The sequence below is a fragment of the Xenopus tropicalis genome, chromosome 8, assembly GCF_000004195.4.
Source record: "Xenopus tropicalis strain Nigerian chromosome 8, UCB_Xtro_10.0, whole genome shotgun sequence".
Classification (NCBI taxonomy): Eukaryota; Metazoa; Chordata; class Amphibia; order Anura; family Pipidae; genus Xenopus; species Xenopus tropicalis.
Window position 1 is genome coordinate 119,897,823 of NC_030684.2, and position 265,042 is coordinate 120,162,864.

At 40.7% G+C, this 265,042-nt stretch overlaps 6 protein-coding genes across 8 annotated transcripts; 4 read left to right on the plus strand and 2 right to left on the minus strand.

Moving 5' to 3' along the window:
- The first annotated feature begins 38,190 nt into the window (after positions 1-38,190).
- max (MYC associated factor X) lies at positions 38,191-74,799 on the plus strand. Of its 2 annotated transcripts, XM_012970352.3 has the most exons (5): positions 38,191-39,030; positions 49,647-49,673; positions 68,625-68,732; positions 70,656-70,779; positions 71,758-74,799. In XM_012970352.3, the coding sequence occupies exons 1-5, from the start codon at positions 38,995-38,997 to the stop codon at positions 71,871-71,873; spliced, it is 411 nt and encodes a 136-aa protein (XP_012825806.1). In that variant the 5' UTR covers positions 38,191-38,994; the 3' UTR covers positions 71,874-74,799. The 2 variants fall into 2 exon arrangements, with proteins under 2 accessions (XP_012825806.1, NP_001008208.1); NM_001008207.1 differs by lacking the exon at positions 49,647-49,673 and having other exon boundaries at positions 38,853-39,030; positions 71,758-73,968.
- A 2,860-nt stretch (positions 74,800-77,659) lies between these two features.
- LOC100492008 (galectin-related protein-like) lies at positions 77,660-84,369 on the minus strand. The gene is made up of 4 exons (XM_002937206.5): positions 84,248-84,369; positions 81,983-82,071; positions 81,455-81,629; positions 77,660-78,002 (listed from the first exon to the last, which is right to left on the minus strand). Exons 1-4 carry the CDS (start codon positions 84,272-84,274, stop codon positions 77,859-77,861), a joined length of 435 nt encoding a protein of 144 aa, XP_002937252.3. The 5' UTR covers positions 84,275-84,369; the 3' UTR covers positions 77,660-77,858.
- A 7,623-nt stretch (positions 84,370-91,992) lies between these two features.
- On the plus strand, positions 91,993-151,115 carry zfyve26 (zinc finger FYVE-type containing 26). 2 transcript variants are annotated; one of them, XM_002937207.4, is made up of 41 exons: positions 91,994-92,575; positions 95,724-95,802; positions 111,790-111,879; positions 112,320-112,848; positions 114,586-114,719; positions 115,370-115,534; positions 115,621-115,709; positions 116,576-116,730; positions 116,838-117,053; positions 117,145-117,801; positions 118,027-118,110; positions 118,859-118,906; positions 119,657-119,808; positions 121,673-121,865; positions 123,465-123,728; positions 124,129-124,248; positions 125,513-125,668; positions 127,674-127,901; positions 130,686-130,791; positions 130,938-131,686; positions 131,773-131,969; positions 133,241-133,345; positions 133,835-133,957; positions 135,173-135,349; positions 136,290-136,536; positions 137,179-137,277; positions 138,153-138,325; positions 139,062-139,198; positions 139,434-139,471; positions 140,782-140,912; positions 141,411-141,631; positions 142,885-143,032; positions 143,924-144,133; positions 145,149-145,367; positions 145,988-146,185; positions 146,383-146,585; positions 147,568-147,709; positions 149,600-149,659; positions 150,024-150,206; positions 150,363-150,407; positions 150,792-151,115. In XM_002937207.4, the coding sequence occupies exons 1-41, from the start codon at positions 92,388-92,390 to the stop codon at positions 150,999-151,001; spliced, it is 7,668 nt and encodes a 2,555-aa protein (XP_002937253.3). In that variant the 5' UTR covers positions 91,994-92,387; the 3' UTR covers positions 151,002-151,115. The 2 variants fall into 2 exon arrangements, with proteins under 2 accessions (XP_031746877.1, XP_002937253.3); XM_031891017.1 differs by lacking the exon at positions 137,179-137,277 and having other exon boundaries at positions 91,993-92,575.
- An 8,275-nt stretch (positions 151,116-159,390) lies between these two features.
- On the plus strand, positions 159,391-160,263 carry LOC116406793 (olfactory receptor 11L1-like). Its single transcript, XM_031891701.1, has one exon. The coding sequence runs from the start codon at positions 159,391-159,393 to the stop codon at positions 160,261-160,263; it is 873 nt and encodes a 290-aa protein (XP_031747561.1).
- A 5,821-nt stretch (positions 160,264-166,084) lies between these two features.
- On the plus strand, positions 166,085-168,701 carry LOC116406794 (olfactory receptor 11A1-like). Its single transcript, XM_031891702.1, has 2 exons — positions 166,085-166,127; positions 167,890-168,701. The coding sequence occupies exons 1-2, from the start codon at positions 166,085-166,087 to the stop codon at positions 168,699-168,701; spliced, it is 855 nt and encodes a 284-aa protein (XP_031747562.1).
- An 85,296-nt stretch (positions 168,702-253,997) lies between these two features.
- On the minus strand, positions 253,998-255,426 carry LOC105948101 (vomeronasal type-2 receptor 26-like). Its single transcript, XM_031891703.1, has 2 exons — positions 255,390-255,426; positions 253,998-254,773 (listed from the first exon to the last, which is right to left on the minus strand). The coding sequence occupies exons 1-2, from the start codon at positions 255,424-255,426 to the stop codon at positions 253,998-254,000; spliced, it is 813 nt and encodes a 270-aa protein (XP_031747563.1).
- Positions 255,427-265,042: the final 9,616 nt, after the last annotated feature.

Here is a 265,042-nt window from a genome sequence, read left to right on the forward strand (position 1 = left end):
TTACATTAAGTGTTGACTCTGCCACAAGAATGTGATGGGAGCCACAAGGCTAATATTACAAGCTGTGTTTGTATTTGTTCATGTCAACGTCAACGTCCTCTGCAGCAAAATACAATGGCTTACTATGTAAGAGACCTATTGTATTGCTCCAGCTAAGATGCAGGGTATCACAATACAAGTCTTGCAAGAATCAATGTGGCTAGAGCCTCACAGTCAGCAATGACACCCCTTGAGCCTTGGAGAGGTCCAGCTGAAGGGCAGATCTTTGGTGCTGGGGTGAAATATTCATATCTTAAATAGGAATTGTGTTACTGTCTTGAAATACAGACCAGTGATCCCCAACCAGTGGCTCAGGGGCAACATGTTGCTCCCCAACCCCTTGGATGTTGCTCTCAGTGCCCCCAAACCAGGGAGTTATGTTTGAATTCCTGACTTGGGGGCAAGTTTTGGTTGAATAAAAACAAGATTTACTACCAAATAAAGCCCCCTGTAAGCTGATAGGGTGCATAGAGGCCCCTAACAGCCAATCTTAGCCCTTATTTGGCTCCTCCATGAACGTTTATGGTGCTTGTGTTGCTCTCCAAGTCTTTTTACATTTGACTGTGGCTCATGAGTAAGAAAGGTTGGGAACCCCTGCTATAGACCATTGTAACTAGATTAAAGCAAGGCTCTTATACACTGGGGATACTGTTAAAGGACATGTAAAACCTACAGTTTCCTACAACGTATATAAGTTGGGCACATCTCCCCCACCTAAATGGTACTGCATATGCCGCAGCCTTACTAATAACTTTTAAACAACCATAGTGGCAACTATTTAAAGAGGCTGTTCACTGAATAAATCAGTGGAGGGTTTACATGTCCATTAAGATGGGTATTCCACCCTATTTGAGCATTATATTGCCCCCAGGTACAATGTGAAGGGTGAATACATCTACCACCCTTTGCATATTTTAGAGACATTCCGATTGGGCAGTTTTATAGCCCTTACATGTTGTTCTAAGAGAATAATTCTACATCCCATTGATTAAGCTGTCTTCAACAGCCAATGGCTGAATATAAAGGAAGAAATAAGGACGTGCCCTTTGGTACAGCCCAGGTGACTATGCGCGAACGCTCATTCAAGTGAAAAAAATGCCAATATTCACGTTAGAGCATTAAATTCCATTACCCACACACAGATTTCTAGCTTTTATTCTTTAAATACCTGCCTTGAATTCGACATAAAATGTGGCAGAGTATCATATAATTACTTGAAAGAAATAAAAAAAAAAGAGCAAAGAAAAAAACCCCAAAAGCAGCAGAAAACATGCCATTTAGCTAAATATGTAGCTGCCACTCTAATGCTTCAAGCTAAAATGTGAATAAAACAGCAATGCTATTTATAGTAAGGCCACACATATGTATAAATGCAAATACGCAGTCTGGGAATTCACTGAGCACACAAGAAGATGTGCCTTCTATGCACAATTCTGTATTAATGGAAACAATGAACAGCAGGCAAATGCTAATGGTATGTATAACATCTATTCTTCCCTTTACATTGGTACCGTCAAAGGCACACTTGGCATAGTGCTCTGTTCCACGCCTGCCACCTCTTCATGTGCTTTCCCCCTATAGCTGCCATTGTTCCTAATTGCACGAGAATGTACGCTTTGTGGCCTCAATTGTCATAATCAACACCTGGGGCCCATTTTTAAAATCTCTACTGAAATTAGGGCTTATGCAGGTATGGGCCTACTAAACCTCTTATTCTCATAGGGTCCTACTGTATATAAAGAAACCGTATTTATTGGATGATTTCCTTTTGGTCTGCATGTATGTATGTATAACTTTATTTATAAAGCGCCACAAGGGTACGCAGCGCTGTACAGTCTTACAATATACAGAATTACACACAGGGAGGACAAGTGTTATACTAAATAAATACAATAAATATATATAAATACACAGGGAGTAAGTGTGGTATGAGACACAGTAGGAAGGAGGTCCCAGCCCCGCAGAGCTTACAGACTAAGTAGTAATAAGACAGTCAGTGTCCAATGTAATTAATAGTAACTAATGTATAAATCTATGTTCATGGCAAAACAGTCCTATTTTTTAAGTAGAACTAATGGTAATAGGATTTGCCAATATGTTGGGCACCCCTTAGTATATATTAGCACCCCATACAGTGAGGCAAAACCTTGTGGCCTGGTGCATGTTTTCCACAGTACAGGTATGGGATCCCTTATCCTGTAACCCATTATCCAGAAAGTTCTGAATCACGGAAAGACCATCTCCCATAGACTCCATTATAAGCAAATAATTATCATTTTTAAAAATGATTCCCTTTTCTCTGTAATAATAAAACAGTACCTTGTACTTGATCCCAACTAAAATATAATTACCCCTTATTGGGGGCAGAACAGCCCTATTGGGTTTATTTAATGGTTAAATGATTCCCTTTTCTCTGTAATAATAAAACAGTACCTGTACTTGATCCCAACTAAAATATAATTACCCCTTATTGGGGGCAGAACAGCCCTATTGGGTTTATTTAATGGTTAAATGATTCCCTTTTTTCTGTAATAATAAAACAGTACCTGTACTTGATCCCAACTAAGATATAATTACCCCTTATTGGGGGCAGAACAGCCCTATTGGGTTTATTTAATGGTTAAATGATTCCCTTTTCTCTGTAATAATAAAACAGTACCTTGTACTTGATCCCAACTAAGATATAATTACCCCTTATTGGGGGCAGAACAGCCCTATTGGGTTTATTTAATGGTTAAATGATTCCCTTTTCTCTGTAATAATAAAACAGTACCTTGTACTTGATCCCAACTAAGATATAATTACCCCTTATTGGGGGCAGAACAGCCCTATTGGGTTTATTTAATGGTTAAATGATTCCCTTTTCTCTGTAATAATAAAACAGTACCTGTACTTGATCCCAACTAAGATATAATTACCCCTTATTGGGGGCAGAACAGCCCTATTGGGTTTATTTAATGGTTAAATGATTCCCTTTTCTCTGTAATAATAAAACAGTACCTGTACTTGATCCCAACTAAGATATAATTACCCCTTATTGGGGGCAGAACAGCCCTATTGGGTTTATTTCATGGTTAAATGATAAACGGGTTTCCGGATAAGGGATCCCATACCTGTACTACAGATTTATACAGTAATAAAATATATATATATATAAATAAACTTCTTTGTAGCAGTGGGTGCTTCCATATAACAGGCAAGTTACACTTACCTGTTCCCATTTGTATCTAGTAGAGAAAGGAAATTCTTATACTGTACAACACTCATTGTAACAAGCCCCTCCACCTCGGCAATAATAAGACATATTTAGAGTAATAAGAGTGAGTGTTTTTGTTGTGCAGATTTAGAAAAAGTATCAATAAAGGGTAAATAAACAGCAGCCTGTAAATTAGGAACATGCGATTATGCGCTCACTTCCCCTGGTGATTTAATAGCGCTACAAATTCCACTTTTTATGTCCGCGCGAAGGGAAACTAACATAACCTTTTAAAAATGCCTCTCCATATAATTCTCTCCCCTCTTTATCTAAAGCATTCTGTGCTAAGGAAGCAAGTAAAGATTTTATTAGTGTTTTAGTGGCGTATCACTCAATCCAGCCTTGTCACCTTGCCGTACAGCGAGATTAGACGAGACATATTTTTCTATGATGGATCTAATGTCAGTTCTGCTGTGCGGGCATAAAGCGCACTTGGCGTGCAGGCTGGGCATGGAATGCCTGAACTTGCTTAGTTATACAATATATTACATTTGCAGAGATCCTGTTGAGGAAGGTAATACTTTACACTGGAAATTACTCCGGCTGAAGATAAACGAGAGGATTAGACGAATCTCATTTTTCAATTGATCGGGTAAATATTTTCCTTTTTATGTTTATATAGGCGCCATAAATTGCAATAGTGCTGTATCTGATGATGCCTGCAAAAAGACCCCGGTGCCTTGCATATTAGGCACATTTAGTTATTCTTTAATGGGCCAGTAACCCCAGAAAGTATACATTTAAATATTATAGGAAAATTTTATTATGTTATAGGGTTCGTTTATGAATAGTAGAAGCACAACTGAGACCAATAAACATGCTTGCACCTATATGCACAAATACAGGGCACCCCTGTTGTGGCTATAGGACATCTTATATAGAACAAGCAAACAGAACTGACACATTTCCACAGTGCTTTACAGAGATTATAGATCATTCATGTCAGTCCCTGCCCCAGAGGAGCTCTCCTTCTACTATTAGCAGGGTTGCTGTAAGGTACCAGTGGACCCAGGGCAAATATCTCGTTGGTGGCCCCCCTAGGGTTGACACCTCTGCCGCCTTTTATCGCCGAGCAGGGGGCAGGTGGTGACACCACAGAGGTGGGTAAGAGGTGGGGTTGTGATGTCACAGGGATGGGGAAGAGGCGGGGCAGTAACATCACTGGGTGGGGCTATGATGCATCGATCAGCGTTTGGCCGATCGCAACGTCAATCTCAGTGAGTCCTGCCCAGTTTTCCTAATTTGGAAAAATGGTCAGGAGGTTTTGATTTGGACAGCCCTTCCAAAAACTGGACTCTGCGTCAAAACTGGACAGGTGGCAATTCTAGGCCCCCCAGAGCTCTCCCAAGATATTGTAAAAGGATTACCCTCAAGCTTGAATGTAATAACACAGAAAATAAAGAAATAGGCTAAAGTTAGTGAAGTAAACATGAGATTCAGGCGTGCTGCCCTGGACCAACAGCAGATAACCCATAATCACAAATATCAACAGTGAGAACATTCAATCTAATAGATCAGGGATCCCCAACCTTTTATACCCATGAGCCACAGTCAAACGGAAAAAGTGTTGGGGAGCAACACAAGCATGAAAACAGTTCCTGGGGCGGCAAATAAGAGCTATAATTGGCTATTTGGTAGCCTCTGTGTGGACTGGCAGCCTACAGGAGGCTCTGTTTGGCTTTACAATTGGTTTTATGCCATCAACACTTGCCTCCAAGCCAGAAATGTAAAATTAAGCACCTGCTTTGGGGACACTAGGAGCAACATCCAAAGGGTTGGGGAGCAACATGTTGCTCACGAACCACTGGTTGGGGATCACTGTAATAGATGATTAGTTATAATTTGCTGTTCCAGATGATTAAAATGAGGGGTCTGCCATTTCTAGGGGATGCTTAAGTCAAAAGCTAAAGCAGTTCCATATTACAGTTTACATCTGGGTAGGTACTTTAGCCATTGCCATGGAAAGTTTGCTGGCCGGGCATACGAGCACCTGGAAGGTGTTGGCAGAGAAGACTGTATGTATTTCAGCACACTGGTTAGACAGACATGAATCACTAATAACAAGGCGATAAAATAATCTTCCTTCTACATAATTCAGGGTAAAATGTATTGTCTTCTGTGTCGATTTACCTTTCCTCTTATTTGCACAGTGTATGCAATGCTCTTCAAGAGAAAATCAACTAAACCAAACCCTCCATGCAGAAAATAGTATATACTTACCAAGGCAATACAGATGTGCTTCGACTTCCAAAGTACCAACAGTGAATAAAGCACTTGAATAAAGTCTAGAAAGGAAAGGGAAGGTTCTAGGACAGGGGGACTATCTACACATCTGATACTCAGATCACAGATGCACTCCAAGATGTCCTACATGGTTCGCTTTCGGTCATTCAATCTTTTTTCTTCCTCAGATTCCAGCTCTGTCCCACCAAATCTTTTTATTTTTGGTTGAAAAACAAATTTCCAGTGAATTTGACTCTTCATACTTTGTGCTGAATGTGTTACCTTGACATGAGTTCATTAGAGATTAGTTGTGCCAAGCAATCAGGTGGACCCTTTATCAGAGATTAATTTGACTGCCCTTTGGTAACGTTAGCCCTCAGCAAAGGTAACTTCTTTCCCAGAGAGGTCCTGCATACAAGAACAGGAACATCTATTACAGGGTTCCCCAACCTTTCTTACTCGTGAGCCACAGTCAAATGTAAAAAGACTTGGAGAGCAACACAAGCATCATAAACGTTCATGGAGGAGCCAAATAAGGGCTAAGATTGGCTATTAGGTAGCCTCTATGCACACTATCAGCTTACAGGAGGCTTTATTTGGTAGTAAATCTTGTTTTTATTCAACCAAAACTTGCCCCCAAGTCAGGAATTCAAAAATAACTCCCTGGTTTGGGGGCACTGAGAGCAACATCCAAGGGGTTGGTGAGCAACGTGTTGCCCCTGAGCCACTGGTTGGGGATCACTGATCTATCGTCACCATTAGCTGCTTGAGTTACAGGCGTAGTAATATACTTTATTTTGGAAAAAGTCTTCCTGATTAGGCTACAGACTTTAGCAAGTATTTTTATCTTGTCTCAAATAAATGAACAATGTGATCTCCAAATACAAAGTGCTTAATAAATGACCCTAAAACCCCAACACATTACTTTCTTGGATCCCATCAGTTAAAGCCCTCAAACACCCAGTTATCATCTCTTGAATGGGGGGGGGGGTCAAATCAAAGTTGTGAAAGGAGCCTTTGATTACTGATCCACACCCTGTGTGCCAGTATGGAGTAGTGTTGCCTAAAAACAAATAGAGAGTGGTAATCAATGCTCCAAAAAAATGACATGATAATTGTATATAAAATGTAGTTATACAAGGGGAGAATACCCACAAGGCACCCCAGTCTATGGCTGTATAATATCTCACTCAAAAATTAAAGAGACAAAGATGTGGGTTTCCCAAGAAAGAGACTATGAATTAGTGCCCCAACAGGCACAAAACACGTTAGGCTTTTCCTTGTCCTAAATAAATGAATTTTTAAATTTACTTTATTATTCTTTATTCTTTTTTATTCTTATTCTTTTTGCCTTAATTACACCTCAGACCTGCATTCCCCAAGTTAAGACTGAGGATATGAAAAATTAGCACAGGAGGATCAGAAACTGATCCTGAAACGGAACTAATATGTAATTATAAAGCCTATCCCCGCCTGTGCTGCAACTAAGGTGGTTCCTATGTCCCTTTATTAAAGATCGGTAATTTAATACAGCATTGAAACCTGTATTTCCCTGTGTTAAATCTTAGCTTTCTATACTGGTGAATCCCTAGCTACATAGTGCTTCAAGTAAGATCAACTATTCCCTTATCTCTAAATAATTCACAAATCCAAGGCAATTTGCACTACCCATAGCCTACAACTTGGGTCTATGTTGGCAGTTCACACCTCGGTTACTAATACTTCAAGTCTTTTCAATGAAAACCCTGATTGCTCTACTAGCTACCCCATGCCTAATGTCACTCCTACAGTGAGCTCTAGCAGGAACACTAACACTAGTTAGTTTTTATGTATGGGGTCCTTTCATCCCAGTGATTCCCAATCGTGAGCAACATGTTGCTTACTGCCCCCTATGATGTTGCTCCCAGTGTCCTCAAAGTTGGCGCCTATTTTTACATTTCTAGCTTTGAGGCAAGTTTTGGAGCACAGAGACACAGTTTTACTCCAAGCAGAGGCTACCAAGTAGCCATTCACAGCTCTTATTTTGTATCCTTCAAGAACTGTTTTCATGAGATGACCCCACAGGGTCGTCTCTTCTTATACTCAGGCCTCCGTTGCCTCAGGCTCCTTGCACCTCACACCCTCCTCCACTAAGTGGACTTCAATGAGGCTGTTTCAACGTGGCTGTTTCTATAACTTTCAAAAGCTATTGGAACACACCCAACACTCCTAGATCAGCAGGGAATTCCCATCTATACCTTGATGTGAAACACCACCTTCTGACTATACCTCCATAGACATAGCCCACAAGTTATTGAAGTTACAATAAAATCCTTATTCCCCTATATAAAAATTGCCTGAATCTCAGCCATAAAGCACGGTAGAACTAGTGACAGATAAAGAAGGCTAAACCATTATACTCCCTCCTGCAAGAACAAAAGTTATAGCACATAATTTCCCCTCTTCTCTACTAAACATTCCTTACTATTTATTTATTACAGGGTTCTTTAATTCTCCTGCCCCACCATCATTTTTCCAGCACTTTATAAAAACAATTCATTTTTAATATCCGACGTGCCAGGTCAATAAAGGGAAATGAATGAATATTACCCAGCAATTGTTCCATAATGGCACTTTGTATTTGCCTTGCCTCAGCTTGTGGTGGTTAGCAATTAAGTCTCTTTGTCAACATAAGCAGGTGCTCCGCTGTGCGCATTGTCGTCTGGCTTTGTGTTTAAACGTCGGGAGAGTAGAAATACACCATAAAGACGCCCTGTTTGAAAACTTTGCTGTTGGTAATTAGGAGCAAATGGAATTCTCAGACTATTAGTGAGAACACAGCAAGTCTGCAAATATCCACTAATGTTTGGAATCATTGCATGAAAGATCGAGAAATATGTCAAAATACTGTCAACATGCCAGTCTCCCTGGTTTCAGCTCATAATATGTATAACTAAGCGCTGACAATTCCTTCTCTATTCTTCCCACTAAGGCAGCTGATTGGTCCTTCAAAACAGATGTTTTTCCATTCATGGTTAATGCTAAAGTTGGCCATACACAGGCTGATAAAGGCTGCTGACTTGGTCCCTCCAGATTGAGTTCTTATTGGTCCATGTTTGGGGCCTTCAACAATGTTTTTCTCTCCCAACAAAATTTGCGAACCTGCCCTCAACGTATATCAGTCTGAATATCAGCCAGATATCTATAGGGCAGGTTCACAAATTTTGTTGGGAGAGAAAAACATTGGGGCTTCAATGCAGGCCTCACTCAACAGGTCTTAATGGGACTTGAAGTAATTTGATCAGTAGTAGTTGCTGGTTGGTAGGGGTCTGTGTATTGCTGAGGCTTAGCGCTTGACCCCCATCACAAACACACTGCTTCCATTTTCAGAATTAAGAGTCCTTGAGCTGTATGGCATATGGGATGTTTGGTTGCTGTGGTCAACAGGAGTTGGCAAGGTGATTACACAACTCCCAGCTGTCCATAAGTAAAAGTCGGGATGTTATAGGCCACAACCTGATTTACCTTGGCTAAGTCCACTGACACATCACCCAGGTTTAAATAGGTACAGTGGGGAGGTACTCCTTAGTTTTAGTATTTTGTCAAATAAATCAGCATTTGCCCAGCATTGCAAGAACATTGCATTCTTTCAGATACCAGCATTTTGCCTGTTCACTGTCTCTGGCCCTTTAAGTTCGGCAATAGACTGAACAATAGGAGAAAATATCACCCAGTTGTGCGGCGGAAGCAATTAGGCCAAGTCTGACACTGAGGGGAATGAAGGAGCAGTGATAGGCAGGGAGGTGGGCAGGCACTGATGAGCCATAAAGTTCTCCACAGGTACAAAGTGTTTCTCTGGCCACTATACCCAATAGCCCAATCAGTGCTCATTCTCCTGCGCAACTGGGCCGATTGCATTCATCTGCGGTCAGGCTTTCCCTTGGCATTCTTCTCTCCTCTCCAGCTGACTCAAACAAGGTGCCAATTTTCATCTCGTTACTGCGGTGCCAATCAGAAATGGCTCTCAGTGTTTGTAAAGGAGGTGGGGTGGTTCTGCTATTTTAAAGCTCACAGGACCAAACGTCAGAGGAAACATTCACAATAGGATTAAAAGAAAGAAAATGAATATTGGAGATATATAGAAAGTTAAAATATTGGAGCTAGATAGATACATTGTAGACATATAGATAAGTAGATGCATTGTAAATTATAGATAGATGATAGAACATGATAGATAGACAGATAGATAGCTACAAATTGTAGAGAAGTAGATAATAGACAGGTGATGATAGATAGAAAAATAGATAGAGCGAGATAATAAACAGATGATAAGATGATAAATAAACTATATATATATATATATCTAAGTTAAGCTGTGTGTCCGCACTCTAAACCAGTTTAACAGATGGGTGCTGAAATCTAGGTATATATATATTAATATATATAAAAAACCTGTAGAAGTAGGCACTCACGTCTCAGAACAATACAATATGCCTGGGTGCAGTATGCAAAAAAGTCATACGTATATGAAAAAATATGCCGCACTCACAGGACTTATGATGCAAAATAGATCTTTTATTGTACAAGTGACTAACGTTTCGGCTGTCTAAAGCTGGCCATACAGGGGCAGATCCGCTCGCTTGGCAATGTCGCCAAGCGAGCGGATCTTCACCCAATATCCCCACCTACGGGTGGGCGATATCGGGTAGCAAGTGCCTTAAAAAAAAAATAATCCGATCGTTTGGCCCTGGGGCCAAAGGATCGGATTACATTTGCGGCCATGGGGCAGTCGGTTCGTGGACCGCATCAACGAGCCGATGCGGTCCCCGATCTGACTGGATTTTCTAACCTGGCCAATCGACATCTGCCCAATTTCAGGCCAGATATCGGTCGGCCAGCCCGCTCGTTTCTGCCCCTACACGGGCAGATAAGCTGCCGAGTTGGTCCAAGGGACCCATATCGGCAGCTTCTATCGGCTGGGGCCTTAAGCAGCCTTTTTCAAAGTGAATACGTGGCAAACAAAATTCCCCCTAATAAACCCAACAGTGGCGCCAAATCCAGTGTGACGTCATACACTGGGAGTGTATTATGATAAATAAACCAACAAAAACAAACAAACAGAAATAAAGTAGAAATTAATTAAGCATAAGAGAGAGGTGATAGTGAAGGAGAGTACTCAATGAAAAGCACCCAGTGTATGGGGGGGATTTGTTTGCCACGTACTCACTTTGAAAAAACTGCTTAGACAGCCGAAACGTTAGTCACTTGTACAATAAAAGATCTATTTTGCATCATGTTGCATATTTTTTCATATAAGTATTAATATATATATATATTAATATGAGATTTACAGTTTACAGTAGATGATAGGCTGATAGAATGAAATGGAATGGAATAGAATGAGTAGAGCAGAATCAGTTGAAAGAACTGAGCTTACAGTGTAAGGTCCCTATGCCATACACACACTAGGGTGAGTTTTATGAGGAGTAAATACAACTTACTCTATGATTTGGGGGTTTGGGGGGACACGGAGTACATGAAGGAACCCCACTCAAGCACATGGATAACATCTGATATAGAGTTGCTGAAAATGCAGCTACTGTAAAGCCCACACCTCCTCATATCTGTTCCTTTAACATAAACTCACGTTCTTGTAATACGGCAAGATGGAATAATAGGGCCCTGTACAAATGGGCCGGGATACAGTGCCAGTAACATTCACATCTAGGAGTCATTCGTAGGAATTCCCAGTACTAATTAAGGAGAAAGCTCAGTTCTGCTCTGATGATTGATTTTCCCTTTTATGCCAATGATGGATTGAGCTGTGATTCCTCCCGTGAGTGCAAGGTAGTGAGATCCTTCCATCGCCCGTGTCAGGATAGAGAAAATATATCTTTTACTGCCATTGAAGTAGAGATAGAGAATATGAGACAGGGAAGTGGAGAAGGGAATGAGAGAAGTGGGTGGGGGGGGGAGAGAAAGTGAGAGAATGAGGCTGCCATCTTGATGGCCAGAAGCATAGATGGTACATGACTCCCACCTCCCAACGTCCATCTAACGTCTATGAATACAGCTCCTGATTTCAGGCATCCCAGTGGCTATATAACATTGAATTTGGTGGTGTCTGCACTGACCCATGTGGATATATTAAGAATGTTAAAGGGGAAGTATACCTCCTTGTTCAACTTGCATTCAATGAATAGGGCTTGGGCTGAAAATATGCTTTGCCTGATATAATAATTATCAAAATGGAATGATCTAAATGATGTAATGAACTGAAAATGATGATGAGCTCCTCACTCAAAAGAGTGAAAAAAAGAATGCAGGTTCACTGCACATTGGGGCATTCTTTTGTCTTGCAGGACATGGTGTTGCCTGTAAACACATGGCATAGTAAATATGAGGATAAATTGTACTGTGTCGGCAGTCAGATCCCTAACTGCCAGAGCCATAAAACGTACTATCCTGGGTAAATCAAACCCAAACCGTGCTCTATAACCATCAGTGCAGGGACAGGAAGATTCCATTCCTAGTTGTAAATCAGAGCCATCTCCTTCGGTGGTTCCCAGACTGTGGACCTGGCCATTCTTGGAGGACCCAGAGCCTTAATGGAACCTTAATATCAACTAGATTTCAAACTAAATATTTTTGGATCTATGGTTGAATGACTGATGCTCATGTCAGGAACCCTGTTATTAGGTGGGCTGACATATGTTGGACCTCCAAGGGGAGCGCTCTACCTGTTCTGAGCATTAAGCCAGAGACAGACCAAGGTACCCAGGGCCCACCCCTGAGCCACTGCACCGCTGTGTAAGCTCCATGTCCCCAGCAGACATTGTTAATGTGTAAATGGAAGCAGGTTCCGCTTCTTTCAGTCTAGTAATATTATCCTCACTGAGAGTCTCAGCTCCAGGAACCCCACAAAGGAGTGATGCAGTTATTAAACAGTAGCCACTCAGCATCTTATTTACCTTTGTTTGGTAACTGAATCAGTTTAGTAATCCCTATTATCTACATACATACAGGGTATCCTTCCATCCAGTAACACCCTGGCCTATTCTTCTCATTGCACTCATCGGAGCCTTAATAATATCACCAATGGAAACTCATCACAAGAGAAAAAACACTTGGATACAATGGGCTTTTTCACTACATTAAATTAACTTTATACCCTGTTTATAAATGAGGCTTATCTGCCATTTATAATCCATCTTATTAAATGGTGAAAAATAAAGCTATAGCTTATTGTGGGCACAGTTTGTTGTAGAAATGTATAGAAAAAATAGATATAGAGAATAATGATGAATAACATTGATAGATCACTCTGGGTTAACCATTTAGAGTCAAAGATTTTTCAGTGCAGGCACACTTACATAGTAGGCTCTAATACACAGGGCCCTCTTTACCTCATATATTTGTATGTTTGATGTATACATCATTCCATTGTGCAAAGTTTAAGAAGATGTTTGGGGATTTATAGATATTTATTATTATTATTATTATTATTATTATTATTATTATTATTATTATTAATAATAATAATAATAATAATAATAATAATAATAATAATAATAATAATAATAATAATAATAATAATAATAATAATTTTTCCAGAGCTCATAAACTAAGTCTAGATAGGCAGAAACATGCATTTTCATCATATAGACCAGTAATCCCCAACCAGTGGCTCAGGGCCAACCCCTTTGATGTTGCTCCCAGTGGCCTCAAAGTAGGTGCCAATATTTAATGGCTGGCAGACACATTTTGGAAGCACAAAGACAAAGTTTTACTCCAAGCAGAGCCTACTGCAGGCTAGCAGTCCAAATGGTACTACCAAATAGCCAATCACAGGCCTTATTTGTATCCCCAACGTATTTTTTTCATGCTTGTGTGGCTCACCAATACTTTTTACATCTGAGTGTGGCTCACAAGTAAAAAAAAGCTTGGGGATCTCTGATGTTGGGTTTTATTAACCCCTATGGAGGGGCAATGGAATGGCTCAGCCTGAAGGCCAGTAAGGGAAAAAAATGAAGAATGGCCATTTGCTCTGTTTTTACACCTAAACCCCTAGCTTTATGGTTAGTTAGAGTGGGTTATGGGTTAAATATAGTTTTGCTGTCCTACATATATTTGGAACTATGGCTGAATAACTAATATTTTCCTTGAGCTAAGAAGGGCCCTGACCAAAGGGTGGAGCTTTAAGGAGGACCCTGCCACTCTAGACAAAGGGACAGAATGACCTAGGGTTTTTCCTGTGCTGTCAAAATAAACATATACTTTTATCCCCTTGTTCTAGCAATAATGGGTTGTTCCTCACGGTTTCTGCATATCTTTGAACATTGCTGGTTCTCCAGAGCTACCTTGCACCCTGGAGATTTGGAACTAGGTGAGTGCTCCTATTGTATGTCTTGACACTGGGTTTGTCCTAGAACCAAGATGTCACTTTATCAGGATAAGTATGAGGGGTTATATCTGTGTGTTCTCACTTACAACCTAAATCTTTTGCCCCTGATTGGACCTGAACAATTGGTGGTACATATAGGACTCTACATAGAGCCTCATGTCCTTTCTCAATAGTAATTTTTGCACAGATACAATTTGGACTAAACCTATTGATCCTTACCTGGTGGCCAGTATGTTTCCCAATGTGTTGCTACACTTCATTCCAAGCAAATGCATTTCTGATATTCTGATGGAGCGCTGTTTTGGCAAGCATAAAAGTGACCAGTAAATAGGGCAAAGCAAGGAAACAGTAGACAATAAATGGTGCAGTCACCTAGAAATGAGCAATTTTATTTAAGCGCTCTCCAAGTTTATTTCACAATGTCTTCCAATATCTGTCTCTTTGACCAGCCAAGCATAACTCCTAATGTGCCTGGAACCAGCATCTCAAGCATTGGCCGCTCAGCTGCCATTGAACAACAAGGTCTCGTTTCTCACAAGGTCTTACATTTTGGCATTACCGCCTTATAGTAACTGAAGTCTGGGACAATGCAGGCGATGATGTTCAAACCATATTCATACATATTTGTTTAAAGGGGAACTCCACCCAGACTTAAGCTTTTTGAATAAAAAATATATATAATTTCAAGTAACTTTGCAATATATATCAATTAAATCTTGTGCAACCTTTTCATGATTTTAAATGTAATAATATGATTTGGAAGAGTTACCTAAGCCAAGCCCCTGTTCTCCAATTGAACTAAAAGAGTAACAGTAGTTGCCTGTCCTCAGCCTGCCTTCAGTCTGCATTCTCCCAATCCCACAATTCCCTGCACACATGATGTCAATAATGAAAACAATATCACCGTGCAATGCATTATGGGTTATGTAGTTCCTGCATGCTGTCTGTAAGCTGTGGAGAAGTTATAACAATTTGTAACATCAATGTTTTAGTCCCTCCTCCCCGCCAGAATTTCAAATGATGCAGAAAGAGAAGAACTGTTTTGCAGTTAGATTTTAGCATATAAATACTGTATTTATTCATACTTCTTAAAGGGACAGATTGTACTGGTATATTAGGGTTAGGGCTTCTTAAGGGACTCCTGTACTTAACACTTGCATTGGCCAGGCAGTAAGGACAGGGCTATGTTTTTAGGTTGCATCTATAGGCACTTGCTGCAGTTTAAGTGGAACTGAAGGATGGGTAGGTGCCTGTAAATGAGCCATTAAATCTTTGCACCTTATATATCTGGAATAAAACTTTGCGTCTGGTTGGGACAGGTGCCATTTTTGCTGAAATTCTGGGAAACAAAGTGCAATCTTTGCCCTGTAGTAAACAAGCCCATTATATTGCTATTCTATTCTCCTGGTATCAGGTTCCCTTCCCAGCATTCCCTCTCACTGTGCCAGTCTTCTACATCCCCGCTGGCAGCTTCTAATTATGTGCACCTTCTGTTTAACCTTTGTAATTTGATCATTATTAAGCCCTTATATATAAATAAACTCATGGCAGTTTCTGACATTTCAGAGCTCTCTCTCTCTGCAAAGAAATTAATGCATTAATATAATGCATGAAATAACCAGACTAGGCAGGCTTTCAGTTATTATTTGTTCTTTGTTAGGAAGCCGGCAACCATCAGTCCAAGCGCTGAAGTGGGCAAATACACACACATACATACACAAATGCACCTCCGGCATTATTAGCCCTGGGCAGAAAGCCTCCAAACATATTACTATATTCATATTTAGGGTAAGAACCCACAGAGCGAGTTCTCTGCTATCACGGGCGAGTAACCGCTCCGAAAGCCTGGAAACTTAGGAGGAAAAAAACAATTTTTTGACCACGCCCACTTTTGTGACCACGCCCCATTTTTTTCTAAAAATACTCCTTTTATATAGTTGAAATGGTGGGATCAGATGCAAATGTGCTATATCCTCATATTGTACTACCTAAGGAAAACAAAATAGCAACTCCTACATATAAAATACAAATATAGAGAGAAGGCAGTCAGTTATGTATGTATGTATGTATGTATAACTTTATTTATAAAGCGCCACAAGGGTACGCAGTGCTGTACAATCTTACAATATACAGAATTACACACAGGGAGGACAAGTGTTATAATAAATATAAGTGAGTTATAACTATCTTCCAGTTTTGCCCCCCCACACAGGGGAGACAGTACTCCCCATACACAGTGCCCCCCAGGCCCCCATAGACAGTACCCCCCATACACAGTGCCCCCATACACAGTGCCCCCCATACACAGTGCCCCCATACACAGTGCCCCCCATACACAGAGCCCACCTAACACAGTGCCCCCCAAACACAGTGCCCCCAAACACAGAGCCCCCCAAACACAGTGCCCCCCATACACAGTGCCCCCCCATACACAGAGCCCCCCCATACACAGATCCCCCCATACACAGAGCCCCCCATACACAGTGCCCCCCAAACACAGAGCCCCCCATACACAGAACCCCCCATACACAGTGCCCCCCAAACACAGTGCCCCCCCATACACAGTGCCCCCCATACACAGAGCCCCCCATACACAGAGCCCCCCATGCACAGTGCCCCCATACACAGTGCCCCCCAAACACAGTGACCCCCATACACAGAGCCCCCCATACGCGCTCCGACTCCTTGCGCTGCTTCTCTCCTGTGGCTCCTTCTCCGGCGGTCCCTGGCCCTTTTATAAGGTTGCGCCCCATGTGTACGTGTGACGTCATTACGCACGGGCGCAACCTTATAAAAGGGCCAGGGACCGCCGGAGAAGGAGCCACAGGAGAGAAGCAGCGCAAGGAGTCGGAGCGCTCATCTTAAACCTTCTCATCCAGCTGTCGTGGATCCTTCTATGAATGTCCCGCATTTCCGTAATCTATTACGAAAATGCGGGACATTCAGGGGACTATCCTGGACAGCGGGATGCGCTATAGAAAGCGTGACTGTCCCGCTTAAAGTGGGACAGTTGGGGGGTATGAGGACGGCTCCTCCGGTCCTCCGGTCTCCCTCTCCCGTTGTGCGCACATAAGCTTAATTTCCACGTCCTCAGGGGTCGGACGGGTGGGGGACCCTGAGGGGAGGTGTGTAAAGGCCGCGGCATGGGCCATTGGGAGGTGCAGGGGCCCCTGAGGCAGAAGCCCCGGGGGCCCTGCACCCCCCAGTCTGACCCTGTAATACCGGATCTAAAGCTGGCCATTCACGCACCAATGATATCGCATGTAGCCTCGTTTCGTACAATATTCGGTGCGTGTATGCCGGCTCGACGAAGCAACCGAAATCTCAAAAGGCTGAGGATATCGACTCACCGATCAGCCAGGTTAAAAGATTTTGATTGAAGGCGCCTGAATCGGCAGAAGGAGATAGAATTCCTATTGTTTCTACCTCCATATCTGACGATTCAGCCCTGAACATCTGTGGGGGGTGGGAACTATCTTTTGTGCAACCAATGCGACCAATGGAAACCTACATGTGTGGCCACCTTAAGTCTGAAGCTATAAGCTCTCCAATGGAAGGAATATACATTTCACACTCCATCCCTGTGGACGCATGTAAAGCAAAGGACAGCACCCATCACTGCTCCCCCACCAGCACCCTCAGCACCTATTAGCCCTTCCTATGAAGTTATAATTAGCTGTAATTAGCAGATTTGGCTCCAGTCAACCACATACCTGCTACTTCCTAGGATTGCTAGGGGGACTAATAAACTAAATTAGTGCCTAACATCCAGGAGTTATGGGAGACTAGTACACTACAACTAGCCAGCTGCTGAGGCTCAGAGGGCTCATCTCTACAACAGAAAAACTATGTTGTATCTGCTTATAGGATTTTCCACTCAGACCTCCCCCTTGTATGATTCAGGAAACCTTTACTTTGCCCAAAGGGATTTTCAAGGCAAAAAGGTGGAAGTTTTTAGTGGAAAGGGCCATCCTGCATCTCCCTAATTGCACGTTGGACTACATTAGATATTATCCCATAAAAAAACAAGCCAAGTATTAGTAGTAGATGGTAATAGTTATAATTTGACAGCACCTGGAAAACTATAATTTAAACAAACGGACTGTTCCTTACCCTGCTGCCATGTTAAGCAAGAAGCCCAACACTCTTCCTCAGACTTTGCTAATAAAGGTGCTGGTTGTACCCTGGGGGCCATGTCTGTTTATTATAAGGTAGAGGTAATACTTTGATGGTTAATTGATCTTTGAAGGCAGCAGCACATTCTATGGCTGAAAAGCCGTATTCATAGCCCGTTGTGACTTGTTTACTAAAGAATTGGGTTTAATTTTATCATATGAAGGCACCGCAGTGCCAGGGACACGGGCTCAGCCACAGTGTTGTTAATGAAAGCAGTTCCACTTGTCTCAGAGTGACAGAGCCTCTAGGGTTTATCCTATGCAACATACAGAACAAAATATAGGGACCACAAGATTTCAGCTCAGTCTGATGCAGTGACATGGTACAGAGATGGGCACCTGAATCAGAACTGTAACTGCCAAACGGCACTGCTTTATCCTACACACCTTGTGCACCGCAGCCTTTTATCTGTTTATCTGTGTATCTTTATATATACAGGTATGGGATCCCTTATCCGGAAACCCGTTATCCAGAAAGTTCCAAATTACGGAAAGGCCATCTCCCATAGACTCCATTATAAGTAAATAATTCTAATTTTTAAAAATGATTTCCTTTTTCTCTGTAAAAAATCCCAACTAAGATATAATTACCCCTTATTGGGGGCAGAACAGCCCTATTGGGTTTATTTCATGGTTAAATGATTCCCTTTTCTCTGTAATAATAAAACAGTACCTGTACTTGATCCCAACTAAGATATAATTACCCCTTATTGGGGGCAGAACAGCCCTATTGGGTTTATTTAATGGTTAAATGATTCCCTTTTCTCTGTAATAATAAAACAGTACCTGTACTTGATCCCAACTAAGATATAATTACCCCTTATTGGGGGCAGAACAATCCTATTGGGTTTATTTCATGGTTAAATGATTCCCTTTTCTCTGTAATAATAAAACAGTACTTGTACTTGATCCCAACTAAGATATAATTACCCCTTATTGGGGGCAGAACAGTCCTATTGGGTTTATTTAATGGTTAAATGATTCCCTTTTCTCTGTAATAATAAAACAGTACCTGTACTTGATCCCAACTAAGATATAATTACCCCTTATTGGGGGCAGAACAATCCTATTGGGTTTATTTCATGGTTAAATGATTCCCTTTTCTCTGTAATAATAAAACAGTACTTGTACTTGATCCCAACTAAGATATATTTAATCCTTATTGGAGGCAAAACAAGCCTATTAGGTTTATTCAATATTTGAATGATTTTTAGCAGACTTAAGTTATGGAGATCCAAATTATGGTAAGACCCCTTATCCGGAAAACCCCAGGTCCCAAGCATTCTGGATAACAGGTCCCGTACCTGTGTAAGCAGTGACTGGGAAAATCAGGTTTTTTCATTTCTTTTGGAGAAGATTCTCACTATAAATGTGCAGAAAGAGGAGATATTGGTTATGCCATATATTAGTTTGATTTTACGTGATTTCCAAAATTCTCATATTTTTATAACAGTTGTACACATAAGGCTTAATTAAGCTATGTATGAGCACCTTGTGCCCCATGGGTGGTGCCTTAGAATGGTGTTAAAGGATCTGAGTCCTGTATTTTTAAAGGTTTTAATCCAGTGCAGGGTGCAGAGCACAGTTTGCACCACCTATTCCATAGTGACATTGCCCCATGGTTGGGCCCTAAGGGTCTCAGTCTCAGTTACTCCAGCTCTGGCCCATTTAGGATATGAAAATTAGCCCCATAGAGTTTAGTAGTTGTGTTTACAACAGATAATTCACAGCACACTAAAAAAAAAACCTCCCATTTCAAGTTGTTGTCAGCTTGGGGCCCTAAAACATCACCAATTCATTGATGGATCTAGGGCCCCATTCACATGACTGTAGCTGGGCATTGGCCATTTCCTGGGGGAAACATTTAGCATTAGCCTCAACAGGAGGCTTTCATGAAAAGGCAGGAAAGTGACCCATCCTATAACTGTAAAGACAATATAAACTAACAATGTTAGCATTTTGTTTTATTTGTGAACGGAGACATTTGGGGAGCTGCGCATGAAGAAGGATTCTACAGGTATCATTACACTGCCACCTTGTGGACTGATATATTAATAAAGGCAGCCGTGCACACTTAGTAAGTAATATGACCTGATGTGTATCAAAGACTCAATTGCTTTAATATAAAAGAAGCTTTATCAGGACTGTGTGGGAGGAAATAGGAGTGCCCAGAGCATGGAGAGAACACACAGACTCCTTGAAGATTACAGTGCCCTGGCTGGAACCAGACCTAGAACGTATTGATGTTTGGTGGGTCAACCCGCACTATGGCTACCTGTCCAGTTTTGACCCGGACAGCCTGTTTTTTAAGGTAGGGAAAACCGGGCAGGATTTTTGATTGACGCAGCAATTGCCCAATGACGACCCACCTGCATGATGTTACGCCCCACCTTCCTACCCAGCATTCCCAGGCAGGAGAGGTGACAACCCTAACCTGCACCCAACCTTAACCTGTAAAACCTTAACCCGCACTTAACCACACTAACCCCCAAAATGTTGCCATTGTAAGGCCCACATCCAATCCAAGATTCTATGCACAGTACATTAAAGGAATACTGCCATGGGAAAACATGTTTTTTTAAAAAACACATCAGTTAATAGTGCTGCTCATGCAGAATGCTGCACTGAATCCAGTTTTCCAAAGGGCAAAGATATTTTTTTTATATTTAATTTAGAAATTTGACATGGGGCTGGACTTGTGCTCTGATAAACTTCAGTCACTCTTTACTGCTGAGCTGCAAGTTGGAGTGATATCCCCCCCTCCCAGCAGCCGATCAGCAGAACAATGGGAAGGTAGCAAGATAGCAGCTCCCTGACAACTGTGTTGCTAAAAATTGCCCCATGCCCCACCTAGTGGTGGCTATGAGAATATCACACAATAGTAAAAATCCAAGTCCAACTCTGAGTAAGAGAAACAATAGGTTACCTGAAAGCAGTTCTAATGTGTAGCGCTGGCTCCTTCTGAAAGCTCAGACTCAGGCACAATGCACTGAGATGGCGCCTACACACCAATATTACAGCTAAAAAAAATAAGTGAATTATTTGCAATGTAAATGTAAAAAGTACGCCATAAAAATCATGACAATCTGTTTAATGTGAGCAGCTGAGCAAGATACAACCACTACAGGATTGACTGCTCTCCCTTCATGGAAGGTACCATAGATAAAGCTAGGTGGGTCATCAGGGAACATATCTCCTACTGGCTAGGGGCGCTTGTCCCTAAACCCAGGCAAGGCCTTCTCTCCTGGCACCACCATGCACAGTGCTCTTGCTCTCTATTTGTATAATATTTGGTGCCTATTTATGGTAATTTACTATCATTACAGGTTTGTGCCAATTTTTATAATTGATTTAATTTCTGCATAGCGATGTGTTGTCAAGGATGGAGCTGAGGGATACCACAAAAGTGATGCACAGGCTCTGAAAAAGTGAGTGGAGTTTAATTTGGCCATGGAATTGTATTAGATAATATTTACAATGCAACATATTTCCATTTAACCGAGCTGAATAACTTAACTGCCCAGGTGTTTAGCAACCACAGCAGGCAAATCAGCATAGAAACTGTTTGATTAACCCCAATCCCTGGTAGTGTGACATTTTCAATGTAGGGAACAACAGTGGCACCTAGTGGCAGGTTCAGATAACTTCATGTTAGGCTGATGCTAAATATACTGTAATGTATGTATGTTTGTATATCTTTATTTATAAAGCGCTACTTATGTATGCAGCACTGTACAGTAGTGAGAATAAATGACCCCCTAGGGGGTATTACCTGGTTCTATCCTCAAATGCAGATAAACAATGTACAGCTACTTGCAATAGGGGCCTGGTTGTGCTTTTTTTTTGTTTAGGACCAACAATATGCTACAGGCATGGGATCTGTTATCTGGAAACAAGTTATCCAGAAAGCTCCGAATTACAGGAGGACCATTTCCCACAGACTCCATTTTAATCAAATCATTCTTATTTTTTCAATTGATTTCCTTTTTCTCAACCCCAACTAAGATATAATTACCCCTTATTGGGGCAGAACAGCCTTATTGGGTTTATTTAATGGTTAAATGATTCCCTTTTCTCTGTAATAATAAAACAGTACCTGTACTTGATCCCAACTAAGATATAATTACCCCTTATTGGGGGCAGAACAGCCCTATTGGGTTTATTTAATGGTTAAATGATTCCCTTTTCTCTGTAATAATAAAACAGTACCTGTACTTGATCCCAACTAAGATATAATTACCCCTTATTGGGGGCAGAACAGCCCTATTGGGTTTATTCAATGGTTAAATGATTCCCTTTTCTCTGTAATAATAAAACAGTACCTGTACTTGATCCCAACTAAGATATAATTACCCCTTATTGGGGCAGAACAGCCTTATTGGGTTTATTTAATGGTTAAATGATTCCCTTTTCTCTGTAATAATAAAACAGTACTTGTACTTGATCCCAACTAAGATATAATTACCCCTTATTGGGGGCAGAACAGCCCTATTGGGTTTATTTAATGGTTAAATGATTCCCTTTTCTCTGTAATAATAAAACAGTACCTGTACTTGATCCCAACTAAGATATAATTACCCCTTATTGGGGGCAGAACAGTCCTATTGGGTTTATTTAATGGTTAAATGATTCCCTTTTCTCTGTAATAATAAAACAGTACCTGTACTTGATCCCAACTAAGATATAATTACCCCTTATTGGGGGCAGAACAGCCCTATTGGGTTTATTTCATGGTTAAATGATTCCCTTTTCTCTGTAATAATAAAACAGTACCTGTACTTGATCCCAACTAAGATATAATTACCCCTTATTGGGGCAGAACAGCCTTATTGGGTTTATTTAATGGTTAAATGATTCCCTTTTCTCTGTAATAATAAAACAGTACTTGTACTTGATCCCAACTAAGATATAATTACCCCTTATTGGGGGCAGAACAGCCCTATTGGGTTTATTTAATGGTTAAATGATTCCCTTTTCTCTGTAATAATAAAACAGTACCTGTACTTGATCCCAACTAAGATATAATTACCCCTTATTGGGGGCAGAACAGTCCTATTGGGTTTATTTAATGGTTAAATGATTCCCTTTTCTCTGTAATAATAAAACAGTACCTGTACTTGATCCCAACTAAGATATAATTACCCCTTATTGGGGGCAGAACAGCCCTATTGGGTTTATTTCATGGTTAAATGATTCCCTTTTCTCTGTAATAATAAAACAGTACCTGTACTTGATCCCAACTAAGATTCAATTAATCCGTATTGGAGGCAACAGAATTCTTTTGGGTTTAATTTATGTTTTATTTTTTAGTAGATGCAGTATGGAAATCCAAATTATTAAAAGACCCCCAATCCCAGGTCCTGAGCATTCTGGATAATGGGTCCTATTCCTGTAAAAAGGTTAAGAGGGAATGCCACCAAATTTGTTTTTTTTTTCTAACTTGTTTAAAGGATAAGTAATACTCTAAGTATTACAATGTCCCCTTTTTCACAGGGGTAGTACATTTTTTCCCTAAAAGAAGCAACAGCCTGGGGCAAAAACTTAGTTGAATGGTTGAAGCATCCTAATACCATCCCCAATAAATCAGGATTCCTTATACATTTACACCTAAAAAGGCCACAAGTGACCTTAAAAAAAACTTCTAATTTATAAAGCTTTGAATCACTTACCTGATACTCTGGGTTGGTGCTCTTGTTAGCAGAAAACTGTAGTGGCCTGGAGGTTCATGTAGAGTAAAAGACTAATTTAGATGCAAAAAGATGGGTTTTTCACTCTACTGCACATGCGCTTGCCCACACCCAGGGAAATGGAGCCAGCAGGGAAAGATCACAGTGGATCAGCGTCTACAGTTTTCTGCTAACAGGAGCACCATCTGGGGTATCAGGTATCCTTCCACTAGACTAGAATGGAAGGATACTAAATGATAAAGTTCTGCAACAATTCGGCAGGGCCACCATCAGAAATCACGGGCCCCTCATAACAAAATTTTCTGGACCCCCCTCCCTATGGCCCCTCCCATCAGTATAGAGGCTACACAGACATAAAAAGTATCAGGGCTGCCTAACACCCATGCACCCCATACACAGTGCCCCCCTAACGCTATGCTGGTCAGGGCCCCCCTAATGCTAATAACAGCAAAGATTCAGTGAAAATAAAACCACATTTTAATGGCTCAGAGATTTTTACAAAACATAATATAAAATAAATTCAAATGTATACTATACCACACAGTGACAGGGTACATCCTAGTGCCTCTCCTAACGCGTTTCACACAAAGTGCTTCAGCCCTGGCTATGCTGGCCAGGGCCTCTCATACACAGTGCCCCCAATTGCCCTCATACACAGTGCCTCCCATTTACCCCATACACAGTACCCCCTGAAGACAGTGCCCCCAATTGCCCCCATACACAGTGCTCCCATACATAGTGCCCCCAATTTCCCCCATACACAGTGCTCCTGGAAGACAGTGCCCCCAATTACCCCCATACACCGTGCCCCCATACATAGTGACCCAGAAGACAGTGCCCCTAATTGCCCCCATACACAGTGCCCCCCGAAGACGGTCTTCTTTGGCGGCGGCTCTGGCAGCGGCGATGACTTCGGGCTCCTCCGTGAGACAGCCCCTTTTATAAGGCTGCATCTCGTACCTACTGGCTTCACACATACGCACGGGGCGTGGCCAATCAGATGACAGGGCCCGGCCGTAATAGATTAAAGGGGGCCCGAGCCAGTCTGAAAACTGTAGTAGGCCGGGTCCCCTTTAAAAGTGAAGATTGTCCGGGCCCAGGACGACTGTCCCCCCACCATCAGTATAAATCCTATTTGCTACAACTCCTCCATTGCCACCTTGTTATCCTTACATTCCATCCCGGTAACGTTCAGACTCTTCCCCCTTCTTCTCTTGCTTTTATACCTCTGCCCTTGATCACAGTCACACAGACACTTGGAGGGTCCCTCACACCCCTAAAGCCTGAGAAAGAAGGTCTGTCAGGACGCCCATGAAACCACAGTAGGGTTTCCCCAATCCAGTACTTTGCTGCCAACATTATTAGGTAGAAAGCTACAGAATGTATTTTGGAGCTTTGTGAAGAACAGGTTTCTGGAATTTATAACAGATCCCATACTTGAACAAATAACCCAGAGACGGACCCAGTTGCCCTTTTTGTAGCCAGGGATTCATTTTTTGTCCCTGTTTATAGCAAATTAGCAACTAAAGGGCTTCTAAAATGACTATCGTGGCTAGTGTCTGTTAATAAGGCAGGAATGTACAAACAGGGCAAACCAATCAGAAGTCTGCTAGCAGCAGGAATTACGCAGTTGGAATAATGGCAGCTGGTCTCTGTGTAACTGGGAAGTCATTTCTTAGCAGTGGTAATAAGTATACAAATGGAGTAATAATGCGCTCTCATTGGTGGATGAGTGGGCTTATGTCACAGGTTAGAAAAATTTAGAAATGCAGTGGCATGTGGCATTTGTCATATCCTCTCCCACCCCAAAATATAATAATACTTAGATTCTGGCAAATGCCAGAGGGGCTGCTGTAAGATGCCATAGACGGTCATTACTTATTGGGCTGGTGGGGGGCTGTTTGGGCCTCTGGGTACTTGTAATGCCAGGGCCTATTCTGTATCCCAGTCCAGACCTGCTTATAAGTGGCTATGTAAAATGTGTAGGAGTGATGGGTTTTGGCTCAAACAAGATCTAAAAACCCAAAATTTGTGTAAACTTATTCAGAGATCTACTTAGCACTTTTGCAATTTACATTTATTTTCTGTTTTTAGTGGTTTCTGAGACATTTGCATTTTTAGACTGCTGATACCGGGTTAAAGGAGAAGGAAAGGCTAGTAAAAAGTTAATCCCAAGCTGCAGGCATACCTTCAGTTGTCTCAATAGTGCCCTTAAGTCTCCCCATATCCCTCCCGTTCAGATGATCAGAAGCCAAACAGGAAAAAAAAACGCTGAGCTGGGTAGAGAAGATTCCCACAATGCATTGCTCCTTATCAGACTTGGTGACTTGGACTTTGTAGGTGGTGCATGCGCACAAGCAGGCACGCTCCCCCTAGCATCAGGTTGCTATGGCGACCACAGCCCCTATTAGAAGCGGATGCAGCAGCAGCAGCTGGGGCCATTACAAGAGGACGCAGCCAGCAGGTGTTGGGGGTGGAGAGGCAAGCGAGGAGAGCAGCGGGGACAAGAGGACGCAGGTGCTGGGAGGGGGAGAGGCGCAGTGAGGAACTGTGTGGAGTGGGGGGGTAGTGACAAGAGGATGCAGGTTCTGGGAGGGGGAGAGGCGGGCGGGGAGGGGAGCAGAGTGGAGCAGCGCGGGTGGTAACAAGAGGACGCAGGCTGACAGGTGCTGGGGGGGAGAGGCAAGCGGGGAGGCGAGCGGATCGGGAGGAATAAATTAATTGCATGCGCTTTTAGTTTGCAGGCACCATCTTGCAGACGTCAGTGTTAAAAACATGGCGGCGCAGACACAGGAGAAATACTGTTTACTTCGGGAGGACCGTACTGGTCAAAGGAACATTTTTATAAGAAATTATTTCAGTGTTCAGGTACATGCAGGGGCCCTCTATTACATACTAAAAGATGAGTAAAACCCTTTCCTTCTCCTTTAACTGAGCCAATTCATATTTTGGTTTTGGGTATTGATCCCCTTAAAGTGGCAGATCAAACTGGTGGAGTTGCAAAAAAGCTGAGTTTAAATTGCCAGCAACACTAAAAAAAGAAAAGGGTTTTGTGTGCATTTAAAGGGGAACTCCACCAACATAATTACAAGCAACGTTGCAATATACATCAATTAAAAAATTTACAGCCTTTTGATTATTTCTAATATAATAATATGGTTTGGAACCATTCCCTTAACCTGGCCCCCTCTTCTCCTGCTGATCTGACTACTTTGAGACTCAAATACAATGTAACAGTAGTCACCTGTCCTCAGCCTGCCTTCAGCCTGCATCCTCCCAATCCCACAATTCCCTGCCCACCCGATGTCAATAAGGACAGGAGCATCACAGCGCAATGCATTGTGGGTTATGTAGTTCCTGCATGCTGTCTGTAAGTTGGGAAGAAATTGTTACAATTTGTATCATTAATGTTTTGGTCCCTCCTCCCCTGCCAGGATTTCAAATGATGCAAAATGAGAAGAACTGCATTGCAGCTGGATTTCAGCATATAAAAATGGTATTTATTTATACTTTTTAGAAGGAACAGATGACAGTGATAGGTATATTAGGAGTTTCTGTGGTGTGTGGGGCTTTAACAAATTTTAATTTGGAAGCCAGAGTTCCCCTTTAATTAGAATATACTCTTGTCCTGCACTGGTAAAAACAGTGAGTTTTTCAGAACTCTACTACAGTTTATATAGACAATCTGCCGCCATAGGCATGTGTGTATAAGATTTCCTTCTCTTCAGTGGCCCCTCAGTTCTCTGGATGCCTGGCTAGCTGTCACCATGTGCCATGAATATAAAGGGGGGTGAGTTTGTTCCCCTAAAAAGTTACATTTATTGCACAAATAAAACTGACCAAGTGCAAGTGAGTGCTGTTTCCAATTTACCCAGCGTCGCAACTTTAAACATGTTGTACAATGGGTTTGTTTCTTACACATAAAGATAAAGCATGGTCAAATGCCAGTAATTCCTACTGGACATAAGGTTTTGATTGCATTTGCTATTACCTGATTTCCCTTGGTGTGTATCTATATATCAGCAAATGTGTAGCAGCAAGGGCCAAAAAATTGTTAAAGCCTTCTGTATTTAACCTCATACCTAGAACTGAAAGGAATCTAGATACCTATAGGGATAACAATCCCTATAGCTTTAAACCCTACCTTTCTTATTTCCACTGTTACTGGGCAACAGGTGGAACCAGGTGGATGTACCACTGAGCTGGGATCTGAGATATACAAGGCCCCAGTAAAGCCATCTGCCCCAGAGGGACCATTCCCTTTGAAGAAGTCAGGGAGTAAGGATTAGTAAGTGCAGGATATCTTTTGTTACAGTACTTTCTAGTTAGTTATAGCTAGCAAGAGCAGCTTCTTTGCTCCAACCAGGAGAGATAGCTGGGAGTATTCTCCTTTATAGGCTCTGCTGCCTTAGTGAAGGGACCGCAGTACTGAGAAGAGGGTCAGAAATAGTCTTCTCCCTGATCCATGTCTGCTGTAGAGGACCCAAACCATTAAGGTGGAAACCCCAAGGATAAAGAATTGCTTACCAACTACTCTCTATAGTGGTGTACTTTGCTTGCTCTGAATTGAACCTGCCATTTCATTAGCTCCACCTCAGTATTGTGAGTATTGCATAACCCTGTGTTTCAGTTTGCTGCAAGAACCTTCTAGCTGGTCTTTGTTGTCTGTCAAAAAAGGGGTTACAGGAAAAAAAGGAAATACAGGTATGGGATCCCTTATCCGGAAACCCGTTATCCAGAAAGCTCCGAATTATGGAATGCCCGTCTCCCATAGACTCCATTTTAATCAAATAATTCAGAATTTTAAAACTGATTTCCCTTTTCTCTGTAGTAATAAAACAGTACCTTGTAATTGATCCCAACTAAGATACAAATAATCCTTATTGGATGCAAAACAATCCTATTGGATTTAATTGCAGTTTTATTGATTCTTTGGTAGACTTAAGGTATGGAGATCCAAATTACGGAAAGACCCCTTATCCGGAATACCCTTGGTCCCGAGCATTCTAGATAATGGGTCCTATACCTGTACCATGCAAGCTGCTACAAATATTTCACTTTGATGATATATTCATGCTGCACCATTTACAAACAGTAGGGGGCTCAGCAGCACAACGTTTGAACTTATTGGGTATAACTGTTATTAAGATCGTGTAGCTCTGCTTCCCCTTTTCTCTGTCCTGCTCTCACCATTTCCCAATCAGCAATCCTTCCCCTTTCCTTTCTGTGGCTCCATTCCATCAACATTCTGATTTAGTCGGTTTGGAGTATTTTTGAAACCATACAAAAACTAATTTCCATTAAAACCATGAATTTATTAAAAGATTCGAATTGAAAAAGCACAAACAAATTAAATTGCCGAACAAAAATGAAACACCTTCAATTTTTCCTTTTTGAAAGCATTTTCATGCACTTACAAATGTAAACCCCCATCTGAAATTCTAAAACCACAAATTAAATAACGATTGTTACAATTTGTATGTATGTATGTATAACTTTATTTATAAAGCGCCACAAGGATACGCAGCGCTTTACAATCTTACAGAATACAAAATTACACACAGGGAGGACAAGTGATATAATAAATAAATAAATACAATAAATATATATATATATATACAGGGTTGGAAATGACAGCACACGCGGGTTTTTCATAAATGAGTCTTGTAGTTTTAAAGATGTAAGGCTTTATTCAGTCCGACGTTTCAGCTCCTAGCTGGAGCTTTCATCAGGGACAGGGAAAGCTCCAGCTAGGAGCTGAAACGTCGGACTGAATAAAGCCTTACATCTTTAAAACTACAAGACTCATTTATGAAAAACCCGCGTGTGCTGTCATTTCCAACCCTGTATATCTACATTTACTGCACTGGCACCCGGGTATCATCTCTTCTCATGGTGTGCAGCTTGCTGACAACCTGTATCTATATATATATATATACAGTGGCTTGCAAAAGTATTCGGCCCCCTTGAACTTTTCCACATTTTGTCACATTACAGCCACAAACATGAATCAATTTTATTGGAATTCCACTTGATAGACCAATACAAAGTGGTGTACACGTGAGAATTGTAACGAAAATCATACATGATTCCAAACATTTTTTACAAATAAATAACTGCAAAGTGGGGTGTGCGTAATTATTCAGCCCCCTGAGTCAATAATTTGTAGAAGCACCTTTTGCTGCAATTCCAGCTGCCAGGCTTTTAGGGTATGTCTCTACCAGCTTTGCACATCTACAGACTGAAATCCTTGCCCATTCTTCTTTGCAAAACAGCTCCAGCTCAGTCAGATTAGATGGACAGCGTCTGTGAACAGCAGTTTTCAGATCTTGCCACAGATTCTCCATTGGATTTAGATCTGGACTGTGACTGGGCCATTCTAACACATGGATATGTTTTGTTTTAAACCATTCCATTGTTGCCCTGGCTTTATGTTTAGGGTCGTTGTCCTGCTGGAAGGTGAACCTCCGCCCCAGTCTCAAGCCTTTTGCAGACTCCAAGAGGTTTTCTTCCAAGATTGCCCTGTATTTGGCTCCATCCATCTTCCCATCAACTCTGAGCAGCTTCCCTGTCCCTGCTGAAGAGAAGCCCCCCCAGAGCATGATGCTGCCACCACCATATGTGACAGTGGGGATGGTGTGTTCAGAGTGATGTGCAGTGTTAGTTTTCCGCCACACATAGCGTTTTGCATTTTGGCCAAAAAGTTCCATTTTGGTCTCATCTGACCAGAGCACCTTCTTCCACATGTTTGCTGTGTCCCCCACATGGCTTGTGGCAAACTGCAAACGGGACTTCTTATGGTTTTCTGTTAACAATGGCTTTCTTCTTGCCACTCTTCCATAGAGGCCAACTTTATGCAGTGCACGACTAATAGTTGTCCTATGGACAGATTCCCCCACCTGAGCTGTAGATCTCTGCAGCTCGTCCAGAGTCACCATGGGCTTCTTGGCTGCATTTCTGATCAGCGCTCTCCTTGTTCGGCCTGTGAGTTTAGGTGGACGGCCTTGTCTTGGTAGGTTTACAGTTGTGCCATACTCCTTCCATTTCTGAATGATCGCTTGAACAGTGCTCCGTGGGATGTTCAAGGCTTTGGAAATCTTTTTGTAGCCTAAGCCTGCTTTAAATTTCTCAATAACTTTATCCCTGACCTGTCTGGTGTGTTCTTTGGACTTCATGGTGTTGTTGCTCCCAATATTCTCTTAGACAACCTCTGAGGCCGTCACAGAGCAGCTGTATTTGTACTGACATTAGATTACACACAGGTGCACTCTATTTAGTCATTAGCACTCATCAGGCAATGTCTATGGGCAACTGACTGCACTCAGACCAAAGGGGGCTGAATAATTACGCACACCCCACTTTGCAGTTATTTATTTGTAAAAAATGTTTGGAATCATGTATGATTTTCGTTCCACTTCTCACGTGTACACCACTTTCTATTGGTCTTTCACGTGGAATTCCAATAAAATTGATTCATGTTTGTGGCTGTAATGTGACAAAATGTGGAAAAGTTCAAGGGGGCCGAATACTTTTGCAAGCCACTGTATATATACAGTATATAAGTGCCATGTGGTATAAGACACAGTAGGAAGGAGGTCCCTGCCCCATAGAGCTTACAATCTAAGTGCCTAGGACAGCACATATTGACTTTCATATGACTTTTTAGACGGTGTAGTTTTGTCTATTTTTGTAATAAATCACACATTTTAATTTTTTTTCATGTAAATAGTATATAATCCATGATTTTTAGAATTAAAAAAATTACTTTGTGATTCTGCCCTGCCAGTCCTGGTATATTTGGTACACTTGGCAACAGGCCCAGACTGGCATTCTATGAATTCAGGCAAATGCCACAGGGGCTGCTGTAAGGTGCCATAGACAGTCACTATTAATTGGGCTATATGGGCCTTTGTGTACTTGAAATGCCAGGGCCTATTTTGTATGCCAGTTCACGCCTGCTTGCCAACTACTCCCAACCTAATTTAGTGGCCCATACACTTTGGCATGTATGTATATCTTTATTTATAAAGCGCTACTTATGTACGCAGCGCTGTACAGTAGAATACATTAATACAAACAGGGGGTTATTAAAATAATAATAGATAAATACAAAGTATAACAATAAATACAAATAAATACAAGATACAGTTGCAATAAGTTAAGAGTCAAAGACACAAGAGGATGGAGGTCCCTGCCCTGTAGCGCTTACAATCTATATCTAGGTATGAATTCGCCATCGGCGAACAAAAATGCACGAAGACAAAATGTCCATTGACTAATGTATTTGGAATGAGAAAGTTGTGAGCATAAAAAAAGTCACACAGTAGTCACCAGCAATTGTACCATTATAACTGGGTAGATGGGTGATCTTTTTTGTGGCTCTGTTAGCTGATCTGTACAGTGAGGCCCAGAGGCCAAGGGTCTGTGGGTTCTATTTCTAACGCTTTTTTCACCTTGCAGGTATGTGCATGGTATGAATGGCACTCTCTGGGTACCACCATAAGTGCACTCTCAAGAATGGGATACACTTTCACTCTGCTCTCTGGGCATGTAGTGCTGCCCACTCACTGTAGCTCTATATAATCCTTTACTGATATATATCATGCTTCACTTATGCTGCCGGAACAAGTCGGCAGCTTTTTGAACAGCTATAGAGGAGGCAGGTTTAAAAAATCTTGTTGAGGCGAGGGCTACTCCAACTCACTGATAAGGTCCTCGCCCAATGGCCTGCATTGTAATCCGATCAGCCTATCACCCACCTCAAGGTGGACATTTGGGGGGGAAAAACCTGCTTGTTTGGTGACCTCCCCAGTTGAGTGATCTTTAAGTGTATGGGCAGATTTAGTCATATTTGGAATATCTGAGCAAAAATCAATGAAGCCCGAAGAATGTATATGATCTGCTACATAGGTTGCCCTGCCCTCATCCTATCTCGCCTACACTACCGTAACCTTCTACTAACTCCCATCTCTCCCCACTACAGTCTGTATTAAATTCTGCTGCCAGAATCTTCCACTACTCATGTAAGAGAGAACAGGCTCCTCTGCTGATGAAATATATATTATGTCTGTTCATACAATACTGCCTCACAGTAAGTAGCCCATGGTTAGAGGACACATAGAAGCCATATAATATTTGATCACTGATATAGCGTGTCCAGTTACAAATTGGAGAAGGGGCAACCCCGCCCCCCCACAAACTTATTTTGATCATGCGCCAACTGGGTTAATTACGGGTAAGTTAGGAACAGTTCCAGTTAATGAATCAGATCTTCCCATTTAAAGAGGCCCAGATATGTGGAAAGGCCACGGGCCTAGGTTGGCAAGTCACAGATTACTGCACCTGCCAACTTTTGGCGTGGAACCAGGGTCTTATTTATATTCATTTTTTATTGAAAAATAAAATAAATAAAATATGCCCACAGCCCCCACCACAGATTTCCATAGGAAACCTGGCAACAGGGCTGGGGAGAAGGGGGGGGGGGGGGGAGTGTGAGGGGCACTTGGCAGAAGTGACCGGATCTAAATACACTCTTCGGTAGAATGTGACGTTTTGTGATTTTTCATTTATTTGGCTTTTTTTCAGAAGCTTAGCAATTTTAGCTGTTATCTGGTTGCTAGAGTCACATTTACCCTAGTAGTTCTTAGCATTCTGGAGGAAAGGGGAGAGAGGAGGGAACTGCGCAGACTCTGGCCCCGGGAATGAAGGCTGAGAGAGGAAGTCAGACACTGGAACATCATGTTTACAAAAAAAGAGACAAGGAATCCTGTGTTTCTTTTGATAACTCAGTGCAGCATTACTGTAAGTGCTTATGGCTGTATTTCCATAGACCTTTCTGATAAATTTTACTTAGTTTTTACTTTTCCTTCTCCTTTAAGAGGTTAAGGTGCAAGTCATGGGTGACCCAGAGATATTTGGAGCATTCTTAATTCTTCTGAGGGGGAAGCAAAGGTGTTGTGCTTGTTGGGCAAGAATGGCAAAACCAGTCCTGCATGTGGACAGCTTTAATTCTGGGGTCCCCAATCGTTTTGCTGTGAGCAACATTTAAATAAAAATCTAGGGAGCAACGCAAGCATGAAAGATAGCTCCTAGGGGTTGGCCAATAAGGACTGTGATTGGTTATAGAGATATATCATACATGTAATTTATAATGCTATTAGAAGCTACAGTGATCAGTGACCATATAAAGGCACAAGACCGCAGGCTGAGTGATTTTATATAAGGCTCACAGAACACCTCTGTAACGTCTATTTGCCTGTTATATTACAGTAGGGGGCACATTATGCTTTACAAACCATAGTGCTCACATTGAAGGCAATAACATAGAAGCACTGATAGTGCAAAACCACGTGTGCGATACCAACAGAGGTCACTAATCCTTTTTACCCACAAGGCACTATAAAACTTAGGGGCCTATTTATTAAAGTATGATCGGCTCCGAATAAAAAACCCCATATTTTTTTCTAAGTTTTCGTACCTTGTGTATTTTCGCAGATTTTTTCGTTATTTTGAGCAACTTTTTTGTACTGTGCGTCAAAAATTACGCAACAAAATCGTATTGTCGCAACGACAAGCTTCGGTATCGTGACTTTCCTCTGGCCAGGTTGGAGCTGCAGAGTGCCATTGAGCCCTATGGGAGACTTTCCTTTGGCCGGGTTGGAGCTGCAGAGTGCCATTGAGCCCTATGGGAGACTTTCCTTTGGCCGGGTTGGAGCTGCAGAGTGCCATTGAGCCCTATGGGAGACTTTCCTTGGGCCGGGTTGGAGCTGCAGAGTGCCATTGAGCCCTATGGGAGACTTTCCTTGGGCCAGGTTGGAGCTGCAGAGTGCCATTGAGCCCTATGGGAGACTTTCCTTGGGCCAGGTTGGAGCTGCAGAGTGCCATTGAGCCCTATGGGAGACTTTCCTTGGGCCGGGTTGGAGCTGCAGAGTGCCATTGAGCCCTATGGGAGACTTTCCTTGGGCCGGGTTGGAGCTGCAGAGTGCCATTGAGCCCTATGGGAGACTTTCCTTTGGCCAGGTTGGAGCTGCAGAGTGCCATTGAGCCCTATGGGAGACTTTCCTTTGGCCAGGTTGGAGCTGCAGAGTGCCATTGAGCCCTATGGGAGACTTTCCTTGGGCCAGGTTGGAGCTGCAGAGTGCCATTGAGCCCTATGGGAGACTTTCCTTGGGCCGGGATGGAGCTGCAGAGTGCCATTGATTCCTATGGGAGACTTTCCTTGGGCCGGGTTGGAGCTGCAGAGTGCCATTGAGCCTATGGGAGACTTTCCTTGGGCCGGGTTGGAGATGCAGAGTGCCATTGAGCCCTATGGGAGACTTTCCTTGGGCCGGGTTGGAGCTGCAGAGTGCCATTCAGCCCTATGGGAGACTTTCCTTGGGCCGGGTTGGAGCTGCAGAGTGCCATTGAGCCCTATAGGAGACTTTCCTTGGCCGGGTTGGAGCTGCAGAGTGCCATTGAGCCCTATGGGAGACTTTCCTTGGGCCGGGTTGGAGCTGCAGAGTGCCATTGAGCCCTATGGGAGGCTTTCCTTGGGCCGGGTTGGAGCTGCAGAGTGCCACTGAGCCCTATGGGAGACTTTCCTTGGGCCGGGTTGGAGCTGCAGAGTGCCATTGAGCCCTATGGGAGACTTTCCTTGGGCCGGGTTGGAGCTGCAGAGTGCCATTGAGCCCTATGGGAGACTTTCCTTGGGCCAGGTTGGAGCTGCAGAGTGCCATTGAGCCCTATGGGAGACTTTCCTTGGGCCAGGTTGGAGCTGCAGAGTGCCATTGAGCCCTATGGGAGACTTTCCTTGGGCCGGGTTGGAGCTGCAGAGTGCCATTGAGCCCTATGGGAGACTTTCCTTGGGCCGGGTTGGAGCTGCAGAGTGCCATTGAGCCCTATGGGAGACTTTCCTTTGGCCAGGTTGGAGCTGCAGAGTGCCATTGAGCCCTATGGGAGACTTTCCTTTGGCCAGGTTGGAGCTGCAGAGTGCCATTGAGCCCTATGGGAGACTTTCCTTGGGCCAGGTTGGAGCTGCAGAGTGCCATTGAGCCCTATGGGAGACTTTCCTTGGGCCGGGATGGAGCTGCAGAGTGCCATTGATTCCTATGGGAGACTTTCCTTGGGCCGGGTTGGAGCTGCAGAGTGCCATTGAGCCCTATGGGAGACTTTCCTTGGGCCGGGTTGGAGATGCAGAGTGCCATTGAGCCCTATGGGAGACTTTCCTTGGGCCGGGTTGGAGCTGCAGAGTGCCATTCAGCCCTATGGGAGACTTTCCTTGGGCCGGGTTGGAGCTGCAGAGTGCCATTGAGCCCTATAGGAGACTTTCCTTGGGCCGGGTTGGAGCTGCAGAGTGCCATTGAGCCCTATGGGAGACTTTCCTTGGGCCGGGTTGGAGCTGCAGAGTGCCATTGAGCCCTATGGGAGGCTTTCCTTGGGCCGGGTTGGAGCTGCAGAGTGCCACTGAGCCCTATGGGAGACTTTCCTTGGGCCGGGTTGGAGCTGCAGAGTGCCATTGAGCCCTATGGGAGACTTTCCTTGGGCCGGGTTGGAGCTGCAGAGTGCCATTGAGCCCTATAGGAGACTTTCCTTGGGCCGGGTTGGAGCTGCAGAGTGCCATTGAGCCCTATGGGAGACTTTCCTTGGGCCAGGTTGGAGCTGCAGAGTGCCATTGAGCCCTATGGGAGACTTTCCTTGGGCCGGGTTGGAGCTGCAGAGTGCCATTGAGCCCTATGGGAGGCTTTCCTTGGGCCAGGTTGGAGCTGCAGAGTGCCACTGAGCCCTATGGGAGACTTTCCTTGGGCCGGGTTGGAGCTGCAGAGTGCCACTGAGCCCTATGGAAGACTTTCCTTGGGCCGGGTTGGAGCTGCAGAGTGCCATTGAGCCTTATGGGAGACTTTCCTTGGGCCGGGTTGGAGCTGCAGAGTGCCATTGAGCCCTATGGGAGACTTTCCTTGGGCCGGGTTGGAGCTGCAGAGTGCCATTGAGCCCTATGGGAGACTTTCCTTGGGCCGGGTTGGAGCTGCAGAGTGCCATTGAGCCCTATGGGAGACTTTCCTTGGGCCGGGTTGGAGCTGCAGAGTGCCATTGAGCCCTATGGGAGACTTTCCTTGGGCCGGGTTGGAGCTGCAGAGTGCCATTGAGCCCTATGGGAGACTTTCCTTGGGCCGGGTTGGAGCTGCAGAGTGCCATTGAGCCCTATGGGAGACTTTCCTTGGGCCAGGTTGGAGCTGCAGAGTGCCATTGAGCCCTATGGGAGACTTTCCTTGGGCCAGGTTGGAGCTGCAGAGTGCCATTGAGCCCTATGGGAGACTTTCCTTGGGCCAGGTTGGAGCTGCAGAGTGCAATTGATTCCTATGGGAGGCTTCCAAAATCATGCACAGAAGGATCAAAGTCAGAAAGGTTTTCCCGCCGTTTACGATCGTTCGGATACGAAAATTTCATGGCTTTCGGATCGCCAATACAATATTATCATGACTAATACGTTTTTTTCATAAGCATTTTCGTGATATTTGCGATCATCAGAAATTATCGTGTTTAATCCGAATTTTTCCCATTTCGGGATTCAAACTCGTACTTTGATGAATAGGCCCCATAGAGTGAGTGTAGGTGAGACGCACAAGTTATTGTGGGTTCCCCAATAAGAGCGGTTATTGGATATTTTTTGGACAGTTGTGGAGTACCAGCCTGTGTTTACACTGTAACCCCTCAATCTGCCAGATATCAGCTGAATAATACACAAGGGGCCTGTACGTTTGTATAACTTTATAAAGCGCTACAGGAATGTGGAGAGATGTACATGTATGGGATCTGTTATCCAGAATGCTCGGGACCTTGGGTCTTCCGGATAAGGGATCTTTCCGTAGTTTGGATCTCCATGCTTTACGTTTACTAAAATGTCATTTAAACATGAAATAAATCCATTAGGATTGTTTTCCATCCAAAAGGATTAATTATATCTTAGTTGGGATCAAGTACAGGTACTGTTTTATTATTACAGAGAAAAGGGAATCATTTAACCATTAAATAAACCCAATAGGGCTGTTCTGCCCCCAATAAGGGGTAATTATATCTTAGTTGGGATCAAGTACAGGTACTGTTTTATTATTACAGAGAAAAGGGAATCATTTCTAAAAATTAGAATCATTTGTTTAAAATGGAATCTATGGGAGATGGCCTTTCCGTAATTCGGAACTTTCTGGATAACAGGTTTCCAGAAAATGGATCCAATACCTGTACAATCATATAACAGTACACACGGGGAAGGCACATATTATAAAAAACATAACAAATAAGTATATATACACAGAGATTAAGCACCATTTGGTATGAGGCACAGTAGGAAAGCCTGTAGAGCTTACAATCTAAGCTTGTAAAGGGTAGTATTTTTTTTTTTTTGCTTTATTCAGCTATTTCACACAATACAGTAGGCACCACGCAGGGCTTTTCTATACTCTATATCTGCCGAGCTGACAACAGGTGCACGAAAAGGTTGCTATGGCATCTGCTTCGTTAGCAACACGCTTGGTGTCGGTATCTTTTTGTTAGAAATGGCATAAAACGTCATTTCCCATCATATAATTTCTGCCCCCGGAACAACCAAACTGTAGATGTGATATACATAAATACGCTTACGACTTGAGATACACCCCTAAACGATATAATATCAGTTTGTATTAGTCCAAAGCGGATGAAGATGAAAAGCCCCACTACTTCCCTAAGCCTCTCTCCCATCTCCCCCGCAGGCCCTTCCCTTGTCACTACACAACAAGCCCGTAGCCGCCACAGCAGCCCAGTCACACAAACACAAACTCGCCCAGCTTCCCGTCTATACACGTGTCTCCAGCCCACTTCCGGGAAGCCGCTACCTGTGTAGACTACAAATCCCATCAGCGGCCTGGAACGTCGCGCCTGCGCAGTAAAGCTTGTTTGCTCCCAAGGCTATAAGGGAGTTGTAGTCAATTTCCGTGTTTAGGCGCATAAGCTGGCAGAGCGCTTCCGGCCCTAGTGAACTCCATTTCCCAGCATGCAGCGGGCCGGCTCTCTGAGAGGCTAGAGCTCTGGCTAATGATCCCTAGCAGTGTGGAGTCACGTGTGGCTTCCGTTGGTGTGTTTTCCTGGGCACAGAGAGGGTCTCTTCCCCCCCTCTCTCCCTCCCTTAATTCGGATTTTATTTTTTTTTTCTTTTTGCCCATAGTGTTTGTTTTCAGGCCCGAGCAGCCTCTCCCCTCCTTCCCATCACTATAGGAAAGCATGAGCGATAACGATGACATCGAGGTGGAAAGCGACGTGAGTGCGGGTTCCGCTTCCCTTTAACTTGGCTTTATATGGGGTGGGGGCGGGGGTGGCTGTGTTGTCCCTTGGAGAGGGGGCAACTGTCTGTTTAGCAGGGATCACCGCTTTTGGTTCTAGCTGTAACAGGAACAGTGTTTCCTATTCTGTGTGTGCCTAGGTCCTGCTGCACTACAAATCCCAGCATCCTCAGCAATACGGAGAAGGTTTTCGGGTAGGGCAGAGAGAGGGCATTTGTCCTGGGCTTCCAGTATCTCAGGGCATCTTGTTTTATTTGTTAGGACTCTGTATCCCTCCTGCACTGTATGTAGTATAACTTGTAGCATCCACCGGCCCTCCAGCTGCTCTGCAATCCTTAGCATCTCCCCTGGCAGGGATGGGAGGGCTGCAGCCCAACAGCTGGAGGGTCCTTAAATCAATATCCCCATTATGATATTATTATATACTAGGACCCCAGCATTCCTTCAGTGCCCAGGGTACCTTCATCAGTCTGGGGTTTATTGTTATTTATATAGCACTGAAGTATCCCATCATTCATATCAGCCTGGCACCAGTGGAGCTTACTATCTAAGGTCCCTATCACATTCACCAACACATAGGGGCCGATACATTAAATTACAAATTAAGAGTATAATTGGCGACAATTCGCATTAAATACAAAAATTTCTAATGTGCGTTAATTTTGCGAAGAGTCGCGTTGTACTTGTGCGAAAATATCGTGGTACGATGCAAAAGTTACGAAATTTTCGTATCCGTACGATCGTAAACGGCTCAAAAACCTTTCTGACTTTGACCCTTCAGTGGAGGATTTTGGAAGTCTCCCATAGGACTCAATGGCACTCTGCAGCTCCAACCTGGCCCAAGGAAAGTCTCCCATAGGGCTCAATGGCACTCTGCAGCTCCAACCCGGCCCAAGGAAAGTCTCCCATAGGGCTCAATGGCACTCTGCAGCTCCAACCTGGCCCAAGGAAAGTCTCCCATAGGGCTCAATGGCACTCTGCAGCTCCAACCCGGCCCAAGGCAAGTCTCCCATAGGGCTCAATGGCACCCTGCAGCTCCAACCTGGCCCAAGGAAAGTCTCCCATAGGCCTCAGTGGCACTCTGCAGCTCCAACCCGGCCCAAGGAAAGTCTCCCATAGGGCTCAATGGCACTCTGCAGCTCCAACCTGGCCCAAGGAAAGTCTCCCATAGGGCTCAATGGCACTCTGCAGCTCCAACCCGGCCCAAGGAAAGTCTCCCATAGGGCTCAATGGCACTCTGCAGCTCCAACCTGGCCCAAGGAAAGTCTCCCATAGGGCTCAATGGCACTCTGCAGCTCCAACCCGACCCAAGGAAAGTCTCCCATAGGGCTCAATGGCACTCTGCAGCTCCAACCTGGCCCAAGGAAAGTCACGATATTGAAGCTTGAATGAATAATGAAACTTTTGTACTCGTTGCGACAAATACGATTTTGTCGTGCAAATTGTTGGAAAGTACGAAAAAGTTGCGAAAAAAACGCACAGTTCTAAAACAATTTTTTTTGTATTCACACTCAATTGTACTTTGATGAATGTGCCCCTTAGTGTAAACATCGCATACACACCAGGCAGCCCCAGTAGATGTGTAATGATACCTGCTCTGTATGGTGGGCATGGGACTCTGGGACTAGTGCCTTTATTACTGACCTGTTTTCTATGTTGTTGGTACCTATCCAACAATAACTGCAGGGTGGTAAGATAGACACCTCGGTGAAGGGCAACAAACGTGTATGCATACCCTATTATTTTGGAAGGGTAACAGCCAGAGGTTATACTATGAACAGGTGTCTGTATATATTTCTGTTGGCCAGACTCATGGGGGGGGCGGGCGGAGCTTCATCATTTCTCCACTGGTTGTTTGGTGTCCCAGTGAGACAGGCTTGCTTGTTTGTTGTCCATTTTTTTCTATATTACCCTTGATATTAAATATTTTGGAGAGGATCAGATTGTAGGAAATGGTGATGTTAGGCATAGTTGTTCATATTACATAGTTACATAGGGTTGAAAAAAGACCATTGTCCATCAAGTTCAACCCTTCCAAGTAAACCCAGCACACACAACCTATACTTACCAATCTATACACTCACATACATAAACTATAGATACAATCATTAATACTAACTGTAGATATTAGTGTCACAATAGTGTTTGATACTATGCTTGTTCAAGAACTCATCCAGGCCCCTCTTATAGGCATTAACAGAATCTGCCATTACAACATCACTAGGAAGGGCATTCCCCAACCTCACTGCCCTCACTGTGAAAAACCCCCTACGCTGCTTCAAATGGAAGCTCCGTTCCTCTAATCTAAAGCGGGGGCCTCTGGTGCGTTGATTGTTTTTATGGGAAAAAAAGAACATCCCCTATCTGCCTATAATCCCCTCTAATGTACTTGTACAGAGTAATCATGTCCCCTTTAAGAAGGACCACATCCAGGCAGTAGGCTGTCCTGGAATACTAGTAGTGTTCATGGCTTTGTACTATTAGGGCTCTGGCACACGGGGAGATTAGTCGCCCGTGACAAATCTCCCTGTTCATGGGCGACTAATCTCCCTGAAATGCCATCCCACTGGCAAAAATGTAAATCGCCGGTGGGATGGCATACGCGGCGCCGCGTTTTCCCTGAAATCGCGGAAGTTGCCTTGAGAGGAACTGCCGGTTTGATGGCATTTCGGGGAGATTTGTCACCGGCAACTAATCTACCCGTGTGCCAGGGCCCTTAGAGTTGCTGGTAATGTATCCAGAATTTGGTTCTTAGTTTCATTGTTGAGGACTGGGCTAATGTATAAGCGTGTTGGTAACATAGATATGGATGATAAATCCGGAAGCTAGTTATTAACTAAAAACTGACATTGCCTAATCCATTATTCTCCTTGGGTAATTTCTGACCCATTCTGTTTTTATTAATAATATTTACACAATGCCTTGTATTTAATGCTTTCCGACCCAGTACAGATCCATAATAAAGGCAAATCATGCAGTAGAATTTGTGGGAAATACCAATAAGAAAGACCCCCTGCCCTTATTAGTAGAGTAATAGAGCCCATACCTTTAATACCAAGCAGGGTATTGTTATGAATATAAAATAGCAATTTAAAAAAAAAAATAGTAATACACATAAATAGACAAAGATGGGAGACACTGATGGGGGATACTGGGAAGCTCTTATTTGATCAGTTGAATGTGGAGAATGTTAGTAGATTAATAAAGAATTCTCACAATAAAGGTGGCCATACACACACCAATATTATCGTACAAAGCCTAGTTTCTACGATATTAGGTGTGTGTATGGCAGGTCGATGAGACGACCGATATCCGAGCGTCGGATATCAGTCGTCTTGTCGATCAGGCGGGACGAAAGATTTTGCTCAGGCGTTATTGAAGGCGTCCAACCAAAATCTGTGTTTAGGGCTAGTGTTCTACCTCTATATCTGATGATTTGGCGCTGGAAGTCAGTGGGAGGGAACGAATTATCTTTCCTGCGACCAGTGGTTGCAGGAAATATTGTAATTGTAAGGTGTATGGCACTTTAATCTTCTTTCATGTTGTGATAATGATTTGCAAATATTAATAGAGCCTTTAATAACCTGTAAGCTATAGACTTCTAAGTGATGCTTAGTGGTGTCTCTTGTCACGTTACTCCTCAAAACTTGTGTTTTTTTAAAAAGTAAATATATTACAGTTATAATACTATGATATATAGATAGTAGAAGTCACCTGGCCTGTATAAACGCATATAACCTCCTGCCTTATATACAGACATAGAACTCCTTGTTAACTTCAAATAGCTTTATATTTTATTTAGGCATGCACTGAATCCACTATTTTGGGATTTGGCCGAACCCTGAATTCTTTGCAAAAGATTCAGCCAAATACTGAACTGAATCCTAATTTTCATATGCAAACTAAGGCACAAGAGGCACAGAACGAACCACGAGTGCAGCGAAAAATTTTTAACTTGTGTCTTTATGTGACGAAAAGTCGCATGGTTTTAAGGATTCGGATTCGGTTTGGCCAGTACCATGGTTTCACCTGAATCTTGGCCAAATACCAAACCAAATCCTGGATTCGGTGCATACATAATTTTATTAGATTATTCCATAGATGGAGTGTTTTTCTTTAGGATAGACCCATAGTAAGTATAGGTATAAGCTGAAAGTGTACGTTTAACTGCATTGGTGATGGTGGCTGATCCTAAAGAGCTTCCCTGAATGGCTTTATAGTGCACCTTCACCCACACTTGGAGCTCCCGCTTCCATCTTTATTCCTTCTCAGAGTCTCGGGCATGGTTAGAGTGCCACAGTCAGACCACTCCATCTGGGAATTAGGTCACTGGGCTAATCTGGGTATGGATGAGGATGCGTTGGTGGAAATACTCCATAACAATAGACATCCAATAGAGCTTCACTACAGTGTGTTCATAGATACAGAGATGGCCATAGGGGGCTGCTGAAATGAGAGCAAGTAAAGCTAATAGTAACCAAAATTCTGTCCAAGTTGGAAGAATGACATGACAATGTAGTGCTGTTCATGCTTGCTTGGAGAGAATTGTGATGTTTGTTACTTTATATTTTCATGCCAATCACATAACTAATGAAATGGAGGCCTTACATGGCTGTTTATCCTGCCACACGTCTTATCCTGAATAACAGCATTAATCTCTGTATTGGCTGTGTGATCATTCCAAGTAATCCACCATTGATGCACAAGGAAGTTGCGGTTATGTTGCTGTTTTTCTCAAGTCATTAATCACATTTGTCTATTATGAGTCGTGACTGGTATTTTAGAGGGTTGGACAGTTAGTGGCAGATCATATGTTTCCCTTTGATGCAATATTAGTATTGTGCTTCCTGGTTGTAGTAAACAAACTTAGCTGCACCTACACCTCCTCGCCCTGACTAATATGCTCACCCGTAGAGGCTTTACTGTTGCAGAAATGCTCATGAGCACAAACACTTTAGCCTTAGATTCATTTATTTGCTAGTATATACTCACTTTAAATAATAATTACTATTTAACGATACATGCTTAATTACTGGGAGTAAAAGCCATATAATAAGGCACATAGTTACAGGCAGTGACTAAATGGGCCATTTACCTTAGTTGACTTCTAGTATGAGGTCAATAACATCATTGTAAGACAAGCAATTAGTCTTCTGGCTGGCAGTTTTAAATGCTATCTGACAGCTAAGCTTAAATCATGCTGATAATTCAAATACCATAGAAAATAAATAAAGAAGACCTGAAGTGTTGCTTAGAATAGGTCTGCCTCTAATTACATTGCTCCCTTTCTGTACTGCCCCTATTATATTATGAATCTGTTTTGCTTGCTTTGGGTATCTTGGCATTAGATTACATACATGGCAGCCTGTCCATTCTGGCACAGAATAGTAAGATTTATTTTTTATTTACTGTACACCTTGTTTTGTTCTACACAAATGCCTCCTCCCAGCTGGTAGCAGAGCAATTGTCTTCTTTGGAGATAGATTCTTGACTTGGGTGTAAGGTTTCTTCAAAATGAAAATGAAAGAACTATCAGATAAAGCTGCCTTGTTGACTGTAAATAAGGCAGAATTTCTTGAAATGCAGACTTGAAGTCGTATAATTGACAGTTACCTGGTCCAGTAACTTAAAGGAATACTGCCATGGGAAAACATGTTTTTTTTTTCAAAACACATCAGTTAATAGAGCTTCTCCAGCAGAATCCTTCATTGAAATCCATTTTTCAAATTTCACATGGGGCTAACCATATTCTACATTTCCCAGGGTGTCACAGCCATGGGACCTGTGCTCTGATAAACTTCAGTCACAATTTACTGCTGAGCTGCAAGTTGGAGTGATATCATCCTCCTCCCTCTCCCCCCCCCCCCCCCCAACAGCCAATCAGAACAAGGGAAAGACAGCAAGATAGCAGCTCCCAGTAGATATCAGAATAGCACTTAATAGTAAGTCTGGCTTGGGACTCCTCCAGTTACATGGAAGTAGGAGAAACAATAGGTTACCTGAAAGCAGTTCTAATGTGTAGCGCTGGCTCCTTCTGAAAGCTCAGACTCAGGCACAATGCACTGAGATGGCGCCTACACTCCAATATTACAGCTAAAAAAAAATACATTTGTTGGTTCAAGAATTCAATTTTAAATGGTAGAGTGAATTATTTGCTATGTAAACAGTGTAATTTAGAAATAAAAAGTATACAGTAAAAATCATGACAGTATCCTTTTAAAGCAAATGAACATTGGGCCCCCTCATGTATAATGTAGCCTTTCTGTAAGGGTATAGTGGTGTTTTCAAGAACCTCCATGACATTATAAAAAGCTTGAGTTCACTGGCCAGGTGCTTTTTAGAAATAGTAAGAGAACGTCTGTTAATCCTTGGCGTAATATTTTTTAATTATATCACCAAACCATTGTTTTCTGCAACACTGAAACATATGCGTAGCCTGGCACTTTCTGTACTTGACTGAAAGGGCCTATGGAGGTCAGACGGTGCACAGTTGGCCTTGGCTAATGGACATTAGTGGTTTTGAAAGGACAGTGTGAGGGTTGGAAAAGTTTTTAATTGTCTGATATACATTTTTGCTGATGTGGATTCAAAGCTCTGTAGATAGGGTCCCTTATCATGGAATCTTCCTCTTCGCAAATTGAGCATCATCATCATCATATATTTATATAGCGCCAGCAAATTACATAGTGGTTTATATTTGTTTTATATAAACAGGGGTCTTATAATTTACGAAACAAGGGTTGCAGAGTAGAAAGAAGAGCAGAGGGTCTCTTAGTTTCATGCTACACTTAGCATTCACACAAAATGTAGCAATCTTTACAAGGTGATCCCTTGGGTGTTAAAGGTAAAGACCTAGTAACAGCACATAATGAAAATTTGTTGTAAGTGTTCATACGGTTGGTGTGTAGAAAGCCGTGAACGGCATTTGCCCCCTGAGCTGTATTATCCAAAAAAACGTATTATTATAGGAAAACTTCCTTCAAATTAATATTTAACAGATTATATTGTATTAAGTGGCCTAGTAAACAACCTTACCAAACTGGTGTATATATATATATATCAGTAAATATTGCCCTTTTACATCTCTTCCCTTGAGCCGCCATTTAGTGATGGTTTGTGTGCTCCCTCAGAGATCAGCTGACAGGAAATAATGCAGCTCTAACAGGACGTAGTGTGGGCATAAAAGACAGAACTTGGTTTATATGCACTGTGAATCGTATGATCCCAAGAGGTGGCCCTTAGTACTTAAAATGGCAATTTTATATTTAGGATTACCCAATCGCACATACTTCTAGAAAAACATTTTTATGGATATGGTTTATTTAGATAAGGCATGGTTTTACACATGAGCTGTTTTATGTGATATGTGATTGTTTGGGGTATAGTTTTCCTTTACCAGCTCATCTGATATTTGCTATACAGGTTGGACTAAATGCCTGTCAAGACTTGGCATGGCCTCCACTTCCTTTGCCACTAAAATAATATACATATTATTACAGCTTTTGCAGCAAAAACAATGTAAATATACATATTTAAATGTATTTGGATCCCCCACACATACTACCACCATCGTTTTTGTTGTGTTTCTGGCCCTTTAAGACCTCCCGCTCATCATCATGCACCCATCATTTATTGATGTAGCCTATGAGTAGTTGCAGTTATAGTCCCTACACAAAGCTGCAGTTGCAAATCTACCTCCTGTGTCTTTATATCCTCTTTAACTTCCCATAAACACTTGTATCTTTGGTTAATTTACATGTACCAATATTGTAATTTTGCAGACGTCCCCTCTCAGAGCTACAGTACATTTTGGGGGTGGGAACAGTACGGTGGCCATTTAGATGAGATCTGTTGTGTTGTGCTGCAGTCATTGTGAGAAGTGCTTGTTAGCATACATGGTCATTTATATGCTAATGGAATGTGTATAGGGCTCCAGCCTACAGGCACACAATAGCAGGTATTGCACATGAGTAGAAACAAATACATGGGTGGTGGCTAGGGAAACTAAGTAAATTGTTTCTTTTGCTTATAATTATTATTACTGATTATTTTATTGGGGACCTTCTACAGAAACCCACAGTACAATTGCCTTGCGTTGCTTTCAGAAAAAAGCTGTGTTGGTCATTATTCATTATTAAATGTCAATGGAATCAAATCTAGAAGCTTCTTATTCCCTGGGTGGGCATATAATTAACACTGTAGCAGGAAGCACTGGTGCAGAAATCTATAATCTATAAAATGCAGCATATATTTTTGGGCCTTTTAATGACACCAGTGAGGATAGTGGTCAGATGGCCTTCTAATAATTTAAAGCTTTCTGGTTAATGGATCCTATACTTGTTTAGGTATTGGTAAATATAGTTTATAGATATTTTGGTATGAATGTGTGTGTATATGTGCTCTGGGGTTTGTTTGAAGGGCTTGAACTTAATAGACCTTGGTATTTTTTTTTTAACCCAACTGAACTATGTAACTGTGTGAGACAATTACATTACAGTACATTATCAGAGTGCTGCATGCCAGTTTTCTCTAAAGAGATAACATAAAACACGATAGTTGCAGGGAGTGCAAAACTGGGACACTGGGTGTAGCAGAGAATAGTTGCAGATGAAATGGCCTTATAGCTATGGCCTTCTTCACATGTCATTCACTATGGTTCCCCCCATCAACTGTTTCTAAAGGTGTTGGGTAGACATGAGAAAGGGTATGGAGTTTTATTTTTAGTGGTTTCATAGATATTAGCAGTTTTAGACAGTATTATACTGCTAGGCAGGCTTTCAGCCCAACAGCTAGGGCCAAATGATCGAATTAGCCCGATGGTGGGCGAAATCGGGAGAAGATCCGCTCACTTGGCGACCTCGCCAAACAAGCGAATCTTCCCCTGTATGGCCACCTTTAGAAAACAAAAGCAAAGATCAGTTTGGTTGCTATGAGCAACATCACCAGTGATGTTGACTCACTATAATAAGTATGCGCCTAACTGTCTATGCACTGCCCGTATTCAGATAACCCTTGGGTTGCTGACGCTCAGTTGAGCCAGTTAGCAGCAAATAACTCAGAAACTGATAAAAATAGAAAATAAGTATGTATGTATGTATGTGTGTGTGTATATATATATATATATATATATATATATATTTTGCATATGTGCTCTGAGTACCTAATCACATCATTTGACTTTTTATTGAAATCATGTAAATGCTTCTGTGGCCTGAACACTTGGCAGTCCATGAGTGCAGACAACAATTGCCAGTAAATGCTTGCAGAAGCGGTTGCTGATAATACCTGTTGAAAAAAAACCCCACAAAATTCTTAAAATTCAAAATTGTTCTGTACTTAATTACCCTAAAGGGATATAGTCACCTTGACTGAAAACCAGCCGATCGAGTGATCCTTCTGCCCCCTAGCAGCAATATATGCGGTCACAGTGGTTCCTTATGGTGTACCCACATCCTGCTGTAATAGCTCTCACCACCACTGGGGGCACTGCTGAACACTGGGAATCATTGATGTGCTAGATGGACAGCGGTTCTCAACCTGTGGTTCGTGAACCCGTTGGGGGTCGAACGACCCTTTCACAGGGGTCGCCTAAGACCATCGGAAAACACATATTTCCGATGGTCTTAGGAATAATTTTATGGTTGGGAGTCACCACAACATGAGGAACTGTATTAAAGGGCCGCGGCATTAGAAAGGTTGATAACCACTGTGCTAGAACATGGCGGCGCTCACACTAATGTCTTGAAAGCCAGTGTCACTAAATGTGTACAGTGAACGTGTAAGAAGTACAATAATATGAGCCATTTTATGCAATACAGTGCAGGTGTTTGGGGCAGAACACGGGCAGCAAATCCATTTATTGGACAAACTGGCAGTGTTTGAAGCAACTGCAATTTGTTTTCATTTGGCAGGGATTGTACTATAATTTGTGGGGACAGTATGGTTTAGGGACAGTATGGTTTTGTTCAGTTTGAAAGGGGTTGTTCACCTTTGTACCAAATCTAACAGTTCACATTAATAGGGCACTCTTTGCCATATATATATATATATTTACATCTGCAGCTGAAGAGATATTAACCTCCAAATCATCCCTCTGCTGATCCTTCACCTTTGCTGGGTGACCCCTATAAACACTACAGTTGCTTTTATACTTTCTTATATGATGTCCCGCATAGTACTGGCAGCAGACTTTATTCCTATTGGCTGTATCTCCTGTCCGTCTAACACTGCTGCCTGTGACAGAGTGCTGCAACAGTATGTTGGTTTTGTGATAGGCCACTCCCTTCCCATCCCTTATTTTTTATAATGGATTTTCTGATACGATGAGAGCATTCTTGGTGGTTTAATAAGATTTGAACATTGAAGATGAACAACCCCTTTAACTCTCCATTTTGAATGTTGCCTTTGTAAAACAGGGATCATCACAGCCCAATAGAAATGGCTAAAATGTTATCTTTTCCTTTCAATTTTTTTTCCTCCCTCTCTCCACATTGATCATCAGTTACTTTTAAATTGATTCTGAATGTCGAGAGTTTGAAAAAGTAACCCTGCAGCAAACATATATATTTTTGTTTCTTTTCCTTTTTGTTATAGGAAGACTCGTCAAGATTTCCCCATTCGGTATGTGAATTTACCTCTTAATCCCGTTCTTAATTTTTTTTTTTATTTAAATGCGTTTGTCCACAATTATTTATGTTTGATTCCTTTGTTTGGTTCAGTAGGTACTTCTGAAGAGTGTACTCTGCTTGTCTGTGAAAGAACCTGCTGTGTTGTTGTTATAAGATCTATGCCTTATTCCCTGAGCGGGCTGTTAGGGCGCTGGCACACGGGGAGATTAGTCGCCATCAGTTGCCATCCCACCGGCGAAAATGTAAGTCGCCGGTGGGATGGCACACGCGGCGGCGCGATTTTGGCAAATCGCCGAATATGCCTCGCGAGGCAACTTCAGCGATTTGCCGAAATCGCCTGCACAGCGTGTGCCATCCCACCGGCGACTTACATTTTCGCGGGTGGGATGGCAATTCGGGGAGATTAGTCGCTCGCGAACAGGGAGATTTGTCGCGGGCGACTAATCTCCCCATGTGCCAGATCCCTTATGGTAGTTTAATAGCAACTAAATACTCCTGTCATAAGGCTGCTGTTTGTAACTGGAAGTAGAAGGTAATTGCCCTTCATCATGAACCCCCCATCGCTCATGTGATCACTTCTCTTGACAGTGACAGCACCTTAAGGGTGAAGACACACCGAGCAACTAGTAGCAGCTACTTGTTGTGGCTACTAAAATAGACAGTGCTGATAATTTACTGATAATTGTCTCTACGTGTGTTTTAGCAGAGGCAGTTCTCAGTATTGTCTACGGCAGGGGATTTTCTGGAATTTAGTAGCCATGACAAGTAGCTGCTACTAAGTAGCTCCATGTGTCTTCACCCTAAACGTGGGTGCAATTGTCAGTGTTTAAGTGTATGCTGGCTGGTCAATCCCAAGAGATCTCTACTTATCATGAATACGATTGGGTTCCTCGATCAGGCAGGCTTCAAAACATCATCTGCCGGTGCACCTTCACCCAGTGCATGGTACATCAGCAGATGAGGAAATGAAGAGGAACCGCACACCACTTCAGCTGCAGGCCAAGTTGTATGATACAGTTAGGGTTGCCACTTTTCTCCGCTCTGACAGCTGGGCAGTGACATTGCAGGGCTATGGTGTTGCAAAATGGGATTGGTCGATCCTTGTGTCGATCTAGGGGAGTCCTGTGGCAGTTTTAACCTGGACAACCCTTCCAAACCTGTGTTGTCTGGGTCAAAATCGGGCAGGTGGCAACACTAAATATCTTGACCTAACATGACACGCTATGCACTAGTCTACCTGGCCCATCAACCTGCATTAAAGGAGCAGTAACACCAAAAAAGGAATATAGTTTATAAAACCTAAGCTATTCAAGCTGGAGAAAAGGCACAGGTCACGTAGTACATAACAAATAAACTCGGTAGAATATAATGGTGTTTTTCAGAGCTTATCTGCTATGTAACCTGCGCCTTTTTCTTCATTTTTCAGTTTGAATAGCTACACAGCAGCTTTGTTTATATAAACTATAGTAGTGTTTCTGAAGCAAATGCACAACTTTTACCAGTGCAGGGCAATAGAACATAATATATGAATTACTTTGATATTTTGGTGTTATTGTTCCATTAAAGGAGAACTATACCCCTGGGCGCTAAAAGCCCCCTTAACTATCACAGCCTAGACCCCCCCTCACTTCTCCCATATTGCATCGTTCCTAAGTTTAAACTCTGTCCCTATCGCTAACCCCTAGCTAAAAATGCAGAGTGGCGCAGCAGCGTACCTGGCCAACATCTTCTTACCAACTGTACACTGGCCCATACACCTACGCTGGGCACGCGCACCCCACTAAGCCTGTACACTGGCCCATACACCTACGCTGGGCACGCACACCCCACTGAGCCTGTACACTGGCCCATACACCTACGCTGGGCACGCGCACCCCACTAAGCCTGTACACTGGCCCATACACCTACGCTGGGCACGCGCACCCCACTAAGCCTTTACACTGGCCCATACACCTACGCTGGGCACGCGCACCCCACTAAGCCTGTACACTGGCCCATACACCTACGCTGGGCACGCGCACCCCACTAAGCCTGTACACTGGCCCATACACCTACGCTGGGCACGCGCACCCCACTAAGCCTTTACACTGGCCCATACACCTACGCTGGGCACGCGCACCCCACTAAGCCTGTACACTGGCCCATACACCTACGCTGGGCACGCGCACCCCACTAAGCCTGTACACTGGCCCGTGCACCCCACTAAGCCTGTACACTGGCCCATGCACCCCACTAAGCCTGTACACTGGCCCGTGCACCCCACTAAGCCTGTACACTGGCCCCTTGCACAGCAACTAGCATCTGCATAGACCCAGGGTTCTACACCACCATTGGCCCAGTTCACCTTACAGAAAAGTCAGACTGGCCCAGTGCTCCATGGCAAGTACGTAAACCATCCCAGTACAGACAGCAGCCCTGTAGCACCGTAGGATTCTGTTTATGATCCTACTCATCACAAAGCCTTATCTAGGTTAAACATTACATTTATTTAGTCCTTTTCACATTGACATTTGTCCTGCACTTGCTGCATAGCTTTCATTGAGTAGCTCAGAGCACAGTCACACCCACAACAGGTAGCAGGAATGACAAGGTCAGAAAGATGGAAATTTGTGTATTACTAGTTCAAAGGCGTGGATCCATACTGCTCAGCCAGCAGCCTTATGATATGCATTGGCACTTTCGATTCTGCTCACTTCAGGCTTTAGCCCATTTAAAGGTACTATACACACCTAAAAACACCTAAAATGAGCACATTAAATAGGACTTGTGTTGAAATTTAATTCTGCTTATTGCTTTAATTAAAAAAAAAAATTCACTTTTATTTTGCTTTTATAAAGCACTTATTTAGGCTATATTTACTAAACTCACCACCCCCTTCCTTTATAAACAGGGAAATTTTGCTCAGAACCCCCTATCTACTTTTAAACGCGCAAATCACCGAAAAAGACTTGCGAGTCTTTTTCGGCGATTTGCGCGAAATCGCACCGCCGCATGACGGTGAGATGGCAGAGGTAGGCAACTCGGGGAGATTAGTCGCCCGCGAACAGGGAGTTTTGCAGAAGAAGAAATCAAATAATTCATAAACTATAAAAAATGAAGGCCAGTTGAAAAGTTGCTAAGAGTTTGCCATTCTATAACATATTAAAAGTTCACTGTTGAACTACCTCTTTAATAGCATGCCTTGCATAGAAAATGAATTAAATAATAATAAAGCGCATTCAGAACGCAAATTAAGCCCATGGAAAAACTTGCATGTAGACTTATAACCAGCTTTAAATGTGAATTGAGCCTGTTTATTGAGTAATTACAGAAGAATGACAAGCCCTTGTGCTTGTGTGCTATGTTTTTTTCGTTATAATTGGTTAATTGTGCGTCTTTTTAAGTGCTTAGTATCTGTATTATATATCTGTCTTGAATTTTAACGATTACTAATGAAACCCATTGTTCTAGAAACACTTTGGGTTTATGCGTTTAGATTCTAAAACCTTAGGTAAAAAGGTAGAAGTAGTAGAAGTTATATATAAAAAAAAAATTAAGAAGGTGGTTTTAGATGTAAAATATATAGTTTTGCGTCCTGTGTGCCTGCAAGTAATGACATACAGGAAGAATATTGCAATTTTAGAGAAGGGTTCAATAGGAAGTGGACATAGACCCCCAAAACAATTTATGAGCTACTGAGTGAAAATCCCTCAGGAATATTCCTTTCGATATTTGTCTTAATAACAGAAATGTTACCTCTTAAATAAATGAAAGAATATGCTTATTCTCAGATTACCACAAGGCTAATTAAATGCCATATTAAACATGGCCATATTGTAATCAAAAAGGGATATATAGATATGGGATCCGTTATCCAGAAACCCTTTATCCAGAAAGCTCCAAATTACGGAAAGCCTGTCTCCCATAGTCTCCATTTTAATCATATAACTAAAAAATTCAGATTTCAATAAAACAGTAGCAAATCAATCCTGTTGGGTTTAATGTTTTATTGATTTTTTTTTAGTAGATTTAAGGTAAAGAGATCCAAATTACTGAAAGACCCCTCATCTGTAATACCCTTGGTCCCGAGCATTCTGGATAACGGGTCCTGTACCTGTATTAGAAAACATCTTTATTTGTATTTGTTTTAAAATTCCAAATTGAAACCAAAGGCACATTCTGCTTCCTGATCCCAAAGAGCAAAGTTAAACCGGCAGTCTACCGAGAATAATATATATATATATATATATATATATATATATATATATATATATATGTGTAATATATATGTAAAAACCTAACCCCTCCCTTTCCCCAGCTACAGCCTTTTATCCTTTATAAGGAGGAGCTCATTAGACAGAGGCTTCTCAGTGGACTGCTGGTTTGTTTGCCTTTGCTCATTGGGATCAGGAAGTAGAATATAGCTTTAGTTTCATTTTGCAATGTTTACCTTGTTTAGAGCAATAAATAACAAAAATAACAGATATTTCCTAATGAACAAAAAGAAAAAAAAAAGTATGATCAGCACAAGCCTTATTCATTGAACCAATGTTAAAAATTGGTATATAGTCCCTTTAAGTGAAAACAGCTACTAGTATTTTGCATGAAGGGTAAATTGTTATTAATGTGGAGGTCAAATGAAAATCAGGAATTTTTCAATAACAAAGTTAGAGACATGGGATCACGTTTCCTATTTAACCAGGAAATTCTAAAATTTTTTAACTACTTTGCCTTTTTATTCCTAGTAAGGGTATATTGAGCTTGATGTTGCCTGAGCTGGTGGCACAGTATATAGTATATATCCAGTAAAGACCACGTCCCAAGCTTTTTGGATAATTGTTCCCATACCTATTTAACTAACACATTTAGTATGAGGTTTTTTTTTAAGTGTGTGGGTGGGGTTTTTTTGTCCTTTTTTTCAGAATAATCACAAATACACAGCTGATTGGCTAACTGCTGCTTTCAAAATGTTAATATTGGAAAGTTCATTTTAGGTTAAGCTTATGCATTCAAACTGCCTTTTAGTTTTCTCTAACCTCCTTCGAATTTCCTTGGGCTTAGTTTTGATTGCCGCAGTTCTCTGCAAGCAAAACTACATTTGCGCTGACAGCCACTTTTTCTTCATATAAATAGGGGGTACTATCTGTGGCACATATTTCATTAGCAGAATCCACCTATTACTTCAAGGACAGAGGTCAGGCCTGGACTGGCAATCATTGATCGTTGTATAAGGTTACAGAGAGAGAGTGTGAGTATATTAAAGGGTAACTAACCACTCTTATAGTAACTGCTTGCATCTATACCAGCAGGGTTAGAAGCCACATCCCATCCCAGGCTCCATGGTGAGATCGGCAAGTAGGAGCATTCAGAGGACCACTGTCCACCGACCATACAAGCCAGTGTATGCTTCTGTTGCCGATCACAGCCTCCGATCCTGAGACTGGACATGGGCTAACATGGCAGTCACCAACCCTGCTGTGTGTTGCAGGTACAGGAGCTTTAGGGTGAAGACACACAGAGATACTTGTAGCAGCTACTTTTTCATGGCTACTAGACTCCAGAAAATGGACAATACTGAGAATTGCCTCTGCTAAAACACACATAGAGACAGTTATCAGTAAATGATGGTCTATTTTAGTAGCTGTGACAAGTAGCTGCTACTAGTAGCTCCGTGTATCTTCACCCTTAAACTGGCATACACGCACCAATAATATCGTACGAAACCTCGTTTCGTACGATATTCGGTGCTTGAATGGCAAGTCGGCGAGGCAACCAATATCGCAGGAGGCTGCTGATATCGGTCGACTCGCCGATCGGGCAGGTTAAAAGATTTTGATCGGGCGCCATAGAAGGCGCCTGAGCAAAATCTGCTTTCAGAGCTGAATCAGCAGAAGGAGGTAGAAATCCTATTGTTTCTACCTCCATATCTGCCGTTTCAGCCCTGAACGTTAGTGGCCAATTGGAACGATCTCTCGAAAGATTGAAAATTGCCACGTGTGTGGCCACCTTTAGTCAGTAGAGGTGAAATAGGGACAAGGGTGTCACGTTATATTTCCATTCACTAGGCATATTCCTAAAGGGACCCTCCCACTGAATTCACTCTCACTTGGAGTGTTTATATTTCCTTGGGACAGCAACAAGAATGAATTGTTTGGGAATAAGGGAAAACTCCACAGGGTCAGTTGTACAACTTGGCAGGATTCCACAGGAGGCAAAATCATCCACAGGATACAACTGTAAATCCACTAGTAATGGAAAAATCCACTGAAGGGAGGAAATAATCCACAGCATAGGAAAGTGAAGGTACAGGAATCCAGAGGAAAGAACGGACCCAACAGGCAGAGTGGAGATCATGTGACAACCCCCATGGTTATAAGTGGTACATTCCTGCTGAATGATAGTGACCTTGATTAGGTCCTTACAAAACCCTCCTTAGTACTTACTGTACTATATAAATCAAGGGATCGGGGTACAGACATCACACAGGGGTTCTGTTCAGGGTGAGGAGACCTTAAAAATGGTTCAGGTTCCCCTTTAGGCTCTCCTACCCTAACCTGCATGTTATTCAGACGTGCAGTACAGGACAGTCAGCGAGCAGGACACAACGGGGCCGTGGCTTTACTGCCTGCCCTATGGCAAGTAGAGAGCACAGGACTGGCCTGCGGCCACCAATGTTGCTCTCTGCACCTCGAGACTGGATTTTTATTTGGTGTTAGGTCCAGAGCGGTGCCAAACCCAGGAAAAGAAGTGCTGCCTGAATGAGAAACTGTACATAATTTAGCATTTGCAGTGTAAGCAGGGAACATAATTGTAACTGGGTCTTTATATAATGAGCCAACATCTATGATTCTGGTACAGTTAAACATAACATAGCCTGCAAATAGTGATGCCTAAAGCTGGCCACACGCATACCATTAAAGGGGAACTCTGCCCAAACCCACATTTTGAAAAGTAAGTATAATTTAAAGCAACTTTAAAGTATACATCATTCAAAAAATATGCAGCCTTTTCATATTTATAAATTAATAATATGTTTTGGAAGAGTTATCTATACACTCACATACAGACCCATACTGACTTATCTATACACTCACATACAGACCCATACTGACCTATCTATCCACTCACATACAGACCCACACTGACCTATCTATCCACTCACATACAGACCCACACTGACCTGTCTATCCACTCACATACAGACCCACACTGACCTGTCTATCCACTCACATACAGACCCATACTGACCTATCTATCCACTCACATACAGACCCATACTGACCTATCTATCCACTCACATACAGACCCATACTGACCTATCTATCCACTCACATACAGACCCACACTGACCTATCTATACACTCACATACAGACCCATACTGACCTATCTATCCACTCACATACAGACCCATACTGACTTATCTATACACTCACATACAGACCCACACTGACCTATCTATCCACTCACATACAGACCCATACTGACCTATCTATCCACTCACATACAGACCCATACTGACCTATCTATCCACTCACATACAGACCCATACTAACCTATCTATCCACTCACATACAGACCCATACTGACTTATCTATACACTCACATACAGACCCACACTGACCTATCTATCCACTCACATACAGACCCACACTGACCTATCTATCCACTCACATACAGACCCACACTGACCTATCTATCCACTCACATACAGACCCATACTGACCTATCTATCCACTCACATACAGACCCATACTGACCTATCTATCCACTCACATACAGACCCATACTGACCTATCTATACACTCACATACAGACCCACACTGACCTATCTATCCACTCACATACAGACCCATACTGACCTATCTATACACTCACATACAGACCCACACTGACCTATCTATACACTCACATACAGACCCATACTGACCTATCTATACACTCATACAGACCCACACTGACCTTTATATCCACTCACATACAGACCCATACTGACCTATCTATCCACTCACATACAGACCCACACTGACCGATCTATACACTCACATACAGACCCATACTTACCAATCTATACCAACACATACATAAACCATATATACAAACATTAATACTAACTGTATACCATATATACTCGAGTGTAAGCCGATCCAAATATAAGCCGAGGTACCTAATTTTACCTAAGAAAACTGGAAAAACTTATTGACTCGAGTATAAGCCTAGGCATCCATTTCTTTTAACACAGCTGCACACTAGCTTGTGTCTGAGTAGTAAGGGCAGAGTAGTAAGGGCAGCGCCAGATTACTTGTCCAACCGGCCATCCATAGTAATCCAACTGGCCCATCCGCTGCATGTAGTAATGGCAGCGCCGGATTACCTATCCAACCTAGGCTAGGGGCATCTAAAAGAGTTTAAAAGCTTGGCAGATGGCATGCTTGGAATTAACATCTTTGTTGGCAGAAGATTGCTTTTGCTGGAACTGGATAGGCCGAGTGAAGGGGGAGAGCACAGGTGGTTGGTTGAGACTATGAGACTAGGGGATAATTGGTCAGCATTTAAGGCTGGCTGTACCTTTTGGACAATCACTGGCCAGCCAGTGTTGCGCACCGGGCAACATTAGCACATTTTGAGTGCTGGAAAACTCTGCTTATACTCGAGTATATATGGTATATTAGTATCACAATAGCCATTAGGAAGGACATTCCACAACCTCACTGCCCTCACTGTGAAAAACCCTCTACGCTGCTTCAAATGGAAGCTCCGTTCCTCTAATCTAAATTCCTTGCACACATGATGTCGGTAAGGAAAGGAACATCACAGCGTAATGCATTGTGGGTTATGTAGTTCCTGCATGCTGTTTGTAAACTGTGCAAAAATTGTTACAATTTGTAACCTCATTGTTATAGTCCCTTCACCCCTGCCAGGATTTCAAAAGAGAAAGAGAACTGTTTTGCAGCTGGATTTCAGCATATGAAAATTTTATTATAGATTATAGTATTAGGGGATCCTGTGTTGTGTGGGGCTCTTTAACAAATTTTGGTTTGGAATCCGGAGTTCCCTTTTAAAATCATAGGTAACAAATTACAAATTTTCAGTATGGATATGCTGGCCAGATGTTCCCAACTGTTATCTTTGCGCCATGGATATCAGTCAGCTTGTTGGTGCTGATGCTGTTTCAATCACATGGCATGATTGGTTGGATGCTGTTCAGGATTGACCACAGATAGGCTTCCTGTGCTTTCTGAGCCCTCCGCTGTGAAATGAATGGACAGTTTAATATTCCCTGGGTCCAACACTGATTCCTATGTCACTCTGCTTACAGCTAGCCAACTTTGTATATCTTCCATGTGAAGCAACTCACACTCAGATTGGTTACTCAGTACAAACACTGCCCTGTAGTGCTAGTGCTTCAATTCAGCGCCTCAGTCTGTTATGTACAGCAGTATCAAAAGATTTTGCAGAGGCTAAGTATAGCCACGCTAGAATTTCCTAGAATTGTATGCGTAGCAAAATATCCCTCTGAAGATGTGTCTCAATGTTCTGAAACCAATCCCTAGTATCTAGTACACAGAGTCTAACACAACTCTCAGCCCATGACATGGCCTTTTGGCGTATCATGTTTGGTTGGCGAAATGTCCTAGGGCCCATTTTAAAGTTTCTTTCATGTGAGACCCAGCGAGCGTAGTGTTCCCAGAACTTCTTTTTTTCAGTTGTTGACAACTATGTTAGATAGCAGAGGGGATTCTTTACAGAACTAGGCTGCTTTGGTGTAATAAGTGCACTGTCTATTGTAGTAACACGTAGCAGCTCTTTATAATCAAAATATTCCAGTCTACTACCGTGAGAATTTCTAGTCTGCAATTTCTTGGTTGTGATATTGATCCTTGTTTTAATATGTATACATTGACAAACAGAGATCCTCTCATTTGGAGAGGGGGCGCCAAAAGAGTTAAGCCGGCCATACATGCACCAATATTATCATACGAAACCTTGTTTTGCACAATATTCGGTGCATGTATGGCAGCTTGAAGAAGCGGACAATATTGGTCATCTCGTCGATTGGCCAGGTTAAAAGATTTTGATTGCCCACCATTGAAGGCTCCCAAGCAAAATCTCCATTCAGGGCTGAATCGGCAGGTGGAGGTAGAATTTCTGTTGTTTCTACCTCCATATCTGACGATTCAGCCCTGAATGTCAGTGGAGGGTGGGAACGATTGCTACGTGTATGGCCACTTTTAATCTCGGCCATATTTGGGCCAACAATTGGATCACACATCGCTGCCGATACTGTCCTTGTCTGGCTGTATTTTTACACATCATGCCTGATAAATATCTGACATATATTTACCCAGATATTGGCCCCATAAGCTGGCAACTTGGTCTGGAGGGACTGAGGCAGCAGCTTTTATTGGACTGTGTATGGGGCAGGTTTAGGGTGAAGACGAACGGAGCTACTTAGTAGCAGCTACTTGTCATGGCTACTAAACACCATAAAATACCCTGTCATGGACAGTACTGAGAGTTGCCTCTGCTAAAACACACAGACAATTATAAGTAAAGATTGTCATTGTCTATTTTTATAGCCGTGACAAGTAGCTGCTACTAGTAGCTCCGTGTGTCTTCACCCTTAGGCTAATGTCCCACGGAGAGATTAGTCGCTGCAATTTTTAAAAAGCGAGTTCCAGCGACAAGTTGCTTGTTTTGTCTCTAAATAAAGAACAATATGAATCGCCAATACCTAAACCGATGACACTACTTTGAATCGCATATTGCTCCAAATCGATATGAGACCCTTTTTCGAGCAATCCTTCAAAAAAAGCATTGCCATTCAAAACTATTGAAATCGTTCAAAGGAAAAACCAATTGGGTGGGAAGTTGCTGCAATTGTTAGCAAATTTCCCTATTGGAAATGCTGGGAATTATGAAATGCTGACTTGTGGGAAATAGAATAACTCCCTTGTGGAAAGCTCTAGTAATTGCTTGTTAGGAAAAGACAAATTACTTGTTGCTGGAACTCGCTTTTTAAAAATCGCTGCAACTAATCTCTCTGTGGGACATTAGCCTAGTCTGCCGAAGGTTTAGGCTGTTTTACTTATACAGGTATGGGATCCGTTATCCGAAAACCCATTATCCAGAAAGTTCCGAATGTGCTTGTAATACATTGTTTGATAATGATGGGCTAACCAGTAGCAGCTGACTGTGTATTGATTACATTGGGCTACTAGACAAGCCAATACATAATCCCATGACTATTTTTCCTTGTAGACATTGCATTTCTTGCAAAGTGCTAATGGCGCAAAGTCAGGCTGCTGCACCCTGCCTATTACGTTAGTGTTGAGGCACTTTATTGTTTGGTTTGCTCATCAGCCAGTTACAGTGGATCTCCCATGATGTTTACATGCTTACATCTCTGTTTCCAAGTGTACAAACAAACAGTATGTTTCAAGCAAGATATTGGCATTTTATATATAATCTTTAATAATATTAATAACATTTTCCCCAGCACACAGGACATTTTGTTGCCTGGGCTTAAGGTGGCCATACATGGGTAGATTTTAGCTGCCGATTCAGGTGCTTTAAACCAATTTGGCAGTTTATCTGCCCATGCATGGGCACCCCCGACAGGCCTATCCTGACTGAGATCTGGCCTAAAATTAGCCAGAACTCGATCAGACAGGTTTGATTTTCCGTTGATGCGGTCCTCTGGCCCAGCGGTGCCTATTCCTGCCGGTTTAATTTGATCGGTGGCCCTAGCAGAGCTCTATCGTAGGCAACTAAACCACTCCATGGGTCTTTAGCCTTATCTGTGCCTGGAAACAATGTGTAATGTGTAAATAGAGGAGTTTTTGGGGGGAAAGATTTGTTTTAAATTCAAGTTTTTTTTTAATCAATTTTTAACAATAGTTTTTGAAGAATAATAAGCTTTAAAGGCATTTTCAGCCGTCTCCTGCAGTGATTGCATCCTAGGGGTGATTCCCAGTGCAGATGGCCTCTCTAGTCAGAAGCCTCCTGCATTGGCAGCCCTCTCTCCCAGCGCTGGCACTCTACAATACCCTACTTCAGGATCCAGACAGTCTAATAGATTGCAATGCTCTCCTGACAACCCACAGTGGGTTAATAATTCATCATTTTAACTGCTGTAATGTTGCAAAAGCTTTTGCAGCAGATGTGGAAGCAGAAAATGCCAGAGGCTTGGAGATAAGCATGTACTGGAATATAGGACATAAAGCTCTTGTGCACACAGTTCAAACCAGGATTAGCATTCAGCATTAATACAGTCCCTGCTAATAGGTACATATGTATGTATACACTGTCACTATAACATCTTTGCGTGAGCGTGTACCAAGTACTGGAAAACTATACCCCCCAAACAATGAAGGTCTCTATAAAATATATCACATAAAACAGCCCATATGTAAAACCCTGCTTCAGCTAAATAAACCATTTTCATAAAAATATACTTTTTTAGCAGTATGTGCTATTGGGTAATCCTAATTAGAAAATTGCCATTTTAAGAATTAAGGGCCGCCTCCTGGGATCATAGGATTCACAGTGCACACAAACAAGCCAAGGCACACATACATGCTAGGCCCCATCAGCCAATTAATGGACAGAATTCTGCCTTTTGCTCCCACACTACTTCCTGTTACAGTTAGAGCTGCATTATTTCCTGTCAGCTGATCTCTGAGGGGGCACACAGCCCATCACTAAATGGCGGATCAAGGGAAAGGATGTAAAAGGGCAATATTTACTGATATATTCCAATTTGGTGATAGGTCACTTAACAGAAACTATCTGTTGGTTAAGTATTCATTATGGGGGTATCGTTTTCCTTTAAAAAAAAAAAAAAAAAGTAAACCTTAAAAAAACCTTAATGTTAAAATGTTCACTGTGCTTTCCTAAGCACTTTTTCAATTTACATTATATTTTTTCAGTTTCAGAGCTATTTAAGTTTTTATTAACTGCCAATATAAAGAATTTTGTAACAGCGCCACCTACTGGGAAGTTCATGTAACTGTACAGTCAGAGCTATACCTTCAGAAAGAAAACAGGTTTCTAATGTTGCACTGATAAGGATATAGATTGGATAAGGCATCTGAGGCTTCTGATCTCTTCTGATGCAGCGCAACATCAGAACACTTCTCTGTTTTCCTTCTGAAGGTATTTCTCTCTGACTGTACAGTCACAGGAACTTCTCTTACTTCTCTCCCATATTTATAAAGAACATCAACCAAAACATTGTTGACGTTTTGTTCACAGTGCTGCTAAGATCTGGCAAAATTACAAAATGATATTGGCAGTTAAGAAAACCTAAATAGGTCTGAAACAGGAAAAAAATCATGTAAACTGCAAAAGTGCTTAGAAAAGCACTCTGAGGAATTCCTTTTTTCTTAGTTTTTACCTTTCCTTTAAAAAAAAAAAAAAAGTAAGCTTTATCAGAAAGGTCTATGTAAATACAGCCATAAGCACTCACAGAAAAGAGTCCTCTATCAAAAGAAACACAGGATTTCTTGTCTCCTTTTTTGGGAATATGTTCTTTGGTATCAGACTTCCTCTCTCTTAGGGCTCATTCAGGTTTGGGGCTTGAGTCTGCTCAGTTCTCTGCTCTGTCCCTCTCCCCTTCTCCTGCTCCCCCCTCCCATAAGAATGCAAAAGAACTCCCCCCACCCTTAGGAATGTGTGATCTGAGCTTCCAACTGCAGGAAGCTACCAAGACCAAGCTAAAATGGCAGCTGCTATCAGGGGAAGCTTCTAGGGCTCTTCACTCTGCTGATTAAATATAGTGTTCTAGGTGGCACTAATGTGCCAGATCTATTGGCAGTAAAATGCCAAAATGACTTTCCTTCTCCTTTTAAGGTTTACTTATCCTTTAAGCACCAAGGCAGATCCTGAGCAAAACTGACTGTGAGCCAGCCCTGTTATTATAAATAGGACAAACATGTACTACTTCCACTTTTACTATACAGTAACTCCCAGTCATTGCTATTGAGGTCAGTACCAATTGTAAAACCTGCTTGCTGAGTGCCCAGGAATGTACCATTGTGCATTTTTGGATAATAGTCACAGGACGGTTTATTTATGGCATTTTCCACTACTCAGTCATTCCGCTCAAAAGCCAAAAGTATTGAAATATTGGGAATGTAAAAGTAAGGGGAGCATTTATTCACCTTACTCTGTTTTGCTTGAGATATTGTTTAGTCTTGCTCTGTGGTTGTGTGTGGGTTGGTGCCCTGGCAAACTGCCTTTGTTCCCTTATGTGTACTAACTTTGCTCACCTGTAACTAAGTTGAAATGTTATTGTTTGTGGTCACTGGGACAAGCCCATCTGTTCACCATTGTGCTTGGTTTGGCAAACCCAAATTTAAAATCCTGTTTGTCTCAATAACAAGTAGTTTATCATGTTTATGTATTGCTTGTGTGCATGGCAGCACGTAGAGTATGCACCCTTCCAACTAGGCAAGCACACCAGAATATGCACTCAATATGAAACTTTACTGGATACCATTATGCATAAGTAGACTGAGCTCTTGTCTCTACCCAGTGCTGCCTGTGCTCTCAGACATAAGGCTGTTGAGTGATAACCAACACATTATACAGTGTAGGAAAATGTTTTGTGTATTACTGACCCTTGAATTATTGTACGATAACATCCCAAATAGGGCAGTTATGGTTTTTACGTTCCCTTCATTCTGGACAGATTGAAATAATAAGAAGTTAATTTGCTAGTGTTTTGTTCCCTGGTTTCTGTGAAAGTGGTTGTGTTAGGGCTCTGGCACACGGGGAGATTAGTTGCCCGCGACAAATCTCCCCTGTCACGGGCAACTAATCTCCCGGATTGCCATCCCACCGGCGAAAATGTAAGTCGCCGGTGGGATGTCACACGCTGCACAGGCGATTTCGGCAAATCGAAAAAGCCTCCTGAGGCAACTTCGGCAATTTGCCAAAATCGCCTGCGCAGCATGTGCCATCCCACCGGCAACTTACATTTTCGCCGGTGGGATGGCAATCTGGGGAGATTAGTTGCCCGAGACACGGGAGATTTGTCGCGGGCGACTAATCTCCCCGTGTGCCAGAGCCCTTAGAGTTCCCATGCAAGAAGCCTGCCATGGTTGTCACTCTGGGGTGTGTTTACTAAGATTGGAGATAAATATCAACGATGATGTTGTCCATAGCAATCAAAAGCAAAGATCTGATTGGTTGCTAACTTGTAGGTGACTTATTCTTACTAATTGCTGATTGGTTGCTGTGGACAACATCACCGGTGATATTTATCTCCAATCTTAGTAAACATGCCCCTTAGTATCCCAGAAAGGGCTATAATTTCCTACCCTTGCTCATTCTGTACATAGGTACCTTAGAACCAGGTATTCCCCTATATGCAGTTCTTCAGGAAAACTTTGTTATACTGGCTATACTAGGGGTAGTTCACCTTTAACTGACTTTTATATAGGTATAACTTTATTTGTATAACTACTAGAATATGCAGCACTGTATAATTTTACAATATAATCCATGTACAATATACAGTACATAAAGCAAGTTTTCATTTGGCTTTTATTCAGCGTCTTTCTGACTTTCAGTTGAGGTTTGGGGGTGGGGTCACTGACCCTGGCAGCCAAAAACCTATTGCTCTGTAAAGCTACAATATTATTTGTATTGCTTTTTTTCATTTTATCATTCAAACCATTGCCTGGTTGCTAGGTAAATTGGAACCTGCTAATAATTGAAAATAAAACAACAACAAAATAAAGACCAGTTGCAAATTGTCTAAATACAAATGTGTACATAATACATTTTATTTAAGTAGCAAATTTGAGTACAGGTATAGGACCCGTTATCCAGAATGCTCGGGACCAAGGGTATTCCCGATAAGGGGTCTCTCCGTAATTTGGATCTCCTACCTTCTTAAGTCTACTAAAAAATCAGTAAAACATTAATTAAACCCAGTAGGATTGTTTTGCAATCAATAAGGATTATTTATATCTTAGTTGGGATCAAATACAAGGTACTGTTTTATTATTACTGAGAAAAAAGGAAATCAGTTTTAAAATTCTGAATTATTTCATTAAAATGGAGTCTATGGGAGACGTGCTCTCCGTAATTCGGAGCTTTCTGGATAATGGGTTTCCGGATAAGGGATTCCATACCGGTACTGGCATAGTATTTAAATTTATTACCTCAAAATGGTCATTCTAAACCCCATGCACCTGTAGCTACAGACCGTGCATCGGCAGCTGAAGCCTCCTGAAAAACACATTCACACGGGCTGAATAAAAAGCCAATGTTCAGCTCCCTGGCATTGTTGCGAATGAGGCAGTGAGTCACACAGGCAGACATCTCTTGAGCCATAAGTCATTTAAGGCCATGTTTCGTAACTCCGAGCCTCAGCAACAGGGCAGGGCAGGTGGATTAGCGAGCCTCTATACAACATGAAAGTGTAGGCAGCCAGGCAGACCCCCCCCATCCTTCTTCTCTTCCTTCCCACAACTGGTGGGTGGGTCTTTTTCAAACCCCAGAAGACCCTTTGCCCCAATAGACAGCTCAGATTTTCCACACTCACGTTTCAGTGTAAATAGAAATGATTTAGCCCTTTGCCAGTTACTTGGCAATACCCAAACTGAACGTGATAGTGGGTAATGAATTGTAAAATGTCATCTCTGTTCTGTTGGGGAGCAGCAGCGCTGTCAGTATATCTATATTCCTTGGGCCACCATGTTGTGATGCTCTGTGTTCTCCCTCACTGAGGGAAGTTGTTCCTCTGTAGCAGGAAGCTGTATGGAAGTAAAGACATGTGTCCGTTCATCGGCTGATGTAACCTGACGTGTGTGTACGCCTTTCGTTTGTTTGAAAGCACAAAGCTCCTACAACCAAGAGATATTTCAGTACTGGCAGAGTTATTTAAAGGAAAACGATACCCCCCAGAATGATTATTTGTCTAGCGTATAGTTTATATAATATTAAGTGACCTAATAAATAATCTTACCAAACTGAAGTATGTGTGTATATAAATATAATTGGTGAATATTGCCCTTTTACAGAACTTTTTCTATTAATTGACTCCTGTGACCTAGCATGTATGTGTGCCCTTGGTTTGTTTGTGTGCACCATGAATGGTATGATCCCAGGGGGCGGCCCTATTTAGGACACATACTACAAAAAAGTATATTTTTATGAAAATTGTTAAAGGGGACCCCTTACCCCCACATAAAAAGCTGTTTAATAAAAGTCCTTTATAAATTAAACCCAAATTCTTTTTTTAATTAAATCAACCATACCTGTTATATATGTATTAAAAAATCTGAGCTGTCAATCATATATTGCCTGCAGTTCAGAATTCAGCACGTCCTAGTTACCACCTAAATGGCGAATGCATAAGATTTTGGGGTGATACAAAGCTTGCCTTAGTAACACTGTTTAACAAATGGCACCACCAGTAAAGTTTATTTTGCTAAACTAACATCATAGAAAAGGATTTGGAATAATTTTTTAGGGTGACAGGTCCCCTTTAACTTAGATGAAGCAGGGTTTTGCATATGGGCTCTTTTATGCAATATATATATATATATATATATATATATATATATATATATATATATATATATATATATATATATATATATATATATATATATATATATAAAGTCCCTCTGTTTTCCATGGTGGGCACTGCACAGATTCTTTGGAAAACAGAGGATCCATAACATGGAAGAAGGTGAGGCAGGGTTTGAATTAGTCCTCTGTTCTGTGGTGTAACTACCATACAGCAGATCTTGCAGTCGTGTGGTAAAGGCAACAGGCCCGGACTGGCAATCTGTGGATTCTGGCAAATGCCAGAGGGGCTGCTGTAAGGTGCCATAGACACTCACTATTTAGTGGGCTGGTGGGGGGCTGTTTGGGCCTCTGCGTACTTTGTTTACACAATAAGCCCTGGTATTTCAAGTATGGACCTGGGGGGTACTGTGGGGCCTGGGCCATTAGGGCTGCTGTATGGTAGTCCTTCTCACTACCCCTTTTGCTGTTTAATTTCCACCGCCAGCAACAAACAAAGAAGTAAGCAGGCAAGCGACTGATGGTGGGGTGGAGGGGCGAAGGAAAAACTCAGTGCGCCTTGCCCTCTACAGTTTATTTTCATGGAGGGACTGGGCCCATTGTAGTTATACCACTTACTCTGCTACTCTGCTCATATTTGCTTCTACTTAAGCACCAACATAGTAAAGTAAATAGGTGTATACACTAAATCTACAGATTACATACAGAAACAATCAGTTACTGACAAAAGGTAATAAGAGCCCTGCCAAAATAAGCTTACATGTTTAAGTGTGTAAACAAAAGTTATTTATGTTTCCTAAATAGAAATTTTATATACACTCTTGGATTTGGTGAATAAAAAAATAAAGCAAAAATATATAGGAATTTTTGCTTTCCTTGGGGAAAACCACAATGTAGTGTTCAAAACATTGGAAATTCTTTCTGTGCAATAAGTTATTGCCCCTGATCCTGTTGAGAGCAGTACTGATTGATTCAGCAGTATATATATATAATTTTTACTTTTAATGTATATATATACATTGTGTGTGTGTGTGTTGCATGTGTGTGTGTATGCATGTAATAGATCAAAAATGTCAGCACTCTAGGGATTTGCTTTGAAAATAAAGGGAATATTTATGATTAGAGCAGGAAAAGCGCACTTCTCCTGTTCTTGATAAAGATCCATGTGGGGACTGGAATGTCAGGTTAATAACAGTTTTCCTTTATTTTTCAGCGCAAATCCCGAGAGTGCTGACATTTTTGTTCTATTGCATTATTTTTAGTTTGCTCAGGCACTCGGGTTTCTATTGTGCAAATGGCATGCATCATATGAACTATTATTTAGATAATTATGATTTTGATATTATGTTAAAAAGTGATGGATTTTTATCCTTGAAACAAACAGCGCTTCTCTGCTGACATTTCAAATTGTGTTTCTAGGCAGACAAACGAGCCCATCACAATGCACTGGAGCGGAAACGCAGGGACCATATCAAGGACAGCTTCCACAGTTTAAGGGACTCTGTACCATCACTCCAAGGCGAAAAGGTCAGTCCAATATATATTGTGTATCCCTGAATTTCATAAGTGGAGCATTTTTACATAGTAATATATTGAAATAATGGCATTTTTTAAGTCTGGGATAAATTACTCTTTTACCCTTTTTGCTTTTAATGCTTTGTACTAATAAAGTTTTTTGGAATTTGTATAAGTTTCAAATGAGAGCACCAATATGGTGAATTGGGTGTGCTTGTTTTTATGCTCTGTAAAGTTTTCTAGGCTTTGAACAGGCTTCAATCATGAGAGTATTAATAAGGTGGACTGGGTGTACCTTCATATGCATTTCAAATTGAAGCCTTTTTATGATTGGTGGGACCACCTTTAAATATCTTGTGATTGCTGTTGCATCTTTGCCTATGATTAAAGGAACAGTAACACCAAAAAAGTGTATAAAATAATTAATATACTATGTACTATTGCCCTGCACTGGTAAAAGTTGTGTGTTTGCTTCATAAACACTACTGCAGTTTATATAAATACCCTGTTGTGTAGCCATGGGGGCAGCCATTTAAATTGAAAAAAGGAGAAAAGGCACAGGTTACTAAGAAGATAACAGATAACTGTGTAGAATACAATGGGAATCTGCTACTTATCTGTTATCTGCTTATGTAACCTGTGCCTTTTCTCCTTTTTTCAATTTAAATGGCTGCCCCCATGGCTACACAACAGCTATTTCTATTAACTATAGTAGTCTTTCTGAAGCAAACACACAACTTTTACCAGTGCAGGGCAACAGTACATTATATTTTAATTATTTTAAAACATTTTTATTTTTTAGTGTTACTGTTCCTTTAAAGAGACACTGACACCAGAAAGTAAACCATTTTTTACATCTATCATAACATTATCTTTGCATGGTATTGATAACTTTGCCTTAAAAGTATTTGCCCCATGCTTTTACATTAGCTATCTGATCCCCCATTCTCCTCATATTTGTGCATCAGGAATCCATTAGCATTCGAATTTATAACTGACAGTTTGAGAAAGGACAGTCATGTTAGTAAAACAGGTATGGGAAGTTCAAATAACAATTATTACAAAAGCAGCCCTATCCATTAAAAATGATCAATTTGACCTATAGGGAACTTTAAAATGATACTGACACTAAAAAACTACTTTTCAAAATATATTCATATTTACATGTACATTATAAGTGTCTGTGACTCCAATAAAGTTCATTTTTAATCAAGAATTCTGTCTGAAGATTTGCTCAGTGAGTGCCTGCTCTTCAAAAAATAGTTGGTTCAATGTCACCAACAAAATTAAAGGGATTTTTTGGGGGTGCAGCTGCCCAAATTCCCAGTATGTATTCTAAGTTTTAGAAAGTGTGAGTTTTTTGTGCTCCCAGGAGGTCTGGTCATGTTATATGCCCTTTCTGCTCTGCATAGTAGGCACAGTCTAATAACCCATTAGCCATAGGATCAAAATAAAGATTTGCAGATCACTGGAAAATGTTTGTGAAATATTGCACTTATTTTATACTTCCTTTCACAATACAGGTATAGGATCCTTTATCCAGAAACCCATAATCTATAATAATTGTATATAACATGCCTAACAAATAGGTATAAAGTAGGTGCTAATAATTGCCTCCTTTTTATTGTTTGGCAGTATCAGTTCTAACTAACACCCAGCATCCTCCAACCACAAAACTGATCCCTGGTGTTGTAGTTCTGCAACAACTGAAGCAGTAAAGGAATGTCATAAAAAAAGTGTCTGTGTATTGTAAGTTGCAGTGAAATGATCTGTACAGTATTAGCAAAAAATGAGCTGCTGTACTGCTTAGTAAATAAACCAGCATATAACCTACACTAACATTTTTTTTTTTTTTTTTTTTATGGTGGTGGAATACAAGGCCTTTGGCTTACTTGCATTAACTAGTTGTTCAATAACCTTTCATTTCTGGTACAGGCATCGAGGGCCCAAATACTGGACAAAGCTACAGAGTACATTCAGTACATGAGGAGGAAAAATCACACACACCAGCAAGATATCGATGACTTAAAGCGACAGAACGCTTTATTAGAACAACAAGGTAAATGAGATTTATTTTAGGGTTACATAGAACATACAAAGCAGCCATTGTTTATTTGTTCAACCATGTACAAAGTCCCAAGCCATATACTGGACCAGTTTGTCATTTGAATATATATATGAGCAAAAGTAAACAAACAGCAGAGCCCGGAAGCAAAAAAACTGTGCGTATGTCGCATTCCCTAGCCTCTGTGTTTACTTCAGACCTCCTTGGCTACCATTAGGTAACGGCTCAGCCTTAAGCTGGCCATATTCTCACCGATAATATCGCATGAAACCTTGTTTTCATACGACATTCGGGGCGTGTATGGCTGCTCAAAGAGGTTACCGATATTGCAGAAGGCTGCGGATATCGGTCGACTTGTTGATCGGGCAGGTTAAAAGATTTGGATTGGGCGCCATTGAAGGCGCCCGAGAAGAACTACGTTCAGGGCTAATCGCCAGGTAGAGGTAGAATTTCTATTGTTTCTACCTCCATACCTGAACGTCAGTGGAGGGTGGGAACGATCTTTCATGGGACAAATGGTCGCGCAAAAGATCAGAATCGCTACGTGTATGGCCACCTTTTATTGAGGGCACCTAATTTGGGTTCCATTCATATGCTAAGAGAAGTGTAGTTTATACATCACAACTCATTTTGCAACCCTAGGGAGCAGTGGAGACTTGGGCAGGCAGTGACTTTGGTGATGGGCTAAAGGGAGGCAAAAAGGCATTTGCTGTAAAGTAAATAAAGTAAAAGGGAACTAAATCCCCCTTCACAGCCCTGCTCACTCCCCAAACTTATTGGTCCAACTGCAAAAATGTCATGTATTCCCCCCTATACCTGGTGGTAAAGGTGTATTACATCTTAGCAACTGATGTTCCCTTGACATGACCTGCTAATTGGTTTTTGACTGGTTTAAAGGCAATGAATGGATAACTAATGTAAGAAACGTATAGCAGAGTGACCCTAATGATTTGTCTGTTCCCCCCACTGTAGTTCGTGCACTGGAAAAAGCAAAATCCAGCTCTCAGCTGCAGTCCAATTACTCAAGCTCTGAGTCGGAAACTGAAGAACCCCAAAGCAGAAAGAAACTACGGATGGACGCGAGCTAGACTGGCCACAGCAATAAAACCAGCAGCCTGTACCAAGCTTCACTTCGGCCCCATATTAGCCCCTCATTAGCCCCGTCCAGCTCTTTTACAGACTTTTTTTTTTTCTTTTGGCCTCATCCTAATATTGTTATGCTCTTGGACTGCATTTTTTTTAATGAATTTGGTCCCTTCACTGTCTTCTGATTCATTAGTTTATTTTCTCCCCATTACTGTTATTTAAATATAAAGTACCATCCATGTTTAAAATGGATCGGATTTGAAAAAAGTTGGAAAAAAAAACGCCCGTCTATGTTGTATGTGTTCAGTTGCATGGTATAACCCAGATTGCTTGCCTGCAGCCTGGCAGCTGTATGGTGTAGGGCAGGTTTGTGCAGCCTGTGAAAGGTAAAAAAAAAAATGTGCAAATGCATTTATTTGTGCGTTATTTGTGTCACACTAATTATTTAATGTCCCATCTGGTTGCTTTTTTAGCCTTGACAAATAGAATTGACCTCTGCTCCACCCTAAGTTTCCGATAGGTACATGGTGCTGCCCACGTGGGTTCAGATAGGTGTTCGTTGGTAGCTATTGAAGCTTTCTTATCAGTGCCCTTTGAGGATGCATTTTAGTCACAGAAACCCTAGGAAATGTATATTGGGAGCAAATTAATTGTGATATTTTTAAGTTCATTTGGTGCCTCACACCTTTACTAAACTCTTTAAAGTACTGGGTATCAGATGTTTTTTTTTTTTTAGGTTCAAGCTCTTCTTGGAGGACCAACCATTGATTAGGGCCCCCCTTTGGTTTATAACAAGTTCACAGATATAGGAAAGCATTGCTGTGCCAGTCATTCATTAGTAGTTCCAAGAATATAAATGTTCAGCTTCTCTTAATTGACCGTCTAGCTGGGCTTTCAGGGGTATCTATAAGAGCACATGGGCATTTCCCCCAAACTTTACTCTAACTGGACTGTGAACCCCCCTGCCCCCTGCCTCCAGGCTTGCCACTTGTACTGGAAAAAGCAGTCCAGCTGCTGAGGGGACCTGTGGCTGTACCACCAAATGGACAAACGTCACATGAGCTACTTGTTTTAGGTCACCAAATGAGTAGATCCTTCCCCAAGTAGTTGGCTCCATCATCTGGGTATCTCTGCTGAACAGCAAATCACCTGTTCCATTGGTGCAGACTGCATCTGATGGGATTGATCTCCAAATGAGCCATTTTGGCTCCATACACAGCCAACAGGCATCATTCTCACCCATTTTTCCAGCCAGGGTCTACCTGTGCACAGTATGCTTTCTGAGCTCTAGAAAGACCCACTCCTCCCTTTGAAACCAATACTTTAAATTCAAGGTTGGAGAAATCAAAACCAACATCAATTAAGGCCAGGGTGCTGAGAGATGAAGTACAGCAATATCCTAAGAGGTTGCTTGTTTCCTTCATCTTGATATATAAGGTTACCATAGGTTCATTTTGAGGGGCCCTTTTAGGGCTCTAACTTAATGCCAAGTATTTTGTTTACCCAGAGCCAATCAGAACAGCCTTGCCTATGATAGAGCCCTGATCTACACACAGTTTACACCAGGGCCAATCAGAATGGCCTTGCCTAGAGCTAGAACCCTGATATACACACAGCTTACACCAGGGCCAATCAGAATGGCCTTGCCTAGAGCTAGAGCCCTGGGTTACACACAGCTTACACCAGGGTGATATTCTATTTCATTAAGCTTTTCCCCCCCACTGATATACATAACCCATTTCCCCCAACGCTCAGCAGCTGAACTTTGCCATTTGCACTGGGTTACCTTGAAGCACACGGACCTCAACAAAAATGAATTAATTCCTGCTTCTTACTAGTGATTTGACCGGCGTGCAAGTGGGTTTTTTTTTTTTTTTTTAGGTATTTGTTTTTCTGCTCTATATGTATCTGCCAAAAGGAAGGGGTTCATTACCGACCAGCAGTCTTACCCAACAACATGCAAAGCTACTCATCTATGTATGTCCATTCTATAAATATATATATTTGGTATTGTTTATTTTCGCACTGTTTTATCCCCTTTTTTTTTGTTATTTCACCTGTTTCTGGCAGGAAGAAAAATACAGCTCATTTAATGAAGAGGAAATTGTCTTTTTTTTTTTTTTTTTTTGCATGTTTTTTTATGTTATATAGATTTGTACCCATTTAATGTATTGATGGTCTGATGGTTTAAAGGTGCATTTCTCCCCACAATAAGGGTCTGTGTCACAAAGCTCATGACTTTTTTTAGTCCGTTATATAGAGACAAATGCAATAGCACCGAGTGGCTCTGCGCCCATATGTATTGCAAATGCAGAGAAGGGGGATCACTCCGTTCCCATTGATATTTTTAAAATAACGTGATTCTATTTCCTTGGAATACATCCACAGCAAGCACTTTTCATAAGACTAATGTCCGTGGCATAGCTATGAATTATTTGCCATAATATTGCTCAGTACTGCTCAGTCATACAAATATCCCCCTTACTTTATTTTTACTTTTTACCAGAGGGGAAATGCACCTTGTGGCACCGGAAGGGTAAGAGATGATTGACCGATTATGTGGACGTCCCATGCAATGCTATGTAATGTTTTATATTGCTCCAAGTGATCATTTCTGATTAGCAGCTTACCGTACCCGGCCCGACCACAGTGGCAGCTATTATACAATACATGGTGCCCATTAGGTGTGCATGTGAGCACTAGCCCCCATGAAGGGTTTGGTAAACCAGTGGCACAAAGACAAATTCCAATTTTTTTTTGTGTTATTCATTAATGTTTGTCCCATCATAAACCCTTCATTTTTTTCATGGCCTTTTCTCCCCACAGAAACCATAAGGATGTTGTACATACAGCCCAGTGACCATCTCAAAGTTAAAGCTGTCCTTTACTATAAGACTATAAAAAAAAATAAATCTTATTTTATCCTTATTGCTTGATTCCTCCTTTATTCCGTTCTATTTAATCTCTTTTGTTGTGCAGATTTAAGGGGTGTATTTATTAACACTGGAGACAAACATCGCCGTGATGTTGTCCATAGCACCCAATCGGCAATTAGATTTGAACAGTCACCTACAAGTTAAGGTCCCCATACACGGGCCGATTCTAGCTGCCAATATCGGTCCCTTAGACCGATTCGGCAGCTAATCAGCCCGTGTATGGGGACTACCGACGGGCCTGCCAGACCAATATCTCGCCTGAAATCGGCCAGATAACAATCGGGCAGGTTAAAAAAATCTAGTCGGATCAACGAGCTAATGCGGTCCCCAGACTGACTTAGCCTATACCCGTCGTTATAATTCGATCATTTGGCCCCAGGGCCAAACGATCGAATTAGCCTGGATTCTCCAGATATCGCCCACATGTAGGTGGGAGATATCGGTTGCCAAGCGAGCGGATCTGAAGGTCTATGGGCACCTTTAGAAAACAAATGCAAAGATCTGATTGGTTGCTATGGGCAATATCACTGGTCCAATTGCCTTAAGCTGGCCATACACGCAAAGAGCTTTCTGGATAATGGGTTTCTGGATAATAGATCCCATACCTGTACAAATAAACCACTAATACCGCACAATAGGCTTTTTTAATAGTTGCTAGAAGAGTTTTCCCTTGTTTTACACAAGTTTCTATATTGAAAATGTTAAAGACCTTTGCTTGAAGCTTCCACAGAATGATCTGTGCTAGAAGGGGGGTTTCTTCCAGTCTCGTAGGACAATTCAAGCTTTTAAGAAACTACACTCCCAACATAGGTTTTGTTCTGCATGTTTGAGGGTTTAGTTGTGGCTAAGGAAATGCAATGTACATATACAGTATGTAGGGTTGCCACCCAGTAAAATACCGGCCAGGGCTGAGTCCAGTATTATAAATTCACTGGCAATGTACTTACTATTAAATATGTAATGCCTAATATTTTGCCTCTAGCCCATCCCAATTCTGCTCCCACTCCACCTTCATCCCACCCATTACCTCTTCCACTCTGCAGCTCCCTATGGTTTCCCAGACAGTTTAGCAGCTTTGCCCCTTTCCTCCTTGTCACAGTCCCATCCATTTTTCAGTCCTGCCACCCATGCCAAGGCTGAGTCCGGTATTATAAATTCACTGGCAATGTACTTACTGTTAAATATGTAATGCCTAATATTCTGCCTCTAGCCCACCGCAATTCTGCTCCTGCTCCGCCTCCATTCCACGCATTGCCTCTTCCACTCTGCAGCTCCCTATGGTTTTCCCGACAGTTTAGCAGCTCTGCCCCTCAGTGGGGTAACTTGAGTTTGTGGGGCCCCCCTACAAGGAACGTTTGATGCCCCAGCCATTTATATTAGCATGGCACGTGGCATCACACGGCTGTGACCCAGAAGCAGCGGCAGCAGGTGCTTGTAGGTCCCCTCAGATCCCAGCGGCAGGGGGGCCCCCTGTATTGCGGGGTCTGTGGGAGCCTTATTTACGCCACTGCTGCCCCTCTCCTCCTTGTCAAAGCCCTATCCATTTTTCAGTCCTGCCACCCCTGCCTGTCACCAGTAAGGGGCCACAAAAAAGGTGACAAACTTTACTCTTAATAGGACTAAATTATGTAAATCCATGATAGAGAAGCAGATTTGGGCAAACTATTTTTTATATAAAGAGGGAAACAGACTGGTGACAGAATGGAGCACGCCTATATAAAGCACTGGTAAAGCCCCATCTAGAGTAAAAAATGTTATTTTTTGAGCAAACACAAAAACCATAATGAAATTTTTCAGAGAAGGGGAAACTTAACTTAATAAAAAAGTTGTCTTTTTAGTAAACAAGGCCTTCAAAATGGGCACCCAATATTCAAGGTGAGGTTTTGCCGATGACCTATGATGTGCCGGTATCGCCTCCCTCTTCCTCACTGACCCATATTATACAGTTTTATATTTGATTTGCTTTCACTTTAGTACTGGGTTATTCAGGTATTGGGCTTCTGACCATAGTGACACACAATTGTGCCAAGGAAATCCCCCCGGCAACTGTATTCTAACCCAATTTAAAACAACAACAACATTCCTTTCTGTTTAGATGACAGTGTCTTTTTATTTGCTCAACACCTTATTAAATATACAGCCCCTGATTTTTCAAAAAATATCTGTATCACACAAGCAAAAATTCAAGGCAGGGCAGTAAAATGCACTTGGCTTCACTGGTACATCGGCTTCATTTTTGCAGCAGGCTTTCCAATCTGTAGCTACAGCCTCTGCGCAGTAGAAGTCACCTCAGAGTTCCATGACCTGTATAAAAGCATTCGGTCTACACTGGTTTTATATGGTCATGAACTTCTCTGTGATTTATAATATCCTTATATTTTACAATATGGTTACATTATTTACTATAGACATTCTGTGCAACAAGCAACTAAGTTATATATATATATATATATATATATATTGTGGTATATTCTAGCTGGCCAAGTGAGGCATGGTCATGAAATGGTGAGTGCAGAGTAGAGATCTACACGGGTCTGTTTTTTTACACCCATGCCTTACCTGTCCCGGCTTTTATCCCTATGCAGTTCCACCTGACCCACCCCCATAGTATGTGACACGTGTGAAATCACATGCTAAGCCGTTCCCATGAAAAAAAAAATATATTTTTAATCATTTTCCCCCTTAAATAGCTGCCTTTAGCCCACCCCACTGCAGCTAAAGGGTACCCGTAGACCACCCACATGGTTAAGACATCATGGGGCGTATTTATTATGCGGTGTAAAACTAATTCGCCAAAAAAACCGATATTGCGCCGTTATTTTCCATAAATTACGCCAATTTTACGCCGTTTTTACATAGCGAAGCCTGGCGATGTGTGGCAAATTTTCTCGCCATTTTTTACACTGCATAATAAATATGCCCCCAAGTATAGTCCTGACTGATTTGTGGGTATTCTGTGGGTACCCGACCCTGTGCAGGGATCTAGTGCAGAGGGCCTCTTGTCTTTGTCAGCAACAAATATGTCCCACGTGGCAGGTACTGCCCATCTTCTCATGCCACCTTAGTGAGCTTGATGTCTCCACTGACGTTTAAACCAGTGACTGCTCTGAGCTGTGGGACTCGATGTGTGAAGTCACATAGCTGCCGTCCATCCAGAGTCACCCGCATCTGTTGGTGTTCGCATAAGATTTCCATCTGTAAAAAAAATACAACCAGGTCCATCAAGTTGGCAATTTCTTCTGAGGTCAATGAAATGTAAATTGCCCAAATGTTTAAGAGTCAAGAAATTCTGTGTCAAATTAAATGACTTTACATGGTCACAGGACTCAAAACACATCTGAGAATCCTTATACATGACAGTTAGGGGCAGATTTATCAAAGTATGAGTTTGAATCCCGAAATTCGGATTAAATACAATAATTTCTGATGATCAGAAATGTCACAAAAATGCTTACGAAAAAATCGTAATAGTCACAATAATATCGTAATGGCGAAAGTCATGTCAAAGTCATACTATGATCCTTCTGTGCATGTTTTGAAGCCTCCTTTAGGACTCAATGGCACTCTGCAGCTCCAAACCGGCCCAAGGAAAATCTCCCATAGGGCTCAATGGCACTCTGCAGCTCCAAACCGGCCCAAGGAAAGCCTCCCATAGGGCTCAATGGCACTCTGCAGCTCCAACCCGGCCCAAGGAAAGTCTCCCATAGGGCTCAATGGCACTCTGCAGCTCCAACCCGGCCCAAGGAAAGTCTCCCATAGGGCTCAATGGCACTCTGCAGCTCCAACCCGGCCCAAGGAAAGTCTCCCATAGGGCTCAATGGCACTCTGCAGCTCCAACCCGGCCCAAGGAAAGCCTCCCATAGGGCTCAATGGCACTCTGCAGCTCCAACCCGGCCCAAGGAAAGTCTCCCATAGGGCTCAATGGCACTCTGCAGCTCCAACCCGGCCCAAGGAAAGTCTCCCATAGGGCTCAATGGCACTCTGCAGCTCCAACCCGGCCCAAGGAAAGTCTCCCATAGGGCTCAATGGCACTCTGCAGCTCCAACCCGGCCCAAGGAAAGTCTCCCATAGGGCTCAATGGCACTCTGCAGCTCCAACCCGGCCCAAGGAAAGTCTCCCATAGGGCTCAATGGCACTCTGCAGCTCCAACCCGGCCCAAGGAAAGTCTCCCATAGGGCTCAATGGCACTCTGCAGCCCCAACCCGGCCCAAGGAAAGTCTCCCATAGGGCTCAATGGCACTCTGCAGCTCCAACCCGGCCCAAGGAAAGTCTCCCATAGGGCTCAATGGCACTCTGCAGCTCCAACCCGGCCCAAGGAAAGTCTCCCATAGGGCTCAATGGCACTCTGCAGCTCCAACCCGGCCCAAGGAAAGTCTCCCATAGGGCTCAATGGCACTCTGCAGCTCCAACCCGGCCCAAGGAAAGTCTCCCATAGGGCTCAATGGCACTCTGCAGCTCCAACCCGGCCCAAGGAAAGTCTCCCATAGGGCTCAATGGCACTCTGCGGCTCCAACCCGGCCCAAGGAAAGTCTCCCATAGGGCTCAATGGCACTCTGCGGCTCCAACCCGGCCCAAGGAAAGCCTCCCATAGGGCTCAATGGCACTCTGCAGCTCCAACCCGGCCCAAGGAAAGTCTCCCATAGGGCTCAATGGCACTCTGCAGCTCCAACCCGGCCCAAGGAAAGTCTCCCATAGGGCTCAATGGCACTCTGCAGCTCCAACCCGGCCCAAGGAAAGTCTCCCATAGGGCTCAATGGCACTCTGCGGCTCCAACCCGGCCCAAGGAAAGTCTCCCATAGGGCTCAATGGCACTCTGCAGCTCCAACCTGGCCCAAGGAAAGTCACGATACCGAAGCTTTAATGAATCCGAAACTTTCGTACATGTTGCAACAAATATGATTTTGACGCGCAAATTGTCACAGAGTGCAAAAAAGTTGCACAAATCAATGAAAAGCTCCAAAAACTACGCACAGTACGAAAACTTTGTATTTGGAAACAATTGTACTTTGGTGAATGTGCCCCTAAGTGTTGGTATTGGCACAGCTTCAACACAAGAAATTTATATTTTCTCCAATCCAATTTCTCAAACCCACTGGCTTAGAGAGCTGGGCCCATAATAATTATGTACCTATAGCCAAATTCCTTTATCAAGGTTAAAACTTGTTATACTAGTTCTAAACTGGCTGTTTATAGGAAAAGACCTTGGTCTGTTTTTCACCAACAGAAGTTTATTGAGAATATGTCTTGCTGATAAGATGGCTCCAAGCCCTAAAAAGGATCTACAATATTTGATATGCCATTTAATGATCAGCAGGAGTCTATTATAAGTCTATTACTTATGTAGAGGTTTATGTACTTCTTATATTTAAGCTTGCTTTGCATTTGAGCATTCTATGACCATGTGACACATTGAAGCAGAATGAGGTTATGAATGTGGGTGGAACAGGTTCCTCGACTATATAAATAGGATAAACAGTCATAACAGGAGGTTCATGCCATTAGCAAAGCATACCTGAAAATATTAGGTTCAAGTATTTATGGAAGGTGATCCTACTCTTCATGAATAACGTTGCTATTCAACTCAGTTTCTTTAATCATAGTTGGAACAACATTGACAGAAGAAAGTTGGGCAGGTGGGTAGATCTATTTGTTTAGCAACAATATTTGTCCCATATGGCCACCCTATTACTCATCACTCATCACTATCCCTATTGTGTGGAGCTACTTTGTTGATCAGGTTCCAGACAGACAGCCTGCAATCATTGCTAATTTTAGAGGGCATGGCCTAAAGGGCAAGTTAACCAAATGCTTATTTTGGACTAAATAATTCTAAGCACTAAAGGGTGTAACAAAAAAAAGATCGACCTTGTAAAATGTTGGGGGCAGGAATGTAGAGCACCCAGGAGGCTGTGATTAATGTGCTATTTCCAACCTAAGTCCATTAGGAATTGTAAATGAAAGTTTCAATAGAACTTTAATGGGATTTGGGATCTCAGCAGCACTGTGAACAAAATTTCAACAATATTTTGGTTGATGTTCTTTATAAACATGGGAGAGAAGTAAGAGAAGAGGATGAGAGTGGCAGTTGCACTTAAGGCACATCAACCACTTTTACTACTTATTAAATGGAAAACATATTAAATGGAAAACATAATAATTGGACACAGAAACAAGGTTAAACTAAAGGACAAGTAAACCTTAAAGAAAACTGAATGTAAAAATGCTTGGCGTGCTTGCACATTTACATTGATTATTTTTTTTATCAATTTTTATCAGTTTTATCAGTTTTAGAGCTATTTAAGTTTTTATTCTCTGGCGATATAATTAATTTTGTAACAGCGCCACCTGCTGGTCAGTTCCTGTAACTTTACAGTGGCACTGTTGTTACAAAATTCATTATATTGGAGGTCAATAAAGACTTTTATAACTATGAAACTGAATAAAATAAACACTGTAAATTGCAAAAGTGCTTACAAAAGCGCCCTGGGAAATTTTACGTTCTTTTTTTTAAGGTTTACTTATGCAAGTACCAAGACACGTGTTGGTGAATGAAAAATAGGGGTTTCACTTTTGGAGTATTGTGGGAAATAGCTGCATCCCAGCAGAGTGAATCAAATATACTCACAGTTTTGTAATAACCTGCTCACCTTAAAGTTATCCCCTGCTGTGAAAGGAAAATATGGGATCTTTCCTTCTTCTTTGCCCCAAATTCCTGCGAACTTTGAATTTCGAACGACTGACTTGTCTTGAAAGTTGACCCTCAGTAGAAGTGCAACATCCTGATCCAGGCCGCTTGGGTTACACAGCAAGGTGATGGCAAAACTGTACGTGGGACAATAATATTCATACGAGAGTTCATGGAAATCACACGTTTTGCTGACCGTACGCCTTCTAATATTGACTAAAATGCCAACCTCAGTGATATAAGTCATTTATTTTAATTACCCAGTTATTTTCCTTACCCAGCTTCCATTTCTTTCTCCCAGCCTGACATTTAAAAGTGCTATGGGTGTCCGAGGGTCACTGAACAAGCAGAGATTGGCTTGACTCAAAGGTTCATTCTTTATATATATTTTTTTATTTGTTAATCAACGCTATTTAAAATGAGTTAGAGATAGATGTAATGTTATAGCTAGGGGGCTTTGATTCTGATAACCTTGAAATGAAAGTTCTACCTCTTTGGTTTGTCATCGACAATGCCCATAATGGTGATCTTCATGGCTGGTTTCATTCCTCCTTTGATGTTTCCAAAATACTGTACCACCTACAGAACATTTGAACATTATATGATTAGGATGTACGACCGCTGGAGAGATCTATGAACTGTGATTCATATTTCATTTACCTTAAGCTTACTATAATTCCATTACAATACAACTAATGGAGGAGAATTCCTATTAAATAAATGTTATACGTTCCATATAGGCACAAGGGAGTGAGAGAGAAAACAACACACCCTATGAGTATAGAGCAGGGGTCCCCAACCTTTTTTTTACCCATGAGCAACATTTCAATATTAAAAAGTTAGGAAGCAATGCACACATGAAAAGGTTCCTAGGGTATGGCCAATTAGGGCTGTGATTGGTTATTTGGTAGCCCAATGTGGACCAGCCAACTATAGAAGGCTCTGTTTGACAATATGCATTGTCTTTATGCCTCCAAAACTTGCCTCAAAATTGGAACTAAGCCCCTGCTCTGAAGACCCTGGGAGCAATATCAAAGGGGTTGGTGTAGACAAGTAGTCTGTCCATTCTGAAAATTTAATCTGCCTATGCCCCCTTTGTTGCCGGTGTCTACAGCATCGCACTGGGAAGCCTGGGGCCCACAAGAAAACCTTAGCTCATAGGCCCCCTTTCCAAGTTATTTTTCTCCTCTCCTCACTCAACCTCCGTATTCTCCTAGGCTGTTTTTTACATACTATAATCTATTCTTCCATCTGTTTAGCCTCTTTGTTTTCATACAGAAACAGAAAATAACCATGAAATAGGCCAAGTGGTTAAAAGTAGGGGGGCCCACTGACACCTGGGCCCACTGGGAGTTTTCCTGGTATCCCAGTGGACCAGTCCGACACTGGGTGTCTAGGACTCAGAAGTGAGAGAAGCCACACTCTCTATACCTGCTTATTTGGCTTCTTGACTTGAATGAATCAGTGCTATTTGGTCATCTGTGCTTAACAAACCAGCACATAATTAGGCCAATTGGTCAGAAAGTTGATATGTCAGCTAGTGTATGACCCATTTTATACACTTAAGCTACAAATTTGAATATTCAAATGGGACTAATTAGTGAATCCGAACAGTGATCTGGAGCATTTCAGAGGTGAAGCGGCTCTGGGTTGCAAATAGCCATCAACAATAGATGATTCCTATGTACCCTTAGCTCTGAATACATATTGTAATCACTTTCTGGAGCCATGTACTGTATATCCTTCACTAAGATAATTGGGGTTAGAACCAGTATTTAGCACAGGACAATCTTCCATCCAATCAGAGCATTGCAGTTATAAACATTTCTCCATTTTCATCAGAGAGTCGATTTAGTCCTACCCCCTTCCTATTTAAATCATATCCCAAATCAAGTCCTATGTCAACTTGAGGAAATGCTTAGCATAAGTAGATAATAACATAAAATTACTTTTCTCAAAATGAGTACAAATTACTCTAGTTTTTGTTATAATAAACCAGTTGGATGTGTATTTTATATAGAGGTGAGTTAGATGCATATGTTGTTTTGGATAACATTCATATCTATTAGGCTAAAGGTTCCTTCTGCCAGTCTAATTCAAAGTTGTTTACACAGAGGTCAGCCATGAAGAACTGATGGAACAGGTGCTTAAATAGTTGTAAAATGTGTCCAAAATACAAGTCTATATTTCTTCTTTAGTTCTATGGTGATTAGATGAAGTAAAAATATTAATTTCCATTGTGGAATTATCCATTATTATCCATAATTGGAATTAATAATTATCTATAATTATCCATTGTGGAATTATCTCAAAACAAAGTATATTGTGGGCAGCAAATAAGATTTCACACTTAATAACCATTAGGGTTAGCGTTCAGGTGTAGATCCCCGCCCCTGTGCCACTGCTCCCAATCCCCCCAGTTCCATGGCTTGAGAACCACAAATGTAGTGTTAGCACATCCATCAGGTTCAACCCTTCACTGATATATTTCTATTTAGCTTCTTTTTCTCATTCTGCAACAGCGAGTTTGCAGATATGTGTTGCCCAATTAAAGCAACAGGTTATCCCTAGGCTTGTGCCCAACTTTCTATCTCACACCATTGTGTTATTTCCAAATGTTTTGGTTGGTATATCCATTAAACATGAATACAAAAACAGACAAAGTCTACTTCCCTGCAGGATTAAGGTGTTTCAAAAGTGCCTATTTGCCTAATGGTTGGCATCAAGTAGAACAGAATTGGTATTTGTTACTTACACTCGGGCATCTGTCATTGTCTGTCATTCTGCTTTGGTTCCTTTGGCAGCCGTGGACTAGAAGCTTAATCACTTTCACTGTCTCTGTTCAAAAAGAAACAAACTGCATAAAGAGCGCCAGGGGACTTATCTACATCCAACAGAATGAATAGTTCTACTGCCTGAAGGGCTGAGTCACCGCCCCAAGCAGAAAAGCCTCCAATGGGTAATCATAGTCACTCCAAACATTCCTTCTGACTGGGCAGAAGCCTTAGCTTTTCTTTTTAAAGAAAATAGCTTCAAACCAGAGAGATATGATTGCTGGGAATTACAACGTCTTTGGTCAATATACCCTTGATATTGGGCATAACGACCATAACCATTTCACCATTTGTTATAAAATGAAGTTTGGATATTGATCTACTAGACAGAGGAATTATGATTTTATTTTTATAAAAAATTGTATTCATAGTCATTTACTATTGCTTTAAGGCCCCAACAAATGTGTATCATCATTTGTTTGTAATAATGTTATATGGAGTGGCAAGTTGCTTAGAATTAAATGTTCTTTTTTTCTGCAAAAAGAGGAGAAGATACTCTTTAAAGGCACAGTTTATACTGTTCAGAAAATATTATTCACTGTCTCCTAGTATTTTTTAATCAGGGGATGTTGGGAATTGTAGGCTAACAACATCTTGAGGGCCTTTGCTAGTTAGACCACATCCAATTCAATCAATGTTGCAAATAAGCTACAGTTTTTTTTCAACATGATGAATAAAGGGCTCCTATCATAGTAATATAATATTATGAATATAATATTATGGTGACTGACAGTGAGCCTACAATTTTATTGTTATTGTTACTTTTTAAAGCTTCTATTTTTATTCTAACCTCTCCTATTCATAATCCAAACTCTCACTGCTTGGTTGGTAAGGTAACCTGAACCCTAGCAACAGATAGCTGCTGAAATTCCAAACTAGAGAGCTGCTCTTGGGAATCATATTCAATGGGGCAGTCTACCCACGAGACGACCTTAAGACTGGCTCAATAAATAGAGCTTGCACAGAACATACATTTTGTCTATTATTTTAATTAAGAGATATGATTGTTTTTTGTTATTTGTTGCAGCAAAGATAATAAACAAAAATAACTACTTTTGGGTTTGATTTAAATATGCTGCTCCCAGTCTGCCTTACCCCACCCTAAACTGGCCAGCTGCTATTTACACACACTTTATGGGGTTAATAAACTCTGACACAACATCATTGTCATGTCATTGTCATGATCAACATACAGGTATGGGATCCTTTATTCGTTAACCCGTTATCCAGAAAGATCTGAATTACAGCAAGACCATCTTCCATAGACTCCATTATAAGCAAATAATTCTAATTTTTAAAATTGATTTCCTTTTTCTTTCTAATACTAAAACAGAAACTTGTACTTGATCCCAACTAAGATATAATTACCCCTTATTGGGGGCAGAACAACCCTATTGGGTTTATTTAATGGTTAAATGATTCCCTTTTCTCTGTAATAATAAAACAGTACCTGTACTTGATCCCAACTAAGATATAATTACCCCTTATTGGGGGCAGAACAGCCCTATTGGGTTTATTTAATGGTTAAATGATTCCCTTTTCTCTGTAATAATAAAACAGTACCTGTACTTGATCCCAACTAAGATATAATTAATCCTTATTGTAGGCAAAACAATCCTATTGGGTTTAATTAATGTTTTAATTATTTTTTTAGTAGACCTAGGTACGGAGAGCTAAATTAAGGAAAGATCCCTATCTGGAAATCACAGGTCCCGAGCATTCTGGATAACAGGTCCCATACCTGTATAACAAGCAGATAGCAACAGCTTATTATTCACAGAAAGGACAGGCAAAAAAAACAAAATTATTTTTCCACTTCTGCTGCTTAACAGCTATTCTGCTTATCTAAATCCTATATTACAGGATTCTCCTTGTGATAATGTTCACTTCCATTAGTATTTGTGTCATTAGTCATGTCCTTTATAATGGAGTAAAGTTCAGTTAATTACTGCTGAGCTAATTCACTCTGCACCGATGGAAGTGGAACAATGCAGCATCATTATAGATGGAGAAAAGACAATTTCTTTTTGCTTTGCCATGGCGCAGTCATGTTGTGTTGGGAATCCCTTTTACTAAAATGTATATAAAATTCTTAACTTTTCTCATCAGAAATAAAAAGAATAGTTTCCTGCTGATTCTAATTCTGCTATAATAAAGCACAAACAATATTTCACAAGAGTGAATAGACATGATAAGAACTGTGACCTGGCATGAAACATGGTTTTGACAAATTTTTAAATTAATATCCTAACTTAAAAGAATTTATGCTATAGTTATGTATGGGATTCATTTCCCGGAAAACCATTACCTAGAAAGCTCTGAATTACAGGGAGGCTATATCCCATAGTCTCTATTTTAATAAAATAATTCACATTTTTATAAATGATTTCCTTTTTCTAATAAAACAGTACCTCATACTTGATGCCATCGAATACAGGTATGGGATCTTTTCTCCGGAAACCCATTATCCATAAAGCTCCGAATTACTGAAAGCCTGTCAACCATAGACTCCTCATTTGAATCAAATAATTTACATTTTTAAAAATAATTTATTTTGTCTCTGTAAAAATAAAACAGTACCTTGTACTTGATCCCAACTAAGATATAATTACCCCTTATTGGGGGCAGAACAGCCCTATTGGGTTTATTTAATGGTTAAATGATTCCCTTTTCTCAGTAATAATAAAACAGTACCTGTACTTGATCCCAACTAAGATATAATTACCCCTTATTGGGGGCAGAACAGCCCTATTGGGTTTATTTAATGGTTAAATGATTCCCTTTTCTCTGTAATAATAAAACAGTACCTGTACTTGATCCCAACTAAGATATAATTACCCCTTATTGGGGGCAGAACAGCACTATTGGGTTTATTTAATGGTTAAATGATTCCCTTTTCTCTGTAATAATAAAACAGTACCTGTACTTGATCCCAACTAAGATATAATTACCCCTTATTGGGGGCAGAACAGCACTATTGGGTTTATTTAATGGTTAAATGATTCCCTTTTCTCTGTAATAATAAAACAGTACCTGTACTTGATCCCAACTAAGATATAATTACCCCTTATTGGGGCAGAACAGCACTATTGGGTTTATTTAATGGTTAAATGATTCCCTTTTCTCTGTAATAATAAAACAGTACCTGTACTTGATCCCAACTAAGATATAATTACCCCTTATTGGGGGCAGAACAGCCCTATTGGGTTTATTTCATGGTTAAATGATTCCCTTTTCTCTGTAATAATAAAACAGTACCTGTACTTGATCCCAACTAAGATATAATTACCCCTTATTGGGGGCAGAACAGCCCTATTGGGTTTATTTCATGGTTAAATGATTCCCTTTTCTCTGTAATAATAAAACAGTACCTGTACTTGATCCCAACTAAGATATTATTACCCCTTATTGGGGGCAGAACAGCCCTATTGGGTTTATTTAATGGTTAAATGATTCCCTTTTCTCTGTAATAATAAAACAGTACCTTGAACCTGTCTAGGTATGTGTCTCCTCATATCTAGCAAACCTAGGTGAAAACAATCCAGAGGGAACACCAAGAAATAAAAAAGTATTAACAAAAAATTCTCAAAAAAATATATATAACTACATGCTACTTAGATTTTTATAAAGATAAATACATTTGCACTTAAATAAAAAAATGCAATGTGCAAATATGGAAGCAAGTTGTGATATTTTTTAACCACCCCCAATGTTCTAGAATAATTGCTCCAACTAAGTAGCATTCCCTGCACCTTGGGAGAGATTTACCCATATAGATACTAAGTTTAATTGCCTTCTCCATATAGTTTTACACTCGCCCTAGTGCGGTTCCTTGGGTAGTCACTATAGAATTGGGGTCTGTTAACTCATGAGTTCCCATGTGCTGGGATGCATAAAGTTACTGTGATGAACACATGAAGGAACAACCTTGGTCTGTTTTAGGTTGAGTTATACCTGTGTGAGAGATGTACTTAGCAGTGGGAAGAAGGAACACTTCATGGCTATTATGATGCACTAGGGTAGGTGAGGATCTTTGTAGCTCAAGGCTGCCATCTGGTGAGAGCTGTGAAATGAAAAGCAGTACATTTAATTCCATATGTTTAGTAATAAACAAATAAAGCATCATCAACAGTGCTTTTCCTCCAACAGCTTCTGAATTGTCCACAGTTTCAGGAAAAAAAACATGATGTTGCCCACACATCTTGTCCACCTTAGACAAAAATGAGTAACCCTTGAGAGCCCCTCCAATACTGACTTGTTTTCTGTACCTGTTCAGAAAAAGCAGAATACTACAGGGAAGGCAGGCCTTGTCTTTTACTAATTTTTCTACTCCTGTCAGCAAACAAGGGAAAGAGGCTATTCTTATGCTTGATAAAGGGGTTGTCTTGTCCCGAAATGTTGCACCTCAGCAATAAAATTTGCAAGGGCTTGCCCTGCTTGTATTTGCTCTGAGTGTCATTACTTTCTATTTTTTGGAATTGTTTGGGAGGGTGCCAATCCCTCCAGCATTCTGCACTGAGCCTCTCACTTTGGAGTGCTGGGGTGTGCGAGGAAGGTCTCCAAGTTGTCCAGGTTGACTATTCTTAAGCTGGCCATACACGCACTGATAGTATCGTAGGAAACCTGGTTTTGTATGTTATTCGGTGCGTGTATGGCTGATTGACAAGACGATCAATATCACAAAATATTTGGATATCGGTCGTCTCGTCGGGTCAAAAGATTTTGATTGGGTGCCGCAAAATCTGCATTTAGGGCTGAATGTTTAGGTGGAGGTAGAATCCCTATTGCTTCTACCTCCATATTTGACGATTCAGCCGTGAACGTCACTGGAAGGAATAAAAAATCTTTTTTTGTACATGTATGGCCACCTTTACTAAATTTTCAACTGCTCATTATTAACTTTTTTGTATATTTTTTCAATTATTTGTCTTCTTTTGCTTCTGCCTCTTTCCAGCCAAAAGCCTGTAAGGCTTTAATTATATTGTTATTGATGCTTTTTTTATTACTTATCTCCCTATCCAGGCCTCTCCTATTCATCTTCCAGTCTCTTTACCACAGCAACTGTCTGGTTGCTATGGTAAATTGAACCCTAGCAACCAGACACAAATAACCACAAACAATAAAAAATGAAGCCCTTTTTAGACTTGGACTTTTGAAGAGGCAAAGATGGAAAGCATTTTTTTTCGTGTATGGGCACTAACGACGGGCTTGCCTGACCAACATCTGGCCTCAAATCGGCCAGATCTCGATCGGGCAGGTTTGAAAATTAGTCGAATCAGGGACTATGTTGGCTAGTTGATGCGGTCCCCGAACATACAGACGCCTATACCCCTTGTTATAATTTGATTGTTTGGCCCCAGGGCCAAATGACCGAATTAGCTTGATATCACCCAACCGTAGGTGGGGATATCAGGAGAAGATCTGCTTGCTTGGCGACCTCGCCAAGTGAGCGGATCTTAACATCTATGGCCACCTTAAGGTGTTACTTTGATATGGTTATTAAGGAATGAATGAAAACCAACTATGAAACCTTAAGGTTGGTGGGAAGTTCCAGATTAAAGCTGGGAGTGGACAGGCTGTCTTAGAAACATATAGAAAGAGGCCAATTGGCACGTCATTGTTTCTAACTGTGGAATAAGGTAACCAAGTTAATAGGTCACTCAGCACAACGAAAGTTGGAGACAGAGATTGCTGCAGGAGTGAAGGGCCCCGCCACTGGGATTAGTCTTTGCAAGTGAAGCTTTACAATATTTGTTACAATATTTATAGATCTGAAATGGGCAATAACGGGAGAATCCAGGCTAATTCAATCGTTTGGCCTTGGGGCCAAACAATTGAATTATAACAACGGGTATAGGCAAAGTTGGTTCGGGGACCGCATCGGCCAACTAGATTTTTTAACCTGCCTGATCGATATCTGGCTGATTTCAGGCCAGATATCGGGTGGGCAGGCCCGTCGGTAGTGCCAAAAACACAGGCCAATTAGCTGCCGAATCAGTCTTAAGGACCGATATCGGCAGCTAGAATCGGCCCGTGTATGGGGACCTCTAGGGGCTGCTTTACTAAGACACGATTTCGAATCCGAATTGGAAAAATTCCGATTGGAAACGAACATTTTGCGACTTTTTCGGTAATTTTGCGATTTTTTTGTATTTTTTGCGATTTTTTTTGGCGTCTTTACGATTTTTGCGTAAAAACGCGAGTTTTTCGTAGCCATTACGAAAGTTGCGCAAAGTCGTGATTTTTTCGTAGCGTTAACACTTGCGCGCAAAGTCGCGCCTTTTTCGTAGCGTTAAAACTTAAAAGGCGCGATGTTTCGCGCAAGTATTAACGCTATGAAAAAATCGCGACTTTGCGCAACTTTCGTAATGGCTACGAAAAACTCGCGTTTTTACGCAAAAATCGTAAAGACGCCGAAAAAATCGCAAAAGATACGAAAAAATCGCAAACGATACGAAAAAATCGCAAAATTACCGATCATTACGAAAAAAACGCAATCGGACGCATTCGGCCCGTTCGTGGGTTAGTAAATGTGCCCCCTAGACTTGACCCACATACCAGCTACCCACAGCACCCCCTGCTGGTGTTACAGAGATTGAACAGCAAGACAATGGACTGGTGAGAGTGGGCTAGTCCATATGAGAAAATGGTGGAGACGAATGTTTCAAAAATGTTATATCATGACGTAGCCACTCACCCACGCGGTGCCACACAGCGCAAAGGGACAATGGTGGCGAGATGGAGTCTTTTTTTTTTTCTTCTAAATACACAGTAGTTAACTACCAGAATGGCAGCAAAACTAAATAGCGAAGGTCCACAGAAAAAAAGCCTGCAATAAGGTAACAAGGCCAATTTCTGTGAGGGAATCACAGGCAAGAGATTTTTATATAATAATTGAATATATTTTTAATAATTGTATATTAGAAATATGTTTCTTCTTTAATGGAGAACCTGGGACCAATAGGGCCCGTGGCTACCAATGTGTTTTGGTTTTTAGCCGCTAGTAGAGTTACCATCTTTTTATAATACCTGTACCAGCAGGGCAGGGCTGTGAGCGGAAGGGGCAGTAATGTCACAGGGCAGAATTGTGACATGAAATGGGCAGAGACAGGTCCGTAAGGACTCAAACAATACTCATTTATGTGAGTTTTAGAGCTGCTAATTTTGTTGTATGACAGGGTTGCCAGGTTGGTTGGGCTACTAATTTTTTTTAAAGATTTTATTTTGCATATTTTATATTTACAAACAATTGAACAAGAGAAAAAACAGAGTAGAGAAGAAAGGAGAGGAAAGCAGAAAAAAGAGGGGGGTGAGGCTAAGGTACCAGTTCTTGGGCTACTAATTTAAAGCCCAGGTGGGTTACCAAAGTACAAACCCACCAAGGTACAAATTTGGGCTCGTTTTTGAAGCCTAGGCGGGTTTAAAGTTTGGAAACTAGCCATAGTTTTTTTTCCTCTGACATGCCTATCCAAATGCATGCTGGGTAATGTAGTTTGTCTCTTACAATTAGCCTACAGCTAGGATTAATATAAAACTACAATACCCAGCATGCAATTATAGACAGAAGCTCCCTTTTCTATTTCTCTTTGCTGAATCTGAAGCAGCAAAACTACTATAACCTGCAGGGAGTGGCCACAGAGGGCAGGGGAACATCAGTCATCCCAGTGGCTTTTGGCTAAAATAAATCTGCCAACCCTGTTGTACGGGCGCCTTGATTTCTGTCAGCCCCACCACCCTGACCCACAACACGGACACCCTTTTAACCTTTCAAAATTCCCGTATTTTTATTGCAATCCTATATAAATTGTTACAATAGGGACCCCCCAAATCGGTCCTGACTACAATTTAGAACCGCGACTTCCGTGTTGGATCGTAGAACGGTGAAATGCATTGTGGGTTACAGGAGGGAAGAGAAGAAAGTTCAAAGCCAATATGAGATCCAAAAGTCACATGATTGATGTCACATGACTAGAGAAGAGGTCACATGTGCCGGAGCGCACAGCTGACAAATAAGCGAGTGCGCGGAGGGGGTTCGGGGTGCATGGCGGAGGGATACCCGGCATGGCGCATCCATTCGGGGAAGAGGAGGAGGCCTCCCTCAGGAGTCTGCACGGCTTCTTCTGCTGGTGCTTACAGAGGGGAAACTGGGAGCTGGCCCGGGCTTGTCTCCCCCAACTCTACCTGGGAGCCCAAGCTGGGGAAGTGCAGGAGATTCTGACGGCTCTGGTCGCGGCGCCGCACCTGCTCAGGTGATTGCACTGCCATTTGTCCCTTGTAATCTTATTCTATGTAATGCGTACAGTGGGGAGCATAGATACTGGCCCTATGAGCTTGCACTTAAATATGCTCAATAGGCTTTTAGCATCTCCATAGTAGCAGGCTGTCCCCAGATGTTGCAGGAACACAGCCTACTGGGAGTTGTAGTCCAACAACTGGGTACCCAGGTTTAAAAATCTGTCACTTAGGGGCCCATTCATGAAACCACAAACTTTTCATTATGTCCACAATCTCTCCGTTAAAATTCCACAACTTTTTTGTGGTTTTCGTTAACATCCTCAAAAAAAGTGGATATTTTTTGCAACGACTAACGACTACGACAATTTCGGATTCATTCAAGCTTCGGTATCGTGACTTTCCTTGGGCCGGGTTAGAGCTGCTGAGTGCCATTGAGCCCTATGGGAGACTTTCCTTGGGCCGGGTTGGAGCTGCAGAGTGCCATTGAGCCCTATGGGAGACTTTCCTTGGGCCAGGTTGGAGCTGCAGAGTGCCATTGAGCCCTATGGGAGACTTTCCTTGGGCCGGGTTGGAGCTGCAGAGTGCCATTGAGCCCTATGGGAGACTTTCCTTGGGCCGGGTTGGAGCTGCAGAGTGCCATTGAGCCCTATGGGAGGCTTTCCTTGGGCCAGGTTGGAGCTGCAGAGTGCCATTGAGCCCTATGGGAGACTTTCCTTGGGCCGGTTGGAGCTGCAGAGTGCCATTGAGCCCTATGGGAGACTTTCCTTGGGCCGGGTTGGAGCTGCAGAGTGCCAGTGAACCCTATGGGAGACTTTCCTTGGGCCGGGTTGGAGCTGCAGAGTGCCATTGAGCCCTATGGGAGACTTTCCTTGGGCCGGGTTGGAGCTGCAGAGTGCCATTGAGCCCTATGGGAGGCTTTCCTTGGGCCGGGTTGGAGCTGCAGAGTGCCATTGAGCCCTATGGGAGGCTTTCCTTGGGCCGGGTTGGAGCTGCAGAGTGCCATTGAGCCCTATAGGAGACTTTCCTTGGGCCGGGTTGGAGCTGCAGAGTGCCATTGAGCCCTATAGGAGACTTTCCTTGGGCCGGGTTGGAGCTGCAGAGTGCCATTGAGCCCTATGGGAGGCTTTCCTTGGGCCAGGTTGGAGCTGCAGAGTGCCATTGAGCCCTATGGGAGACTTTCCTTGGGCCGGGTTGGAGCTGCAGAGTGCCATTGAGCCCTAAAGGAGACTTTCCTTGGGCCGGGTTGGAGCTGCAGAGTGCCATTGAGCCCTATGGGAGACTTTCCTTGGGCCAGGTTGGAGCTGCAGAGTGCCATTGAGCCCTATGGGAGACTTTCCTTGGGCCAGGTTGGAGCTGCAGAGTGCCATTGAGCCCTATGGGAGACTTTCCTTGGGCCAGGTTGGAGCTGCAGAGTGCCATTGAGCCCTATGGGAGACTTTCCTTGGGGCAGGTTGGAGCTGCAGAGTGCCATTGAGCCCTATGGGAGACTTTCCTTGGGCCAGGTTGGAGCTGCAGAGTGCCATTGAGCCCTATGGGAGACTTTCCTTGGGCCGGGTTGGAGCTGCAGAGTGCCATTGAGCCCTATGGGAGGCTTTCCTTGGGGCAGGTTGGAGCTGCAGAGTGCCATTGAGCCCTATGGGAGACTTTCCTTGGGCCAGGTTGGAGCTGCAGAGTGCCATTGAGCCCTATGGGAGACTTTCCTTGGGCCAGGTATGGGCACTACCGACGGGCCTGCCCGACCAATATCTGGCCTGAAATCGGGCAGATATCGATCAGGTAGATAAAAAAAAATCTAGTCGGATCGGGGACCACATCGGCTTGTTGTTTCGGTCCTCGGACCGACTTTGCCTATACCCATCGAATTAGCCTGGATTTTCCCGATATTGCCCACCCATAGGTGGGGGATATCGGGAGATGATCTGCTCACTTGGATCTGAAGGTGTATGGGCACCTTTAGTGTTATAAGGTGAAATCTTGCAAAATAATGGGCTGCGCAATGACTGGTGTCAGATAAAAGCATAGCAGAGTCCCTAAAAGTGCTATGATCAGTTCTATTCCTCCTGCAAACAGGTAATGATCATACAGGGCAGACTAACTACATGTAACAAATGACTGGCCCATGTGTGACCAACATAGGTACAATGGGGCAATGGTGACCCTCTCATAGCTTTAATGCCTTCATGAAACTTGCCAGTGGTCCCTTATGGATTTGGCATAGCACTTGCCCCACTATTAGGGGTATCCCCAGAATGGCACTTACAGTGGAACTTGGAGATGATGCCTGTTTCTGTCTCATGTATTAATAGATTGTAAGCTCTTTGGGACAGTAACGATCCTGAAGTCTGAAACCCAATGCTGTATTTACAGTATCATAAATGAAACCGTTTTACTTGGCCTGATCTTGGCTTGAGGCCAAGTGGAAACTTCAGACAGCAATCAGATATTACATGTTTCTGTTTCTAATAATGCCCTTTCCTGAGCTTTGTAATTGTAACTTTTTTTTTTTTTTTTTTGGCCTTGTTTCACTTCTGTTTTGCTTTTGCTCTCCCACCAAAAACATACAGGCCAGCTAATCAGCTTCTGACAAAAGTGCCCATAGTGTGTGTTAAATTGTAAGCTGGGCAAGGGCTATAAGTGAAGGATCTATGATCTCTGTCATTGTCGCCAAAATTATCTGGCTCTATATATAAATGAAGGATAATACAAGTATGGGATCCCTACTAAATGTAAAATAATCCTATTTGGTTTAATTAATGTTTTATCGATTTTTTAGTAGACTTAAGGTATGAGGATCCAAATTACGGAAAGACCCCTTATTCGGAATACCCTTGGTCCCGAGCATTCTGGATAATGGGTCCTATACCTGTAATAATCTCTTTATAGATAAATGCCTGTGGCATGCTGGGAACTGTTGTTTATTTACAGCTGAAGGGTTGCTAGGCACATTCATTTTTTTTTCCACATTCATTTAAAAATTTTTTTTCTTTGGGTTCCATATGTACTTGCAAACTGTCAATCTTCCCTTTCTATTTCTGGTTGTCCTGTATGTTGTATAACTGCGAACCCCCTTTTTTTTCTACTGCAGCCGTTGCATTTTGTCCTTGGTATGAACCATATTATGACTTTAAAATCATCTGGAATATGTATCATTTTTTTCCCCAGTTGCGATGAAAATCACAGCCCTGAAAAGCTCTCCTGGTTTTGGCTCAGTGCCTTGGAGACATGGCAGGGGTGGGGTAAGGTAAGAGAATCTGTGCCTTTTCTGTGCTTTATTTAGTTGTGTCAGGTGTTCTCAGAACTCACTTATTCTCCTTTGCATTCCAGAACTATTGGGTAATATTATCCCCTGTTATTTAATGTATTTGCGTGTATTATATATTTACTTAAAATAGGGCAGTAACAATGAAACACTAGAACATGGATATGATGCCATATAGAATCAAAACCTTGTGTCAAGCCAAACAAACTCCCCAAGTGCCCCAAGAACTAAGAGTAATATTATCCCCTGTTCTTCAATGTATTTGCCTGTATTATATATTTTTACTATAAATAGGGCAGTAACAATGAAACACTAGAACATGGATATAATGCCATATAGAATCAAAACCCTGTGTCAAACCAAACAAACACATTTTTGTCCCCCAAGTGCCCCAAGAACATTGTTAATAACTTGATAGACTTAATAGAACGATATATATATGTTAACCCTTTCACTGCCAGCCGATTTGTCCCAAAAGTGAACATCTACTGCCAAGCTGTTTTTAGACATTTTGCACTCATTACATTTGCTTCGGTTTCTTGACAGGAAAACCTACATGAAATAAAGCATGTTATATATCGTTTTTTCCGGAACGAATTGGGCTTGAACATTGTAATAAAATTTTGTACTTTTTCTGGAGATTTAACACATTTTTTGAGTGAAATATGTTAAAAAAAAGTGAAATAAAGAAAAAAGTATTTTTATTTTGTGTTTTTTTTCCAAGAACGATTACATTAACTTACAAAAATTTTACTGTTTCTAAAAGCCCCGATTCTACTGAATCCAACAATACCAAATATGTATTGGTAACCCACTTTTCTTGCCCAGAAGACACCACAATAATAAAACAGCATTTTGCGCAATTTTACATCGAAATAAAAGTGAAAAGGCCATCTCTATTTTAACATGGCATATCTTATGACAGAAATGGAAGACCCCCATAAGTCACACATTTTTAGAAACCGCACACCTCTATATTTTTAGTTGTGGTGTAGTTTTTGCTCTAAATGTAGCTCCTGTCGTACAGATAGCGTAAAAACATATGCCATATTTTTAAATTTTTTTTTTTTTTCTGAAACACTATCATAGTAACGAAGTCCAAAGTAAATTTGAGAATAAAACACTAATGAAAATTTTCAAATGAAGACAGGTTGTAAAAGAAAAAGTTATCCCGAGTAAAACGATACCCCACATTCATGGGTGCACCTAAAGCCGCGGCCTCCAAACAGCCCAAAACAGGGGCAATACATAAGAGCAATTTCAGCTCGAAAGTTTGGAGCTGCGCTCTAAGTGCACACCATGCAGCTTTTCAGTCTAAACACCCCCTTACCTGTGAAATACCCCCACAAACTATATGTTTTCTGAAAGTGCACACCTGTGGCTATTCAGCAGCGCCATTCTTGCTTTCCTGCATGCAGAATTGTGGACGCAGTTCTCCGTAGAAGTTTGCGATTTGGCCTGAAATAAAGAAAAAAAATGATCCAAAGTTAGATTTCTCCCCGAAATTGCCATAACAACGAAATAAAACCACTAAAACATCAATCTGCAACTTGTCCTGAACAAAATGATACCCCACATGCATGGGTGCACCTAAAGCCACGGCCTCCAAACAGCCCAAAACAGGGGCAATACATAAGAGCAATTTCAGCTCGAAAGTTTGGAGCTGCGCTCTAAGTGCACACCATGCAGCTTTTCAGTCTAAACACCCCCTTACCTGTGAAATACCCCCACAAACTATATGTTTTCTGAAAGTGCACACCTGTGGCTATTCAGCAGCGCCATTCTTGCTTTCCTGCATGCAGAATTGTGGACGCAGTTCTCCGTAGAAGTTTGCGATTTGGCCTGAAATAAAGAAAAAAAATGATCCAAAGTTAGATTTCTCCCCGAAATTGCCATAACAACGAAATAAAACCACTAAAACATCAATCTGCAACTTGTCCTGAACAAAATGATACCCCACATGCATGGGTGCACCTAAAGCCACGGCCTCCAAACAGCCCAAAACAGGGGCAATACATAAGAGCAATTTCAGCTCGAAAGTTTGGAGCTGCGCTCTAAGTGCACACCATGCAGCTTTTCAGTCTAAACACCCCCTTACCTGTGAAATACCCCCACAAACTATATGTTTTCTGAAAGTGCACACCTGTGGCTATTCAGCAGCGCCATTCTTGCTTTCCTGCATGCAGAATTGTGGACGCAGTTCTCCGTAGAAGTTTGCGATTTGGCCTGAAATAAAGAAAAAAAATGATCCAAAGTTAGATTTCTCCCCGAAATTGCCATAACAACGAAATAAAACCACTAAAACATCAATCTGCAACTTGTCCTGAACAAAATGATACCCCACATGCATGGGTGCACCTAAAGCCACGGCCTCCAAACAGCCCAAAACAGGGGCAATACATAAGAGCAATTTCAGCTCGAAAGTTTGGAGCTGCGCTCTAAGTGCACACCATGCAGCTTTTCAGTCTAAACACCCCCTTACCTGTGAAATACCCCCACAAACTATATGTTTTCTGAAAGTGCACACCTGTGGCTATTCAGCAGCGCCATTCTTGCTTTCCTGCATGCAGAATTGTGGACGCAGTTCTCCGTAGAAGTTTGCGATTTGGCCTGAAATAAAGAAAAAAAATGATCCAAAGTTAGATTTCTCCCCGAAATTGCCATAACAACGAAATAAAACCACTAAAACATCAATCTGCAACTTGTCCTGAACAAAATGATACCCCACATGCATGGGTGCACCTAAAGCCACGGCCTCCAAACAGCCCAAAACAGGGGCAATACATAAGAGCAATTTCAGCTCGAAAGTTTGGAGCTGCGCTCTAAGTGCACACCATGCAGCTTTTCAGTCTAAACACCCCCTTACCTGTGAAATACCCCCACAAACTATATGTTTTCTGAAAGTGCACACCTGTGGCTATTCAGCAGCGCCATTCTTGCTTTCCTGCATGCAGAATTGTGGACGCAGTTCTCCGTAGAAGTTTGCGATTTGGCCTGAAATAAAGAAAAAAAATGATCCAAAGTTAGATTTCTCCCCGAAATTGCCATAACAACGAAATAAAACCACTAAAACATCAATCTGCAACTTGTCCTGAACAAAATGATACCCCACATGCATGGGTGCACCTAAAGCCACGGCCTCCAAACAGCCCAAAACAGGGGCAATACATAAGAGCAATTTCAGCTCGAAAGTTTGGAGCTGCGCTCTAAGTGCACACACCATGCAGCTTTTCAGTCTAAACACCCCCTTACCTGTGAAATACCCCCACAAACTATATGTTTTCTGAAAGTGCACACCTGTGGCTATTCAGCAGCGCCATTCTTGCTTTCCTGCATGCAGAATTGTGGACGCAGTTCTCCGTAGAAGTTTGCAATTTGGCCTGAAATAAAGAAAAAAAAGATCTAAAGTTAGATTTCTCCCCGAAATTGCAATAACAACTAAAAAAACCTGCCCAATTTAGCCCCAAAATATATTCTATTTACCTTTATCTGTTTAGTTGAACATCTTTTGACTGTATAGCTTCATCTGTATTCCTGCGAATCTTCGGGTGATGCGGGGAGGTGGTGAAAGGGAGTCATTGCCCCCACCGAGTAATGACAACCGGCGGGGGCAAGAGAAGGGAGCGCGGGCTAGGGTTAGGCAGGAGAGGTTTCTGCCTGGCTACCCCCAATTGTTGCACCCTAGGCAGGTGCCTCTTCTGCCTACCCCTAGTTCAGCCCTGGCATTAGCTAAAGCATACCTCTCAACATTTGAAAAATGAAAAGAGGGACAAAAAGATTTGGTATGCACAGCGCGGCAATTTTTTGTGTGTGCCCACTTTTGTGGCCCCAATTTCCACACCCCATTTTTGAAAAAAGAAAAAATACTCCTTATATATAGTTGAAATGGCGGGATCAGACGCAAATGTGCTATACCCTCATACTGTACTATCTAATAAAAATAAGATAAGGCAGTCAGTTATAAGTGAGTTATAACTATGTACCAGTTTTGCCCCCCCATACACAATGCACCCATAGACAGTACCCCCCCATACACATTGCCCCCATAGTCAATACCCCCATACACAGTGCCACCAATTTCCCCCATACACAGTACCCCCAATTTCCCCCATACACAGTACCCCCAATTTCCCCCATACACAGTGCCCCCAATTTCCCCCATACACAGTACCCCCAGTATCCCCCATACACAATGCCTTCAATTGCCCCCATACACAGTACCCCCAATTTGCCCCATACACAGTGCCTTCAATTGCCCCCATACACAGTGCCCCATTACACAGTGCCCCCCATTACACAGTGCCCCCCATTACACAGTGCCCCCCATTACACAGTGCCGTAATCTATTACATAAATTGCATAGCACCCCAATTCTGAAAAAAGCTGAATGCCTGCACCAAGAACAAAATATATATTGCCCAAAATAAAGGCCTAAATATTTGCATTGAAAGCTGAGCTAATGAGTTGTGAATTCGCCAGTTTCTCTCCAACCAAAAGAGCTATGCCATCAGAACAGTACTATTACTCATAATAGGGAGAAAGACTACAATTAGCATAAGTGTTGAAATGTTAACTCCCATCTACCAACAAACTAGAACTTTCTTTTCACTACTGCAAACAAAGACCCTAACTGTGCAAAAATAATAAAAAAAATATTCCATGGAGACCTAATACTGTACACTAGTAAAACCTAAAATGTCACCCAGAAATACATATAGCTTTAGCAACTGCCCTGAAACACTAGTACTGCCCTGTACACTAGTAAAACCTAAAATGTCACCCAGAAATACATATAGCCGTAGCAACTGCCCTGAAAGGGTAGCTTATGAGGTGTCAGTAAAAAAAAAACCTTGTGGCATCAGCAGGGGAGATGAAATCATCCGCAGGCAAGATGAAACATCATGATCATCACGCACCACAAATTTTTAGGGGCCCAGTCCGTCACGCAACACCTCAGTTGGCTATACATAACCTAACATAACATTTTAGGTAAGGAAACACCCAAACTAACCACGACATAAAACCTAAAAAAAAATCTGACCTGAATACATAAACCAAAAGGCTATTATATTAATTTTGCACAAAGCGGGATGCCAATTATAATAAATTCTATCAGTGCACAACAATTTATTACCCTTTCAATAGTGCAGCCGAGTATGGTATATCTCAAAACATTGTTTGAGACATAACCCAGGGTTGCGAGGGCACTTAGGGCAGTAGTACCGTGTATCTCGTCTTATACCCCTTTTACGGCACACTCTGCAAGCTTTTTGGGCAAACACTTTTCCAGGTGTGGGTGGAAGCGTATCAATAAAGTGCTTCCCAATCAATCGGGCCACATTGTCACTGGGGGGCATCTCAGGCTCTGTCTCCTCTACGCCACTAAACAACAGGGCAGGGATTATCTGCAGCTGGTATTTATAGTAGGATAATTTGCGGCCTGGTACTGCTGCCTTATATACAACGTATGAATTTCGAAGGGCCATTTGAATTAAGTATATACCAACTTTTTTGTACCAGGCCTTAGTTTTTCGAGTGGCGTTGTAGTAATGTTGGAGTTGATCAGTTCTGTCAACGCCACCCATGTACCTGCTGTATTCCCTGCAACAGAGAGGTTTTGTTTTAGGGGGCCTACCAACTCTCTGTACCACAGTTACTGACTCATCGTGGATTGTCGTCAGCATGAATACATTTTTTGTGTCATAATAATTTATGGCAAGGAGCTCATCATTTCTGAGGGCATAAACTTCTCCACGATTAAGTTTTTTGCTGACCAGATCCCTGGGCAGTCCCTTTCGGGTACGATTTATAGTGCCACAGGCTGGGGTATCTAAGCAATATAGGGCAGTGAACAGGGGGATACTAGTGTAAAAGTTATCCACATATAAGTGGTAACCTTGGCCCAAAAGTGGAGAGATGAGCTCCCATACAATTTTGCCACTGACAGTCAAATCAAGGGGACAACCAGGGGGGTCTAATTTGGAGTCCTTGCCTTCATAAATCATGAAATAGCTGGTGTACCCCGTAATGCTTTCGCACAGTTTGTAAAATTTGATCCCATAGCGGGCACGCTTGCTTGGGATGTACTGCCGAAATGCGATGCGCCCTTTGAAGAGGAGAAGTGACTCATCTATACAAATGTTTTGGGAAGGGGTATACACTTCTCCACACCGCTCAGACAGGCTATTTATAAGGGGCCTCAATTTATGCAGCCTGTCATGGCAGGGCACATCAGGGGGTACAGCCGTTGCATTGTTATTGAAATGCAGAAACCGGAGCAGTAGCTGATACCGGTTTCTCGGCATGGTGGCAGAAAAAACAGGGATAGACAACACAGTAGTGGTATCCCAGTAGGACTCCAAGGAATTTGCTTTTATGAGACCCATAGCTAAAGTGAGTCCCAAGAACTTTTTTATTTCGGCAATGTCAGTGGGATGCCATGCCTGCGCTCGAGCATACCTAGGTAGGGGATTATGGGCAAGGTATTGCTCGGCGTATAAATTTGTGTAGAGGACCATATCCTGTAGGATGGCCTCAGTAATATATAATTGAAAAAAATCAACTGGTTCAAAATTCCTGGTGTCCACCTTAACACCAGCGACTGCAGTAAATGGGGGAATCTCAGGGGGAAAATTACAAGGAGGCCTCCACGCAGGCTCTCCTCCAGCTGCAGCATCAGCCCTATCACCCTCTCCCTCATTTGGAACACTCTCCTCTACCTCCACCTCCATGGGCTCCTCAAGAGCACTAACCATGCTACTACTACACCATGACTCCTCAGTAGAGGAGTCACTCTCTGAATCAGGGGGCACATACTCGGAATCAGAGTCACTGAACTCCTCCGAGCTAGAGGCCATGCACAGTGCAGCAGCCTCTTCAACAGAGTACAACCTTCTAGCCATGTTGCCAACAAAATATTTTCAAAACTAATATAACACTGTAGTCTAAATGCCCCCAATCAGTCACACAAAAAATCGAGTAAATCACAATATGATCGGGGCGTGGCCTGACTGCTCATGGAGTAAGACGTGCCGAGGGAGAGCTCCGTATACCCTTCATTAATCCTGGCAGAATACTCCACTGGAGGACAAAAATAATAATCACAGAGGGGGCGACAAGACCCCCCAACAACTATGAAAGGTAAAAACCAGAACAATAAGCGGAAACCAGGGGCACCTACCCGTATGGAACAATTTGTACGGCAAACAGCGCAGGTCACGGAACCTTCCAATATGGCGTCGGACCCCACACCACCCGACCCGAACGTGCAGACCGAGCCATCCCAGCCACAACCAACGCTGCACGACCTGCTTCGGGCTGTACAGCAGTGCCAACAAACTTGCCAAGCCACCATCATGGCAAAAACTGATGAACTAAAAGCGGAGCTATCACTGATCAAGCACGACATGCAACGCATAAGGGAACGCACCACCGCGGCGGAGGCCCGAATCTCAACTCTGGAAGACACGAGTCGCCCTCTACTACAAACCACCAACGACCTCCAACAACAGATAGAAATGTGGCGCAAAAAAGTAGACGACCTAGAAAACAGAGCGAGAAGGAGTAACATCCGACTCATAGGCCTCCCCGAACGCGAAGAAGGCGATCACCCGGAGGCCTTTGTGGAAAGACTCCTTAAGACATGGGCCGGCCCCGACAACCTTACAACCGCGTTCTCGGTAGAACGGGCCCATAGAATACCAACAAGGCCCCCCATACCGGGCGCTCCACCGAGGCCGCTGATAGCGCGCATCCATAATTGCAAGGATAGAGATAAGCTTCTCACAATAGCGCGCAAAAACGGCCAAATAAAGAGCAACAACGCAACCATCTCTCTCTACCCTGATTACTCAGCAGAGCTCCAGAGACAACGAGCACGGTTTCTTGACATCAAAAAACGCCTACGCCAAAAAGAGATACCCTACTCCATGATATACCCGTCAAAACTCCGAGTGCAGACTACAGCCGGCGCCAAATTCTTCGAATCCCCAGCAGATGCCTGCAACTGGCTGGACTCACTGGGTCGGTAATGTATAAGTGCACCTACACGCCAACAGACACAGAAACCCACCGGGAAAGCAACCACTACACCTAACACCATAGCGAGTAAAACTGGACATAAATACCTACCATAGCCTGCTCGTCGCGCCCCATCTACAAATACCTACACCCTACCCTAGCACCGAGACAAGGAACATAAGTATACTGGACAGAATACCAACTTCAAGATGGGCGCCAACTACCTATACAAGACCATAGACTGTCTATAATACCTCCAACACTGGAACAGAAGGGCAACGTGATACAAGAGAAGCCTTCCATAACCCCCCCAAATAGCTTGGGCGGACACTCTGGTTAAGGGTTAGTTCTACCCTGGTACAAGTTATGGTTTCGGGGAAAGTAGCCTCTGACGTTTTGATATGGGGGCACGGGGTGGGAAGGGAAGTTGGGATCATTATAAGTTTTGTTATGTTATGTTTATATCTAAGTACAAAGTCACACGGTAACAACACACAAGAGAACGCAATAAGGGTAACGCATACGTTCAAACTAAGAGAGGATATGGGTAGGAATAGATACCCAGGGATATATGCTGGAGTCTCCCCTCTTAATAATGGCGGATAACCTAAAGCTCATATCCTGGAACGCCAGGGGACTTAACGACCCTATTAAGAGGCGCACAGCCCTCACATATGCCAAGAAACAAAACCCTGACATCCTATTTTTCCAAGAAACACACCTTACCGGGTCCGCAATACTGGCTCTAAAAAAGCCATGGGTGGGCTGGAGCTACCACTCCACATACTCTGTATATACGGGAGGGGTCTCTACGTTGATAAATAAGAGGGTAATATTTACGCTACTAAACCTAAAGACGGACCAAAGGGGCAGATATGTTTTTATTCACTGTAAAATTTTCTCTAGAGAATGTATACTGGCAAATATATACATCCCCCCACCATTCTCAGAAGAGGTGCTGCGAGAACTAACTAAATTCACCCTACAATACCCAAACGCGACTATCTTAACAGGGGGGGACTTTAACACCACTCCCAACCCCAGTAAAGATAGATGGAAACGGGATGGCACAAGCGGAACCGGGGAAAACCATAAGTTTAATGACTGGCTCAACTCCCTGGATCTTATAGATACATGGAGAGTATTTCACCCCTCCGCCCAGCAATACTCCTGCTACTCTAAATCCCACCTAAGCCTATCCCGTATAGACCTGATCCTTACCCCCAAAACACTGCTGCCAACAATACAGTGCATAGAATTCCTGCCCAGAGGCATATCTGATCATGCACCCCTTGAAATGGTGTGGGGATGGGGGTACGCAACAGGCACGAGAAGCTGGCGCCTTAACCCAACTTGGATAACTATAGTGGGGAAAAAGGAAGAGATTGAAGCTACACTACAGGAATACTCAGTAAACAATCCCCCATCTGAAGAAACACCTCTCAACTGGGACGCCTTCAAGGCATATCTGAGGGGGGTATATATATCTGAAATTAACATAATCAAATCCAAAACCAAAACCGCAGAAACACGCCTTAAGGCACAAATTACCCAAGCTGAACAGGCAGTGATAACAAACCCTACCCCCCACACACACTTAAACCTACAAACGACACAAGAAGAATACCAAAAATTCCTAGAAGCCAAAACCAAAAAACAACACTTGTTCCTTAAATACAACATATTTGAACAGGGCGCCAGGACAGGGAAAATGCTTGCACGCCTTGCCAGATCCGAAACCTCCCCACCAATAATCTCATCTATCAGGAACCCCTCGGGCCAAATCATAGAAGACCCCAAAGCTATTAGCAAAATATTTGGGACCTTCTATGAACAATTATACCGGACACAACTAAACATACCAACACACCAGCTGTCCCAATATATAGACCAAATTCAATTACCTACACTGAAAAGGGAACAGAAAGAAGCACTGGAGGCAGACATCACAATAACCGAAGTCCTAGAAGCCATCTCTACTCTTTCCAGCGGGAAATCGCCAGGAAAAGATGGCATACCCATAGAGATATATAAGACATATGCAGATACAATAGCCCCACAGCTACTACAAGCATATACAACAGCCTTAGCCAAAGGGGAACTAACCCCATCGATGAGAGAAGCCTCAATAATAGTTCTTCCCAAACTGGGCAAAGACCTGCAGGAATGCGGGTCCTACAGACCGATTTCACTTCTGAACTGTGACATAAAAATACTGGCCAAAATACAAGCCAGACGCCTCCAGCAGGTCATAGACAACCTAATAGCCTCAGACCAAACAGGCTTCATGCCCCACAAAAGTACAGCAATAAACCTCAGGAGACTGTACACCAACCTAGCCATTGAACATGACAACCGGGGTCAAAGAGCCTTGGCGATGCTGGACATCGCCAAGGCCTTTGACACAGTAGAATGGCCCTTCCTATGGCAAGTAATGACCAAAATGGGCTTTGGGCCCCAATACCTGGCCCGTACTAAACTACTATACTCTAACCCACTAGCCTCAGTAACAGTAAATGGAATACCCTCCCCACATTTCCAACTGACCCGGGGAACACGACAGGGATGCCCCCTATCCCCACTCCTATTTGCAATAGCTATTGAGCCACTAGCAGCTACAATTAGAAACGACCCCAGGATAATAGGCTGGAAAATTGGGCCCCAACAAGAGAAGATACAGCTCTACGCTGATGACTCTCTAATATACCTGGCTGACTGTACCACATCCTTGAATAAACTAGCCCACACGTTGCAGGAGTTCGGAGACCACTCTGGCCTCAGGGTAAACCTCACTAAATCTACCCTATTTCTGGTAGACAAACAAAAAAGTAACCCCGACCACAACCAGCACTCACTGATAGTAACCCCAGAATTTAAATACCTAGGCATTAGGGTATCCCTACCTATCTCCACCTACTGGGAGATGAATATATTACCTTTACTGGGCATGATGGAAACAAAATTTAAACAATGGGCAGGCCTCCCCCTCAGCCCCCAAGGCCGCATCAGTCTGATAAAAATGACAATACTCCCCAAAGTATTGTACATACTAACGCAGGCTCCCATAAGGATCCCTAAATCCTTCTTCAAAAAACTTGACAAGCTAATGGGCTCCTTTATATGGGGAACGGGGAGAAGGAGACTCAAACTGGACTCCCTCAAAAAAGCCGCAAATAGCGGAGGAGCATCCCTACCAGACTTTGAACTATACTATCTGGCTGCCCAACTAGCACATACTAAACCCTGGCCCACCCCAAAACCCACATGCCCATCCACTAAACTGCTAATGACCTTGAACAGCCCAGAAAGGCCCGTCCTACAAACAATGCTAAAAATCCCTCCCAACAAACAACACAATACAACCCACCCCATAATATCCCTAACTCGTACCCTATGGTCACGAGCTGAAGCAATATGTATGCACCGCACCAAACACCCAGACACACCCATATGGAACAATAAAGCACTCAAAGAGTTCACCCATATAGAAGCAAGCCGGATATGGAACAACAAAGGTGTGCAACTATTACAACACCTGATACATGATAACTCCCTCAAACCCTTTGACAGACTCCAAAGGGAATACGAAATCCCCGACACCCAATGGCTAACATATAGACAGATACAACATGCTTATCACTCTGACCCCCCCAAAATGGGGAAGTCACCCTTTTGCAAAATACTGGAGGTACAAACAAGCCAACATTTGGTATCCACCCTATATAGCACACTCAGATTCTGCAAATATGAAAAAACCAACGCTGGCCTCTTTAGGGCATGGCAAACCGATATTCCCTCGCTAACTGATGATGAATGGTTGGATGCTCTGGAGGCACCCGGGTTTGTATCCCCTAATGCCAACCACAAAATGATTCAGAAACTTATCCTTCACAGAGCCTATTTTACCCCACTAAGACTACACAGGATGAACCCCCAATTATCCCCCAACTGCACCAGATGTGACCTAGCTCCAGGTACCTTTATCCACATGATGTGGGAATGCAACAAACTACAAGTATACTGGAGAAAGGTATTCACCACAATTGCAGAAACAACAAGGGTGCAACTTCAACCCTCCCCAGAACTGGCCATACTAGGAGCATGCGATGACTCCATGGGCAATAAAGGCCAGCTAACAGTAGTACGACAGGGCCTCTTCCAAGCCCGCAAGTGCATAACACATCATTGGAAAGATGTACACCCTCCAACCCACCAGACCTGGCTAAACCAAATGCAGAAATACCTTGATTGCATGCAATATCTCTATACCAAAAAAGCAACCCCAGAGATATACGAGAAAACATGGGGGACCTGGCCCCCCCTTTAGACATTACCCCAAAAGAAGCCAAAAACCCACTAAGACATGGGCAACAACAAATAAACCTACCCACCAAGAGCCCAGGTCAAACCCCAGACCCCCAGAACTACCCACGGAACGAATAGGCAATAACCCTGGTTATCTACTATATCATATACCATGCTATGCAATCTCAATGTTTTAATATTACCCTTCGTTTATCCTCTCTTCTATATTTGCTCTCTTTTGTATGCTCCTCAAACCTTGTGTAAGATCTACATCATTGGTAAACAGTTACCCCCATACATGCACAATGCCGATACTACAGATCGTGTGAAATACAGAAACAAAAACTCAAATGTTTTTTAACTTGATATGTAATTAAAGATGTACATATGATATATGTTTAACGATCAATAAAGGTTATGATGTTAAAAAAAAAAAAAAAAAATCACAATATGATCAGAAGCCAGACAAACTACAGCAACACAGGCAAGGCAGAGTAGAAGAAAAAAAAAACAGATAAGATAAACAAATCTGGCAAAGAAACCCCACCCCTCCCTTGAACTCTAGACCTCCCTAAAAAAAACCACCAAGGACAATGTAGAGCAAGAACAATCCGGAACAAGCAAAGAAAAAAAAAAAAAAAAGCAAAAGCCAGTAGACCAACAGCAACACAAATAAAAATGATTATGACCTAATTACTATTGAAATAAAAGTAATACAAGCAAAGTTCTGTAAATACAACCAAGAACAATCAATAAGCAAGAACAGTAAATGAACAGCAACACAAATCTAAAAATGCAATGGAACCACTGACATGCAATAAAAGGCAAGAAAAGAAATGCAAAATCAAGGTAATACGCAGAACTGGAAACTCAGAAAATCACAAGAAACACAAGAAAAATGAGATTATGCTGTGTGGCTTGCGTTCAGGCAACCTGATCACTTGTCACACTGCAAAATCAAGCTAACACAAGCAATATAACTGTAATAAAAGTACAACGCAGAACTTAGAAATCAGAAAATCAATGAAAAATGAGATTATGCCGTGTGACTTGCGTTCAGGCTACCTGATCACTTGTCACACTGCAAAATCAAGCTAACACAAGCAATATAACTAATCAAAAGTACAACGCAGAACTGAAAACTCAGAAAATCACTAAGAAACCCAAGAAAAATGAGATTATGCTGTGTGACTTGCGTTCAGGCAACCTGATCACTTGTCACACTGCAAAATCAAGCTAACACAAGCAATATAACTGTAATAAAAGTACAACGCAGAACTTAGAAATCAGAAAATCAATGAAAAATGAGATTATGCCGTGTGACTTGCGTTCAGGCTACCTGATCACTTGTCACACTGCAAAATCAAGCTAACACAAGCAATATAACTAATCAAAAGTACAACGCAGAACTGGAAACTCAGAAAATCACTAAGAAACCCAAGAAAAATGAGATTATGCTGTGTGACTTGCGTTCAGGCAACCTGATCACTTGTCACACTGCAAAATCAAGCTAACACAAGCAATATAACTGTAATAAAAGTACAACGCAGAACTTAGAAATCAGAAAATCAATGAAAAATGAGATTATGCCGTGTGACTTGCGTTCAGGCTACCTGATCACTTGTCACACTGCAAAATCAAGATAACACAAGCAATATAACAGTAATAAAAGTACAACGCAGAACTTAGAAATCAGAAAATCAATGAAAAATGAGATTATGCCGTGTGACTTGCGTTCAGGCTACCTGATCACTTGTCACACTGCAAAATCAAGGTAACAAGCAATATAACAGTAATAAAAGTATAAAGCAGAACTTAGAAATCAGAGTTATACAGTAAAACAAGTAAAACAGAAAATAAAGTACAATGCAGAACTGAAAAAGCAATGAAACACAAAAGCAATGAACAAATGAAATCAATAATATAAAATAAAACTGATCAAACAGTGATAAGTGTGTAAAGGCTAAAAAATAAAGGCAAAGTAAAAAATATGTATGTGTGCACACTTGCAAAAGAAGTGAGTGTGTGTACAGGTGTGTATATGTGTGTGTAAGTGTAAAAAAAGTTAAAAAAAAAAAAAAGTGGAAACTGCAAAAAAAAAATCAGCAAAAAAAAAATTACAATAGTGTAAATGGTGTAAAGTGTATAAATGGTGCAAAAAAATGTACCTGGGGCAGATCTCAAAGGCAGGCTGGCAGATCTCTGTGCTGGAGGGTCGCAGGGGGCTGCAGGCACGTCCACGAGGCTCCAAGAGTGAGAGGGCGGCGCCAGGGGCAGGATTTAAATACCCCAAGCAGCAGGCACGTCTTGATGACGTCGCTGCGACTTGGGGTCAGTCTGGGGGCGATCGGAGGCGGCGGAGGACGTCCAGGGCCGGTGAGCTCGTTGCCTAGGGGGTTGTGGGGCTGGCAGCGCGTCTCTGCACTCGCATTGATCGGCGAGTGCAGAGAACGCGCTGACTTAGTGTAAAACGTAGCTCCTACGTGCTGGGCACTTAGCGACTTTTTTTGCCAGCACGTAGGAGCTACGGCCTTGGCAGCTAAAGGGTTAATAGAAAGAGGCCTGGGGTGCCTGTGAAACCTTTCTACATTCAGTTATCAATAGGGCAACCACACAGAGTGACTTTGACCTGAGCTAGTCTGAACTATTATGCCTTGCAAAAATTCCCATGTAGCTGCATGAGTTTTTGAAATGTTCAATAAGCAAACAAGATTTTGAATGGCAAGTTTGTTCATCTGCAGAGCAAATATGCCAGTAAACTTGCTTGCATATGATACTAACTTGCTTAACCTTTTCTGAGGTTTTATATATTATAAGAAGATATTCTTGCATACAGAAATCTTTTCTGTCTGCATAACTGCCATAAGCATCGTACTTACATGTTCTATTCCATATTAGCGGTAATTTAATTTTATGCTCTGTTGGCTCATCACTGGGGATGGGGGGGGATACACAAACCCATTAAAATGTACACAACTATGTTAGAATTATATCTTATAAAAACACGCGTAGATAGGCTTTTCTTTGGCTCAGTGGCCATGTGTTTCAATTAAACCTCTATATTTGATTGATATAGACTGGGGCATTTTCTGGATCATTACTACAGAATTTTGTTAGAGATTTTTCACTATCTGTTAAATATCAGTTAATCATGTGAAAATGTGACCTCACAAAGGACCAATTATAATGAAGGATCTCACTGAGCACTATTTTTCAGGATGTATTTTACAGCTTATTCATAACATTTGGTGTGTTAAATGTTGGCACCACCAAATTTCTTTCAAAGATTTTGTGTGTACAGTAATTTTATCAGTGTGCTGTCCGCCCAGTTATAAACACCCCCCTTTCTAATTCACAATGCCTACTGGAAGCTGTTAAACAAGTTTTTCTAATTGGTTGTTTCCGGCCCACCTCCATCAATTTACTTGTTTTTTGGCATATTTGTACAATATTGATATTTCAGATTTAGTAGAGGCCTTTCAGCAACATGTTTAAACCAGACCTTGGAAGCCTTCAGATAATTCTGTTTGTTTTAGCTGGAGTTCTAAAGGAAGCTCATCACTGGCGTAGACTGCATTTAAGGCTCTTGATAATAATTATATTTTTGGAAATATGGTTCCATTAAGCTGTTTTGTTGTGTTTCAGAAACACCCAACCCCATTTCTCAAAGGTAAAACAGAATTTCTGCTGCTTTTGGAGGAACTGCAGGATGATGCCTCAGAACCAGTACTCAAGGTAACAGACACAAGTTTAAATTGCACCAAAATCTATTGTTTCAGTATGTGCTGTAAAATTCTAATGCATTCTCCCCCCCTTTTTTTTCAATACACAAATATGTAATGACACTTTTCACAAACCTGCTCACCTATGCCATAAGAGCCAACACAGAGGAGAAGGAAAAGCAGAATGTATTAATGATAACTTTGTAGTGATTACTGTTCCTTCTGCGCTACTTGTGCTCTCAGGCTTGATCTGTTACGAAAAAATATTTTTTTATCTACTCTTTCTCCAGCTTTCAGGGAACAGTTAATAAAAGCATTCTGCTTCTCTTTCTTTTGCCTTTGCCAAGGCATTCGTTAGGTGTAGTTTTGATGTCAGTTTAACTTTTATTTAACGTTTATATATTTAAATAGAAACATTTTAATTATTTCTGATGCATGTCTTTATTTCTTCAGGAGCTCTATGAAGCATTTCTATACAGTCACCAAGAATCAGAAAACAGAAGGGAAATCTCTGGTCCAAGGCTCAGCCCGAAAACTATTTCCTCTTTACGTACTTTCCTCGGTCACAATCCGAGACTTGTACAAGCTTTGATAGGTTTTTTACTCATTGATAATTCTCATCCTTCTGCACTGGAATATAACCATCTCCTACTCAACATCTCTGTGGATTATCTTTTAGATTTAATAAAATCTTTGCAGGAAATGAAACATGGTTCACAAGAGCATTTAGAAAAAGTAGCTGAACAGATTTATGGTGTCTTGGGCACCATGCACTTCAATGGGGAGCTACAAGCCAGTGAACTTAGGCACTTGTGCCAAGAGCTCTTCAGAGCCTGTTGGAGCCATGGAAGCATTCTAAGAGAAGAGCAAATCCAGCAGTGCATGCTCAGGAAGCAGAACTATGCTCTGGTCAGTTTGTACGGAATTGTGGCAAGTGAGAATATGAAAGCACTTATAACTGCACAGAGGAGTCCGGGAAAAGGTAGCCATTATGTCACATAAGCTTTGTGTATATATCTTTCTTTTTTAAGAGGCAGGCTGGTTAATAAAATATAAGAAATGCTGCAACAAGCTAATCAGTTTAATTTTTGTGTGTATCATAATGGGCATAGTGCTCTCAGGTTTGACTGCACCATGCCCACTGTGTAAACTCAGGAACCAACATCATGTGCACAGCTGCCCTAATCTAGGCTTCTGAAGGAGTTCTACATATCTGTATGTGAATTGAACTATAGGTGAACTCCCTCTCTGGCCTGATTTGAGTGTAACACTCACCCTTTTATACCTAATGGAGTCCCACCTTGCCTCTGCTGTGGAACTCCCAAAGGATTGCTATGCTAAATTTTAAAGATTGAAGAAATGTGTATGTGTTTCTTTCTTTTGCTTGGTCCATTTGATCATTGAAAGGGCGTGGCCATTAACTAGGCACCCCTCAGTAATTCTAATCCCTAACCTATTTCCCCACCTCCCTTTAAAATGCTCCTGAAAAAAGTTTTAAAATCAAAATACAAACTGATTGTCATGTGCTACATATACCCAAGCATTGTACTACAGCTACAAACAGAGTCTTCCTATTTTACTGACTACCTTGAGGGCTTAAGGTGGTGAATACATTTATTTTATTAAAGCATTCTAAATGTGCATGAAATATTAGCACACTGCACTACACATGTTTAGTTATTACACCTGTCATTGTTCCATTTTTAGACATACATTGGTTTTGGTTCCTCTCCAGTTAGCAACTGTTAGACAGAGGAAGTATGAGAAAAAGCTCTAGAAACGGTAGTGAAAACCTGACTTGTTATGTGTGTCTTCATACACTGAACTACTAAAAAAAACCCTCTGCCGTAGACATGGAAAGGCCATCTCCCATAGACTCTATTATAAGCAAATAATTCTTTATTTTCTATTATTTTTAAAAATGTCTTTTTTCTCTGTAATAATAAAGCAGAACATTTTACTTGATCCCAACTAAGATATTATTAATCCTTATTGGAGGCAAAACAATCCTATTGGGTTTAAATTATGTTTAAATGATTTTTTAGTAGAACAAATTATGGTCTCCAAATTATGGAAACATCCCTTATCCGGAAAGCCCCAGGTCCCGAGCATTCTGGATAACAGGTCCTATACCTGTATCAGTTAAAATTATTCATTTTTAAAGTTCTTTTTTTTAAAATGTAATTGCAACACAGTACAGTGTTATCCGCATTACATATACAGGTATGGGGCCTGTTATCCAGAATGCTCGGGACCTGGGGTATTCCGGATAAGGGATCTTTTTCTAATTTGGATTCTTATACCTTAAGTCTACTAAAAATGATGTATATATAAAATAAACCAAATAGGATTGTTTTGCATCAGTAAACATAAATTATATCTTAGATGGCCTCAAGTAGAAGGTACTGTTTTATTATTACAGAGAAAAAGGAAATCATTTTAAAGAAAATGTAATCATTTGATTAAAATGTCTATGGGAGATGGCCTTCCCACAATTCAGAGCATTCTATATGATGATTGGTTTCTGAAAATTGATCCCATAGCTGTTTCTATGTCATTCTGTGTATTTCAGGTTCAGTCAGTGTGACCCTTGCGGGGTCATTTGATTACATGGGCTGGTAAAAGCATTTTCCAACATGTGTGCAACATTAATAGAATATATAAGTAACGTATCTATCAAGCTAACAGATCATGTATTTTGGCTATTTGTGTTGAACAGGAGCAGCCTGCGAGCTTTCTGATTCAGAGAGAGCCATCCTTGCGTTATTTTGTGACCCAGAGCAAGTGAACCCATGGAAGACTGCTTATTTTTACTGCCTTTCCACTGGAAAACACTTTCTGGAGCAAATCCTGGTCTGTTTCCCTCTGCTACTGTTTTTTGGGGGCACTTGTAAGGGAGGGATATTTGGGAGTCTGATAAATGGCAGATCTCTTTTTAAATGGCTTAATTTTGTCAGAAACACCTTTTACAGTATTGGGGGAAAACCCTTCTGCAGGAATTAAATTATATTCCACTATTAACATTACAGTTAAACCAATACAGAGATAGTAAGAAATAAGTTCTAGAGTCTTTAAAGGGGACATATTGTGTGACCAACAATATTGTGCCACTGAATCGTACTCATCTAAATACAGAAGGAATGTTCTTTAAAAAGTAGCATTTTGGGCTGATATATTGAAACTTTCTTCAGAAACCCATCTGTTCCACTTCCTGTTGCATCCTTTCCCAGGCTATGCAGGGGGCCGCTGTAGGTAGTGCTTGTGCTTGGGTAGGGAGCATTAGGACACGCCCACCCCTCATTTGAATCAAGAACAGGGACATGAGAGGATCTATAGGGAGCTCCAAAAAGGGGCCATTTTTATAGATATAAGTAATTTTTTGATCACAACAAAACCAGCACCATATATTATTCATGGTTGCCTACAACATTAGAGGTATTTTCATTTATCCTATATCCTATATGTTAGCTGTAGCATTGACTGCAAATGATTTTATTTTTCAGCTTACTGCCTTGGCTCTGCTAAAAAGAGAGGATTTCACAACATTAAGCATGCTGCTAAGAAATGAGTTTAAGCCACTCCGACGTCTCCTTGTGCTACTGGGCTGGACCCATTGTCAGAGTATAGAGTCTGCAAAAATGCTGTTATGCACACTGCACCATAATAAGGTAAGTCACACAGAATGACTGGGCGCAGTTATCACAGAGTGGTATGCTTAGGGGCATGTACTGAGAAATATCTATGTATTTTACAGGATCTGTGCAATGATCTAGTGTTAAAAGAATTCTGTGAAGGACTCATGTATCAAGTTGAAGCATTGGAATGGTGCATACAGCACAACAGGTATGTCCACCCTTTTGTTTTCTCAAACTTAGTTCTGCCTATGTGATCCTGCATTCTTTATTGCATGAACTTTACAGCGTACATGTGCTGTGTGCAGATGTAATTGTCACTGATAATGTGTGAGAGGGAAAATGGCTGCCGGTGAAGGCTGCTATTTGTTTTTGGAAAATGTGCTGATGAATGGAGGGGATGTATGCAGTACAAATGGTGTTGTTTTGGTGAGGGAGATGTGCCCAACTTATATACATGGTAGGAAAATGTAGGGTTTACATGTCCTTTAAAGCAGGGGTCCCCAACCGCTGGTCGGCGGACTGGTGCCAGGCCGTGGGCTGCTTTCTAGTGGGCCACCTCTGTGAACATGCTGTGTACGCGAAGCGTCACCCGAAGAAAGGCGCGTATATAGGCACAATGCTTTTATACACGCCTTTCTTCAGGCGGCGTTGGCGTACACAGCATATTCACCACAGGAGGGAATTAAATGAATGTGCCGGGTGTTTAGAGGCGCCAATCCACAAGACGCGCATATAGAGGCACGGATAATGCAGATGACAGCCCTGCACATATAAAGGCGCAGATGGACACACGTAAGAACGCACGCAACGTAGGGCAAAACTATAATGTAAATGAAACATTGCCTGGTTTGGGCTAGGTCTAGTTCTCCATAGCCATCAGTCAGCAGATTGCATATCCTGGTCATCCCTTATAAAAACCAGACACCTGGTTGTTATGAATTTCTTGACCTGTTTCAAACTTTGTGACTTTTTACATTGAACCCATAGTATGTTGCATGGAGTGGTTGACAAGAGTGAAATGCAAGAGTGAATTGTGTGCAACCCCAGTGATATTTACTTTTACTATACTTTCAGCCAGGTTATTCCTAAAAAGGAGATTCTTCAACACTTGTACAATCTGGACCGCCATTCTGCACTTTATATACTTCATCATCTAACCCGACTCCCAGAACTTAATGAGGAAGAGGTTCTAGAGCTCCTGCAGAGAGGGCCAGCCTCAGCAGGGGAAGGTAGGTGTAACTAACATACGCATATTTTCAATGTGCAGAAAATTGTATTGCCTGTAGACTACTGGCTTTTAATTCCATTTGATACAAATTTCTGCTTTTCCTTTAAGATTCCTCCAACCAGCTAGACAGCCATCATTTGATTTCACAGCGCAACACTGTTGTGTTCCAGGCCTTCTGTGCCATAAAGTATTCAATGTATGCTTTGTGTGTTAATGCTCATCGGCATACACAGTGCAGAGATTGCCTTCCTCACCTGCTCAGTGGATCCTCTGAGGATACAGAATTTCCAAGTGTGCCAGAAAAAGAGACCTTAACTTTTCAAGGTATCAATGAACACAAATTAAATTCTCAAATTTGTTATTGTTGTAGAACACGTGCTTCATTTTAATTGAGTGGTTATTTTCCTTGTTGCAGATCTTTCAGCTTTTTTTGTACAGTATTTTACCAAGTGCCAGTATTATTTACAATTACTGCCTGCCCCTTTTCGCCTTGAAGTTATGGAGAACATTTTCTCCTTATTGTTTGCATCAATAAGTGACTTAAATAAAGAACCTTCACAGTCTGAGGACTATCCCGCTGAAGATGAAGAAGAAGTCAAAGTAAATTTGAGAACTGAAGGACTTGAATTGGACAGTAGCCTTGATAAAGGAGAGTGTTTAGCAGTATCATCACCAATCCAAACCACCCTTAATAAGGATTGTTCCTTTCTCGGTGCTGATTTGTCAGGGATCTCTAACGGCTCACTCACTTCCACTGTAGAGAATGCTCAAAGAACACACTCCATTCTTCCAAGGCCTAACTACCTTGACCTGAAACACTTTACCAAAGGATTGTCGGGGTTCTTAGCTGATGAAGTGGTCCTTGATCAGTTTCTGAAAATGCTAAAGGATCACGTGGATGAACCTAAAGACTGTTCTCCATGGAGTGAGCATAACAAGGAGATTAAACTACTGGAGTGCATGAACCTTTCCGTGACCAAGGAAACATTCAGCAGTAGAGTGCTTCAGCTGTCTAAATATATATCAGATACCCAGTGGAGATACAGAGTAGTAATGAGCAATAGAAATGCAGGTGAGTGTATATTTGCTCTTACTGCAAAACTAGCTGCCTTTGAAAGAACTTTAAATCCCAAGTGTGCAACTGTACAATAAGTCTAATTTCTCTCCTGATTTAGCCACATCAGACTGACTGAAGAAAAACTATACCCCCAGAATAAATACTTAACCAACAGTTTAAACCATATTAGGTGGCCTATTAAAGAATTTTACATAACTGCAGCTGTTTTTTTTGTTATAGAGGAGGAGCTTATTACCTCAAGACGGCCTTATCGGACTTATAAAGCCTCTGGTTTTAGAAGACGAAGCAGGAAGAACAACAGAGGTTTGTAGATATGTAGCACTGCAGCGTGACAAATTTTGGCAGGGAGCTGGAGAGGGGCCGTGCTTAATGGATTTGTTCCTTCATTATACTGTTGTGATGATCATTGGATATGTAGATATATATATTTTTAAGAAAGATAATGTATTTGAATTTACAGTGTGTTTTGGGGCAATTTACCATGGTTTTAAGTATATAAACATTTATACAATACAGGTTATTGTATGTGGTGACTAGGGGATATTTGCTATTTCTTTTGTCAGCAGTGCAAGCCAGTTACAGGGTTAAGGGATACTGTCCATTTATTCCCTGTGTAGGATTCTTGAATATCGGTATGCGCCTAAATTGGGATATAGTAATTTTTTTTGGCCACTTACAGAACTCATATTTATTTTACTGTTAACTGTTGATAAATTATTATTATAGTATTGATAAATTATTATTATTATTATTATTATTATTATTATTATTATTATTATTATTTCTTCTTCTTATTATTTCTTATTATTATTATTATTATTAATAATAATAATAATAATAATAATAATAATAATAATAATAATATTATTATTTCTTATTAGGAGAGTACATCTTTTATTTTTATTGGTTTTTTTTTTTATGCCTGGAGTCACTATTTGAATCTGATACTTACTGCAGTGCTGGCTGCATGCAAATATATGCAAGTCCCTTGTTGGCATTGCACAAATTCCTAATACTTCCCTTTTGCTTTACTATTTTTTTTTTTTTACAGGGAGCAAAAAGCAGATGGAGAGCACAAGTAGCGAGTTGAGCACATCAGGTAAGTTAATGGTCGCAACAGGGAAATTGCATTTATAAAGATATGTGAATACCTTGCACCACAAAGGACAGCAAGGGCTCCCAGATACATTAGGGCAACAGTGTAGAGCCTTTGCCATGTAGTGGGCCAGTTTACTTACTGCAGAACCTTATAATAAAATGATGAAGTCTTGTACAGAAGTCAGTAGAGGAAACTAAAGATTTATTATACGGTCAAGCATTTTATATGAAACATAACAGAAGTGATGCAAAAAAACCCAAAAAACTGAATAAAATGCATTAATACACAACTATAAAATAAATACACTGATTGGGCAGCCTATTAGAAATTCATATATCTAGGATCTGGATTGGAGTCAAATTCATCAATTTTATAGATACATTAGCAATTAAAAATACTAGATATTGAGCATAAAGGTAAGGCTGTTCATCTCAAATTCTGTCTCCAATCAGATAAAAAGGTTTTTAATTCAGAATTGATAGTTCAGAAGGGGTATGTTTGACATATATGGATTAATAATGATAGGAAAAACCTAATCACTAGCACCTCTAAATTAATAAGAAGGTCATTACAATAAAGTTAACTTTGATGTAAGGAACTGGTAAAGTCTTCATGTTGCATAGCATATATGAGCAGCAGACAATAGCAGTACCTCAATGGCTGACAGAAACATTTGAATATTACTTTATGAAAATTAAAATCATTTAAAAAATAGAATTTTTTTGTATGTTTTTTTTCCTTTTGCTCTAGAAAGCTGCGCAAGCAACCTGTCTGCGATAGGCGAGGCTGATCCCAGAATTCAGTCACGACAGCGTAACCTTTTGATTCCCATGATGCTGTCCCCTCCTGAATCTCTCTTGATGTCTTGTATTCTAAGAGGAAACTACCCTGAAGCCCATCAGGTTAGTGTGTTTTAGCTTGGGTTACATCTAGCGCTCCTAAACTTCATATCCTGAACTTAAGATACACACCACAAATCAGATTGATTCTAACTGCATTTTTTGGGGCATTAACCATTTTATCAAGTGTGTTCCATTTGAATGTGTCAGCATTTTATTATTTTGTAGTTATTCTTAAAGGCAAACCTGCAAATGAGTAAAGTGTTGCTGTCGTAACATCATTAATGCCATTTTGTGTGATGCCATTTAATTTTATTATTTAGTGTTTAATAGTGTTATGTTATTTTCGGTCACATTAGCGGCTCAGATTTTGTACGTTATGTAGTTTATAAGTAAACTTATAACCTGTTTTCCTACAATTTGGATTAAAGATGAGAACACTACTAAGCATATTTGTACTACACAATATGTTTTGGACCTCTATGAGCCCTTTATCCTGTGTCAGCCTCTTTAACCCTTTCACTGTCATTAAATGAGCCACAGACATTCTGATCAGCAGTATAGCAACTGATAATGGCTTATGTCATCCCACGCCCATCACATGTGTACACTTGGGGCTAAATTTTGGGCCAAAAAACCCTTGTGTTTGCATTTTCTAGCTGAAATCCATCTATAGAGTGACAGGTGGATGGCTTTCATTCCTGTGACAGGAAGGATTGACCATTTGCCTGCTATTGCTTTTACCCCAGAGGAGAAAACCTATACAGGTATGGGACCTGTTTTCCAGAATGCTCAGGACCTGAGGTCTTCCAGATAAGGGGTCTTTCCGTAATTTGAATCTCCATAACTAAAGTCTGCTAAATATAATTTAAGTATTGAATAAACCCAATAGAATTGTTTTGCCTCCAATAAGGATTCATTATATCTTAGTTGGGATCAAGTACAAAGTACTGTTTTATTATTACAGAGAAAAAGGAAATCATTTTTAAAAATTTTAATTATTTGCCCATAATGGAGTCTATGGGAGATGGCTTTTCCGTAATTTGGAACTTTCTGGATAACTGGTTTCTGGATACCTGAACTATGATGTAAGCCAATGGTCCTTCTTTGCCTTTTAGGACAGTGGCTCTAATTACCTGATCATATCAAGAACCCATGCCATAGACATCCAAAATGGGAGTTTTGACTTGTCAGAAATGACATAGAAATAGCCACAAGAGTACCAGGATATGGATTGCTCTCTGCAAGCATAAAAAAAAGCCTCAGTAGCTTTTCCAGCAGACATTTTATCCTCAAAACTGCAGTATGTGCAGAAGAGAGAGACAAACCAAGCAATATCATGACTGTCTGCAAAAAAACACATACCACAGGGGGTACTTACTGACCCCTTGAAGCTTTTCAAACAAACAAATTGCAGTGGCATTCAAGAGCTTCCGACAGGACTTAACCCTTAAAAATCTTTATTGCGGGAAAAAATGCAATTTTGCATTTTTGCATTTTTTCCGCAATAAAGATTTTTAAGGGTTAAGTCCCGTCGGAAGCTCTTGAGTGCCACTGCCATTTGTTTGTTTGGAGTCTGTGGAGGGGGTGCCGATCCCCCTGAGCATTGTGCACCCAGCGGTGAGTGATTGTTGGAGAGCTAAGGGTGTGCGGGTGAAGGTTCAATTTGTACCCTTGAAGCTTTTCCTCACTTATTCACTGCACATAGAGTGCTTAAAATAAGTGCTTAAAATAGTAAACGTAGCCTGCAGCAATTAAATATTTTGCTGTCATTTCCGGATAGAGGATGGTATACCATAAGCTTCTTAACAACATCTAGATTCTTTCTTAAGAATTAAATTTACAGTATGTGACTGATCTTGTTTTAAAAGAAATGTCCTTGTCATACATAGCATGACTAGCAGTTAACTGGAATGTATGTCTGCAGGTTGCACTGATGTTTAACCTCCAATCAACCTCAAGCTATGGGGAACTGATATTCATGGAGCGTTACCAAGATGTTGTGAGGGAATTATCCAGCGTGGAGCAAAGGATTGAAAACCAGAGCTCGGAGAGTGGCACCAGGAAGCTGAGCAATAGTCGCTCTACCCTGCAGGCCATTGGGAGTGCTGCTGCAGCAGGTGATGTTGCTACTTTTGCGTTTTTAAACTATTACACTATATGGCACTGACCAAATTTACAGCGAAGACTAAAAAGTAAAAGCAATATTTTTGTTATAGAGAGGGATATAATGTATCAAATATGAAAACAAAGGATTGCTTTTAGGCAGTCAAGTACAATAGAATTTTAAAAATTGGAACTTAGATCTAAAAATCCACGTGGGTTTCTATACAGGGGTCCTCTAAAACCTGTATCCCATCACTTTTTTTTTTTTGTTTTGCAAGGTTCAGATTCAACCAACTTCCATGTATTTTACTAAACCTATTCTAAATCTCACGTGACTTTAAAAATATGGACAAATCAAGTTAAAAACAACAAAACTTTTGTTTATAAGCGATACATAGAAATATGCAATTCGGTTTTGGGTTTGGTAGTTGTTCAGATCTTGTATGGAGCACATGTATTGGATTTTCTGCATTTGGTGCCATAGGTTGCCCCCCCCGATTTGGATTTTTAGCACTAAAAGTTGCAGAAAAAAAATGCACAACTTTTTCAAGATTTACTATGCGACAAAACGGCTACAAATCCGAATCAGACATTCCCCAGCTAAAACTTGCTGAGATCATGTAGAAGTCAATGGCAGATGTCCCTTCCTTTCCCTGGAGGATCATTCTTTTGCTTCAAAACTTTAGAGGTTTTGGATTTTTGACGCTGTTTTTTTGTGCGACAGTTCAAAAAAGTTAAGGTTTCAGTGTGGCAATTAAAAAAAAAAAAAAAAAAAAAAAAAAAGTTGTGACTTTTCCCCTCATGGACTTTTTCAGACATTCGTGGAAATTAGTTTATACCAATTTTTAAAAAGAAAAAAAATGAGAAATGTTAAAGATTTAATATATGTGCCCCATATTGTTTTGTATATTTTGGATAAGCTATCGACACTACTAACCGATATATTTGTTACATGGCCACTTAGATGTAATCCATCCTTTTCATACTGGAGGCCGATCCATTAGATACCTATAAGCAGGGCTGCCATCAGAAACTTTGGGGCCCATACCAGTTATATAGAAAGAGTTTTATTAATTAATGCACTAATTAGTCAGTTCATTGGGGATCAGTGGAGTTTGTCCTAAGTTTATACCCTACACTCCTTCCTGCCCCTGCTCTGGCTGTTATTGCTTAATATGGAAGTTATGTAAGTTTTTTAATAAGTTAGATAAACTGCATAAGTCTAGGGGCCCAATAACTAGTCAGTAGTAGTTCATATAAATAGCGAAAATAATGTACTCATAAGTCTTTTAACTGGGGGTCAGTGGAGTTTAAACGTACGTTTCTTTAAAAGTAACATACAATTAGGTCCATAAATATTTGGACAGAGACAACTTTTTTTCTAATTTTGGTTCTGTACATTACAATGAATTTTAAATGAAACAACTCAGATGCAGTTGAAGTGCAGACTTTTTCAGCTTTAGTTCAGTGGGGTGAACAAAACAATTGCATAAAAATGTGAGGCAACTAAATAACTGAATTTATAGACTTTTTATTGAAGTCTTATCTTTGTTGGTTTGCTTTTTAAAATATATTGAACGTTTTCTATAATTAGACTGTATTTTTGCCCACAGGTATGGTGTTTTATTCCATTTCTGATGTGACAGACAAGCTGCTTGCTCCTGCTGAAGGGCCAATACCCACGCTGCATGATGACTTCTGGGTAAAAGGTGCTCGCTTGGAAAAGTGCGACCCCTGGAGGCATGTGTTAGACGAGCTAAATCCTTCAGCAATGGCAGCTTTTGACTTAGCCTGCACTCAAGCCCATCTCTGGAAGACATGCAGGCAGCTACTGGAAACCACAGAGAGGCGGCTGAACTGCACCCTGGAAACAAAAGGTACTTCAGGATTTGTGGATGCTCAGCTTATTTGTTATTAGTACATCAATTATATTTTTTATCTATATATAATTTGAAATTTGGCAGAAACATTAAAAATAAAGAGTAGAATGTTGTTGGTTTTTTTTATATACATTTGCGTTTTTATTATGTAGGAGCACATTCAAGATTTTTGAATTTTCGCATCTTTTTAAATAAAAGAAACTGAAAATTTGAATATATTAAATTTTGAAAAATCTATTAATATTATTACAGAGAAAAAGTAAATCCACGCATAATTGCTTGCGTGTATCTTTGCTTTATGGATAACTGGATACTAGACCCCATGCCAGTTCATAATTTTGCATGTTAGTGACAGAAATAGAAAAATAAAAATTAAAAACAAGTATGTTTTTTGCAGGTCGGAAACCAGACTGTATCCTGGATCATCCTGAGGGAATTCGAGGGCTTCCGGCTGTCCTTCAGCAGCTGAGTAAAATCATGAACTATGCTAGTTCTTCTCTTGGCCAGACTGAATTAGGTATTCTCATTTCTTCTTTTGTTTGGGAAGCAAATGACTGCCATAAAGCATTTCTGTTTATACTGTGTTTCCTAAAGACATAGAATGCACCAAAAGAATGTAAGGGTTTAATTAAAAGGGTTAAGCTTTGAGTTAACTTTCTGTATAATGTAAGAAGTGATTTTCTGAGATCAGTTGCAATTGGTCTTCATGTTTTATTATTTGTGGTTTCTTTAATTATTTCACTTTTGGTTCAGCAACTCTCCAGTTAGAAATTTCAGCAGTTATCTGGTTGCTAGGGTTCAATATACCTCAGCAACCAGGGAGTTGGCGGAATAAGAGACTGATATATTTAGAAGATAGGACCTGAATAGAAAATAAGTAATAAAAAGTAACAACAATAAAATTGTAACCTTGCAGAACAATCGTTTTTTCAGCTGCTGGGGTCAGTGATCCCTATTTAGAAGTTGGAGAGGATGAGAAGAAGGCAAATAATTCAGAAACTATAAAATAAAATATGTTATGAAGACCAATTAAAAAGTTGATTAGAACTGGCCATTCTATAACATACTTAAAGGGGAACCACCCCTTTTGAAATAATATTTAATAATGAATTTAGGTTTAGGTTTAGCCATTATTTTTATTTTGCAAAAATGCAAAATTTTACATTTGAACTTTTTTTCTGCTACTTTAGAAATTCCCTGCATTTGAATAATTAATATATAAAGATCCCTGCTCCACATAGTCATAATAAACTTAGTAATACATAAAATTACAGTATCCAGAACAATGTTGTACCCCCAGAACCAGAATTACTCAAGAGTTTAACTCTTTGAGCAATCAAGCGTGCAGGCAACAGAGAGTCAAAATTTTCACTCACACTGTGTTTGTGGTGAAATAATCATCTTGTGGCCTTGATTAAGAATAGAAACCGTACTCCAGCCTCAAGTAGCGTCCCATAGCTCCCAGCCCAATGTGAGTGCTAGATTTGACTCTCTCTGGTCTCTGCATTCTTATCATTAATAGCAGTTTGTTGGAATCACTGTAATAAATACAGTTTTGATACACACAGGATTTTCTTTCCTGATAGAATGACTTCCATGTTAGTAGCCAGCGGCAATGACAACCATAGCCATACAGAAAAATGTCATAATTAAGAGAAGCAAAATTGGAAAGCAATTGCATCATAAAACACCCACTTTAAAAATGTCATAATATTATACTGCCTCGATCATATGAGAGCTGATGGAACCTTCACATTATGTCTTCTCCGCTCACATTGCAGAAGAGAGAATAAACAGTCAGTTCAAGTGTAACATCACAGAGCTCTTTCATACGTGCTACCCAGTGCTGAATGATGAGTGCATCGTGCGTGACATTACCTTGGGCTATGAGCTTGAACAGATTCTTACTCTGCTAAAAGCTGCAATCAGTTCTCATGGTGAGTAAGCCTTTCTAATGCTAAGTAAGCCTTTGCATGATCTATGGCATCCTGAAAGCACTTGAAAATAAAATATTTTTTTCAAAATACATTTCTCTGCATCCACTTCATAACTTAGTAATAGCATAAGGCTCTAAAACTCCAATACAGTCTCTGTGCAGGTCCAAATAGATTTTTATTATTGTAGATATGGTTGTAATAGTAAGCTAAACTGCCCAAACAACCTGCCCAATGGCATGCATCCGCTGACATAAGTTGCAAGCTGTGCAGGTCAAGGTGTACAGGAAAATATCTTCCAAAAATATGTTTTTAGTCATGTCTGGTAACCCTCATCACTTTCAATCCAGTGGAAGCCAGGGTTCTGCAGCTGGAAGTGGGTGTTTCAATATATTCTCACTACACTGTCTGCAATTGCCTTTAAATGTTTATTCATACTTTTACCATTTATTGCTCATTTTTTGTAAAATATTTGAGACACTTTGCTAAATGCTGGCCTCTTCTAATTTCTCTGCAGCCTAATAGATTCTGAAAGTCAGTGAAACAAGTTAATCTTACAGTATGTTGTGTGAATTGTTGTTTACCACAATTGTGGTGTAAATATTTGTGGTCTTAATATGTCATATATGATTCTTTCTCAAACGAAGGGATCAGCGTTGAGCTCAAGTCATTAATTTGCATTCGGCCTTAAGCATTCAGTGAATACATTTGCATGCAGTGTTCATGAGTAATGTATTAAATTGATTACAATATTTAGTACTTGGCAATTGGCTTCTTACACAGGCTTCAAGTATTCAGCATGGAAATGGTAAAAATGCCAGTGTGCTCTTATGCTATTTGCAATATGAGCCTATGTATGGAAATAGCCTTATAGAAAATAAGAAAACCTATTCTTTTATTATGCCCCCATTAAAGTCAGTAAATGTAGCCATCTGCTAGTATCAGTTACTTTCCCCCTGTTTGAAGTGTACCAGTGGATTCTTTCGTCTAAAGAGCTTGCAAAATACTTGTCTTTGTAGGACCACAAACATAAGCATTTGGTATTAAGTTAACAATAATTGACCTTACAGTTGCCAGTTCATGCCCATATGTGGCATCTTAGTAGGCTAAGCCAAACTGCATTTCTAATGAGTACCATGTGTCAGTGTGTCTAAAAGTAAACTATACCCCCAGAACGAATACTTAACCAACAGATAATTTATATTATGTTAAGTGACCTATTAAAGAATCTTGGCAAACTATAATATCTATCGGTAAATATTGCCCTTTTACATCCTTTCCCTTGATCCACCATTTAGTGATGGGCTGTGTGCTCCCTCAGAGATCAGCTGACAGGAAATAATGCAGCTCTAACTGTAACAGGAAGTAGTGTGGGAGCAAAAGGCAGAACTCTGTCCATTCATTGGCTGATGGGGCCTAGCATGTATGTGTGCCCTTGGCTTGTTTGTGTGCACTGTGAATCATATGATCCCAGGAGGCGGCCCTTAATTCTTAAAAGGGCAATTTTCTATTTAGGATTACTCAATGGCACATACGACTAAAAAAAGTATATTTTTATGAAAATGGCTTATTTAGCTTTAGCAGGGTTTTACATATGATCTGGTTTATATGATATATTTGTTCTTCTTTAAGTGAAACATTTCACATGCTGATGCCCCTTCTTGGCATGTGTTTGGGACATTGTTTGGAAGTGATTTTTGTGCTGCAAGCTGATACTATTCAATGAATTATTAGTGTATGGACTTGTACAGAACATTCTTTTTCTGAATTTGTAGCTGTATAAGAATCATTACAGCAGATTTTATGCATCAGAAAACAAGTCAACAAGTCAACATGTACATGGGGATTTTTTGCTGTTCTTTAAAAGCTTGTTAATGGAAAAGTGGGACTGGTACTAGAGTATTGTCCTGGTGCCAGTTGAAAAAAATATGTATTTTTGTTGTTGTTTTAGTTCACTTCCAGAATTGCATGTATTGTTTCTACTTTTTGTTATTAATGTTGAAATCAGAACCAAAAGGAAATCCGGTTCAGTCATTAATGGATCAGTTGTCCATGAAACCCCAAGATGTGCAAGTTCATCCCGTACGCCAGCAGATGGACCTTCTCTTGACAAATCTGGATGAAATCGCAAAGTCTCTGAATGGTCACGGCCCAAAACCTGATAATGTTAAGAAGTTTTTCACCTACCTAGACACAATGGCCAAGGTTATAATCCAGAGTATAAATACAGAGCTGGGTAAGTACATTTTGGAACTCATCATTGTTAGCTTTTCTATGCAGGATTTCTTGTATGTTAGTGTGGTAGCTGTTACTTTCTATTATTTCTCTTTTAAAGCAAAGGAGGCAAAACAGGTTTTTAACTGCATATGACACTGGGGTTACAACTCTAAGCAGTGACTATACTATACATCATATTTCAAGATATTTTGTTTCTGCTGGAAATTGCATCTACTGTGGATCTGATTTTTTTTAAATTTAAATTTGGATTTTGCAAGAATCGGGAAACCAGTTATCCTGAAAGCTCCAAATTACGGGAAGGCCATCTACCATAGACTCATTTTAATCAAATAATTCACATTTTTAAAAAGTATTTCCTCTTTCCCTGTAATAATAAAATAGTACCTTGTACTTGATCCCAACTAAGATATAATTACCCCTTATTGGGGGCAGAACAGCCCTATTGGGTTTATTTCATGGTTAAATGATTCCCTTTTCTCTGTAATAATAAAACTACCTGTACTTGATCCCAACTAAGATATAATTACCCCTTATTGGGGGCAGAACAGCCCTATTGGGTTTATTTCATGGTTAAATGATTCCCTTTTCTCTGTAATAATAAAACAGTACCTGTACTTGATCCCAACTAAGATATAATTACCCCTTATTGGGGGCAGAACAGCCCTATTGGGTTTATTTCATGGTTAAATGATTCCCTTTTCTCTGTAATAATAAAACAGTACCTGTACTTGATCCCAACTAAGATATAATTACCCCTTATTGGGGGCAGAACAATCCTATTGGGTTTAATGAATGTTTAAATGTTTTTTTGGTAGACCTAAGGTATTGAGATCCAAACTACAGAAAGACCCTTTATCCAAAAAACCCCAGGTCAGCATTCTGAATAACGGATTCCACACCTGTATCTGAATGTGGTATCAAAAAGCAAGACATAAGTAGGGGCAGCTTAAAAAAGGCTTTACTGTATTGGGTGCATTATTGTGCTACAGACAATATTATGTAACCTTTAGGATATATATAAAAGATGTACTAAAGAACAAAATCCAACAGCCTTAGTGGTAATCTAGTTAAGACGGTCCTAGAGGCTGCTCGTTTTTCAAATCCGTAACTTCTGCCAGTTTTGGCATCAACTCCGTTAAGGAGCATGTTTCTTTAATGAGTTTTCTGCGTTTAACAGGGTTATTTCTAGGTCAACTTTACAGCAGAAAACCAGGTTTTACAAGAGGATAAGCGAAGGGTTTGGCTGATAAAGAGATACTGACACCTACAGGCTTTTTCAAATATATCATAACATTTCTTTTGCATGAGATTTATAATTATGCCGTAAAAGTACTTGCCTGATGCTTTTACATTCCCTATCTGATCCCCCATGTTCCAATATGAGGGAACTGCCATATTTGTGCAGCAGTAATTCAGTCTCATTAGAATCTATAACTAACAGGCCACTCAGGCTGGCAAAACAGGCAGATTTAGTTAATGTAACAATCAACGTGACCTATCGGTAACCTTTAATGTACATTTGTATTTTGAAAAGTATTATTATTTTTTTTTGTGGGTTTCAGGAATTGGTCAGCTCCTATATGGCATTTCAGCACAGTGAGGTCCACTCTGATATACATTTAAAGGAACAGTAAAAAATTAAACTGGGTAAATAGACAGACTGCGCAAAATAAAAAATGTTTTCAATAGTTGTGCAAAAATGTAATCTGTAAAGGCTGGAGTAAGCAAATGTCTAACATAATAGCCAGAACTCAACTTCCTCTTCTAACTTCAATAACCAGTGACATGAGGAGGACCATGTGGGACATAACTGTTCAGTTAGTTTGCTGTTGAATCTGACCTGCGGGCTCACAAACTAACTGAACAGTTGTGTCCAATGTGGCCCCCCCCCCTAAAGTCAACAACTAACTAAGAGGTTATAGAGCTGAAAGCAGGAAGTAGTGTTCTGGCTATTATGTTAGACATCTGCTCACTCCAGCCTTTATAACTTACATAGCTAACTTACTATATTAGAAACATTTTTTTATCTTGCATGGCCTATTTATTTAACCAATTTTATTTTGACACTGAACTGTTCCTCTAAAGGCTTTCACAGGCATTTTATGCTATGTGCATGCTTCAGCCTTTAGAGACAACTAACCCAATGTGTAGTGTGTATGTGGCATCTCCATAAGTAAATGCTTAAATAAATCTCCAAGGGTGTGCTTTTACCTACTGGTTGTTATAATGTGGCTCTTTGTGGAAGAAGTAATTAACCTGAAAGAACACAATTTAGTACATGCAAGGGAGCACTTGCACATAATTAACTAGAGGGGATTGCTGAAACAGAGCACTTACATGGGTTTAAGCAGAGGGGATTGCTGAATTGATACCAGGAGGATAAGGAAAGGTAGAATCCTGCTAGAGGTTATACATAAGCTACATTGCATAGTGCACTGTTAGTCAACTAACTCTCTAAAGGCTGAAAGGACACACAAATTGAGACTGGCTCCAAAGAATATTTCTGCATTTAACTTTAAACATGGCACTTTTTTGGGGACTGAAGTAATGAGACATTGACTTTCTAGTCTTTGGCTTAGAGCCTAAGCATTTATTAGTGCAGAAACTGTCACTATATGTGAGTGTGCTGCTAATCTATACAGTGCTTAGCCGCTTGTTATTTAGCAATACATCTAAAGGCTGGATATCTCTGATATATGCAGTAGTACATCATTGTTTTGGTTTTGTTGTGCCATTGAAATGAATGAGAAAGTCTAAAGGAATTTATCCTGTTTCTTGGCAGATCCTTCCCTTGAAGTGAAAGTTGGGAATCCTTTTGTTCTGTTACACCAAAAACCTTCTCAGATGATTTCCCATATGCTCTTTGAAAGACAGGTTCCACCAGAGAGGTAAGGTGATTCCAGCAAAGAATCACACTCTATAATCTTTCATTTATGGAGAAGCCTACGTTTAAAAGAATTACTTCTTAACTCTCGGTTACTAACAATGTTATGTTGTTTACTTTTCTATCTACGCACATTTTTATGTTTCACAGGTTGTCGTCACTTTTGGATAAAGAAAACCTTGGCGTGAGTGTTGAGCAGGTCATAGCTGATTACTGCTGTGAGCCAATGTCGTTTTGTAATGTGAGAAAGCACAAGCATGCTCAGTGTGTAATGCGCAGTATTGGCCAGATAACTTGGCACTGCGTTGAGCTCACCTTGCCCGACATGGAAATCAATATTCCCAGCTGTGGGCATGACGAAGAAGATAAAATCGGTGCCAGTAGTCCTGCATCTCCTGCCCCTGACCATAACCAGCGCTATCTCACAGCTTCAGCTCTGAATTTCTTGAAGTCTAAGTCAAGGATAGCAGCTGCTGTGGCCTGTTTAAGTGCTGCTAAGTCCCAAAAGCCTACCAAGTCTGGTCTTTCATGGATGGAATTAATAGGAAGTAAGAAAGAAAGTCCTTTAGATATGGAAAACATTGCCAAAGAATGTGATTCTCTGCTTTTGGAGTTCCCAGTTCTGCAAAGGTTTATCTCTGCTATGTCCGCCCCTTTTCAAGACTGTCCATCTGAGGGTAATGGCTTTGCTAGTACTCTGTGTGGGAAGCCATGTTCAGCTTTGGCTTTACTGGGACTTCATTCCCCCACTGCAAACGCTGTGGTAACAGAAGCCTTTCAAGAAGCAGTTTCTGCAAAAGAATGGTCACGTCCATTGCAGATTTTGGATTTGTACAGCTATGACCTGAAAGATCTTGTAGGGATCAGAGATGCCATCCTTTCCTGTGCAGCTGCTGAAGGTAAATTCAGTGTTCGTTTTTGGTTCACATAGCAAAGGCTATAAGTTGTGTATTCACTAAAGAAGTTTTTTGTGTGTTGTCTTTAGAAAAGGATGGCCATAGATATCTCTTTGCTGTAAAAGACCCTAGTCTGAGAAGCAAGCTGGCCCTCCGTTTCCTGCACAAGTGGCCTCTGGACGCCTGCATAGAGATACTATCTTACTGTATGTGCGAACCAGATATTGATGAAGATCTGAAACTGGAGCTGCAGAACAAAAGGAGTGAAATGGCCGTGTATCAAAAGGTACTCCGTACAAGCAATTATTTGTCAGCTGATTTGATCTTTCTATCTTTAAGCTGTAGGATTGTCTCCTATTGACAACAAGGGTCCCATTTACTAAGGTTTTCTGAGAATAGTTCGATTTTTTTTTTTTAAGATTTACGTGTGTGTATTTTTGTAGTATATGATTGTTTCGTTTGTTTTTCTCGAAAAATTTGAGACAAAGTACACCAGCTTTAAGCTGCTGAGAACCATTGAGTCCTATAAAGGCTTAGAATAGTAGAGGAAAAGAATAGCCAGTGACAGCCTGTCCTTGACACACTTTCAAGGCGAAGTTACTCACATCATTGTTTTTTTTTTATTTCACCCATTTTCAAGAGGAAGTCAATCCCATAGTTTTCTGTTTCAGTTTTAAGGGGAAGTTAATCCCATCGTCGTTTTCCATTTCCTCCAGTTTCAATTGAAACTAAAATGGCCGCTGCAGCACTTCCTGTTTGAAAATAATAAAGAGGATTCATGGAAATGAACAGCCATTTAAATTTCTCACCTTGAAAAAAAACTTGATTTTCAGAATGTAAACTCAGTATTTTTGTTTGACCTTAGCAACATTATTGTGACATTTAATAAATGCAAGAATGATCATGTTTCATTTGAAAAAATACCAAGTCAAGTTTATACGACTTTCGAAGCCAGAAAAAAATTCTAGTTTTAGTAAATCTGCCCCCAAGCGTAGGAATGACATTGCTTCTGTCATGGACAGAAAGCTTATGTATAATGGAGACTATTCTGGGGATCTGTCATAGTAGGAGATATATATTTTGAGCAGAACCAACATGCAGTCAGCAATCTGATTTCTCGAAACCTCAAGAACAAGGTCAGCAGCAGTAAACATGTTGAAAACCACTGACAGAAATATCCCTCTCTTGGTAATCCCTATTCAATACTAGATATTGCTGGATATTGCACAAAAAAGCAACCCAAGTGATATGTACTGATGTGCTAACACAGTTGACGGCCATAAATCAGTTGATCACCATAGCAGACTTTGAGATTATTTTAGTTCCTTCTTCAAGCTGATTATGATACAACTATTGCGGCTTCTGAAATCACTGTTTTCATTACAGAAGTGGTAACTGTAGCATTTTGACTGGATAACACCGTACCACACATTCAGCTTGTTAGGGAATAGTGATGCCCAGTTTGTATGAGCCTTTGTTAACTGCAAAAACAAGTCACTACAGTGGGGAAATTACAAGAAATAATATTTATTCTTTTCCAACATTTATTTTCTTCAGATTTTAAGTCTGAAAGAAGATTCATCTTGGGTAACATGGCAGGAACTTAAGAAGGACTGCAAGGAAGATCCACACACCGTTCTCAGTATTATGCTGGATGCCAAGGTGATCAGTTTAATAATGAAACAAATAGCATTGCTGTGGTGTTAGCCGATGATACTGCTACCCTCTTCTTCTCCTGTTTATCTGCTTAAAATTTTGTTTCTGCTTTTTTACGTCTAGGCAAAATGGTTAATTTTGACTTTTCATAGGCCTGGCTGTCATTTATTTACTGACTGTGTTCAGCTTTTCTGCAATGACCTCCTTACTTTAGGGGCAGACCAGGATATCTGTTTCACCCATGTCAGCCATATTCCCATCAGATCTAGTTTTTCCTGGGCATACTGCTAGATTCATTTTATAGAGTATTTTTTCCCAAAACAGTCTAGCTATTTTAAGTTTGAAATCATAGGAGCATTCCAAGACCCCCAGTCTTAGAGGCTAATTTACTTGGCTAATACTTTATATACTATAGGCGCTAAAGTATATAGAAAATCATTTGCAGTGTTAGCAATATCTGTCTGCTGCAATGCATTTACCCTCTCTCTTTTGTAGGATTACACACTGTGTGAAGAGTGGGGGCACTTTTATCCAGTTCCTGTGGAACTTCTCATTAGTCTTCACTGTGAGCATCTGCTACATCTGCTGGGGAACCAAGACACTGAAAAAGCAATACAGGTAACCAACAAAATATATCTCAGTAGGTGGGTCTGTATGGGATCAAAGAACAGATATTGGGGTACTTATCAAATTCACAGTGTCGAGGGCCAGGGAGGAGGCGGGCTGTGACATCACGGGGGCAGGGCTATGACGTGGTGTTCGCTGATTGCCCGATCGCCGTGTCAATGTTACAGAGTTTTTGGAAGGGCTGCCCAGGTCAAAACCTTCCCGGTTTCCCAGATTAGGAAAACTGGGCAGGAGGTTTTGACCTGGGCAGCCCTTCCAAAACCGGGCTGTCCGGGTCAAAACCGGACTGGGGGCAACCTTAGGATCTATAGGACTTGGCCTTCCCATAATTTGGATCTTTCTGGATAAGGAGCTTCTATATAAGGAGTACTTTTAGTATTTTCACAGCTTTAGAAATATGTATGCAATGGTTTCCCCAAAATTCCTGCGTCATTGTGGCAATACTCTTGACAAAATTGTGCCAAAATTTATACAACTGCCCTTGTGCTTTGTTGCATATGGGGCACAGTTTTGGTGAATATTTTCAACATCTTCCTGAAGTCGTTTCTGTTGTTCGGCGTGCAATAAACTTGTGCACCCTATATTTTTAGAGCAATTTAACTGCATCAGTTGTCACAGAGCATCAAGGGAACCCTGGAGCCTGGTCAGGAGGTATTGGTAGCTACAGGGTTCCCTTGTGTCAGTAGGTGCAGCAGAGCTCAGTTCAGAACAGAAGGCAGGAAGGATTGAGTGGCACAGAGTGGAACTATAGGGAACTGCAATGAGCACATTTTGATGGAAGTACCTTTTAATTGTATGTGCAACTGGCTGCAAGGAAATTTGCAAGGACTGCAATGATTTATAGGTGATTGATAGTGTCCCTTAAAGAAATGCTGCCCTGTTTCAGTGACTGATTAACTCGGGGGTGACCAATACATCTAATGTTTTACTACAATCTGATAAAAAAAATATGCACTATGAAGCAAATGTAATTCTAAGCAACTTTCTCTTCTACCATAGTTAAGCATTTTCAACAGTTTTAAAGATATTAGTAAAACTGTTACTGAAAGCAGTGGGTTTCAGCAATTTGGAGACAGCAGTGCCAAAGCTCGACAGATGCTGCTTTTAATTGCAAATACATTTACAAAAACATTTAATACATAACATTTGGCACCCCCCAGTGATTATACCTTTCCTTCTTTTTTAATACATTTTTTCCCTTCAAAGCTGTTACAAAGGATAGAAGACCAGTCTCTGAGATGTGCTATCAGTGAGCAAGCTCTGCTTCAACAGTCCAGCATATTTGCCTGCCATTTCTTCTCTGAGTACCTGCTTCATAACTTCCATAACAGCATGTCTGAGGCGAAGCGCTTGGAAATACGAGATGTATACATGGGCTCAAAGGTATGCAAAGGCATGCATTCATATAAAGTATTTTAATGTACTGGTTTTCTCCAACACTTTTTAGTAGATCATAGGGTTCATTTGCACAACGTAGGGTTCACAATGCAGAGTACCAATTTTTTTTTTTTTTGCACTCTGCATTGTGCTCTTGTATGCCCTAGCCCCTGGAACAGAGTGAAGCCTGCATTAGGCAATGCATGGGCAGGGGGAGGCAGGTAGGAATCTTTCAGATGCACCTTGTTATCACTGTTTTGCATCGTGGGGAATAAAAAAAAATCAACCCTCATGGCATTAAAGTGTTGCTTTTACACAGTTGTAGTGTCCACTCATTACATCTGCACAGTGAAACCTAAGCAGCTATTGTTGTTTGTGCCTCTGTAACCAGGTGAAAAGTGTTGGGAATACAGTAAATTTGTAGTAGATCATATAATTAGTAAGGTGGTGGCTTGAAGAATGTCATCCATTAGAATCATTGTTGAAACGATGACCCTGCAATAACATATGCCAGAAACAATGTTGATTAGTGTTTCTTAACCTTCATATAACTCTCTTTACATAGGCTGTAGAAGAAGCAGAATTAACTGCCATATATAAAGGGAAAAGCAGCCAAATGCCTAGAATCTCCATTAAAACCTCAACTGAGTTTCACAGTTTGGAAAACACTGCTCCTAATTTAAGTTCAGACATTTAGTCTGTTTTAAATGTTCTTCCGTATTTTTCTAATTTCAGTTTAAATATTGTTGGTGAAATATTTTAAAAAGGAGCTTGAATGTTTCATATAAAACTGTAGTCACTCTATGGGAAATATAGCAGATGTAAAATGTCAGCGTAAAGCTTGATTATCGCTCATGGGAGGTATATTTACGATAATTTATTTTTGTTTCACTTCTGAAGATCACCAGTGTTTTTTTTTTCTCATTTTCATTTACGTCATGCTCAGATTCTGCTGGCACTTCCAGAGGGCGCCCATTCCAGTTACAAACATCTCGTGTCCAGCCCCCTCCTCCTTCTAGAGCAACTTCTGATGAACATGAAAATAGACTGGGCTGCTGTTGCCGTGCAGACAATAAAGCAGTTCCTGGATGAGCTTGAATCCAGCTTTTCCACCGAGGATGTGGACAAATTACTTTGCACGTATGCAGGCAAAGCTCTGGATATCCCGTTTTCCTTCAGAGAGAGGAGATCAGGTCAGTCACACATGTAGTAAATAGCCAAATAAGAATTATCATCTATTTTACCCTCTGCTCAATATGTTGTGTGCAGCTCTGAAAGCAAGAAGGGGATTCATAAATATATTGCTGGTATTTGGTGGTACTTTGGCTTAAATTCCAGTTTTTCAATGGAGCCAAACCAAGGCTACTTCCGAGCTGCTGGACCCCAGATATCAGCATATGCTACAGATCACCAAATAAAAAGATCAAAGTCTCTTCACTTAATTATTTAAATTAAATTGTCCAGCTGGTGTGCTTCCTGTTTAACGCCCTCAGATTTCAGGATCAGTGACACTTTCACCTTTTAAATAGAACTATTTAGCTAAAAACCTGGAACTCGAAATCCGCTTATATGTCAGAAACATTTTAAAAGCAATGCGTATATATCCCAAAAGACTTCACTCCTTTAAAGCCATAAAAAGGTTTTTTTTAACGTTTTATATCAAAATGTAAAATGTGTGATTTACATGTAATTTTGTTGATAAAGCGTTTCGTAATTATGCCTCATTCCAAAATGGCTATTAACCTTTAACTGCTTTATTAACAGCTTAATGTAATCTCTTGCATGCTTTGATTAGCGTGCAGCATGATTTGTTCCTTTATCTCCTGTCTCTATAGATTCTGTGATCCGAAACTCAGAGAGTTGTGGTCAGTTAGCAGAACCAGAGAGTACATCAGTACCCTCAACACCGGAGCCATTGACTCCCTCTGTAGCTGGTAAGGAAAGGAAGATGGACAAACTAGGGGATATGTTCTAGTGCTCTGTGCTTCTTGATTCCTTGCACTAACAACATGTATGATTAGCTGAGTGGCTTACTACAAACTTGCATTATAAGTAATACTCATTCTATTAACATTCTTTGTAACATTGCTCAGCTGTTTAAGCAAGACATTGTGCACCATTGGCTGCTGTTGGTTTTTTTCAGGTAATTGCTGTCCCCCAGTCTGTACCTGCACAATAATAAAAAAAAAAAGTAAAAAGCTTTACTTCCCAAAATTCGCCTTAAATGTCCTTCAGGCTGGACTCCTTAGCCACTGCTCTGGGCCCCCATAGGTGTTTTATCTTTAGTCAAAATCATTTTTTTTAAGCAGGGGCATTGTCACAATGCCCCTGCTTATGTCAACCACCCAAATTATGCACCAAATCAGGCTATCCAAATGTTCAACCCATAAGCCATATTTTAGAGCAGATTGGTTGGCTGCAGCCTACGTTCTGATGTCTTACTGTATGCATAAATTACATTTAAAGCATTATACTTAAACCTTAAGGGTAAGAACCCACAGAGCGAGTTACTCACCCATGATATATCTCTGCCATGGTTTCCACCAGCAACTTCTATTGCAGGCAAGTACTGAACTCCATCCATGGGTTCTTACCCTAATGGGTCCAGTTCTGTAGCTTCTCTTTCTTCAAGTAAGTAGGCAAACTGCAATAAATCAAATTGTTGACCTAGAAACCACTCTTTGCTCCCCCATGCTACAGTAGTTTGTACAAAACAGGAAATGTATTTTACAATAGACATTTTTTTGTGATAGTTTCAAAACTCTTCATAGGGATCACTTTGTATTTTTTGATTCCTGTTTTGTTCTAGATCGGGTTGTAGACTGGTCTCGATTCCAGACACCACCGAGCTCTCAAGAGAAAAGGAGGATTAAATCTTCTCCAGAGTTTGTCCCACCAGAAAAACCTCCAGCCAAGACTCAGTGGATCCCTGATGAAAGAGAAGTCACGTGTATGGTGTGCAAAAATGAGAGATTCACCATGGTAAGTTTCTTTGACCATTAGTGTTGTTAAAGATGCACATTTTGTGTTTAACTCTTTATGTGCCATATATCATAAACTGAATGGCAGTGACACTCCAGTTACTCCATTGCCCTTCTTCTTTCCAGCACACATGTCGTTTTGCCACCAGTGTGTAAATGGTTAATAGTCACAATAGTCCTGTGAGTGTTTATGTGTACTTTAATATTGCTGGTTATTAATGATGGATGTTCTAATAAGTCCAGAATAAGGAAGATTGATCAATGCCTATTCCATCACAAAAAAAATCAGGCCATCATCTCACTGCTAGGTTGCATTTTCTTGAGAAAAGTCTTCTGCCCAAACCTTTGTCTTATAGGCTCATTATCCCATACTGTAGCTTTAATGGGGGAAAAGATCAATAAGACCAACACCCATTTTTGAAGACTTAGGAGCACCATTAAAGGGACAAGTGTAGGGGTGCTACAACCACCGGGATGTTTGCCTTCATTCCTGCAGAATAACTGCTAAAAACCATAACAAATCCCCTGTTTTGCAATTATATTCACTTGGGGGGGAATGAATATTGTTCAATCCTTCTTTCTGTATGGAGCAAATTTGGATAGGGCAATCACACTTCCATGATAGAGTAACTGCATTGTATTTGGTTTGGGCAGGGTGCATGGGGCTTGTGAATCTTTATTAACCCCCCCAAAAAAACAGAAGATGTTGCAAATGTATTTTTGTATGTTCTTTCTAGTTTAATCGCAGACATCACTGTAGACGTTGTGGAAGGCTGGTGTGTAGCTCGTGCTCCATGAAAAGGATGGTAGTAGAAGGTTGTCGAGAAAACCCTGCTAGAGTCTGTGACCAGTGCCACGCCTACTTCTCTGCAAAGTAATTGTTCATTTATGTTTCTCTTAAATGAACCCTTGTAATGTTCCAAGAAAAAGACAATTACAATAATAGAATACAAATTTTCCAGCAACTGTATTGTGGATTGTGGTGCCGAATAAATTGAAGGCAAATACAGAGGTTTCAGTGGCCCCTATAATGAGTTTAGTGGGATTACGTGTATAAATATTGTTAGCAAACTTGTTGGCTGTTAATTTAAAAATTCTTGTATTTTCAGCATCAATAAAATGGATGAAGACTCGGACTACACGGAAGGTAATTATGAGAGCGCTCCTTTTGTTATGTTATATACCATTGTGGCTTCTTTGTTGTGCTTGGTATAAACATCACAATGCGTGCTACTGAGTATCAGATGTTCTAGATGGTCTCTGTGGTCAGTCAAACTGTATGGGTTCTAAAGCCTTTAGGATCACCCTCTATGTTAAAAGCTTTAATACTTACATCATTGGGGGTTTTATTTGAAACTTGTGGGTGATAAACTGTTTGCAAAACTCTTGCCACTGGCTATTTGGAGACCTGTAGAACCCAATGAATGCTTTAGGCTGGTTGCCAGTCCATGCTATCTGGCTGAATTGATGTATATGTTATGTCTGGCCATGCACGTAGATTGCCACATTCTAATGTTCTGTTCATAAAGATATTGAGAAGGATATACGTGCTTGATGATGGGGAAATAATCCGTCAAACTGCCCAACCAAATCTGTCTAGCTTTAGTTTACTAATGCCTGATATAGAATGCTCCAATCTCCTTTGCAATAGCATTTTGGGCTCTTCTGCTGTAATTGATAATTAGGGATAGTAAAGTGCCAGTTACTTTAAAACAATAAGCAGCCCTTTTAAATGTTCCTTTTTTGTAGTATTAACATACTGTATGTACGCATTGCATTGCAGACATGGGATTATGTTATTTTAGTACCTTTATAGCTTTCTTCTTTGGTTTAATGTGTAATGTAGTATAAAATGGTAATCAATAACAGTATATTGAGTACTAATTTCTTTACCTACCCATTGCACACTTATTAAAGGAGAAGAAAAACCATTTTGGCATTTTACTGCCAATAGATTCGCCACATTAGTGCCACCTAGAACACTATATTTATTCAGCAGAAAGCTTTACCATACCTGAGTTAAGGGTCCTAGAAGCTTTCTCTGTTTGTTTAAGATTGCAGCTGCCATTTCAGCTTGGTCTTTATAGCTTCCTGCTTGCAGCTCTAGCCGTTATAGCTCAAATTACACATTTATAAGGGTGGGGGGAGGGAGTTTTATGAATTCTTATGGGGGGGGGGTCAGGAGAGAGGAGAGAACTGCGCAGACTCTGGCCCCGGAAATGAAGGATTTTTCTGAGAGAGGAAGTCAGATACCCTAAGAACTTTTTTACAAAAAAGGAAACAAAAATTCCTGTGTTGCTTTTGATAGAGGACTCAGTGCAGCGTTTCTGTGAGTGCTTATGGCTGTATTTACATAGACCTTTCTGATAAAGCTTACTTCTCCTTTAAATGATCACTTTTCTCATAGTAAAGCTATTTAACAGGGAGACCATTTGAGTGTTCCCTTATGTTTTTCAGCTGAAAGGCCAGGGGGAAGCCTAGACTTAGCCGAAATCCTAAAGTTATCCAAGGCAGCGGAACTACAGTGGTGCCTCACTGTTAACGAGCAAGAGAATGAAGTGGAAAGAAGTGAATTTTACTATGAACAGGTATGTGGGCATTACCACCTTTTAGATCTCTCTTGAAGAGCAAAAGCATCTTGGATCTTAGATTAAATGCAAGTTATCCCTTTGTTGTAGAGAATGTTTCCCGTTTAATACAACTTGAGGCGACTTTTCTTTGTGTTTCTCATTTTCTGGCAGCTCCCATCTTTTTTTTTTTTTTTTTTTTTTTTTTTCTTTATAGTAAAGTTAGCAGCATTTGTTTTGACCCAGTATACCACAGAATACTGCTCTTGTGCAATTAGAGCAGTGGAAACAATGATCTGATAGAGCTCTAGTTGTATAACCCTCAATAATTTTGAGAGTTTAAAAGCAATTTTGTATCCAACTGTGATGGCAGCTGTATTTTACTTACCGAAAGAGTATAACTTACTACGAATTAGGCATGATCTGGGGCCTTAAGGATCTGCCAGGAAGTTACATTATTTTTTTTATTTCTTGATACTGCTTTTTTACCATATATTACCTCCCTTGGACTATTTGCAGGCGCCAAGTGCATCTTTATGCTCTGCCATTCTAAATCTGCATTCTAAGAGCGAGGAATGTGGCTACCAGTTAATTGAGCGCTGCTGCATGTTGTCCAAGGACTTGACCAACCCAGAGATGGACAGCAGACTCCTCCTAGACATCATGAAGAACTTACTCTTTAGTGCAAAGATGATATTTGTGAAAGCAGCAAGGAGCCAGGACCTTGCACTCTGTGACAGGTATTAGTGTGCTTTGACTTTACACCACTATGAAAGTGTTCATAGATCTAAGTTTCTTAAAACTGTACATTTCTGTTAGGAATACGATCAAATTTTTCAAGCAGTGATTGAAAGACTGCAAAGAGTAGGCAAGTAGTGATGTTTGTTGTCAAATACTTTGCGGAATAACTTAGGGCATTCTTTATAGAAAAGGGAAAGCTGTATTTTAGAGAAAATATTACTGATACACCCCAGTATCAAGGGCTAAACTGTTTTTACAGTTAATTTCTATAGAGTACTATAGAGAGGAAGCATTTCTGTGGAGCATGTACAATTACAAACTACATTCAGTCTGTGCAATTCAAACAGTAAAAACTTCAATGTTCATGCAAATCTACTTAAACATTAAAGAGACCTGCCTAGTAATGTAGTAGCTCAGGTACTTGGGCCTGAGCCTGTCTCGTTGGGAAAAAAAGATGAATGCAAATCCCTTAAATATAACGTCTTCATTTCTGTGCCCTAGAATGGGGACACACGTACTATGGGTATAAATATCCTTCAAGTGAACAGACACTATTGAAAGTATCTCACACCTTTACAAAGATTGTGGAAGTGGGTGTTGTGTCTCAAAGTCAGGAGGATCACAATTATCCTGAACCTTGATGGCTTCCTAGTCAAGGCACTCTTAGTGCCTTTGTACAAATCAGTATAAAACATACATCTCGTTTGAGGCCCCGTAGAAAATCCTTTGGTCTCATTAGAAGGAGCACTTGGACCTAGTGATTAACTTAATTCAGTACCAATCCTTTCTCATGGATTTTGGTTCTGTCTAGATTCCTTTTAGCTTTCTAAGGCTTAACCCGGGGTGAAAGAGTCCTTACATTTGAGCTTAAGGCTCAGTCCATGCATAGGTATTAAGCTACAACAGATTATATCTCCAGGGTAGCTAACTATCAGCTTAAACCAGCCTATGGAAACATGCGTCATGAGGTATTTGTCGAAGAAGAAATTGTGCCTAACAACCATAGACCACTTTGGGATCTGCATTAGTACATCAGCACATTCTCTATGGCCTTCAGACTATTCTGTTAGAAAGAGATTACCCTGCCTTGAACTAAGAAATGTATCTTTCTGGAATGTACCACCTTGATAGACAATGCCAATAGCAATCCCTTAGCACGCTTGCTGCTGTTAGTGATAGCGAAACACAACCATTACCGTTAAAGGTAACCAAGTTTGGTATTTCCAAATAAATGTATTCATTTTTTTTGCAGCTATAGCAGCAAAGTGGACTTGCTGAAAATTTTGGTTGCAGCTTCTTACCAGGAAATTCCCTCGCTTGATGAAATTGTAAGGCCTGCTGCAGTTATAAGGTTGCGAAACCAGCTTCTGGAAGTGGAGTACTACAATCTTGCCATTGAGGTAGATTTACTGCAGGGTGCTTATTTCGCGTTTCCCAAACGTGCAGCTGTTATATTGACTATAGACTATAATACATTTATGTGACATGACTATAGCTATAGTTATACACACATCACTATAGCTGTGCTTCCGCTCTTCTGTGCATCTTGGTGCAATAATTATGGGGCACAGCTGAGAGTGAAAAATGCACATTCCACATTTTACATATGAATAGTGTTGTTGGTTATCATTATAATATATATGCAGTGTGCAGTATTGCAGTGGCCATAGCATGCTCATTGCTTATTTATTTAATTCCTTTATTTAAAGGAAAACTTTAGCCCCAGAATGAATAGTTAACCAATAGATTATATCAGATTAAGTGACCTATTAAAGAATCTCGCCAAACTAGAATTTATATATATATATATATATATATATATATATAAGTAAATATTGCCCTTTTACATCCTTTCCCTTTATCCACCATTTGGTGATAGGCTGTGTGCTCCCTCAGAGATCAGCTGACAGGAAATAATGCAGCTCTAACTGTAACAGGAAGTAGTGTGGGAGCAAAAGGCAGAACTCTGTCCATTCATTGGCTGATATGGCCTAGCATGTATGTGTGCCTTGGTTTGTTTGTGTGCACTGTGACTCCTATGATCCCAGGAGGCGGCCCTTAATTCTTAAAATGGCAATTTTCTATTTAGGAGTGTCCAATAGCATTTTAATTAAAATGGTTTATTTAGATGAAGCTCACCTTGCTTTACTGTGCCTGAAAAGTTGCTTTATTTTATGTCCTGTTGCTGCTCATTGTTAAATTCTTTAATTTTTTTGGCTTATTTAGGGGAATCCAATATGTTAGTGACCAAATCATTCTAAAGTGAATTTATAGTAATAAATACGTTGCAGGTCTCTACAAAGACAGGACTTGATCCTGCAGGTGTCTGGCAGGCATGGGGAATGGCTTGCCTTAAGTCTGACAATTTACCTGGAGCAAGGGAGAAATTCAGCAGATGCTTAAAAGCCCCTTTGGATCCCAACCAAAAGAACCCAAGACCTACTCTCCTAGATGATGTGGTGCAGTACCTGGAATCTGCTGCCCAACCCATTCTTCTTGTGGTAAGACAATTGTGCATAACTATGGTTACACATCGATGATGATGATTTATAAAATATACAGCCATATATGCCAAAAATAGTTCAGAAACTTAGAGTGGTCCCCCAGAGACCCAGTTGCTATCCTCAAATATTGGGCTGTCATATTCATATTCAATAATAATACTGGCTTAGCTTATATGCACTGCATGCTGGGTGGTAGCATAATGTAATGTGCATGTGATATTGGAGTAGCACCATGTTGAAGGTTGTCTTAGGTTGTTTAGTAATAACCTTTCTCTTGTTTAAGTAAATGCTTATTCATAGGCTACAAGTATGTTCCTCTCCTTATCTCTAGTATCAGGACTATCTAGCAGCTTATTAGGAGACCATTGTAGCAGGGATAATTCATTTGTAATGGGCCTTTTCAGTGGTTTTGTGTTATATTAAAGTACCATAACATAGATTAGAATAGGTGCCCAAGCTTTTCCATAAAATGTAACTACCAAGCAACCAAGAGCAAAAGTTTTTTTTTTTATTTATGCCTACATAATAATGTTATATTTGAAGTTTTAATTTTTTAAAATAGATAAATTAAAAAGATGAGCCACTTTGTTGTGGTAATGTATGCTTTCTCGAGAATTCGTCATTTTGACTAAAAAAAAAATATATGGGTTTCTGCAGATAATTGCCTAGGCAGTCATTTGCCCTCTCTGTAAATGCACCAGGTCTCTTCTTATCTGCAGCCTCCTGCCATATAGTCTTTCAGGTCAGTTTCCGACCTTAAGAAGTCTATGGAGGCAAATTGCTCCAAGTTATTGTAGTCTGTCTGGAGGAGAGTGGCAGGGTTATGAAGAGTGATTTTTTTTTTTTTCAATGATATCTAAGTTATGAATTAGGTTAATGAAGGGGCAATATTAGTTCAAGGCTACTGGGGAAGTAAGAAGAAATGAAAATACTTGGTGTTTATTAAATACTGAACAGTCAGTTTTATTATAAAATATGAATAGACCATAACAACATTCTCCTCTTCTTACAGAATGATGATGACTACTTTGCAACACTAAAAGAACTCAAAGCTACCTTGAAACCCCACTGCATCTGGTTTGAAATGATGTCTGAGGAAAAACACCAAAATAACAAGTATTATCAGGAGTGTTTGCATTACCTGCACACCTACGGCACACACCTCTCCATCATTCAGTTCTACATGCGCCGAGACCGTATGCGGGAAGCTTTGTTGCACCTCCTAAATAAGGTAATTCTTCTTAATTGCCCAAGGGCAGTTTAATTTAAAAGTGGCACTTTTATTACAAATTATAGCTTTATTTTGATAGACAGCAAGTTCTGTGGGATAAGCATTATAACTCCTTGCATCTGGTTAGTAAAAGGTAACTAGAAGGCGAGAAAGACATGAAAATGCTTTTCATACAATCCCTTGGACTATAAATTACCCTTGGTAGCCATGGTTAGGTTCTGACATTTGGCCTTACCTTCCACTCTAGGTTGCTTATAATTCTTTGGACTTCGCAGTTATCCAGGGCCAGCTCAGGTGCTTTAGGTACAAACAAAGCCTTCCAAAAAACCCTTGCTGTGTCCTTTAGCTAGTAGACTTCTTAGGATTTTGCTAACTGAGCTTACTTCTTCAACCAAAAACTGTAAATGCCCTGGGAAGAAGTCAGTGGTGAAACCAGATATCTCCCTATTGGGAGAAATAAGTGTCCAGTCCTGACAGAGCAGGTAGAGTTTGAACGTAAATAAGTAGCAGAAAAATAAATGGGGCCTTTTCAGATGTAATTTCGGTTTCCTGGATGAGGAAAGTGCAAGCCTTCCAACCTGCAGCTATGCAAGCTAAGGAGTCAAATTGTTTTTGTGCAGGAATGCCCCAGAGATATTTTCATAGAGGGGATTTTTGTGCCAAGCTATGAAAGTGGCAAGTTACAGATGTTGGAAAACCTTCTTGAATCTCTTGATACTACGCTGGAAAGCTGGAGCACCTATCTGATTGAAGCCTGCAAACACCTCCAGCAAAAGAACTTCTATAACATCCTGTATGAACTTCAGCAGTTTATGAAGGTATCACCACAGCTGAATTTATTAATATATTGAATACATTGCAGAGAACAGGGTGTTTCCTTGGAATACCCAGGCCCCAAGGTTGTTATTGCACATCTCCTTCATAAAGTACAAGGTTGCTACTGCCATGTCCTACCTTCATATATCATGCAACCAACCCTTATTTGGTTTTACTTATTCTTCTTTGCTTATTCCAGGATCACATCCGTGCTGCTATGACCTGCATACGGTTTTTCTCATACAAGGCAAAGAGCTACAGGGAACTTGGGGACAATATGAACTGGCTGATAAAATCCAAAGAGCATCTGAAGACTTGCTTGCAAGAAATTCCTCGGGGAACCAACAAGAGAAAATATCATGACACATTTCGGAAGAAAATGTCTAATTCTGATATTTCCAGGTAAGCTTCAAATTATAAATTAAATGTAGCACTCTTCAGTCATTTTATGTGTATATATCTATGCCATGGATAGGGCAGGAACCTCCTTGAGAGCGTTCAACCACATCTCGTCATTTAGCATGAGAATGTCTCTCTTCCATTTACACTTGTTTTTTTCAAGGGGAGGGGGACATCTTGAGGCTAGTATAACTAGAACCAGGAAAGGGGCTTAGTAAAGTCTTGTCTATGGAGTTAGCTCTCCTGGGTTGTTGTGGCTAGCCTTATGGGTCTTGTAGAGAATAGTATATTAAAGGCATGCTGGAGCTGCAGATATCTAAATAGTATGTCTGGAGGGGCATGGACTTCTCACCTTAATAAATCATAGCTTTTGCATTTGCCACCTGAGACAATATCCCCAAGAGTTTTTACACCCAGCTGTGTCCACCTTGCAATAACTGAAAAGCACAGAAATAAGGGAGCTGGTTGTTGCCCCATCGTGGGGTCCAAGCCTCAGAGGGACCCAGAACCAACCTCTGTAACTTCTGAAAGACAAGACCTGTACAACTGTGACCATAGCAGGTGTTCGTAGCATAGTAGAAAGAGGCAGGACATTTAGACAGGGCTTCAAAGTAGCCCACTGTAGCAACGTCTAGGATTATTGCCGAGTTGTCTAAATTAAGAACCAGCCACCAGTGAGCATATATTAACTGGGCAGCAAGAAAGTATAGTATAAGGTTGGGTAGGGCTAGACCTCAAGATAAAAAGGCTTGCAGTATCTTAATGTTCAGGCGTAGGTGCTTTCTCACCCACAAAAATCCCCTATTTTATCCACCCCAGCTGGCTCCATAGATTCTACATTTCCAGGGTCTCCTTTTAATCTGTGCTACAGCACTCATTTACTAGCAACATGTGGCACAAATAGATTAAAAAGAACCACACAAAAAATGTGTAAATGCATTGAATAGCATTGGAATAATTGTATTTTGGTTTTTTTTTAATGCAGGCACATAAACACAGTGGAGCTCCAGATGGCCATCACCAAGTTCTTGCAAAGATGTGAAAGCTCAGGGACCTCTCAAACCATTAAGAAGCCGCCTCCCACCCTGTTTGGAGACAGTGGCATGATCATAGATGTTGCCTGCAGAGTAAGCTGATTTATCAGTTTTACTGAATTTTCATTCTGTGTTGTATTGTTGCATGTTCTCATTCTATTACTGATGGTCCTGTAGTGTTAATGATGACTTTTACTTTGTAAGGCACTGAATAATTACATAGTTAAGTTGTGCTGAAAAAATGACCAAAGTACATAAACTTGAACCCTTCCAAGCAAACCCCAGCACATATAGACCCATACTGACCTAACTTGTACAGAGTAATCATGTCCCCTCGCAATCGCTTTTTTTTCCTGAGAGAATAACCCCAACCGTGACAGTCTAACCTCATAGTTTAAATCTTCTCAATTAAGGATATATGGTATATAACTCACATTTATATTATTTCTACCAAAGTGCACTACCAAAGTCAACATTAAACCTCATTTTGCTGCCCAGTTTTCCAAATTTGTCAAATCACTCTGCAAAGTGGCAGCATCCTGCATGGAACTTACAGTTTTGCACAATTTAGTATCATCTGCAAAAATAGAAACTGTACTTTCTATTCCCAGGTCTATTACCAGGTCCAAAAGAAAATCATTCTTAGTAGGTTTTTGAACTGCCTTAAATAAAAAGTTGCCATTTAGCATATTTACAAACCTGCTAGCCTTTTCTGATTTGGCCACCCCATTACTCCAGTCAAAGTCTGGATAATTGAAGTCCCCCATAATAACAACTGGACTCCTTATTTATACGGGGTGGTTTATAGCAAACACCAATGATAATTTTCTTTGTAACTTTAAGCCCTGCTGAAATCTCTAACCAAAGGGATTCCACACCCTCCCTGTTGCTGCCCCATGTAATTTCTTTAGCGCATGGTTTTAAATCTGGCTTTACATACAAACTCTTTTACCCTGTCTGATCCCTCTGTCCCTCGTTAAAAAGGTGTAACCATTTAAATTCACAGCCCAGTCACATGTTTCATCCCACCAGGTCTCAGTGATACCAATTATTTCATACTTTTCAGCACGTGCAATAAACTCCAGCTCTCCTAATTTAAATGACAAGCTCTGTGCATTAGCCAGCATGCAGTAGTCCCCCATGACCCTTGCTAATCCGACTACCAGGTCTACACTAGCTTTCCCATAATATTTTAGCTCACCCCCACCCCCTTTGACTAGTTTAAATACTCCTCCAGCCTCTTGACCATTATTTCCCCTAGCACAACAGACCCCTTTCCATTGAGGTGCAATCCATTATGGCTATACAGAGTGTACCCCAAGGAAATGTCAGTCCAGTGCTCTTTGAACACAAGCCTACACTAGGAACTTGAACCTACACCTAGGGGCACATTTACTAAGACACGAATCTGAACCGAATTGGAAAAATTCCGATTTGAAAACGAACATTTTGCGACTTTTTCGTATTTTTTGCGTTTTTTTTCGGCGTCTTTACGACTTTTTCGTTACCAATACGATTTGCACGAAAAAACGCGAGTTTTTCGTAGCCATTACGAAAGTTGTGCAAAATCTGCTGATTTTTTCGTAGCGTTAAAACTTGCGCGAAAAGTTGCGCCTTTTTCGTAGCGTTAAAACTTAAAAGGTGCGACGTTTCGCGCAAGTTTTAACGCTACGAAAAAAGCGCAACTTTCGGAATGGCTACGAAAAACTCGCGTTTTTTCGCACAAATCCTATTAGTAACGAAAAAATTGCAACATTTTTCTGAAAAAATCGCAAAATACCGATCATTACGAAAAAAACACAATCGGACGCATTCGGCCTGTTCGTGGCTTAGTAAATGTGCCCCCAAGACTTCAGCTGTGCATTTAGCTCCCTAAGGTCCCTAATCCCCTATAACCACAATCTGTTTAGGCCCAGCGTCATCAATGGAAATGTCACACAACTCACAATTTATTGCTTAGTTGTTTATCATTTTTATATGCAGGTCATTTTAGGAGGAAAAAATGTGGAAGAAGGTTTTGGTCTTGCTTTTCGAGTCATCCAGGTAAAGCACCAGTGCATACTGCCAGCATTTTCATAGTGCTAACACGTATCATCTGCTAGATGAATAGTGGGATCCATACAGTGGCAGATATTCAGTGCAAATGTAGCCACTTTTTGACCAATTCTATAGGTCTTTTTATGGGTCCAACTCCCTACACCGGGCTTGTTCAGACCCCCTCTAGCCATGTCTGTTAACTATTTCTGGTCATGGTCCCAAGGGGCAAACATGCTGATCACACTCATTTGGCTTGCAGCTTGGGTGTCCAAAATAAGCAAAGAGCATGTCATATGGTAGCCAGGTTTGTTTGGTACAAATTCTTGAAACTTTTTATTTTAACCAGATCCTTTTTTTTTATTACTTGTAGGATTTTCAGTTGGATGCAGCCAAAGTGTATGGCAAGGTGTGCAAACAGCTGGTTGGACAGGAGCATTATGCCGAGATTCTGCAACTTGTCAAGTGCGTCAGTGAATCCGGCATTGCTGCTGAGAACGATTGCGACCAGATTTTACTGCGCTGCATTGAGGAAATGGCAGACATGTCTCCTGATGTAAGATTTGCTAAACTGGCCAATCAATTACTTTTTGCCATATCACTCATCCACTCCAAATTAGTGGGATATAAATACCTTTCATCGCCTGTTTTTCTGATACTGAAATGGTTTGCCTAAATTGAAATATGTAACTGTATGTTCCTGTTTTTGTAGGAGTTGGAAAAGCTGATCCAAGGAATGAGAAGTGATGAGAACAAGGTACGTTCAGATAACTGTAGAATGCTGAGGGGGATCCATGCCTATTCTCCCTCAAGCCATTTGCTGGAATACACTGACTGCATTAAATTAGCTCACTGGGATTGCTCCTCCTGGTGCAACTATCAACATAGCACCAACTTGCTACTACTTTCAGTGGGCTTGTAGGGTCACATCAGCAGTTGCCAAGTTTACATACTAACTGCTGCTGTTTCCCCATTCTGATCACCAACATATTGATATATAAATAGGAGTAATAAAACCCCTTCTCTGTGCATTTTTAACTGCTATGGGTATACTATCATTGGGATACCATATTGTGCATGAGTGAGTTTACATATGGGTGTATATATGACTGGCTCTCTGCTAATATGCTGTTCTGTTCAGATTAAGGCTTTCCTGACCTGCCGAATGATGCGCTCTGCGTATTTAACTGCTGTGAAACAAGAACATGAGAGAGCCATCCAGCTTGTCCAGGAGGTGTGGCAGGCAACCCGCCAAATCAATGACACAGTTGTGCAGGGGATTTGCCACAAGTGGCTTCTGGAGCACCCACCAAAATCAAAGGAGACCCATAAGCATAGCTCAAGGAAGTGAAAACTTGCTTTGTGCACTTGAACGTTAGAGTTAAACCATCTATTATCCCACTGCTACTATAGGCACCATCTCTCCCTACTATACCTGCTATCCCACAGCCCCAGTCCCTTCCCAGAGGCTATTATCCCACTGCTACTATAGGCACCATCTCTCCCTACTATACCTGCTACCCCACAGCCCCAGTCCCTTCCCAGAGGCTATTATCCCAATGCTACTATAGGCACCATCTCTCCCTACTATACCTGCTATCCCACAGCCCCAGTCCCTTCCCAGAGGCTATTATCCCCCCACTGCTACTATAGGCACCATCTCTTCCTACTATACCTGCTATCCCACAGCCACAGTCCCTTCCCAGAAGCTATTATCCCCCCACTGCTACTATAGGCACCATCTCTTCCTACTATACCTGCTATCCCACAGCCCCAGTCCCTTCCCAGAGGCTATTATCCCCCCACTGCTACTATAGGCACCATCTCTCCCTACTATACCTGCTATCCCACAGCCCCAGTCCCTTCCCAGAGGCTATTATCCCCCCACTGCTACTATAGGCACCATCTCTCCCTACTATACCTGCTATCCCACAGCCACAGTCCCTTCCCAGAGGCTATTATCCCACTGCTACTAACCACCATCTCCTATAGCATCTGTCTTTACTGCGTGTGTCTCAGGGCAGCTGCCTTTGCTTGGACCTCACATCTCTTTAAATCAGCTGTATGTGCAGTGGCTGTAGCAGGTCTTACAGCATCAGGGTCTCTTTTAAACCAATGTGGCTCATGTGGAGTATTCTACCTTCATCACAAGGAGAAAGACACAGCAGAAATTACTCTCTACTGACACAGGAAAGCTCTCAGGATTACTCGCTGTGATGGTTGTGGGCTTTCCACTTAAACTCTAGATTTCTAGAAAGTTCCTTGGAGCTGCTGCTTGCAGAACAAATCTCTACCTCAAAAAAGAATAGAACAACCAGACTTCATTTGCTGTTTATATTAATTGCCTTTTCATTTTGCTTATCGGGATCATACATTTATTGTAAGGCTAGATTTATGATATTCTTAATCAGACCCTTTTCTTTAAATGCTTTCATTCTGACATTGCCTGGTTAATAAGCCCAAGAAACTAAGCAACGTGTTGAGTGTTTCATAGAGTGTTTCATTGCAAACTGGATAAAAACCATCTTTTCATCCAAACTTGGGAGCAATGTAACTAAAAAAGCAGAAATACAAATGAAGAATAGTTGCAAATTGAATAAGAGTAAGAATTGAAATGAGTTAAAACTAAATAGCAACACATAGTGATAGAATGTAATTGTATAAGGAAATTCTCCTTTAATCTCACACAATACTCTGGACTGGTAAGGGTTTCTCCTTACATCAATACATAATAACGTTTACTTCTGACAAGGAAAACAGACTCTGTTTTTGCTGATTGCACTGATTTTGTGTTTAAAATACAAAATTATAAATGATTATAACCTCTGCCTACTAAAAATGGATCTTTCTACTACAAGATCATATTTGCACAAACTCACTGTATAATGGGTTTCTATCAGTACTTATAAATATAGGACGATATGGACACATATACCATGTCAGCCAATGTTATGAAGGTGGCTGTATATCATGGCTGGAGAAGCATTATAATTAATAAGGGAGAGGTGTATAAGGGAAGAGAAAATGTATTACAGAACATTTCTAATAAGGGATAAATTAACTTACTGATGGCCTGGTGCCAATAAAAGGGGGGGGTATAGAGGTTACATTGCATTATAGTCCTCAAGAATAAAATGACTATGCATTTAAAAGTTACCTTTTGTATTGATAATGGAAGATGACCCAAAACCTTGCCTTAGGCATAGAGGTGGGGCAGAGAATTACTTCCACTACCATTGAGCAATTGGCTTTGGGGTGATACAAAGCTTCTCTTAATAACAGTGTCCACAAAAGGCGCCTGTCTGCTTGCTGTGACTGTAAATTCCAAAACTGAAGGGCACAAGATCTAAATCATTTACACAGTGTAAGTAAAGTATATTTTGCTTGACGAACACCATACAAAACAATTTGGAATTATTTCCTAGGGTGACGGGTCCCCTTTAATGTAACAATTATTTTAGCCCACCCAAAAAAAAATCTCATCAAAAACGGCATCTTGAATTATTTTATAATTTGAGATCATTAAAAAAAAAATTGCCAATTAAAATCAAGTTTCTATATAATTCAGTGGGAGGTTTCTTACTTTGAGATTTTTTAAAAAGACACTCTCATTTTTAAAAATGAATAGGACAATGCAATTGTTTTCCCACCTAGCACTTGAGAAAAATAAATAACTCAAATTGAAAGATGAATAAATCGACCTGCTCTGTGTGAATAATGTAATTTCAAATTGTGTGTATACAGATAATGTATAATAAAGATAATGTATATGTTGTATAAAAGGGAATATATTTCAGAAATTCAATATTCTATGGTTCTGAGTTAGTAGATCTAGGGATTTCACAATGGCCAAGCCCTGCTGAGTGTTCTGGTTGCCCCCCACAGGGAGATTGATTTCCTGAGTGGGGTGAGTTTTTTTTTCTAAAGTGTATTTGTGTGTGTGTGTGTCATTTTCTTTGTTGTTCTTGCTGGTCTTGGAACAGGTACACACTTCTATCTAATCTGAGTTTTTGGCTACAAGCTAGTTGAGTTTTTATAGGACTCATGAAAAAAACTTTTCTTCTAATTTTATTATTAATGTTTATGGTACCATGTTAGAAACAAGAGAACTTATTATATCCGCTACTAGTGGGGAAGCTGCAAACCTCCACATGCTACAGGTATGGGACCCGTTATCCAGAATGCTCGGGGCCTGGGGGTTTCCGAATAAGGGGTCTTTCCGTAATTTGGATCTCCTACCTTAAGGGGCTGATTTACTAAGACACGATTTCGAATCCGAATTGGAAAAATTCCGATTGGAAACGAACATTTTGCGACTTTTTCGTATTTTTTGCGATTTTTTTCGGCGTCTTTACGATTTTTGCGTAAAAACGCGAGTTTTTCGGCGTCATTACGAAAGTTGCACAAAGTCGCGATTTTTTCGTAGCGTTAACACTTGCGCGCAAAGTCGCGCCTTTTTCGTAGCGTTAAAACTTAAAAGGCGCGACGTTTCGCGCAAGTTTTAACGCTACGAAAAAATCGCGACTTTGCACAACTTTCGTAATGACGCCGAAAAACTCGCGTTTTTACGCAAAAATCGTAAAGACGCCGAAAAACTCGCGTTTTTACACAAAAATCGTAAAGACGCCGAAAAAATCGCTAAATTACCGATCATTACGAAAAAAACGCAATCGGACGCATTCGGCCCGTTCGTGGGTTAGTAAATGTGCCCCTAAGTTTACAAAAAAAAATGATTTAAACAGTAATTAAACCCAATAGAATTGTTTTGCCTCCAGTAGGGGTTAATTATATCTTAGTTGGGATCAATTACTAGGTTCTGTTTTATTATTACAGAGAAAAGGGAATCATTTAACCATTAAATAAACCCAATAGGACTGTTCTGCCCCCAATAAGGGGTAATTATATCTTAGTTGGGATCAAGTACAGCTACTGTTTTATTATTACAGAGAAAAGGGAATCATTTAACCATTAAATAAACCCAATAGGGCTGTTCTGCCCCAATAAGGGGTAATTATATCTTAGTTGGGATCAAGTACAGGTACTGTTTTATTATTACAGAGAAAAGGGAATCATTTAACCATGAAATAAACCCAATAGGGCTGTTCTGCCCCAATAAGGGGTAATTATATCTTAGTTGGGATCAAGTACAGCTACTGTTTTATTATTACAGAGAAAAGGGAATCATTTAACCATTAAATAAACCCAATAGGGCTGTTCTGCCCCCAATAAGGGGTAATTATATCTTAGTTGGGATCAAGTACAGGTACTGTTTTATTATTACAGAGAAAAGGGAATCATTTAACCATTAAATAAACCCAATAGGGCTGTTCTGCCCCAATAAGGGGTAATTATATCTTAGTTGGGATCAAGTACAGCTACTGTTTTATTATTACAGAGAAAAGGGAATCATTTAACCATGAAATAAACCCAATAGGGCTGTTCTGCCCCAATAAGGGGTAATTATATCTTAGTTGGGATCAATTACTAGGTTCTGTTTTATTTTTACAGAGAAAAAGGAAATACATTTAAAATATCTGAATTTGTTTAAAATTAAATTAAAATGGAGTCTTTGGGAGACAGGCTTTCGGTAATTCAGAGCTTTCTGGATAACAGGTTTCTGGATAACGGATCCCATACCTGTACCACAATTTTGTAAAACATTTCACAGTCAATCCATCAAAAATGTGCATTTGATTACAATGGAGTCTATGGGAGATGGATAATGGGTCTGATACCTGTATCAAGTCACAACTCTAAGTGTTATTATAGTTGTATATCAACAGGATCTGGAACGGTGCATTTAGCACATCCCTTATCTATGCAACACAGTATTTTCTGATTTTTTTCTGATTTTTTTTTTTTTTCCCCCGTGTGTGCTGGTTCCTCTGATTTGCACTGTGATCTTTGCACTTTACAATCTTCTACTATTTTGTACTTTATATATTTTTAAACTAACAAAATTTTCTCAAAATGGCAACCCCTGTAAGAGAATCTTCTGTTACAAATAAACCAATGAAAAGAAATCATAGACTTGTGGTTTTTTACTTCTATTTACACTTACTATAACATTTGCATCTACTAAAAATGTCTTCACAAGAAACAGTTAAATATTCTCACTGCTATGCGTATTCTTATAATTGTCATTTCCAAGGCATTTTAGAACATCAGAAACTCTAGTGATTAGGGTTTGTGCTTGGAATACTTCTTGCCTGATGTTTTAATCATGAAAAATCTTTTTTTCATTTCGTAGCTAAACAGGTAGCGTAAAACTACTCCATGTTTGGTCCTTGCGAGGTAGATAATTAGATTCCAAATGCACAGTTGATCTCCCCTGCACGATGGATTACCAAAACTGTTACAGGAAAGGGTGAAGAGTGAAGGGTTGTTTAATGGTAATCTAATTATATCTGCCTTGCAAGGACCAAAACCATAGATTGTTTTAAAACAACAGGGAAAAATACCTATTTATTGGCCTTATTTTGAACTAAGGGTATACTGCCCCTCTTAAGCTTGCTTTGTAATGTGCCAAGGAACTTACAAGTAACGGAATATCTAAAACATTAATCACCTAAAAATAGCTGTCATCTGTGATTTATTCACATTCGGTAATGAAGATTCTATTGGTCTATGGAATTGTCCAGTCATTCCATATGATATTCTTTAACTTCTAGTGGGGAAAGTGCATCATAATCATAAATCATAATGCTGTAAAAAGAGTATAGATCAGTATTTAAGTTTATTTGATACATGTCAGGCTGTTCTGTCCCTTTTAAACCTCTGAGAAGATGGTGCTAAATGGTAAGTTAAACTCCGAGATATAGACTGAGTTTTGTGTTATAAGACTGTCAGGCAACCTAAGGCCTTAGATCAGTGATCCCCAACCAGTGGCTCAGGGGCAACATGTTGCTCCCCAACCCCTTGGATGTTGCTCCCAGTGCCCCCAAACCAGGGAGTTATTTTTGAATTCCTGACTTGGGGGCAAGTTTTGGTTGAATAAAAACAAGATTTCCTACCAAATAAAGCCCCCTGTAAGCTGATAGTGTGCATAGAGGCTCCCTAATAGCCAATCTTAGCCCTTTTTTGGCACCTTATTTGGTTATATTTGTTGCTCTCCAAGTCTTTTTACATTTGACTGTGGCTCACAAGTAAGAAAAGTTGGGGATCCCTGCTTTAGACCTAAGTGTAGCTTGATCCTGTATCCTTTCGCTCTGTTGACCATAATGTTTTACAAACAAATGACATACTGCAAACTAGACACATTTTTTATAACTTCAAGAAATATTAAATCCCTTCACAAATATATAAAATTAAAAACTCTCAAATGTTTTGACTGCTGAAATAATGAATGGGTCTCGAGCCAATATCCATTCCCTTTCCCATTATTATATTTATACCACTGGGACTTAATTAGGAAATATAACAAATGAGCCTAAAGCAAGAAAGTACAGTATATAAGGTTGGAGCTCTGTCAGCATTCTGGAGCATCAGCCCATGCATCCAAGGTCCTAATGAAATATAACTTCACTTTCCATTTCTGCTTGAAATTGTTTGATTGCTATAATAAAATAGGATTCAGCAGGCTGCTTCTTGTAAGTAGAAATGTATATTTTATATATAGCGTTTTGGTTGGGGGAAATGCTTTAGATACATCCAAACATTGCTACATATCCTGTGATATATGCAGAAAGAATAGTCATTTGGAAACAGAACTTACCCTAAGATGCTCACACCAATATATTAAGATGACATATTTCTATAAAGACACATCAAGTCAATTTGCAGAGTCACTCTAGAGAGAAATATGACTAAATGTAAAATATAGGAAACACAGGCAATGTGCGTTTTACATTGAAGGATCTGTAGCAGTGATAGAACTAGTGTGTGTAGGACCTGTAGTCAGGGGTGGAACTGGGGACATCAACATGAGGCAGAAATATATTAATTAAAAACAGGGCCTGATATACTAGGCGGCACACATTGTACAGTGCAAGGTTCACAGAAGTGAACCCATTATATTGACCTACACATGTTGGTGTTTTTATATGCTCATCTACAACTAGCAACTAGCCAAGTCCAATCTTGTACTTTGGTACCTTTGATGTATGAGGTGCAAGGTTCAGTGCAGTGGTATCCTGCATTAGAAATGGATATACTGTCTGGCATAATATGAAATTAAGTTTGTCAAAGAATCTAAATTCTAAAATGTGTTGGTGGTTGGTAGAAATCTATTTTGCTTTCCATGTTGATTAGTGCTACTTTGCCCCCTCTGTATCACATTCTTACTGAAAACATTGGAAAACCAGTGTATTAAGCTGCTTACACCCACTTGGAAATAGTATTCTTCATTTATAGGTTTATCTTAGTTCTGGCAGTCCCATTCATATGACATGAAAATAAAGATCTCTTACCAGTAAGGGATGCATGAGAAGGCGAGTGTAACTAACACACATTCTTTTCTTCTCCAGAGCTGTTCATTTGGAACTGAATTTCTTGATATAGCTATTCTTGGTTAACAAGTAATAATTGGTACAGAGCAGGTAAGTGGCACCGGTAGTCTGATAAGTAACTTGCTCAGCAATTCATTATTTACTCTGATAAATATTTACTCAAATAATCCTCCCCATATCTATCTGTTACTCCCCATGCCAAGTAGGAATATGCAAGAAACCCTCGATACCCCTAGGTTCAGTGCAGGAAAATCCCTGAACCCCAGGAACTAGAAAAAAAAACATTTTAAAAAGTGGCTGCAGTAAATTTGCTACATTATACAATGAGAAGCTGATTTCTTAAGGATCAAATCCAAGATTTTACTGTGATTCTAGTTTTTATGCGCTAAAACTCGATAAATCCAATGTTTGAGAATTATCAAGCGCAAGAAACTTGAATTTAAAAATTCATTATATGAAAGCCCTTGTAGATGTCTATGGGAGTTGTCCAAGCGCATTTCAAACAATTTTTGTCAATTCAATGTTTTTTGGCAGACATTGAAAATGATGAGTAGAATGCAATTGCGCTGTGTTTGATATTTTTTTTTAATGTTTTAAAAGATCTAGTTTTAGAGGTTCAAGTTTTTTTTTAATAAATAAGCATGCATTTAAAGGAACAGTAACACCAAAAAATGAAAGTGTATAAAAGTAACTAAAATATAATGTGCTGCTGCCCGGCACTGGTAAAAGTTGTGTGTTTACTTCAGAAAGTCTACTATAATTTATATAAATAAGCTGCTATGTAGCCATGGAGGCAGCCATTCAAAGGAGAAAAGGCACAGGTTACATAGCAGATAACAGATAAAACACTATTGTTTTCTACAGAACTTATCTGTTATCTGCTATGTAACCTGTGCCTTTTCTCCTTTTTTCCAGCTTGAATGGCTGCCCCCGTGGCTACACAGCAGCTTATTATATAAATTACAGTAGTGTTACTGTAGCAAACACCCCAGTTTTACCAGTGCAGGGCAACAGTGCATTATATATTTATTACTTTAAAGCTCTTTCATTTTTTTGGAGTTACTGTTCCTTTAAGTGGTGAGTTTTTCTGAGTTTAATGCTAACCTTTCCTTGATTTTTTTTTTTTGCCATTAGATATTCAGCACATTTATATAAACGTGCCCCTTAGTCTTCGGTACCAGTAGACAAAGATGTAAAACTGCTAAAAATGTTTGCATATTCTCCTCTAGTCCTAAAGTGATGGATGGTGGAAACCATACACGAATAACATCAGTGCTACTCTTGGGATTCGAGATGCTTCATAAATTTAAGATCCCATTCTTCTTACTGATACTTATCCTGCACTGCCTCACAGTAACTGGAAACACCATCATTGTAGCTTTGGTATCTTCAAGCCCCAGCCTTCACCATCCAATGTTCTTCTTTCTCAGTCACCTTTCCCTATCAGACTTTATACTGACCACTAACATTGTTCCCAACATGTTACATGGGATTCTGCAAGGAGAGATAGCCATGTCCTTTCCTGCCTGCATCATCCAGTTTCATTTCTTTAGCACCGTCATAGCGTCAGAATGTCTTCTCCTTGCAGTGATGTCCTATGATCGGTATCTGGCTATTTGCAAGCCACTAAGATATTTCTCTATAATGCACAATAAACTCCGCCTACAGCTTGTTATTTTCTGCTGGATTTTAGGCTTCATAACTACGCTTGCAGTGGTTATAATGTTAAGCAGATTAGAATTCTGTGGATCAAATGTCATCGATCACTTTTTCTGTGATTTTGCACCCATTCTTCAACTTTCTTGTTCAGACATATCTGCCTTGACTTTGGGACAGATGTTGCTGTCTGCTCCTATGACTTCCTTTCCATTCATACTTATCATTGTAACATACATATGTATCTTCATTGCTATACTGAGAATTCCATCTCTCTCTGGGAGGCAGAAAGCCTTCTCCACTTGCAGCTCTCACCTGGCAGTTGTGGGTGCTTTTTATGGTTCATTGATTTCTCTTTATGTTGTACCTTCCTCTGGAAATTCAATCTTTACAAAAAAGGTAATTTCTCTGCTCTACACTGTTTGCACACCATTGTTCAACCCTATTATCTACTGTCTGAGGAACAAGGAACTCAAGGAGGCCTTTAAAAAATGGCTAAATACACTATGAGAAAGAGAATATTTAAAAATTACAAATTTGCAAAAATATAAATGTAATTTCATATTATACTGATTGTCCTAACATTTGTGAATATATACATATTTCAACTTTGACAACGGCTGGTGTGACAGCCGAAACGTCAATCGTCTGTTCACCTTAAATAAATTTATGTAAAAAGTCCTGTGTGAGCGGTACCTGAACACCAGTTATTATTCATTTTGAATTCCTTTGACAAAGTATTCCATGTTAAACGTGAGTGCTGGCTTCCCATGATCGTTATAAATATATATAGTGGAAGACCAGTGTCTACTGAGTGAATTACTGAATTTAATAGGACAAACACTGTTTTATGCCAGTATGAAAAGCTCAAAAAGTATTCGAAAAACTGCACCTTTTAGTGAATAAAACTCTCTGTTAAAATGGCATACAGTATTCATCCATCCTTTGTTTACATGTTTGTTACAATGATCTCAGAGGGGCTCCTTCCTTGTGTATTTTTGGGAGTCCATATAGGCATGAAGTGGAATCACCTGGGTAGAGGTGAAGATACAAAGCCGGACTGATGACCTTTACCTTCTCAAGCTGTTGCAAGCAGTCTATTCTTGTAGCTGCTCTTTGGAGCTGTCAAGTTCTTTTTATATGTATCAGAACGCTGAGTAGTGTGGACACTTTGGAGTGGTAGTCTGATGTATTCATTAACACTGTACATCTTTCTTTATTCGCTAGCATGATAGTGACACTTGAGTCCTTGTACCTTGTCGCCAGTCATGTACTTTGAAAGATTAACACCTACATTAATGAGAATTTGTACCATTGTGATTGGGTCATACTTTCTCACACCTGTGAGTTTTAGTCAACACCTAACTGAATAAGTTCAATGGAACCATTGTGATTGGATGCCTGTGACTGCACTACCCTCAAGGGTTTAAATGCCAGGGGATGGGAGAAACTGGCAGAGATGGACAAAGAAAATAAAATACCAAATAAAAATGGGATAGAATATGATAGAGACGATTCATAGTAGATGAGAGAGAAGGAAATAGTGAAATTCGGTAAGAGTTCACAAAAAAGTATAGAGAAAATGTAGCAGGTTCTAAATAGAATAAAAACAAAAAACAATTAGTCATATTTTTGGAGAAAAGTATATAACTGAAGAAACAGTGAAAGGAAGACAAAACCCAAGTGTGTAAAAAAAAAAAAAACATTAAAGAAAGACTTCTAGAGAAGCATTTTGTGGTTTGATGCAATGGTTATATCCTTCTCTTTCTCTTGCATATCTTATCTGAAGCTGCATTAGGCAATTATTTTCTCTGAAAAATACATATAAAGCCTAATATAAAGCTCTAAATACATATAAAGGGCAGAAGAGCACAGCGTTCAGCTTAAATGCATCCTCATTAAGGTTCACAACTGTCCAAAAACCCTAATTTCAGCTGTGATATTTGGTGAACGGAGCAAATACTTATGTGAAAGGAAAGGCTTTAAAAAGGAACGAGGTGCAGTTTCACTTTTATTGGTCACAAGACATGTTTCCAGCCACACGCCTATTTATCAAGTGTGAACATTCAGACCAAACTCATGCATATAAACTATCAAATATGAAATAGTTTTGCCCCGGTGAAACATTTACACATGACAAGGTGCGACTGCTCCAGGTTATATTAGAGTCTTTCCAACCTTTATATGGTCATTGTGTTTAGCGTATTGTCCATAATTGTCCAAATATGTTCTTCTAGCCAGCTAGTATGGACTGGGAGCCTGTTACTGCTGAAAGTAGGGCTACCTTTGAGTCCTAGAATGAAGATTTAAAAAAAAAAAAAAGCAATTTTTTTTTATACAAACATTTTTGCAAATAGCTTTTTGTCTGCCATACTTTATGCTTGTCCAGATGTAAGCTTAACATTAACAAATATCTGAAGGTACCGGGTCTATAAATAGAGGCAGAAAGCTGGATTGGGTAGGGAGCCATCTAGTTAGGGTTAGGTCGAGTATTTCTCGACCTGCACATAACTAATGGGCACATCCTTAGATAGATAATTTGTGTCTATCTCTGGAGTGCCCTCTTCTGGCTTTAGATCTAACAGACGAGGTCTTACAAGGTAAAAAAAAATAGCTTGGTATTGTTTAAAAATATGCTCGTATTCTACTGCCACTTTTTGTTGTCAAACCAAGTGAAGTTGATATATCATAACACCCAAACTTGTGCAGGATTATCCTTCTCTGATTAATATTCTACTTACAAACTGCTTACAATCTATGAGCTTCCAATGATACCACTTCTGTGCATTTGCAGATTTGCCGTTCCTCTTCTCCACTTTTATACATGAGATGGTGTCAGAAACCATTTTTGATCAACGAATATCCAATTAGAATACTTTTCATGAAGAATCACCCTGCTATACCTTCTTCCTTCAACCACACAAAATGACCTACATTTAGGGATGTTGAAATCAGTTTTCTCCATACTGACACTGCCATGATTGTATGTTACAGATGTATAATACTTACATAAAAGTGGAAGAAGTGGTAAGGTACCTTAAAGGAGAAGGAAAGGCTAATAAAGAGTTAATCTCAAGCTGCAGGCATACCTTCAGTTCTCTCAGTAGTGCCCTTAAGTCTCCCCATATTTATGCTGTTCAGAAGATCAGAAGCCAAACCGGAAACAAAAACACTGAGCTGTGTAAAGAAAGTTCCCATAATGCCTCACTCCTGCACAGACACGCAGACCAAGTGAATATGCTCAGTTGGTTAGACTGAGCCAGCTTCCTGCTGATTGGCTCAGATCCACATTCCTAAGAGTGGGGGGGAGGGAGCAGGAGAGGGGGGAGAGAAGAGAGTTGTGTGTCGCTGGCACAGAACAGACACAACAAATCCTGTTTCTTTTGACAGAGAAGTCAGTGCAGCATTACTGTGAGTGCTTATGGCTGTATTTACATAGACCTTTCTGATAAAGCTTACTTAGTTTTTACCTTTCCTTCTCCTTTAAAGGAACAGTAACACTAAAAAAATAAAAATGTTTTAAAATAATTAAAATATAATGTACTGTTTCCCTGCACTGGTAAAAGTTGTGTGTTTGCTTCAGAAAGACTACTGTAGTTAATAGAAATAGCTGTTGTGTAGCCATGTGGGCAGCCATTTAAATTGAAAAAAAAGAAAAGGCACAGGTTACATAAGAAGATAACAGATAAACTGTGTAGAATACAATGGGAATCTGCTACTTATCTGTTATCTGCTTAGTAACCTGTGCCTTTTCTCCTTTTTTCAATTTAAATGGCTGCCCCCATGGCTACACAGCAGGGTATTTATATAAACTGTAGTAGTGTTTAAGAAGCAAACACACAACTTTTACCAGTGCAGGGCAATAGTACATAATATATTAATTATTTTTATACACTTTCATTTTTTGGTGTTACTGTTCCTTTAAGGAAAAATGTTGAAGATGAAGATTTGAAGTGTGGAAAGTTAAATTCTATAAACGTAAGCTTTTTGTAGATGGAATCCTGCACTCCCTAATTTCTCATTTCAGATTGAGAGAGAGGCTTTGTGTTTAATTCACGGTTGCCTAAAGGATGGCAAAAGTACATGTTTTGGCCATATTCTTGTGGACATACAGCGAAGGACGGCATGCAGGAAAAAGTCTGTACCAGAGAGAGTTCTGTGCAGAATTGGTAAGAAAGTAAAAAATGGAAAGTGAATAGAAGTAGCCAGAGTGAGATACGTGAAATGGAAAATTAAGAGTGTAGAGTCTAAAGAGGGAAATTCAAAACAAGAACATCAAATGAATGTTTGGGCCAACTTTTGATGATGGCCTTTGTTTCTCTGGACTGGTCTTTGATGGGGGTTTTCATACTTAAGAAAGGATTAAGGAATAGAGGTGTGGATATCATGGATACTGCATAGATTGGGAACATTAAAAGAAAACTAATATATGAAGAGAGATCATGTTAGATATCTAGGCTAAAAATGCATACGAGGTGCATAAAAGCGATTATGTAACATGGTGGCTTTTACGTGCAATATAAGGGATATTCAACACAAAACCAGAACTGTTCGTTATCATTTTCCATCCTCCCTTTCGGTTGATTCGATTGCCTTACAGAATGTGGTTTAAATTGTGAAAATGACTGTGAGTGTATTTTTACTGTTCAATATAGGAAGGGGGGTGAAAATTTGATTTTTTTTAATAAAATATTGTTAAAAAATATTTTATTGACATGATCAATAATGAAAATATTTAAGGGATTTAGATAAGAAATATGCGTTTAATAATAATTTATTAACAGGAAAATACACAATTCTAAAGTTTCAAATGATTTTAAAGATATACTGGAAAAATAAGTAACATGATAAATTATAATTATTAAACTATAGGAAACAATTTAGGGAACTAAATTTAGAAAAATTAAGATGGTTGTTTTATTCTTTTAAAATGGCAAATTTCCTGGATATGATGGATTGACTGTGAAATGTTTTACAAAATTGTGGTACAGGTATGGGATCCGTTATCCAGAAAGCTCTGAATTACCGAAAAGCCAGTCTCCCAAAGACTCCATTTTAATTTAATTTTAAACAAATTCAGATATTTTAAATGTATTTCCTTTTTCTCTGTAAAAATAAAACAGTACCTGTACTTGATCCCAACTAAGATATAATTACCCCTTATTGGGGGCAGAACAGCCCTATTGGGTTTATTTAATGGTTAAATGATTCCCTTTTCTCTGTAATAATAAAACAGTACCCGTACTTGATCCCAACTAAGATATAATTACCCCTTATTGGGGGCAGAACAACCCTATTGGGTTTATTTAATGGTTAAATGATTCCCTTTTCTCTGTAATAATAAAACAGTACCTGTACTTGATCCCAACTAAGATATAATTACCCCTTATTGGGGGCAGAACAGCCCTATTGGGTTTATTTAATGGTTAAATGATTCCCTTTTCTCTGTAATAATAAAACAGTACCTGTACTTGATCCCAACTAAGATATAATTAATCCTTATTGGGGCAGAACAGTCCTATTGGGTTTATTTAATGGTTAAATGATTCCCTTTTCTCTGTAATAATAAAACAGTACCTTGTACTTGATCCCAACTAAGATATAATTACCCCTTATTGGGGGCAGAACAGCCCTTTTGGGTTTATTTCATGGTTAAATGATTCCCTTGAAATGAATCCTCATTTCAAACATGATTTTGTAAAAGATTCAATATTTCCTAAGTATAACAAAATAATTATTTTCATTGATGGCATCCCCAGCTATTTATTTCAACTTGTTGATATGTTCACATCACCAAGAAGGACAATTCAGAGATAAAAAAAAGCACAAGGCTAAGATGCACACCTTGGGGCAGATTTATTAAAATGTGAGTTTATAGCTTTATACATAAAAACTCACCAATGTTCTATTCATTTCTATGGGAATTTTAGAAGCATATTTATCAATTGGTAAAAAGTTAGAGCTCCCCATTTGATAAATACACTTCTAAAAATCCCATAGGAATGAATAGAACGTGGGTGAGTTTTTATGTATTAAGCTCTAAACTCACATTTTTATAAATCTGCCCCCTTGTGTTATTTAGATTAAAAATACAGTCCTCCACTGAATTATGTAGGGGTGTGGGAAAATCAGTGGCTAATATGAAGCTTATCGAAATACTTTTTGTAGTTATTTGGAATGTAGGAAAGATCACACACCCTGTATAATAATGACTTAGTTTTTGGCATTTTGTTAGTCTTATAGGTCAGGAAGCCCTCACAGCAAGTCTGCAACTTTTGTGTATTATCGGGCCTTTGTAAGGTATAGAGCAAGCTTCATTTACTTGCAAATGATGGATAGTCTTGACATTGGCAAGGTCATCATGAAGCTGGACTGTAATAGAGACCTGGCTACTGCACCAGTATAATCAGTCTAGAGTGGCCAGGATTTGTGATTTGGGGAAATGGATATTAAGTAGTCAGAAAGGGTTTATTGAAAAGCAACAATTTGTAAAGAAATAGGTTTGTAGTAGTATAGGATTATCCATAGCCAAATAGGAGGCATTTTTCATAACTCCAAGAAAGGTTGAATTTCTTTATAAATATTTAATATGAAAAAAGAAATACCATCTTAAATCCCTGCTGACATAATGTATTAGTCCCAAGCTAATTTATTTTTATACATTCCCTTTATGATATATTTACTACTGGGAGTTCATTAGAAACTATACAATAACAAGAAAGAGACTGGAGCAGGAAGATACAATATATAAGGCTGGAGCTCTGTCAGTGTAAATTGACATGCAGTGGGAATGTGTGTTCATGTAGTGCAGATATCACATACTCTTTTCTTCTCTTGAGGTCTTTCTTTGGAACTGTAGGTATTTATTAAATTTGTTGTTTATGAGTAACAATAAGATGTTGCAGGGGTAAAGTCTTGGGAGGAAACCCGAGAAAAGAATGAGAAGATGTGAATGGAATAAGGGCAGGTAACAAGCAATTGTGCAAATTATGGTTAGCTGGTTAAGAATAAAAATAGTAAAAGGAAGGAAATTAAAGTAGAGGGGAATGCAGGTCTGATTTTCCAAAAAGGACACATTGTGAGATCTTTTCAAATGCTGTGTTTTGTTCTGTCTGTGTATGTAACCACTTTAATAGTCTTATTTACTCCCTTTGACATCACCCATGCCTCAATGGAAAGAAAGGAAATGTTAAGCCATCTTTTTTTTTTGGGTAAACAGATTTTAAAAAACTACATAGGACAGGACACTATTAACCTCAACATTTCCGTTGTAGGCTACTTATCCTTGTACTAAAATGAATCTATATCACATACAACTATGGGTTTCAGAAGTCAAACCATCCTTCTCTTGTAGCCATAATATACAACACCAACAGTGGCTACTGGCGTACCCAACATGTTATTTTAGCATACATTGTGCCTGGCACATTAGGCACACGCCTATGAAGAAACCCATGCCTGGCCCATAAGGAACACACCTATGAAGAAACCCATGCCTGGCCCATAAGGAACACACCTATGAAGAAACCCATGCCTGGCCCATAAGGAACACACCTATGAAGAAACCCATGCCTGGAAGAAGATCAAATACAATTTCAGTCTGGACATTTAAAACAAATTTCAGTCTGCAATTTAAAAAACAACCACAAAAAAAATCTAATTATGGATATCACCCCGACTGCAGTCATCCAAATAAAGTCAATATTTCTAAATCTATATCACATACAACTATGGGTCTCAGAAGTCAAATCCTTCTCTTGTAACCATAATACACAACACCAACAGTGGCTACTGGTTTACCCAACATGTTATTTTAACATACATTATATATATATATGTTGTGCCAGGTAAGCATTTTGCATGATTTTGTCCACATCCGCACTTTCAAACTGTTTAATTCTAAATTTGTTTTGATTTTGTTGCCATTAGTTTTATAATACATGCTTCTTATGTCTTCAGTAATAATAGGCCAAACTTGAAAACTAATAACGATGTTTGCATATTTTTCTCTAGTTATACTGATGGATAGCAGAAACCATACAAGTATAACATCAGTGCTACTTTTGGGATTTGAGATACTTCATAGCTTTAAAATACCATTCTTCTTGCTGATATTTCTCTTGAACATTCTCACAGTGACTGGAAATGCTACAATTGTTGCTTTGGTATCTTCAAGCCCCAGCCTTCGCAATCCAATGTTCTTCTTTCTAAGTCACCTTTCCACATTAGACTTTATACTGACCACTAACATTGTTCCTAATATGTTACATGGGATTCTGCAAGGAGAGATAACCATGTCCTTTCCTGCCTGTAAGATCCAATTTTATTTCTTTAGTGCACTCTTAGCTTCCGAATGTCTCCTTCTGGCAGTTATGTCCTATGATAGGTATCTGGCAATATGCAAACCACTGAGGTATATTTCCATGATGCACAATAAATTCTGCTTATGGCTCGTTATTTCCTGCTGGATTTTAGGCTTTATAACTACGCTTGTAGTGCTCATATTGTTGAACAGATTAGAATTCTGTGGGCCAAATGTCATTGATCATTTTTTCTGTGATTTTTCACCTCTTCTGCAACTTTCTTGTTCAGACATATCTAGTGTGATTTTGGGACAGATGTTGCTGGCTGTTCCTATGACTTCTTTTCCATTCATTTTTATCATTGTAACATACATATGTATCTTCATTGCTGTACTAAGAATTCCATCTACCTTCGGGAGACAGAAAGCCTTCTCCACTTGCAGCTCACACCTGGCTGTTGTTGGTGCTTTTTATGGCTCGTTGATTTCTCTTTATGTTGTTCCGTCCTCTGCAAATTCAACATTGGCAAAAAAATTCCTTTCTATGCTCTACACTGTTTTCACTCCATTGTTTAACCCTATTATCTACTGTCTGAGGAACAAGGAAATCAAGGTGGCATTTAAAAAATGGCTCCAAGCTCTCTAAGAGACTTTTGAGTCTTTTGGAATTGTGACTATGAAAAAATGAAGATGCAGTGAACTGGTATCTTGAAAAAAGGCATCTAAAAAAGTCTCTTGAAACAGAAAACTAATTTGAGAACTTCAATACATATTCAATACATACTATCTACCAGTAGCACGTATCCAATAATCTCTTTTATCATTTGGAAATGACAGTTTGGGGACAGAAAAACATAAGAATGGATCTATCGATAAGGGAGCAGGACCAGAGGCTGCTTGTAGTGGAAGGTGGAGAGAAATCTAGAAATATCCTATACTATAAACAGTAGCAACCAGAGCAATGGAGACTAATGAGTAAATAACACTAATGAACTGCTGAGTTTTTGAATACTGCTATTTCAAAAACTCAAAGTATGAAAAGAGCAACATATTTATAGATATAACAGTCACCGCACCTTTTAGTCACCCATCTCCAACACATTTCCACTAGTATAAAAAAATATTTACAGATGGTGTATGTCTTCAGCTACACTGGCTAAATATATAATTAAACTCTTCCAGTGTATGGTAGCCATATGGTGCCCCTTCACTTTTAGTGGAATTAGTGGAGATTAAAGAGTTAATAATAACACCACTGAACTGAAAATAATAATTAGGACATTTATTTAACACTACAATGTCAAAAGCTCAAAACACACTGCAAAGGTCAATGGAATTAGGGATATCCCACTGACTGCACCTTTTAGCCACCCAAATTATGGTTATTATATTTTTACGTTATATCTAAACTATTACTCATAATAATGGTTTCTTTTATCTCAACAAAATAAAAATCAGCTGGAAATTGTAATAAATATTCCTTCACAGTAAAAGTTAACTTGAATTTTAACTTTTTAATGATTCTTTACTGTATTATTATTATTATTATTATTAACATTTATTTATAAAGCGCCAACATATTCCGCAGCGCTGTACAATAAGTGGGTTTCATACATTGGACATACAGAGTAACATATAAAGCAATCAATAACCGATACAAGAGGTGAAGAGGGCCCTGCCCAAAAGAGCTTACAATCTACAAGGAGGTATGTACTGTATGGTTTTCGAATGACTTCTGCTACTTTCCATAACTTCTGTTTATTGATACAGCCATCCAAACATGGTTATATTTTAATTCTATAATGTCAGTAAGGTCATTTTTATACAAATATTGATATCAAAATAAACAGTAACTGGAAATGATAGTAATGTGAATGCTTGAACCTTATCCTTATAAGTTATGATGGCAAATGTTACACTGGGAAACTTTTAACTTAGACTGTATGTGATCGAACTACTTCAATCATGTTACTGTAAGATCATGCAAATGCCTATGGAGAAACACATGCCTGGCACATTAGGCACATACCTATGAAGAAACACATGCCTGGCACATTAGGCACATACCTATGGAGAAACACATGCCTGGCATATTAGGCACATACCTATGGAGAAACACATGCCTGGCATATTAGGCACATACCTATGGAGAAACACATGCCTGGCACAAACACATCCATGATTGTTTCTTCAATCACAGTAACTAAATAATAAGACCAAACACAACTTCAATCTGGACATTTGTTTTATAATGCAATTTAAAAACAACCATAAAAGAAAACAATATAATTATGGATATCACCCCGACTGCAGTCATCCAAATAAAGTCAATATTTCTAAAGGATACCTAAACTAGTATTATTTAGAATTGTTATTTCTTTACCCCAGCAATATGAAAAATAGCTGTGAATTGTATTATAATACCATATCTACTTCATACTAAACCTTACATTTTAACTTAATCTGTAATGTTCCCTTACTGTATATTTTTTAATTTACTTCTTTCAATAACCTTATCATTTTAGAAAAACATTTATTACCACTGACACAGCCATTCAAGCATGGGTAAATTGTCATCTATAAATCCAAAATGTAAGTAAGGTCATTCTTATGTAACTATTCATTCCAAAACTAATGGGCTTATTTATCCGTTTTCAAGTCTGTGGATTCAAAAGTGTTTTTCTAATTTGAATAAACTCGTTTATAAACTCGAATAAAACTTGAAAAACTCTGAAAATATGGCTTGACTTTGCCTAGGGCAACTTCCATTGACTTCTACAGGTACATAAACTTGCAAACTTTTAGATGCAAAAGTTTTACATTTGAGTTTTTGGGGGGTTTTTTTGTGCTTAATCAGACATTTGAGTTTTTGAACCATAATTCAAATTGTGCAAGTTTTAGTGAAAAAAAAAAATCAAATTTGAATGTTGATAAATCACCCCCAAACATTTTTTTTAAAGATATTCTATCAAATCACAATACTTACCATAAATTGCATGACAAATACAAAATACCCATTCCAGAATTTTATAAATTCCTACAAATCACAGACTTTTCAAAATGTTCTGACTGTGAAACTACTTCTTTTATAAATACATTCAAATTAGTTTTCCACAAATTCCTGCAAGTTGGAGTGATACGCCCCCCTCCCAGCAGCCGATCAGCAGAACAATGGGAAGGGAGCAAGATAGGTACCCAGAAGGTATCAGAATAGCACTCAATAGTAAGAAATCCAAGTCCGGCTTGGGACTCCTCCAGTTACATGGGAGTAGGAGAAACAATAGGTTAGCTGAAAGCAGTTTAATGTGTAGCGCTGGCTCCTTCTGAAAGCTCAGACTCAGGCACAATGCACAGAGATGGCGCCTACACACCAATATTACAGCTAAAAAATATACATTTGGTTCAAGAATAAACTTTTAAATGGTAGAGTGAATTATTTGCTAATTTACCAGTGTAATTTAGAAATAAAAAGTACCCCATAAAAATCATGACAGTATCCCTTTAATGTGGTGAGCGAAAAGAATTTTGTATGATAACACAAAATGTTGTATCTATTCTGACCTGAGGACACTGTTCACACTAGTTTAAAATATGGGCACAAAATAATTTTTTAGCATACATAGCCAAGAAGGAATTAGAGGGAACATTGATGAATATGTATTGTTTTATACACATTTCAAATATATTACAGCATTTTTTTGGGTTGCATATATCATGGCACGCTAAATTTACTAAGGTGCATTGGTCTTTTCTAGAAGCAACTTGAATGAAACCAGATGGAAGAGGGACCTTATTAAGGCCACAACCAAATCCATGAGCATAAAATTAAAGAAATGAGCCACCCAACATTATTGCTTTAGGTTAATAGTAGTGAAGAGAAATTCTGTACAAGTTTCCCTTTGTTTACTTCTGCCCAGGCATATGGGGCACAGTTCATATGTACTGCAGCCTTCCTTGGTTTGCTGCGCTTGAACATTGCCCTGGAGCAGTGCTGTCCAACTTCTGTTGTACCGAGGGCCGGAATTTTTCCGACCTACGTGGTGGAGGGCCAATAATGGAAGCCAGTTTTGACCACTCCCCTTTTTGAAACCGCACCCACTTGAAACCACACCCATGTTATCACATGACCATACCCATATTAATGGTTGTAGTACAGCAAAAACCTGCCATACTCTGCCTGCCCTACCCTGCCTGTGTGTGTGGCATACTCTGCCTTCCCTACCCTGCCTGTGTGTGCCATACTCTGCCTGCCCTACCCTGCCTGCGTGCCATACTTTCACTGTGTGTGCCATTCTTGGCTGGTTTGTGCCATACTTGGCCTGTGTGTGCCATACTCTGCCTGCCCTACCCTGCCTGTGTGTGCCATACTCTGCTTTCCCTACCCTGCCTGTGTGTGCCATACTCTGCCTTCCCTACCCTGCCTGCGTGTGCCATACTTTCACTGTGTGTGCCATTCTTGGCTGGTTTGTGCCAAACTTGGCCTGTGTGTGCCATACTCTGCCTGTGTGTGCCATACTCTGCCTTCCCTACCCTGCCTGTGTGTGCCATACTCTGCTTGCCCTATGCTCACACACAGGCAGCATACAGTGACACAACGCTGGCACTGCTCCTACAGTCTGCACAATAACTATATATTAAAAAACTTTTTAATTGCAGTACCACCTCAGTATATGTTCTTTTTGTAGTGTACAGGGATTATTTGTGGGTTTCTACTGCTCCTGAGGTGTGAACAGGGGAACAATGGGGGTGATTACAGTCTGAGCCTGAGGTGTGAACACTGCAGGGGGTGAACAATGCAGAGATTAAAAGGTGTGAACAGTACAGGGGGATTACATATTTAAACAATACAGGGGGATTACAGCCTGAATCTGAACTGAGAACCATGCAGGGGGGGCAGTTAATCTCAGTACTGATACCATTTAAAGCTTACACAAGAGTAAGCCATCAAAGCAGCCAGACAGGTGGGGGGCCACACAGAGGGGGGTCGCGGGCCGCCAGTTGGACAGCACTGTCCTGGAGTATGTATTGAGGAAATTGTGATGTTACAAATAAACCATCATTTCTCAGATTTGTAATTTCCCTTTACATCTATTTATTCGAGATAATGCCAATTATACTAGAACCATTCTAACATGGAAGTCATGTAACAATAAATTCCCCTGACTGTACTTCTTCAGCATTTAATTCATTACTGTATTTAATCCTCAGGGACCTTATAGAAAATATAAATAAAGATCCCTATACATGGGTCAGTGTCACAATGAAATGTGATGTGGGAAAACCTTCGTAACCTTCCTTTAGCACCAATCTGCTCCAGATTCTTCCTTTACACACAAACCATTTGGATATATAAAACAAGTCTGAGGTGAGGAATATTAGTAAATTGCATTATGCACACACATTTTTATCTAGTTTAACAAATTGTATGAATACATTCAAAGTTTATTGCAGGAGAAATATACCCCTGACACAGCCATTCAAGCATGGGTAAATTGTCATCTATAAATCCAAAATGTAAGTAAGGTCATTCTTATGTAACTATTCATTCCAAAACTAATGGGCTTATTTATCCGTTTTCAAGTCTGTGGATTCAAAAGTGTTTTTCTAATTTGAATAAACTCGTTTATAAACTCGAATAAAACTTGAAAAACTCTGAAAATATGGCTTGACTTTGCCTAGGGCAACTTCCATTGACTTCTACAGGTACATAAACTTGCAAACTTTTAGATGCAAAAGTTTTACATTTGAGTTTTTGGGGGGTTTTTTTGTGCTTAATCAGACATTTGAGTTTTTGAACCATAATTCAAATTGTGCAAGTTTTAGTGAAAAAAAAAAATCAAATTTGAATGTTGATAAATCACCCCCAAACATTTTTTTTAAAGATATTCTATCAAATCACAATACTTACCATAAATTGCATGACAAATACAAAATACCCATTCCAGAATTTTATAAATTCCTACAAATCACAGACTTTTCAAAATGTTCTGACTGTGAAACTACTTCTTTTATAAATACATTCAAATTAGTTTTCCACAAATTCCTGCAAGTTGGAGTGATACGCCCCCCTCCCAGCAGCCGATCAGCAGAACAATGGGAAGGGAGCAAGATAGGTACCCAGAAGGTATCAGAATAGCACTCAATAGTAAGAAATCCAAGTCCGGCTTGGGACTCCTCCAGTTACATGGGAGTAGGAGAAACAATAGGTTAGCTGAAAGCAGTTTAATGTGTAGCGCTGGCTCCTTCTGAAAGCTCAGACTCAGGCACAATGCACAGAGATGGCGCCTACACACCAATATTACAGCTAAAAAATATACATTTGGTTCAAGAATAAACTTTTAAATGGTAGAGTGAATTATTTGCTAATTTACCAGTGTAATTTAGAAATAAAAAGTACCCCATAAAAATCATGACAGTATCCCTTTAATGTGGTGAGCGAAAAGAATTTTGTATGATAACACAAAATGTTGTATCTATTCTGACCTGAGGACACTGTTCACACTAGTTTAAAATATGGGCACAAAATAATTTTTTAGCATACATAGCCAAGAAGGAATTAGAGGGAACATTGATGAATATGTATTGTTTTATACACATTTCAAATATATTACAGCATTTTTTTGGGTTGCATATATCATGGCACGCTAAATTTACTAAGGTGCATTGGTCTTTTCTAGAAGCAACTTGAATGAAACCAGATGGAAGAGGGACCTTATTAAGGCCACAACCAAATCCATGAGCATAAAATTAAAGAAATGAGCCACCCAACATTATTGCTTTAGGTTAATAGTAGTGAAGAGAAATTCTGTACAAGTTTCCCTTTGTTTACTTCTGCCCAGGCATATGGGGCACAGTTCATATGTACTGCAGCCTTCCTTGGTTTGCTGCGCTTGAACATTGCCCTGGAGCAGTGCTGTCCAACTTCTGTTGTACCGAGGGCCGGAATTTTTCCGACCTACGTGGTGGAGGGCCAATAATGGAAGCCAGTTTTGACCACTCCCCTTTTTGAAACCGCACCCACTTGAAACCACACCCATGTTATCACATGACCATACCCATATTAATGGTTGTAGTACAGCAAAAACCTGCCATACTCTGCCTGCCCTACCCTGCCTGTGTGTGTGGCATACTCTGCCTTCCCTACCCTGCCTGTGTGTGCCATACTCTGCCTGCCCTACCCTGCCTGCGTGCCATACTTTCACTGTGTGTGCCATTCTTGGCTGGTTTGTGCCATACTTGGCCTGTGTGTGCCATACTCTGCCTGCCCTACCCTGCCTGTGTGTGCCATACTCTGCTTTCCCTACCCTGCCTGTGTGTGCCATACTCTGCCTTCCCTACCCTGCCTGCGTGTGCCATACTTTCACTGTGTGTGCCATTCTTGGCTGGTTTGTGCCAAACTTGGCCTGTGTGTGCCATACTCTGCCTGTGTGTGCCATACTCTGCCTTCCCTACCCTGCCTGTGTGTGCCATACTCTGCTTGCCCTATGCTCACACACAGGCAGCATACAGTGACACAACGCTGGCACTGCTCCTACAGTCTGCACAATAACTATATATTAAAAAACTTTTTAATTGCAGTACCACCTCAGTATATGTTCTTTTTGTAGTGTACAGGGATTATTTGTGGGTTTCTACTGCTCCTGAGGTGTGAACAGGGGAACAATGGGGGTGATTACAGTCTGAGCCTGAGGTGTGAACACTGCAGGGGGTGAACAATGCAGAGATTAAAAGGTGTGAACAGTACAGGGGGATTACATATTTAAACAATACAGGGGGATTACAGCCTGAATCTGAACTGAGAACCATGCAGGGGGGGCAGTTAATCACAGTACTGATACCATTTAAAGCTTACACAAGAGTAAGCCATCAAAGCAGCCAGACAGGTGGGGGGCCACACAGAGGGGGGTCGCGGGCCGCCAGTTGGACAGCACTGTCCTGGAGTATGTATTGAGGAAATTGTGATGTTACAAATAAACCATCATTTCTCAGATTTGTAATTTCCCTTTACATCTATTTATTCGAGATAATGCCAATTATACTAGAACCATTCTAACATGGAAGTCATGTAACAATAAATTCCCCTGACTGTACTTCTTCAGCATTTAATTCATTACTGTATTTAATCCTCAGGGACCTTATAGAAAATATAAATAAAGATCCCTATACATGGGTCAGTGTCACAATGAAATGTGATGTGGGAAAACCTTCGTAACCTTCCTTTAGCACCAATCTGCTCCAGATTCTTCCTTTACACACAAACCATTTGGATATATAAAACAAGTCTGAGGTGAGGAATATTAGTAAATTGCATTATGCACACACATTTTTATCTAGTTTAACAAATTGTATGAATACATTCAAAGTTTATTGCAGGAGAAATATACCCCATACCCCCTAAAAGTTGCTCAGAATAGAAAATGCCCTGCAAATAAGTCTGCATTAGAAAGCTTTTCCACCGACTAGAGATTGTTGTGTATCCAAATATATGACTTGGAATACGATTATCTAAAATGTACACGTTTCTAAATTAATTCAGAAAGTAACTAATATAAGAAAATAAATATCTTTAGGGAGATTCCTTTTTATATTTTCTTAATGGGAAAACCTTTTTTTCAGTGTATGTTTTGGGGCAGCTAACTTGGAAAAACTTTATTTGGCTGGAAGTATGACTTTGGTTACAGCCCAATATCCAACTATCATTTTTTAAATACAGGTATAGGACCCATTATCCAGAATGCTCGGGACCAAGGGTATTCCGGATAAGGGGTCTTTCTGTAATTTGGATCTCCATACCTTAAGTGTACTAAAAAATCAATAAAACATTAATTAAACCCATTAGGATTGTTTTTCATCCAATAAGGATTATTTATATCTTAGTTGGGATCAAGGTACTGTTTTATTTCTACAGAGAAAAAGGAAATCAGTTTTAAAAATCTGAATTATTTGATTAAAATGGAGTCTATGGGAGACAGGCTTTCCGTAATTCGGAGCTTTCTGGATAATGGGTTTCCGGATAAGGGATCCCATACCTGTACTATCATTCACTAAATATTGCCTAGTAGTTCTGATTCCTTTGAAAAGAAATTGAGTCATTATTACCAATTGATTGGTAATGATGACTCAATTTAATTTCAAAGGAATCGAAACTACTACCAAATATAAGCAAGTGTTTGCCCTCCGATCCATTTCAAAGCCCCATAGTAGACTACAGGAACTGCTTACAAAGAGGATTAGTATGATACAGAACATAGTGATTGGACTATGTTCTGTATCATACTCATCCTCTTTGTAAGCAGTTCTTGTAATCTACTATGGGGCTTGAAATGGATCAGAGGGCAAACACTTGCTTATAGTTGGTCGGGTAGTTTGGAAAAACTCTATTACTTTGAGGTTAGCTGGGAAATCTCCAGTTATATCCGGATTGGCTGCATCAAGCTCACTGTATTCCCTCATTCTATTTGCTCTTTACTGAAGCAAAGCGTATCCTACAGATTCACAATGGGTAATGTCCTTAATGGGTTGTCTATTTATAACAAGAAGGAATACCCTGTATAGGAACTGCTGCATGTAGAATCTATTTGTCCACATTACCAGTTACTGTATCTCTGGCACACCAGACAACTTAAAAAATATGAGACATTTTGCTGAGTGGTTTCTTACTTTTTTTTATTCCCCAGATATTTATAATTTGTTACTAGGTTTTTCTTGAGCATTAAAATACCTAAGAGTATTTGTATCATATTGCCTTTTGTTCCGACTTTAATGGTAAAGCAAATCTTGCTTGAAAATCTCTAAATTCATGAAAAAAGCAATATTTTCAAGGCAGAGCAAAAACATAGTTGTCCAAACCTTTGATAAATCAGCCTTCTAGTCTACCTTGTATCTCACAAAATGTTTTGTATGTAGTTATCAATTTACATTTGTAAATATTTACATTTTACTATATGTAAAAGTATGATGTGTTTTCTATATGTTTTATAGTTTGATTATATTTTGTTTTAAAAAACACTAAGGGGGGTATATTTACATTTGGATTTTCATGGTTTTATCTTTTTAAAAACCACTACTAAACTCATTTCCACAAATGGCTTTCATTTACTAAAAAATCCCAATTGAAAAAGCATGAATGAAAAAAGTCACTAGAAAAACACAAAAAAAATGCAGATTTTTTTAACATGTCACTCTAAAACCGTGACTTTTTCGTGTAGTGGCACAAAAGCCAGCGCCAGAAATGCATGAAAACCTCTAAAACCCACGGTGCACGGTGCAGTTGTAAAATGGACATTGACTTCTACATGATCTTGACAGGTTAAAGATGCAGTATTTTTGCATTTGGAATTATTGTGTTTTTTGTCGCATAATAAATCAGGGAAAAAAAAATCACCGTTTTTTTTTTATGCATCAAAATCAAGTTTCGGTGGCAAAAAACCTGAACCAAAACAATTGAGCATTAGTAAATGCCCCCATTACTGTATGTATCTTGATGGAATGGTTATAGTTTATGGTATGACTAAGCTGACTGATAGCACCTACATGTTCTAGTCAGTATAATAAATAAATATATCATAGATGTTAATAGTCTTTTATGACAAAGTTTTACATTATTCTTGATTGCATCAAAAGATCTAATGATATTATAGCCCTCTACAGAGTTCTGTTTCTTAGTTATCTGCTGATGGATGGAGAAAACCAGACCACAATTCAATCGATACTTCTTTTGGGCTTTCAGATGCCTTCACCTTTCAAAATACCCATATTCATCTTGATTTTGTTACTGTACAGTTTGACAATTACAGGAAATCTGCTAATTATTTCTTTGGTTTACGGAAGTCCAACCCTTCAACATCCAATGTTCTTTTTCCTCACGCATCTCTCCTTGTCTGACATTTGTCTCACCACAGATATTGTCCCTAATATGTTATATGTCATAAAAAGTGGACCAATATCCATCACCATGGCGGCCTGCATGACCCAGTTTCAGTTCTTTGGCACAGTTGTGACTTTTGAATGTCTCCTTCTTGCAGTGATGTCTTATGATAGGCAGCTGGCCATATGCAACCCTTTGCGCTATGCGTCTATAATGGGCAATCAGCTCCCACTTTGGCTTGTTATCGTCTGTTGGTCTGTGAGTTTCACAGTTACACTAGGGACAGTAGTAATGTTAACCAGGTTGGATTTTTGCAACCTAAGCGCTATTGATCATTTCTTTTGTGATTTTGATCCCATTCTTCAACTTTCATGCTCAGACACTGCTGCTGTGGAACTGGAACAGATGATAATTGGCAGTTCTGTAGCTGTTTTCCCACTTGGATACATCACTGTAACATACATTCACATATTCATCTGCATCTTCAGAATTTCCTCCAAATCTGGAAGAGAGAAAACCTTCTCCACCTGTAGCTCTCACCTGGCCATTGTTAGCACATTTTTTAGTACATTGATTGCTATTTATGTAGTTCCTTCTAGAGGAACATCCCTAAATGCAAATAAGCTAATTTCTCTGTTCTATGTTATAATCACTCCCTTATTTAACCCCATCATATACAGTCTGAGAAACCATGAGATCAGGATGGCCTTAGAAAAGTATATAAGTACAATAAAAAACTGATGACTGAAAAATGCAAAAATGGCAGATTGGACCTGTGTTTTTATGGATGTATGTATGTATACCTTTATTTATTTAACATTATGTATGTAGCAGTGTACAGTAGAACAATAAATTAATACAACAAACAGAAGGCTATAACAATAAATACAAAGAGTGATAATACAAATAAATACAAGGTATGGTTTCAAAAAGTTAAGAATCAAAGAGACCAGACACAAGAGGATGGAGGTCCCTGCCCCGTAGAGCTTACAATCTATATGGGGGGGTAACTAACAGACACAAATAGGCAAATATAAGTGCTGTAGGTCACAGTGGGTGACACTATAATATAAGTGCCAGTTCCCAGATCAGGTGCTTTGCGAGTGCTCCAAAAGGAAGTATTTTTGTTTAGTTCTGAAGAGACTGAGGGGCAGCAAGGCAGTAGTAGTGGGGGGTGCAACCAAGCGGTTTCTTGGCGAAATGTTGAAATTATGCTCCTATTATCCTCCAGGGATATAAGATTCTCGCCCACAGTGAGTAAGTCACTTTTGAAATTGAATAAGTACTTGCCTGGCCCCTAAGTTCCCCCTGGCCCTGACTTGAACCATCCAGATTTACTTAGGATATCAACCAGACAGCTTTATTTCAAACATACATTAATACAGAGTATTATAATACATAAGGGCTTTTTTATCAATATTTGAGTTTGTTTTTCCAAAGTGAATAAACTTGCAAATCCAATGGTAGCTTATTTATTAATAAGGAAAACTTGTTCAGATAAAAAAAACTTGAATATCTCGAAAAATGTAAGTTTGAGAATATGGCTTACTTTGCCTATGGCAACTCCCATTGACGTCTATGGAACCTCGCAAGCTTTTAGATGCCAAATTTTTCAGTTTTTTTGCACTTAAAGGAGAATGCAAGTCAAAATTTAAAAAGCATACTGCCCAATATTCCTCCTATTGTTTAGTAAAAACGCCACACTTTTGGCTCACCTAATCAAATATTTACTCAGTCACACTTACTTCACATTTTCTAGAACAGGCAGCCATCTCTAAAAAGGTATTCTTCCTTCCTTTCCCTCCTTGCTTCATACTGCACATGTGTTTCATTCCCTTCCCCCTCCCCTCTACCAGATCCGCTTCTGATTGGCTGGTGGGCATGTGTAGCGCAGAACAGGAGAGAGGATCAAGTTACACACATGCTCAGAGAATAGGAAGGCTGCCGCTGGCACCTACAGGAAGGGGAGAGAGATTTCAGTGATGTCACTGTAGGCTTCACACTGCTGTAGGCTGCCAGCACCATATCTCAGAGAAGCAAGCAGGGATCTGGGAATTTAGATATGCAGTAAGTACTTAAAAAGAATGCCTTTAGACTTACTTTTAATGTATATTAACCTTTCCTTGTCCTTTAAGAAATACCAGGCATTCAAGTTTTGGAACCATAACTCAAATTCATGTTTTAAGCACAAAAAAACTCAAATTGAGAAAAAAAATCAAACTCAACTGTTGATAAATCACATCGAGCCATACAGCATGTTACCATTTAACAATTTCTTCATCCATAGGGCAGATCTTGTGGCATCCAATCATCATCCTTGTTTTGGAATAATTGCGTCTCTCTGTCCATCTTTAGTAAAACCATTTCTTGCATCGGTACAATTAGCCAAATGAGGTACAGCTATATCAGCACAGTTTCCAAAATGGTATCTGTGCAGTAGGTGTGTTTTTAAGGCTGTTTGCAACTTGAAACTAAAAATGCTATAGAGTGAGGACAACAGCTGCCTGTTTTTTTTTTGTGTCTAAACCTTGGTAAATAGAATAACCTTTGACCCTGTTGTCAGCTGTTCTGTGCTAGAGTTCAGTTCTAATCTTTGTAATTTGAGTATAACCATTGATATAGCTTAAATTTAAAATTCTGATGTCTACACGGAGTCGGCCAGGAACGTATGGAGACACAGGTAGAGATGTAGTGAGGCGCAGAGGAATGATGGGCTTTGAAGGTTAAGAGGAGTTATCCTTGTTTTTGTGGGAAACCATGTTTGTACATCCAGCCTTACTATTTATAAATGAGCCCTTTTGAGTCTATGTCAGAAAATTCCTTAATGGACCTTTTTAGACTATGAAGATCAACTTTATTGGACTCTAACTATACTATAGTAAATGAGTTTGAAAAAAAGAAACATGCCCATGAAGTTCAACTTTTTTGAGAAAGCTGCCTAACTACTAGGTAAGTCAGAAGAAGGTGGAAAAAAACTCTCTGCAGCCTCCCGAAATTGCATCAGAGGGAAAAAAATGTTTCCATGAACTGGTCTGGCAGTATTATATCTCTAGTTAATGTCCGGTTATTTTAAATCAGCCATAAAGCTTATATCTGCTGTATCTTGATGGTATCTTTTAGGTGAATTACACACAAATCACAATGTATATACCTGTATATTATATATAATAAAGATATGACACAAGGATATCTCCATGAGGTACACCCCTACAATTAATATACCTGTTTCCATACAAACTGTGAAATGTTCAACTCATAAGACTTTAACCCTCTCATTCTCCTCATTAAGTTCCTCCTTAATGTACAAACATACCCCAGCTTCTTTTCTCATTCCCCTATCCTTCAGAAGCATGGTGTAGCCCTTATTATTTACTGCCCACTACAATACTGGACTAATGAGCTTTTGTTAGTGGTAATGGTGCTTACTCGGGGCCTCAGGGGAGTGTATTAGTGGGATTATATAAATATTTGGGTTCATTTGTATCTTTTTTTTTTTTTTGTACTTGTTCAATTATTTTCAAAATTTCTCTGGTCCTGTGAATATTTTAAAAAAAATATGTATTTGGGTTTTACAATTATAATAAAGATATGCTTTTTAACAGCATAGGTATAATAACAGTATGGGGGCATATATTCAGCTAAAGGGTGAATGCTAAAATTTTGGAGTATTTCCACTAATAACGAAAAATCTCCAAAACATTGCTAGTTCATAAAAAGAGAGTATAACAAGTTTTGGAGAATTAACTTCGCATTGGTGGAAAATAGTCTTTGCATTGGTTTAAATTGAAATCTTTTCTCAAGATGAAATGTGTCCAACAAATGTTTGCCAGTTTACTAAAGAGTTTTCGCTAACATAAGTTTCTCCAGGTTCAGGCTGGCAAACTACCCTTAAAAATATAGGGCAGGCAGGTCCATGGTGGGGGTCCCTTGTGGGGGTACGGGGCCCCTGCCCTGCCCTGGTGGGACCTGCACCCCCCAGTCAGACCCTGAGAGCAGCCACTTTTGCATCTTATTATCAATGTCTCCTCCGTGCTTATACAGACGTCATTTCCTTATAGTGCACATTTTTCCCAGTAAAATTATTGTGAAAATACACCTGACTAATTGAGGTCAATTTTGGTGAATTCACTCTTTATTCACACTTTATTAAATATACATATGCATATGAAGAGAACAATAAAAGGAAACATATAAATAAGACATAGAAGCAGATTTACTTAAACAAAATGGCCCCCATAGAATAGTGTACAATAAGCCATATAGTATTTATGTGCCTGTTATTGTGCCTGTGACACAACCAATGCATCACAATACAACCCAATACTCACAGTGGAGCAATGTCACATACTGTACATATTATAATGTAACTATACCTTTGTGTATTTCCTCCAAATTCCCTGCATTATTATATTTCTGTCTCTGGGGCTCTATTAGGAAATAAAAGTATTGGCTGAACAAATAAAAGATTCACAACCTGACCTGCTTTGCTGATTGAATATAAGGAAAACCCGGCCATGGCTTATGAGAGGGAACTGTAGAACATTCACCTCCATTCTAAGCAAAAAAAAGCTAAAATCTTTGACTTATCTACTTGAACTGAACTAAAGGGAATCATTAATTTAAGGTAAGCTAAACAAATTTGCTATTTTGAGTAATATAACCTGTTCCCTGCAACGTGTCTTACTTGGCCAGCTCAGCAACACCCCAACAGTTAGTGTTGAAATGTAAGTGCAAATCTATATATACTGTAGGTTATGTGTGCACAATGCACCCTTTTTCTCATTGTACTTATACTTATAGTATACTGCATTAAGCTTTATTGCATTAATGGGCCCTGTAGCAGAATTATTCCAGACACCACAATCCTCTTCCAGATTCACCTTCTAAGGATCCAAGGATTCATTTTCTAGCAAAAAGCAAGGCTTCAACCTAGTTTCAGCTGAAAACAAGAAATTATATATTTAAGATGATTTAAATACATTACTTAGAAAGGTCAAAGTGGGGGAGACAAGCAAACAGTGGATCCCTAAGAATAGTATGTGAGAATAGGTCTGATTTGGTACTGATTTTGATTTGTCATGATAACAAAATGCAAGGTTTCTGCCCAAAAACCGTTTCCAATATATTGTCTACCCACCGAAGAAGGCAACAAAATGCAAAGGCACTCAGGGCTACAAGGGAACAAACCCTTTAAAAATTTATTGCAGAGGTGCAACATTTCGGAGCAAAAATAGCCCCTTTATCAAGCTTGATAAAGGGGCTATTTTTGCTCCGAAATGTTGCACCTCTGCAATAAATTTTTAAAGGGTTTGTTCCCTTGTAGCCCTGAGTGCCTTTGCTTTTTGTTGCCTTGTAGTTTTGGGAGGGTGCCGAACCCTCTAGCAGTGTGCACCTGTGTTCAAGTTTGGAGAGCCAGGGTGTGCGGAAACGGTCTCTGTTGTGCTACCCACTGAAGAAGCCACTATTAAGCCCCCATAGAGCTCAAAGAAAGAGAGGCTGGCACATATAGTAATGCTCTTCTAGCAGAGCCTCCAACATGCAGCCCAGTTTAACTGAACCTAGCCCTGCATGTGAACACAGACATGTACATTATGGGTTATACTGTAATTATCAATAATAGTTTTCCTAATTAATTATAGTTATTGTACATAGTTAAGTTGGATTTCAAAAAGACCAAATGCACCAAGTTCAACCCTTCCAAGTAAAGAGGCAAAATGATGTTTTCATCCCTTGAGTCAATGCCCTTTTTATACAAGACAGCACTTTATTTGCTTTAGTAGCCACAGAATGACACTGCCTGGCATTAGACAACTTGTTATCTACAAAAACCCTCAGATCCTTTTCAATTAGGATTCCCCAAACTCACTACCATTTAGTGTATAATTCACATTTATATTATTTCTACCAAAGTGCATAACTTTCTACTTTTCAACATTGAACCTCATTTTCCAGTTTATGTGTCAAAAGAAGAAGCTGCTCACTTTTCAAGATCTCTCCATTTGCACTTTGCCTTCTTCATCATTTGATACTGTATATCATGACCTGGATGAATGAGAATCTAGAATTTTGGGTGGAAATAAGTATGAACATATTTCACAGCCTTGTTTGTATGAAAAAAACCTCAACACATTTTACACTTTGATAGAGAACTATTATTCTCAACAGTTTTGCTCTGCCTCACTAAATATATCTTATGTGTAGTAAAGGAGGCAATGTAATAAAAGGTTCCATAGAGCTGTAACCATTGTCTAGAAACACTGTATCCTGATCTTAGAACATTATGAGAACATCAGGAAGCAAGTAAAATGCGAGAGCCGAAATGAAACTGAAGATGGGAATGGCAAATAAAGAGGCTGAATATGGAAGGAATAACAAAAATGTTTCAAAGGAGGGAGAAATCCAATACAAAAAAATCTTAAACATGATTTAGTGAAGTGTTTATTTTAACGCTGCATCTGTTTTCTTTATAAGGTAATGAACATAAGGAACCAGACCACACCCAGGCCCGTTATTCTCTTGGGATTTCATGTATTTTACAATCTGAAGATTCCTCTCTTCCTGTTGATACTTACCCTGTACTGTTTAACACTTATAGGAAATATTATAATAATTGCACTGGTGTCTTTGAGTCCCACCCTTCATCATCCCATGTTCTTCTTCCTCAGTCACCTCTCTTTGTCTGATATCCTGTTGACCACGACTATTGTTCCCATAATGCTTTGTGGGATATTGAGAGGAGGGGTATCCATTTCTTTAGCTGGTTGTATCACACAGTTAAATTTCTTTTGCACGGGATTAGCCTCAGAATGTTATCTGCTTGTAGTCATGTCCTATGACAGGTACTTGGCCATCTGTAACCCACTTAGATATATGTCCATAATGAATAAGAAGCTTCGTGTTCAGCTTGTGGTTTTATGTTGGTTTTTAAGCTTTACAATTTTAACAAGAGGAACTTTCGCAATAAGCAGATTAAATTTCTGTGGCCCAAACATCATCGACCATTTCTTCTGTGATTTTTTTCCCATCTTGCAACTTTCCTGTTCTGACACTTCTGCTGTAGAACTGGAGCAAATACTGATTGCGGTGCCTACAGTTGTGATGCCAGTTGTATTTATTGTTGGAACTTACATTTGTATCTTTATAGCAGTTCTCAAAATCCCATCCACCTCAGGGAGACAAAAGGCTTTCTCTACTTTCAGCTCCCACTTGTCGGTTGTGTGTATATTTTTTGGGTCCTTAATTTGTCTTTATGTGGCTCCTCCCAGTGGAAATTTTTTGAGTACGAATAAGGTTGTTTCTGTGCTGTATACTGTGGTGACTCCATTGTCAAATTCTATTATATATAGTCTGAGGAACTCAGAACTAAGGTCAGCATTTAAAAAACATGTCAATATTTATAATATATGTAAAATGTCCAAACTGAGCGGATTATAATTGAATATATGGCAAACAGGTTGCAAGAGAGCAGCTAGAAATAGGACCCAATAGTAACGCAAGCTATCCAGAAGACTTCTGAAGTGCCCTTGTGCAGCTTTTCTACATAACCCATAAGAAATGGTATATAAATGCTTTATATAATATCCCTTCAGCCATAATAAAATACCACTCTGATCCAGTCTGAGCTTTATCTCTTGTATCTCTTGTATCTGGTCACAGACTTTGTGCCATGAGTGCTTCTGGTTACTGATGAAGTTGCAGGTTGCACATTCCACATCTAAATAAGCTTTTGATATACATAGGGACTTAAATTCTATTTCATACATATATGCATGGGTTAAGAGCCTTTCATGTTTGAGATGTCCAAACGGTTGTTGGATTACAGTCATTAGTAGAAAAAAACAGTGGCACTACCCAGAATACATTTAAGGCATATAACCCCAGAATAGGGCTGTACTGCTTGAAGCTGTTCTGAGTAGTGCTACTGTGGTTTTTTTTATAAAATAAGTTCTTTCCTGAAAACATTAGAGCACCGGAAACATTTATTGGAGTGCCTGGTTTACAATCACTAGTATCTTTCAACAACTTGATGAACACCAGAAATGATGATGGACTTCTGCACAATTGAGCCCGATCTGTAACGCACAGTTGCAGTCAGATGCAATTGCAGAATGTGCTGCAATTTAACTAAGTGCAATGGCCCCTTGCAAGCACAAAAACACTGCATTTGAGAAAAAAGATGTTGCAGGGAAGGTATGGAGTAAATGGTTTTAGTATTTGGATAGGGTAATCATAAGAAGGTGAGGGTAGTCCTTGTATGGAGTTGTTTATTGGAGTCATTGTGTGGTGGAGTAGTAAAAACACACTCAAAGAGCTCATGTTGTTGCTGTGGATATTTTGTAAACTCTAGTAGGAGGGTAAAGGTTTTGCAAACCTTTAATTCTCTTGCTTCCCCAGGAAGGTCCTTCAGAGCATTTGGAGAAAAAAGAGCCATATGCACAATATTTGTGCACTTTGCCTTAATAAATCTTGCCCATAATAAATCACCTAATATAAAGAACAAGGGGTACAATATTTTCTGATCATGACCAGGGCCGGATTTCTACTTGGGGCGCCCCAAGGCCGCCCCCATTCGGCGCCCCCCCACCCCAGCCGCGAAAACGCGAATGCGCAAGCGCCTAACTTGCCCTTGCGCGAACAAGCCCCCCTGTGACCGCCAATGCGCATGTGCAAGCGCCTGACTTAGAACTCCCATACGGAGCAGTGGGGAGATGTCCCCATTGCTCCGTATGGGAGCAAAATGTTAAAATTTGCTTGTGGCGGGGCGGCATGCCGCCCTTGTGTATGTGCCGTCCTAGGCCCGGGCCTTTGTTGCCTCGCCACAAATCCGGGCCTGATCATGACCTAATGCACTTTACCATTTTGTTAGGCAAATATTAGATACTCCGCTTAAGCCCAAATGCACTCAATATAGCCACCAGCTTTGGGTGCAAAGATTTAAGTTGGACTGTTTTGATTTCATTCGAATGCTGGGAAACAATAGTACATTTTGGGTAAAGAAGCTAATTGCACCATTTTTTTCACTGTACCTTCCTTTGTTTTAGAAATTGAAGAAAGAGCTTTTTATGGTTTTTGTGGCAAAATTGTAATTTGCTGCAGTTGTTGTTTAATGTGCTAGATATTAATTTGGGCCATTTTATTGTAGTTAATTTACTGGGTGTGAGTAATAGCAGAATGGGGTTATCTTATTATCCTTATCTGCAACATAAATATAATAATGATGCCTCAGCACCATTTCTGTTCCATGGTTATACCTACTGGTGGGATTCCTTGGCATCCAGTCCAGGGTAACCTATAGTTGGACAAATGTCTTTGAATTAGGAAGCCCATATTAACTGCCATAGAAAACAAGTTCCAGGGATATAAAATCCTAATATACAAATGTACATGAAGGCATTTTTCCATGAGGGAAATTATTAAAAATATATCACAATTTAATTATACCTTTGTGTATTTCTTGCATAGTCCCTGCATCATTACATTTCCATTTCCATGTGGCTGTATGAAGATATAAAAGCAACCCAACTCTTGCAGATCAGAATGCAAGTGGGCTCAAAATCTGACCAGATCACTTATGGTACCTAGAAAATCTGAACACAAATTCATCAAAAAGGCCCCTTGTAAATTGTTCCAGATCCAGTATCTTCTAGTTGCAGATTCACCTTCTCAGGATATACAGATTCCTTTCCTATCAAAAAGCCAGAATATTGGGCTCATCTTCTTGAACTGAACATAGTGACTAATGGAAGGTAAATTTAAGGTAAGGTAAAATCATTACTTAGAAAAGCCTAAGCAGGAGCAGTCACCCTGAACCCGGCACACAGTAGGCACCACGGAGCAGGAACTGTAGGGGAAAGCTCAGTAACTTACAGTACCACAATATTATGTATGAACTGTTTTGCTCTGGTTGTGGCAGGTACCACTTTTGAGATGTGTCAGAACTCAAGCAAAGCAATTGTTCCCCAATCCAGTATGAACCCATGGCAGAAGCCACCGCTATTCAGGCAACAGACACTGGCACACATAGCAGCGCTCTTCTAGTAGCACCCTCAGCACACAGCCCAGTTCAACTAAACCTAAACTTCTTTTTAAAGTTTCAAAGTCTTTTCTTATAAAGAGTGGAAAAACATGAAAGTGTCAACAGAATATTAAATAGTAGTTTGTATGGGAAACATATTCAACATTTAGAGCCCTATAGATCATACTAGCATCTCTCTCTCTCTCTTTATCTAAATCGGGGTCCACAAACTTTTTTTTACCTGTGAGCAACATTTAAATATAAAAATGTTGGGGAGCAACACAAACATGAAAAAAGTTCCTAGGGGGTGACTGAAAAAGGCTGTGATTGGTTATTTGGTAGCCCAGTGTGGACTGGCAGCCTACAGGAGGCTATATTGGCAGTAGTGTAGTGGTCTTTATGCCTCCAAAACTTGCCACCAAGTCAGAAATTTAAAAATAAGCACCTGCTTTGAGGCCACTGGGAGCAACATCAAATGGTTTGTGAGCAACATGTTCCTCACGAGTCACTGGTTGGGGATCACTGATCCAAATATCTCCTACATAAAGAGTAAAGTGAGTAATATAATGATCTTAACAAACTGGCAGTCTGGGAAGTTGTCAGTGCTGGCAAGTGGCAGATGAGATTCATTGGTGATAAATGTAAGGCTATGCACTTGTAAAAATATGCAGCCACTTATACCCTTAATGGGACTGCACTAGGCAAATCCATAATGGAGAAGTTTTGGTCTCCAGTACTCAAATTGGATATTAATGAGTTAGAGAGGGTCCTGAGAGGGGCAACTAAGCTGGTAAAGGGTATGGAAAGTCTCAGTTATGTCAGGGTTGTTTACACTGGAGAAGACATGCTTAAGGGGGATATGAAAACTATGAATTATAATCTCACTAATTCTTTATTTACCAGCTGGTTCTTCCGGCAGACATGAAGGCACCCATTCTGATTAGGAGAAAGGAGGTTCCATCTAAATATTTGGAAAGGGATTTTTACAGTGAGAGCTGTGAAGTTGTGGAATTCCCTCCCCGAATCAGTCGTGCTGGCTGATACATTATATAGCTTTAAGAAGGGGCTGGATGGCTTCTTAGCAAGTGAGGGAATACAGGGGTAGGGGAGATAGCTCTCAGTACAAGTGAGGGAATACAGGGGTAGGGGAGATAGCTCTCAGTACAAGTGAGGGAATACAGGGGTATGGGAGATAGCTCTCAGTACAAGTGAGGGAATACAGGGGTATGGGGGATAGCTCTCAGTACAAGTGAGGGAATACAGGGGTATGGGAGATAGCTCTCAGTACAAGTGAGGGAATACAGGGGTAGGGGAGATAGCTCTCAGTACAAGTGAGGAAATACAGGGGTAGGGGAGATAGCTCTCAGTACAAGTGAGGGAATACAGGGGTAGGGGAGATAGCTCTCAGTACAAGTGAGGGAATACAGGGGTAGGGGACATAGCTCTCAGTACAAGTGAGGGAATACAGGGGTATGGGGGATAGCTCTCAGTACAAGTGAGGGAATACATGGGTAGGGGGGATAGCTCTCAGTACAAGTGAGGGAATACAGGGGTATGGGATATAGCTCTCAGTACAAGTGAGGGAATACAGGGGTAGGGGAGATAGCTCTCAGTACAAGTGAGGGAATACAGGGTTATGGGAGATAGCTCTCAGTACAAGTGAGGGAATACAGGGGTAGGGGAGATAGCTCTCAGTACAAGTGAGGGAATACAGGTTTATGGGAGATAGCTCTCAGTACAAGTGAAGGAATACATGGGTAGGGGGGATAGCTCTCAGTACAAGTGAGGGAATACAGGGGTATGGGATATAGCTCTCAGTACAAGTGAGGGAATACAGGGGTAGGGGAGATAGCTCTCAGTACAAGTGAGGGAATACAGGGGTAGGGGAGATAGCTCTCAGTACAAGTGAAGGAATACATGGGTAGGGGGGATAGCTCTCAGTACAAGTGAGGGAATACAGGGGTATGGGAGATAGCTCTCAGTACAAGTGAGGGAATACAGGGGTATGGGGAATAGCTCTCAGTACAAGTGAAGGAATACATGGGTAGGGGGGATAGCTCTCAGTACAAGTGAGGGAATACAGGGGTATGGGGGATAGCTCTCAGTACAAGTGAGGGAATACAGGGGTAGGGGAGATAGCTCTCAGTACAAGTGAGGGAATACAGGAGTAGGGGAGATAGCTCTCAGTACAAGTGAGGGAATACAGGGGTAGGGGGGATAGCTCTCAGTACAAGTGAGGGAATACAGGGGTAGGGAGGATAGCTCTCAGTACAAGTGAGGGAATACAGGGGTATGGGAGATAGCTCTCAGTACAAGTGAGGGAATACAGGGGTAGGGGAGATAGCTCTCAGTACAAGTGAGGGAATACAGGGGTAGGGGGGACAGCTCTCAGTACAAGTGAGGGAATACAGGGTTATGGGAGATAGCTCTCAGTACAAGTGAGGGAATACAGGGGTAGGGGAGATAGCTCTCAGTACAAGTGAGGGAATACAGGGGTATGGGGGATAGCTCTCAGTACAAGTGAGGGAATACAGGGTTATGGGAGATAGCTCTCAGTACAAGTGAGGGAATACAGAATTATGGGAGATAGCTCTCAGTACAAGTGAGGGAATACAGGGTTATGGGAGATAGCTCTCAGTACAAGTGAGGGAATACAGAATTATGGGAGATAGCTCTCAGTACAAGTGAGGGAATACAGGGGTAGGGGAGATAGCTCTCAGTACAAGTGAGGGAATACAGGGGTAGGGGAGATAGCTCTCAGTACAAGTGAGGGAATACAGGGGTAGGGGAGATAGCTCTCAGTACAAGTGAGGGAATACAGGGGTAGGGGAGATAGCTCTCAGTACAAGTGAGGGAATACAGGGGTAGGGGAGATAGCTCTCAGTACAAGTGAGGGAATACAGGGGTATGGGAGATAGCTCTCAGTACAAGTGAGGGAATACAGGGGTAGGGGAGATAGCTCTCAGTACAAGTGAGGGAATACAGGGGTATGGGAGATAGCTCTCAGTACAAGTGAGGGAATACAGGGGTAGGGGGGATAGCTCTCAGTACAAGTGAGGGAATACAGGGGTAGGGGAGATAGCTCTCAGTACAAGTGAGGGAATACAGGGTTAGGGGACATAGCTCTCAGTACAAGTGAGGGAATACAGGGTTATGGGAGTACAAGTTAGTACAAGTTGATCCAGGGACTGGTCCGATTGCCATCTTGGAGTCAGGAAGGAATTTTTTCCCCTCTGAGGCAAATAAGAGAGGCTTCAGAAAGGGTATTTTGCCTTCCTCTAGATCAACTAGCAGTTAGGCAGGTTATATACAGGTAAAACTGAATAGATGTGTCTCTTTTCAACCTAACTTATCATGTTATTATGTAATTCTACAATTTTTTGGTAAATTTATTGAACAAATAAACTCTTCATCTTGTTTCCTCATAAGGTAATGAACATAAGGAACCAGACCACACCCAGGCCCGTTATTCTCTTGGGATTTCATGTATTTTACAATCTGAAGATTCCTCTCTTCCTGTTGATACTTACCCTGTACTGTTTAACACTAATAGGAAATATTATAATAATTGCACTGGTGTCTCTGAGTCCCACCCTTCATCATCCCATGTTCTTCTTCCTCAGTCACCTCTCTCTGTCTGATATCCTGTTGACCACCACTATTGTTCCCATAATGCTTTGTGGGATATTGAGAGGAGGGGTATCCATTTCTTTAGCTGGTTGTATCACACAATTTAATTTCTTTTGCACAGCATTAGCCTCAGAATGTTATCTGCTTGTAGTCATGTCCTATGACAGGTACTTGGCCATCTGTAACCCACTTAGATATATGTCCATAATGAACACTAAGCTTCGTGTTCAGCTTGTGGTTTTATGTTGGTTTTTAAGCTTTACAATTTCAACTACAGGAGCTTTATCAGTAAGCAGTTTGAATTTCTGTGGCCCAAACATCATCGACCATTTCTTCTGTGATTTTTTTCCCATCTTGCAGCTTTCCTGTTCCGACACTTCTGCTGTAGAACTGGAGCAAATACTGATTGCGATGCCTACAGTTGTGATGCCAGTTGTATTTATTGTTGGAACTTACATTTGTATCTTTATAGCAGTTCTCAAAATCCCATCCACCTCAGGAAGACAAAAGGCTTTCTCTACCTTCAGCTCCCACTTGTCGGTTGTGTGTATATTTTTTGGGTCCTTAATTTGTCTTTATGTGGCTCCTCCCAGTGGAAATTTGTTGACTACGAATAAGGTTGTTTCTGTGCTGTATACTGTGGTGACTCCACTGTCAAATTCTATTATATATAGTCTGAGGAACTCAGAACTAAGGTCGGCATTTAAAAAACATGTCAATATTTGTAATATATGTAAAATGTCCAAACTGAGCGGATTATAATTGAATATATGGCAAACAGGTTGCAAGAGAGCAGCTAGAAATAGGACCCAATAGTAACGCAAGCTATCCAGAAGACTTCTGAAGACATGCAAGCTACAGTACATAATATCTGGTCTTTACCTTACTCTTTTACGACACTTTGCTTTCTACTGCAGGGCCTATACTGATTCTCTCCTTCAAAGATGCCCCAAGAAAACACTGTAAGCGTAAATGAGAAGCAGAGCCAAAAGTCAGGGCAAGTGAAAAACAAGTCCAGTCCATTAAAAAGGAAATAGTCATGGCAGGTGGCAAATAATGTAAATCAAGACTCAGGCAAAGGTTAAAACATGGCAGGCAACCTGACTGGTACTAGGAATACACACACACACACACTAATAAGCTTTTGATATACATAGGGACTCAGCATTCTATTTCAAACATTATTTTTTATATTTGAGATGTCCAAACGTTATCCTACCAGCAGTTGTTGGATTACAGTCATTAGTAGAAAGATACAATGGCACTACCCAGAATAAATGTAAGTGATATAACCCCAGAATAGGGCTGTACTGCTTGAAGTTGTTCTGAGTAGTGCTACTGTGTTTTTTTTGTTTTTTTTATATAAAAGCAGATCTTTCTTGAAAACATTACAGCACCGGAGACATTAATTGGAGTGCCCTGTTTACAATCATTAGTATCTTTCAACAACTTTCTGCTATTGCCTGTAAGGCATTGTTAAGAACAGCTGGGTGAGAAGCTAGCTTGATCCCTGGTTACTTTTGGCAGATTTAGATTATGTACCTCCACAAGTGCAGTTGCAGTTTCAGTAATTTTCCAGCAATCATTTATGCACTTCCGTATAGTTGCACTCAGCACCGATTAGTCCTTCCTGCCTTCGGTTTTGAATCCAGTGCACCGATTGGCACAGGGGAACCCAGGAACTGCAGCAACCTCCTAACCAGTAGGTAGCTCCAGGGTTCCCTCCAGCATCACTACACCCCGAACACTTGTACCTTAAGAATTGGAAGTAGATGTCACTCACATGATGAACACCAGAAATGATGACAGATGGACTTGTGCCCGATCTGTGATGCACAGTTGCAGTCAGATGCAACTGGGGAATGTTCTGCAATGTAGCCAAGTGCAATTCCCCCTTGCAACCACAATGGTGCTGGAATTCTGGCAAAACACTGCATTTAAAAAAAACATACTGAAGACAAGGTATGGAAGAAATGGTTTTAATATTTGGAAAAGGGTAAAAGTTGTTTATTGGAGTCATTTGCCTTCAACTGGTTATCTTCTTTTGATCTTAAGTTATCATAAAGGTATATTTTTGAAAAAGTTTCTAATAGTTTACTCTTTCTTATTCCAACACCTCAGCCACATAAAATATATAGGGGGATATTCAGAACAGATACTGCATCAAGATGAAATTTACAGCTTTGGAAAATATTATAAAAAAACATTCTGTTAATGCCATGACTTAGGCTGGGTCTTATCCGTAACTGTTGTAGACAGAATTATATAATATATTATGGAGGAAAATACTGAGATAATGCAGTGATTAATGGGCATGGAAAGATAAAAAGGAACTAAAGCCCAGCAAAGGCCACTGCAAATCTATCTGAAAGCATTAACTTTTATGGAAATGTCAGACAAGGCAATTTAAGCACTTTGTCTCTGAAACATTTTGTAGCTCAGTAGGATGCTAACAGAGAATCATACATATATAGAGTAACAACGTTTCAAGCCCTTTCTAAAGTGGGCTCCAAGGGACCCCAAACATGTTTTGTTTGTAGTCAGCAATAAAAGCTCTGAAGCAGTGAAACTGCATTTGGTGCTCTTCTCATCTGAGAGTAACAAAGTAGAAATTCTCTCATCTTCAGAACTTAGAAGTCTGTCTGCCTATTCCCAGGGTCTAAGTCGATGTTGCCAGGAAATCAGAATAATGTCTTCCGTTTCAGTGTTTAGTTTCATTAAGGCATACAGGAAGGTCAGCTTAAGCACCAGTCTTGACTTTGGAGCCATTTGTTGGGTGATGTGTTAGAAATAAGCTTTTTATGGTTTTTGTGGCAAAATTGTAATTTGCTGCAGTTGTGGTTTAATGTGCTAAACATTAACATGGGCCATTTTATTGTAGTTAATTTACTGAGTGTGAGTAATAGCAGAATGGGTTTATCTTATTACCCTTATCTGCAACATACTGTAAATAGAATAATGATGCCTCAGCACCATTTCTGTTCCATGGTTATACCTACTGGTGGGATTCCTTGGCATCCAGTCCAGGATAACCTATAGTTGGACAAATGTCTTTGAATTAGGAAGTCCATATTAATACCATAGAAAACAAGGGATATAAAATCCAAATTTACAAATGTAGATTTTTCCAAGAGGGCAATTATTAAAAATATCTCACAATTTAATTATACCTTTGTGTATTTCTTGCATAGTCCCTGCATCATTACATTTCCATTTCCATGTGGCTGTATGAAGATATAAAAGCAACCCAACTCTTGCAGATCAGAATGCAAGTGGGCTCAAAATCTGACCAGATCACTTATGGTACCTAGAAAATCTGAACACAAATTCATCAAAAAGGCCCCTTGTAAATTGTTCCAGATCCAGTATCTTCTAGTTGCAGATTCACCTTCTCAGGATATACAGATTCCTTTCCTATCAAAAAGCTAGAATCTTGGGCTCATCTTCTTGAACTGAACATAGTGACTAATGGAAGGTAAATTTAAGGTAAGGTAAAATCATTACTTAGAAAAGCCTAAGCAGGAGCAGTCACCCTGAACCCGGCACACAGTAGGCACCACGGAGCAGGAACTGTAGGGGAAAGCTCAGTAACTTACAGTACCACAATATTATGTATGAACTGTTTTGCTCTGGTTGTGGCAGGTACCACTTTTGAGATGTGTCAGAACTCAAGCAAAGCAATTTTTCCCCAATCCAGTATGAACCCATGGCAGAAGCCACCACTATTCAGGCAACAGACACTGGCACACATAGCAGCGCTCTTCTAGTAGCACCCTCAGCACACAGCCCAGTTCAACTAAACCTAATGTGTTCCTACCCATTTTAGCTCTGCACAGAACACTGGTATGCACATTATGGACTATATTTATCAGTGAACAAAAACAGTATATCACCATTTGTTAATTGTCACAATGCATTCACAATAATGTTTGAGGTATTTATTATGTAATTTGGGTGAAAATATTTTGTGGGAAGATTAGCTTTTATAATGGTAGTCAAGCTCATATGCAGGGAAGAGATAGGGACACAAAAATGCAGAGAAATAGGAGGTTGCCTTTACTTTATTCAACTATAAAAATACATCATCAAGGTCTGTTCCCCATTGGGACTCACTTTGTCTCTCAGCTCAGACTCTCTCTCTCTTTTTGTCTCAGGCTCCATGGGTCCCTTTGTTCTCTCTCAGGCTTCCTCTCACACACTGGGTATAGCCAGAACCCCCAAGTACTGTAGCACCCCCCTCTTACCTCTACAGGCAGCTCTACCCTAACTGCCACCTAATCACCTGACTGAGATGAAATATTAACCCTGTATCTGCTATGTGTTTTCCAAACACAGTCACAATTCACAATTCAGTAACTATTCTTTTTAAAGTTTCAAAGTATCTTCTTAAAAAGTGCAGTAAAACATGAAATGTGGACAGAATATTAAATAGTAATGTTTGTATGGGAAACATATTCAAAACATTTAGAGCCCTGGAGATCACAATAGCATCTCTCTCTCTTTTTATCTAAATACTTCAGTATCAGCGTTTTCAGATGACACAAAACTTTGCAGCCCATTTAATTCTATTCAGGAAGGAATTTTTTCCCCTCTGCGGCAAATTAGAGAGGCTTCAGATGGGGTTTTTTGCCTTCCTCTGTATCAACTTGTAGTTAGGCAGGTTTTATATAGGCATTATGGTTGAACGTGATGGATGTGTGTCTCTTTTCAGCATAACTTATTATGTTACTAAGTAATTCTACATTTTTTATAAATTTATTGAACAAATAATCTCTTCATCTTGTTTCCTCATAAGGTAATGGATTTTAGAAACCAGACCACACCCAGGCCTGTTATTCTTTTGGGATTTCATGTATTTTCCTATTTGAAAATTCCTCTCTTTCTATTGATATTTATCCTGTACAGTTTAACGCTAATAGGAAATGTTATTATAGTGACACTGGTGTCTTCAAGTCCCACCCTTCATCATCCCATGTTCTTCTTCCTCATAGAATCAGTTAACATGTGCTTACACAGTTAAAATAGCTTCTTGCAGCCCCAGGTGCATGCTGTACCCACTGCCCGGGCAGATAAATTCAAAAATGAAGAAAACAGCAGCACTCCGGTTGTTTTGAAAAATGTGAATCTTTACTTAAGTGCCAAAGGCAACGTTTCGGGCTTCACTCCAGCCCTTTATCAAGCCTCTTGATAAAGGGCTGGAGTGAAGCCCGAAACGTTGCCTTTGGCACTTAAGTAAAGATTCACATTTTTCAAAACAACCCGAGTGCTGCTGTTTTCTTCATTTATGTTCTTCTTCCTCAGTCACCTCTCTTTGTCTGATATCCTGTTGACCACCACTATTGTTCCCATAATGCTTTGTGGCATATTGAGAGGAGGGGTAATCTTGTCTGTAGCTGATTGTATCACACAGTTTAATTTTTTTGGAACAGCATTAGCCTCAGAAAGCCTTCTCCTTGCAGTCATGTCCTATGACAGGTACTTGGCCATCTGTAACCCACTTAGATATATGTCTATAATGGTCAAGAAGCTTCAGCATCAGCTTGCGACTTTATGTTGGTTTTTTAGTATAACAATTTCAACTGCAGTGTCCTCAATGATTGGCAGATTAAATTTCTGTGGCCCAAACATCATTGACCATTTCTTCTGTGATTTTTTTCCCATCTTGCAACTTTCCTGTTCCGACACTTCTGCTGTAGAACTGGAGCAAATACTGATTGCGGCGCCTGCGGCTGTGATTCCCATTTTATTGATTGTTAAAACTTACATTTGTATCTTTATCACCGTCCTCAGAATTCCATTGACCTTAGGAAGGAAGAAAGCTTTCTCTACTTTCAGCTCCCACTTGACAGTGGTGTGTACATTTTTTGGGACTTTAATTGGCCTTTATGTGGCTCCTCCTAATGGAAATTATTTGAAAACAAATAAGGTTGTTTCTGTGCTGTATGCTGTGGTGACTCCATAGTCTAATCCTATTATATATAGTCTGAGGAACTCTGAAATAAGGGTGGCGTTTAAAAAATTTATAGGCGCTGTGAAGACAGGTAAGAGTGTATAAACATTTGTTTATATGTATATCAAGCAAGAGTGACCTTATTATTATAAATTAAACTACTGCACACCCTACAAAGATCTTGATTCTGACATAAAAGCAGACATGAGAAGGAGAGTCTAGAACAGGTCAAAGATCAGGGTAGTTATATATAGATAAACCGTATCCAACATACAGCAACGACCTTGTCCCACTCTCTATAGGGAACCCTATAGATATAACTAACTGGAACCGCTGGAACCGCTTAGGGCACTAAAAATGCACGCATAAAGCTTAGCCTGTAGTGAAAAAACCGTGATAGGCACTAAGATATACAGTGGAGAGTAGATCTTAAGTAAGAGGGTTAAGCAAAAAAGAAAAAAGGCTTATTCCAAACACATACCCCTTGTCCCGGCCGGGAACTTACTTTGGGTGCGGAGAGAGAGGCTTAGACTCCTTAGCGCCTTCGCGCCGTTTGTTCTTCCTGTGATGACGTCACAGGTACGAGTCGGGTCCCACACTACTATATATTACATGCATCAGGAAGTCAAGATACACACGTCAGAAGGTCCAGTTTAAGCCGAAAAAACGCTATCTGTGCATGTACAAATGCTTCGGATGCAGTCGTTGCTGTATGTTGGGTTTGATTAAGGATAATATCCTCTACCTACATGCTTGAGTTTTTATGGTAATAGACTGCTAGGGAGTGGCTAATTATCTCTAGTAGTGACTCCATTAGGGTGGCTATTAACCCTGTACCTTGAGGTATATATATTTAACCAATACCCACATGGGAATGTGGAATTGGTAAATAAACTGTACCTTGGGTTTAGGAACTGGTATAATCACATATTAACCCACAAGCTCTCCTTAATTCCTGGCTACTGTGTATAATATGATCCTGTTCGTTGTAACTACCCATCTTGTATAGAATTTGTTAAAGGGTTTTTTTTTACTCATTTGTGTGATTTAATGTATATGATGTATTGGATTTTTTAGAGGGATTTTTAAAAAAATCATTAATTTATGTAACAGCACTTTTTAATAAATACAAATTGGTTTATTTTAACCACGGTTTTGGTGTATTTGTGAGCGCTAACTCGTGTGAGGTAAAGATCAGGGTAGTAGCAAATAAGTGATACTTGTACGACAGGCAAATAGTCAGAGTAGGTTGCAGACTATGCAAGTTAATAGTCAAACCAAGGTCAAATCACAGCAGGCAATACAGTACAGGTATAGGACCCATTATCCAGAATGCTTGGGACCAAGGGTATTCCGGATAAGGGGTCTTTCCGTAATTTGGAACTCCATACCTTAAGGGGCACATTTACAAAAGCACGAACGCTCGAGCGTTCATGCGAACGATCCGAGCGTATTTTTGCCGTTTTTTTCGGGCGTCCGCACAACTTTTTCGTACGGCGCACAACTTTTTCGGACGTTTGCACGAAATAATCGGAAAGGTTTTACCGCTGTTTACAATTGTTTGGTACGAAAATTGTGTGACTTTCGGATCGCCAATACGATATTATTGTGACTAATACGATTTTTTCATAAGCATTTTCGTGATATTTGCGATCTTCCGAAATTTTCGTTTCCAATACGATTTTTTCCCATTCGTGATTCGGATTCGTGGATTAGTAAATGTGCCCCTAAGTCTGCTAAAAAATCAATAAAACATTAATTAACCCCAATAGGATTGTTTTGCATCCAATAAGGATTATTTATATCTTAGTTGGGATCAAGTACAGGTACTGTTTTATTACTACAGAGAAAAAGAAAACCAGTTTTAAAATTCTGAATTATTTGATTAAAATGGAGTCTATGGGAGACAGGCTTTCCGTAGTTCGGAGCTTTCTGGATAACGGGTTTCCGGATAAGGGGTCTGATACCTGTATAGGTATAGGACCTATTATGCAGAATGCTTGGGACCTGGAGATCTTTCCGTTGTTTGGATCTCCATAATTCTACTAAAAATCATTTAAACATTAAATAAACCCAATAGAATTGTTTTGCCTTCAGTAAGGGGTAATTATATCTTAGTTGGGATCAAGTACAGGTACTGTTTTATTATTACAGAGAAAAGGGAATCATTTAACCATTAAATAAACCCAATAGGGCTGTTCTGCCCCCAATAAGGGGTAATTATATCTTAGTTGGGATCAAGTACAGGTACTGTTTTATTATTACAGAGAAAAGGGAATCATTTAACCATTAAATAAACCCAATAGGGCTGTTCTGCCCCCAATAAGGGGTAATTATATCTTAGTTGGGATCAAGTACAGGTACTGTTTTATTATTACAGAGAAAAGGGAATCATTTAACCATTAAATAAACCCAATAGGGCTGTTCTGCCCCCAATAAGGGGTAATTATATCTTAGTTGGGATCAAGTACTGGTACTGTTTTATTATTACAGAGAAAAGGGAATAATTTAATCATTAAATAAACCCAATAGGACTGTTCTGCCCCCAATAAGGGGTAATTATATCTTAGTTGGGATCAAGTACTGGTACTGTTTTATTATTACAGAGAAAAGGGAATCATTTAACCATGAAATAAACCCAATAGGGCTGTTCTGCCCCCAATAAGGGGTAATTATATCTTAGTTGGGATCAAGTACAGGTACTGTTTTATTATTACAGAGAAAAGGGAATCATTTAACCATTAAATAAACCCAATAGGGCTGTTCTGCCCCAATAAGGGGTAATTATATCTTAGTTGGGATCAAGTACAGGTACTGTTTTATTATTACAGAGAAAAAGGAAACCATTTTTAAAAATTAGAATTATTAGCTTATAATGGAGTCTATGGGGAAACGGCCATTCCGTAATTTGGAACTTTCTGGATAACGAGTTTCTGGATAAGGGATTCCATACTTGTATAGGTAAGTGCAGCCAACATGAAAATCAGCTCACACAATGACAAGACCAATAAGATAAGAGAGAGGAATAAAAAGGTAAAATTATTATAATTACTTATATAATAAAAGTGTAATTATTATTATTAACATTTAAAGCGCCAACATATTCCGCAGCGCTGTACAATAAGTGGGTTACATACATTGGACATACAGAGTAACATATAAAGCAATCAATAACTAATACAAGAGGTGAAGAGAGCCCTGCCCAAAAGAGCTTACAATCTACAATCATGTTATCAGTTTAATATAAAATATAACTGTCTAAGCCTTATCTCTTTTCTTTGGTACACACACCCAGACTTATGCTACAAATACATGTTAAAGGAAAACTAAAACTCCGAACAATTAAAAACCCCTATGTGAAACCCTGCTCCATCTAAATAAGCCATTTGTATAAAAATAAACTTCTTTGAAAGTATGTGCCATTGGGTAATCCTAAATAGAAAATTGCCACTTCAGGTACTTAGGGCCACCCCCCTCACAAATAAGCCAAGGCACACATACATGCTAGGCCCCATCAGCCAATGAATGGGCAGAGTTCTGCCTTTTGCTCCCACACTACTTCCTGTTACAGTCAGGCCCGGATTTGTGGAGAGGCCACAAAGGCCCGGGCCCAGGGCGGCAGAAGTTTAGGGGTGGCATGCCGCCCCACCGCAAGAAAATTTTTAAATTTGGGACCTCTCCCCACTGCTCCTTATGGGAGTTTAAAGGAGCGTTTGCGCATGCACACTGGGGGGCGTGTTCACACATGCGCAGAGGGGGACACCCACAGGGGCAGCCTCGGGGCGCCTCAGAGAGAAATCCGGCCCTGGCAGGAATTACTCACCAGATTACGGCACAGTTCCTCCCTGGCATGTATCTGGTTACAGGGGCCAGTGCTTCTTTATATCCTAATGTCCCACTACCTGCTACATCCCTCTAGGATCCTAGTTTACAAGCTGCTAACCAATAAACTATAAATTCATATATTTTGTTTGTAAAAATACCAAATAAAACATTGCCTGCCGCAAGGGAAGCAAAACACTATAATTTCCTGTGAGTAAAATAGCCCAATGCAATGCTGGTCTAGAGAAACAGTGAATAGCATTTTAGTAGATTAAATAAACACACTATACTGTAATGATTTAACTATAACATCAAAGAGTAATAGTGTGGTACAGTATGAAATATTAGAGTGGTTTTCAGACATATCAGCTTTGAGTCTTTATTGGTGGGCTACTGGCTTGGTCCCATAACCACTATTTTGCCCCCCCCCCCCCCCCCCCCCCCCCCCCATAGAGCATCAGCTAAACAGTTTGGTCATTTCTGCTGATGAATATCTGTTATGCAGTTGACTGAACAAAAACAAAAAAGATGGTAATGGATTCACAATTGTTTATACAATTTTTGCACAGTATTCCTCAAAACTCATATAAGTTTTTTATGAAGCTCTTTAAATCGGCAACGTTCTCAAGGTCTTTTAGGCAAACAAGGTTTGCTATCTGCTTCCTGGAATAGTCTGAGGCTGAATGCAGCAAGCATGGGTGTAGCTTCCCCAGCTGCCTCTGTTTGATTAAAGGGGACCAAACACCGTCAGAGTAGTAGCAGTAACAGGAGCCTGATGCCCTCTTTGATTCCTGTAAGGCCAAAGTCACAGCTGGCGTATGGTCTGCTTCTTTCCACCTATGTTTTGTATTCAGGTAAAGAGAAGAAAATCGGTTCTCATCTTCTGCTCCATGTCGCTGCACTGACAGGGATATTGGCTGAAGCTGTGCTTCTCAGTGCAGCTACACGGAGCTGTGTATTAGAGAAGACCCTTGTAAGTTCATGCAATTACGAATGCAGGCTTACACAGACAGAACTTACTGTGATTAAAAGTTCTACTTTGATTAAGCACAGTAATGGTTAAGCTGAGCTCAGGACAGGAGGTTAGGAGGAAAAATAGTAACAGACAGATAGAGCAGAGTATCTATGGGAACCAGCAGAGCCATCTCCTCATTGGCTGCTAGACTGATGGTGTGTTTAGTAATCTGAGCTGGGAAGAACTGAGCATGCCCAGGAGCCAACAGCCAAAGCAAATTCCCAAGGGAGGGGGTTGAGTGGATTAGAGGAGGAGAAGGAATCCTAACTATTAACAGAGTGGCAGTTCACTGATTCATTTTTTTGTGGGGGTTTCCAAAAACACGATTAAGTTGCATCATATACAATGAAGAAACAGAAGGTCTACAATAAAGCTGGTGTTTACAGCTGTTATTCTGCCTCTCCATTATAAGCATTGAAGTGTGATCTCTATAACTTATCAAGTTGTCTTGAGATAGCAATAACTTACAACCTCAGTAGTGTTGGCAGACAGTTGACTCAGAATGGCACCTTGGAGATCATTGAGAAGTTTATTCCAAACTGTGAAGATCTTGACAACAGTGAACACTTAAGGTCAAAAGATCATAATATGATCCACTCAAGCAAATTTATGTGTGTACATAAAATGGAGTCTAGAGATACTGCTGGGGGTGGAGTTAACCACACAGACAGAAAAATGAGAAAACTACGGGAAGAGAGATGGGAACAAATGAAATGAAAGGCAAAGCTGAAAACAACAATGCATGTGTAACATAACAGCTGTTATTTCACTTGAAGGCCACATTTACCACTGTATTTATTTTACACAAGGGTGTTTCTTACTTACAAACACACCGTACTAATTTTTTAAATGCAGCTTTTATTTCCTTGTTCCATAGGCTCCAACCTGGCTCAAGGAAAGTCTCCCATAGGGCTCAATGGCACTCTGCAGCTCCAACCTGGCCCAAGGAAAGTCTCCCATAGGGCTCAATGGCACTCTGCAGCTCCAACCTGGCCCAAGGAAAGTCTCCCATAGGGCTCAATGGCACTCTGCAGCTCCAACCCGGCCCAAGGAAAGTCTCCCATAGGGCTCAATGGCACTCTGCAGCTCCAACCTGGCCCAAGGAAAGTCTCCCATAGGGCTCAATGGCACTCTGCAGCTCCAACCCGGCCCAAGGAAAGTCTCCCATAGGGCTCAATGGCACTCTGCAGCTCCAACCCGGCCCAAGGAAAGTCTCCCATAGGGCTCAATGGCACTCTGCAGCTCCAACCCGGCCCAAGGAAAGCCTCCCATAGGGCTCAATGGCACTCTGCAGCTCCAACCCGGCCCAAGGAAAGTCTCCCATAGGGCTCAATGGCACTCTGCAGCTCCAACCTGGCCCAAGGAACGTCTCCCATAGGGCTCAATGGCACTCTGCAGCTCCAACCTGGCCCAAGGAAAGTCTCCCATAGGGCTCAATGGCACTCTGCAGCTCCAACCTGGCCCAAGGAAAGTCTCCCATAGGGCTCAATGGCACTCTGCAGCTCCAACCCGGCCCAAGGAAAGTCTCCCATAGGGCTCAATTGCACTCCGCAGCTCCAACCCGGCCCAAGGAAAGTCTCCCATAGGGCTCAATGGCACTCTGCAGCTCCAACCCGGCCCAAGGAAAGTCTCCCATAGGGCTCAATTGCACTCCGCAGCTCCAACCCGGCCCAAGGAAAGTCTCCCATAGGGCTCAATGGCACTCTGTAGCTCCAACCCGGCCCAAGGAAAGTCTCCCATAGGGCTCAATTGCACTCCGCAGCTCCAACCCGGCCCAAGGAAAGTCTCCCATAGGGCTCAATGGCACTCTGCAGCTCCAACCCGGCCCAAGGAAAGTCTCCAATAGGGCTCAATGGCACTCTGTAGCTCCAACCCGGCCCAAGGAAAGTCTCCCATAGGGCTCAATGGCACTCTGCAGCTCCAACCCGGCCCAAGGAAAGTCTCCCATAGGGCTCAATGACACTCTGCAGCTCCAACCCGGTCCAAGGACAGTCTCCCATAGGGCTCAATGGCACTCTGCAGCTCCAACCCGGCCCAAGGACAGTCTCCCATAGGGCTCAATGGCACTCTGCAGCTCCAACCCGGCCCAAGGAAAGTCTCCCATAGGGCTCAATGACACTCTGCAGCTCCAACCCGGCCCAAGGACAGTCTCCCATAGGGCTCAATGGCACTCTGCAGCTCCAACCCGGCCCAAGGAAAGTCACCCATAGGGCTCAATGGCACTCTGCAGCTCCAACCCGGCCCAAGGAAAGTCTCCCATAGGGCTCAATGGCACTCTGCAGCTCCAACCCGGCCCAAGGAAAGTCTCCCATAGGGCTCAATGGCACTCTGCAGCTCCAACCCGGCCCAAGGAAAGTCTCCCATAGGGCTCAATGGCACTCTGCAGCGCCAACCTGGCCCAAGGAAAGTCACGATAATGAAGCTTGAATGAATCGGAAACTTTCGTACTCTGCGCGACGGCTACGAAAAAGTTGCAACAATTTACGAAAAAATCGCAAAATACCGATCATTACGAAAAAAACGCATTCGGACGCTTTTCGGACGTTCGTGGATTAGTAAATGTGCCCCTAATTCTATATGTCTTCTTTCATTTTAAATACAACAACAATACAATTTTGGTAGTAACAGTGGGCCAGCACTGCGATTCTATGGGAAGAAAAAGGAGATATTAGGGGCCTTTGATCCCCTTTCCATTCATGTGAAGCTGTTAAACCTGGAATATTAACTCAGTGATTCTTTTCAGACTTTCGTATTGGGAAAATTGACCCCATCATTAGTTTACATTAAAACGGTGCTGCGGTGGCAACATTATAAAAAGAAATGGTAGTATATTTGCTTGACATTTAAACCAAATACCTTACAAACAAGATGCCACCCAAGTGCCTCAGACAATTATGCTGCCATCCTTTTACTGAGCCGCGCAATTCTAGTGCTGATATACACACCCATTCTGCTTACAGTAAATATGGCTTATCTGATATGGCCAAACTGACCAGGAACTGAAATTAATGTTATGTTTTTGAACAGTCAATCATTTTCCACTTTAAAATAAACCTTCTCCAGATTACATATCCCTTGGGATGAACAGTGACCCAGTTTTGCAACGGACAATTGTCAGTTACTAACAGACCCCAAAAAGTACCTGCAGCTTTAGCACGAAATGTGTTGTTTAATATGTTTTAACTTGTGTATAAGTTGGCACTGAGTAAAGAATTAAAACGGCAAGAGTCTAAATTGTAATCTACTGAAATGTATACAGCTGCCAATATAATCCATAGTGCTGAGCAGAGAGGAATAATATCATGGGGGATAAGCAGGGAAGGTTTCATGTAGTCAGAGAAGTCTGTGTCCCTCTGTCTGAGGCTGAACTACAGCTGGGAATGAAAGCTAAAAAGCCTACATTTTAAAAGCCAGTTTCTATTTGCAATTTACAATGTTATGGACTTCAAAAATAAATACTGAAAAGTCCAGCAACACAAAGTACCTGCATTTTTAAAATGAAAACAAAGCACTGTAAATCTCGTGTATTAGTGCAATACGTATGTAAAATTGTTTTACACTTTTTTTTAATTCATCTTTAATTGTACTGTTTCATATACTTAGAATTTTTATCAGGGATGTTTACCCTACTTTTCAAATGTAACTGCCAACATCCCAACAACAGTAAATAACAGTAACATCAGTAGCCGTGATGTCACAATGTGCAGCCAATAGAGCTGTTTGTGGCCAAAGAAGCACAAAGTAAACATTAGCCGTGATGTCACAATGCTAGCAGCTAGGAGCTGTTTATTAGCGGTGATGTCACAATGCTAGCAGCCTGTAAAAGTAACAGCACTTCTGGCCTCAGATGCCCCAGACTAGCCTGACAGACAGATCTGCCCTGCGCTGGATCCCGCTAGGAGAAGCAAAAAAGGGAATTTGGTATGTATTGGTATGAAGGTAAGGTGAGATTTAGAGCCTAGTTCCCCAGTCTGCTATCACACAGATCATTTATGGCATTTAACCTGTGGTTGTTGAACTATTAGTCTTCTCTAACATCTTTTTGAAAAAAAAATGCAGGAGCTTTATTTTAGCAACAGTTTTGAATATATTTTATTTTGACAGAAACATTTACATTTCTTAAGCACCACGGATTTTAACTACAGTTGTTGGATAGGATCCCTGCTATTGGTTCTTACTTGTTGGCCACTTTTAGATTTTAGGTGATTTATTTTGCCACATAGATACACGGTCTTTTTTTTACCCTGTAAAATCGCAGTAATTATCAGAATTTACCATGCAAAAAAACCCAGCAACATTATTATTTTGCCATGCATTCTGTTTCACGGGAAGAGGGGGGGGGATGCAAGAAAATGTAAATATACCAAAGCTGCCTATCCATTTACTCAAATGCTATGGTGGAATATAAATGCACTTATCCAATGCAGAAACCTATGCTTATAAAGGAGTACATTTCTTTAGGTGTAAGATACCTATAACAACACTTCCTATGCCTTGATATCTGAAAATCACAAAGTCATATGAAAAATAGTTATAACCAAAGCTCTATATGTGTGAAAAATAATCCATAATTACATAACAATAACTAAATACTACCCATACTAAATTCAAAGAAAAAAAAGAACATATTCAGTTTAAAAATAAAAGTAACTAGAAACTATCTATTGTTATAATAGTAATAAGGGATACATAGTAGGACTTTGTTTGGACCTGGGGTAGTCTGGATAAGGGATCTTTCCATAATTAAGTTTACTAAAAAATAATTTAAACATTAAATTAACTCAATAGGATTGTTTTGCAATTAATGAGGTTTAATTATATTTTAGCTGGGATCAAGTACAGGTATGGGATCCCTTATCCGGAAACCCGTTATCCAGAAAGCTCCAAATTACGGAAAGCTCGTCTGCCATAGACTCCATTTTAATCAAATAATTCAGAATTTTAAAACTGATTTCCTTTTTCTCTATAATAATAAAACAGTACCTGTACTTGATCCCAACTAAGATATAATTACCCCTTATTGGATGGAAACCAATCCTATTGGGTTTAGTGTTTTATTGATTATTTAGTAGATTTAAGGTATGGCGATCCAAATTACGGAAAGACCCCTTAACCGCAATATCCTTGGTCCTGAGCATTCTGGATAACAGGTCCTATACCTTTATTTTATTTTATTATTACAGAGAAAAAGGAAGTCATTTAAAACAAAATACTTCATTTAAATGGATTCTATGGGATATGGCTTTTCTGGATAACAAGTTCCCAGATAGCCGATCCCCTACCTGTATTGTATTACAGAACCAAAAAGCCACCTATACTGGAAAAAGTGATAATTCCTTCCCATACCGACCTAACATATCTACAACTGAAAGAACTCCTATATAAATAAATACAGTGTACCAGCGAAAATTACAAATATTCATATAAGAAGGGTCTTTTACTATTTTTTTTTGCATTATACACTTCACAAAATACATTCATTTGAATGTTTAAATGGTTTTAAGCTTATTTGTAAATGTGATTGCTGCTGACAACTGTATTTTATCTCTTTCTGCTCACTGGCTCTGACTCTTCAAACTGTGTAGCAGGAGTCGTTTTTTCTTTAGGTCTTTTAATCAGTCGCTAATATTGGTTTGGGAGCGCTGAGATTGTAACAGTCACACATATATTGCTTTTAGTATCAATTATGTTTTCCAATTATCTAATCTATTGAATGTATAAATGAATGCATACTGGAAAGTTACTTACAATAATATTTTATTGCTCTTAACCAAAATTATTGGTACTAAATATATTGATAAGCCAATCACAATAACTCCCTGCATCTCTTGTACTGTCTCCTGCCAGCCCCTCTTCGTTCTCTGTACTTCTTTTTAACTCTCTTATGTCTTTCTCGCTTTTGTGATTTTAGTGTGAAAGCCGTTCACGACCCATTACACAGTTTGGCATTGCCCATTTGTGGACTGGCGACTGCGGATTCACTAATATCACAATAACTCCCTGCATCTCTTGTACTGTCTCCTGTCAGCCCCTATTCGCTCTCTGTGCTTCTTTTTAATGTCTTTCTCGCTTTTGTGATTTTAGTGTGAAAGCCGTTCACGACCCATTACACAGTTTGGCATTGCCCATTTGTGGACTGGCGACTGCGGATTCACTAATATCACAATAACTCCCTGCATCCCTTGTACTGTCTCCTGTCAGCTCCTCTTCGCTCTCTGTGCTTCTTTTTAACTCTCTTATGTCTTTCTCGCTTTTGTGATTTTAGTGTGAAAGCCGTTCACGACCCATTACACAGTTTGGCATTGCCCATTTGTGGACTGGCGACTGCGGATTCACTAATATCACAATAACTCCCTGCATCTCTTGTACTGTCCCCTGTCAGCCCCTCTTCGCTCTCTGTGCTTCTTTGTAATGTCTTTCTCGCTTTTGTGATTTTAGTGTGAAAGCCGTTCACGACCCATTACACAGTTTGGCATTGCCCATTTGTGGACTGGCGACTGCGGATTCACTAATATCACAATAACTCCCTGCATCTCTTGTACTGTCTCCTGTCAGCCCCTCTTCGCTCTCTGCTTCTTTTTAACTCTCTTATGTCTTTCTCGCTTTTGTGATTTTAGTGTGAAAGCCGTTCACGACCCATTACACAGTTTGGCATTGCCCATTTGTGGACTGGCGACTGCGGATTCACTAATATCACAATAACTCCCTGCATCTCTTGTACTGTCCCCTGCCAGCCCGTCTTCGCTCTCTGTACTTCTTTTTAATGTCTTTCTCGCTTTTGTGATTTTAGTGTGAAAGCCGTTCACGACCCATTACACAGTTTGGCATTGCCCATTTGTGGAACTGGCGACTGCGGATTCACTAATATCATAATAACTCCCTGCATCCCTTTTACTGTCTCCTGTCAGCCCCTCTTCGCTCTCTGTACTTCTTTTAAACTCTCTTATGTCTTTCTCGCTTTTGTGATTTTAGTGTGAAAGCCGTTCACGACCCATTACACAGTTTGGCATTGCCCATTTGTGGACTGGCGACTGCGGATTCACTAATATCACAATAACTCCCTGCATCTCTTGTACTGTCTCCTGTCAGCCCCTCTTCGCTCTCTGTGCTTCTTTTAAACTCTCGTATGTCTTTCTCGCTTTTGTGATTTTAGTGTGAAAGCCGTTCACGACCCATTACACAGTTTGGCATTGCCCATTTGTGGACTGGCGACTGCGGATTCACTAATATCACAATAACTCCCTGCATCTCTTGTACGGTCTCCTGTCAGCCCCTCTTCGCTCTCTGTACTTTTTTTTTACTCTCTTATGTCTTTCTCGCTTTTGTGATTTTAGTGTGAAAGCCGTTCACGACCCATTACACAGTTTGGCATTGCCCATTTGTGGACTGGCGACTGCGGATTCACTAATATCACAATAACTCCCTGCATCTCTTGTACTGTCTCCTGTCTGCCCCTCTTCGCTCTCTGTGCTTCTTTTTAATGTCTTTCTCGCTTTTGTGATTTTAGTGTGAAAGCCGTTCACGACTCATTACACAGTTTGGCATTGCCCATTTGTGGACTGGCGACTGCGGATTCACTAATATCATAATAACTCCCTGCATCCCTTTTACTGTCTCCTGTCTGCCCCTCTTCGCTCTCTGTGCTTCTTTTTAATGTCTTTCTCGCATTTGTGATTTTAGTGTGAAAGCCGTTCACGACCCATTACACAGTTTGGCGTTGCCCATTTGTGGACTGGCGACTGCGGATTCACTAATATCACAATAACTCCCTGCATCTCTTGTACTGTCTCCTGTCAGCCCCTCTTCGCTCTCTGTGCTTCTTTTTAACTCTCTTAAGTCTTTCTCGCTTTTGTGATTTTAGTGTGAAAGCCGTTCACGACCCATTACACAGTTTGGCATTGCCCATTTGTGGACTGGCGACTGCGGATTCACTAATATCCCAATAACTCCCTGCATCTCTTGTACTGTCTCCTGTCAGCCCCTCTTCGCTCTCTGTACTTCTTTTTTACTCTCTTATGTCTTTCTCGCTTTTGTGATTTTAGTGTGAAAGCCGTTCACGACCCATTACACAGTTTGGCATTGCCCATTTGTGGACTGGCGACTGCGGATTCACTAATATCACAATAACTCCCTGCATCTCTTGTACTGTCTCCTGTCAGCCCCTCTTCGCTCTCTGTGCTTCTTTTTTACTCTCTTATGTCTTTCTCGCTTTTGTGATTTTAGTGTGAAAGCCGTTCACGACCCATTATACAGTTTGGCATTGCCCATTTGTGGACTGGCGACTGCGGATTCACTAATATCCCAATAACTCCCTGCATCTCTTGTACTGTCTCCTGTCAGCCCCTCTTCGGTTTCTGTGCTTCTTTTTAACTCTCTTATGTCTTTCTCGCTTTTGTGATTTTAGTGTGAAAGCCGTTCACGACCCATTACACAGTTTGGCATTGCCCATTTGTGGACTGGCGACTGCGGATTCACTAATATCCCAATAACTCCCTGCATTTCTTGTACTGTCTCCTGTCAGCCCCTCTTCGCTCTCTGTGCTTCTTTTTAATGTCTTTCTCGCTTTTGTGATTTTAGTGTGAAAGCCGTTCACGACCCATTACACAGTTTGACATTGCCCATTTGTGGACTGGCGACTGCGGATTCACTAATATCACAATAACTCCCTGCATCTCTTGTACTGTCTCCTGCCAGCCCCTCTTCGCTCTCTGTGCTTCTTTTTTACTCTGTTATGTCTTTCTCGCTTTTGTGATTTTAGTGTGAAAGCCGTTCACGACCCATTACACAGTTTGGCATTGCCCATTTGTGGACTGGCGACTGCGGATTCACTAATATCACAATAACTCCCTGCATCTCTTGTACTGTCTCCTGCCAGCCCCTCTTCGCTCTCTGTACTTCTTTTTAACTCTCTTATGTCTTTCTCGCTTTTGTGATTTTAGTGTGAAAGCCGTTCACGACCCATTACACAGTTTGGCATTGCCCATTTGTGGACTGGCGACTGTGGATTCACTAATATCCCAATAACTCCCTGCATCTCTTGTACTGTCTCCTGTCAGCCCCTCTTCGCTCTCTGAGCTTCTTTTTAATGTCTTTCTCGCTTTTGTGATTTTAGTGTGAAAGCCGTTCACGACCCATTACACAGTTTGGCATTGCCCATTTGTGGACTGGCGACTGCGGATTCACTAATATCACAATAACTCCCTGCATCTCTTGTACTGTCTCCTGTCAGCCCCTCTTCGCTCTCTGCTTCTTTTTAACTCTCTTATGTCTTTCTCGCTTTTGTGATTTTAGTGTGAAAGCCGTTCACGACCCATTACACAGTTTGGCATTGCCCATTTGTGGACTGGCGACTGCGGATTCACTAATATCACAATAACTCCCTGCATCTCTTGTACTGTCTCCTGTCAGCCCCTCTTCGCTCTCTGTGCTTCTTTTTAATGTCTTTCTCGCTTTTGTGATTTTAGTGTGAAAGCCGTTCACGACCCATTACACAGTTTGGCATTGCCCATTTGTGGACTGGCGACTGCGGATTCACTAATATCACAATAACTCCCTGCATCTCTTGTACTGTCTCCTGTCAGCCCCTCTTCGCTCTCTGTGCTTCTTTTTTACTCTGTTATGTCTTTCTCGCTTTTGTGATTTTAGTGTGAAAGCCGTTCACGACCCATTACACAGTTTGGCATTGCCCATTTGTGGACTGGCGACTGCGGATTCACTAATATCATAATAACTCCCTGCATCCCTTTTACTGTCTCCTGTCTGCCCCTCTTCGCTCTCTGTGCTTCTTTTTAATGTCTTTCTCGCTTTTGTGATTTTAGTGTGAAAGCCGTTCACGACCCATTACACAGTTTGGCATTGCCCATTTGTGGACTGGCGACTGCGGATTCACTAATATCACAATAACTCCCTGCATCTCTTGTACTGTCTCCTGTCAGCCCCTCTTCGCTCTCTGTGCTTCTTTTTTACTCTGTTATGTCTTTCTCGCTTTTGTGATTTTAGTGTGAAAGCCGTTCACGACCCATTACACAGTTTGGCATTGCCCATTTGTGGACTGGCGACTGCGGATTCACTAATATCATAATAACTCCCTGCATCCCTTTTACTGTCTCCTGTCTGCCCCTCTTCGCTCTCTGTGCTTCTTTTTAATGTCTTTCTCGCTTTTGTGATTTTAGTGTGAAAGCCGTTCACGACCCATTACACAGTTTGGCATTGCCCATTTGTGGACTGGCGACTGCGGATTCACTAATATCACAATAACTCCCTCCATCTCTTGTACTGTCCCCTGTCAGCCCCTCTTCGCTCTCTGTGCTTCTTTTTAACTCTCTTAAGTCTTTCTCGCTTTTGTGATTTTAGTGTGAAAGCCGTTCACGACCCATTACACAGTTTGGCATTGCCCATTTGTGGACTGGCGACTGCGGATTCACTAATATCACAATAACTCCCTGCATCTCTTGTACTGTCTCCTGTCCGCCCCTCTTCGCTCTCTGTGCTTCTTTTTAACTCTCTTAAGTCTTTCTCGCTTTTGTGATTTTAGTGTGAAAGCCGTTCACGACCCATTACACAGTTCGGCATTGCCCATTTGTGGACTGGCGACTGCGGATTCACTAATATCATAATAACTCCCTGCATCCCCTTTACTGTCTCCTGTCTGCCCCTCTTCGCTCTCTGTGCTTCTTTTTAATGTCTTTCTCGCTTTTGTGATTTTAGTGTGAAAGCCGTTCACGACCCATTACACAGTTTGGCATTGCCCATTTGTGGACTGGCGACTGCGGATTCACTAATATCACAATAACTCCCTGCATCTCTTGTACTGTCTCCTGTCAGCCCCTATTCGCTCTCTGTGCTTCTTTTTAATGTCTTTCTCGCTTTTGTGATTTTAGTGTGAAAGCCGTTCACGACCCATTACACAGTTTGGCATTGCCCATTTGTGGACTGGAGACTGCGGATTCACTAATATCACAATAACTCCCTGCATCCCTTGTACTGTCTCCTGTCAGCTCCTCTTCGCTCTCTGTGCTTCTTTTTAACTCTCTTATGTCTTTCTCGCTTTTGTGATTTTAGTGTGAAAGCCGTTCACGACCCATTACACAGTTTGGCATTGCCCATTTGTGGACTGGCGACTGCGGATTCACTAATATCACAATAACTCCCTGCATCTCTTGTACTGTCTCCTGTCAGCCCCTCTTCGCTCTCTGTGCTTCTTTTTTACTCTGTTATGTCTTTCTCGCTTTTGTGATTTTAGTGTGAAAGCCGTTCACGACCCATTACACAGTTTGGCATTGCCCATTTGTGGACTGGCGACTGCGGATTCACTAATATCACAATAACTCCCTGCATCTCTTGTACTGTCTCCTGCAAGCCCCTCTTCGCTCTCTGTACTTCTTTTAAACTCTCGTATGTCTTTCTCGCTTTTGTGATTTTAGTGTGAAAGCCGTTCACGACCCATTACACAGTTTGGCATTGCCCATTTGTGGACTGGCGACTGCGGATTCACTAATATCACAATAACTCCCTGCATCTCTTGTACTGTCTCCTGTCAGCCCCTCTTCGCTCTCTGTGCTTCTTTTTAACTCTCTTAAGTCTTTCTCGCTTTTGTGATTTTAGTGTGAAAGCCGTTCACGACCCATTACACAGTTTGACATTGCCCATTTGTGGACTGGCGACTGCGGATTCACTAATATCACAATAACTCCCTGCATCTCTTGTACTGTCTCCTGCCAGCCCCTCTTCGCTCTCTGTGCTTCTTTTAAACTCTCTTATGTCTTTCTCGCTTTTGTGATTTTAGTGTGAAAGCCGTTCACGACCCATTACACAGTTTGGCATTGCCCATTTGTGGACTGGCGACTGCGGATTCACTAATATCACAATAACTCCCTGCATCTCTTGTACTGTCTCCTGTCAGCCCCTCTTCGCTCTCTGTGCTTCTTTTTTACTCTGTTATGTCTTTCTCGCTTTTGTGATTTTAGTGTGAAAGCCGTTCACGACCCATTACACAGTTTGGCATTGCCCATTTGTGGACTGGCGACTGCGGATTCACTAATATCACAATAACTCCCTGCATCTCTTGTACTGTCTCCTGTCAGCCCCTCTTCGCTCTCTGTGCTTCTTTTTAACTCTCTTAAGTCTTTCTCGCTTTTGTGATTTTAGTGTGAAAGCCGTTCACGACCCATTACACAGTTTGACATTGCCCATTTGTGGACTGGCGACTGCGGATTCACTAATATCACAATAACTCCCTGCATCTCTTGTACTGTCTCCTGCCAGCCCCTCTTCGCTCTCTGTGCTTCTTTTAAACTCTCTTATGTCTTTCTCGCTTTTGTGATTTTAGTGTGAAAGCCGTTCACGACCCATTACACAGTTTGGCATTGCCCATTTGTGGACTGGCGACTGCGGATTCACTAATATCACAATAACTCCCTGCATCTCTTGTACTGTCTCCTGCCAGCCCCTCTTCGCTCTCTGTGCTTCTTTTTTACTCTGTTATGTCTTTCTCGCTTTTGTGATTTTAGTGTGAAAGCCGTTCACGACCCATTACACAGTTTGGCATTGCCCATTTGTGGACTGGCGACTGCGGATTCACTAATATCACAATAACTCCCTGCATCTCTTGTACTGTCTCCTGTCAGTCCCTCTTCGCTCTCTGTGCTTCTTTTTAACTCTCTTATGTCTTTCTCGCTTTTGTGATTTTAGTGTGAAAGCCGTTCACGACCCATTACACAGTTTGGCATTGCCCATTTGTGGACTGGCGACTGCGGATTCACTAATATCACAATAACTCCCTGCATCTCTTGTACTGTCTCCTGTCAGTCCCTCTTCGCTCTCTGTGCTTCTTTTTAACTCTCTTATGTCTTTCTCGCTTTTGTGATTTTAGTGTGAAAGCCGTTCACGACCCATTACACAGTTTGGCATTGCCCATTTGTGGACTGGCGACTGCGGATTCACTAATATCACAATAACTCCCTGCATCTCTTGTACTGTCTCCTGTCAGCCCCTATTCGCTCTCTGTGCTTCTTTTTAATGTCTTTCTCGCTTTTGTGATTTTAGTGTGAAAGCCGTTCACGACCCATTACACAGTTTGGCATTGCCCATTTGTGGACTGGCGACTGCGGATTCACTAATATCACAATAACTCCCTGCATCCCTTGTACTGTCTCCTGTCAGCTCCTCTTCGCTCTCTGTGCTTCTTTTTAACTCTCTTATGTCTTTCTCGCTTTTGTGATTTTAGTGTGAAAGCCGTTCACGACCCATTACACAGTTTGGCATTGCCCATTTGTGGACTGGCGACTGCGGATTCACTAATATCACAATAACTCCCTGCATCTCTTGTACTGTCCCCTGTCAGCCCCTCTTCGCTCTCTGTGCTTCTTTGTAATGTCTTTCTCGCTTTTGTGATTTTAGTGTGAAAGCCGTTCACGACCCATTACACAGTTTGGCATTGCCCATTTGTGGACTGGCGACTGCGGATTCACTAATATCACAATAACTCCCTGCATCTCTTGTACTGTCTCCTGTCAGCCCCTCTTCGCTCTCTGCTTCTTTTTAACTCTCTTATGTCTTTCTCGCTTTTGTGATTTTAGTGTGAAAGCCGTTCACGACCCATTACACAGTTTGACATTGCCCATTTGTGGACTGGCGACTGCGGATTCACTAATATCACAATAACTCCCTGCATCTCTTGTACTGTCTCCTGCCAGCCCGTCTTCGCTCTCTGTACTTCTTTTTAATGTCTTTCTCGCTTTTGTGATTTTAGTGTGAAAGCCGTTCACGACCCATTACACAGTTTGGCATTGCCCATTTGTGGAACTGGCGACTGCGGATTCACTAATATCATAATAACTCCCTGCATCCCTTTTACTGTCTCCTGTCAGCCCCTCTTCGCTCTCTGTACTTCTTTTAAACTCTCTTATGTCTTTCTCGCTTTTGTGATTTTAGTGTGAAAGCCGTTCACGACCCATTACACAGTTTGGCATTGCCCATTTGTGGACTGGCGACTGCGGATTCACTAATATCACAATAACTCCCTGCATCTCTTGTACTGTCTCCTGTCAGCCCCTCTTCGCTCTCTGTGCTTCTTTTAAACTCTCGTATGTCTTTCTCGCTTTTGTGATTTTAGTGTGAAAGCCGTTCACGACCCATTACACAGTTTGGCATTGCCCATTTGTGGACTGGCGACTGCGGATTCACTAATATCACAATAACTCCCTGCATCTCTTGTACGGTCTCCTGTCAGCCCCTCTTCGCTCTCTGTACTTTTTTTTTACTCTCTTATGTCTTTCTCGCTTTTGTGATTTTAGTGTGAAAGCCGTTCACGACCCATTACACAGTTTGGCATTGCCCATTTGTGGACTGGCGACTGCGGATTCACTAATATCACAATAACTCCCTGCATCTCTTGTACTGTCTCCTGTCAGTCCCTCTTCGCTGTCTGTGCTTCTTTTTAACTCTCTTATGTCTTTCTCGCTTTTGTGATTTTAGTGTGAAAGCCGTTCACGACCCATTACACAGTTTGGCATTGCCCATTTGTGGACTGGCGACTGCGGATTCACTAATATCACAATAACTCCCTGCATCTCTTGTACTGTCCCCTGTCAGCCCCTCTTCGCTCTCTGTGCTTCTTTGTAATGTCTTTCTCGCTTTTGTGATTTTAGTGTGAAAGCCGTTCACGACCCATTACACAGTTTGGCATTGCCCATTTGTGGACTGGCGACTGCGGATTCACTAATATCACAATAACTCCCTGCATCTCTTGTACTGTCTCCTGTCAGCCCCTCTTCGCTCTCTGCTTCTTTTTAACTCTCTTATGTCTTTCTCGCTTTTGTGATTTTAGTGTGAAAGCCGTTCACGACCCATTACACAGTTTGGCATTGCCCATTTGTGGACTGGCGACTGCGGATTCACTAATATCACAATAACTCCCTGCATCTCTTGTACTGTCTCCTGCCAGCCCCTCTTCGCTCTCTGTGCTTCTTTTTAATGTCTTTCTCGCTTTTGTGATTTTAGTGTGAAAGCCGTTCACGACCCATTACACAGTTTGGCGTTGCCCATTTGTGGACTGGCGACTGCGGATTCACTAATATCACAATAACTCCCTGCATCCCTTTTACTGTCTCCTGTCTGCCCCTCTTCGCTCTCTGTGCTTCTTTTTAATGTCTTTCTCGCATTTGTGATTTTAGTGTGAAAGCCGTTCACGACCCATTACACAGTTTGGCGTTGCCCATTTGTGGACTGGCGACTGCGGATTCACTAATATCACAATAACTCCCTGCATCTCTTGTACTGTCTCCTGTCAGCCCCTCTTCGCTCTCTGTGCTTCTTTTTAACTCTCTTAAGTCTTTCTCGCTTTTGTGATTTTAGTGTGAAAGCCGTTCACGACCCATTACACAGTTTGGCATTGCCCATTTGTGGACTGGCGACTGCGGATTCACTAATATCACAATAACTCCCTGCATCCCTTGTACTGTCTCCTGTCAGCTCCTCTTCGCTCTCTGTGCTTCTTTTTAACTCTCTTATGTCTTTCTCGCTTTTGTGATTTTAGTGTGAAAGCCGTTCACGACCCATTACACAGTTTGGCATTGCCCATTTGTGGACTGGCGACTGCGGATTCACTAATATCACAATAACTCCCTGCATCTCTTGTACTGTCTCCTGCCAGCCCCTCTTCGCTCTCTGTGCTTGTTTTTTAATCTGTTATGTCTTTCTCGCTTTTGTGATTTTAGTGTGAAAGCCGTTCACGACCCATTACACAGTTTGGCATTGCCCATTTGTGGACTGGCGACTGCGGATTCACTAATATCATAATAACTCCCTGCATCCCTTTTACTGTCTCCTGTCAGCCCCTCTTCGCTCTCTGTGCTTCTTTTTAACTCTCTTAAGTCTTTCTCGCTTTTGTAATTTTAGTGTGAAAGCCGTTCACGACCCTTTACACAGTTTGGCATTGCCCATTTTTGGACTGGCGACTGCGGATTCACTAATATCACAATAACTCCTTGCATCTCTTGTACTGTCTCCTGTCAGCCCCTCTTCGCTCTCTGTGCTTCTTTTTAATGTCTTTCTCGCTTTTGTGATTTTAGTGTGAAAGCCGTTCACGACCCATTACACAGTTTGGCATTGCCCATTTGTGGACTGGCGACTGCGGATTCACTAATATCACAATAACTCCCTGCATCTCTTGTACTGTCCCCTGTCAGCCCCTCTTCGCTCTCTGTGCTTCTTTGTAATGTCTTTCTCGCTTTTGTGATTTTAGTGTGAAAGCCGTTCACGACCCATTACACAGTTTGGCATTGCCCATTTGTGGACTGGCGACTGCGGATTCACTAATATCACAATAACTCCCTGCATCTCTTGTACTGTCTCCTGCCAGCCCCTCTTCGCTCTCTGTGCTTGTTTTTTAATCTGTTATGTCTTTCTCGCTTTTGTGATTTTAGTGTGAAAGCCGTTCACGACCCATTACACAGTTTGGCATTGCCCATTTGTGGACTGGCGACTGCGGATTCACTAATATCATAATAACTCCCTGCATCCCTTTTACTGTCTCCTGTCAGCCCCTCTTCGCTCTCTGTGCTTCTTTTTAACTCTCTTAAGTCTTTCTCGCTTTTGTAATTTTAGTGTGAAAGCCGTTCACGACCCTTTACACAGTTTGGCATTGCCCATTTTTGGACTGGCGACTGCGGATTCACTAATATCACAATAACTCCCTGCATCTCTTGTACTGTCTCCTGTCAGCCCCTCTTCGCTCTCTGTGCTTCTTTTTAATGTCTTTCTCGCTTTTGTGATTTTAGTGTGAAAGCCGTTCACGACCCATTACACAGTTTGGCATTGCCCATTTGTGGACTGGCGACTGCGGATTCACTAATATCACAATAACTCCCTGCATCTCTTGTACTGTCTCCTGCCAGCCCGTCTTCGCTCTCTGCTTCTTTTAAACTCTCGTATGTCTTTCTCGCTTTTGTGATTTTAGTGTGAAAGCCGTTCACGACCCATTACACAGTTTGGCATTGCCCATTTGTGGACTGGCGACTGCGGATTCACTAATATCACAATAACTCCCTGCATCCCTTGTACTGTCTCCTGTCAGCCCCTCTTCGCTCTCTGTACTTCTTTTTTACTCTCTTATGTCTTTCTCGCTTTTGTGATTTTAGTGTGAAAGCCGTTCACGACCCATTACACAGTTTGGCATTGCCCATTTGTGGACTGGCGACTGCGGATTCACTAATATCACAATAACTCCCTGCATCTCTTGTATTGTCTCCTGTCAGCCCCTCTTCGCTCTCTGTACTTCTTTTTTACTCTCTTATGTCTTTCTCTCTTTTGTGATTTTAGTGTGAAAGCCGTTCACGACCCATTACACAGTTTGGCATTGCCCATTTGTGGACTGGCGACTGCGGATTCACTAATATCACAATAACTCCCTGCATCCCTTGTACTGTCTCCTGTCAGCCCCTCTTCGCTCTCTGTACTTCTTTTTTACTCTCTTATGTCTTTCTCGCTTTTGTGATTTTAGTGTGAAAGCCGTTCACGACCCATTACACAGTTTGGCATTGCCCATTTGTGGACTGGCGACTGCGGATTCACTAATATCATAATAACTCCCTGCATCCCTTTTACTGTCTCCTGTCTGCCCCTCTTCGCTCTCTGTGCTTCTTTTTAATGTCTTTCTCGCTTTTGTGATTTTAGTGTGAAAGCCGTTCACGACCCATTACACAGTTTGGCATTGCCCATTTGTGGACTGGCGACTGCGGATTCACTAATATCACAATAACTCCCTGCATCTCTTGTACTGTCTCCTGCAAGCCCCTCTTCGCTCTCTGTACTTCTTTTAAACTCTCTTATGTCTTTCTCGCTTTTGTGATTTTAGTGTGAAAGCCGTTCACGACCCATTACACAGTTTGGCATTGCCCATTTGTGGACTGGCGACTGCGGATTCACTAATATCACAATAACTCCCTGCATCCCTTGTACTGTCTCCTGTCAGCTCCTCTTCGCTCTCTGTGCTTCTTTTTAACTCTCTTATGTCTTTCTCGCTTTTGTGATTTTAGTGTGAAAGCCGTTCACGACCCATTACACAGTTTGGCATTGCCCATTTGTGGACTCGCGACTGCGGATTCACTAATATCACAATAACTCCCTGCATCTCTTGTACTGTCTCCTGTCAGCCCCTCTTCGCTCTCTGTGCTTCTTTTTAACTCTCTTATGTCTTTCTCGCTTTTGTGATTTTAGTGTGAAAGCCGTTCACGACCCATTACACAGTTTGGCATTGCCCATTTGTGGACTGGCGACTGCGGATTCACTAATATCACAATAACTCCCTGCAGCTCTTGTACTGTCTCCTGTCTGCCCCTCTTCGCTCTCTGTGCTTCTTTTTAACTCTTTTACTGCCAAGCACGTATGGCATACGTGCTGGCAGTAAAAGGGCTTAAACGCCAATGACGTGTCTCATACGTCGTTGGCGTTTAAGCGCTGCTCTCTGCAGCGGCGGCATGTGCCGCCGCTGCAGAGGGCTTCTAACAATGACAGCCCCCCTGGGCAATGTGCCAGGGGGGCTGTCATCAGGGTCCTGCGAGCCGATCGCTCGCAGGACCCTCCAGGAAGCAGCAGACGCGATCGTATCGCGTCTGCTGCTTCCTGCTTCCTCTCCCCCAGCGCCGGCCCAACTGAGGAAGGAGGCGATCGGGTCTTCAGGAACAGGTAAGGAGTTTTTTTTTTCTTGCATTTACACACTTTTACACACTTATACACACATTTACATACATTTATACACACTTACATACATTTACACACACTTACAGCACACATTTTAGCATTTTTTTTTTCATTTTTCACACTTTTATACACTTATTTACACTCATATACACACTTACACACTACTTTTACACATGTACACACATGTATACACAAACACTTTGGTTTTTTTTTGTTTTGCTTTTTTTTTTTTTTTTTTTCATTTTACCACTTTGTTTTTATTTTCTTTTACCTAAAAACTGTTTATTTTGACAGCGTAACTATTGGATCAGATATTCTGGCCACTAATTACACTGTCATGTAACTTATTTTGTTGTTTCACTGATTTGCACAATTTTTGTGGTTTTATCACATTTTATCCCTATATAAGTGTTCCTGATCTGTTTTTAGCGTAGCTTTGCCAGGTGTAACTTTGGTGTACAAAAATAACTTTACCTATTTTGAATTCATCAGAATGTGTACTTTCCAAAAATATATGGTTTTCTGGGGGTCACTGTATAGTTAGGGGGGGTTACTGCACATAATACACTGACAGGGGGCTTTGTGTGCAAAAGCTGAGCTGGCAGGCGAGAAATCCTTATGCGCTATTTTCATTTTGGGTTCAGTACATACCGCAGACTTTGGTATATCTATGCATATTGGGCATCAAACTGTTCAGTAGGCCTCTGGTGTTCCTATTTGGGGTGACTTGCCTTTGTACGCAAGAAATTGTGTGAGATAAATGCGACAAATTGCAACATTTTTAGGCGATTCTCTGAAATCTCATAAAAACCAATAACTTTAGGAAAGCTCTGCAGATTGGTACTTTGGTGTAGAAAGGACTCTTTACCCTTGTTGGATTTGTCAGAATGTGTACTTTCCAAAAATATATGGTTTTGTGGGGGATCTGTATAGTTAGGGGAAGTTTTGGCACATAATACACTGACAGGGGGCTCTGTGTGCAAAAGCTGAGCTGGCAGGCGAGAAATCCTTATACGCTATTTTCATTTAGGGTTCAGTACATACCGCAGACTTTGGTATATCTATGCATATTGGGCATCAAACTGTTCAGTAGGCCTCTGGTGTTCCTATTTGGGGTGACTTGCCTTTGTACGCAAGAAATTGTGTGAGATAAATGCGGCAAATTGCAACATTTTCAGGCAATTTTCTGAAATGTCATAAAAACCGATAACTTTAGGAAAGCTTTGCGGCTTGGTACTTTGGTGTAGAAAGGACTCTTTACCCTTGTTGGATTTGTCAGAATGTGTACTTTCCAAAAATATATGGTTTTGTGGGGGTCTCTGTATAGTTAGGGGAAGTTTTGGCACATAATACACTGACAGGGGGCTCTGTGTGCAAAAGCTGAGCTGGCAGGCGAGAAATCCTTATGCGCTATTTTCATTTAGGGTTCAGTACATACTGCAGACTTTGGTATATCTATGCATATTGGGCATCAAACTGTTCAGTAGGCCTCTGGTGTTCCTATTTGGGGTGACTTGCCTTTTTACGCAAGAAATTGTGTGAGATAAATGCGACAAATTGCAACATTTTTAGGCGATTTTCTGAAATCTCATAAAAACCAATAACTTTAGGAAAGCTCTGCAGATTGGTACTTTGGTGTAGAAAGGACTCTTTACCCTTGTTGGATTTGTCAAAATGTGTACTTTCCAAAAATATATGGTTTTGTGGGGGATCTGTATAGTTAGGGGAAGTTTTGGCACATAATACACTGACAGGGGGCTCTGTGTGCAAAAGCTGAGCTGGCAGGCGAGAAATCCTTATGCACTATTTTCATTTAGGGTTCAGTACATACCGCAGACTTTGGTATATCTATGCATATTGGGCATCAAACTGTTCAGTAGGCCTCTGGTGTTCCTATTTGGGGTGACTTGCCTTTGTACGCAAGAAATTGTGTGAGATAAATGCGACAAATTGCAACATTTTTAGGCGATTTTCTGAAATGTCATAAAAACCAATAACTTTAGGGAAGCTCTGCAGATTGGTATTTTGGTGTAGAAAGGACTCTTTACCCTTGTTGGATTTGTCAAAATGTGTACTTTCCAAAAATATATGGTTTTGTGGGGGTCACTGTATGGTTAGGGGAAGTTTTGGCACATAATACACTGACAGGGGGCTCTGTGTGCAAAAGCTGAGCTGGCAGGCGAGAAATCCTTATGCGCTATTTTCATTTTCGGTTCAGTACATACTGCAGACTTTGGTATATCTATGCATATTGGGCATCAAACTGTTCAGTAGACCTCTGGTGTTCCTTTTTGGGGTGATTTGTCTTTATCTGATCTTTATCAAGAAATTGTGAGAGATAAATGCGGCAAATTGCAACATTTTTATGCGATTTTCGAAATGTCATATAAATCTGCAAACTTAGGAAAGCTTTACAGCTTGGTACTTTGTAGCAATAAGAAATATTTACCCATTATAGATTCGGGGGGATGTGTATTTTCCAAAAATATATGGCTTTCTGGGGTGAATGTACTTTTTTTGTAGCATTATCCCACATAAAGGATGTAAATGTGTTGATTTTGCAGGAGCTGAAATGATAGATCATATGGGGGTATGTTCCCATTGGGGCCCCTACATGCCACATACTTAGGTAAACCTATACATATTGGGCATCAAACTGTTCAGTGGACCCCTGGCGTTCAAATTTAGGGTGTTTTATCTTGGTACCTAACACTATGTGGGAGATAAGATGCTGCAAAGTGGAAGTTTGAGGGGATTTTTGGAAATGTCATCAAAATTGCTAACTTTAGAAAAGCTGTGCGGCTTGGTACTTTGGAGTAGAAAGACATGGGTACCCATTTTAGATTCGGGGGAATGTGTACTTTCCAAAAATATATGACTTTCTGGGGTGAGCGTACTTTTTTGTAGCTTTATCCCACATATAATAATGTAAATGTGTTGATTTTGCAGGAGCTGAAATGACAGAAATGACAGTTCATATGGGGGTATGTTCACATTGGGGCCCCTACATGCCACATACTTAGGTAAACCTATACATATTGGGCATCAAACTGTTCAGTGGACCCCTGGCGTTCAAATTCAGGGTGTTTTTTCTTGGTACCTAATGCTATGTGGGAGATAAGATGCTTCAAAGTGGAAGCTTTGAGGGGATTTTTGGAAATGTCATCAAAATTGCTAACTTTAGAAAAGCTGTGCGGCTTGGTACTTTGGAGTAGAAAGACATGGGTACCCATTTTAGATTCGGGGGAATGTGTACTTTCCAAAAATATATGACTTTCTGGGGTGAGCGTACTTTTTACTAGCTTCATCCCACATATAATGATGTAAATGTGTTGATTTTGCAGAAGCTGAAATGACAGAAATGACAGTTCATATGGGGTATGTTCATATTGGGGCCCCTACATGCCACATACTTAGGTAAACCTATACATATTGGGCATCAAACTGTTCAGTGGACCCCTGGCGTTCAAATTCAGGGTGTTTTATCTTGGTACCTAATTCTATGTGGGAGATAAGATGCTTCAAAGTGGAAGCTTTGAGGGGATTTTTGGAAATGTCATCAAAATTGCTAACTTTAGAAAAGCTGTGCGGCTTGGTACTTTGGAGTAGAAAGACATGGGTACCCATTTTAGATTCGGGGGAATGTGTACTTTACAAAAATATATGACTTTCTGGGGTGAGCATACTTTTTACTAGCTTTATCACACATATAATGATGTAAATGTGTTGATTTTGCAGAAGCTGAAATGACAGAAATGACAGTTCATATGGGGTATGTTCACATTGGGGCCCCTACATGCCACATACTTAGGTAAACCTATACATATTGGGCATCAAACTGTTCAGTGGACCCCAGGCATTCATATTTAGGGTGTTTTATTTGGTTACTTTATGACCTGTAGGAGATAAGATACTATAGACTGGAAGCTTTGAAGCGTTTTTAAAAAAAATCACAAATTTTGATAAAAACCAATAACTTTAGGAAAGCATTGCGACTTGATAGTTTGGAGTAGACAGACAGTTGTGCCTATTCTGTATTCCCCAGAATCTGTTCTTTCCAAAAATGTACAATTTTCTGGGATAAACCTTCTGTTAGTGGAATTTTGGCCTTGAAATCCAAAGTATGCAGTTTTTTTGGAGCAGTGCTTTGGGAATTTCGTAGTGTACTGCTGGGAGTTTTTGACCTATACAAGTGAGAAATCTCCATAAAACTATATATATTTGGTATTGGCACGTTCAGGAGACATGGGACTTTCCAAATCAGTTGTATATTCGTGCATAAAATAATTTTTGTTTCTAGTATGTGTGATTATATTATGGAAAATTTGATTTTTTTTGCATTTTTAGACATTTAGAAGCCTATATCTTGTTACAGAATTGGAATTACACAAAAATTCTACCATATTTTGAAAGCTTAGGTTGTTCTGAAAAAAACGATATATTGTTTTCCTTGGTAAACTAAAAGTCCCCCCGAGGAAAGGCCCCTAAAGTGAAACAGTGCAAAATGTTCAAAAACTGTCTGGCAATACAAGTTCCGCTTTGACCAAAATGGCTGGCAGTAAAAGGGTTAATGTCTTTCTCGCTTTTGTGATTTTAGTGTGAAAGCCGTTCACGACCCATTACACAGTTTGGCATTGCCCATTTGTGGACTGGCGACTGCGGATTCACTAATATCACAATAACTCCCTGCATCTCTTGTACTGTCTCCTGCCAGCCCGTCTTCGCTCTCTGCTTCTTTTAAACTCTCGTATGTCTTTCTCGCTTTTGTGATTTTAGTGTGAAAGCCGTTCACGACCCATTACACAGTTTGGCATTGCCCATTTGTGGACTGGCGACTGCGGATTCACTAATATCACAATAACTCCCTGCATCTCTTGTACTGTCTCCTGCCAGCCCGTCTTCGCTCTCTGCTTCTTTTAAACTCTCGTATGTCTTTCTCGCTTTTGTGATTTTAGTGTGAAAGCCGTTCACGACCCATTACACAGTTTGGCATTGCCCATTTGTGGACTGGCGACTGCGGATTCACTAATATCACAATAACTCCCTGCATCTCTTGTACTGTCTCCTGTCAGCCCCTCTTCGCTCTCTGCTTCTTTTTAACTCTCGTATGTCTTTCTCGCTTTTGTGATTTTAGTGTGAAAGCCGTTCACGACCCATTACACAGTTTGGCATTGCCCATTTGTGGACTGGCGACTGCGGATTCACTAATATCACAATAACTCCCTGCATCTTTTGAACTGTCTCCTGTCAGCCCCTCTTCGCTCTCTGTGCTTCTTATTAACTCTCGTATGTCTTTCTCGCTTTTGTGATTTTAGTGTGAAAGCCGTTCACGACCCATTACACAGTTTGGCATTGCCCATTTGTGGACTGGCGACTGCGGATTCACTAATATCACAATAACTCCCTGCATCTCTTGTACTGTCTCCTGTCAGACCCTCTTCGCTCTCTGTGCTTCTTTTAAACTTTCGTATGTCTTTCTCGCTTTTGTGATTTTAGTGTGAAAGCCGTTCACGACCCATTACACAGTTTGGCATTGCCCATTTGTGGACTGGCGACTGCGGATTCACTAATATCACAATAACTCCCTGCATCTCTTGTACTTTCTCCTGTCAGCCCCTCTTCGCTCTCTGTGCTTCTTTTTAACTCTCTTATGTCTTTCTCGCTTTTGTGATTTTAGTGTGAAAGCCGTTCACGACCCATTACACAGTTTGGCATTGCCCATTTGTGGACTGGCGACTGCGGATTCACTAATATCACAATAACTCCCTGCATCTCTTGTACTGTCTCCTGTCAGCCCCTCTTCGCTCTCTGTACTTCTTTTTTACTCTCTTATGTCTTTCTCGCCTTTGTGATTTTAGTGTGAAAGCCGTTCACGACCCATTACACAGTTTGGCATTGCCCATTTGTGGACTGGCGACTGCGGATTCACTAATATCACAATAACTCCCTGCATCCCTTGTACTGTCTCCTGTCAGCCCCTCTTCGCTCTCTGTACTTCTTTTTTACTCTCTTATGTCTTTCTCGCTTTTGTGATTTTAGTGTGAAAGCCGTTCACGACCCATTACACAGTTTGGCATTGCCCATTTGTGGACTGGCAACTGCGGATTCACTAATATCACAATAACTCCCTGCATCTCTTGTAGTGTCTCCTGTCAGCCCCTCTTCGCTCTCTGTATTTCTTTTTTACTCTCTTATGTCTTTCTCGCTTTTGTGATTTTAGTGTGAAAGCCGTTCACGACCCATTACACAGTTTGACATTGCCCATTTGTGGACTGGCGACTGCGGATTCACTAATATCACAATAACTCCCTGCATCCCTTGTACTGTCTCCTGTCAGCCCCTCTTCGCTCTCTGTACTTCTTTTTTACTCTGTTATGTCTTTCTCGCTTTTGTGATTTTAGTGTGAAAGCCGTTCACGACCCATTACACAGTTTGGCATTGCCCATTTGTGGACTGGCGACTGCGGATTCACTAATATCACAATAACTCCCTGCATCTCTTGTACTGTCTCCTGTCTGCCCCTCTTTGCTCTCTGTGCTTCTTTTTAATGTCTTTCTCGCTTTTGTGATTTTAGTGTGAAAGCCGTTCACGACCCATTACACAGTTTGGCATTGCCCATTTGTTGACTGGCGACTGCGGATTCACTAATATCACAATAACTCCCTGCATCCCTTTTACTGTCTCCTGTCAGCCCCTCTTCGCTCTCTGTGCTTCTTTTTAACTCTCTTATGTCTTTCTCGCTTTTGTGATTTTAGTGTGAAAGCCGTTCACGACCCATTACACAGTTTAGCATTGCCCATTTGTGGACTGGCGACTGCGGATTCACTAATATCATAATAACTCCCTGCATCCCTTTTACTGTCTCCTGTCTGCCCCTCTTCGCTCTCTGTGCTTCTTTTTAATGTCTTTCTCGCTTTTGTGATTTTAGTGTGAAAGCCGTTCACGACCCATTACACAGTTTGGCATTGCCCATTTGTGGACTGGCGACTGCGGATTCACTAATATCATAATAACTCCCTGCATCCCTTTTACTGTCTCCTGTCTGCCCCTCTTCGCTCTCTGTGCTTCTTTTTAACTCTCTTATGTCTTTCTAGCTTTTGTGATTTTAGTGTGAAAGCCGTTCACGACCCATTACACAGTTTAGCATTGCCCATTTGTGGACTGGCGACTGCGGATTCACTAATATCATAATAACTCCCTGCATCCCTTTTACTGTCTCCTGTCTGCCCCTCTTCGCTCTCTGTGCTTCTTTTTAATGTCTTTCTCGCTTTTGTGATTTTAGTGTGAAAGCCGTTCACGACCCATTACACAGTTTGGCATTGCCCATTTGTGGACTGGCGACTGCGGATTCACTAATATCATAATAACTCCCTGCATCCCTTTTACTGTCTCCTGTCTGCCCCTCTTCGCTCTCTGTGCTTCTTTTTAATGTCTTTCTCGCTTTTGTGATTTTAGTGTGAAAGCCGTTCACGACCCATTACACAGTTTGGCATTGCCCATTTGTGGACTGGCGACTGCGGATTCACTAATATCCCAATAACTCCCTGCATCTCTTGTACTGTCTCCTGTCAGCCCCTCCTCGCTCCCTGTACTTCTTTTTTACTCTGTTATGTCTATCTCGCTTTTGTGATTTTAGTGTGAAAGCCGCTCACGACCCATTACACAGTTTGGCATTGCCCATTTGTGGACTGGCGACTGCGGATTCACTAATATCACAATAACTCCCTGCATCTCTTGTACTGTCTCCTGTCAGCCCCTCTTCGCTCTCTGTGCTTCTTTTTAACTCTCTTATGTCTTTCTCGCTTTTGTGATTTTAGTGTGAAAGCCGTTCACGACCCATTACACAGTTTGGCATTGCCCATTTGTGGACTGGCGACTGCGGATTCACTAATATCACAATAACTCCCTGCATCTCTTGTACTGTCTCCTGTCAGCCCCTCTTCGCTCTCTGTGCTTCTTATTAACTCTCGTATGTCTTTCTCGCTTTTGTGATTTTAGTGTGAAAGCCGTTCACGACCCATTACACAGTTTGGCATTGCCCATTTGTGGACTGGCGACTGCGGATTCACTAATATCACAATAACTCCCTGCATCTCTTGTACTGTCTCCTGTCAGCCCCTCTTCGCTCTCTGCTTCTTTTTAACTCTCTTGTCTTTCTCGCTTTTGTGATTTTAGTGTGAAAGCCGTTCACGACCCATTACACAGTTTGGCATTGCCCATTTGTGGACTGGCGACTGCGGATTCACTAATATCACAATAACTCCCTGCATCTCTTGTACTGTCTCCTGTCAGCCCTTTCCCGCTCTCATTGCTTTTTTAGGGAAAATGACGCGGATGATCGACATCATGGTAGTCGTCACGGCGGGTCATTGTCAGTCCGACCATTGGTGGATGGAATAAGAAAGGTGCGCTATAAGGCGTTGGGTGGGTACTGAACATGTCTAATTGAGAAATGGGACTGGATAGGTCCCGGATTGGCGGCGGGTATCCTCTGAGGAAGGGATTGGGCGGCTTGAGGATAGCACAGCTCAGGGTTGTTGTAGAAGGGCAGACTGGCAAGGGGCTCGGGGTCAGTGTTTTCCGTTCAGTAATGTTTGCACTTTTTACATTGATGTATTGTTATGATTAATCATGTTACAAGTTTGTGTTCAATTTACTGCACTGTTTGTATTTATAAATAAAGCTTTAGGCATTATCATTCCAACAATGATATCGTCACACAGTTTTTATTGGTGAGTGAGGTGAGTGAGTGTAGGTGGATGCGTGGGTCATGACAATTGTTGCATTGTAATTCTAAAAATAGTTATGACCAAAACAACTCCATAACTGAATAGTTATAACCAAAATATCATGCTTATTTAAAAACTAGCCACACTTAAGCTGGCTAACTAATAACAGCCCATAATCAATTATATATGGCTAAATATAACCAACTATGTCTAACTAGCTATTACAATTGAAGGACTCAATATATCTGCTATTTAATTAGGCAAGGGTGAAAAGTAATAATAAAACTAAATAGTACAAATAACTAAATACCACCCAAAAGTGTTAATGACTGTCAGTGTCTTAATACTGTAGCACAATGCTTAAATTAGTGATTACTAACATCTCTCCTGTTATAAAATACAATAATTAAGAGCACTCCATGCTTTAATGTTGCCAGCTGATCAGTGTGATGTATATAATGTATACATAGTTATATATTATATACAACTCATATGTATTTAAAAAATGACAAAAAAATATAATTGAACAGTTACGCAAAAAAAGGTAGAAAAAGCCTCAAACATGGCAAAAAAAATACATTTTACCCATCTCACCCATTTTTTATATTCCAAATCTTGAATAATTCAATTTGAAAAATCACTCTAATTTTGCCAATACAATTCCCTTTGATTTCTACACAAACTTCCCAGCTTTTAGGTGGCAAATTTTTATTGTTTTAAAATAAATATTAAATTGCGTTGACCAAATAAAGCCCAGGCCCAGTTATAAAAAACCTCCATATTAGAAATATTCATAACCAAAACTATCTGAATTAAGAGCAACAACCAAAGCTCTTTATTTACAATATCAATAACTAAAATGTCATTAGTCAATTAGGTCAAGGTTTAATTGTAATAATAAAAATTAGCAATAACTTAAGGCTGTTTTCTGAAATATCTCTACAAAATACATCTATATTGAATGTACTTATATCAAAAGTCATCTATACTTAAGATAGTGATAATAAAAAATTTCCATAATTATTTTATACAAGTAAAAAAGCAATAAGGAATGTAATAATAACCATATTCACTGTTAAAATAGCACTTACTTAACACATAATATAATTAATGTGCTATATTATGATCATAAAAACCCTATAAAATAGCAACATCCAAATACTACCCATATTTTAAAAAGCCATAATAACAGCCTACATGCAATTAGTACAAAGGGCAATGACTAACAACACAATAATCAAAACACACACCCACACCTAAAATGGAATACAGTGATTAAAAAGCCATACAAAAATAGTTACTTTAAATTGATTATATTTAGAAAGTTTCTGAGTTCAGTAAATGTTCATTTTTGCGATAGTTCCCCTTTAAACAAAACAAAAGGCCACACACCCTTAAATAAACCCTATAATAACTACCCATGGCTTAATAATAACACAGTGACATCAAGCAATTATGAATATGTAAGACATGAAAAATAATCCATAATAACATTTTCCATAATAAAATAGAGATATTAAAAAACTATCCATAATTTGGAAAATCCCATCAAAAGACCAATCTGATTGGTTATAGTTTAATTGAATAATGAGATAACTGCAATGGGGCTTTTTTGCCCAACCCCCAGTGTACATGTGTATAGGCTGTAAGTTAAATACATAGTCCATAGAGTAAAGGGTCAGAATGAGGGGCGCAGGGCCCACTGGGGCTCCCATCCTAGGGAATTTTTTTTTTACACCAGCACACCCTTACCTCCTCCAGAGAATTACTACTTGGTGCACAGCCTAGAGAGTCGGCACTCTCCACACAGTCTGGTCAAAATATTTCAGCCAGCACAACAAGTAAAGTGCAAGCAGGGCTTGGCCCCTGCGTGTTTATTGAAAAAGCAACATTTTGGGGGCGTACCCTTTCATCAGGCATCCCATCCTAGGGGCCATACACACCCCCAAATGGGCTCCCATCCTGGCCCCCACATCCCCCCTCGGGGGCCCCCATCACCCTCCCAACTCCCTCCCCTGAGCGCGCCTCCCCCTTAGGCACGATGGGAAGGGAGATCTTTAACCGGAGGAGTGCCATGGGGATCTGGTCATTAAAACCAGTTACAGTTTGTGCAGTTTACCATTTTGAACCATATAGAATTATAATATACTGTTCCAGGGTATTATACACATCATATTTATATACTTCTAGCAATTGTATTATGCTAAATATAGTACATCTTAGGAGCAGGACATAATCAGTAAAATATCCATATACAAAACGTTTTTTTGTCTTTTACAACAGCTTTCAATACCACTTAACTTAAAATCTTATAGCTAGTAATCTGGCCAAAAAGTCTAAAACTAGTATTATGTTGGTTGTGGGGACAGGAAAAGATCACCTTAATGAAAACAAACAGAATAACGATTGTCTTGTTAATTACCAGCTTCACTTTTAAGTTCTCTCAGCTTGGCTCTTTTCCAAATATCAAAATTGATTTACAAAACTTTGTTATAACTTCATATATACCTTCTGAATTATTGGAACAATGGGACCTCCTAAAGAGGCGACATATTGGTATGAGCCAAATATTAGTAGGAGAGAAGATAAAGAGGAAGAACAAAGGGAATGAAAAGCAGAAAAAGAAGAGGAGAAGGAAAATGAAAAGAAAAATGTTCTCAATCAGCCTACTGTGTATTATCTCAATAATTAGATTCCTTCTCTCACCCACGTTCCCCCACTTCTCCCCTTACCTCCTTTCCTCTTCCCCCCCTCTTTGAAATTTGCTTTGAATCCATCCCTGGAGAATTTTTTCTCCCATCACTACTGATGTACTTCTTAATTATTAAGATGCACTACTTAATAATTAAGGGCTACAAGGGGTTTCACCATTATAATCCCAATGAAGATATAACTATTTTAATACAAAAATATAAGGGATTTCTGTCTGTTCAAGTGGCATCATCATCATACTGATGTACTGACAAGGTGATCTACTAAGGTTAAGCACAAGAACTGTTACTCTTATGTCTTACTTTTATTCTATCTTTTGAAAAAATAAATGCACTGCCCTATTTGATTTTTAAAAAAGGGACACTAACTACTTGGTGGTAGCATTAATGTCACGAACACCAGCGATTACATTAAAGAGGATGTTAAATCATCCACCCATTGATTTAAGGGATTCTGATAGGATCTCTAAAACAAGCAACTTTCCAATATACATGCATTATATACTGGTGCTGAAATAATCAGCCTGGTTTCCTCTGCTGCCCCAGGCCTCAGTCATCTCCTTGCTTCAATACAAAAAAATTACCAAAAAATTGAATGGCATACCTTAGTGGCTGACATAAGTCTTGTACTTACGTCCATACACCAATCCAAAGGTTTCTGGGTAATTATGGAATTGTTAACAAGTCCCAATGTGATTTCTGAAAACTACACCACTTAATTATCTTGGCTCCGGAATATCTGCTAAACTATAATTATTTTTTATAGGGGGTTTTATTTACAGAAACCGAGTACCAAAATGAGGGCATTTTTTTCTCCTTTTATACATCAATATTTATATGGGGTGGTGGACATGGTCCCAAGTTTTTGGACATAATAACCCCTATCGTGACCATAGTATTTGGTATGGAAGTTATATCAATGGTCGGGCCCAGTAGCTATTCTATATGGCTAGGTAGAACTTTTCAACAACAATGGAGAATAGTCTCTAAAGTCGTTACTAACCCAGTACAAGGAGAACAGTTCTTCCTGCCAGAAGTTGTCAGCCGCAACATACAATTAATGCTATCCCCTATGGGCTAATGGTAAAGTATAGGAAGAATTGCACTTTAGCAATGTTTGATAAGGAAGTGATAGTATTAAAAGAAAAACTAGAAGATTTTAAAAAGAAGGTTTTAAAAGAAAAACTAGAAGATAGGAATTAACCTAATGATATGGTGAACAATGGCTTTAAGAGAACCTGAGATAGAAAGGTTAGATAATATGAGAACTCAAGGAAGAAGAACATGAACAAAAATCTGCACACAGTTTTTACTACAGAATATAGCAAACAATATTAAGATATTCATAAAATCATTAACAATATCTACTTTTACTATATACCGACTCAGAAAAGCCCCTACTTTAGGTAACATGTTGGCATGGAGTTTAGTATCACCTGCTGTACCATCCTGAAATCTTCATCATTTGGTACATATAAATATGGATCCACCTCCTGAAAAGCGTGTTGAGTAATTACTATGAGCACCAAATTTAGGTCCAGCACGGGCAGAATTTATTATACCTGTAACTGCCTGAGGCGGGCAAGTGGATACCGCCCCCTTGCTCCCCCCGCGCTTACCTGTTTCACGCCAGAGGGGGATGCAATAGCGCTCTAGCACTAGAGGAGGAGTTACCAGGAGGGGATTTTTGCTGCCCCAGTAATCTGCTCCCCTTATGGCAGCAGCGCCCCTAATTTATCAGCTTGAATGTAAATGTAGCAGACAATATGTTGGCCATATAGTACGTCCCCAAAAGGAGAACTAAAGCCTAACTAAAGAAGTAGGGCAGAAATGCTGTACATTATTTTTGGGGCTCCTGTACCAGCCCAATGCAAACACAGCTCTTTAACAGGGAAGATCTGTGCCCCCAAAGATGCCCCAGTAGCCCCCCATCTCCTTTTCTGCTGCTTCCCTGCACATGCTCTGTCAGTGCTTAAATTCAGCCTGTATGAATACCTTTAAATACATTTTCCAAAATCAAAGTCTTGGTACAGGTATAGGACCCATTATCCAGAATGCTCGGGACCAAGGGTATTCCGGATAAGGGGTCTTTCCATAATTTGGATCTCCACACCTTAAGTCTACTAAAAAATTAATAAAACATTAATTAAACCCAATAGGATTGTTTTGCATCCAATAAGGATTATTTATATCTTAGTTGGGATAAATTACAAGGTTCTGTTTTATTTCTACATAAAAAAAGAAAATCAGTTTTAAAATTCTGAATTATTTGCTTATAATGGAGTCTATGGGAGACAGGCTTTCCGTAATTCGGAGCTTTCTGGATAACGGGTTTCCGGGTAAGGGGTCCGATACCTGTACAACATTTTGGCCAAAATATGTGAGCTTACGTGCCCCGTAAATTCCCCTCATTTAATGGAGTCCTACGTTGCCTACTGTGTACTCACTGAATCCCTAGCAACAATGGGCATTATATGTGACTGAGAAGCAGAATTGTGTTCACTTACCCATTGTGCTCAGAGGCTTTAGGGGCATTTTCAATCATTTTTAGTTTTAACTACTGATATACACCTGTGCCTGAATTATTTCCCTATGGGCTGAATGACAGCTAGAACCAATATCTGAAGGGTTTTCTGGTGTAGAAGTGGGTTAGACCTAGAGCTCACAATTAAACTTAAATAAACTTAAAGGGCCAGTAACACCAGCATTTTTAATTAACATATTCTGCATATATGTTTGTAGAGACCCATAGCATTAATGGCAACCTTTAAATCTTTAAATTTCTACATTTCTTGATTCCCTAGTTACTGGGTAAATGCTCATGTATCTAGTTTATCTAATTTCCATACCTGTATCATTGGCCCTTAGGCTTCTGCCCATTTCCTGCCAAACTTTAATATAGTATTTTGCAAGGAGTGGATCTGTTTGGCCTGCATCTGTTAAATCAGGGGGATTTCCAGGGAGCCTGGAATTAACAAGGCCCATTAAGTATTTTACCCTATAGGAACAATGCTTCTAATGAGTGCGGGAAACAGGGAGCCTGTGAACAAGGGTTTAGTCAGTTACAGGTTACTCTGTGTTACAGCACTTTCTAGGAGAGTGAGACAGACAGATTTAGCTAGTAAGAGCAGCTTGCGCTCCAGCTAGGAGAGATAGGCGGCTAGATAGAAGGTAGCTCTCCCATAGGCTTTGCTTGCCTAAGTGAAGAGTCTGATGTACTGAAGAGGGATTCAGGCACAGTCTTTTCCGTGATCCATTTCTGGCGTAGGGGATCTGAAAAACAAGGGGCAACCCTGGGGATGAACCTTAAACTTCCCCAAACTATCTCCCCATACTGACCTTCATTGATCATTTATTGCTGCATTGCCCCATTGCTCATGAGTATATTCAATATTGTCTTGGACAATAAAGTCTGTTCTGTTTGTTTGATGCAAAGAACATTCTGGCATCCTTTATTTTTATTTAGCACAACAGTGAGTTGTTGTTTAACTACCCCTCCCCTTTATTACATCCACATAGTGAAGACCCATCCTTGTGTGTTAGAGCCTAAAGTAACCGATGCTCTGTCTCATTTTGTTACACATGGCCTTTCTAGCCAAGATAGGGTTATATGCTGTTAGGTTCATCATACTGCCCCTCACTATCTCAATCACTTCACTCAGACTTACACTTACAAAATACATTTCTTAGCTCTGCAAGATGTTTCTATATCGGTTATCACGCAGCTGGAGTTCCCCTGCACACCTTCTCATTTGAGGTCAGAATTCTTTGCAAAGAAAATGTATGTTGGTATGGGGGAGAGATGTGTAAGGGTGAAGATACATGAAGCTACTTAGTAGCAGCTACTTGTCATGGCTACTAATGCCAGAAAACACCCTGCCATAGACAATACTGAGAATTGCCTCTGCTAAAACACACGTAGAGACAATTATCAGCAAATGATCAGCATTGTCTGTTTTAGTAGCAACGACAAGTAACTGCTACTAGTAGCTCTGTGTGTCTTCACCCTAACAGACTACAAATGTAGATTTCCTCCCCAGCTGCTAATTGCCAAAGCTCCTCCACAATAAAACTTTGAAGAAGGCTGACCTGGTTTAGACCAGAAGCAACCATGCAGAGCAGTGTTAACTTCTTCCTGGGCTGCGTTCACCTTAGACATGAATAAAGAAAAATGTTCTCCATTTTTTCTCAGCATTCTCCAACTCTTCCTCCTCTAAATTTCCCCTGTCATTCTTGTTTTGGTACCTTTTTTGCCTTACATTTCCTGGTTGTTCAGTGTACTTTTGGCCACGGTAGCTTCTATTTGCAGATCCTGCTCAAGCCTTTAGTTCTCTGATAGTAACTTATGCCTGTTAATGACCATGTTTGTCTCCTGCCCTGACTCCTCTGCAGTGCTGTAGGATCTCTGCTAGTATTGCTTGGCATATCTGAAAGGAAAAAGGGCATTGTTGAGGATTGGTAAAAGTAGGGTTGTTAGGCATGGGGTCCTGGCCAGTCAACAACATTAAACCAATGACGTACATTTTTAGTCAATTCACCATGGTTTTTTCCCACAACACAGCATTTTCCCCAGAATTCAAGTCTGTCTGCTTGCAAACTTTTGTCCACCACAGTTGCACTCGAAATTTCAAAACTAACACTTTTGTACATATACCTTTATTTAATTAGCCACAAAAAGAGGCTAGTAGTATAACTATTAAAACGACATTCGTTTTCAGTTTTCTGGGTGCAACTATATAGAACCTATTGATGCAATCTGCTGTGGGAAGGCTGAATTTATTCCCTAGCACCAATAGGGGCACTTGTACTCTCCAAGAGGAAAATCAGATGACTTTTACTGCAACTAATTCTATACTTTGCTAAATATATTTTATATTGTGTTTGTTGGCTGATATTATTAAATTGGGCTTGCCCTATAGGAAACCGAATACTATATTTTAGGTAATCATACACTCCCACAGGGAGATATTTAGCAGCAAAAGTGAATCTATAGAAAAGGGTTGTAGCAGACCTAATATGTCAACATGCCACCACAACATACATACTATGAAATCTAGTACTCATTGCTGTAGGGTTATACAAACTGCAGGGGAGAGGTGGATGCTGGGAAATCTCTCCATCTGCCATCACCCTGAAGTGCTAAGGGTCAGCCCCCGGCCTTATTCCCTGTTCCCACACACAAACGGATACATACAAGCTATGTTACATCATCTAATAATTGGAGGAAGCTCTGTCTTTTACTCCTCTCTTTTTGTTACAGTAAGAGCTGCATTATTTCCTGTCACAGTTTCCTGACAATATTTACCAATATATATGCCAATATGGTAAGATTCTTTAATAGGACACATGTTATAATATAAATTAGTTGTTGGTTTAGGGAGTATAGTTTCCCAGATGTTGTCAGATGTCCTCTTGAGAAACAGCAACATCTGCCCAATATCCAAAAATGCCCATTATGTACAATAACAGGCTGCTTCTTTTACACTAATTCACCAATACTGTGCATTATATGAAACGTAAACATCAACAGAGATACTGCATTGTCCCAGTCATGACTATATTTATACTAAATATACAAGTGATGCTTGAAAGTTTGTGAACCTTTTAAATGTTCAATATTTAAGCATAAATGCAATCTGTTTTTCAAGCAAGTACTTAAACCAGATACATTAAACAAACCAAAGAAAAAACACAATGCTTGTATATTTATTATTGGAAAATGATTCAAAGTTGCATATTTGTCTGTTCCAAAATTATACAAACCTCTATGATTCTTACTTTATGTGAAGAGGAAATGGGATAAAATAAGAGTGTAAGTGTGGGAGGCCTTGCTCTTTACTGTCTGAGCTTAACACATTAAGCGTTTGTGGCTGTGTGCCATGATGGAACAAATCCTTCTGAAGAGCTTCAAAAAGTTGTCTGGCAAAGGTTACAAAACCACTAATTATATAAATTACGATTTTTTGATTCATAGTTTACATGTAAAACTGTACCTATAATTATAGCTTGACCTTTTGCAGGCAATTACTTGAAAATGATTTGAATGATTGAAAATTGATTTGAAAAAAGTGATTCATTGAATGGAGTGTTGGAATGACAGTGTACTCTGAACAGAGCTTTTTAAAGTGAAGGGCAGTTAAATCACTGGGGGAGGATTTCAAACTGTTTGCCCCAGCCTGGGGTACTTCTGAGCAAGCCCCACATTGCTATTTTCTTCCTGAATTTTCCTTCCAGTAGAGCTAAAAGTCAAACTCTAAGCTAAAAATCAAACTAAAAATGGCCTTTATACCCTACTGCGAATGCCCTGGCTGGGCAACAGGAGAAAGAAGATTATATCATCATCATTAATGATGATATAAATAAAAATAAGGTATAACTAAATGTAAGATGAACCAGAATAGCAGTTCCTGAGTAGATTGCATCATATAGAATGAAGAGACAGAGAGTCTGAGATTAAAGTGGAACTTGCAGAAAGGCCCAGAAAGGTCCTGAGGAACAGGGTGTGGTCTGCTATTACTTCTGTAATTTTATTTGACATGAATTTATCCTGCTTTATTAGACAATGTCCAATCTTGACCAAAGGCCACAGCAGTGACTCAGAGATCAGTGGTCATAGTGTTTGGAATAGGGACCTAGGAAGAAACTGAGCCAAGAAAAAGGCAGGCAGGAAGGTGAGAACCAAACAGGAATACACTTACATACAGGCAGAATTGGTACTTGAAGAAGGCACTTGTTGTAAAGCACAGTCAAGTAACAATGCAATGCCAACGATAAGTCCAGTGACAAGCTGGGTCAAGATGGCTGACTGGTAGACAAGGCAGGGACAAGTCTTGGTACAAATGTCTAGGCAATACAGTACAGGTAATAGTAAAGGCAGGTGTAAGGAGCACTGGGAGACCGGTGCAGTTTCCTACCTCTAGGCAGGCCGCTCCCTGGGCTCCTCTGCACAGACGCACAATCTCTCACAACACGCGGATGCACAGTGACACCGGAGCTGCATTGTGACTTTAACCGATGTGCTGACATCACTTTTGCATGAAATATGAATTTAAATAGTGTTTCTTTCCTTGTTTTTGGTGTCCAAACTGGTTTAGTGTAGTCTGACCTTGCTAAAGCCTTTATTGTATTGATTCCTGCTGGTTTTTTACTTTTGTCTGTCCCTGACTTATGAATCTTCATTGCCTGCCACCCTTTGCTCGACTCTGACCTTGCCTTTGCCTGTTCCCTTAGTTACCTCGGAATAACTTTGCCCGTGTGTAGGATCCATGTCAACTCCACCGCAGAAAGTTCCTAAAAGGGCTTCAGTGAAAACCGGGGTTGGCAGGGCTCTTCTCTACGTTACAGTCCGTAACAGCAGAAAACTAATAGGCAAGTCAGTAAGTACAGGCAAAGTAATGGGAAAAGGATAAAAGGATACAGAGCAATAAATCACAAATAGCAAAGCCTACCACCAGAAGGCTGACAATAACAAATTGGCAACATCCAATGGTGTCAGTGGACCTTTGAATCATTTTGGCAATATGGCACAGCCGGATGTAGCTGCCTAGTTCAGGCATGATAATATCACTGAACTGAGGGGGCTCAGTAACATCAGCAGAAGAATCTGAGGAGCACTAACCTGCGCATCCTCACACCCCTATATGAGACCATGCGCTGCAAACATTTTTGAAGTGCACTCCTTATCTCCTGGTTCCTCAGACTGTATATTAAGGGGTTAAACAATGGGATCACCACAGTGTAGATCAGGGAAATGATTATTTTTGACATTGAGTTGTCATTTGACGGAACTATATAAACTGCAACCAGTATCCCAAAAAAGGTGGTAACAGTGGTCAAGTGGGAGCTACAAGTAGAGAACGCTTTGTGTCTCCCTGTTGTGGTTGGGATTTTGAGAATTGCATTGAATATGCACATGTATGTTATTGTAATGAACAAGACTGGAAAAACAGACAAAGGAATGGCCAGAACCATATCTATCAGTTCTACAAGAGATGTGTCTGAGCAGGAAAGTTCTAAGAGGGGGGCAAAGTCACAGAAAAAATGATTAATGGTATGTGAACCACAGAATTCCATTTTACTAATTAAAACTACAGGAATAAGGGACATTGTGAAGCTTACAAACCAACATAAACTCACAAGGGAAAGCTGAAGATTACTGCACATAATTGATACATAATGAAATGGGTTGCAAATAGCCAGATACCTGTCATAGGACATAACTGTAAGAATCAGACATTCTGAGGTTAATGCAATACCATGAAACAGAAGCTGGGTTATACAGGCAGAAGTCCATGTGGTAACTCCACCCTTAAGTATGCCGTGCAGCATTAGTGGCACAATCTCAGTGGTTAGCATGATGTCAGACAAAGAAAGGTGACTGAGGAAGAAGAACATTGGATGATGAAGGCTGGGGCTTGATGATACCAGACCAACAATTGTGATATTGGCAGTTAGTGTTGCATTGTACAATATAAGCACCAACAGGAAGAAAGGAATTTTGAAGCTGTGAGGAACTTGGAACCCTGAAAGTAGTATTTGCTGAATGTCAGTCTGGTTGTTACCCCCCATCACCTGTCAATGAAACAAATGTGTTGGTATATGAAAAATATTGCAATATGCGACAGTCTGCAGCCTAAACATATTACTTTGTTGAATGCTGTAACATGAATGACAGATAAATTAGCAGTATCATAGTTACATAGGGTTGAAAAAAGACCATCAAGTTCAACCCTTCCAAGTACACCCAGCACCCACAACCCATACTGACCTATCTATACTCTCACATACAGACCCACACTGACCTATCTATCCACTCACATACAGACCCATACTGACCTATCTATCCACTCACATACTGACCCACACTGACCTACCTATCCACTCACATACAGACCCATACTGACCTATCTATCCACTCACATACAGATCCATACTGACCTATCTATACACTCACATACAGACCCATACTGACCTATCTATCCACTCACATACAGACCCACACTGACCTATCTATACACTCACATACAGACCCACACTGACCTATCTATCCACTCACATACAGACCCATACTGACCTATCTATACACTCACATACAGACCCATACTGACCTATCCACTCACATACAGACCCATACTGACCTATCTATCCACTCACATACAGACCCACACTGACCTATCTATCCACTCACATACAGACCCACACTGACCTATCTATCCACTCACATACAGACCCACACTGACCTATCTATCCACTCACATACAGACCCACACTGACCTATCTATCCACTCACATACAGACCCACACTGACCTATCTATCCACTCACATACAGACCCATACTGACCTATCTATCCACTCACATACAGACCCACACTGACCTATCTATCCACTCACATACAGACCCACACTGACCTATCTATCCACTCACATACAGACCCACACTGACCTATCTATACACTCACATACAGACCCGTACTGACCTATCTATACACTCACATACAGGCCCATACTGACCTATCTATCCACTCACATACAGACCCACACTGACCTATATATACACTCACATACAGACCCACACTGACCTATCTATCCACTCACATACAGACCCATACTGACCTATCTATCCAATCACATACCGACCCACACTGACCTATCTATCCACTCACATACAGACCCACACTGACCTATCTATCCACTCACATACAGACCCACACTGACCTATCTATCCACTCACATACAGACCCATACTGACCTATCTATACACTCACATACAGACCCACACTGATCTATCTATCCACTCACATACAGACCCACACTGACCTATCTATCCACTCACATACAGACCCATACTGACCTATCTATCCACTCACATACAGACCCATACTGACCTATCTATCCACTCACATACAGACCCATACTGACCTATCTATACACTCACATACAGACCCATACTGACCTATCTATCCACTCACATACAGACCCACACTGACCTATCTATCCACTCACATATAGACCCATACTAACCTATCTATCCACTCACATACAGACCCACACTGACCTATCTATCCACTCACATATAGACCCATACTAACCTATCTATCCACTCACATATAGACCCATACTAACCTATCTATCCACTCACATACAGACCCACACTGACCTATCTATCCACTCACATACAGACCCATACTGACCTATCTATCCACTCACATACAGACCCACACTGACCTATCTATCCACTCACATACAGACCCATACTGACCTATCAATACACTCACATACAGACCCATACTGACCTATCTATCTACTCACATACAGACCCACACTGACCTATCTATCCACTCACATACAGACCCATACTGACCTATCTATCAACTCACATACAGACCCACACTGACCTATCTATCCACTCACATACAGACCCACACTGACCTATCTATACACTCACATACAGACCCACACTGACCTATCTATCCACTCACATACAGACCGATACTGACCTATCTATCCACTCACATACAGACCCATACTGACCTATCTATACACTCACATACAGACCGATACTGACCTATCTATCCACTCACATACAGACCCATACTGACCTATCTATACACTTACATACAGACCCACACTGACCTATCTATACACTCACATACAGACCGATACTGACCTATCTATCCACTCACATACAGACCCATACTGACCTATCTATACACTCACATACAGACCCATACTGACCTATCTATACACTCACATACAGACCCACACTGACCTATCTATCCACTCACATACAGACCCATACTGACCTATCTATACACTCACATACAGACCCATACTGACCTATCTATTCACTCACATACAGACCCATACTGACCTATCTATCCACTCACATAGAGACCCATACTGACCTATCTATACACTCACATACAGACCCATACTGACCTATCTATCCACTCACATACAGACCCATACTGACCTATCTATCCACTCACATACAGACCCACACTGACCTATCTATCCACTCACATACAGACCCACACTGACCTATCTATACACTCAAATACAGACTCATACTGACCTATCTATCCACTCACATACAAAAACTGTATATCCAAACACCTATACAAACTGTAGATATTAGTATCACAATAGCCTTGGATACTATGCTTGTTCAAGAACTCATCCAGGCCCCTCTTAAAGGCATTAACAGAATCTGCCATTACAGCATCACTAGGAAGGGCATTCCCCAACCTCACTGCCCTCACCGTGAAAAACCCCCTACGCTGCTTCGGCACCACAATATATGCAGTGAAACCTCAATATTACATACCTTGGTTTTAAGTTTTCCCACATTTTTTTTGATCCCACTAATATATAATGCATACTACATTTCCCTGATTTTATTTCAGTTTTTGCTAGTCCACTGAAAAACATAAAATAGGGTTGCTTTGTTTTTTTTTAAAGATATTACATTGTACCATGTGCCTCTAATACCTGTATTTTTGCCCAATTTAATGCTAAAAAACATCTATCATGGGACTCTTTAAACTTAAGTACTTGAGGCTGGTGTTTTATTCACAAGATCATTTACAAAAATCTTTGGTGTTTATTTGAAAAAATATCCTTGTAATTTTACCTTATGTTTAAAAACATTTGCTATAGGTGACTTTATAATATCTACTGGTTATTAATTGGTTATAAATTTGCTAAACCAGTAAACACAATCTTGGTAGTGAATTATCAACATTCTTATTTTTGTGGTTTTAGAGGTTTTGAAAACCAAAACTACTCAATTCCACAAATGTCAGTCATTTCTCAAAATATACCGGTTTGAAAAAGCACAAGTGAAAAAGGATGAGGGAAAAACTGCAATAAATGCTACTTTTTTCGTATTGTTGAACAAATGACGATGGTAACAAAAATGAAAACCTCAATTAGCACAGAAGCAGGTGGTTGGGGAAAGGATCAATTTAAGCAGCTTAGTGTTTAGGACCATGGAGCCACAGATTTAAACTTAAAAATGAATATGGCTAGAAATGCCATGTTTATACACTAAACTGACTGCACTGGCTTAAAGTTTCAGCATCTCTATAGTAGTAATGGTATTGCTTAGTGATGAGCAAATTTTTTCGCTAGGCATGGATTTGCAGCAAATTTCCGCATTTCGCCATTGGCGAATTGTTCAGCGAAGATTCCGGGCGCAGTCAAAAAGCTTGGGCAACAAAAAAGACGTGGGTGACAAAAAAATTACGCAAATTTTTCACTGTTTTGCTAATTTTCTTGCCATTTTACGAATTTTATGCCAAAGCAAAGCGGGACAGATTCGCTCATCACTAGTATAGCTGTTTACAGTTGTCACAGGAGCTCCCCATGTTGGATTCTGTTAGAACTGTCTCCAACACTCACATGCTCAGTGGGCTCTGGGGAGCTGTTGGGAAGCTGAGCTTAGGGGTCGTCGCAAATTATCAAGCAGAAAGTGAGACTGGCCTGTCATATAAACTGATGCTACAGGGCTGGTTATTAAATTCTGATGCAATTGCACTGGGTTCAGAGCTGCCATGTTATGTGAATCCAAATGAATTACTAATCAGCCTTATACTTTTGCATTTATATTCTATACATACAGTATATTGTGCGTCGGTCCCTAAGCTCAGATAAGTGACAGCAGCACAGAGCATGTGCAGGGAATCAGCAAAAAAGAAGATGGGGGGCTACTGGGGCATCTTTGTACAACGTAAGCCTATTTATTTAGTTAAGCACTTTTTTGTGCACAGCCAAATGTATATATTCATTTGTAGATACTGTCTAATTCCAATAAAAATAAAAAAATTGGTTGAAACTGATTTTACATTAATATTGATATACTGTACATACATAAAAAATAAAATGTCAGAAGTATTGTTTAAAGCACATTTACACACATCATAGAACTGTATAAAATGTGAATAAACAGCATGTCACTATTGACCTTTCCCTTAGCAACTAGGAACATTCATTTAATTAGCAGAGATAAAGAGAGAAAACGCTAGGAAACCTCAGAAACACAATTTGTATAACTGTCCATAAATAGTGATGAGCGAATTTTATTTCGCCAGGCATGGATTCACAGCGAATTTATGCATTTCGGCACTGGTGAATTGTTTTGCAAAACTTCCGTGAAAACTCGCCAAATTTCACCGCGCGGAAAATATTTTCGTTGTGCGTCAAATTGGGCACAAAAAAGGTCAAAATTGTGTCAATTGTGTCAAAAAAGGGCGCGGTCATGGCAAAAAAAGGGTGCAGTGGTGGCAAATTGGGTGCTGTTGCATCAAACAGGCGACAAACGCATTTCGCAATTTTTTGCCCGTTTCACGAATCTTCTTGCTGTGTCACAAATTTTATGGTGAAGCGAAATGGGACAGATTCGATCATCACTATCCATAAACTCATTAATAAAATCTCTGTGCATTGTTGTTCCAACAGCTTCCTGTGCGTATATGATCAGCCTGCAAAATAGCAAATCTCCTATAATGTACATCAGCATCTAAGGAACCGAATTAACTAATTTATGGTACGGAAAATTGTATTGGTAATGTAAAAGCCAATACAGTGCATTTATTGGGGCAATAAACACTATTATTTGGGAAGATAAGTTAAGAAGAGACACACACATTAGGGAACTGGGAAAAACTGATTATTCAGCATGACACCGGTGAGAATAAGCTTGCAAGGGCATTCCCAAATGTTCTATCTGAGCCATGAAAATATTAATAGATTTCTTTGCTTCAATTTTAAAGCTCAAAAATAATCCAAAGCACTGATGTATAAAATGCAAGAGATCCTTACCACCACTTACCTCTCAACTTTAAATATCAAACTACAGCAGTTTCTGAATTAAATGCAGAATTTACCTCAAGGTGCAAAAACCTGAGAATTAGAAATGATTCAGATACGGTTACAGAACTTGTTGCACTAACACAGACAGCAACAGATAAATAAGGGCAAGCAAGTATAAAGTCCTGGTGAGGCTTTTATATCATTCAAAGCTTACACACATAATTGTTTAGGGGCTACAAATAGAAATTCTCTTGATGCAAATTTAATTAGACCTAAAAATATATCATGGAACAATGATTTGCTAAAATGATATTTTGTTCGAGAACATTTTTAACTCATTGTTATATTCATTATTATTTATTTGTTTTTTTGTACACATGTTGAATTTTTTTGTCCTGCAATAGGGATTTCTTTAACAGTTTTAGGCTATTTCCATATGCAGTAAATGTAACAGACTGTATATTAATGTAATAACTGATCCCAACTAGAAATAGAAAGGAAATAGAGGAAATAGAAACTGGCACAGAAGCACTAACATACAGTACATACGTTTATTAAACATTTGAATGGTTTTAATGTAGTTTGTAAATGCTATCAGAATAGTGTTTGTTATCCATTTCTGTTCCCTGGTTCTAATCTGAAATAATGTAGCAGAAGTCAGTTGCCTTACATGCCTGTTAATAGGGAGTCGGGGCCAGGAGAGCAGAGAGCAGAGAACGGAGGTCCAGTGATGGAACTGTGGAAACGATAGGTAAAAATATCTAAATCGATATGATCTAATTTTCATTTGGTCTAATTTTATTTTGGTCTTATATTTTGTACAATGGCAAATAACATCAAGGGGCCCATTCATGAAAGCACGCATTTTTTTTTTCAGAAAAAATCATATTTTTTCTAAGTTATAGAACTTTTCGGAATGACCACGATAATGTGGGGTTTGGCTGCTGCTACTGTCTTGGAAACCCAATGGCTGCTGCACAAGGAGAGGAGACAAGCAGAGATCCGCCTTTCACTGCTCTATGTTTATCACTCAAGGTTAGTGATGAGCAATTTTTTTTGCCAGGCATGGATTCGCAGTGAATTTCCGCATTTCACCATTGGATGAATTGTTTTGCAAAACTTCTGTAAAAATTTGAAGCGGAAAAATTCGTTGCACGAAAATGTTTTTTGTTGCACGTCGAATGGGGCACAGTCGCGTCAAAATTGGGCACGGTCGCGTCAAAAAAAGGTATGGTCATGTCAAAATTGGGCACGGTCGCGTAAAAAAAAAGGCATGGTCATGTCAAAATTGGGCGCGGTCGCGTAAAAAAAGTGCAGGTGACAAAGGAATAGACGCAGGCGACAAGAAAAAAAACAAGCAACAAAAAAAAAAATTGCCGTTTCGCAAATTTTATGGCGAAACGGGACAGATCCGCTCATCACTACTCAAGGTGCTTTCATTTCATTTTATGGGGAAAGGTAAAGGGGCATTTTAGCTTCCCTGGCAGACAAAATGCTCTGTGTGTCCCAGACTTAAAAGCTAAAACTGCTAGAACAGGAGGCTGTTTAAATGATGTAATATGTGTTTTGGGAAGTTTTCTGACATAAATGAGAAGAGGCATTTGAATGTTTCATAGAATATTTAAAGGGGTCGATCTAAGAGGCAGATTTATCAAAATGTGAGTTTAAAGGTTAATACATAAAAACTCACCCACGTTCTATTCATTCCTATGGGATTTTTAGAAGCCAATTTATGAATGAAAGTTAGAACTCACCATTTGATAAATACACTTCTAAAAATCCCATAGGAATGAATAGAACGTGGGTGAGTTTTTATGTATTAACCTTTAAACTCACATTTTGATAAATCTGCCCCTAAAAAGTAAGAGCATAACTGTTCAAATGGATTTGAGATCTGCTAAAACCCTTTGAGAAGTTACTATGCTATATCACTTTACACCTATTATAAGTGGATTTCGGATTGGCTTGTAGCTCTTGTCTGTTACCATGAGGTGGAACCATAATATTCTATAATTTATACTTAATCTATACCTAATTTATACTATTTTGCCAGCTGGACACTGTTATAACTTTCATTGGCCTGTATCCTCTCTTGATAGTTACATAGTGGAGATAAGAAATGTTGTATTTTGCAATTAAAGTCATAGCCAACACTCCCAGTTATGGGCTGAGCAAAGAAAGAAGCTGAACTTTGACAAACTCTATCTACAAAACCTATCAATGCTTTTTTATAGCAAAAAACTGGCTGAAATATACAATCTCCACACAATTCTGAGGCAGAAGATTTGGAACATGTAGTTCCTGCATCCCACCTTTACTCAGACCAACTCTCCAATTCCAGATCATCCTGACAGTGACTTATTTAAAAAAATTAAAGTAGTATTATGGGCAGAAATGCATAAAGCTACTGCCCAAATTACATCTGTTTTATATACTGCAATTAAAGAATTGGCAAGATGTACAGATTTGCTTAAATTCAGGATGGAGGATACAATAACTGTTGTATGAAGCTGGAAACAGACCTGTTTCAACTTCAACTTCTGGACCAATTGAAATTAGAGGGCTTGGAGAATAGGTTCCCGTAGAGACAATATAAGAATAAGAGGAGTTCCAGAATCATATAAAAACTTGGAGACAGGAATACAAGGATGGCTTGCCACTTTTGTACCAGACTCACCTTCTCAATTCCTACACATTGATCGGATCCACAGATCTTTGGGAAAACCTCCAGAAACTGACCAACCACAAGACATTATTCTAAAATGTCATTGTCATCGAACCAAACAGGCTATTATGAAAGCTTCTAGAGAGTCTCAACCTCTCAAATTTCAAGGTCACCCAGTACAACTATTCATTGATTTGGCTCCTCTAACATTGGCCCACCGGATGGGTCTTTAAGCCTGCTTTAACAAATTTGCAATCTCATGAGATACGTTATGACTGGGGTTTCCCCCCTGAAATTGATATTTACACATTATGAGAAACAATTATTCCTATACTACTCTGAAGGAAACTATGGAAGTTCTCAAATCTGTAGATCTCGCTAAAGCCTTATCACCAAAGCAGGGTCCTACTCCATTTACTCCACAATCATAGGGTTCACCATGGCCAGAGAGGCCTTCCCCACCACAATACCTATTACCCCAATGTGCTAGTAAAGACCACGTATTTTTTAACGACGACACTGAAATTTCTGAGCAGTCTGAGACCCTAGCCTTTCTGTGCTCCAGGGTTTCCCTTTGTCAGTAGGTGCAACTGTGCTCGATTTGGAAGAGAAGGCAGGAAGGATGCTTTTTGACTTAAGCTTCTTTAATGAATTGGGTTTAATGTGCAACTGACTGAGGGAAATTTGTATGAACACAACTGCAGTAGTGATTATCCCTGGGCCAAATGGAAACATCTCCTTCCCACAGGGCAAATTTTATACTTCCCCACAGTGGGGATGGCTAACTCCTTCACATTCCCTATATATTATATACCGTTAATTAGTTAGTTGTATTTAGCACCAAAGGAATGATATAATCTAAAATATATTACTAACACTTTCTTTTTGCATTTACAGAATGTCAGACACTGGCAGTTGTTTGATGCTCAGTTTATTTGGAAAAGCAAAAGAACAAAAACAAAAGTACTTTTGCAAAATCTTTGCTGCAAACAGTGTTCCAGCACCACAACAAATCAGTGTATTATACCTGTTTCGGCCATCAAATACTTTTATGAACTAAATGTTGAAGCCTAGCAGCCTATGTACTTGAAGACATACATTTCTACATCAAAGTTAAAGCTAATGTAACCCCTATTTGGCTATAAAATAGACAAAACCCAGGCTAGTATGGTTTAGAGCATGGGGTACATGCGACTAAGGATGTGCCTTCACTAGATGGAAGAGTCGTTTTTCGTTTCGTTTTTTTTTATTTATAAAGCGCCAACATATTCCGCAGCGCTGAAGAGTCCATGCGGAGCAAGGGTGTAGTGGAACTACAACTCACTGTAGCTGTGTGCAATGCAATTTAGCAAAGATGGACGCCAGAAGGTTCTTGCAGTTGAACTACAGACAGGTTTATTGTCAGAGACAAATTAATCAGCAGGGTTATACTCACAAATGCAGATATAGATGTTAAATGATAGTACACTCTGAGGACAGCAAGGAGATGATGCACACCGGTTTATCTCACCTCTTTTGGGAGTCTGGGCAGGGTAAATGCACCTGGTCAGTTTGACACCCCTTTGGAAGCAGTCTGGATAGATACCTCAGTCCTCAGGTTGATAACCCCTAGCTTGAGAGTCCTACAGCCGACTGTGGAACAGGGTTGAGATACTGTCTGTCTCCTATGTCTTAAACCGTGGCCCTATGCTGAGGCAACATTGCCTGTATGGAAGGGGACTTCCTTCCCTACTTTCCTTGGTGGAGCCAAAACTGCTCTTGCTTCCTTCCCTCTCTATCTCACTCTCCTAGAAAGTGCTCTTACAAGAGTATCTAACTGGTCCTCGTTCAAGAGGTCCATGTCCCGACTTCTCTAGAGCATAGGATGGGTACTCTAGGGCAATAATGCTTTACTGGGACCTATTTCTGATCCCAGGCTCAGTGGACCTTCACCTGAGACACAGAGGCAGCCAAAGAGGAAGCCACACTTCCTTGCTAAACACTATATTGGAGTGCAAGGGGTGTGACCAACCAGATAAAGCAATAGGCACAAAATGTAAAATGTAAATCCATGTAGATACATGGGTCTTTGCCCAGTAACAATAGAAATAAGGGAGTGGTAGGGTTTAAAGCCATAGGGGCAGATTAACCCTATGGGTCCCTACACTAAACAAAAATACATAAAAACACATACAAATTCCCCAGGAGTTGAACACCTTAGTAATAATGATAAGGAACTATGGAGCCAATTCACTAAAGGTCGAAAAAACAAGTGCTATTTATAGCATATTATCACTTCTTATGTTTTGCAAGTTAACGATCGATTCACTAAAAGGACACTTGTCTGAATTGAGAAGCGATGTTCTTGGCATTATTTATCTGGCGATGAGCGATTTTAAGCAATATTTTAACGCATGGGTGATAATTTCCGCCTTGTGTGATATTTTTCACGATATTAGCGCACGCTATTACGCACGTAGCAGTTACTTTCTGAAAACTACTTTTCTGAAAATTACCATTTCCCTGAAAACACAAGCATGCATCACTCTAGGAAGATCACATACTTGAAAAAATCCGACTGCAAACTCTATCTTGTCACCACAGACAATCACCAGCTGCAATTTCGTTCAGTAACGCCTACTCCTGGGAGGCGGTAAGTTTCACAGTAATTATCGCCACATTTTACACGTTTAACACTTCATATGTGTTTGCGAATCATGCGTTAGTATTATTTCTATGCGATAATTACTGCAATGCGATAAAAAATAATGCATTGCAATAATGCGATATTTAACACATGTGATATGATGATAATACATGCAAAATTACATTACATACATAGTTACATAGGGTTGAAAAAAGACCAGTGTCCATCAAGTTCAACCCATCCAAGTAAACCCAGCACACCTAACCCACACCTACCAATCTATACACTCACATACATAAACTATAAATACAACCACTAGTACTGACTGTAGATATTAGTATCACAATAGCCTTGGATATTCTGATTGATCAAGAACTCATCCAGGCCCCTCTTAAAGGCATTAACAGAATCTGCCATTACCACATCACTAGGAAGGGCATTCCCCAACCTCACTGCCCTCACCGTGAAAAACCACCTACACTGCTTCAAATGGAAGCTCTGTTCCTCTAATCTAAAGGGGTGGCCTTTGGTGCGTTGATTGTTTTTATGGGAAAAAAGAACATCCCCCAACTGCCTATAATCCCCTCTAATGTACTTGTACAGAGTAATCATGTCCCCTCGCAAGCGCCTCTTTTCCAGAGAAAACAACCCCAACCTCGACAGTCTCACCTCATAGTTTAAATCTTCCATCCTCTTTACCAGTTTAGTTGCAGTCTCTGCACTCTCTCCAGCTCATTAATATCCTTCTTAAGGACTGGAGCCCAAAACTGCACTGCATACTCAAGGTAAGGCCTTACCAGGGACCTATAAAGGGGCAAAATTATGTTCTCATCCCTTGAGTCAATGCCCTTTTTTATACAAGACAGCACTTTATTTGCTTTAGTAGCCACAGAATGACACTGCCTGGCATTAGACAACTTGTTATCAACAAAAACCCCTAGATCCTTCTCCATTAAGGATACCCCCAACACACTACCTTTCAGTAGATAGTTTGCGTTTATATTATTTCCACCAAAGTGCATAACTTTGCACTTATCAACATTGAACCTCATTTTCCAGTTTGCTGCCCAGTTATCTAATTTTGTCAAATCGCTCTGCAAAGCGGCAGCATCCTGCATGGAACTTATAGTTTTGCACAATTTAGTGTCATCAGCAAAAATAGAAACAGTTCTGTCTATGCCCACCTCCAGGTCATTAATAAACAAGTTAAACAGCAAAGGCCCAAGGACTGACGTTGATGAATCGGTACTTATTAATCGCATGCTTTTTAATGCAAAAAAGTATGCAATAAGCGTTAACTGAAAAGGAGAGTTCCAGAGAATGCAACGATATAACAACAAAGTCAGTCAGCAAGTGCAAACCAAAATAATTATGCGAAAGTAAATATCTTGTGAAAAATATTAATGTGTTTTATAGTTGAGTAACTTTGGTTTATTTTTTTTAGAAGTTGCTTTCTCCTTGACCGTATTTTTAGGTTTGAAAAGGATGATGTAACATTTGGGTATAAATATGAATCCCAACAACCCAGAGCTGGAAGAAAGAATAGCAAATATCTCTACTGCCACCATGTATTTGCCTTTGGAGCTCAAGTATGTTGGGATGAAAGCGATCCACACACAGCAGAACACCAACATGCTAAAGGTGATGTGTGAGGCTTCATTAAATATGTCTGGTAACCCACGGGCAAGATAAGCAGTAATGAAGCTGACAGAGGCCAGCATTCCAATGTACCCTACTGCAATGTAGAATGCCACAGCAGAACCTTCATTACACTGCAAGGTCATCACAGATGGTTGGGATCTGGTATCATAATCAGGGAATGGTGGGCAATGTAGAAACCACATAATGCAAATTATAACCTCTCCCAGAGATAAAAGAAGAACAAGACACCTGGGAGCTCTTTTTCCAACCCAGATCTTCAACATACTTCCAGGTGTTATAGCATGAAATGCAATCAGTACAGTCACAGTTTTCCCCAAAACCGAGGAGATGCTAATAGTAAAAATGACTGCAAAAGTAACTTGTCTAAACATACAGGTCACCTTCATGGGTTTTCCTATAAAGAGTAATGTGCAGAGAAAGGATAGTATAAGGGTCAGGAGGAGACTGTAACTAAGTTCTTGATTATTGGCTTTCACAATCTGGCTGTGTCTGTTCCTGACAAAGATTCCCAGGACTAGAGATGCAGTGATGGATAACAGAATTGCCAAGATTGCTAAACTCAAACCCAGAGGTTCAGCATAAGACAGAAAGTCAATGGTTTTCTTGATGCACTTATTTCTATTCTCATTGGACCACTCATCTTCAGGGCACTTTATGCAGTTTTACATGTCTAAAAAAAAAAAGAGATTGGCAGACAGTAACTACATGAGAGAGGGGCACATCTATCAACTTTGTTTAATGTATCAGTTCATTAACACTTTCCTGTCTGTCAAAGTGGTGTTATATCATACAACAGATCACACTGATGTAAATTCTTCTTAATTCCACAGTTCTATCTGTAATAAATCAGACCCTAGGTCCAAGTATCTATGAACTGTTGGTTAAGTTTGGGCATGGATTTAAAAATAAATCTGCTAAAAGTAGAGATGATGTTTAATAACTATTGGGTTTAAACAATGCACAAGATGCATAAATGTGTTTTTTTACAAAATGTGTTTGGGGTAATTTGGCATTGTTATTCACAAAGGCATCTGTAGCCCGGCACAAGCAAATCCAAGTTTAGATCAATCTTTATTTTTATCTCAACTATATGGAAATGTAAAATAAGTTCAAACGATTGAGCCACTTACCAATGGAGTTTATGGAAATCATGGGCACCACTTGCATTTCTAAAAGCAAATTAAACTTTGCTTCATCTCTAAATTCAGGGATTCCCAGAATAATATTACTTATGGAAAACACTATTGAATATTAGAAAATTCATCATTTTTGCTTTGTGATGTTTTCCTGCATGATCTATAAATCTATAACATATAAAGATCACCTGATACATTGGCAATCTCTCCATCGGAACAGATACCAATACACACAGACTGTGGGATCTATATAAAAATTAGATTTCATATTTGAGTTTGGATATCTATATACTGGTTATATTTGATGTGTAAGAGTAAACTCTAAAGCGTCACATGATATTATTGCTAAAATAGATATTCTTTTTTTCCTTACAGTATATGGACAAACAATCCCTGTTTTGCTTAAAGGGGAGGGCATTTCTTAGTAGCTTAATGCACAGAATGTCTTAATGTCCTGTATATATTGATAATGGGTGAGTGCAGAGGATCTCTTGTTGTTGTTTCTATGTATTTTGTGGTCACAACCTCATTGCCTAATGGTTTAAACCTAATGGTTTAAAATTTAGTGGTTGAGCATAACTTTCCCTTTTTTTTTGACCTATAACAAAAAGGCCATTGGAGACCACACCCATAATGGCATTCAAAATAGACCCTGGCTTTTAAAGTACACAGAGGCCCAAACAGCCCCCACCAGCCCAATAAATAGTGATGGTCTATGGCATCTTACAGTAAGCCCTCTTACAGCAGTGTAGGCATGAGTATCAGTAAGGCTTTGGGACTGTACACAGTTTAATTAAAAAAAAAAAATAAAGTGGGCCACGTATTTAGTACAGGGTCCAGCAGCTCTTTCCTAACCTCTTTATATTGGCCTTTTACATCATTTTCAAGTTGGATGCTGGTGTGAAGCCCTATTTACCCATAGTGTACACCCCATATGACATCTGACTTTTACTGATTATGTAGCTCCATGGTGTACATCACCCTAAGCCCAATAACGGACTTACTTCACTGGAACTCAAGGTAGGAGCATTTTATTTTGTGCAGCTCACCACAATACACAATACACAGTCTTGGGGCAGAGAAGCCAGAGGGCGAATTATCAGAAAAACAGGCCAAGGTCAGGGCAGGCGGAGTTAAAGCAGGTCAGTAACAGGGTCGAGGTGGAGGCAAGCAGACAATCCAGAAGATGAGCCAGGGTCAGTAAACAGAAAATCAGGTGAGAATATAGAGAACAACAGATAAGAGAGATGACACAGAAACACAAAGACACCAGGACAATGTACAACTCTAGTAAGTACTTATGTAATAGGTGGCAACAAGGCAGTGAGTATTTGATGCATGCAAGGAATAAAGTGCAAGCCTGCCTTGCAATATCCCACAGAAACCATCAGTATTTAACTAGAAAGGGAAGTTTGAAAACAAACTTCATGTTGGTTTGAAAAACGTGAAGTCACTGAATGAAATCTGAAAGTCACGGAAAGTCAATGAGTGACATCTGATTGGTGGTTGGTGGCTCTGCCCACTTTTTCTAACCTGGAACTGCAGTTACCCAGTGACTAACTCTAGCTCTAACTAGTTAAGGGACCCTAGGATCAATAGTTAAAGTTTAAATTTAAACCAATGAAAGTCACTAGGTACATTTTTATTGGATGTTGGTGGCCCCGCTCACTTTTTCGAACCTTGAGTCGAAGTCACCCAGTGACAAACAGTGGGCACCCTGGCATAAATAGTGTGAGAATGGCAGCATTTTATCTTTAAGCCAATGAAATTCAATGGTTGAAATCTGATTGGCTGTTAGTGGCCCAACCCACTTTTCCTATTTTTGAACTGCAGTCCCCCAGTGACCAACTCTGCAAAGTTTGGGGACTCAGGCGTAAAAATTGTGAGACTGACAGCATTTTACATTTCACCATTGAAAGTAAATAGGTGAAATATGATTGCCTGTTGGTGGCTCCATCCAGGGCCGCCATCAGAGGGGCACAGCGGGGAAAGCTGTCCCTTTAATAAAATCCGGGCCCTGTCATTGGTCATCTGGATGGTTGCGCCCCTGTGTACATGTGACATCAGTACACACGGGGCACAACCTTATAAAAGGGCCTGTGTCCATTAGCGTGGAGACATAAGTGCAGAGGCCTGTGAAGGATCCGAAGATGTCGCTGAAGATGCCGCTGAAGATGCAGCTGAAGATGCAGCTGAAGATGCCGCTGAAGATGCTGCTGAAGACGCCGCTGAAGATGCCAACAGAGAAGCCACCAGAGAAGCCGAAGAGGAGAAGTAAAACTGCTGCTGGTCGCCAATGTGTTAGGGGGGCTCGGGGCACACTGACCACCAATATATTAGGGGGCACTGCTGCTGGGCACCAATGTATTAGGGGGCACTGCTGCTGGGCACCAATGTATATGGGGGCACTGCTGCTGAGCACCAATGTATTAGGGGGCACTGCTGCTGAGCACCAATGTATTAGGGGGCACTGCTGCTGGGCACCAATGTATATGGGGGCACTGCTGCTGGGCACCAATGTATTAGGGGTCACTGATGCTGAGCACCAATGTATTAGGGGGCACTGCTGCTGGGCACCAATGTATTAGGGGGCACTGCTGCTAGGCACCAATGTATATGGGGGCACTGCTCTTGGCACCAATGTATATGGGGGCACTGCTCTTGGCACCAATGTATTAGGGGGCACTGCTCTTGGCACCAATGTATTAGGGGGGCCCTGGCTACCAATGTTTGTGTGTCCTTTGTACTGATGGGAGGGGCCATTGGGGGCAGGGCGTGGGAGGAGGAGGGCCCAGAAATTTTGTTGTGAGGGGCCCCGTGATTTCTGATGGCGGCCCTGGCTCCATCCACTTTTTCTAATCTTGAATACGTCGTCACCTATTGACTGACTTTGCAAAGTTTGGGAACCTTGGTGTAAATAGTGTGAGAAAGGCAGCAGTATAAATATAAACCAATCAAATTCAATTGGTGAAATCTGATTGGCTGTTGGTGGCTCTGCCCACTTTTTCTACCCTTTAACCTTAGTCCCCAGTGGCCAACTGTAAAAAGTTTGGGGACACTGGTATTAAATATGTGAGAATGGCAGCACTGTAAATTTCCCCATTAAAATCAATGAACTAAATCTGATTGGCTGTCTGTGGATTCACCCACTTTTTTAAACCTAACAATGCAGTCCCCCAGTGACCAGCTGCGGTGAGTTTGGGGACCCTGGGAGAATGGCAGCAGGTTGAATTCCCCCATTGAAAGGTAATGGATAAAATCTGATTGGCAGTTTGTATCGCTGCCCACTTTTGGGCATCCAACAATTATCATATTTTCATTCAGGCTGAGCCCATGACTGTGTGATTCAAGTTTGGGGGGTGTAGCTGTAAGCTGAAAGATTGGCCGCAGTTTCAATCTTTAGAAAGGCATGTGCTGGTAACTCCTTACTAAGAGCCGATTCTTGTCATCCAGGTCATATGTTCAGAGGTATTCCTTTGGGGCAGTTTTATCACCTGCGGAGGAATTGCAGCAGTGACAAGGCCTTTTTGGAACAATCGATTCTCTTACGAGATAGGTTTCTCAATCGGGGGTCTAGTATGAGGTCATTGTCTGCAGCCTTTACTAAGGCTTTGCAAACCGAAAGAGCGACTTTGCTTGCCAATAGGAGAGACAGTTGCCAGGTTAGAAGTAACAGTGACAACTGGCCACGCGCCTTTATAACCGCTTATAGTAATCAATTTTATAAAATTAGGCCAATAATAAATGATTTAATTCCAGTTTTATATAATGATCCGGATTTGGCGGCAGTTTTGAGAGATGGCTTTAAGTTTGTTGCCCGGAGAGCTCCCACATTGGGGAATTTACTTTCACTGACTTTGTGGAAATCCCGACCTCCTAAAACCACCTGGCTGAACACGAAAGGGACTTATTGTTGTGGGGATCGTAAGTGCGTTACATGTACTTATATAAAGCAATCTACGAGCTTTTGTAGTACGGTAACTGGGAGATCTTTCGATATGTGCTTCTATGCCAATTGCAACACGCGGCATGTTGTTTACCTTTTGACTTGATTAAAGTGTGGGATTCAGTATGTTGGCTGCACGATCCATTCTCTTAAGAGTAGAATGCGAGAACATATTAGGCATAGTTACTAGTGATAGTAGCAGTCTTGTGGCCAGGCACTTTATACAATGTTACCAGTCTAATGTATCGTTGTTAGAAATTCAGGTTATTGACCGGGTGCTTCCTGATGATAGGCGTACAGACATGTATGTAAGGCTTTTACGTTCTGAGGTTATATGGATATTTCTTCTCAACACGAGACATCCCAAGGGGCTTAATTCTGTTTTTGATGTTAGTAACTATAAAAATAATAATCAGCATATTGTCTAGTGATGCTCTGAATCCCGGATTTGGTTCAGGATTCGGGCCGAATCCAGTCTTTTTTTGAAGGATTAGGTTCCGGCCGAATCCATGGCCCCGACCGAATGGATTACGAATCTTATAGAATTGTGGGTTAGTGTTGGTTTTGTGAGTGAAGGCATTGAAGCAATTTGCAAGGAGTTCTGATGGGGTCGTGTAGCAGATATTGAGATATATCTGTAATATTCCACATAGAAACGTGGTCTTGCAACTAAAGTTTAAAATACTTGGATGTGGAAGAGATACGTTGTGAGGTCTCGTAAGTGAAGATTGTGGGAAGACGTGTATTGTGGGTGTATACATAGTGAGGGTGAAAATGGAACTGCAGAATGAGACAAAGGGGGGCATATACTAAAACTCAATTTTTTGGGTTTGGGTTTTTTGAAACCCAAACCCAAATTTTTTGCAGGAAAAAAACACCAAAAACACAACAATCCAACAAACCCAAATGGGAAAATACGCCATCTAAGACCTGTCGAAATCATGTAGAAGTCCATGGCAGGTGTCCCTTTTACAACTGGAAGATCTTTCTTTGCTTCATGGTTTTCAAAGGGTTTTTGATGCTGGCTTTTGTATGACAATATGAAAAAGTTGCGGTTATGGTGTGACAATACCAAAACGCAGCGTTTTTCCATTTTTTCTTGCAAATTTTTTTCTGCTTTTTCTGTTCAGATCTTTTGAGATACTGCCATTTATGGAAATGGGTTGCTGGGATTTTTGCTAAAGGCAGGGTAAAAAGAGATGTTGGGATTGGATGAGGCTGGTGCTGTGGGATGGGACATGGAGTGGAGTTGCTCAGGTTGTTTGTGGATGCAGAGTATGGACAGATGCTGGTACTTTGGATGGAGACATTATATTGTGAACTAATAGTATTACATTGCTTCTTTTCCCCAGCAAATATTTATCCCATAGGCCAAAGTAAAATAACTGAGCAGAGCAATAACAGACATTTTTTGTGCATTGTGTATGTTTTTACAAAGGGACTTTCAATTATGGGGGCTTTTAACATTTCTTTTTAGGGCACCCAAGTGATCCCATTGCTGGCATCTGTACTGCAAGATGAGACCTACTTTGAAAAACCAGAAGAATTTTACCCTCAACATTTTCTCGACTCAGAAGAACTTTTTTTTTTTTGAAAAATGAGGCGTCCATTCCCTTTTCAGCAGGTACTGAAGGGTCACTGTGCTTGCCCCCATATATAATAAAAGCTACGTAGTTTGCCTATGTGCAGTAACCCTTAGCAACCATTAAGATGCTTGGATTTAAACAGGTGACCAGTAAATGCTACATGTTGACTGGTTGCTATGTAGTAATGAGCGAAATCTTTCACCAGGTTTTACTGAGAAAAAAATGCTTATAGACTCCAGTAGCTGCAAAAAAAAGTGACTGGGTTACATTATTAACAAATAATAGTGTACAAGTCTCTATAAATTGATATAACTTTAAGGGTGGGGTTAAACGTTCTCTAAGGGTCTCCATAGAGTCCTGAAAGTCCTGCTTGAAAAATAAGTAATTAACATTTTCAGTAATTAAAGAATATATTTTCATCCCGTAAATTAGGTCGCAGAAGCTGTGCCGGAGAGAATTTGGCTAGAATGGAACTGTTCCTGTTCTTCACAAGCCTCCTGCAGAACTTCACATTCCTCCTGGGGAGGAACTTGATCTCACCCCTGATGTTGGTTTATCGACGCCCCCTATGCCCCATACCACTTGTGCCTTGTCCCGTGCCTGTAGCTAGTAAATTAATAACTGTAACTTGATTCTTAAACGAGAAATATTGGATAAATGGGAAAACCCTAATTTTTTAAGCAATTATGGATAATATATGGCGCTGGTTTCACTTTGTGCTAAAGTTGAATAGTGTCTGCAAAAATGGCCCCTTTATTGGAGCTCCCTATAGATCCTCTCAGTTCTCTGTCCCTGTTTCAAATGAGAAGTGGGCGTGTACCAACAGTCCCTGCCAGAAGCACAGTAGGAAGGAGATAGCCAATCACGGCCCTGCACTCACACAAGCACAGACAGGCTTTAGTTCCCTATCAGGTCAGCCTAGCTGCTGATTGGTTCTTGTCCTACAGTGGTAGTGCAGTGTGTTGAGTGCCGCCAGACCCCCTGCACATCCAGAGAATTGGCTACTGGGGTTTTGGTGGAATTTCTTAATAAATCAGTCCGAAACACAACTTTTTTAAGCACAATCCTTCTATATTTAGAGAAGTATAATTCACTGGTACATTCATAATTTTTTTTAGGATATGTCTCCTTTAAAATGAAATGTAGTCAAAGATTATTAACATTGTAGCCTGAGGTATGTTTTAAAGTTGGGGCCCTGGCGCGGCAAGAAAGCTGACCTAATGTAGGCCCATGTGCTGCTCCCAGTTGTATGGGTCCTCGAGGGAATGGTGATCAGAAAGTGATTCTAGAACACACTGGAAATCATGGAGCTAGCAGAGCTTTGTCCATTTTACCCTTGAAGCTCCAACTGCCAGGCAACTACTTGTATACGCAGGAGAAATAAGGTTCTTTATTTGCAGCAAGCTCTCTAGCCAACAGGTTAGAAGACGAAGCCTGAAGGCAGCAACTAATATCTCATTGTTCCACGTGGTTATAATACACACAGTACAGTCCTTTTATAATGGCTCCCAAAGTATAATGTTAATGAATCCAGGCCATGGGTTTCAGCAACCCTAAGTCATGTGTCAATCATAAAGCTTTTACCGATGAGGCTTTCGGGTTCCTTATAAAGCCATCAATCGCCGTCACTAGAAACATTAGCGCCAACTTGTGCTTAGGTGTATCCTTCTATATTATTAGTATAGAACTAATACTAAACAATTCTTTCCACCGTTATAATACCTATCTGTTAAAGGAAAACTATACCCCAGAACAATGTGGGTCTCTCTAAAAATTTATTGCATAAAATGGTTCCTATGTAAATCCTGCATCTGCTAACCCAGGTGGAAGTTCCACTGACCCTGAGATCAACAGGGCCCCAGTAAAGCCATTCACCCTAGAGTTTTCATCTACTCTAGAGAAGTCGGGGACAGGGACCCCGTGAACAAGATCCAGTTAGATAGTAAGTTGTGTCGAGCACTTTCTAGGAGAGTGAGATAGTGAGGGAAGGAAGCAAGAGCAGTTTTGGCTCCACCAAGGAAAGTAGCTGGAAGTAACCTTCCATTCAGGCAATACAGGTTAAGACAAAGGAGACAGGCAGTATCTCAACCCTGTTCCAAAGTCGGCTGTAGGACTCTCAAGCTAGGGGTTGTCAACCTGAGGACTGAGGTATCTATCCTGACTGCTTCCGAAGGGGTGTCAAACTGACCAGTTGCATTCACCCTGCCCAGACTCCCAAAAGAGAGTTGCTGTGGGAGCCTGAGGGCTTGAGGTATTCAACCTGAGGAGTGTGGTATCCAATCTGATTGTTCCAAAGGGTGGACAACTGACCAGGTGGCACTGATCCTGCCGAGACTCAAGAGGAGTTGGGGGGAAATGGGTGTGCACCCTGTTACTATTCTAACTGCCGTATGTGAGTACATTGCAATAACCATACATACTGATTGTCTCTAACAATAAACGATTTTATTGTTCAAATTGCAAGAACCTTCTGGCGCCCATGTTATTCTGCACTGCACACGGATACAGTGGGTTGTAGTTGCACTACACCATAGCTCCGTTTGGTCCCTTCCACATAGCAAAGGCCCATCCTGAAGGATTGAGTGGCATGTGCCCCATGCTCTAAACCTATACTAGCCGTGCTTTGCCTGGGTTACAGCCAAAAAGGGGTTACACCCAGTTCCATTTTTACACTGAACTGATCCTTCATAGCTACTCCACCACACTGACAAGTTTCCACTAAACACATATGGGGCTTCACTTTACAACAAGCTATGGCAGCCCTTTCGCTTTAAATAGAATTTTGGCACGTATTGTGATGTATATTAGTATGTAAGAATCAACCCTGAATTATATTCATCGAATTTTTCCTACGGATGAGCGTTATCAGCCCACAACTCGCTAAAAGTAGTCGTAAGAATCTAACTCCGTCACAGCCAAGTCAGTCACTACAAGAGAAAAACGAGCGCGTCCTACTTTGTCCCGCCTCTAGCCAATCACAAGCCGGTTCCAGTAGGCGTTGCGAGGGGGCGGAGACAGAAAGCGCCGTTTCGGGTGACGCATGATGGGAAATGTAGTTCCTTGTTCAGTGTTCTAGTTGCCAGGACATTGCTGGTAAGGTGAGAAGGGGAAGATCTGTCAGAGATTTTGGCGCTGCTTTCGTATCATGCAATATGTTGCAGTATCAGCAAGGGGGGTTCCTGAATGCTTTTACTTGTCACTAGCTGCCGCGATTCTATAAACACCCCCGTGTTATTAGTACAGTCCTGCGCCTTTATAAGCCTGAGAGTCCGCCCTCAGTGGGCTAGATAGCGCCCAGGGACACAGAGCAGTGCGGGGGATTGCCGCTATGAAGGCTGCTGGCATGCAGTGAAACGTGAAAAGAGATTCTTATATCAGTAACAGGAGTTGTGTATTTAGCCGAGTTGTCATCCGGGAAGGGGGAGCGTGAAGCCGCCGCTGCCCAAGACGCTGGCTACCAGTGTACTGGGGGAAGGGGGGCACAGCTGGCTACCAATGTACTGGGGGAAGGGGGGCACAGCTGGCTACCAATGTACTGGGGGAAGGGGGCACAGCTGGCTACCAATGTACTGGGGGAAGGGGGGCACAGCTGGCTACCAATGTACTGGGGGAAGGGGGGCACAGCTGGCTACCAGTGTTACCGGGGGAAGGGGGGCACAGCTGGCTACCAGTGTACCCCTGGGGGAAGGGGGGCACAGCTGGCTTACCAATGTACCGGGGGGAAGGAGGGCACAGCTGGCTACCAATGTACCGGGCAAGGGGGGCACGCTGGCTACCAATGTACCAGGGGAAGGGGGGCACAGCTGGCTACCAATGTAGTCTGCGGGGGAAGGGGGGCACAGCTGGCTACCAATGTACCGGGGGAAGGGGGGCACAGCTGGCTACCAATGTACCGGGGGAAGGGGGGCACAGCTGGCTACCAATGTACCGGGGGAAGGGGGGCACAGCTGGCTACCAATGTACCGGGGGAAGGGGGGCACAGCTGGCTACCAATGTACCTGGGGAAGGGGGGCACAGCTGGCTCACAATGTACCGACTGTCCTGGGGAAGGGGGGCACAGCTGGCTACCAGTTGTACCTGGGGGAAAGGGGGGCACAGCTGGCTACCAGTGTAAC

Coding starts and splice junctions, on each gene's coding strand:
- LOC116406793 (XM_031891701.1), top strand. CDS start 159,391: ATGCTTCATAAATTTAAGATCCCATTCTTCTTACTGATACTTATCCTG.
- LOC105948101 (XM_031891703.1), bottom strand. CDS start 255,426: ATGCAAGTGGTGCCCATGATTTCCATAAACTCCATTG. Junction 254,774..255,389: donor GATTTCCATAAACTCCATTG/GTAAGTGGCTCA, acceptor CTGCATCTCTAG/TCCTGGGAATCTTTGTCAGG.
- LOC100492008 (XM_002937206.5), bottom strand. CDS start 84,274: ATGACAGACAATGACAGATGCCCGAGT. Junction 82,072..84,247: donor ACAATGACAGATGCCCGAGT/GTAAGTAACAAA, acceptor AATGTTCTGTAG/GTGGTACAGTATTTTGGAAA. Junction 78,003..81,454: donor CAGCAGGGGATAACTTTAAG/GTGAGCAGGTTA, acceptor TTTTTTTTACAG/ATGGAAATCTTATGCGAACA.
- max (XM_012970352.3), top strand. CDS start 38,995: ATGAGCGATAACGATGACATCGAGGTGGAAAGCGAC. Junction 39,031..49,646: donor ACATCGAGGTGGAAAGCGAC/GTGAGTGCGGGT, acceptor TTTTTGTTATAG/GAAGACTCGTCAAGATTTCC. Junction 70,780..71,757: donor CGCTTTATTAGAACAACAAG/GTAAATGAGATT, acceptor CCCCCACTGTAG/TTCGTGCACTGGAAAAAGCA.
- LOC116406794 (XM_031891702.1), top strand. CDS start 166,085: ATGGATAGTCTTGACATTGGCAAGGTCATCATGAAGCTGGACT. Junction 166,128..167,889: donor GGTCATCATGAAGCTGGACT/GTAATAGAGACC, acceptor ACATTCTCACAG/TGACTGGAAATGCTACAATT.
- zfyve26 (XM_002937207.4), top strand. CDS start 92,388: ATGGCGCATCCATTCGGGGAAGAGGAGGAGGCCTCCCTCAGGAGTCTG. Junction 114,720..115,369: donor ACTTTCTGGAGCAAATCCTG/GTCTGTTTCCCT, acceptor TTTATTTTTCAG/CTTACTGCCTTGGCTCTGCT. Junction 125,669..127,673: donor AGCTGCAATCAGTTCTCATG/GTGAGTAAGCCT, acceptor TGTTGAAATCAG/AACCAAAAGGAAATCCGGTT.